Consider the following 288,358-nt stretch of genomic DNA (forward strand, 5'->3'; position numbering starts at 1 on the left):
ATGCTTTAATTATTTTTTAAACAAAGTGAATGAATTCACTTATTAATTATGTAATGCAACAATAAATTTTAAAAAGAGAGATTTTTAGATACAGAACACATCAATGTCTTAAATAACCTTGAGAATCAAAGAGATTCAGTCTACCTACTTATCCTATCAGGGCCCCGTTTAGGGGGAGAAATAGCCATCCTACTGAAAGCAGGCCAAGCTTGCAAGATACCCCTACACACACACACACACACACACACACACACACACACGGAGTCAAAGAGGCACCCTTGAACAGGCCAAACACTTGGCTGTTGCATCTAAATCTGGTATAAGTTGCACTCTATGGGGCTGGGGTTTCTGAAGGAGCCACAAATGAGTATTTCCCCACTCACACTGTGACTAATTTAAACACAGAATTAATGGAGAGGCCAAAATATCTTTATCAAGCTGATTTTTGTAGGTTTGAGGATGCAAATTCTATCCATGGGTAGGGGGTCCTACAGATACTGAACCTCAGAACTGGGCAGACCTACCCACCTGGGGATCCGGAGCCTGGAGCAGGCCTGCCCCATGTTGCTGTGCCAGTCAGTGAGGGTCCCAGCAGGGTTCAGAGAGCACAATGAAATTAGGAATAATTCAAGAAGAATCCATCAGAAGTGTAGGCAGGGAAAGTACTCTGAGGTGAAGAACAGCACTGTCTCAGTCGGTGCCCCAGGAAAAAGGCTCTGAGAGAGATTAGCATACAGGAGGTTTACTGGGGCGTTCACTTAAGAGCTACACCTGTAGCAAAGAAGTGGAATTGGGCCCAGGGAGGTACTGAACTGCGAAGAAGCGGCATCCAAAGCCTCATCTGACCCAGAGCCTGGGAGGAACCTGCCCAGATGTCCTGCCTGATGCAAGGAAGTTTGGCATTTACACTGACCACACGTTGGGTGTGGGCTGCCCCTGGGAGTGGAGTGTGACCCGTGGCTCTCTTTAGTGGAAGCCAACTCCTGGAGAGGCTTCATCTGAGAGGCACAAGTCACCAAGACACTGCCATTCTCAGAAGCTGGGAGAACAGTCTCCTCGTCCTAAAGGGGGGTCTGGGCAGAGCCCAATAGTACTCACTGAGCCACCTGGGTCCACCTTCTTCACCTGTAAAATCTGGGAACACCTTCTACAGGATTCTGGCTGGCCTGTTTTCCTGGTTAAACTTACAAGAGGAAGGTTAGTGACATGAATTACAGCCCCTGGTGCTGCAGCTGCTTTCAAGATAACTGATACACATCATCTCTCCACTCTGCTACTTGTTTTAGATTCCTCTCCCCCTTGGCCAGCACCTCTGTTGGTCTAAGTGGCTTACCTGATGGGGTCACCCTGACCTTCATCAGTAAGATGATCTCAGCTCCTGGTCACTATGTCCTTCTCAGGCTATGGCTACTCCTTTGTCCATTTATTGTTAAAAGTGGCTAAGGGGATTCCAAGAGACACTCCAGGCTGTAACAGCAGCCCTACGTCTTCTAATCACTGGGGTCAATTACTCCTACTAGGATGGAGACTAGTTCCTGGGTTTGGTAGACTCTGGCACAAGGGTCAGTCAGCAGATAGAGCTTAAAACTTAATGGGGCCCCTAATGAGTTTCCTGAAAGAAATGTCCTCCCTCTGGAAAATGAACCTCAAAAGTCTAGAAATGCAGTAACAGGAGGCACAAATTCCCTAAGTGGGTCACCGAGGGTCATATAAGCAGATCCGCACTGACTTCTACTCCTAGGTTCCCAGATTCATGCTTGCTACCTACTGGGAACACAGCCCCATATAATGGTTGTTGATGTAGGGTATATACTGTGTCCTAGAGGATGGTGCCAATCCTCAGAGTTTATCATCTCTAAGCTGGATCTTTGGTGGCTGTTAAGATGTTTCATCACAGCCAACCATTTCTGGATGATGCAGTATGTAAGAAGGCCAGCGGACTCCATGGCCACGTGTGGACTCCATGGTCACGTGCTCACTGCCCCACATCCTGGTCTATAACTGGGCTCCTCAGTTCAACGAGATCCTGAGGCAGGGAATCAAGCACTCTGTAAGTCCTTTGACTGTCATGCTGGCATATGCTTTCAGGCAATCTTGTATCTGGTGTGCGTGCTGATTCAGTCAAGACGAATGGCTGCTCATTCCAAGATGGAAGGGTCTGATGTAATCACTTGCCTCCAAGTGGCTGGTTGGTCCCCATAGCGGATGGTGCCAAATCAGCAGCTCGGTATTCATCTCTGCTCCTAGAAAGCTGGGCTTTCAGCAGTGGCAAACCAGCCTTGGTGAGAGGGAGCCTATGCTGTTGGGTCCATGCATAGCTTCCGTCCTGGACACCATGTCGTGAAGCCCATTTGCCAGTTACTGGAGTATCCAAGGACTGACTTCAACTGGCTAAGTTATTTCATCAAGTTGGTTGTTTAGTGCCTCTTCCATGGTAAATAAATGCTGTTGAGCACTAATATTTGATACAAAGTTTGTCACACATCATGCTCCAGCCCATAGATGCTTCCACATGCCTCCTCCCCAGACCTCCTGGTCCCTAATCCTCCAATCTTCCTCTTTCCAGGCCTTGATCAATCAGATAAACCATTGATTACTGACCACAAGCCCATATATATATATATATTTTTTTCGCAGTATGCGGGCCTCTCACTGTTGTGGCCTCTCCCGTTGTGGAGCACAGGCTCCGGACGTGCAGGCTCAGCGGCCATGGCTCACGGGCCTAGCCGCTCCATGGCATGTGGGATATTCCTGGACCGGGGCACGAACCCATGTCCCCTGCATCGGCGGGCAGACTCTCAACCACTGCGCCACCAGGGAAGCCCTGCTTTATTCTTTAAGACTCAATTTCCTCCCTTATGAGATGAGAATAATACTTACCTTTTATAAGCCTGCTGTGAGTGTGAAATGAGAGGACATCTGTAAGGTATCTGGTTCACAGGGGTCGGTCGTTTCATTCTTCTGATACCAGCCTCAACTCTCTCCTATACCTCCTGCTTTTCTTTAGTGAATCCACAGCATATCAGCCCCATTCCTCAGTCTGAGCTTGCTGTCCCAGTGTGGAAGGGTGAAATAAACAGGGCTCTCTGCTTTGGAGACTCACATTGATTGGCCTCAGAGAACTGGGGCATAGATTACTTAAGAGTATAAAATGGAGGGCAATTTAGTTACTTTTAGGGGAGAGGGAATTCACTCTATTATCTCACAACATGGCATGTCCTTCCAACACCAGCCCAACTACACTAACAAAATGACCTAATAAAAATCAGCAGCCTCACTGCATCAGTGGAAGTGAGATTCTCACTTATTTTTGCTGCCAGCTATTAGGAGTAAAAGTCACAGATGAGAGGCTGAAATTCTGAGTCCAGGGCCCTTGTCTGGGAATTACATAATTCCCACGGGGCAAACAGCCAGAAACCAAATTGGGCAACTCACCAGGGCTTGCTGGAATCTGATCCCACCTCTGTTTGTTTTTGGCTGTTTGGTGCATTGGTTTTGTTTTGGTTTGGGATGTTCTGAGTGATGTCTTGAGCCTGAGTACTCTCAGGCCTGCCTTTTCACCGGCTGTTGGGGTAGGAGAGAGAGCTCCCTTTGTTTGTGGAGTTCAATGATGATCTTGTTATTTCTGTGGCAGGAGGTGCCTGGAAGTTCAGGGGTTCAAATTGTAATCTTGCTCCACTCTAGGTCCTGCTGACGAATTTATGTTTTAATTTTTCATCTGTGTCTTCAGCACCAGAAATCATATAAATACATGAATACATAAATAAAATCCATGAAGCTGGTCTGGGGATTTGAAGTTGAGAAGTCTTGCTGAGTTTCAGGGACGAGTTTGAGCATCAGAGCCTCCTTATCCTGTTATTAATACCTATGCAAAACCCTGTAATGAAGGAACAAAGTAGGTCAGTCCCAGCTGTACCAAAACAGAAGAGTGAAGGAATTATCAAAGAAATTAAAAAGTCTGCCGTGGCCATCGGAAAGCACACTTGTATAGATTTTCTTCCAGGAGTAATCCTGCAAGTCAAACTCATGGCAGTGGATTGACTTTTCACCCTTGTCAAAGCAGCAGCAATAAGTCAGCATTCCTAACGAGGTTTGTATGGAAAAGGGCTGTGAGTGTTCGTGTAATTAAGAGCATGGAAACGTAGAGAAACTTCCACCCCAGTCTGATGTTATTCTTATATCATTTTCTGCTCTTTCTCAGGGTTTTGTCTTCCTGTGTAAAATAATAAAATAACTTTAGTTTCCTCTGAACTCCAAAAAGTCACTCTGTACTCTCTTAGGGAAAAAATCCCATGTTTGGATAGAACAAGCCAACATTTCTTCAGATAACCCACATTTTAGATAGTCCTACCAGTTTGCAAACATTTGGAAAGATGAAGAAAAAGGGTTTGGTAATCTGCCATCTTAACATGAGCTAAAGTTAAATATCCGGAGATAAAGAAAAAGTGGGATTCATTACAGTCCTAATGTCTAAAAGACAAATGGAATGAATGGAGGCCTAGAGCAAGCAAAAGGAAAGAAGAAATTACAGCCTAACTAGATGATGGGTTTTCCTCTTCAGACGTTTTCCTCCAAGAAAAGTCCCACATTAGAGAACATTTTTCTCACAGTAGTCGTAGCTAATCAATGCAGAGGATCCGAGTCAGTCTTCTGGGCCAAGAGGTAGCAAGCCCTGTCTTCTCTGGTTCTGAAAGTGAAGGTGAAGCTGGGAGCCTTGTGCCTGACACACTGCACCCGACAATACTTGTAAGTTCCCTTCTCACTCTTCTCCTTTCCCACCTCCATTCAGAGGGCCACCTGGGGAGGAAACCAGCCTCTAAACAGATACCCAGAAAAAGTGAACAAAAGTGCTTCAACAAAAGCATCTTCTCTGCTAAGGGCATGAGGACCAGTGCCCTGTTGCATATCTGCCTAACAGGCAGGGTGGTCTAAGTTGCATCCCCCTAAAGAAAAGAAGATGCCTGCACCGCTCCTTTCCCCCACCTCCCCAGCCCCACCAGGGTCCCTGCTGGCCCTATGCAATCAGGCAGCTTATGCAACACATAACACTAGTGTCATTATTCCTAACACCTCTGCAAGATCCTTTTTCCTCCAATGTCACTTCAGAGGGGAAAACAACACTCAAAGTGGAAAGGAGAGAACTAGCGCAGGTGGCTAGGAGCAGTGTCTGCTGGGCAGCAGAAGAGCCCGTCTCACCTGTGCTTTTGTCCTTCGGGACCAACAAACATACATACATACAGCCTCTCCCCTGCATCAAGGATCAGAGGTGACAGGCTTGTCCTCTGAGAGCATGGCTCTGCACCTCATCTCACATGCACAGCTGCCTATCTCTGGAGGCCTGGGCAGTGCTCCACACAGGGCCCTAGAGATGTGGTATGATGGAACAATCCCGGGCCAAGTCAGACGTGGATCCGAATCCCAGTTCCTCCCAGATGTGCAATCTTGAGCAAATTACTTAACCTCTTTGAGCCTTCATTTCCTCATGACTGGATAATAATACCTAGTTCACAGAGCTGATATGATGTGCGTGAGGGAGTGAAAAAAATACCAGGCCTTGCTCAGAATGGGCATATCCACCCTATTCCCAGCAGTCCAGCTCAGGAGGGTGAAGACAAGTGTCCCTACCTCCACCCCTCAAGTGCTGAGGAGACGTGAGGCCCTGGGTTTATGTTTATACACTTTCTACCTCGGTGTATAATATAGGACATGAAGACACTGAATTCATCTCTAGCTACTCCTTATGACAGCTAACTCATCCATGGTTAAGTGGTGAATGGAGAATGGTCAAAGAAAGAGAACAAAAGAAGAAAACGTGCAAGATGTCTTTTAGGATAGGTGTCTCTCCTTTACCTTGAGTTGGAAACTGGAAGATACCTGGATGGTAGTTAGAGACTGGGTGGTCCTGGAGAACCGCCAGTGACCCACCCATTCAGTCCCTGGTAGATATTCTAAGCAAGCAAAATTTTTTACATTTTTGAAAAGGGCGTTGGCTTTCAATTCAAATTCAGTTTAGTTCAACAACATTCTCTCCCTTGTTTTGTATTGGCCTTGGGGGGACTTGAAGGTTGCCTTTGGTGCCTTTAGTTGGAGATTCACAGAAGTGGGGGATTTTGTTTCCCTAACTCCAGGCATTATAGGTGCTTGTGCTTGGGCATGGATGAGCCAAGACAGCTGCACTGGACTCACCTGACCTTAAGACACAAGGCTCTGCACAGTCCCTAATGAACCTTGACTCTAGCTAATCAGCATCACATAAAATGAAGCCAAGCAGTTTTTTGCTGGCAGGTCGAAAAAAAAGAGTGGTATTAGTTCTAAAATATGTTTCCTTCACTATTAGAATTCTTTCCTTTGCTTTTATCTTGGGTGAAATGGCTGTGCTGTCACTGTAAATCTGTAGGAGAGTGGGAAACACAAAACAAATTTCTGGTAAAACGAGTACTGTGCAGGCTACCCCCACCCATCCCCCCAGAGCTGTGATAGAAGAAATGAAATACCTTTTACAATTTCCTCAAATTCTAACTCTGAGGAGGTTCGCTTGATCCATTCAAAACTGGACCCCAACCTGCACACCCCAACCTTCCAACTCTGTACCGGACTATGTCAGCTGACAGCATTCCAATTGTCACACTTGAATGGCGTGACTTTGTAGGGAGCCCGGTGGCATGATTTTACTCTGCACTGTCTGCCCTTTCTTCAACGTGAACCGAATGAAAGAACAGTTGACAGAAAAAAGTCCCCCTCCTTTGTGTTACCTCTAAGGTCCTCTCTACTTCCCATCAAGGGTTGCAGAGGGGCTACATCACATGACTGAAGAAACCAGATCGGGTACCATAGTCCCTGGCAGTTTTCCCATCTGGAGATGCAGAAGGAACACACATCTTTACCGTTCTGCATTTTTGCCCGTGAGTTCTCTGCATCCTCCCCAAGCAGATCGGGCCATTGTACTAGTGAACACTGATTAGAATACCAAAGCCCAAAGCTGAGCCTTTTGCTGAAAGAGAATCCAACTCACAGACTTTGCAGGGTTGGGAGGCCCAAGTCTCAGGAGCCAGATGAGCTTGTTTGAATTAGTGGCAGCACGAATCTGATCCTTTAAACTGTTTTCTAGCAGAATGTAACCAGTTCTTTGGAAAGTCGGTCTGACTGTAATTTGCTACTAATTGTAGTTTTTTAAACAGCTGATAGCAAAGCATAAATTCAAGTGGTTGCTCTTAGGATGACCTCGGATTAAGGTGAGCTTGAGTATTCTCACTACCTGAGCTTCTGGAACTTGGATCATTTCCATGTCTATCATATATATATTGTCCTAGTCATCAAATTAAGGTAAGGCCCCAGATGGTGGGAAAGCTAAGAATTATTTGGATAGTGTTTACATTTCATCAAAGAACAACGTCACAGTGGCTAATGTGCAGTTTGCTTCTATTACACACACCTTTTGCTGGTTGTCCATCTTCTAAGTTTTTACTGCTCCTTGGACCACTTACTCCTTAGGGCTATCTTCACAAAGTGTGGTCTGTGGAGCACCTTGGGTTCTTGCAAAAATGCAGCTCCCTAAGTCTTATTCTATGGAATCAGAACTTGGGTGTGGGGTAGGGGACAGATCTCAGAAATCCGCATTTAAAATAAGATCCCGGGGCCTCCCTGGTGGCGCAGTGGTTGAGAGTCCGCCTGCCGATGCAGGGGATACGGGTTCGTGCCCCGGTCTGGGAGGATCCCATATGCCGCGGAGCGGCTGGGCCCGTGAGCCATGGCCGCTGAGCCTGTGCGTCCGGAGCCTGTGCTCCGCAGGGGGAGAGGCCACAACAGTGAGAGGCCCGCGTACAGCAAAAAAAAAAAAAAAAAAAAAAAAAAAAAGATCCCGGAAGGGTGCTGATGCACACTCAAGTTTGAAAACCACTGCCTTGTAAAGAGATTAGGCTGGTTCATCAATGGGAGTTTTCAAGTCCAAAAATTGAGTGCTGATTGTAATGAAATCAAAACCAAGAGGAGAGTGGGGTGTGGAGGTGCTAGGACGAGCCCCTGTAGCTCCCTCCAACCTCCACTACTGCTCCAACTATTGTCACCGCCACCCTGAGCACAAAAGTCCCAGCCTGACCAGGCTGGGTCAAGATCACAAGCCACCTGTCAGGGTTCTCCATCACTGACTTGGCTATGATCTCCTCCTCTCTCTCAAGCACACTCCACTCCAGCCAGGTTAGTGGCCTCTCCTGTCCTCACATAAGCCATGTTCATGCCAGTCCCCATGTCTTTGCTCACTGGGTCTCCCCTTCCCATACAGAAGGTCTCACTCTGCCCCTTGATAATCCCAATCCCACACATCTTTCCTACTTAAGTCCTAACTCCATACGAACTTTTTCTGTCCATTTCAGAATACCTTCATCTCTCCGTTCTCTGAAACTTCACTTGCCTTAGAATCAGTCTCAGTTTTTTGGTTTTTTATCTTTTTGATTAGCCTTTAATTATGATATTTGTAAAAGACTCATCTTGCCAGCTAGATTTTGAAATTCTCTAGGCAAGGAGACTATTATTCTTTACAATATTTCCCTCGATTTTTAACACTGAGCACAAAGTAAGCATATGGTTCAAATCTAATAAATTCTTGTTAAAGTACCGATTGATGGAACACCTCCCTGGCCGCCTAGAGGATTATGTGGTCATTTCAGCCCCTCCGCGCCCCGGAATCATGTCTGGCCCCAGTCAGCACCGACTGAGTCAGTGGTGTTACAAAGGACACTGAGAATTGGCACAAGAAACATGTACAAAGAGGAGAGCACTCAACTAGTCATTATTTATTAGGCACCAACTGTAGGCCAGGCACTGGACTGGGTACTGAAAACACAGTGATTAGTAAAACATTCTCCTGGTGGAGTTCTGGCCCTCTGGGTGGAGAGAATTATTCGAGTGATGATAAAAATCAATATCTGGACTTCGGTGCAGTGGTGCAGTGGTTAAGAATCCACCTGCCAATGCAGGGGACACAGGTTCAAGCCCTGGTCCGGGAAGATCCCACATGCCGTGGAGCAACTAAGCCCCTGTGCCACAACTATTGAGCCTGCACTCTAGAGCCCGTGAGCCACAACTACTGAGCCCACGTGCCACAACTACTGAAGCCCATGCACCTAGAGCCTGTGCTCCTCAACAAGAGAAGCCACTGCAATGAGAAGTCCACGTACCACAATGAAGAGTAGCCCCTGCTCGCCGCAACTAGAGAAAGCCCGCGTGCAGCAACGAAGACCCAACACGGCCAAAAATAAATTAATTAATTTTAAAAAATCAATGTGAGATTACAACATGATACATATTGGAAGACAATGATATACATGAGCTCTGAAAGCAAGATACAGGAGGACCTGGCCTTCCCTGTGGGATCAGAAGGAAGGGAACCATCCTGGAAACAGAACTCTGAGCCTCCAGGTTAAGACTGTGCAAACCTCTCCCCCATATCCACCTCCCCGATAAATTCAAGTTGCATAACCTCCCCTTTGAGGGCTTCCAAGCAATTAAAGAGCTGCTTGAGTCCACATGGCCAAATTGTGACTGCCAGGTGATTAATCTGCCAATATTGGCCAAATCCCTAGAATTCTCCTTGGACTTTCTGACAATAAAATGGGTATAATAGAGCACTACTAAATGTACACTGTGAAGATTAAGGAATGAATGTAATGCCTTTGAACTCCTGGAAACGTAAAGCAATCATGGCCCCAAACTAGCAGAGATTTATGCCCAAATTTCTTCACTAACCAATCCCAGAAAAAATGTGAAGGAATAAGGCACAAGGACTTTGTGTGTGTGTATGTGTGTGTGCTCATATGTGTGCACAAGCATGTGTATACATGCAATAAACAAAACTCAGTTACACAGTTCAGATGCTCTCTTGTGACTTTCTGTGGGTTGCAACAAAGGGAAATTTTAGGGGGTTCCAAAAGAATCCTCTTAGGGAAATTTGGCCACCTATCAAATGACAGAGGGTATTGTTTAATCCTGAATAGCTTTCTCAGCAATGGACAAATTTAACAAGATAGTTACCCTGAAAACTCAGTGTGTAGAAAAAGCAGTAACATATGGAGACAGAGATGTGTTTTTATTACCTTTCTTTTCTGTAGAGCTTGCATAACATGTGCTACATGTCCCTCTCGAGAGCGTGTGGGAAGGTAAGGAAGGGTTGGGGGGAGCCCCAGGGAGTCTGGCCGGCCACTTAATATAGCCCTATTCAGTCAGATGGTTGTATTATGCAAACTCACACACTGAAGACATTCTTTTCAGCCTTTAAAACATGACATTCAAAATAGCACTGTAATAAGACCCAGAAGACTTAAATAGTTTATGCTTCTGATTTAATTTAACAATAAACAAAACATTTTCAGTGACTAAATCTAGGATCACCTTTGATTAAATCTGACTTGCTTCTCATAGCCATTTTAATATTAATCAAACCATAAAAGTAAAAGATACCTGTTTTTACAAATATATGCTTTCCTGGTCCATCTGGATGTCTTTCTTTCCAGTACTCAAATATTACACATCTACAAGACAATTTAATAAGAAAAAGATGTACTTATATTTTGCTTTCTACGTATCAAGCAACTTCTAAAATCTTTGGGTATCTTGACTCATTTATTACGTGCAATAACCCTATGAGGAAGGTATGAGCTTTACTTCCCTTCACAGGTGAGGAAACTGAGGCACAGAGAGGTCAAGTAACTTACCCTACGTCACAGAGCTGATAAGTAATAAAGTCATAATTTGAATACAGGCATGTGGATGCCAGTGTCCACATTTTCACCCTCTCTGCCATATTTTCTCTCTAAGGCTTAGGAACAGAGATGGCTAGTTAGTAACTGTAATTGTCTTGGGAGCAGGTTGGAAAAATATAGTGTTCCTCCAGACCTTCCACAGGTTAATTTTTAAAACTCTTGTTTAGCTAGATGGTTAATGATAAGGTAGTCACAAGTTAACTTAACAGCAAACTAAATGTCATAAATAAATCACAAATGGCTCATTTGTACAACCTAAGTCAGAATTTGCAATGAAAGCAAGGAGGAGAAAATGTTTGAGAAAACTATCTTCAGAGGAAAAAGCAATAAGTTAGAATTGACTCCCTAAGGTAAAAAGGATTCTACTCTTTGCAATCTACCCAAGTGCTCAGAGGTGACTTACAATTCCCAGCCTACGCTCAGATCTGAGTTGAAAAGTGCTTCTTTTAGCAGCTCTTGCAGGATAAATTATGACTTCAAAGCAGAAATGTCTCCATTCACAAAATGGGTCGCTGACAAGAGCTCTAGGGTGCAAAGAAACTATAACAAGCAAAGAAATATGGCAACAAGAAAAATGATTTTTTTTGGGGGGGGTACGCGGGCCTCTCACTGCTGTGGCCTCTCCCATTGTGGAGCACAGGCTCCGGATGCACAGGCTCAGCGGCCATGGCTCACGGGCCCAGCTGCTCCACGGCACACGGGATCTTCCCGGACCGGGGCACGAACCTGTGTCCCTGCATCGGCAGGCGGACCCTCAACCACTGCGCCACCAGGGAAGCCTGAAAAAATGAATTTTTACCATGGGTTCTGCTTCCTCTTATCTCTTTCACACTATATTATAGTGAGCCTCACTTTCCCTCTCATCACAGTGGGAGGAGCACAGGAAAGGGAGCTGACTCAATTAAAGCCCATAGGTCTGGTCCACACAGAACAATGCTGGGAAAAGAACAGGCACCATGTACATCTTACAAGGCTTTCGCAGCGAGAGCTCCTGGGCTGAGGCCCATTTGTGGTGGTTGACCAAGACTTGAGGACGAAGCTTGGGGCTGGGAGTCTGGGCCCAGGGCAACATACAAATGCCCTAAAGAGGCTTCCCATGAAATGTCTCTGAGATAAGAGATTCCAGGTCAGCTGAGGATCCGCACAGGCCTGCAGCCATTCTTGCTGTGTAATGCTGGCCACCTCTACACCAAAGCAGGCAGGAAAAGCCAGTGTTGAAATTTTTAAATTGCACACACCGAAGTAGCTTTGGAAATGCCAGAGTCTACGTGTGGGTCTCTGGGCTTTATCTGTTTCCAGCCTGGTGCTGTAGCTGTTTCTGAGAATTAGAGCATAGCTGGGACTCAGACCACTTGACTGAGGCCCTGACATCCAACCTGGGTCTTACCATCTTCCTCCTTCATCCTCCTGGGAGCACGAACTTTCTCCTACCCCAAACTCCAAGAAAGAGAACTTGTTGAAACAGAGCTCCAATCCATGACCTCTTGGTTCAGAGAGAATCTGTGAGTGTTCCCAAGAAACTATGCCCTGCCTATTGGTACCACTCCAAAAATCATAACTACCTTCAGGTCAGGCTTTGTGCCAAGCACTTAAGTTAATCCTCACCTCTAACGTGGGAAGGAGATATTTTTGTCCCCATTTTGTAGATGAGGAAACAAGGCACAAGGGGTCATGGCTTACCCAGGCCTGTCCTAAAAGGTGGAAGGGTAGGGGATCAAATCTTGAGAGTTTGCTCTTAAGTGGTACATTTCTTCCAAGACATGCTGGATACATTCCCCCCACCCTGCAGTGCTTACCCCCTCCCCTACCCCACTTCTCTCCAGCCAAGGTGCCTGTCTCCAAGAGAAGGTCACTGGGTGATGCAGTGCAAAGAAAACGCGATCTGATCCATGAGTTAGTTCTGCAAGGCAGCTGGTGCGACGGGAAAACCTCCGCTTAGAACTAAGAAGACATTTCTCCAAAGAAAACCTACAGATGGCCAAAAAGCACATGAAAAGATGCTCAACATCACTAATCATCAGAGTAATGCAAATCAAAACTACAATGAGGTATCACCTCACGCCTCAGAATGGCCATTACCAAAAAGTCTACAAACAATAAATGCTAGAAAGGGTGTGGAGAAAAGGGAACCCTCCTACACTGTTGGTGGGAATGTAAATTGGTGCAGCCACTATGGAGAACAGCATGGAGGTTCCTTAAAAAACTAAATATAGAGTTATAATATGAATTAGCAATCCTACTCCTGGGCATATATCCAGAGAAAACCATAATTTGAAAAGGTACACGCACCCCAATGTTCACTGCAGCGCTATTTACAATAGCCAAGACATGGAAACAACCTCAATGTCCATCAACAGATGAATGGATAAAGAAGATGTGGTACCTACATACAATGGAATATTACTCAGCCATAAAAAAGAACAAAATAATGCCATTTGCAGCAACAGGGATGGACCTAGAGATTGTCGTACTGAGTGAACCAAGTCAGACAGAGAAAGACAAATATCAATATGATATCACTCATATGTGGAATCTAATTTTAAAAAATGATACACATGAACTTATTTATAAAATAGAAACTGGGCTTCCCTGGTGGCGCAGTGTCTGGGAGTCCGCCTGCTGATGCGGGGGACGTGGGTTCGTGCCCCGGTCCGGGAAGATCCCACATACCGCGGAGCAGCTGGGCCCGTGAGCCACTGCCGCTGAGCCTGTGCGTCCGGAGCCTATGCTCCGCAACGGGAGAGGCCACAGCAGTGAGAGGCCCGTGTATCGCAAAAAAAAAAAAAAAATAGAAACTGATTCACAGATTTCAAAAACAAACTTATGGTTACCAAAGGGGAAACATGGTTGGGGGTGGTGATAAACCAGGAGCTTGGGCTTAACATACACTACTATATATAAAATAGGTAACCGACAAGGACCTACTGCACAGCACAAGGAACTTTACTCAGTATTCTATAATAACCTATATGAGTAAAGAATCTGAAAAAGAATGAATATATGAATATGTATAACTGAATCACTTTGCTGTACACCTGAAACTAACACAGCATTGTAAATCAACCACACTCCAATAAAATGTTTTTTAAAAAAGGAAAAAAAGGGCTTCCCTGGTGGCGCAGTGGTTGAGAGTCTGCCTGCCGATGCAGGGGACACGGGTTCGTGCCCTGGTCTGGGAAGATCCCACATGCCACGGAGCAGCTGGGCCCGTGAGCCATGGCCGTTGGGCCTGCGCGTCCGGAGCCTGTGCTCCGCAATGGGGGAGGCCACAGCAGTGAGAGGCCCACGTAACGCAAAAAAAAAAAAAAAAAAAGAAAAAAAGGAAAAAAATAAAATGAGACCTGGAAAAAAAAAAAGAAAAGGGAGGGAAGAGTTTCTTACCATGATTTAAGATTTCCCTCCCCACCATCCTACCTCCCCCAACTTTCATGGTAAAACAAGAAACAAGACAAAGTCAACACTGCAACTCTTCCTGCTGTCTTGATTCAGCCAGGAAAACATCGAAAACAGATCTAGCTCCCTGGGAACAGAATACTGACAAGAAGGGATGGAAAGAGTTAGCTGGGAGCCCAGTGGGGGGAAAACTGGATGTATCAAGAGAAACAGAAATGAAAACAAAAGCGAGTTCTTCTATCACTACTAATATACACAGTGTCAAGATACAGATGGAGGAAAACATATGGGGAAAAGTAAATAAGAAAAGCAAAGAAAGGGGAAAATTTTTGCAACTGTGTCTCCTTCTCCAGTGGAAAGAGAACCCATTGGCAGTTGGAGCTGACGGTCTGGTCTTGGCTATGCTACTAATTGGCTGTGTGACACTGGCCAAGACAGTGCCCATTTCTGGCCCTCAGTTCCCAATTTTGGTCCAGCCACAATCCAAACAAACACATCCAATCAGTTAATCAATCCACTGGCACTTACCTATCATAAATTGTTCCTACATTTTTATGTCCATAACATACAAAGAAGCAAAAGGGAAAGAAGGAAACTGTTAGACTAAGTCACCTGCTTTCTTGTAGGAAGACTGTTTCATTTCAATACTCATGAAATAATTTAAAAGTCATCTTTACATATTCACACACACACAAATGCTTTCCATGTGCTTTTTGGAAAATTTTGTTTGTACGGACATTCAAAAAATAAACTAGTAGGTGATATACTGTAAAATTAATATTACTGTGTTTCAATTCTGCCATCATTAACTGTAGTCAGGCAGGATACAAACAGAGCTGACTAAGCATGTGGGCTTGTAAAAAACAATGCAAATTTCACTTCCAGGAAGAGCACAAATCATTTCCTGAAGATAAAACAATGACTCGGGGACTTATCTTACCCTTTTCTCTCTTTCTAGAAATTAGTAAATAATCTAGGCACAATCATTAGGATATGTCTTCAGAATACGCTTTTTCTTAGCTAATGAGACTATCATCCACATTTTTAAATGTTAAATACACGTAGCATAAAGGGGACAAGCATCACTATGGGGTCTTGTATCAAAATGAGTCTTTCCACAGTTAATGGGAACTCTGAAAATTCTCTGAACTCTGTGATTAATTTTTGACGGAATCAGAAAACTTGAAAATGGGAGATAATGTCCATACTCTCCACCCTCCCCTACAAGATGCAATGTGGAGAAACACAAGGAGTCGCTAATAACTTCTGCAGTGACATGCTCTCTATTTAATGTACTCGGCTACTTAATTAGTATGCCAATAACAATCCTTAAAAAACTGGGTGCAAAGTCAGCAGGGGGTCTTAGTCCTGATGTTATTTTCCCCACCACAAACACACTTGTAGGCGTGTCCTCATTAGTATGTATGAAATGAATGGAACAAGCATCAGGAGATTTATACTATACCATATCCAACCTCATTAATAAGGGACCTGATTTCTAGAGGAGAAAGTACATGTTCCCAGGTTCCTACATACCTCTGTTTGATTAATAATATAAATCCATCATAAGGAGACTCTAAAAGTGCCCTCCACATTTTCTCTACCTATTGAACTATTAACTAAACTTTTCAGTAACTTACAGATGTTCAGGTGCCATGATCTGCAGGTAGAGTTTGCAATTTAATTATACCCTTAGCATCCCTACCCCACACCCAACTCAGTCATTCAGGGAATAGTAAATGAGTGTCAACCCTGGCCCAGCAGTGTGCTGGGTACACGGGACACAGAAATGAACAGGGAGAGCCTGATTTTTAAGTAACTTTCAATTAAGTAGAGGAGACAAGGATATAAATAAATAAATGTGACACAGGGAGGGGCTGTCTGAAGGGGGATGTTTGTATAATATTGCTAAAAGAGCCTCAGGCAACTGTGATAGGAAGAGCAGCCACAGAGGAAGGCAGGTGGGGAAGTTTCACAAAGGAGCTGATATCTGAATAAAAATTTAAAGGACAAGTGTCCATTTCCCTCTCCGCCCTTAATACCACGAAAAAAAAATGTCATGAAGAACCTAGGGGTAAAACAGGAATAAAGACACAGACCTACTGAGAATGGACTTGAGGATATGGGGAGGGGGAAGGGTAAGTTGTGACAAAGCGAGAGAGAGGCATGGACATATATACACTACCAAACGTAAGGTAGATAGCTAGTGGGAAGCAGCCGCATAGCACAGGGAGATCAGCTCGGTGCTTTTTGACCGCCTGGAGGGGTGGGATAGGGAGGGTGGGAGGGAGGGAGACGCAAGAGGGAAGGGATGTGGGAACAGATGTATATGTATGACTGATTCACTTTGTTATAAAGCAGAAACTAATAAAAAAAATAAATTATAAAAAAATAAAATTATTATAAAAAAATAAAGTTATGCCTAGTTTAATTAGCAAAGGGTAGAGTTTCTAACTTATTGCTGTGGCCAGTTATAATTCCAGGTGGCCAAGACAGGTATGAACCATGATATTTGCTGTTAATACAGAAAACAAACAAGCAAAAACAAAACAAAACAAAACCAGTCCTTTTGAACATAATGAGCCAAAATGGGATTTTTAGCAGAGAGCAAAATGCTTTTGGACATTAAAAATTAAAATGACATTATGGGCTTCCCTGCTGGCGCAGTGGTTGAGAGTCTGCCTGCTGATGCAGGGGACAAGGGTTCGTGCCCCGGTCCTGGAAGATCCCACATGCCACAGAGTGGCTGGGCCCGTGAGCCATGGCCGCTGAGCCTGCGCGTCCAGAACCTGTGCTCTGCAACGGGAGAGGCCACAACAGTGAGAGGCCCGCGTACCGCAAAAAAAAAAAAAAAAAAAAAAAGACATTAGACATTAAAATCTAGGTTCTAGTCAGGTGGCACAGTATTGTATTTGATACTGAAATCATCCCCCTAGGATCCATTCTCCTTTCTTTGAGAAACATTTCTGATTTTTTCCCAGGTAGCCACAACTCCCATGTGCCCTTGTGCTTTGAAGGAGTGAATGTCCCCTGCTCCCACTAGGGTAGGGTATGTAGCACAGGCCTCAGCTAATCAGTGTGATCTCCTGCCCTGGCTACAGTGATTGGCTCAAGTAAGGATGGACAATATGGGGGCCAATAAGATTGGAGGAGATGCTTTCTGTACATTCTAAGAAAGAAGCATCATTGCCCTTTCCTGAGAGCTTCTGAATATTACCATCTCTCCAGCTGTCTCCAAGGATACATGTGAAAGCAAGCATCCTATGAACTTGTTAGCAGCCAAATTACCACCATGGGCAAGACCAGCTCCAGGATGAATCCACCATGGTAATGGGCAAAGAGGAGAAGTGGAGAGAAACCTTGATGACATTGATGAGCTACTGAATTAAAGAATCCAGAGGTCTGTCCTACCTGTAGATTGCCAGCTATCTAGACCAATGTATATGCTTCTAATGTTTGTTTAAGCCAGTTTTTGTTGGGTTTTTGATTCCTTGCATCTGACACACACTTAAACAGATACAATTACAGACAGATTGGAAACCCAGTAGTCTGAAGACCTGGATGGAACGCAAAAATCAGAAAGCAGATGCCCATTTCAAAGTAATGGCTTTAGGGACTTCCTGGTGATGCAGTGGTTAAGAGTCTGCCTGCCAATGCAGGGGACACGGGTTCGAGCCCTGGTCCGGGAAGATCCCACAGGCTGCAGAGCAACTAAACCCGTGTGCCACAGGTACTGAAGCCCACACACCTAGAGCCCATGCTCCACAACAAGAGAAGCCACCGCAATGAGAAGCCCGTGCACCGCAACAAAGAGTAGCCCCCGCTCGCCGCAACTAGAGAAAGCCCACGCACAGCAATGAAGACCCAACGCAGCCATAAATAAATAAATGTATACAAAGTAATGGCTTTAAGCGGACCACAAGCCTAAGCCTCCTAAAATGACAGATCATAGTAAGTCACTATTACAGTTCCAATTATGTTGAATAGAATGCTAAACTGTAAAGAATTTTAGAGTCTTTCTAGGTGTGATCAGGAAAGCAATAACAGACAAAAAAGAAGAATAGAGATCTGACAATAATAATAATAACACTATATTGTGCTTCCTGTATGCCTGGCAGTGTTCTAAGCAGCAGACAAATTAACTCATTTACTCTTCATAATAATCTTATAATACTATTACATATATCTCCATTTTTTCAGAGAAGAAAACAGAGGCACCAGAGGTTAAGCACGGTGCTCCCACCCCAGGTTCCACAGCTCATAAGAGCTGCAACTCAAGCCAGAGGTTGGCTCCAGTGCCGGCCTCATCACCCTCTGCTGCTCCTGCTTTTTTGGTCCTTAATTTAAGGCTGTCGTAGAAATTTCCCACTACCAATACTGGGCATTCCCTGAGTACTCTGTTTGTAACTTCCTTTGCACCTCAGCAGGAGACATACCTAGGATTCAACTGGATGAAGCAAGATGTTCAGACAGGGTCATACCTGGCAGAGCTAAGTGGACAGTGTTTGCAAGTGACTCATGCCGAGGAATTAGGTAAACAGAGAGAGTTCTCCTGCCAGTTACTCGCACAGACTTCGCTGCCACCTACTTACCTGTTGATGTCATTGAGAGCCAAAGTTCTCTGTAGACAGATAGATCCTTTCTTCCTCACTCCTCTCTACAGACAAGGATGTGATGTGAAGACGAAAAAGCACCCATTTGGAAGAGGATATCTTTTTGCTTACATGGTACCCGTGTTAGTTAAGCCTAATCCAGCTATAAAAGTAAATAAAACAAAAACAAAATACTGCATTAAAACGTCAGATGCTAGAAATGGATGCTCCTATTGTTTTCATTGTACATGTAAATCATGAACTCCATGAGTTACATGAGACAGTCTTTATTAAGGTCTTTCTGCATCATCACTAATGCTGGGAAGGCACTATAGAAAACAACAAAAAATGCCTGTGGATGGTTACTATTTTAAAATATTCACTTACATTTTTTCCCCATATTTTTCGTTTTCTCCTTCTTTCCCAGTAAACCTCTCCCACCCCACCCCTTTCCAGCACCAGATCAGATCTCCACTCATTCAGGAGAGGCACACAGCAGAGTGGAAAACAGGGCAAACCACAAGCTTTTGTGTCTTTGTCTTCCAAAAGCTTCAACCTACAGGAGAGATTCTCTCTTCACATCCTGAAGAAACAGGAATGGAGCAGTTCCTCTAAAGTCTCCCAGTTCCCTGGGCTTGGGGAAGCGTGGAAGAGGCGGGGGCCCGGGACCAGTCCCAAGAGCAGACAGCCGCGCCTTGCATTAAGCAGCCCGCTAGGAAGGCTGCCAGCCCCGAAAGCGATGGCTACATTGTGCACATTGACAGAAATATAAACAGCCTTCACGAAGATTCCTGGGCTCCCAGCATGACATGGGAACAGCAGAAGAGTATTAAAGCTGCGGACAGAGATGACAGGCTCTCAGGCTTACCCGCTCTGGAGCACTAACAGAGGGCCCAGTGTCCCCCACCTCCCCAATACTCGGCTCTGCGGAAGCTCCCAGAACCGTGGCACAGTTCCAGAGTAGGGCTTAGAGCAGCCCAAGAAGAACTAAAATCTAGCTGTGTTTTGCTTGTTGCCTTGTTTTTCCACAGGCCTGACAGAACGGGCGCATCAGTCAATTCTCAGGTTGAGCTACAGAAAGCGAAACGATGAAGTATTGCTTGTGTAGCAGAGTTTGGGGGTTGGATCCCCGGGCTGCTAAAGGAGAATGCATTACTCTACCCTAAGAGCTTATGCTTCCAGTACGCAGAATACGGAGACAAAATGAATCTGAGAGCAGCAAACACAGAAAATAGTTAAGTGACAGAATGTGGCGTAGGAGATATGACTTTGAGCTGAGGACCCACAAGAAGCCCTCTGGAGAAGGTGGGTACCTGACGTGGTACCTCAGCAGAGGGTGTAACAGTAGGATGTACAAAGCTGGAGCCAGGATTCAGATGGAGAGCGAGCATATGCATTCAAGGGTGACGATAAGAAGAAGATAATCTGACAGAATGAACTGAGGGAATAGTGGATAACCCGAAAAATAAAGGTGGGCAGCCCTGTAGAAGGTCTCGGGAGCCTGGCTCAAGTTTGTACTGGATACTATAGGCAACCAGATGCCAACCCAGAGTCTCAAACTGGACTGTGAAATTGTTTTTTAAAAATTATGGTCTAAGATGAGCATGAAATAATGTGAAAAACTACTGACAGCCAGTGAGATTGGAAGGAGGCAGAGTGTATGAGAAGCCATTTCAGTAATCCAGGAGAAAAGGGAGTAAAGACCTGCATGGGGTAGACGGAGAAAGAAATTAGTACCTAAGGTAGTGGAAGAACACGTTTGGAAGAGTGGAGTTCCTTTTGGCAAGTTGGGAACTATGATGTAGCATCCTATCTAGCTGAGCCCACAATCATCTGAACATACTGGGCATAAGACAGTTCACTCCATCTAAGTAATGTTACAGGCCGAATTGTGAACTACATTGTAGTTTGCTATTTTAAGCTGCTGTGCACCTCAGTCCCACTGGAAATGTGTTGTCTTGGTTTGGGCTAGGAAAGAATTACAGAAGTGAAGAGAAAACAAGTGTTTCCGTCCTCAGAATGCTTTCATTCTTGTAACATTTGGTGCTATTGCTGTTTTATGTCCTCTGACACTTTGACTCACTGCTGCAAAAGGCAGCTACAAAGACAAACAGAGCTAATTGCAGGAACAAAGCCACCTTAGAGAACTTGCATCTGTTAGTTCTCAGGAAGGAAGACGGAGTTCATAAAGAAACAAACAAGATGTGGGCAAAAATTACCTCTGGAACATAAAAATCTATTCAAAAGGACACAAGGAATTTGCTTCAACAGTATAGCAGAGTTTTTAGACGGAGAGTCTTGGGTTCAAATTCTGATCAGCCACTTAAACACCACCGTAAACCTGAGCATGTAACAACTTGAAAGACTGGCCCTTATGACCTCCGAGCAAATTACAAACAGGCGATCCTCTGGGCAGATGAAATCCCAAGGAGGGTGAGGACCCATTTTTGACTCACACCCGCCCAGTCACATGACTAGGCGCCCATGTGCAGTAAGCAATCCACACAACCGTACACAGTGGCTCTATTACTCGAAATCTCTGAGTTTTCATTTCCTCTTTGTCTATTGAAGAAATTAGAGTATCCATCTCATGGTATTGTTTTGAGGATTAAATTGCTATATAACAAACATGGGAAGTGTTTAGTATAATGTCTGCAGATTTTAAACATGCTGCACATCTTTACTATTATTGCATTTTTATTCATCTAAATCTCTCCTATTTTAGGGCAGAGCAAACTATTCAGCCCACCACCTGCTTTTATACAGCTGGACAGGTAAGAATTGTTTTTATATTTTTCAATAGTTGGAAACAAATCAAAAGAAGAATATTTTGTGATATGAAAATTACATGAAATACAAATTGTATTGTCCATAAGTAAAGTTTTCCTGGAACACAGCTACGCTCATTCATGTATGTACTGTCGACAGCTGCTTTTATGGTGCAGCAGCAGAGTTTAGAAGTAACATCAGAGATGGTAGGGGCCATAAAGCCCGAAATATTTTCTCTCTGGTCCTTTGCAGAAAGGGTTTGCAGATCCTTGTTTTAAGGTGTTTTTTTCACCAGCTCCATTCCCAAGGATTAGAATTAAATCAAAAAGATTTTTCAAATTCTTGAGCATGAGTGAATATCATGCTGTTGAAAAGAGGCATTCTTCTTCTTTCCAAGTATTTTGCAGTATCTTTCAAAACACTGTCACCTTTTTTCATGGGTAATGACAATGTGCTTAACATTAATTCTCCTTCCGATATACAAAGATAGCGGCAGCACAGTGCTGTGTCAGAGCCAGAGCAAACACGTGCTTACAGAGGCTGCCTGAGTGTTGTTATATGTTAAATAGGTTGAAGTTGGAAACCTATTTTATATTTTATGTGGACAGGTGCCAAGCCATCTTTGGCTGTCACGTGATGTCAACATCTATACAAGCAAAGCAAAAAGTTCAGTTGATCATTGAGATGTTTTATCTATTTGGTGCCAAAAATTCAGGTATTTGGAAACATCTGGATGACCGATGACATTTTTCACTTTTCATCTAGATTTGGCAGTCAGCCTATTTCAGCTAATGAGAACAGCCAAATATTAGCTGTTTTCTAGATACTAACATGGGAAAAAACACTTTCTCCCTAGCTTTTTCAAGATAAGATTCCTGGTTCTTCTTCGTCCTTTTTGGTGCATTCAGTGTTTTCTTCTATTGCCCCCTTTGTTTCTCACCTCCTTTCTGGATCATTTTTATTTTTATTTTCTGCCTTGACTTTCTCTCTAGCACAATCTCTGCTGTAAAACTTTTAGAGTGTCATCTTCTTTCCAGTCCCTCTTGTCCCAAGAACAAAAATGATTCGCTTCATAATAATTGAAATTAGCCGTTAAAATCCAGGTTCAAGCCTCTGAAGGTGTACATGGCTTCTCAACTGCTGGAGACTGCTTTGTGTCCAGCTGACCAGGCTACATCCATGGCAGGATTCAAGGGAAAGGTCACAGAGACAGCTATTGATTTACTCATTCATACTTTTTCTATTATTTTCAATTGATCTTTAACAATCTGTTCAACATTTTAAATGTATGTAAAACCTCTATGATACAATACAGACTTCTCTGGGCCACTTATTTACAATTATGGCAATTACACCCTTTCCTTGACTTTGGCAATTTCGGGAGGCATGGTTATGGTCTACACTGGCCCACAGTCTTCTTTTGTGATAACATAGAGCTTGCCAAGATAAACGCAATCTTTTCCCCCTGCTCCACTAAATTCTTGATTGATGCTCTGCCTTTATGAAGTCTTGCTATTGAATACAGCATTTAATCCATGACGCTCCTGTCAGGATGCCTTTTGCACATTCCCTGTGAGAGCATTTTCTTTTCCAACAATACTGTAGGGTTAGCTGCAGCTCCAGAGCACATAAACGGGGCTAGCAGCTGCAAAACTGTGACTTTTACTGTCTTTGGACCTAAGTTGCCAACTTCATGTTTAAAAAGAAAGAGTGTCAAAAAGAAAATGGAAAATAATTTTTTAAATAATTATTGCATGATTTCTGTAGGTAGTGAGGTATGTTGTGTTCATACAAACACTTGGTTTCACTTTTGCTTAAAGATCACTATAAAAAAATACCATTTTCCTGAAATCCTTTAAATTTAAAGAGGAAAACAAATTATGCTTATAATGCTAGATTGGTCAGCTTAATTTTAATGCTGGCCAAGATCACAAAAAATATTAAATATAAAAATCCTAGAAGAATGTAAATAGAGATGATGAAATAGCAACCAATAAGATTGCATAACAGGAGAATCATGGCAGATCAATTTAACTTGCAGGTAAAATTACATTACAAAGTATACTGTTACAAAAATATTTCTGTATAGCTAAATTACCTTAATATCTTGGGGGATAAACCAAAATGACAGTGATTTTTAACTAAATTAAGAATAATCCTATATAACAAACTATTTTATGGAATACATACTTTTCTCTGGTCTCTGCCAGGAAGATTATATACCCAACTCGGACTCATCCTTTTGTCCTTTACCTATGTTGGAAAAACACAGAAATAAAGAAAGACAGTCAAAATCATCTCAGCTCTTTTACTAAGGTTTCTATTAGGAAAGCATCATTTTCAACTCTCCTTACTACCCAACCACAGCCCTCAACATAGGAGGGAGGAAGACACCTCAATTTTTTTCTGGTTTAGAATGTACGCCCGCTTCCCTGACTGATTCACCAAAGTGCCTGGGAAGCAGTTGTGTTGTTTTAAGCCATTACGTTTGTAGTTTTGTTGCAGCAGCAATAAGAAACTTCTGCACAAGCTGTCTACAATAACTGTCCCTTCCTACTCCCCACTGGCTCGCTTTCAACCCCTTACTCTGCCTTACTTTTCTTCATAGCAGTTACCACTATTAAAAATTATATTACTTTCTCACCTATTTGTCTGCTCATCCATCTCCTGCAACAGAATGTAAGCTTCTTGAGAGTAGAGACTTTGCTTTGCCCACCTCTGGATCTAGGTAGGTGAATACCTTTGTTCACCTAGGTATGTGAATACCTACAAGGTTACTGTAGAGAGAAGGCACTCAACAGATCTCTGTTGAATGAATGAATAAATTAATAGGTAAACCAATACTTATTAAAATCGACCCCACTGAAACATAATTTGGATGGTTGTGGAGGTATGTGTGTGTGTGTTTGAGTATACAGTCCGAGTGGAGCAGAAAGACTAGTAAATAGCAGCAGTGCCGGGAGAAGTAGGGGCAGCAGCAGTAGTGGAAGTGGTAGAATTGTGGAATTTGACCTATGTCTTGATGGAGCAATAACTCTGATTGATAATAGTTAAGATGCATCAATATTTCAAGAAGACTTTTGACTAGATCCCCATATGAAAATGTCCTCCACACATAAGTTCAGAATTGTTATGGACTATGTTGTTACTCCTATGTAAACAACACCCTCAAATGACAGGTCCTGCCCATAGGGCAGTTATCAATAGTTCAGTGCCCACGTGGATTGCATACTTTGAAGAATCTTCCCAAATGATATAACTAAAGAAGTCAATCTAGTTATGAGCAAAGCTGTAAAGAAAAATTAACTCCAAGAAAAACATAGGTCAGTATTTAAACCCTTGATTTGTAAACTAAAAGATGGCTCCTATATGAAAAAAGAATAGAGAAAAAGGCAGGTAAGTAGCTGAGAATTTAATTTGTAGTAAAAACAGACCTTAAAAGAATTATAGGTACAATTAGTAAATTGGATCTCAGTTGACATTTGTTTCCAGTGTAATGGTTTATTTATTTAACTACCTTCAGACATCCTTTGTACTTAGAAAACAAATTTCTTTAAAATATTGACGATCCTTCAAAGAAATAAAATGATAATCTGTAACTGTCTTCTGTTCTATGTGCACCATGTCACCGTTCATGCTGCCTCAAATGAATCCTGTGCCGTCATTTAAATCAATCTGCTTCATTCACCCATTATTCCGTGTGCTGGGCAGTGTGCTCAGTGCTAGGGATTCAGAATTAAAAGGCATAGACCCTGCTTTTAAGGATCTCACAAATAAAACAGCCACTGTGACACAAACAGCCAGACAGTGCAGCCCAGCCCAGGGGTAGTGGGAGGAGGCAGGTGGTTGTGGGAAAGGCAGCGAGTGAGCAAGGTTTTTTCCAGGAATTAAGAAGCAGGAGCTATGCTGGAAAAGGCGCGGGGTTAGGAGATACCCAGGGAAGGCTGGGACACCCAACAGCACTCTTTAACTTATACTTCTGATTTTTTTTTTCTGTACTTATATGTGAGGCTGTAATGTATTCTTTTAAAATCTGTGTTAATATACATAGGTGCAGTTCATTCACTTCAAGTGCTGTTGTTATTTTGGCATCTCAATACAGTCTTCCCCCCCATGAGGAGGGGACTGGTTCCAAGACCCCTATGGACAACAAGACACCAAAATCCAGGGATGCTCAAGTCCCTTACACAAAATGGTGTAGTATAATCGGCCCCTGTAACCAAGGGTTCCACATCCTAGGGTACTGAGGGCCAACTATCTTTTATTTATGCTTTCCTCTATTTACAGACATTGAAACTGTTTCAATTGTTTTGTTTTGTTTTTGCCATTAGAAAAATGCTGCTGTAAACATTTTTGCTACTCCTCCTTATGCACGTGTGAAAATTTTTATAGGCAATATATCTAGAAGTGAAAATGTTAAGTATAGCATATGTAAAATTCAAATTTACTAGATATTTCCAGAATGTTCTCCAAAACGGTAGTACTCCCCCCATTGGTATATTGTTTGCCCACACTTTCGCCAACATAGACATCATATTTTTATTCTGATGAGTGAAATGGCATCTCATTTTTGCACCAATCTGCATAACTTTGGTCATTGGAGAAGCTGAATTTTTTTTTTTTTTTTTTTGTGGTATGCAGGCCTCTCACTGTTGTGGCCTCTCCTGTTGCAGAGCACAGGCTCCGGACATGCAGGTTCCAGATGCGCAGGCTCAGCGGCCATGGCTCACGGGCCCAGCCGCTCCTCAGCATGTGGGATCTTCCCGGACCGGGGCACGAACCCGTGTCCCCTGCATCGGCAGGCGGACTCTCAACCACTGCGCCACCAGGGAAGCCCTTGAACTTCTTTTGATAATGGTCTGCTTATGACCTTTATGTTTTTTTTTCTACCCTCTGGTCTTTTTCTTACTGATTTATAGACATTCTTATAAACTATATTCTGGATATCAATTCAGTCTTCATTAATAATACAAACTCCTTCTCCTAGTCTGTTTTAACTTTAAAATGTTTTGTTTTACTTTATTTATGATCTATACATTTTTCTTCAGTCTTATTCTTTGACATGAGCCTGTTTAATAAACCATAAATCCATTAGAGTTAGATCACTAGAAAACATACATACACTTATTTTGGCCTCACTGTCAGAGAATTTTGTTAAAGGTTCAAACTATCTTTAGCATAACCAAACTTATTAAGCAGAAGTGTCCTTCTTAAAAGAGTTCTACCTGGATGAATAAGACATCTCAACATTTAATAAAGTGATTTGCCTTAAAGCTTAATCACTATATTTTCAGAGTACAGTTAAAATGTGCCTATTTATTTGCAGTAATTTTCAGGAAATCTTAATATTCTTTCTATATAAATACATTCATTTTCAGCAGTTTAATGATATCTGTTTGAAAAAAATACATAATACTTAATTTTACTTAGAATGTGGCTAATTTTACTTTCTGAATCAAAAAGTAACAAGTTCCTACACTGAATTAATTTTTTATTTACCACGTCAGTGGTTCTTTTTACTACACTTGATCTTAGCCAAAAGGCCAAGAAGTGATCATTTGTGGTTCTTTTTAAATGGCATATATTAGGATTGGGTTCATTTTATTAATATTTAACAAGTATATAGACGTGAAGAAACCAAATTTTCTGTCATTAAACAAAATGAAATGAAATGCTACAGATAACATAACCTTTTGATGTTCCCAGAAGTGTTTAAACAATGCTTTTTAAAGACTATCTAAAAGATTATCACCTCAGAAATTTCTATAGACCCTCCCTCAAAGAAACAGATGCAAGTTTAACTGATATATGAAATTTAACCTATAGAATTGGTAGAACTGGTAAATAGATATTATAAATTCTCTATCAGTCACAGAGTAAGGATAAAGTAAATCCACAGAAAATTTGAATCTTCAGTCTGTATTTCAGACCCCTTTGTCCACTGATTCTCCTGTAAGTACTAAAAAGACTCAAAACACGTATGGTGGGTGGATGGAAGGAATGAGCTTTGCTTTATCTTCATTAATATACCAACTTCTTTTAAAAGCTCTATTGAAGAGCAAAACAACCAAAAGAAAGGAATGAACAGGTGAAAGGCTGACAAAGACTACATAATCCAAAAACAGGATCATTAGCTCCTGAAACATCAAGTTTTAAAGCAGTACTAAATAAGTACACTTGCATCTAGAATTGAAGAACTAGTCAATAACATCTGTGGGAGAGTTTGGACATGCAGGCATCACTGTGCATCAGTTCACTCTATTAAGATTTGTATTTACAGATGGCCAATGGGCACACAAAAAGATGCTCAACATCACTCATCATCAGAGAAATGCACATCAAAACTGCAATAAGATATCACCTCACACCTGTCAGAATGGCTGTCATCAAAAAGGCCACAAATAAAAATGTTGGTGAGGATGTAGAGAAAAGGGAACCCTTGTTACACTCTTGGTGGGAATGTAAAGTGGTGCAGGCAGTATGGAAAACAGTATGGAGGTTGCTCAAAAAAAAAAAAAAAAAAGAGAGAGAGAGAGAACTACCATATGATCTAGGAATTCCACTCCTGGGTATATATCTGAAGAAAATGAATGAAAACACTAGTTTGAAAAGATACATGTACCCCAATGGTCATAGCAGCATTATTTACAATAGCTAAGATATGGAAGCAACCCAAGTACCTATCAACAGATGAATGGAAGATGTGTTATATATATATATATATATATATATATATATATATAATATATATACACATATATATGAAATTCTGCCACTTGCAACAACATGGATGGACCTAGAGGGTATTATGCTTAGTGAAATACGTCAGACAGAGAAAGACATACTGTGTTATCACTTACATGTGGAATCTTTTTTTGTTTTTTTTTTTGCAGTACGCGGGCCTCTCACTGTTGTGGCCTCTCCCGTTGCAGAGCACAGGCTCCGGACATGCAGGCCCAGTGGCCATGGCTCACGGGCCCAGCTGCTCCGCGGCATGTGAGATCCTCCCAGACCGGGGCACGAACCTGTGTCCCCCGCATCGGCAGGCGGACTCCCAACCGCTGTGCCACCAGGGAAGCCCGTACGTGTGGAATCTAAAAAATAAAACAAACAAATGAATGTAACAAAACAGAAACAGACTCACAGATAGAGAGAGCAAACTAATGGTTACCAATGGGGAGAGAGAAGGGGAGGGGCAAGATAGGGATAGTGAGTTAAGAGGCACCAACTACTATGTATAAAATTAATAAGCTACCAGGATACATTGTACACCACAGCAAACACAGTCAATATGTTATAACAACTTTAGAGTATAATCTATAAAATTATTGAATCACTTATGTTGTACACCTGAAACTAATATTGTAAATCAACTATACTTCAGTATAAAGAAAGATTTATATTTAAAACACAAAACTGCATTATTTATGGTGAGGTAAAGCTTGGACAGAGAGGGAAAGAGAAAAGAGGAACATGGCTGGAAGTTTCTTACAATGACAGACTAAACGAAGAGCTGGGCTGACTCAATTTCTCCTCAGTGTTTTAAACTGAGAAATGAATCCGTAAGGACTTGTGATAATCCTTCCTCTGCCATCTCCTAGAGGTTTCTTGTTTAAATACCGCTTTCTCTTTCTCCTCTTCAGGAACCATTTCCTCAAAATATCTAGCCACTGCAGGGGCATACACCACTGTGAAAATACACGGCTATTTCATGCTACTCTGACGGGCTCTCAAGTTGCAAACTATATGGAGAGAGGGAGTTGTGGAAGGAGCCTGCCATGGGCCCGCAACTGTGGGTCTGTTCTGTTGATGCTGGATACATTTCTCATCCAACATCAATAGAACAGCCTGCTCCGTGCCAACCCTTGACTGAATTAGCCACTTCAGCAAGTTCGGTGGTTTTCTGAAGAGGACAGCCCAGCAGCTCTGCAGTTAGACAGCCACATCCCGGCTCCAGCCCTTCTCTAGTAGCTGTGTGGCTTGTGAAGGTAGTCTCTCTGAGCTTCAACTTTCTTATCTCTGAATGCAGTGTGCACACACTGCCTTTCAGCTTTGTGGTGCAGAGCAAAAACAGCGAGTGGCAAGTACCTGTTGGGCGTCAAGAGTGCTCCTGGAATCCGGCTCCTGGAATCCGGCTCCTGGATCCCATGGCAGGAGCCAAGGGATCCATGTCTCAGGCAGATCAAGGAAGGTCAGTGCTTCTTCTATCCCTGGAGGCCATGTACACAGGTGGCACAGCCATAAGACGGAGGAGGGCTGCCCACTCACATGGGACTCTGTGAAACCAAGAGACAAACCTTTGCTGTGTTAAGCTCCTGAGATTTTACTTTCTACTGCAGCATCACCTGGGAATTGGCTAGAAATGCAAATTTTCAGGGCCCATCCCTGACCTGCTAACTCAGAAAATCTGGAGATGGAGCCCAGGGAATCTGTGGTTTAACAAGCTTGTCAGGTGATTCTGATGTACTCTCAAGTTTGAGAACCACTGCACAGACATCCTGACTAACCCAATCCAGCACATAATGAGTATTGGAGAAATGGTATTACTAAGTCAAACCACTTGCAACAAACCACTTATTACAACTAAGTAAAAACACTCCGGGTTATATTCCTCAGGACAGAATACGTTGGTCATGTTTTATAAATGGAATCTCTTTTTTTTTTTTTTTTTTTTTGCGGTACGCGGGCCTCTCACTGTTGTGGCCTCTCCCGTTGCGGAGCACAGGCTCAGGACGCGCAGGCTCAGCAGCCATGGCTCACAGGCCCAGCCACTCCGCAGCATGTGGGATCTTCCCGGACCAGGGCACGAACCCGTGTCCCCTGCATCGGCAGGCGGACTCTCAACCACTGCGCCACCAGGGAAGCCCCTATAAATGGAATTTTGATTCCCAATGAATAACTGCTCCTTCCTCTATTTGGAAATAAAGATGGGGGAACTCTTCAGATGATCCAGAAACCTAGGATGTGGGAATCCAGATGCAGGAGTCAAGTTGATGATTACAATTAAATTGATATATGAGATTCCTCGGCGAAGTCTGGAAATCAAATCCCCCAAATTTATAAATATTTCATAATCAATTATGCAACACAGCTGAAGTTGCCAAATAGTAATCTCATAAGAAAAGTTGCAGTTGTATAGTGTTTTCAGAATTACAGTTATCTAACTTCTACAACAAAGTGTGAGTGTGCGTGTCTGTTATAGTGAGGGTGGCCTTCTTTGATAAAATACTTAAATTTAATTATGAGACTTCAGTTTTGCTTTCCCACCTTCTCTTTGTTCATTAATGTCAGTTTAGACTTGTAAATTTTGCTTTGGCTGCCCCAGTGGTTTGGGTGCTGGAATCACTAGACTGTGATTCTCAAGCAGAAAAAAGCGGGCTTTACAGGCTCAGGCTGCGCCATGAATCCATCATGTGATAACTTTGGAAATTTTTTTAATGGCCTAAAATCTTTACACTATGTTGTACAGAGCCTAAGGTTTTGATTCCAGGATGATAGTGCCTCACTTATCATGCGCAGCCTCATTAATTTGATGTGATAATCCATTTTGCTCTTAAAAGTGCTGCATAACATATTTATTTGAAGTTATTAAAATGAATTAAAGCAAGTTTTGTTTGAAGAATTTGGTGGCACTCATGGAGCTTTCTTGCAGATCAGCAAAATCAGACTTGGAAATCACTTTTCTGAGGATACTGCAACTTAACCATTCTTAACTAGCATGCACAAGAGGAAAGAACAACTTTCCCCTCAAGGACTTTTTTTAAGAATTAGAGGACAACTCTGCCCTCTTATTTGGAATGTCTGATGCTAGTGGGAATCAGAATGTTTCTATATTGTCTGTGCTAAGGAATTTTGTCTTTTTAAAGTACCAGGCTTTGACTGCCGCATTTCCATCATTATTCTCAAAACAGAGAATCCCCAACAAATGGATTTTTGTAACACATTCAATGCCCTGTTCTGCTAGTCCTTAAAAATCCATGCTTCCTCACCTTGGATTTTCATACCACCTGCAGACTCCATTTATCAATCATTTAACAAACACATCTGTCCTCTCTGGCTTTAGATGCTTTTCTATTTTATCTTATTTCCTATGCCCATCCCTCCCTTCTATAAGCAGCCATTCTGATATGTTTAATGTATACCTTCTTATTTGTATCCTGCCAAGTATGTACTGCTGTTCTGCATGTATGTACTTGTTATTTTTTTAAATGGCCTTGTGTTATATATTGAATTTTCTTCCACACCGCTCTCACTCAGCACTATGTTTTTAGTTACAACTACAATGTCACAAACACAGCCAGTCCATTATTCCCAATTCGTGTATATTAATGATGGAGACTTTTTCTAGTGATTAGGTATAAAGGGTCAAACAACAAAATTCATGGTTTCTGTTTCCACAGTTGGGAGAAAGGACATTAAGCAAATAACTGCACACAGTATGGTAAAGTGTTCATCATTCATTTTTTCAATATATTTATCAAATGCCTTCCATGTGCTAAATATGATGTTAAGCACTGGGGATGAAACAGAGAATGATAGAGAAGACATACCTGCCCTCTTGAGGCTTACATTCCAGAGGATTAACCAAGACTTGCAGATGGCGGTAAGGATTTAAGGTCAATGGCAAATGATCAAATGGTTTTCTGCGATAGAATGATATGATGACATTTGTATCTTTATTCGAGGTGCAGTAGGAATAATGGAGTAGAGGGAGCCAAGATGGGATTCAGGGAAGCCAGTTAGGAGGCTGTTGCAGTGAAACAGTTAAGAAATGACAGTGGCTTCAATGGGGGTGGTGGCAGCGGAACAGGAAAGAAGAAAGAGAGGGACGTGACATATGTTGGAACCGGAAGACGAGATTTGCAGATGGATTAACTGTGAGAGATGAGGAAGAATCAAGGAGTATCCCTGGGTTTCTAGTCTGAAAAGTGAGATGAGGAAGTCTGAGTGTGGGTCAAGTTTGAGGAGAAAAGCAAAGCCCTGTCTGGGTCATAATGTTTGCACAGCATCTAAATGGAGGTGTCAAGCAGCAGTTGGGTGTGTGAATCTGATTCCCAGAGAAGAGCTGTAGACTGAAGATGCATACTCGGGAGTCATCACATATGGATGGTCTTTCAAATCACAGGAATGAAGACAGAGGCAAAAAAAAGAAGGGGGTTGGCACTGTAGAGCCCAAATGAATCCCATCATTTAAAGACTGGATGGAGGAGGAAAAGGTCAGCAGGAAGTGATAATGGAGCGCTCAGGAAGGATCTACTGTGTTAGAGCCACTTAGATACCTGTATGCTTCCCTAACTAGTGCTTCGAGCCAAAGCTGTTTTGTGGGGAGATGCGGAAGGATGCCTATAGAGAATGCTGTATAAAGAGGAAGTGGCAGTTAGGAAGCAGAGATGGTGCGTGCAGACAAATCTTTAGAGAACACAGGAATGAAGGGGACAAAAGAAGGTGGGGTGATATCTGGAAGGGAAATTTGGATTAAGAAAAGGAGTTATTTAGGTGGGTGAGACTTGAGCATGATTAGCACATGATACACACGTACACAGGGATAACGGACAGTGGAAAGCTGCAGACAGGCAGCAGGTGGAGTCCACGCCTATGGGCAGAACCGGGCTCCTGGGGAGAGGGGAGCAGCTCCCCTTGGATGGCATCCATTCCACACCTTTCCCTGGATGCTACTGCACTGACCAAATGCAGTAAGAGGAGGAACCAGTTTGAGAGCTCTGCCTGAATGGGCTTCACAATGAGCGTAAGGAAAGGGGCCTTATTCCTTGAAAAGTAATTTGTTCAAAGGTCACTGTCAAAGAAACTAGGCCTCAGAACAAGAAGACATCTATAGAGTTTGGCAGAGAATCTGATTTTACATTGTCACGGGGCAAATTTGGGTAGCATGAAGGCTGTCTGGTGGAAGAAAATTACTCTCTTCTGTCTGGGAAGAGATAACAGGCTTTGACAGAAACCCAGAGAAATCGTGCAGCCTTGCCTTGTGTTTGTCGAAAAGCTGAAAGTGCCCTCCTTTTTCCAGCTTGAAGAGGTATATAGAGCAGAAGACAGATTCTCCAAGGGAAGTAAAATTCAGGAACATCAGAATAAGTAAGGGGAATGATAAACCCAGTGGGTGGTGGTCAGAAGACACATTTGCTGGGCACAGGCCAAGGTGAAGTTCCCTCTGAGAACTTATCTACGAGTCTAAGAGGACCTGTGAGGAATTTTCTTCTTAGGCCTTCAAAAAGACCATGAACAAATTTAATAACAGCATTTAGTAACAGCTAAAGGATAGATGCAAATATGTCTAAATATATTTATTTCTTTAAATCGTAGGCTAAAGAGTACAGCTGTTTAATTTTCCTAGTCATAGTATTCATAGTGTTCCGGCACCTTCTGAGTTGACTTCTTACACTTAGTAATAAATTTATCAAATCACATCCTACCATTTATTTTTCTGATGTTTATGCCATGGAGACGTGTAAGTAGTTGGATCCCAAAGCCATAGCCAGGAGGCCAACATTGACCACGGGCAGCTATGTGGTAGGCAGAGTAGCCCAGAGGAACTAAGCCATCCTGCAGAGCTAGACTCTCAAACCCAAGCTTGTAAAATAGCATCACAGGTAGTAAACAGAGGGGCAGTATACTCTGTTGCAAAGAATGTTTACTTGGGAACCAGGGTTTTAGTGCTGGCCGGCCACTAACACAGTGGTATAACATAGTGCCACTGGCTAGTGGCCTGCCACTTGCCCATGCTGACCAGGCAAGTTACTAAGCTCCCTGTCATTTCATCTGTAAAGTACTTCTAGGTACTCAGGAATTTTTAAGGTTTATCCTAGTTTTAAAACACCTTGATCTGATATATTCATCAGGATTTGTTAGGTTTCATGGGGCAGAAGCAGACCTCAAACTGACTTAAGTAAAAGGGGAGATTTATCGGCTCCTATAACTGCAAAGCTATTGGCAGCCTACACAGCCCCTCTGAGAAATGGAAAAAGGGACTCCTGAGTGAGTATGTGGCTTGGCACCCAATGGGAGCCTTTGTGTGAAAACAACAAAGAGAACAAAAAAACATGTCCCTTCCTCTAGGTAGATGCCGTCTGGCTCCCAGATCCACAAAATGGATTCATCCCCTTTTCCCCCTTTGGCTGAGAACCCTTTGCAATTCACAAACTCTATACAATGGCCCTGAATCCAAGGGGGACCTGGCGTCAAGCCCAGCTGATCTGGGGACTCCAACACTGTCACCAGGACTTATTCTCACTTCCTCCTGGCTCTGCTCGCCTTTTATTGAATCCATTCCTCTGTGCGCATGCACGTGTGTGAGAGAGAAGGTGTGCGTGTGCATGCTGTGTCACATGCTGATCTCCTGGATCTGAGGGTAGGTGGGGGTCCCATTCACACCACGTGGATTGAGAGAGCAGGGGAACTCAGGGTGCTGTTCCTAGAGGAAAGGGAAAGGATGGATGCTGAGCTTGGAAAAATAATCCTTTTCCTTTTATGCATCTCTGGAGTTTTCAATCAGCTTACCAAGTAGTCTTAGAAGAGCTGAGGAACCCCTCAACTTATTACATCAGCAGAAACCTTGAAATGATACCAGCCAATGCCGACCATACTGAGGTGAATGTGGTATATCTGTACATCGCTGGGGCCATCATTAATTGACACAAGGTTTGGAAGGCTATTGAGCAATTCTGATCAATAAGAATAAAAACTGCTTGTATCATCTGGCCCTTAGTGATTTTGAGAACTTATCCAAGAGAACTAACTCAAATTTAAAAATTCATGTGTGTGAAAATGTTTACTCAACATTATCTATAAGTTGGAAATGGCCTAGATGTCAACCACAGGGGAACAGATAAGTAAATTCCAACGTAACAACTGAATGAAATGTTGAGTAGCCATTAAAATGACAATTATGAAGAGTATATATAACAAGTCTGCTAAGTGAAATAAGGTATGTAAAAAATGACATAACCCTTTAGTGACAACAGAAAAATACGTAAGCATATAGATGAAGCCTAGAAACACCTACAAATGGAAATCATGTTTGTGTTTACAGTGGAGGGTAATGGAAAACAATTTTGTCTTTAAGTTTCTTGCAATGTTGATATAGTATTATTTTATAATAAATAAAATTTAGTGAGAAAATTCTGTGATTTAAGAATAATTATCTCAACTTCCTCATAGGGGGTTTGTGAGGATTAAATGAGATAATACACACAAAATATTTGCAGACTGCCTGCCACATACTGGGGATGAAATAAATGTTGGCCATCAGCAGTAAGGTAATACATTTAAGACACTATGTGCATATTATGTAGTGTTAGAAGATGACAGAAAGTGACTTTCTCACTTGAGATTTCCCCTTTAATTCTAAGAGAAAGCAATTTCCCCTTACTGTAAATCCCCTTCCCAATTCACACTGCCTTACTTTATTGATCTAACCTCAAGTACCTTCTATGGTGTTTCCTCACAGGTTTGTGGTGAAGAATCCTGACCTAAGGGAGGTCTTCTTGGAAAAATTTGCTGAGAGGCTCAGAACATAAGTGTCTGCCTAGATTAATACAGCTCAGAGGAAGGTGAGAAGAAAGGGATAAGGGCAGTTACAGGGGAAGAGGGAAGAAAACTGACTTTAAAAAGTCAATGTTTTAACTACTGTATATAAAATAGAAAAACAACAAGGTCCTATTGTATAGCACAGGGAACTATATTCAATATCTTATAATAAACTGTAATGGAATAGAATCTGAAAAAGAATATCTATCTATCTATCTGAATCACTTTGCTATACACCTGAAACTAACACAACATGGTAAATCAACTATACTTCAATTTTAAAAAGTCAAAGTTTTAATCACATAAGTAAATGTAAATCACATATGTAAATGCATCCTCATTCTAAAATATTAGAACATTAGAACATTACAGCTAACATGCTAGCTAAGGCTAAAACAACTGTCTTAGTCAGCTTGAGCTGCCATGACAGAATACCAGACTGGGTGGCCTAAAAAAGTCATTTATTTTCTCACAGTTCTGGAGGTTGGAAGTCCAAGATCAAGGTTCCTACAGGGTTTATAGGGTTTGGTTTCTGGTGAGAGCTCTTTTTCTGGCTTGCAGAGGGCCACCTTCTCAGTGTGTTCTCACATAGTGGAGAGAGAGAGGGAGAGAGGGAGAGAGGGAGAGGGAGGGAGAGGGGGAGAGGGAGGGAGGGAGGGAGGGAGAGGGGGAGAGGGAGGGAGGGAGAGGGGGAGAGGGAGGGAGGGAGAGGGGGAGAGGGAGGGAGGGAGGGAAGGAGGGAGGGAGAGAGAGAGAGGAGGCAAGGTGGGGAAGAGCTAGCTCTCTGGTGTTTCTTCTTATAAGGACACTAATCCCATAAAAGCAGGGCCCTACCTTTATGGCCTCATTTGACCTTAATTACTTCCTTACTCCAAATATAGTCACCCTGGGGGTTAGGGGTTCAGCATATAAATTCTGAGGGACACAGACATTCAATCCATAACAGTGTCATCCCCTCCTTCCCCCACCTAAATGCTTCTTCCCTAATTATGCCCTCTATTATCAGTTCTCAGGTACAGGGATGTTCTAGACTTTTTTCTTAAAAACAATCAAACAAAAAAAAAACTATAGATTTTATGAGGTCATCTTAATTCTAGTTTCGTCTAGTTTTTAAAATCTTCCTGTGTGTAGACTTCTTCAACTTTTTAAAAATAAAATATGTCTTGGGGAATTCTCAGAGTGGTATACAAGTATCTACTATATTATTTTTAGTTGCTGCACGATATTCTAAAATATGATTACCAGATCCTATTAGCTATTTTAAATAACTACCACCATATTGATAAACATTTAAGTCATTTCTAATATTTTTTCCCAATTACAGACTATCCTGCAATGAAAATCTTTATACCTGCCTCTCTATGACAAAGGTGAATGAATATTTCTCCAGGGTAGATACCCAGAAGCTGAACTGCAAGATCATGGAATATGCAGATTATCAATTTTAATAGATACCATCAAACTGTCCTCCAAGGTGGCTATCCCAGTTTACATTCTCACTAGTAATTTATGAGGCTACTTGAACATCCTTGGCAATATGTGAGATTATCAAACTTTAATATCTTTGCCAATCTGATGAGTACAAAAGTAATCTTATTGTTTACATTTGTACTTCCCTGATTAATGTGAAGTCAAGCATCCTTTGGGATATTTATTGGCCAGCTGCATTCCCTCCTAAGTTCTGCTTCTTCATGTGTTTTGCACATTTTTTCCTATCAAATTGTTTGTCACTGTCTTACTCAATTTGTCTGGCTCCTTTATATGTACTATATCCTTTGTCTGTTAGTTAGGTTGCATATATTGTCTCCTTTACAGGTTTTGCTCTTAGGGTCAAAGAAGGCCTTTTCTGTCCCAAGATCACAATCATGTTCTCTTATATGTTCAACCAACTCTCTTATATTTTGTTTTTGTTTTTCTTTTAGATCTTTAATCCATCTGGAATTTATTTTTGAAAGTGGTGTGAGGTAGGAACTAACTTTACTATTTTCTGGAATGGATAGCCAGTTGTCCCAGTGTAGAGAACTGACTCCTTTTGTTAGAAGCTCAAGCTCTAAAAAGAGAAAACACTTTTGTGTCTCACTGTTTCTGGACCCAGCTCAAGAGGAAAATGCACTGGTGTATAAAGACATCCCCAACATGCCCCAGAAGAACAGGACCACACCCTTGGAAGCACAGAACCCAGGGTGTATCTATTCTTCATGCAATAGACATATACAGTAAGTGATACTTTAGTAAGGTTAAACATTAAACTTGAATTGAGAGATGACTTCAATATTGATGTCTCTCAAAAGCAAAACACCTTTTCTATAAATGAAATTATCAACCCCTGCTTTATCTCTTTTACAATTAAGATTTTCCTCTAATTTTGTTTTGACTGAATAAGCACACATTTAAATTTACACAATTTTCTGAAATTGTGTTAGGGGGAGATTCACCAGAACTTTACACACATTAGAACCAGACTCTATTTTGTCAAGTTAGCAGCGGCATTAAACACCACCCACCTCAAGGATGTTTTGGACTTTTACTTGCTTCTCGAAAGGGCTGAAACAAGGGATCAGCTGCAGGTAACTCCCGTGCTTCTTTGGCCTGACTGCACAGGGAAGGTGGTGGCTGCACACTGAAGGCCTGGCTCTGAATTCTGCCTTAGCCACGTCACAACAAGAAGACACTGGCCACGTTTTCTTAATGTCTGTTTGCTTCATTTGCCTCATCTGTTGAATGGGGATAATAATAACACTTAGATATTAGAATCATTGGAAAGACTAAATGCACTGATACCCACAAAGCTCTTCAAGAAGTCTCTAGCATGACCAGTGTTCCACGGCAGGGGAAGATTTCAGACCTGCAGGTGCTGCTTTCATAACGTCTCACTTTTCTCCTTTTTAAACTTTGCATGTTTTCAGATTCACTTCTCTTTTCCATTATTAGGACTTTCTTGTTTATTTTCAACAATAGTCTTTGTCCTGAATGCACTGTCAAGGAAAGTTGGGAAATGCCTTTGCCACCAGCCTAATGAGAAGAGCACCCTGATCCCCACACCTAGCCTGATCCCAGGGGATGTGCGTCCCAGCCCTGGACCCTTTCGTAGCCGCCCCAGGCCAGCTCCAGGTCCGCAGTGCTCCCGCTCCCCCATGAAGCTTCAATGGCATCTTGTCATGTTTACTGTCTGAGGTCCTTTTCGTGAGTGGCACTTTGGTAGGAGATTTCAGATATCTAATCCCAGATTAAAAAATCTAAGGCTCAGGATTGCCAGGGTCACCTAGGTTTCCTGGGTCCCACCCCTTTGGCCTTTTAGCTCTTTTACAGGCTTCCTCTCCATGTACCAAACGGTATCTCACCAGAGGCCCTCATTTTATACAACCCAGGCCTCACTTCTCATTCAGGGGCTCCCCCGTCAACCCCACCCCGGGGGGATGAACAGTTTGGGAAACACTTCGTATGTTTGGGGCTCTGCCCTGAAACTGATGAAGTCCTCGTCACCCAAGAACGGCCGTAAAGCACCCAGGGTCCTTTGTTATGCCATATTAGCGGAGAACCAGAGGTAGGAAGATTAGTCACTGAAGAGGCTGAGGATTTGGGAGGCATTGTTCATTCTGCAGAAGTCCCAGAATGGGACAAGAAAAGGGACAAGGACAATAAAGGGAGGTTTGGAAGGAAGGAGTGGGAGACCCAGTCGAGGGAAAATTTCAGAGCCGTATGGACAGGAAGACACTGGAAAGAATTGCTGGGAGGAAGGGCCAATGTTTGGATGATAACCAAGAACAATAGGGATGTCCAGCATGGTGGATACAGTTCCCCAAATCTAGAAGGCAGCCCCTCTGATGTTGATAGAGGCTAGATGCTCCATTACACTAAAAAAGATAAGAAGTACTATACCATGCTCATAAGCACTGTGCAAATATTTAATTTGTAAAATAACATTACAGTGGGGAGGAGATCAAGAGGGCAGAGCTCACCTCCCCCCCAAACACATCAAAAATACATCTACCACAGACATAAAAAAACAAACCTAGAGTTACCTAAGGGGGAAGGGGGGGAGAGAGAAATTTTTAATTTGGGATTAACAGATACACACTACTATATATAAAACAGGTAAACAACAAGGACTTACTGTATAGCATAGGGAACTATATCCAACATCTTATGATAACCTATAATGGAAAAGAATCTTTTAAAGAACAGACATATATATGTATAACTGAATCACTTTGCTGTATACCTGAAACATTGTAAATCAACTATACTTCAATAAAAAAATAAAAATAAAAGAAATACATCTACATGTGGAGCAACTGTCACCAAAAACAAACTAGAGACTAGAATAAAGACTCTTTTACAACCAAGGCTGTAAAGAAAAATCCACACAGAGTCAAGTAGGAAGGGAAGCAATCACAGGAACCGTGTTCCTAGAAGTGGACAAAGAAGTGGGGGGTGGATTACACAGGCTCAGAGATCCTCCATTGGGAGTGAGGGGTTCAAACCACATAGTGGGCAAGCCAGCCCTGGGGTCTGACATTGGGAAGACGAGTCCCCTTAGCTGGTTTGAGAACCAGTGGAGCACACAGGAGGGCTGTAAGAAACTGAAACTCTGCTCCTGGTTGAGTGCTCATATGCTTGCTTACTCCCAGGAACAAGGCTGAGGAAGATGACTGACACTTCCCTGGGGCTCTAGCTGGTTTCCTGCAACCATTCTAGCACATGCCCTTGCCCCTCTAGCTCCGTAAAGCTCCCCACTAGGGTGAAGGCTGCCATTGCCAGGGAGAGTGCAAACTTTAGGGAGACAGAGTTGGTTCAGATCTAGCACTGCATCTGAACAAGCAAGGACAGCCATTACTGGTGCCGATGAAGGCAGTGGATTGGGAGATGTCTGGAACTCTGACTGGCATGCCAATACCATCCCAGCTTGCTCCCTGGATCACGTCCGGCACCCGCTCTGGCTCTTCATGCTTCAGCACTGCTCCCCTCTGGGGAAAAGTGCCCTTGCCAGGAGACTGGAGAACACACACTTAGCAGGAACAGAACCATCTCAGACCTGACCCTCAGGGCTTCTGCTCCAGCACCTTGGGCTCTTCCCCTGCCCCAAATAGGGCAGTGACAGCCACTGAGCATAGAAGACCTGACTCATACCTGGCTCTGGCCCTACCCCTCCATCTCCAGCCCCACCTCCCGCCAAGGTGATAGCTGCCAGTACATCCTGGGGAAAGACATGATCTGTGCTCACCTCAGACCCAGCTCTCCCACCAAAGCCACTGAGCACACATAGACTGCATAGGGATGTTCCCACACAAGGACATCCTTTCAAGACAGGGACAGATAACTGGTTCACCTAATTTCACAGAGAAAGTTAAACATAATAAGAAAACAAAGGATTTTCTTCAAACAAAAGAATAAGAAAAAACCCTAAAAACAATTAATGAAACAGATAAATAATTCACCAGATAAAGAGTTCAAAGCATTAGTGATGAGAATGCTAACTGAACTTGGGAAAAGAATAGATAAATACAGTGAAAATTGTAAAGAAGAACTAGGAAATATAAAAAAGAACCAGTTTGAGCTGAAGAATACAATAACTGAAATGAAAAACACACTAGAAGGAATGAAAAGCAGACAAGGGGACACAGAAGAACACATAAGTGATCTGAAAGATAGAATAATGGAAATCACCCAATCAAAACAGCAAAAAGAAAACAAACTTATAAAAACAGGGATACTTTAAGGGACCTCTATGTCAACATCATACTAAAATTCACATAATAGGGGTCCTAGAAGGAGAAGAAAAAAGAGAAAGAGGTTGAAAATATATTTGATTAAATTATGGGTGAAAACTTCCCAAACCTGAAGAAGGAAATAGAAATCCAGGTACAGGAAGTATGGAAGGACACCACCAATGGACAGATCATCCAAAATGAAAATAAATAAGGAAACACAAGCTTTAAATGACACAATAGACCAGATAGATTTAATTGATATTTATAGGACATTCCATCCAAAAACAGCAGATTACACTTTCCTCTCAGTGCACACGGAACATTCTCCAGGATACATCACATCCTGGGTCACAAATCCTCACAAAGCCTCAGTAAATTTAAGAAAATTGAAATCATATCAAGCAACTTTTCTGACCACAACATTATGAGATTAGAAATGAATTACAGGGAAAAAAATGTAAAATACACAAACACATGGAGGCTAAAGAACACGTTAATAAATAACCAGGAGATCACTGAAGAAATCAAAGAGGAAATCAAACAATACCTAGAGACAAATGACAATGAAAACACGACAATCCAAAACCTATGGGATGCAGCAAAAGCAGTTCTAAGAGGGAAGTTTATAGCTATACAAGCCTACCTCAAGAAACAAGAAAAATCTCAAATAAACAACCTAACCTTACACCTGAAGGAACTAGAGAAAGAAGAACAAATAAAACCCAAAGTTAGTAGAAGGAAAGAAATCATAAAGATCAGAGCAGAAATAAATGAAATAGAAACAAAGAAAACTATAGCAAAGAACAATAAAACTAAAAGCAGGTTCTTTGAGATGATAAAGAAAATTGATAAACCATTAGCCAGACTCATCAAGAAAAAGAGGGAGAGGACTCAAATCAAGAAAATTAGAAATGAAAAGGAAAAGTTACAACAGACACTGCAGAAATACAAAGCATCCTAAGAGACTACTACAAGCAACTCTATGCCAATAAAATGGACAACCTGGAAGAAATGGAGAATTCTTAGAAAGGTATAACCTTCCAAGACTGAACCAGGAAGAAACAGAAAATATGAACAGACCAATCACAAGTAATGAAATTGAAACTGTGATTAAAAAACTTCCAACAAACAAAAGTCCAGGATCAGATGGCTTCACAGGTGAATTCTATCAAACATTTAGAGAAGAGCTAACACCCATCCTTCTCAAACTCTTCCAAAAAATTGCGGAGGAAAGAACACTCCCAAACTCATTCTATGAGGCCACCATCACCCTGATACCAAAACCAGACAAAGATACTACAAAAAAAGAAAATTCCAGACCAATATCACTGATGAATATAGATGTAAAAATCCTCAACAAAATACTAGCAAACAGAATCCAACAACACATTAAAAGGATCATAAACCATGATCAAGTGGGATTTATCCCAGGGATGCAAGGATTCTTCAATATACACAAATCAATCAATGTGATACACCATATTAACAAATTGAAGAATAAAAACCATATGATCATCTCAATAGTTGCAGAAAAAGCTTCTGACAAAATTCAACACCCATTTATGATAAAAACTCACCAGAAATTGGGCATTGAGGGAACCTACCTCAACATAATAAAGGCAATATATGACAAAGCCACAGCAAACATCATTCTCAGTGGTGAAAAACTGAAAGCATTTCCTCTAAGATCAGGAACAAGACAAGGATGTCCACTCTCACCACTATTATTCAACATAGTTTTGGAAGTCCTAGCCATGGCAATCAGAGAAGAAAAAGAAATAAAAGGAATCCAAATCGGAAAAGAAGAAGTAAAACTGACACTGTTTGCAGATGACATGATACTATACATAGAGAATCCTAAAAATGCTCCCAGAAAACTAGTAGAGCTAATCAATGAATTTGGTAAAGTTGCAGGATACAAAATTAATGGACAGAAACCTTTTGCATTCCTATACACTGATGATGAAAAATCTGAAAGAGAAATTAAGGAAACACTCCCATTTACCACTGCAACAAAAAGAATAAAATACCTAGGAATAAACCTACCTAGGGAGACAAAAGACTTGTATGCAGAAAACTATAAGACACTGATGAAAGAAATTAAAGATGATACCAACAGATGGAGAGATATACCATGTTCTTGGATTGGAAGAATCAATATTGTGAACGTGACTATGCTATCCAAAGCAATCCACAGATTCAATGCAATCACTATCAAATTACCATTGGCATTTTTTACGGAACTAGAACAAAAAAATCTTGAAATTTGTATGGAGACACAAAAGACCCCGAATAGCCAAAGCAGTCTTGAGGGAAAAAAACGGAGCTGGAGGAATCAGACTCCCTGACTTCAGGCTATAGTACAAAGCCACAGTAATCAAGACAATATGGTACTGGCACAAAAACAGAAACATAGATCAATGGAACAAGATAGAAAGCCCAGAGGTAAACCCACGCTACTATGGTCAACTAATCTATGACAAAGCAGGCAAGGATATACAATGGAGAAAAGACAGTCTCTTCAATAAGTGGTGCGGGGAAAACTGGACAGCTACATGTAAAAGAATGAAATTAGAACACTCCCTAACACTATACACAAAAATAAACTCAAAATGGCTTAGAGACCTAAATGTAAGACCAGACACTATAAAACTCTTAGAGGAAAACATAGGCAGAACACTCTTTGACATAAATCACAGCAAGATCTTTTTTGATCCACCTCCTAGAGTAATGGACATAAAAACAAAAATAAACAAATGGGACCTAATGAAACTTCAAAGTCTTTGCACAGCAAAGGAAACCATAAACAAGATGAAAAGACAACCTTCAGAATGGGAGAAAATATTTGCAAACGAATTAACTGACAAAGGATTAATCTCCAAAATATATAAACAGCAGCTCATGCAGCTCAATAGTAAAAAAACAAACAACCCAATCCAAAAATGGGCAGAATACCTAAGTAGATATTTCTCCAAAGAAGACGTACAGATGGCCAATAAGCACATGAAAAGCTGCTCAATGTCACTAATTATAACAGAAATGCAAATCAAAACTACAATGAAGTACCACCTCACACCAGTTAGAATGGGTGTCATCAGAAAATCTACAAACAACAAATGCTGGAGAGGGTGTGGAGACAAGGGAACCCTCCTGCACTGTTGGTGGTAATGTAAATTGATACAGCCACTGTGGAGAACAGTATGGAGGTTCCTTAAAAAACTAAAAATAAAATTACCATATGATCCAGCAATCCCACTACTGGGCATATACCCAGAGAAAATCGTAATTCAAAAAGACACATGCACCCCAAGGTTCACTGCAGCACTGTTTACAATAGCCAGGTCATGGAAGCAACCTAAATGCCCATCGACAGATGAATGGATAAAGAAGATGTGGTACATATATACAATGGAATATTACTCAGCCATAAAAAGGAACGAAATTGGGTCATTTGTTGAGACGTGCATGGATCTAGAGACTGTCATACAGATTGAAGTAAGTCAGAAAGAGAAAAACAAATATTGTACATTAACGCATATATGTAGAACCTAGAAAAATGGTACGGATGAACCGGTTTGCAGGGCAGAAGTTGAGACACAGATGTAGAGAACAAACATATGGACACCAAGGGGGGAAAGTGGCAGGGGGGTGGTGGTGGTGTGTGATGAATTGGGCTATTGGGATTGACATGTATACACTGATGTGTATAAAATTTATGACTAATAAGAACCTGCTGTATAAAAAAATAAAATTTAATTTAAAAATTAAGGGCTCCCCTGGTGGCGCAGTGGTTGCGAGTCCGCCTGCCGATGCGGGGGACACGGGTTCGTGCCCCGGTCCGGGAAGATCCCACATGCCGCGGAGCGGCTGGGCTCGTGAGCCATGGCCGCTGAGCCTGTGCGTCCGGAGCCCGTGCTCCGCAACGGGAGAGGCCACAACAGTGAGAGGCCCGCATAAGGCAAAAAAAAAAAAAAAAAAAAAAAAAAAAAATTAAAAAAAAAGAGAATTAGAGACACTTTTTGTGAAGTTCCAGCTATATAGTAATTATTCACTATTTTATTAGAAATATTGATAGTAGCAAATGATAATGTGCTAAATTTCTTCTCAAGTTGAAATTTTCCTACTTTGTTTTCATTTCGTTAAGGAATAAAAAATCATTTTTATTTTTCTTTTCTCTGTTTAAACCTTGAGCATAGACAATTATATCCTTTAGAGTGTAACTTGCTTATAGCTTCTCTGATGTTGCATTAAAACAGCTGTTTTTGAAAAAAAAAAGTAACAAAATGGCAATAAGTACATACCTATCAATAATCACTTTAAATATCAATAAACTAAATGCTCAAATCAAAAGACAAGAGTGGCTTATTGGATTAAAAAAAATAAGACACACCCATATGCTGCCTAGAAGAGACTCAAATCAGAGCTAAGGACACACACACACTGAAAGTGAGGGTGTAGAAAAGGATATTTCATGTAAATGGAAATTATAAGACAGCTGGGGTAGAAATACTCACATGAGACAAAACGGACTTTAAAACAAAGTGTAGAACAAAAGACAAAAAAAGGCATTATACATTGATAAAGAAATCAATACAGAAAGAGCATACAATATTTGTTAATATATATGCTCCTAATATAGGAGCACCTAAATATATAAAGCCAATATTAACAGATATAAAGGGAGAATTTGACAATAATACAATAATAGTAGGGGATTTTAACACCGCGCTGACATCAATGGACAGATCATCCAGGCAGAAAATCAATAAGGAAACAAGGATTTTAATTGACACATTAGACCAGTTGGACTTAATAGGTATCTACAGGACATTTCATCCAAAAACAGCAGAATACAAATTCTTTTCAAACACACATGGAATGTTCTCCAGGATATGTCACATGCTAGGCTGCAAAAGAAGTCTCAACAAATTTAAGACAACAGAAATTACATTAAGCATTTTTTCCGACCACAATAGTATTAAACTAGAAATCAATTCCAGGAAGAAAAATGGGAAAACACAAACACATGAAGACTAAACAACATGCTACTAAAAAACCAACAGATCAATGAAGAAATCAAAAAGGAAATCAGAAAATACCTCAAGACAAATGAAAATAAAAACCCAACTTTTCAAAACCTAGGGGATGGGCTTCCCTGGTGGCACAGTAGTTGAGAGTCTGCCTGCCGATGCAGGGGACATGGGTTCGTGCCCTGGTCCGGGAAGATCCCACATGCCACGGAGTGGCTGGGCCCGTGAGCCATGGCCGCTGGGCCTGTGCGTCCGGAGCCTGTGCTCCGCAACGGGAGAGGCCACAGCAGTGAGAGGCCCGCATACCGCAAAAAAAAAAAAAAAAAAAAAAAGAAAAATCTATGGGACATCACAAAAACAGTTCTAAGAAAGGAGTTTATAATGATAAAGCCCTACCTCAAGAAACAAGAAAAGCCTCAAATAAACACCCTAACCTGACACCTAAAGGAATTATAAAAAAGGAACAAACAAAGCCCAAAGGCAACAGAAGGAAGGAAATAATAAAGATTAGAGAGGAAATAAATAACATAGAGACCAAAAAATAAAAAAAAAAGAAAGATCAAAGAAACCAAGAGCTAGTTTTTTCAAAAGAGAACCAAAATTCATAAGCCTTTAGCCAGGTTCATCAAGAAAAAAGATGGAGGACCAAATAAACCAAATAAGAAATGAAAGAGGAGAAATTACAACTGATATCACAGAGATACAAAAAAATCATAAGAGAACACTAGTAACAGCTATATACAAACAAATTGGACAACCTAGAAGAAATGGATATATTTCTAGAAATACACAATCTTCCAAGACTGAATCAGGAAGAAATAGACATCAACACAATGGTCACTAGTAGTGAAATTGAATTAGTAATCAAAAATCTCAGCAAACAAAAGAGGACCACATGGCTTCACAGGGGAATTCTACCAAACATATAACATAGAGCCAATACCTATCCTTCTCAAACTATTCCAAAAATGGAAGACGAGGGGACACTCTCAAATTCATGCTACAAGGCCACCATTACCCCAATACCAAAGCCAGACAAAGACACCACAGAAAGAAAATTAGAGGCCGATATCACTGATGAATATAGATGCAAAAATCCTCAACATAATTATTAGCAAGCCAAATTCAACAATATATAAAAAGGATAATACACCATGATCAAGTGGGATTTATTCCAGGGATACAAGGATGGTTCAACACCTGCAAATCAATCAATGTGATACACTACATTAACAAACAAAGAATAAAAATCATATGATCATCTCAATAGATGCAGAAAGAGTATCTGACAAAATTCAACATCAATTCATGACAAAAACTGACATCAAAGTTGGTATACAGGGAACATATCCTAATATAATGAAGGCCATTTATGACAAACCCATAGCTGACATCATACTCAAGAGAGAAAAGCTGAAATCTTTTCCTCTAAAATCAGGAACAAGAATGCCACTTTCACCACTTCTACTTAACATAATATTCAAAGTCCTAGCCACTGCAATTAGACCAAAAAAAAGAAATAAAATGCATTTAAATTGAAAGGGAAGAAGTAAAACTGTCACTATTTGAAGATGACATGATACTACATATAGAAAACCCTGAAGTCTCCATCAAAAAACTATCTGAATAAATGAATTCTGTAAAGTTGAATACAAAATACAAGATTAATAAACAAAAATCTGTTGCTTTTCTATGCACTTATAATGAACTATCAGAAAGAGAAAGCAAGAAAACGATCCCAATTACCACTGCATCAAAAGGAATAAAATACCTAGGAATAAACTTAACCAAGGAAGTGAAAGACCTATACTCTAAAAACTGTAAAACGCTGATGAAGGACATTAAAGGTGATACAAAGATATGTAAAGATATCCCATGTTCATGGGTTGGAAGAATTAATATTGTTAAAATGTCCATACTACCCAAAGCAATCTACAAATTTAATGTAATCCTGATCAAAATACCCACGACATTTTTCACAGAATTAGAATAATCCTAAAATTTATATGAAAAAAAACAGAATAGCCAAAGCAGTCTTGAGAAAAAAGAGCACGCTGAAGGTATCATGCTCCCTGACTTCAGACTATACTACAAAGCTAAAGTCATCAAAACAGTATGGTACTGGCACAAGTGCAGAAACAGATCCGTAGAACAAAACACAGAGCCCAGAAAAAACCCCGCACACTTATAGTCAATGAATCTTCAAGAAAGGTGGCAAGAATATACAAAGGGGAAAAAACAGTCTCTTCAACAAATGGTGCTGGGAAAACTGGACAGGTGCATGTCAAAGAATGAAATCAGAACATTTTCCCACACCATATACAAAAATAAACTCAAAATGTATTAAAGACCTACATGCAAGACCAGAAGCCATAAAATTCCTAGAAGAAAACATAGAACACTCTCTGACATAAATCGCAACATATATGTTTGGATCTGTCTCCTAAAGCAAAGGAAACAAAAGCAAAAATAAACACAAGGACTCACAGTATAGCCCACTCCTTGGACCACGGTGACTACCAAACTCTAAAAAAAAAAAAAAAAAAAAAAAAAAAAGCAAAAATAAACAAATGGGACCTAATTAAACTTTAAAGCTTTTGCATAGCAATTGAAACAGTCAACAAAACTAAAAGACAACTTACTGAACAGGAGAAAATATTTGCAAATGATAGGACCAGTAAGGGGTTAATATCCAAAATATAGAAACAGCTCATACAACTCAATATTAAAAAAACAATTAAAAATGGGTGGAAGACCTGAATAGCCATTTTTTCAAAGAAGACATACAGATGGCCAAAAGGCACATGAAAAGATGTTCAATGTCACTAAACATCAGAGAAAGACAAATCCAAACCAAAATGAGATATCACCTCACACCTGTTAAAATGGCTATCTTCAAAAAGACCACAAATTACAAATGTTGGTGGGGACATGGAGAAGAAGGAACCCTTGTACACTGTTGGCAGGAATGTAAATTGGTACAACCACTATGGAAAATGGTATGGAGATTCCTCAAAATTTGAAAACAGAACTACCATATGATCTAGCAATTCCACTCCTGGGTATAAAGCCAAAGAAAATGAAAACACTAATTTGAAAAGATACATGCACCTCAATGTTCATAGCAGCATTATTTACAATAGCCAAGATATGGAAGTGACCTAAGTGTCCGGCAACAGATGAATACATAAAGAAGCTATAAAATATATATATAATGAAATATTACTCAGCCATAAAAAAGAATGAAAATTTGCCATTTGCAACAACATGGACCTGGCAGGTGTCATGCTCAGTGAAATAAGTTAGACACAGAAAGACAAATAATGTATGTTATCATTTGTATGTTGAATCTCAAAAATGAAACAAATTAATCAATATAATAAAACTGAAACAGACTTACAGATAGAGAATAAACTAGTGGTTACCAGTGTGGAGAGGGAAGAAGGAGAGGCAAGATAGGGGTAGGGGATTAAGAGGTACATACAACTATGTATAAAATAAGCTACAAGGATATATTGTACTGCACAAGGAATAGAGCCAGTATTTTACATTAATTTGAGTATAAAGTATAAGAATATGGGATCACTATGTTGTATACCTAAAACTAATATAATATTTTAAATTAACTATACTTCAATAAAATAACAATACAGTAATTATATATACATTATATATATTTAATGTATTCTATGTATTTTATATACATATACATATTATATGTAATATTTTTATTCATATGGTTATTTTTATGCATGTAGTATATGTATGTATATGGACATTATTTGAATACAAGGTTAAAAAAGATCAGGTGAGAACTTTTCTGAATGTGAGGCCCAAACCCATGCCATGCCTTTATGTATGCCTGCCTCTAGGACAGTAAGCATGAGACCTCCCAGGATTCAGCTAACCCTGGAAGGAAGGCTTTTAGGGCCTAAATACTCGTGTTCCCCTGAAGTTCATATGTTGAAGCCCTAACCTCCAGTGTATTTGCAGTATTTGCAGTAAAGAGATAATTAAGGTTACATGAGGTCATAAGATTAGGACCCTGATCCAATAGGATTAGTGTCCTTATAAGATGAGACACAACAGAGCTCACTCTCTCTCTGTTCTGTGTTTGCATGTCCCCAGGAAAGGCCACACGAGGACACAGTGAGAGGGAAACACCTGCAAGCCAGGAAGAGAGGGCTCACCAGAAACCAAACAGCCAGAACCTTGATCTTGGATTTCTAGTGTCCAGAATCAGAAGAAAATATACATCCGTTGTTTAAGACACCCAGTCTGTGAGATTTTATTATGGCAGCACAAGCTTGTGATGTGAGGGTAGCTGTCCTTTACTCTTGGTCTTTGAAAGTGATCGTCTGAAGTAACCAGCAAGGAGCAAGAAACAGCCCCATCATCACACCAGGTATTTCTCATTCAGAACCTCCTAGCTCAGCATACCCATTCCTACGCTCACCGCCAAACAGCAGCACTGCCCCAAAGCAAACTGTATTAACAAAAACAAAAATTCACCAAGCGCTGCCTACTGTAACGTTAGACAAAGAAACTGTTAAAGAGAACCATGTATTTGGGAGCATTTCTCAACAGAGAGCTACTCACTTTGCTTTAAATCTTACCTAGTATAGTCCATGCACCCAGGGGTTCTAACATGATTGACATTAAATCTGGTAAGGTGTGGTTATTCATTCACTCACTCAAAAAACACATATTGCATTTCTAAGATGTGGCAGGCACTAAGTGCTGGGGATATAGCAGTACATGAAAGTCAGTTCCTGCCCTATTGAAGCTTAGTCTAAGGGGCAGGAAATAGACACTAAACAAATAAGCAAGTTAAGTATATACAGGGGCAATAAGGGCTATAAGAAAAAGGAAGTAGGGTAAGGGGTATTAAAGGAAGTATAATAGGTTAAGGATCTGTAATTTGATATGTAGTGGTCAGGGAGGCCTGACATATGAGCGAAGACCTAAAGAAGGTGAAATGAGCCTGAGGGATATCTCAGGAAATCATGTTTCGGGGAGAGGAGAAACAAAGAGCGTGAGGTGGGATGTGGGATGAGTGAAAGGGCAAAGAGGAGGTGAGCAGGAGAGGTGGAGGGCAGACCATGAAGAATGGACTTCGGCTTTCACCCTGAGGAGGTGGGAGAGAAACCACTGGATGGTTTGGAGCAGAGTGACCTGACTTTATTGAAAACATTGAACGATCATCCTGGCAGCGATCTGGGGACTAGATTGTAGGGTACAGCATACAGCAAGTTCAGGAGTAGGGAGACCAGCTATGAGGAGACTCCAGGTGAAAATGATGGTGGCGTGGACCAGTGTGATAAAGGGGGAAATGAGAAGTTGTCAGACTCTGGATATATTCTGAAGGTAGAGCCAACAGGTTCTGCTGATGAACTGGATGTGACAAATGGGAGACCAAGAGAAGTCAAGATGACTCTAAGTCCCTTGGCCTGAGCAGCTGGAAGGATGACGATGACCTTGTGATGTGATCCGGAGACAGCATGCTGATAACTAAAGCACCACTGCATCTGAGTCACCATCATCTAATGACGCATTGATAGGAACCTGAGAGCATAGGGTAACTCTCCCTCCACGTGAGTAAGTCAATACTACCATACAACATTCTTATTACAGTTTATACGATGTGCTTTATTATAAGAAAAACAGCTAAACAGTTTTCTCCCTTCCCCTCGCAAAAAAAAAAAAAAAAAAAAAAAAAAGTGACTGGAAAAAGTAATGTAAAGCAAAAAGGGAAAACACTGCCCAAGGCAAGGGAGTCTAGCAAAACGATGTCAACATTGGGCTATAATAATACAAAAATCCATGCTTGCGATCTTGTTCAAAGGGGAGAGAAGGGTACAGAAATGGGGAGGAGGCAGCGAGGGTTAGGGCCTTCAAAAATTTGCTTAAACAAGAAAAAGCCTTTAAAGGGCCATTTGGAGAAAGGAAATGACTCAATTGCTTTGAGGCGTTGAGAGAGAGGGAGAGGAACTAGGAGGAAATCAACGTGTGTGTTTATATGAGTCTTAATAATACAGTTCATGACACAATATTTCTTAAGAAAATGGGTGGGTATGTTTTCAGTTCAAATGTTAAAACGTTAACATTCTAGTTTAAATTAATAAGTACCCGGTTATGAATAAAGGTGTATTTAAAAGGTTTCACAAAGAACGTGACATCAATTGTTCCACTTGTGTTAAATTTTGGTGAAGTACAAATTAATCACTAGTAGCTTGTGACTGAATCATCTGAAACTTTGGGGAAGTGCCGAACAATATGTTATTTAGTTTACAAGGTAATATTTAAGCTAATTTCCATCTAAAAGTTATCTCTGAAAACATTCTTAAATCTAGCTAGCTACGTGTTGTCAGTGTTTTATAGGACTATTAACTAGAGACTTGCCCAGGTATGAAATCCAAAGTCAGGTTAAGACATTAGGAAACCATCTTTATATTTTATAAGTATAGAGGAGTTTTCAGAGGATCGTTTTATATTCAAATATGTCTTTTTTTTTTTTTTTTTTTTTTTTTTTTTGCGGTACGCAGGCCTCTCACTGCTGTGGCCTCTCCCGTTGCAGAGCACAGGCTCCGGATGCGCAGGCTCAGCGGCCATGGCTCACGGGCCTAGCTGCTCCGCGGCATGTGGGATCTTCCCGGACTGGGGTACAAACCCGTGTCCCCTGCATCGGCAGGCGGACTCTCAACCACTGCGCTACCAGGGAGGCCCCTCAAATATGTCATTTTTTATACTTCATTTATAAATCTACTTTAGATCCAAGCATATCATTTTTTTAAAGTACTTTCATTGTCTGCAATATCCAGCCTAAGTTTCACGTTTAAAACAGCTGCCTTCCGTTTTAAGGTTTCGATATCAAAACAAACAAAACACCCTTGGTTATCTCCATCTCTCTAGTTATAAAATTGCTCTTAAATACACATTCATCAGAAACAGCCTGGAAAAAGTCTTTCAGTTGATATCAGTACAGTGTCTTCTCACATAATCTAAAAACTAGATTTGGAATGAATTTGAAGCTAATTCGATATTTAATCATAGGCCAGAGCAGTGCCGTCTTCTAGAGACCTTCCACTACCTGGAAGCAAAGGCCTTGAAAACAGTTCTCAGAAATAAGTATATTTTACTTTTCACCATTCTTTTGGCTAAACAGCAAATTCCAAAGTAGTGTTTCATCATCTGGTTTATCTGGTTATGAAAATTATAAATTATATTTAGTGAACTGCATTTTTAAACAAACTCATAACCAAGCAGATGCTTTTAAGTCTCGATGGTAGGACGGACAATTAAAAGAAGTTAGGTTGGAACAGAAAGATGAAAATAAGGTCAGACATAGCTTTTGCCCTGCGTTACATAACTAAACACTTCGATTAAATGTAAAAGAGCTCTTGTGAGGGGAAAAAAATGCAGTTCTGGTTTACTTAACATTTATTGTTCATTCACGACCTTATTTCTAACCTACCATTCTCTTCATTTCCCAAACAATGATTTGATATCAGAAGGGAATGGAGCCCAAGCAGCCCTGTGGGACAGTGGCATGATTGTTACACGGAGAGGGTGCGACCCGTGAAACTATTCACGGAGGAGCAGACAGTAAATCACTGTTAGCACACTCCAGCCTGCTGCGAGAGCACTCCCCAGAGACTGCATTGTCCCCAGGGGATTCAAATTGCAGTTTTATCTCCTTCCACTGGTGGTCTTTTAGAGCTGTATTTATATTCTTACTGCAACTTATTTTCAAGCATCTTGTTTTGTAATTGTGGTATTTACTCATCACTCACACCTGTAAATCCTCTTTCCTCATTCAAAAAACAAGTTAGACACCGTACATTGAAAGTTCTGTGTTGGGGGAAAGCTTAGATTTTGTTCATCATGAGAACTGAAATCTCAAACTAACTTTCTAGTGCTTTTTTTTTTCTTTCCCTTTTTAAATGGTCCTATCCCATCCAACAATCTATTTCTTTTCCCACCGAATCCTTGAAAAAGAACGCACTGCTTTCACAAATTCATCCCCTTTTTTAATTTATTAATTTATTTATTTATTTTTTGCGGTACGCGGGCCTCTCACTGTTGTGGCCTCTCCCGTTGCGGAGCACAGTATCTGGACGCGCAGGCTCAGCGGCCATGGCTCACGGCCTAGCCGCTCCGCGGCATGTGGGATCTTCCTGGACCAGGGTACGAACCCGTGTCCCCTGCATCGGCAGGCGGACTCTCAACCACTGCGCCACCAGGGAAGCCCCATCCCCTCTTTTAGGTACCAGGCCCCTACCGTCTGTTAGGTGCTAGAGATGCAAGAGAAACGAAAAAGATATAGTCCTATGACTCAAGGAGCTTCTGATCTAACAGGAAAGAGAAGGATTCAACAAGCTCTTGGACCGAAAATTAACTCTAGCTGTCATAGATGGACTAATATGGCAGGGTACTTTGAGAACACATAATGGAGAGGTATGATGTCTTCTGGAGTATCAGGGAAGTCTGTCTTGAGGAAGAAACATTTAGGCTGAAACTTGAAGGATGAGTAGGAATTAGCCAGGTAAAGAGGTAAAAGGGGGATATGACGGTGTTCCAGTGCAGGCCTGTAGTTACAAAGGAGCTTGGAACTTTCCATACCAGTGATGTTGCAGAGGGAAGAAAGTGATGGGAGCCTGGCAAAGAGACAAAACCAGAGAGGTAGGCAAGAACCAAATCATGCACAGCCTTGAAGGTCCTATTAAGGTTTCGGGATGTCAGTGTTTTAAGCAGGGAAGCTATGTGATCAGATATGCATCTTTCAGAGATAGCTTTAGCTACAATGTGGAGAGTGAACTGGAGGAAAAGAGTAAACAGGACATTATTTATGTTAATTTGGGGGAAAACTCCACCAAAAATATTTCTCTATATATTGGTTCTGGGCACGTATGATCTATGTTAAAGTATAGAAAACGAACTATAAAGATGCACATGAAACTCATGACACTGTTACTATGAGGAAATGGAGGGGAATGGGAAAGACAGTGTTGATTATAAGGAAGCTAAGCTTTACACACCATGTTTTATTTCTTGCAATAAAGACAGGAAACAAATAAGACAGAATATTAACAGTTGCTAATTCTGGGAATTTTTTTTATTATTCTTCTTTGAAATTTTCTTTATCATTCAAAGGCCTCAAAAGAAAAACAAAGTTGAAAACAGGAGGCAGGAGAACCAGCTGAGAGTGATGTGCTATCGAAATCAAGAGCAAAGGGTGTTTCCCAGAGGAAGGAGTGGTCATGTGCATCAACGCTGAGACTTCAAATAAAATCAAAACTTTAAAATGTCCACTGGATTTACTGTCATGGATATCACGGAAGACAAGAGCAAAAGCCTTGGCAAAGGCAGGCTGGGAACACAAGCCAGGCAGGAATGGGCAAATGGGAGAGAAGGTAGTGGCAATGCAGATTGTCAACAATCCTTTGTCTTTGGAAGAGAGGAGAGAAGGGGTAAAAGGCACAGAAAACCCTAGAAAGGCTTGCTTCTAAGATGAGAGAGACTAAAACCTGTTTATGTGCGGATGGGGAGATGCAGAAGAGCTGTAGACAGCAGGACAAGATTTCTGAGAACGTGTAAATGGTCTGAAAACAGGTAGAGGGATTGGCCTCAGATTGGAGGAGCGACACTGCCTCCACCGTAAGGAGATAAGCAGGAAATGATGAGTACAGATGCAAGAAGTTCCCATCTGATGGACTCTGTATTTTCAGGGAAGTAGGAGGCACTGAGGGTGAAATATCCAATTAGGGGAGAAAGAGACTGAGAGAAAGGGAAGATGACGAGTCAGTGTTGAGGACCCCACTGAGGCTGATGACTGAGCGTGCAGCCTGCCTAGACGCGTGCTTGAAATGTTTTTTCTAGTAGGCTTCAGCTGCCCGATGCAAAAGCAGAGAAGGGTGGTATTTCTATAATTCGGGACTGGTTTTCACTCAGATGGGTGTGACCAAAAGAAAGAGGAGCCAGGAGTTGAAAGTGTTAGCCAGAGAGACACTGTTATTATGAAGCTCTGCTGGACACAGAGGGGAATGAAAGAGGCAGGGAATGGATGGATGGAGAGAGTAGCAGGACCCACGGCTTGGAGGGCTTCCTGCAATCAGAGTGAGCGCGGGCAGGTGCGTGGGCAAGTAAGGTGGAACGAGAGGAAGCTGTGATTGGAGAGGGGATGTCAGAACTAGTGATTTAGAACATGGAGCCTTTCCTGATAACAAGGCCCAGCAGGAAGCCCTGGAGTGGGGGGCAGAGGTGAGTAGGAACAAAGGACCGTATAGATGAGGAAGGGAAGAAGCTGGAAAAGCAGAGGGTTCGTAGTTAGGTGGACACTAACACTCCCATGAACGGTGACAGGTGGTGGGACAGGTAGAAGGACAGTAAGCCTGGTGCTAAACCTTTAAAAGTGGGGTAAAATGAGGTCTGTGGAAGATAGCGCCAATGTGTTTGTAGGGCACAGCGTCCAATGGTCTGGGAGTTTTTGAGAGAAGGAGAAGTGGTCTGAGAAGCAAGAAGGACACTAACCGCACTTCCTGACACTGGGATAAACAGGCAGGAAGGATAACAAACAGCTTCATCAAAGAAGGCTGGGAAAAAGCAGTGTTCTAGAACAGAGCCAGGATTCATGGTGATGGTGGCTCTCACCCATCCCTGGCTACACACGAGAACCACCCAGGAGGCTTTAAGAGATACCCATGCCCACGTCCCCCCACCCCAGACCAATAAATCAGAATCTCTGGAGCCCGGGGATTTATGCCATTCAAAAGCTCCCCCGTAATTCTAATGTACAAATGGATTTTAAAACCACTGATTTAAGGCAAGCAGGTGAATAGAACTTTGGGGAAGGGACTCCAAAGATAGACACAGAGAGGCTCCCTGATCATGAGCGGTAATGGCCTGATTGTACAAATTGCACTCCCCAAGTGTGCTCCAGGAACTCATACCCACAAGGAGATGAGCGGTGAGCACCAGCAGACACTTCTTCCAAGTTCACTCCTCCCTTTTGTAGTAAAGCAGAGATCTGATCAAACAGCTAGATGCGGTCTTTAAAAGGACCCTGGGTGGGTTTCCCTGGTGGCGCAGTGGTTGAGAGTCCGCCTGCCGATGCAGGGTTCATGCCCCGGTCCGGGAAGATCCCACATGCCACGGAGCGGCTGGGCCCGTGAGCCATGGCCGCTGAGCCTGCACGTCCGGAGCCTGTGCTCCGCAGCGGGAAGGGCCCCAGCAGTGAGAGACCCGCGTACCGCAAAAAAAAAAAGGCTCCTGGGTGAGTTTACCTTTCCAGTACCTCTTCCTTCATCACACTTTTTCCAGGTGCTGTGGGGGACAGCAGTGTGGGCTTCTAAGCATTGAAGAGGAGTTGTTACGGGCTAGCTCCCAGCACTGACACAAAGCAAGCCACCTTTTTCCTCTGCCTCTGTCTGACCCCTGTAAACGGTGGGAGGATCGACACGGGGGATGACAAGGATGACAATGATGCTAGTTAACCTTTACAGATGCTAGTTAACCTTTATCCCTAGACCCATGGTTTACACTCACCATCTCATTTAACCCACACCATCCCTGGGAAGACAGTAGTAGCTGAATCCCCATTTACAAGTGAGTCCACTGCTCCAGAGAGATAAGGGACTGCCCCAAGGTCACCAGCTAGTAAGTTACCCTAACAACAGCTGGCCTCCAGAGACTAGGGCGTTGGTCACTCCACTTCATGCCACTTAACTACGAAACAGTCCAAGTTTCCTTCTAGTTCTAACACTTGGTGATTCTTTAACTCCCACTGGCTTTCTTCCCTGAAGAGACAGGGAGGATTGCAGACTTCAAAGGCTTTGAAAGGGCAGAGGTTTTACTGAAAACTTAAGGCAGGCTTCTGGGAGTGAGTCTGCAGCAGCGCACACAAGGGGAAATGACATCATGAGGTTTCACAGGGCAGCCTTCCCACAGGTGCTCCCCCGAGGGCTTGGGAGAGACACAACAGTTGGCTTTTCTGCCAGCTTCAGAAGCATCTCTCCCCCGGCAGGTGGAAATGTAATCTCACCTGGTCAGGATGACGGGTGCCTAATTGGATGGTGAGACTTCAGGATTTAGTCATTGCCAGGAAGATTCTGGGTGGTATTTCTCAGCCGTGCGAAAATTAACTCAAAGTCTTTTCTTCTTGTATTCTCTAATTTTAAACTAGGTAAATTTAATCTCCTGCTTCTTGGCTCAGCGTTACTGCAAATTAAACATGCAAGTATTAATAATGAAAATAATTTCCCTTTAAAAACATATCCTGAAACTCTATGTGGGGCATTTCCAATACATCCATGAAACAAACAATACAGTTTGTCTGTTTCTCCAAGGGAAGACGCTAAACCCGGAATTTAGTTCAGCCTGTGAAACAATTCGTTTGCTCTGACTAATTCTGCCAATTAAAGAACTTTTCCCAGACACAATTAGCATGTAAATCAGCGGCAGAGAAGGAAGAAGGGGCCTTGGCGACCCGGCCGGGACGGAGACACCGGGCGGAGAACCCCAGGGACATCTTGGGCCCGACGTGCGGGCCGCGGGACCGCGCCGGGGACGCACGGACATGCTCACTTAACGCCGAAATTTGGGCGTTAAATAGCGCAGCCGAGGATTGACCGGTGGCGGCCCGCCAAGGCCCCTCCCCGGGTCCCGACCGGATTCGAAAGGGACGTCCGCGAGCCAGTCCCCACCCGGGCCGCGGGAGCGCGCAGCCAAGAGCGCCACCCCCACGCCCCAGCCCCCTCTCGGAGCTGGCTCCGCGTGCCGTGGTGGCTGCGCGCGCACCTACGGCCGCAGCCCCCCAAACCCCCGCCGCCGCGGATCTGTAGCTGCTTTTGCCTGCGAAAGGTGGGGATAGCGGCCCCTGCTGGCACCTTTGGCAGACAGCAGGGAGTCCGACTTTTTCCCGCTTACCCTTCTCCTCACCTTTTCTAAACGGTTTGTGGAAAATGTATCTTATATATACATACACTCTTGTCGCGTGTGCACTTATTTTATTCTTCGTGAGCCCTCATTAGAAGATGTCTGTATGTAGTTTAGTTCCATGTAGGAACGGTAATAAAAAAGGCGGGGGGGTAGACTTATTAGTGGCCCTAGCCCCAAATAGGGAACAGGTACAGTTTCTACTGCATTTATATTAAGGCATTCGCCCTAAGGGCGACTGAGACCCTGATCTCCTTCCCAATGCTTTTCTCGGCCGACCCCATGACTAGTAAATAATGATCAGAGAGCTGCTTGGCCGCCCCGTGTTACTTTCTTTAAAGGCTGTGGCTACGCAAACCAAGTGAGAAGCCCACTCGGGGGGCAACGTGCTACCGTGCGCAGTCTGCGGGGCAAGCAGGTGGGGAGCGCGCAGCGGCCGGGGGAGGGGGGACATCGTGTGGCCTGCCCAGTGGGCCCAAGCCTGTAACAGCAAGGCTTTTTTGGCGACTGAACTTTCAAGCGGAGGAGGAAGGCTGTGCCTGCCATTCTTCTTCTAATGGTAACAAAAGCGCCTTGGAAGAAGTTGCGATTTACTTATTCCATGAAGCTGCTGGACTCTCATTGGAACTGTGTCTTATTTCTGAAGTTTACATAGTTATTTCTAAGAACAGTCTACACACTTTCCAACTTTAAAAGCAGATCTTCGTTGTTAACACCATCCTTTCCACTACAGTTTATTTGCTTACTTAACATGCTTTATTAATGTGTTGTGTTGTACGTACGTTAACTAATAGCTGTGTTCGTATCTTCGAAGTGTATTTTTAAGCGCACCGGGTTCTATCCAATTCATCTGGGTGCGCAGAGCGTCCATCACTTCTGGAATCTACCTCTTGATACAGTAATCAGAATTAGAAAGGTTCGCCGTTCACTTACCCTCATCTTTAAAACTTTTCCATTTAAGAAAATCGATGAAATCCTTTCTTGTAACTCGCTCCTGCACTACGTCTATTTTTATTAATTTTTCTGATTTGTCAGAGCTCAGCAATGCTGTCCGGGATTCTTTTTTTTTTTTTTCCCCTTGCTAGAGCAAATGCGGGGCTGGGGGAGGCAAGGGCTGGCCTCCTGCCGGCGTCGCCCCCGCGGGGACCTCGGCCGAGCGCGCGGCGGGGCCGGGAATAGTGGTGGAGGGCAGCTGCGCTGGCCAGTCGGTCCAAGGCTCCACCTGCGGCCAAACCGCGTAGGTTCTCCGTCTCTCGGCCTCGCTCGCTAGCGTTCGCACACATAGACCGCAGCTCTCCTTTGGGTCGGAGAAGACGCCAGCCAAAGGAGGCGGGGTTGCAGGAGGAGAGTCCGCTCTGCGCAATCCAGTCCGGGACTTGGCTCCGCCCCGGAGCGGCGGCCTCTCCGGTGACAGAGGAGTAGTGAGCCGCACGGGGTGAGGCTGCAGCCAACTCCGCTCCCCACGCACTCGGCTGTCCAGGCGCTCCGGACGCAGCAGCGGCGCTTCTCCGCGGGGCCGACCGCCCGCGATGTCCGCTTAGGAGCGGCGGCAGCGGCCAGCATTGCCACACCCGCGGCGTAGCGCTCCCAGCCTTGGAGCGGGGCTAGAGGGCGAACCCCTGCGCCAGCCCCCACCCCGCCCCCCCACCCTGAAATGACTTGTTAATCGGCGCAGACACCACCGAAGGGATTGCCGGAGTGGAATCCAAGTGGAATTTGGATTTGGAGAAGAGTTTCTTGAACATTTACTCCTTTCTTGTTGGTTTCTTTCTTTCTTTCTTCCTCTCCCCTTCTCCGCCTATCATTGGAGATGAATACAGCGCGTTTGCATCCCAGAAAGTAGTCGCCGCGACTGTTACCCCAAAGAGACAAGCACACATGTAGGAATGACAAAGGCTTGCGAAGGAGAGAGCGCAGCTCGCGGCCCGGAGAGATCCCCTCGATAATGGATTACTAAATGGGATGCACGCTGTACCAGCCCGCTCCGAGCCCCGGCCGCCTGCCCGTCGATGCACCGAAAAGGTACGGCTGGGGCGCCCCGGCGCGCCCCACCTCCCGGGCGGCTCGGCTCCCTCCTGCGGGTCCCGGGGCCGCGGTCCGCACGCCCTGTCTCGGCTTTGTGGTGCTTGCGTTTTATTTTGTCTTGTGTCCGTCTCCCGAGCGTTGCCCGGCCCTGGGGGAGCAGTCGCGAGCCCTGCCCGCTGCTCCTCTGCACCCTGTGCCCCAGAGACCGCGGGGCTCCGTGCTGCGAGCCTCCCCACCCGCGCTGCGCACACGCCAGGCGCCGCCCGGGACACCAACCGCGCGGATAGCTCCCTGGCCCTGGGATGTGTATGCAGTACCCGGGGGCTTGTCCTCACTTTCGGGCCAGCAGGCAGCAGAGAAGCCCTGAAAGGGTGAGATTCTCGGAAGTGCCCGGTCCTGGTGCGAAGGCAGGGGAAGGGGTTCTGCCCTCCAGGGCTGGAGGAGGTTGGGTAGAAGAGCGCTGTTTTCGCTCGGCACGAGGTTTGGGTTCAGGGGTTCCGCAGATACGGTGGGGAAGCAAAGAGAATCTTTTGTTGTCGGTGCGGGGTCTGGGCTGGGCTCAGTGGAGTGCGGGAAACTTGTAATGGCCCTGGCACTCGCGCACCCTACCACTTGGTGACATCCCGGCTCCCTCGGACGCTGGCACCAGAGGTTCCGGGCTTTGTTTGCTCGAACGAGTGGCCTCCTCCCAGTGTGGCGCGGCGCCCCCGCCCTGGGTCCTATTCCCCGCCGCAGCTCCCTCCAGGGCGGCGAAGACAGCATCCGTCGCGTCTGTGTCCCCCTCAAGCACAGAACCCACCACGCCGGGACTGGCGCCCACTGTGCCGTCTTCCAGAATCTACGAGGTCCCTCTCTGGAAAGAAGGTGTCCCGGGAGGGGGAAGGGTGAGAAGACCAAGCAAGAGATGATGGCTCAGTGCTTGCTAACAAGACGAGAGCTCTGCCCGGGCCCCAGGTTCTGGATTGTCCGGACTACTTGCTGCGTCTAGAGCGCTGCTTCGCTGGCAGTGGGGCGCTCGGGAGCAAGCCCGACAGTGCCCACCCACTCTGCACGACCCTGCTGGGATGGCAAGTGTCTCTTCCCCCAGATGCTCCTCTTTTTTCTCAGCTCCCCACTGTGTTACACGGTGCGAAGCAGGATCCTGAGATCGTTCCCTCCTCCCACGACCGTAACGGTACAGGGGGAGCCAGGGAACAGTCTGGATTTGTGGGGATGGGGGAAGGAAACAGGACTCCACTTTCCCGCTCCCTCGCCGCCCCTCCGCCCAGCGCCTCCTCCTTTTTTTCCAGCGCGGGGTCACTCGACCAGGCGCTTCTGGAAAGTTTCTCTTAAGGCCAGGGGTGGGGGGCACTGCAGAATTGGGGCTCAGCATGTGCAGCCCGCGGGAAACGGAACCCCCAGGGAGGCGGGCGAAACGCCCAGGATACGGCTAGGAGGTAGGAGCCGGCCCTTCGGAGAGTGGCACCCCGGCCGGTGGTCAGCTTGGTTGGGGTCGTGGCGCTGCACTTGCTGGCCCAGTCTCTCAAGCAATTGAGCAAGGGGTGGGCGTGGGGAGGGGCGAGAAGGGGAAGTTCAGCGCAGCACTCAGGAAGCTGGCGCGGCCACTGTGGACAGCGGCTGGCGCGCGGGTGCGTGTGGACACGGGCCCGGGCTCGCTGGCTCCAAGCTCAGCATCCCAGCCTCCTGCACCCCTCGCGCTGTTCTCCAGCCGGCGGGTGTTCAAGGAGGGGCAGAGCAGGGAATCAGGTGTGCGTGGAGAGGGGGAGGAACCGCTGTTTTCACGGCCAAGGCGAGCATTTCCAGGGGCCGCCTCCTGCCTGTACTGCAGGGGGCAGCCCCGCTACCAAAGCGCATCGGTCCTTGGGAGAAAGGCGTCTGCTTTGGGAATGTGGTGGCCAGGGACGGCCACAGTGGGATCACTCTCTGCCTAGGCTGGATGAAAATCAAGTTGCAATTGAATGTGATCCATGAAAGGTTTAAAACACAGGCGCGCGAAGACACTTACACAGACACACTCTCTCACATGTACGCCCAACTTTCTTTGCTTGGAATCTGAAAAGATGTTTAACCCTGTTACAGTGTTCTGCCAGCAGGTCTCAGGAAAGCTATTTAATGCCCCCCAGCGCTGGTTCTGAAGTCTTTCCGGGTACGAAGGTCGAGTGCCTTTGCCTTGCCTTTCTCTTATCCTGATAATTGTCTGGTCTTCCTTTCAACATACATCTTGGGCATTTGAAGTCCACAGTCTGCCACTCTCATGGCAGGGAGAAGATTGTTGGTTCCAGATAATATGAACCCTTTATTAAGGTTTTTTCCCCAAAGTAAAGATACTAGTGCACATTTCTGAATGAAAACATCTTATTTTTCACACCTTTTCCAAATGACTACCAGAGGTCAAGATTGCAAGTATTTTGCATGGTTTTTTTTAATACCCTGTTTAGTCTGCATGGAGCAGTTTTTACAGTAAGCTTTGATTAAACTACTCCAGGCACGAAAGTTAATTATTAACCTAACCTTAAATACTACAGTGGCAACACTGTGTCTCCACCTATTAACCTAAGCCATCTGTTAAAAAATAATTGCACTAATTGTTTGAATTTGGTTTACCCATGCTTGTTTATATGGTGACTTTTATTCGACTCTTGAGTAACCCCCCACTCTCTGTTGTTATTTTGGGTTTTAGTACATTAGATGAGGCACTTTGCAAACCAATCTGAAAGCAGAAATGAATGACCAAGAGATTTAAACCTCTTTTTTGTGTTATGTATTTTTTCATCTTGATATAAAGAGGCATTCTAGTTCATGTTTCTTATTTACAGTTTGATGACAATCTTCCCAAAGCGTTCTGTTTTGCAGTTATCACAGGTTTAGAGATGGGCCACACTCTCATAATGCATATAATCCACATATGTAAATGTTCAACAACACCCAAAATCATGATCTCAGTAGCTACCTGCAGAATATACTTATTGGATAAAACATCTAAGTTTAAATAGGTTAAAAATTCATAAGAACCACTGCAGAAACTCAAGTAAATGTTGAATGAATAAATGAAAGAAATAGTCCCAAACGGTTCACATTTCTCCACTTAGAGTAGACCTAGGCTTTTTTTCCCCTACAGTGAAAAAGAAAATCTATGCCTTCAAGTAAGTGGTTATTATAAAGTGGCAATAAGTGCAACTCTTTATTTACACACACAGAGACACACACACAAACACTCACCCCTAGAGTTCTTCTGAAGTCTAGTGAATGCTTTTCCCATCATTAAAAAAATATAGCATTTGCATTTTGAGGAGGTGGATAACATTGCCAAGTGTGTTGAATCAGAAGGATGGCAAGAATTAGGAAGACTGTTACATTCATTGAATAAAAATAAGAAACCCAAATTAAGAACTTGTATTAAATTCAAAATAAATCCTCATGCTTTAAAGGCAAATGGGTAGTTGCACTCCTTTATGAAATGGAAGGAAAAATACTGTTTTGGACAAGGAGGTAAGTCACATACTTCAGGGTGTGTACATAGTGCTTCAGCTCTTTTCTGAGCAGGACAAAAGAGTAATCACGGGAGAAAAAGTTTTTTTAGAACTAGATTTGCCAAGAGCTAATGTATTCTCCCATCATATTTGTTTGCAGAAAGGAATCACAGAACAAGCCAAACTAATTGCAAATGCTTTAATTAGGCATCTGCCGTTTTCGACAGTGGAAAAGCCTGCACGTATCTCAGCACTGCCGCCCGCCCCGCACACACTTTTAAGTTTCGACAGTTCAGTGCCCTTGTCCCACAGTGAGTGTTCCCTGGGTGTTCACATCACCAGGGGAAGGGGAAACCCGGAAGCATCCTGCTGGGCCCTCCCGTAACAGTGCCCCCCACTCTCTTGGGGTGCCCTGGGGCCAAGTTGTCTCTGAGAGATTTCTATTCCAGAGTGAAGGCTTTTCTCCTCTGCCTTAAAATATGCTGTAAGAGCAACTGAGCTATTCTCTGCTGGCAACCACACAGTTGCCTCTTGGGGATATGGTAAGGTAGGGAAGGGAGGGAGGCATTTAATCCCTTTGAAATGGACAAGTAAGATGTCATACCACAGAAACCTCAAGGGGAGAAGGGAGTTCGGGATACTTCTCAGCATGGGACTATTACAATGTAGTTTATACACAAGGGTATCTTGCAGAAGAGTTCTTGCAAACCTTTTGATTAGAATAATTCTAATTACACTAATGGAGAACGTCACATACAAGTGTCAATACTTTGATGTTTCCCAAATAACCCCCTCAGCCCAGACTTCTCTCCTGCATCTGTGATATACACAATGCCTACAGGGGGTAGAATCTAATAGACACCTCAAACCCTAATGCTCCAAACGCCTAGTTCTCGATCTTTCTCCTCCACACATGCTTTTCTTATCATCTTCTCCATCTTGGTAAATGGCAATTCCATCCTGTGAGTTTGCTCACGCCAAAAAACTCAGGAGTCATCCTTGACTCTTCTCTTTCTGGTATCTGCATCTGTCCTATCTGCCATGTTGTCAGCCCCACCTTCAGAAAGCATGCAGACTCCCTCCAGGTCTTCCACCTCAGTGGCCCTCACATAAGCCAAGCCACTGTCGCCTCCTGCTGGGGAACCTACTGTGTAGGCTCCCAGCTAGTCTCCCAGCTTTGCTCTTGGCCCCCTACAGTCTTTTCTCAACACAGCAGCTGAAATGATATATATTTTTTTTACAGATCAGGTTACATGTGCTCAAATGCTTTCCCATCTTATGCCAGTCAAAGCCAGAGTTCTTTCTATGGCCTTTGTGGTTCCACTTGATCTGCACTCGGGTCCCCACCTCTCTGACCTCCACTCCTCCTTGGGGTCACTTGACTGTGCTGGGCATGCTCCCCCCGGGCCCCTTTGCAGGGTCTCTCTGCACTTGCCCTTTCAAGGCTTGGGGCGGTCCTCTGCCCAGAGAGCTGCAGGATTTGCTCCTCTGTGCCTACAGGTTCTCTGCTCACATGGTCACTTCCTCAGTGAAGCCTTTCCTGATCATATTTACTTCACTTTTGTCGCAACACTCCTTACCCCAGTGGATAGCCTCAGGTTTGTTTTTTTTTTTCCTCTTAGCACTTCTCACATCCTGACAAACTGTCTGTTGTCCTCATTTATTTTCAGTCTTCTGCTAGACATAATGCCATTATGTTTCTTTCACTGCTGTATCGCCAGCACCTAAACCTGTGCCTGGCACATCACAGCGCTTTCATAACAAGTATTTGTTGAATGAATGAAGAGTGAATCTTTTTGCAAACAACCCGTCTTTATCTCTTTTGCCTGCTCTTGTTTTTCTATGATATGTGTCCATTAAATGAGACACCTCTCTGCCTGCATGAGTGTGTATGTGTAACACTGTCTTCCATGTACATAGGTGATGTGTCTCATGCACCATCAGTGGAGCATTCACTCTGGGGTGTTTTTCCAGTCTTCGTGATGGATTGAAGCCTGCTCATTACCACACTCACATCCAGTCAGTCCCCTTCTATAGCCAAGAGCACACATCTGTGGGACACCTGGTTGAAGCTAGAGGGAATGTGAGTTAGGTAGAATCACCCTTCTAAGAAACAGAGCTAAGAAGACAGCCAGCACTTATTGGAGACTGAGCTTTTGGACTTGGACTCATTTGTTCTGCATTTTAACCACTGGCCACAGAACCTTCTTGCCTTTTTGGAGTTTGCTAATAGTAGTTTTTAAAATTCAACTTTCTGGGGCTTCCCTGGTGGTGCAGTGGTTAAGAATCCGCCTGCCAATGCAGGGGACATGGGTTTGAGCCCTGGTCTGGGAAGATCCCACATGCTGCAGAGCAACTAAGCCCATGTGCCACAACTACTGAGCCTGTGCTCTAGAACACGCAAGCCACAACTACTGATCCTACACACCACAACTCTGAAGCCCACGCACCTAGAGCCCGTGCTCCACAACAAGAGAAGCCACTGCAATGAGAAGCCCACGCACCGCAACGAAGAGTAGCCCCCGCTCACCGCAACTAGAGAAAGCCCGTGCGCAGCAATGAAGACCCAACACAGCCAAAAATAAATAAATAAATAAATAAATTTATTAAATAAAATAAAATAAAATTCAACTTCCTACCAGGAGGAAATAGTATGCCCATTAACCCACATTTCTATCCTGTCCCAGTGGGGTGATAACTGTTGTTGAAGACCCTGTTCTTGGAGTTGGACGATCTGGGTTCCAGACTCACTACAATGGACAAGCTACTTTTCTCAAGCTGCGTTATTTTAAATAAAAACTGTGAACAGTAAACCTATGCTTTATATCTAGTAGGACTGCTGGGAGAATAATATGAAATCATGAATGTAACTGTATTTGGTAAAATACAAAATGCACTCTGGAACTTCCCTGGTGGCGCAGTGGCTAAGAATCCGCCTGCCAATGCAGGGGACACGTGTTCGAGCCCTGGTCCGGGAAGATCCCACATGCCGTGGAGCAACTAAGCCCGTGAACCACAACTACTGAGCCTGCGCTCTAGAGCCCGCAAGCCACAACTACTGAGCCCACGTGCCACAACTACTGAAGTCCACACACCTAGAGCCCGTGCTCCGCAACAAAGACAAGCCACCGCAATGAGAAGCCTGCGCACCTCAACGAAGAGTAGCCCCACTCGCCACAACTAGAGAAAGCCCTGGCGCAGCAATGAAGACCCAACACAGCCAAAAATTAATTAATTAATTAATTTTTTAAAAATGCACTCTGGAAATTTGAAAAGTTTGATGCTAACTCCTTCCTCCGTTCCCGAGACCCCAGGCCTAGCAGAGACCCTGCTTCATTGTCTTCTAAATCATAAAAGAAAGATTATACTGTGTTGATGTCATTTTAATGTAAACCACATTATGAAATTAAATAAGATCCTCAAATTCACTGAAAATGCACAATCTACCTAGTGTACAGATGCCAACCGTGTCAACTAGTGATTGTTTCCAGTGTGACCAATGAATCGGGCAAGGTCACAGGAGTGGCACTCTGCCAGGCATTATAAAAAAAAAAAGTAAGGGCTTGTTTTTGCTCAGGTAAGTTCTAACACAGTTCATGTCAGTGAAAGCATTAACGTAGAACAGACATATCAGGGCGAACTAGGAGTCAGGGGAAAGAAGTTTTGATCTTTACTATTTGCTACTATCTTCTCCACCAAATACAGGGCAAATTCATTAGATTTTGTGGCATAAGTTTATAAAAAATGTGGAAGGACTGTTGGAGGGAGGGCTGTAGACAGCTCTGGAGGTGATGCAGAGGCCACACATCTTAGGCAGACACAACACAGATTGCATCCCATTTTTTGCCATTTACAAATAGTGTGACTTTGAGCCAGTTACTTATCTGCCTCAGTTTCCATTTGTAAAATGCTACAGTTTACATTTGTATTACAGTTGTCGAGGAGAGTAAATATGACATCTGTACGTTTCATGGCCCAATGCCTGATACACTACACACACTCATTAAATATAAAGTGTTATTTTTATTTGGGTGACAGTTGTCATGGAGAGTGCCCTGGTGGGGAGAATACAAAAGGAAATGGCCATACAAATCTGTGACATAAAGAGATGATGTAAAGGAAACACCTTTGGACTGGAAAGGAACATTCACACTGTAAGTAAAATACACACTCTGCACCCACTAAAGAATCTGAGAGTACCCACATTTGGAATCTGAGAGCTGCCCATAATGACTGTTCAGGGATGAGTTGAACTGACCCCAAGGACCACACACCTGTCATAGGGGAGGAGCATGGCTGTCAATCAACTCCTCCAAGAGGCTATGGCTGGGACTACTGCATGAGGGTCTTTATGGTGGCCATATTTGCCAGGTCAATCTTCCCTGGCCAAGCCTGAAACAGTGACAGTTTGGGAGCACCTGAATCTCCACGCAGAAGCAAACCACTACCTTCCCCACCAAATGTAGGAAATAGTCACCTGACCCCAGTGGAGACAGTGATTACTGCTGATATATTGCTATATAACCTGAAATTTGATTCAAATGATAATCATACAGTTTCTTATCTGACTCCTCAAAAGCACAGCAAAAGGGGCAATATTATCAGTGCCATTCCCTGAAGGACCAGGAATCCCTCCATGGCTTAGAATTACAGTTATTTTCATCTAGGAAAATGTTTTTCTCTTCAATTTTGTAAGTGGAAAGAGGACATACAGAGAGGGGAATAAATCAGCAATTCACATGCCCCAAAGACTGAAGGACCAGGTCCTGCGGAGCAGCCAGTGTGCGCCTGTTGCTTTGAAAGTACTGTTAGTAATAGATATTTCCACATACAGCCTTGAGACCTGAGGCTTTCATTTAATGTGACTCAGCGCTTGCTAGTGGTTTCCAACTAACCTATAATTGCCATCTGCAGAAACTTTAATTCAAAGAATCCAAGCCAATTCAAAAACCTTAGCAGAAGAATCTCTAAAATTGATGCCATTTACCCCCTCTCTTATCCCTTCTGCCCTCCCACGTGTTTAAGACCAAGCCTTTGGCCGTGATTTGATTTGAAGCATTTATAGAACAGAACAGGATCTGGCATTGAACACAATGAAAACATGTCATTGGAAAATAAGCATTTGAGGGACTGGGAAATAAGGGATATATTAATTGGGGTTTAATGTTATATGAGAGTTTTAAAGCCAGGCTTTCTGTGCATCTGTTCTTCCTCCCTTTTTCCTATTCCTGAGTCCTTTTTTCAGGAGCGTATTCAATCTTTTCATTAATATTGCAGCGACTCTAGGGCTTGCCTCACCCCCAGACTCCTACCGTCCTTGAATGAGGAAAGTAAGAGAATACTGATGGAGCTGGTGAATGGAGACGTTCCTTTCCTGAAAATGGAATGCTTTATGAAAAACGGCACTCCACAAAAACCACTCAGAACAATCCAACAACTGTCTCTCCTCCTTTTTACCCTGAGAGCCACTTGACTTCATTCACATATTTTGGTGTTTGAATGCCTTTGTTCTCAGGCCTCAGATACCCAGGTGGAACACCGGCCTATTAAGCCTTTCATTATTCTAAAAACGTGAGCATCTGAGTTACTAAAAACATTCTCATCTCTGCAGAGTGAGCGGTAACTAGAAACCGAACTGTTTACAGCATTCTAAACTGGGGTATAGGTAGCAGAATGGCAGTTGGGCGGATTTTTATAAGAAGAATACTTGTTAATGGTTTCTGAGATGGATTCTGTGCTAATTCTCCTCGCATCATGAATGATGGCCCTAGCTAGACACTGTCGCTGGGATCTTCATCTATTAATCATGGAGGCTACTTTCTTATTCGGTTGCCATAGTTTCAGGGCCTCGGATAGTGTTGGGATGTCTTGGGAAAGGTTTGAGATCTACTAGGCTTGCGAGGCTTGCAGTGATTTTGCCTGTTGTGGTCTTCTGAAAGCACTGAAAACTGCTTCTCGTATAATTCAGCGTTGGATTAAAAGAGGCGACTTCTGAGAGGGTCTCCCTGGACCTTGTTACGTGCACATCCAGCTGATATTTACTCCAGGATTTGCCTCTTACTCAGTCTTGCTGGTAAAAAATTACAGTCCAGGGGCTGATGTCACTTTCATCTTTCGACAAGAAAGCCAAAGGGTACGAACTCTTCATTCAGGCTGTCTCTAAATGTGGAGGTAAATGAGGCCATTCCTGACTTCGCTCAAATCTCAGTTTCATAACTTGGTTTTGGCTCTGTGGATGGCTAAATAAATAAAATGACCTCACGAGTGTTGGATGTTGTGCTTTGGTACGGCCACGTAAACACTCGTGCTTTCGTTCAGGTTTCACCTTTATTTTCTTTGGTTCGACACACATTACTAAAGGGCTAGAGACCATGTGACTGCATTTTGCGACACTGGCCCAAAGGTCTACTGTTTTGCCAGCTCTTGAGTGTCGGAGCATTTGTTTCTTCCTGTGATTATAATATCTTGCTATTTCGGGTTGATGAGGAAAAAGCTCTCCAGTGGTGGACATCTCGTGTGACCTAGTCAAGAAAAGATCTGGAGGACTAAATTGCTACAAGAGGGAGATACACGCACCCCATGATTTATGTGCTTCGTGTGTGATGAAGAACACAGCTCTCCTTTGTTAGGTAGAGTTGTCCTTGTGTAACAGATACTGGTGCGCTTCTTAATGTTTTAGTTCCCATTTCTCAAGTGGACTTTCAAGGACTCCTGTATCAGTCTAAGCCCAGCCGCTTAATTCCTTTGTAAATTAAAACATAAAATAAAACCATCTCACAGTTGAAGCAAACAGCACTGAATTCAGGACATGCAGTGCAGCAACTGAAAATCCAGGCGATTTCAGAAGACGAAAACCTTGAATTCATTACAAATGGGCCTAATCTAGAATATTAGTCATTTTTTTTGAACTAGAAAATAACTAGTTTTTATTTCAGGGTGAGCTTCAAAGCAGCTGTTTTAAATTTCCCCAGATCCAGCCTGCCAAAATTTTTGTTTAAGATCAACAAGAATTTTTAATGCACGTGCCTATTATATTGACCCCTCCCTTACTCAACCACACTAAATGATTGATCTTAGAGGCCAATAATTTGAAGTAAATTAAAAGGATAACATGGCCTTAATTGCTACTGGCTTCACCAGGCTTCTGGGCACAGGAATTCCTTGTGGAGAAACACTTTTAAGTGTCACAGCAGTTTTTGATCATGTGGTCTGGCTTACCCATAGGCTGCAATTATCCCCCCAGCCCTCCCCCACCTCCCCCTCAAATATCTCTGTGAAGCAAAGAAAATATCCATTTGTAAATTCAGTATTAGGGACCCCTGATTATTCGGCAGGGTCAGAAAATAGGTCCTGCTTGTTTTAGAGTGTTCTTTTAAGATAGTTGTTTTTTTTTTAAAAAAAAAAGAAAAGAAAAAAGCATGGAGTGGAGAGGACAATGGGATTAATATTTCAGATCAGAAGCTTTTTTTGTTCGAAGAAGAGTTTGTGGGAATTCAGTTTGCTGTCCTCTCGACAATGACAAGTTTGTGGTTACTCTTTGGTATCTGGTCAGAGACGACATTGCACACTGGAGCCTTAAGAAAAGTAAGCAGTGCTTTTGTGAGACTGTCAGTCAAATACAATGTAGACTTTAGGTAACCTTAATTAATGATTTCTGATAACAGATTTTTTGGTGTCTCCAAGGCATCAATGCCTCGGAGGCTGCATTTTGCTGGAACATTTTCAGACAGCGGTGACTTGAACATGCTTCCGTTATCTTGCCATGCAAACCATACTAGGTTCTTATTTTATGAGAAATGTGATTCTGTATCATTTGCAGAATGATCATATAAAGAATGAAATATCACTTGGGGAACAGCTGAAATTTATAAGTGGTGTGGAGTGTTTTGAATCTTTAGAGGAGTCATTTTTTTATTTTAAAGGAATTTACCTATCAAATTGTTGATATATACTGGCTCCTAGCTGGATTCGAGGCCATGCCTTCCAAAGATTGAATGGGGCTTTGAGCAGTGCCCCGATTCTTTCAAATGAAAGCCACTTACGCTGGGGATACTGGACCAAGTGGTATTTCCTTTGCCTAAAAGTACTCTTTACCGAGTGCTAACCATAACGACCAGAACACTATAGGCACTGGAGAGAAACAGGCCTTACTTTTGATTTACAGTACTTTTCCCTTGTCATGAGTTTTAGAACAGATATCAAGAAGCTGAACTGTAATGTTAATGTGCTATTTACATTCAACTTTTAACTAGAGGGGCCTAATGAAAGTTCGGTATAGTATATTAATGCCAACTTATGGATTAAACTACTGAGTGAATAATCATTTTGCAGCTTATACGAAACTCTTAGTAGCATATAACCTGTCTAGTTTAGCATAATTTGTGCTTACGAATTATAAATGCTTAGCTTTTACAATTAGGCTTACTGATCTATAAGCGTCTTAATGAGAAATTACCTAAGTTGATTGGTATTATTTGCTGTACTGTGTTCTAGGGTAGTGATTATCTGAAATAATTGGCAGGATGGTTGTCCCACTGCATGCAATATGGTTTTACTTCTAATATAAATTAAGTCAACCCTGTGTTATGATCCCATGTTTGCCCAGACAAGAGGAAATGCTACTGGTGTCATCTAGAAGGAACAGAGTAGTTTCATATGTAGCCAAGAGGAAGGTAACAAACATCTTTTGGATACTTTTCTTTTTTAAAGTGATGTTCAGCGTACAGGGAAAAGTTTTCTATTAAAAAGTCAACTTTTATCTACATGGTGTTTCCGTTCCGTTCGTTTGTGATGAGGGGACGTTCAACAGGTTGAATATGCTGATTAATTAAATCTCCTGGGAGATCTTGGAGCGTGGAGCTTTCGTTTTCATATTTTGTCATGTCCAGAACACAAGACCTGTGAATACTGCCCAAACACATCCATTCCCAAGAATGAAAAGGACAACATAATTGCCATTGCTGTTAGAAAACAGCCACTTCCAGTTCCCCAAGCCAGGTGTGCAAGAGAAGGCTTTGCAATATTGTGAATAGCTTGACATTATCGCGTTGTTATTGAAATGCAAATTCCTCTGAGCAGAGCTTGCAAAGGTTTCCAACATAGGACTGGGGCAATGTCTTTTCTTGCTTGTTGTCAACCATACCCAGTCTTCACTGGAGGGCTCATTCTATTAAAAGTAATCATAATGCATTTGCATATTTCATTGTTTCTTATTGCCTGTGCTTCAAGTGCCGGCCTTCCCAGGACGGCACCTTGTTGGGAGAAGACAGACTGGCTTACAGCCGTGACGTGCAAACCCAGGACTGCTCTGCCCAGGAGGGAGTCTTGCCAAGTCCCGTATCAGATTTAGAAATCAGGCTTAGTGGTGATGATCAACATCAACAGTATTTACCGGTGTTATTACTACTAATAAAGACCTCACTATATAGTGCTTATATTTTTCAAAGTGTGTTTATAAACATCACCTCATTTAATATTATTACAACCTGGGTTAGGCAGGGCAGATATTATTATGCCCAATTTAAAGATGAGATAACCGAGGTTCAGAGAGTTCAAATGATTGGCCTAAGAGTATATACCTCTGGTAAGGGGCTTGAGACAAGGTCCCCAGCCTTCTGAATCTGAGTTTTTTATGCTCTGTGCCATTGTACGGTTTACTCAATACTTCAAAAATTTTTGAAAACAATTTACAGTCTTCCAACTGAAGATGTTTTTAGATTATGCCTACTATGCAGATTGACTACTGCCATGAAACAAGCTTAGAAGTAGCTTTCCGAGGACTTCACCTGAGGGTTCACTGCCATTGGGACCTAAACTCCTGGCTCTGGGTGGAATGCTATTGCAGGTCATTGTCTCCAGCAGCTCTTAGGGCCTTGAGTCTGTCATCCAAAAGGACGTCATTTGAAAAATGGAGAATGTTGTTATTTAGGATTCTAGTCCTGTTTTATAGTAGGGATAAAAATAAACAGTGACATAAAAGTGGAAACTTTGGCCCTGCTGCAGGGTACAACTGGAGGGGCATTGGGGTGAACCAGATATTCAGCAGGAATACCCTCCTGGGGCTTGCAGCTTGTACCTATGAAACAGAAGCACACTTTTAGCAAGGAATAAGGTAGACCAGATGGCTCAACATAAATGGCTCTTCCCTCTGACCAAGGTCATTTTACTCCTCTGGTCCACGCTGCTGGGTCTAGTGAAAGCAGCAGTTCCATTTAATTCAGCAGATAGATATTAAGCACCTACGCTAGGCAAGTTCTAGATACTGCAGAGACACAATGATGACCTAGTTCAGAATTTACTGATTGACTGCACACCCATCCAAGGCCAGACATTGGGTCGACATTCTATCAAGGAAGTTAGATTTGCAAAAAATCACTGTAGTGTCTGAGATCTGACTATTCTCCATCCCCAAAGCAGAGTGGTAAGGATGCTAAGGACAGGAAGGGGTGCTCTGTCCAGCTGGGGAGGAAGCATGTCAGCTGCATCTCAAGAATGAGTGAGATTTTGGTACATGGGAGGCAAGGGGCAGAAGAGCAGTGGGGCTAAGGGAGAGGCAGGAGCAAAGGCCAGAGGCAGAGCAAGGCAGGATGTGGCCCCAGAGCAGCAAGGGGGCCTCCTGATGACTGGTGCTGTGGCCTGAAAGCCCAGCGGACAGGAAGAGGGATGGAGAGCAGTTTGTGGAGGGCTCTGCCCTGCTCAAGAGGTGGGACTTGGAGCTGCAGGCAGTTGAAGCTTTTCAGCAAGATGATGATGTCCTCAGATGCGTGTTTTAGAAATATAAATCTGCTAGCACTGTGAGTGGAAAAAAAGGAAACAGATTCTGGGTGTGTTGACAAAGCACAGCCGTCAGGACTTAGGGACCAGTTGGACGTGTGGGGTAAGGGGGTAGAAGTAGTAAAAAATGGTTCCAAGATGTCACGTCTGGGGAGCTGAGTGGATCGTGGTGGCACTGGCCAAGACAGGAACCCAGGTTTACAGACAAAAGAGTTAATATTTAACAACTATCATAAACCATATGTAAATGACACATAAGAAGACAAACGCCCAAGCCTGGGATTAGTTCTATCGTGCTCACACCCAGCTCTGTAAAATGAGTGCTAAAGATTTTAAAATTAAGAGCATTTAAACTGTTGCATTTGGTCTGGCAGCTGGGACCACTTTCTCCAACATTAGGGAGGTTAATAGCATGATATGAGGTGGATAATAATGAGAAAGACTGAAGCACCGTCCAGTGCATCTATAAAAACTGGCTACACAGTACAGGAGGAACGAGAGCACGTGATTCACTCATGGAAGAATCAGGGCCTAGACTGAGCCACCTGTTTCCTATTTTTTTCATTCTGAATGGTTTTGCTTTATGCAAGTCTTTGAATTCTGAAACTAAATGTAGATGTGTTTGTCCCTTCCTCCCCTCTCTCCTCCTCACCCTGCCTTGGGCATATTTACCAGTGTTGATCTCTTAAGTTGCCTTGTGCAACTGAAATGTTACAGATGATGTAATTCACAAAACACAAACAACACCTAAATTGTGTTGTTTATTTAATAAGACAGTGTTAGCAGACAGCTAAGCCTAGTTTTGCTGCATTATGCTAAAACTGAACACTGCTTATTGTAGAAGAAAAAATGTGTTGAGTAATATTTTATTTAGGCAGAAATAAACCTTCAATACATAGGTGAATGAAGTATTACAGATTTCGTTTTATGGTTTCAACCCTTAGATAAGTACTGATACAGTACAGTTGTCCACAAGAATCCTCCAAAGACCTTTAATAGTTGAAAATAACTAATATTTATGCTATAAAAAAGAACCCTAAAAAGATGGATATTCTGTCTTTACCCTTCACAGTGCATTTTTATTTCAGAGGCTTCTAAATGAAACTTCTAACAGGAAAGTTTTATTCCATAATAAAGTTCTGTTTTACATTTTAAAAAGAGGTTGAATAATGGAAGTGAAACAAAACAGGATTGGAAACATCAAGTATCTTCAGGGGGCTTTAACAAATAAGGGAGTTTCTAGAAGGGAGAAAACGTTTATGAAATTGTTTGCTTTGAAGTCTTCTTCTAAAGGCACATTCAAATTAAACATTAAAGAATGATCTGATGATTTTTTTTTTACACTGGGACACCATATTTGAGTTGCTGTTATCTACTGTGCTATGCCAAAGTACTGCTTGGTGTAGGATTACTTAGTTTCTAACTTGCAGGCTGCCCTCTAGTGTTACTTGATATCAACACAACTACTTTTGTTTACATTCCAGGAAAGCTGAAAAAACATAGAGACTCCTACCATCTACTGATAGTTAGCAGCTAAGGTAGCCCAGCTAGTCACTGTCTCTAAATAGCGTTAAGAAGTTTGATACCTGCTTTGAAAGGGGATGAACAAATTTAAATGTGTCCATCACCAAAGCTCTTGATGGCAAAGAGGACAATATGGTGTGGAAAAACACACACACTCATGACTGGGAATTCCAACCCCATATAAGGAGTTAAACACCGAACAAGAAGTTTTAAGACTGTGTTATCCAATTAAATTAACTTATATTTTCTTTTATGTCACACAAAAGAACAATATACGATGAAACAAGCTCTGTCAAATAAGTCTAAAAGGCCTTCTTTAATAAGTTTAAATTAAAATTATAGATGTCAAGAAAGAATTTTCAACCACCATTGGGTGGGAGATGTTTGACCAGATAGCCTCACCTCCAAGTCCCTGGCGTAATTAGCCCTCAGGGAAGAGTTCTCTAACTTCAATACACTATCCTATTACAGACCTTCAGTGAGTAAATTTCAGCACTTTATAGATTATCCTCTGAAGATATTGAGAAGCATGCACTGCAGCCTAAACTGTGGCATTAAGTACTTTCTGACAGTAGTGCCAGCTCTGCTTTTTCTCAGATGAAGAGTAAGCACACTCCAGAGTCTGCAATAAGTGGAGAGAGTAAATTTCAATCTCGGTAACTATCTTTTGCATGTGTACTGTTGGCATCCTCAGTGGGTTACGGAGGTAACGTTACAACGGTCCAGGTACATCCAGCTCATAGCAGTAGAGTGACTGACATGAATTTGATAGAAATGTTGACTGTTGATGATGATTTCCCTAAAGTTTTGAGACTAAGATCAGGAAAAACAACTAAGATCTCATTACTGCTAGAGAGACACAGAATGAAGCTGAGGGTTCAAATTACATTTGGGAGTCAACTTTCCTTCTAGAGGGGTGACATGATGCAGGAGTTAAAAGTATGAGCTCTGGAGTTTCCTGTTCTGTTGGCTGTGAGATCTTAGGAAAGTCACTTAACCTCTCTGGGCCTTGTTTTCCTCACCTGTGAAATGGAAATACTAATAGTGCCAACCTCACAAAGCAATTCTGATGGCTGAATGAGACCATATGTACCAGAATGATGTCTGGTACATGGTAAGCACACAATAAAAATTATCTATTATAATTTGACACCAAGTTATCCTAATAGAATTGGCTAAATTCAGTGTTTCATGTCACCAGGAGGGCATGGTTGTTGGCATGTAAGTTAAAACTGAAATGACGATAGTAACCAGATGAGTCTTCTGGTCTGCCTGCTTCTGTCTCTTTCTCTATGTACTTCTGTGTGTCAGAGCCTGGTTTTAAATAGTTGATTGAATAACCATTCATTTCTTCATTTTATTTAGGAAATACTTAGCACACACCTACAATATGCATTGAGCTATATTATATATTAGATCCTACTAGATAATCCCAAAATATTAAGCAAGTGTTAGATGAATAGGTTTTGATTCCCATTTTAATTTGCCTTTGTTGGGTCTGGCATTCAGTGAGGAGCCTGTGTTTATCAGGCTTATGCCACAAGCCTTCTTGCACTCTGGGAATAGACCATGTAGGAACTCCAAAGGAATAATACTGAGGGAGTTTTCTGTGTTAGATTTTAGTTAATGTTATATTTGGAATCACGGTATTTCAAAGAGGGCCCAAAGGTCTCTGTTAATCTAATCTGACTCAAAATCAATGTGTAAATACAAAAAGTTTATACGACAAAAGTTTAAGGTATATATGGCATTAACTACATACCCCAATAAGCTAAAAGTGTCAAACTGATTCACTGGCTTTAAACACTTGTTTTTCACAAAACCCAAGAACTGAAGCACTGAACAGCAAAGTAATTGGCTTGGAAAGTGAATCCCTATTCCAACCCAGCCTTCACCCCTACTTCCCCGGGGTGCAATGAGAGGACAGAAAAGAGGTTCAGTGACTTAAGAAGAAACACAAGGGCCAAGCTGATCGTTAGCTCTCAAGCAAACACAAGTTAATTCTGGCTTTATCCATTCTAAGTACTTACTCCAGCGGGCAAAGCCTAATTCACAAAAATAAGGGAGCTGCCGGTCAGGAGTTAGGTAATGTGTTGGAGACTGCGTACTTCCTGAGATGATGGATGATGGGAACGCTGGCCCTCCTCCCCTGTGGCCGGGAGCATTGTGTTTGTTTGGTATTCACCCAAACTCAGGACCATCTGACAGTTGTTTGGTGTTTCCTGTGAAATGGACTTGGGCCCTAGCCAGATGCTAGTGGACAGATGTTCACAACACAAAACTGTCATCAAAATAGGCACTAATTGGCACCCTCCTAATGATCAGAACAAATAAGGCAGGAATGGGCTGGATCTGCCGTGACCATCCCAAGGTCCAAGCCTGCCTCTCCCGGCTTAGGGAGGAGGGCTTGCTGGGAAACCCAGCTCCGTACTCAGGGATTTTGGGTTCCTGGGCTCTGTGACATAAAACCTCCACAACGGATATTTAGTGTTTGCTTTGAGTGTATGGATGCTTGTACGTAGGTGTTTAAGAATCGAAACCTTTCAAGAAGGTGGGCAAATCAGGGTTGTTTGGACTTCACCGCCCACCTAGGCAGGTCTTAAGAGTGCGGAATTTTCTCCACAAATTTGGTTTCTATGCAGTGTTTTTTGAACACATACTTTATAAAAATTATCACCTATTACCTTCATGTGAACCCTCAAACAGAATGTGTGCACTTCATACCTCTGGTTGTACCTGGTTAGTAACAGCTGCAGCATAATTTTGTTCAAATATTTTGGATAAAATGGATTTTTAAAAACCTAAGTTAAAGTGAGTATTTCAGGGGCAAACTGGTTTGACAATGCCCCATTCGTAATTAGGTAGAGTTGTTCCTACTTGTACAGGCTACAATCAACTGTCTTTGATTTCAACAGTCAAACTGTCTTTTGGTGCCTTGGGGGCACTTTTTGAGTAGGAATTCTCACCTCTCTTCTCTCCATTTTGCAAGTTGGGAACAAACTCTTATATCCTGGCTTATTACTACTAACAGAATATTACCTATCTGGAGAGTGACAAATAATTCTTTGTAAAGCAGGATGTAGTTTTATAATAAGTGATTTGGAACATTTTTTTCCTGATATTACTGTTCATTGTTTTCCCTGGATTCAGCTCATATGCAGATGAGGACCCAGAATAGAGACCCTCCCTAACACTTCAGACTCTGCAGCCCCTATTCCCACCCCCATGCATTAAAGCCTCCTTTTCCCCACCCCTTTCCAGAGCTAAAGATCCAAGAAAGACTCATCCTCCACCCAGTTCTTTCTAAAACATGCTCTATACTAACCCAGCTAAAGAGGCTGGACACATTTTACTAGTCCTTTCTATAAGTTTATCCAAAAAAAATTATAGACTTGGTTGAGTGTGAGAAGATAACTTACCATTGTATTCATCCTGGTTGAAATTCTCTAGGGTTTTTTCCCTAACATCTTACTCTCCGGATTTCTCTGGCCCAAAAATACAGTCCCTCCTTTCTATTCTCTACTGCGGTTCCTGCTCCCCCAATGAAAGGCAGCTGCAACTAAAGGAGCTAGAATATGCGCAGCAACCAATGCTGGGTCCTACTGAGCCCATTGTTTGCTCCCAGCACTGTGGAGCCAAATCTCATTTGATAGCACAGTGTGTTCTAGGAATTCTACTTCATCAGTACAACAGACCTTCTCTAATGCTTTCCTCTTTTCCCCACTTGCCGCTGTCACAGCGCCGCACAGCCCCGCGGCCAGCAATTATGATTCACTTCTCGCCAAGGCTCTGCTCACCCCCATTTGCAGGGGGCCATAAGGCATCAGCTGCCATATTAAATAGATGCTAATGACACCGAGCGTGATCAGCCAAAGCAGTCGACGTGATGGTGTGGTTAAGATTTAATCCCTTTGAGGGACTGAACTTGGGAGTTCAGAGGTGGTCTCCCTACAGTGGTTACATGAAGGTTTGTAAGAAATCTGGCTAGGGGGCTTCCCTGGTGGCGCAGTGGTCGAGAGTCCACCTGCCGAGGCAGGGGACATGGGTTCGTGGCCCGGTCCGGGAAGATCCCACATGCCACGGAGCGGCTGGGCCCGTGAGCCATGGCCGCTGAGCCTGCGCGTCCGGAGCCTGTGCTCCGCAGCGGGAGAGGCCACAACAGTGAGAGGCCCGCGTACCGCAAAAAAAAAAAAAAAAAAGAAATCTGGCTAAAATTATACTTGGTGGATTTTCAAGTGCTTAACGATCAATGAGGTGGCTATTTGTGTTTAAATTGAACATATTAATAAAAGTTTCCCAATACAGTCACGAAAAATAGGCCTGATACAATGTGTTATTTGAATGTCCTATATGCATTTATATTTTTAATCTACAGTTTTCAAAGCACTTTGCAAACTCGTAATGTTGTCCTCATTTTCCCAATGGAGAAGTGTCCTTTGGTGCCTCACAAGGATTCTTGGGAAGAAGAAATGCTCTCCAGAGTACAGTCAACTCCCCCTGGATCCTCATCTGTCAGGGAGATGCTTTTCTCCTGGAGACAGGATCGCCATCATTTCTTATGTATCCCTATATCCAATCCACGTAAAATTTCACTTTCTTAACTTTTGAGTATATTTTGACAATGCCTGAATGAAAATGTTTTCATTTTTGTCACCTCTGGCAGCATGTGGCGCCACTTATGAAATAGTTTTCTATTGGATGTGTAAAACTGCCCCATTAGTAACACTTCCTGTAAGTAAGCAATCATCTACCACGGATGTAAAAGGCTTTGAGAGGATCTGATCTGCAGATCTGCACCTGAATGACAGGTGCAAATGCTCCTCCCGGTAGAGAGGATGCAACCTAATGCCCCACCTAAATGCCCTCACCTTCTCACCTTCCAGCTCCCCAGGTGCTTACCTGGCTTGCTCTATGGCCTCAAGCAATGGTGCCGAAGAGCATCATCCTAACGGGCCCCACCTTGGAGGATTTCATTTAGTACCAAAATCAGTAATTGACCTGGAGGGTGACCAAGTAATTAGTGCAAGGCTTTCAATGCTCTTTTATATGCAGCATCTCATTTGAGTCTCACAATACACTGTGGCACCTGTCTTTGCCCTAGTTTGGAAAAAAGAGAAGAAACATTCTCCTCTTGAATAAAAAGACAGTCAGTGTAAAGTTATGTGTGCTTATTATTTTGCCCAACTTTTGTGCTTCGTAATTTTCAGCTTGGCAAACTAAAACATGTTGAAAAGGATGGTTGGCTACAAAATCCTTTTTTAAACAGAAATGTGAACATCAGAGAAAGCCTGAGGCCATGACTACAGCTATTTTACACATTCTGGGAAATTTTCAAGAGTAAGAACAAAGACCATGACTCACCTCGCAGTGCTCTCCAGTTTAATCAGTAATTCTCTGACTGCTGTCAGTGGCATGTGGTGGTGGCCTGCCTACATTTTTTATTGTCACCGTGTCTTTAGGTTAATGTAGATCGCTGAGTCAGGATCTACAGACAGGATCCTGTGACACACTCTCAGGAGAGGCCTTGTGACAAACATCAGGCAGGTATTTTTTAAAGCCCTATCCTAGCTGTCAGAAAGCTGATGGCTCCTGATACTTTAAGTGTCAGTTCAGACATTCTAATTCCTTAGTGGGATTATTGATGATGTTGTTGTAGCGTGTCTGCATTTAATTGCAAACAGGAAGCTGACAGAGCAAGCTTGTTGTGATTATATCCTCTAAAATACCTATTCTATCTGAATCCAATAATCAGGTCAAAACTTAGGGGTGGGTGGGAGGGATATGACTTCAGCAAACGAAACCGTGTGTGTGAGAGAAGAAAGGGAGCATGGCAGTGGTCACCAGCAGAGAGGCTGGAGCTTGGGTACAGATTCAAAGTTCATCACTCACTGGGCTGTGTGACCTCAGGCAAACTTCTTAACCTCCCTGTTCCTCAGTTCACTCCTCTGTATAATGGAATATGAATGGTGTCTGCCTCAGAGGGTTGCTGTGAGGATTAAATGAGCCAATATGTGTAAATTGCCTTAAGGGTCTATTACATACTAAGCAGTAGATAAGTGTTTGGTATTTTTACTTTTTGCCCCCAAATCTTCTGTTTATGCAAGCATGCTGATGAGGCATAAGCTACGAAGAGTGAGTGTGTGTGTGTGTGTGTGCGCACGCACACGCTAGAGAATGTGATATAAAATTGATTCGACACGAATTATGACATGGGTAAGTTTGCCCTTTTTGGCCCACCTTATCTGCTTTGACACCTTCCCTACACCCAAAGCCCCTGCTCTGTCAATCCCATCCTCCACCTTCCCGCTTCAGATTCTTCTACCCATGTTCTCTGCGGTCATGGCCTGTATCCCACCTAAGTGACGTTTTACGAATTCCATAAAGCTACTCAACTTTGAGGTCCCCAAGAACAGAGACTATACCCTTATCATCTTTGCATTCAGTGTTACTTTTTGAATGAGCTAATGGATGCTAGTATTTAAAAATGGAGCTAACCCGAGACCTCTTTTGATCATGTTGGATTTCTATCCTTAAAGATGAGAATTTTAGGCATGAGGCTATTTGGGGAACTGAGTCACCAAAGACCTACCTAACCAGAATCTCCAGGATTGAGGCCTGGGAACCAACAGGAGTCAAATGTTGCTCAGATGATTGTGAAAATCAGTCAATTTGGGGAGCCTCTGATTTAGTAAACTGTTCTGAAAATAATGTTCCTCACGGTGTAAGATGATTAGAGAGTCAGACTTTTCTCCCAAGGTTCTGCTGCAGATGTCATATCTGTTGTTACCCAGGGTGAAGCACCAGGCAAACCTAAGGTACTATTCTTACTGTTAGATACAGAGCCCCTGGGTGCTGTGGACGGTCCTCAGACCACAGGGCACAGAGATGTCTGCTGAGCACACTGACAGGGCCTTCGGCGGCTGGTCATTGGCAAGAATCTCTCCTTTGGCATCTCCTTTGCTTTTGCTAAGATTCAGAAAAGTCCGTTAAAAGCAAGGTTTCAAGCCCACAGAACCGGACATGGGGTTCTCTGGATCATTAGATATTGTTAACATCGGCACTTACACAGTATTATTTCACAGAGCTGGTGTCAAGTTCAAGAACTAAAAGGTAGAGTAATGGTGTCAGATAACCTTGGAGGGGATCATTCTCCTGGTAATCTCTCCTTTCTTAAAATAATCCAGACATTGCTGACAGCATGAAATTTGTGACTAACCTTCAGCAGATATGTTTATTTTGCTTTTAAAATAAAATTAAGGAGGCTTAGAAGTGGGCAAGGAAGGAAATATGAGGAAACTAATGACCTGACATAATTGAGGGATATTTATTAGAACATCTCTGTTTAAAATGCCTTCTAAAAAAAATAAACTCTTTAACCATGAACCCCTTTCTATTCAAACCCGAAAGAGATACAGTTCCTTACTTTCTATTTGTACAAAGTTAGGATCCATCACTGACTTAAACACGAACATCAGATGCCCATTTAGAAGGCCCATGAACATGGAACCAGTCACAGCCAAGTGAACTGAATGTGTGCTGTCCCCAGTCCAAAAGGCAGCACTGGCCTTCGGCAGTGAGGTATTTGTGACAGTGTGTGAATATTGGTTAAGTGTTTTGGTTGTTGTTTGTATACTTTTAAATGCTCTGAAAATTGATAATTTATACACGGTATGAATGATACAGGGGAAAACTCTCTTGTGCATTTTGCATAGATGGTACATGCATCCCTGTTGTCAGCAGAAGAGTACGCACACGGCACATTCTGCTAACAAGAATTGGATATTTATGCCTCATTAGAAGAGGAAAGTGTATTTTCTCACTTATTATAAGTAAAATTATTTTTATGTCATGCCTCCAAGTTTCCATCTCTGTTTACATTTTATTTCTCTGGTCAGTGTTGGCAGAAGCGAAAAGGAAATTAACCTCTCTCTCAGTCAGAGCGGGGGTGAAATGGCTCACTAGGGGTTCCAGCTGAAGCTCCCCCCGTGTCGGCTCCCCATCCTTTTCCTCCCCTTCTAAGTGTCGCAAGGGTTTCACGGTAGTCTAGTCTTCTCCAGGAGATAAACATAGTCATCAAGATCCTTCTGCTTCTTATCTCTCTTCGGGCTCTAGCCTGAATTGTGTTCTAGTATCTGAGATCACCATATGCTGTGGGATGGTACAAAACAGAATGTATCGCATTGTTATGGCTAACAGACTCCAAAAGAAATTCTTATTTCTTGATTCAGTCCTCAAATGGTAGAGGCTTATAAAGTAACCTCTTAGAGATCCTTGGCTATATGGAGGGGATGTAGCCTATAATTTTTTTTCCCCTAATTTTCACAGACATTTAAGAGATGATTTATCAGGTCCATTTCCTGTTTGCTTATAATGATTTTTAACTGTATTTTTAGTTGATCCATCAAGAGCCTGAAAAGTGCTTATCTGATCTTCCCATCAGCCAGTTCTGAGAAGCTTTAAATTAGTGGTTTACAGTACTGTATCTACGAGATAATGCCTTAGTTATTGTACACTTCTTTCTAGAAGTAAAAACTGCCGACAGAGAATGCTAGGCCTGTCCCATTATTCCTTTAGTTTTCAAGACAGCATTCACTTAAGAACAGAGTTTTAAATGTTTTTGGATAGGAACAAAACCCTTTTGGTTATCCATCATGGTTTACAGAATGGAATTGTATAGAGCAGTACTGTCTTAAGGTGAACTGAAGCTGTACAGACAAAGAGAATAAAGTTGCCTTTGTATATCTTCTTTTGACTTGGTATAATCTGTTAGAAAGCCTGTTTGTTCCCTGGCCTCAGTTTTCTCATGGAAAAGGGGATTTTGGGAAACATCTTAAAACGCTTTGTTTAGCTGAAGAAGCTATATTAATGAAAAATGTATTATTTAAGCACAACAACAGCTTCTGCATGGTATATACCATTATATTTCTAGATTAAATTGAAAAAACGTAGCACAAATACTGGGAGGCCTGTTTTATGGTTCTTGACCAACAAAAACCCAGAGATGTATTAACAGCCCACAACAACTCTCCAGAACCCATTCTCAAAGTAGTCTGTGTTAGAATGACACACACAATTTCTGCCCTGCACGGCAGGAGCTTGAAACTTTTCTCCATACACCATCCTAAAGCGAGTTTTCTGCTCCAGTGTGAAACATGTGAATATTTACTGAGACACATCATGAGCCTTGAGAACCACTGTTGAGCCGACTAGGAGATGGCAGCTAAGTGGGCAGTATCAGGAGTGTGCCAGTCCTCCCTGGGAGCAAGAACTAAGGTCCATAAAGCAAATCTCAAGTATGGAAAAGAAAGAAAGAAAAGAAAGTTGTCAAGGAGGGTGAAGGCATTATAACTGGCTCTTGCTGTTCTGTAGTGCCCAGGTGTGTTGACACCCATGGAGCTTTGGAACCAATTCAAGACTGATCAACCACAAACTAAACAATGAAGTTCCAGGGCTGCCAGACATTCCTGTCTGCAGGTGTGAATGTAAGTGATAGGGTAGATGGTCTTACACAATGACCACGATAGCCATGGGGCCAGAGTCTTTCAGCACAAAAGGTATGTCCAGGAATAAGGTTCAGCACTTTTGGAGATGGCATTAATTTGCAGCCCCTAAAAGTGCTTTCCACTCCTCCCAGGGAGAAGGTTACATACTGCAAAGCTCTGAGTATAATACACCTTAATTAATAGCATTGATCATGTTCCCTCCTTACTTGCAGAATGCTTTACATTCAAGGTGTTGACTCAAGGGATCATGTGGCTTCTTTTACTAAATATCAAATGTATAAGAGTTTACATTATTGGAGTTCCTCCTCTGGTTTAGATCCAAAGACATTATTAGCCAGTCTGAATGCTGGCTTCTTAGTAATACTGTTATGAAATAAAAGCTTCTGTTATAGAGGCTTCCTTAAGAGATGAAATAAAGGCCTTTTCTTAATCAGTACATTACTTAAGAGAATAATCAAGGACTTCCCTGGAGGGGCAGTAGTTAAGAATCCGCCTGCCAATGCAGGGGACACTGGTTCGAGCCCTGGTCCAGGAAGATCCCACATGCTGTGAAGCAACTAAGCCCGTGTGCCGCAACTACTGAGCCTGCGCTCTAGAGCCCGTGCGCCACAACTACTGAAGCCCGCGCGCCTAGAGCCTGTGCTCCACAACGAGAGAAGCCACAGCAATGAGAAGCCCGCGCACCACAACGAAGAGTAGCCCCTGCTCGCCACAACTAGAGAAAGCCCGCACGAAGCAATGAAGACCCAACACAGCCAAAAATAAATAAATAAATAAATATTTTTTAAAAAGAGAGAATACTAATCAAATAGGTAACTAATGAGAAAAAATGGTAAATGCTTTTAAAACGTCCCTTTTCACCTTAAGATATAAAAACCACTCATTTCTGATAACATACACCCCAGACTGGGTGGCATTTTAGGAGTTAATTTCATGTTTGAATACTGAAAAATAAACAAATACAAATATAGTGTGAATATATTTCGAGGGTTTAGCACATTGGATTCCTTGGCTGGGAACCCAGTTGGGATGACCTGGAAGAAAAGGATCAAAGCAAATATCCATAAAATAGAATATGAGGTTTTTCAGCCACATCAGGGCTATACCTCTTCAGGACACTTGGTAGACATGTCCATTTCTTCAATGCCACTAAAATAAAAGGATAGATTTTTTTTTTTAAGGCTAATAGACTTTTTTCAAAATCCTTTTAATGTCTTTATAGAGCTGGAAAAACTGATGCAAAGGCAGAGAGCAAACAGGATGACTTAATGGAAATCAGGTAACAAACCTAAGGAAAGAAAGAGGTTTGGAACCAAAAATAAATTGAACATGTAACACCTCTCCATTCTGTTCCCTTTTCTGTTTTTCATGAGAATCTATATTTATGGAAAAGTCAGTTGATAGCTTATCAGCAGGCCAAAGCTTGTGTTTGCTCAGACTAGCTATAATGAGCAGTAAAAAGAGGTGGGAGTGGCTAACATGCGGGGAGATGGAATCAGGGAAAATGGGTGGACTCAGGGTCGTTTTCGAGATCCGAGTTTTGAAAGCTCTTTAATCCCCCCTTGTGGTGTTATGTTCACTGGAAGGGGTTAGGATAAGGATCTGTATAATGGTATGGGGGCTTTCCAGGCAATCTGGACAGTCTTCTGGCTGCAGGAAAGAGCTCCCAGACATCACCTACTTCCAACCCTATGATCCAGTTGACAGGTGATCTATAGCCTTGCTCCTGAAAGTGTGGCCCACCAACCAGCAGCATTAGCATTAGCATCACCTGCGAGCTTATTAGAAATGCAGGGCTTTCCTGGTGGCGCAGTGGTTGAGAGTCCGCCTGCCGATGCAGGCAACACGGGTTCGTGCCCCGGTCCGGGAAGATCCCACATGCCACGGAGCGGCTGGGCCCGTGAGCCATGGCCGCTGAGCCTGCGCGTCCGGAGCCTGTGCTGCACAACGGGAGAGGCCACAGCAGTGAGAGGCCCGCGTACCGCAAAAAAAAAAAAAAAAAAGAAATGCAAACGCTCAGGCCTCCCACTCCCCGCCAGTCTGACTGGTGGTGAGTCTGCATTGTAACAGGGTGACTGTGGTACCCAGTAATGTTTGAGAGGCACTGGGCAAAAGGATTCATGGACATGAGATGTGAGGACACACAGAATGTGGGGTGCAAAAATGGGGTTGTCAGAGAAAAAGGAGAAACAAAAAATGTTTAGCTTGCTAGCTAACTACACTGTAGGGATGTGATGATCTTTGTTGGTAGTTTATCTTTCAAGATGTAAAGCAGAGTGTCTCAGGGAAGTCGTTAACTTGGACCTTGACATGCTTGTTGTACCTGTGGAGTCATGAGGGCCCAATATTTGTCTAACAGCCCCAAGGCCACATGCGCAAATAGAGCTGAGGTGAGAGTGCTGGGTGATAAGGAGAGTGACACTAATCTCAATGGCCTTTAGCATTATGGCTTTTGTCAGGTCTCAGAGCTTTGGCTCTAGGAAACACGACTCTGCCCTTGGTTTCTAGGATGGACTTATTACTGAAATGACTTATTTTATTAAAATTTCCTGCTTCCAAAATGCTTTACAGCCCAAGACAATCTTCATCATCATAACAGCTTCCCAGGATAGCTCACACTGTGTTCCCTGATTCTAAGGCACATGAGGATTTCTGCCATCACCTCCACAATTTTGATGGACAGCAGAACTGGATGGGGCTGTGAAGATGGCAGGATAAAAAGTGCTCCTCTTCAGAGCAGACTGTCACCACATCTGAATGGCCTCTTCCTACTTACATGGAGAGACTAGATCGACCCTTGTCTCTTACTTTCCCACTCTGGGCCACCATTTTCCAGAGCAATCAAGTGATTAGGTAGTATGTGAATAAGCCTCTTACAGTTTCCTGTAACAGTGGAGGGTGAGGCTGCAGATAAACCCCTGCCACTTCACCTTTCATGCCAAAGTCTAAGAGCAATAAGTACCAAGCTAGAGAAATATTGACTAGGAATGGTGATATCACAGTAATTACATGTTGGCCAGTAATTTTTTTTTGTCCTTGTAACATTTTGATGTAATTATCTCAGTCCTGTTTGGCAGGCAGAATTCATTCTGAGAATCACAGGTGACCTCTCCCAAGAAGTACACAAGGAAACTGCAAACTGCATCCGTGTCCCAGATTGTGCCTGACCCCAAGCTCGGGAGGGACGGTTGGGAAGGAGATTCCTGAGTGATCTCAGAAACCAACTCTCATAAGGAAGGGCCACCCCTAGTGACAGAGGTTGGAAGGAGTGCCTTCAGCAGTAATAAACCGGAAGTGTAAATATGCTGCTGCAAGAAGGACTGGAGTCTATTCCAAGCTTTTCCAGTAGACGAGCTATTTCTTGGAAATACTAGGGACCAAAGAGAATTTTATTTTTCCTATCTCTACCAAGGCACATTTAATCTGCCTGAGAAATACAGCAGAGAATACCGACTGCCATGTAATTAAAGACTGGCCAAATGTATTTTAAGAGCTGCCCCAAAGGTTAACAAATTTAATGAGAAGCAAAGGAGAAGAGAGAACCTATGAAGTCTACCACAAACGTGAAAAGGGTTAGTTGGGCATGAATCTGACCACACTGGAGACTTGACCAAGAGCGTGGAGGCTTAACCGCATTATCTAACCAAATCTGTGTGCCTTATCGTATGGTCCCATTTACTTCTCTTTTTCTTCTTCCAGCACAAACTCATGTCAGTATGTGGGAGTGGTATCTCTGCTGCCTAATTTGGGTGCAACAGCCCTGCAAAGCCAGGAAACTAGTAGGATTATAAACTTTTGGAGAAGATCAAAAAGTTAGCACATGTTGGCCAGTCTTGACCACTTAGAATTAGAAAATGAAATTTTTGGTCTTATTTAAAAGGTTAACAAGTGTAGAGGTTAAGGAGAAGTTTTGTTTTTAGATTAGTGGGTATTTCTATAGTATTTCTACAACAGAACCTATTAGGGTTCAAGAGTAATGAGAATTATTCCAGGAAGAAAAAAGTATTTTCAGCAGAAACTAGATCATCAAGAGAAAAACAAAAGATTGAGACACATCTGCAGTTGCAAAGAGGATCCCAGAAAAGGTGAGGGTGGAGGGCTTCCACGTGGGAGCGACCCTCTCCTGACCTGGACTATCTGGCTCTCGGGCTCCATGCATGGGAGGGCGCAGGGGGAGAGGGTTTTACTGAAGCAAGGGAACTTGTAAGGGCTTTCCAAAAACATTAAGTAAAATTTAATTAGTTACGAAATAGAAAGGCAGCACCTTCTATGGCTTAAAGGAACGCAGGTATAGCCATAACCAAAAAACCAACCATAACCCCTAGTAGTTGAAAAAAATGAAATTGACATCATTTTGAAAGAGAAAAGCTAGTACTTTCAGAGCTTAGGGGAGAAAAACCTTCAACTTGATGTTATACTGCTTGGGCTTTGTGAATATTTAAATAGACCGACATCACAGAATCCCACTGTTAAAAATGGAAAATGATACTATCTCCCACAGGACAAAAAATATCAGGGAAAAGGTTCAAGTGGTGCTGAAACAGCAGCCTCTGGAATAAAGGAAGTGGTTGCCGGTTTAGAGGAGTAAAGAGATGGAGAAGTGAACCAAGCAATCCCGAACAGAAGAGGCTCTGGCACTCTCACTTCCTTGTTCCTGGGACCATTCAGCCACAGACGCTTCCTGTTTCTCCAAGCGTGACACAGGAACCAGCTTTATGCAGAGTTTAAAATGATGCTAAACCCCACAAGTTTGCCCTGATCTACTGGTATCTGCAAATGGTCAGGCTTCACCTTCAAAGAAATCCAAATTCTTTCGGCATCCAGTAGAGTGTGTTATTTGCCTTTGAAAAAAAATTTTTTTAGTTTCTTTGATACAGTAGATGTATGGGTGGGTGTTGCTTTTAAATTCCCTGCAGTCTAAAATAAATGAGAGGGGAGAAGACAAATGTTTCCTTAACCCTGTTAATGAAAGATAAAGAGACAGGGTCCTTTAAAAAAAGGCTGTTAAAATAGTATCTGTGTGTGAAGAGGCTGGGGAGGCATCTCTTGGAAAGAAAGAAAACACAGTAGAGCAACCAAGATGAAATGCTGAGTGTCCTTTAGAAGATACTTTATTTCTCAAAGAACTGTCCAGATTTCTGACTTATATAAACACCAGAATATTGGTTAGTTATGGTAGTGGCTTTGGTGCATAGTTTCTAGACCTTTACACTATTTTTGGTTAGCAAAGAACAACTAGAAAGGATATAGGAAATGATGATCTCAAACTCCCTATCCAAAGTCTTTTAAAAAATCCCACACCAATTCCTGTATCTCAAATGAAGACGAAATATAAAGAGACTTAGTTTTTGATAGCTCTCTACGCTACCCTCCCAGCAGCAGGGACAGAATTTTCAGAAAACATGAGGAAGAAATGCAATGGGCAAACAGCCGTGCATTTCCCAAGATAAAACATGTTTCTGCACATGAGAAACTGGATAAAGTAAGCATCTTAAAAAGCTTAAAGCTTCTTCTGCCCTAGATACCCATTCAGGTGTAAGATGTTACCAAGTTCTTCAAACTATTAATTAGCATTTGAACTTACAGTGACAACAATGTGAGCTTGGTACTGACAGAATGAACTTGTGTGTGTGGCCTTGGCATAGGATCATGTACATTTACCCTTTATTTAGTCACATCAGTCTAGGGTTGCTACCTTTTAAGAATATTGCTTTCAAATGTCCTTGAGTACTAGTTATCATCATTTTAAAAATAAATAATAATAATTTTGGTGACTCTACCTCCCCCCCCTCACACACAACAGTCATAATAAGACATCTGAAAACAAACACAACAGGTTTAGATCAAAGACCTGTGGTATGAATCTGGATTCTTATTCTGAATATTTAACATGCATCGGACACAGTGATCATCACTAATTAGCATTTCGCGTAGCCAGGCCAGCATGTGATTCAACTGTTTTTGTGTTCACCCTCCGCTGGCACCACCCATCAATGCTGATCCACATGAATGTTATCAAGCATTTGCAGCTTGAGAAAGACATGATCCAGATTTGACTCCTCTATTTTGCCCCAGTTAGAATCAAGTGGGGCACAACAATCTCCACTGTAAACCATTTACATTGTCATCTTCATTTTATCATGCTTGTGAATTTTACTGTCTTGGGATGGATCGAGAGCTTTTACATCAGTTCAGTGTTGCTAATGGAAAATATTATTTACACAAGACTTTTTCCTGTCTGCATTCAGCCATGCAGAGATATATGTCATCTAAAAGCCAAAAGATGCTGATCTGAAGGAAAAGTTGTTGGCTGGTATTGGTGCCAGTCAAATGAGAATAAACTGCCCTGGAAGACACAAGTGAAAAACGTTAGCTTGGACCAAGTTTGTTTTTCTCGCTCTCTCACTCTTGACATTTAGGTATGTAACACGTGCATACACACAACATCAGTCTCTGAAATTTGAGGGATGCTGGATTACATGCAAACAGGGAATCTTGGGACAAAACTCCAGTGCACCCTCATGCCCCACCTCCTTATCTTGCCATATCATGGTTCTGACAGTGAGAGGTTAGAGTGACCTGTGGCAAAGACGGGGGAGTTCATTTCTGCTCTGTTTCAGGGAATAACAAGGGGCCAGCCTCTTCTAGTAGAAGTGGCTTGAAATAGAGCTATAGCTAGAAATTAAGGGATCTTTGTGAACACCTGAAGCAGGAGTTTATCCAGGGATGGAGGGCACAGGGAAGGAAATGGCTTCCATGTTGCAGTTTTTGGTGACGACAGAGTCCATTTTGGCCTGCATTTACCATAGTAATTTTTCACTTACCTACTTTACAAGTGGTATTTGAACTGATGGTGAATCAAAAGAATGATAATGGATACTTTTCCCTATCAAAAACAAAATCTATATATCTTAGTATTACAATAACTGCATGCCCTGAGAAGAGTATTTGGATCCTGTCTCATTATCTGAAGAAAATATCAGCCTGAGCATATATAAAAAAGATTCATCTTTTACCTAACCAAGAAGTCACAGTAAAAGAAAACAAGTTTTGTAAAAACTTCACAGTTTAGTACAAGAAAATGAATATGATGAAATTAACTGGTAGTGGAAAAAAGACTTAGCAAAACAATCAATGAGATCAGAAAATGTTCAAGAACACTTACTCAACAAACTAAAAATTCACCACAGCAATACAATGTGTTCTACAGCTAATGTTAATTTAAGATACATCGGAGAGAACAACTGATGTGACCAATGACGTAAATAATTAAATTTTTATATAAAAATCAAGAGGTTAAGAAAGTCCAGGACAGAAGTAATATAAAAACTAAAATATAAAGTATCTAGACCTCAAAGACCTGTAAATCATTTTTTTAACATCTCTATTGGAGTATAATTGCTTTACAATGGTGTGTTAGTTTCTGCTTTAGAACAAAGTGAGTCAGCTATACATACACATGTATCCCCATATCTCTTCCCTCTTGCGTCTCCCTCCCTCCTACCCTCCCTATCCCACCCCTTTAGCTGATCACAAAGCACGGACCTGATCTCCCTGTGCTATGTGGCTGCTTCCCACTAGCTATCTATTTTACATTTGGTAGTGTATATATGTCCATGCCACTCTCTCACTTTGTCCCAGTTTATCCTTCCCCCTCCCTGTGTCCTCAAGTCCATTCTCTAGTAGGTCTGCTTCTTTATTCCTGTCTTGCCCCTAGGCTCTTCATGACCATTTTCTTTTAGATTCCATATATATGTGTTAGCATACGGTATTTGTTTTTCTTTCTGACTTGCTTCAATCTGTATGACAGACTCTAGGTCCATCCACCTCATTACAAATAACTCAATTTCATTTCTTTTTATGGCTGAGTAATATCCCATTGTATATACGTGCCACAGCTTCTTTATCCATTCATCTGTCGATGGACACTTAGGTTGCTTCCATGTCCTGGCTATTGTAAACAGAGCTGCAATGAACATTGTGGTACATGACTCTTTTTGAATTATGGTTTTCTCAGGGTATATGCCCAGTAGTGGGATTGCTGGGTCGTATGGTAGTTCTATTTTTAGTTTTTTAAGGTACCTCCATACTGTTCTCCATAGTGGCTGTATCAATTTACATTCCCACCAGCAGTGCAAAAACGTTCCCTTTTCTCCACACCCTCCCCAGCATTTATTGTTTGTAGATTTTTTGATGATGGCCATTCTGACTGGTATGAGGTGGTATCTCATTGTAGTTTTGATTTGCATTTCTCTAATGATTAATGATGTTGAGCATCCTTTCATGTGTTTGTTGGCAGTCTGTATATCTTCTTTGGAGAAATGTCTGTTTAGGTCTTCTGCTCATTTTTGGACTGGGTTGTTTGTTTTTTTGATATTGAGCTGCATGAGCTGCTTGTAAATTTTGGAGATTAATCCTTTTTCAGTTGCTTCATCTGCAAATATTTTCTCCCATTCTTTTTTTTATTTTTTTTATTTTTTTATTTTTTTTTTTTTCCGTACGCGGGCCTCTCACTGTTGTGGCCTCTCCCGTTGCGGAGCACAGGCTCCGGATGCGCAGGCTCAGCGGCCATGGCTCACGGGCCCAGCCGCTCCGCGGCATATGGGATCCTCCCAGACCGGGGCACGAACCCGTATCCCCTGCATCGGCAGGCGGACTCTCAACCACTGCGCCACCAGGGAGGCCCTTTTCTCCCATTCTTAAGGTTGTCTTTTGGTCTTGTTTATGGTTTCCTTTGCTGTGCAAAAGCTTTTAAGTTTCATTAGGTCCCATTTGTTTATTTTTGTTTTTATTTCCATTTCTCTAGGAGGTGAGTCAAAAAGAATCTTGCTGTGGTTTATGTCATAGAGTGTTCTGCCTATGTTTTCCTCTAAGAGTTTTATAGTGTCTGGCCTTACTTTTAGATCTTTAATCCATTTTGAGTTTATTTTTGTGTATGGTGTTAGGGAATGTTCTAATTTCATTCTTTTACATGTAGCTGTCCAGTTTTCCCAGCACCACTTATTGAAGAGGCTGTCTTTTCTCCATTGTATATTCTTGCCTCCTTTATCAAAAATAAGGTGACCATAGGTGCGTGGGTTTATCTCTGGGCTTTCTATCCTGTTCCATTGATCTATATTTCTGTTTTTGTGCCAGTACCATACTGTCTTGATTACTGTAGCTTTGTAGTATAGTCTGAAGTCAGGGAGCCTGATTCCTCCAGCTCCATTTTTCTTTCTCAAGATTGCTTTGGCTATTCGGGGTCTTTTGTGTTTCCATACAAATTGTGAAATTTTTTGTTCTAGTTCTGTGAAAAATGCCATTGGTAGTTTGATAGGGATTGCATTGAATCTGTAGATTGCTTTGGGTAGTAGAGTCATTTTCATAATGTTGATTCTTCCAATCCAAGACTATGGTATATCTCTCCAGCTGTTTGTATCATTTTTAATTTCTTTCATCAGTGTCTTATAGTTTTCTGCATACAGAAGACCTGCAGACCATTTAATCTGAACGTCTACCACTGACGGAAATGGTGTTAACAATTCTAGCAGTGAAAATCAAGTTACTGAAGGAAATCCATCAGTTTTTTTTATGTTTATGTGAGATTTGAGGAGAATCAATCAGCCACAAATTAAAGAAAGGCCACACAAGTCAGCGTTAGGGGAATTATGAAGATGTATTATAGTGAGAGGTACAAGGTTACCATATTAGAATACTGGGAGCCATTTCTTTGAAGTATAACCTAAGAGTATGGATGGCAGCTCTGTGCACCGCCCAGCGCAGCTGCAGAGGCAAGACGGTTCTTACAAGCACTAAGCGTCAATGATTTGTTTTATTATCAGATTGTAAAACCAGGAGAATGCTTTTCATAGCATGTCAGATTATGTGCATACTCAACAGTTCACACCTCTTAAGCACCCTTAGAATTAGGAATTTGTGACATATATTCCAGGAAGAAGACCAAAAACCAACAAGAACTACAAAAGCAACCCAGTATCACCTTCAGCTTTAGGAAGCAGAACTACCACATAATGCTTGCCCAGATCATCACAGCTAAAACCCCATCGCAGAAATTTGCGTAGTGCTGAGGAAAGAAATGCCATTTGTTCTAACTTCCATAAGTCGGAGTGTTGGGGTGTGGTACGTAAGGAAAAGATGTAGCTGTTTAAAACTGCACTTTATATATAATGAAGAAAAATTTGCCTGGTTGCAGAACACACAACTGAAAATGGTATTTTCTTGGTTGTTATGAATGACTTCCATCAAAAAACACTACCAACTCCGAGTTAATATAAGTACATGAAAAACAGCTATTAAGTATAGTCTAACATATACACAACAGGTTAAATAAGACAACGGACAAAAATATTACAAAACTTGTTGAAAGCAAAAGCACTAACTGAAATTCTATTCCTCTGAACAGAACTATCCAGAGAACTCATGTAAAATGACAGTGTTAAAAGAGCTTTGGAACACATGGAATTTGAAGGACCTGAAAGTCATGCATTATCCCTACACCCTGGGTGGCTCCACATATGTGAGGCTGACATCTCAGGACAGTAAGTGGCATTGCATCCCGGCCATCCAAATTCATTACTTTAGGATACCCACCCGTCATCAGGGAAAAAAAAGGAAAATGCTCAGCAGTAAGTTATTTGAGGAGGTAAAATGTTTTTAAAGAATCAACAAATACCTATTACTAACGTTGGGAAATAAACCCTCAAACCACTGAGCCTAAGTAGATGGATAAGAGGAATGATATTCATGTGTGAAGACAGCAGATTGTTATTCCTACAGAGCAACTGACCTAAGTTTTTAAGAGCAGATAAAGCAATTAAACATATTGCTTGTGTGACCTGCCTGCATTTATTCTTCATATGCTAACTCATATTCTCTCGTGGGGGTTTTTTAGTATCTTTTCTGTTATTTTTTCTAAATGTACTAAAATTCCCAAGAAGGTGAAAACATGACTACTATTAATAATAGCAACAATCTCGGACTTCCCTGGTGGTGCAGTGGTTAAGTATCCGCCTGCCAATGCAGGGGACATGGGTTCGAGCCCTAGTCTGGGAGGATCCCACATGCCGCGGAGCAACTAAACCCATGCGCCACAACTACTGAGCCTGCGCGCTAGAGCCCGTGAGCCACAACTACTGAGCCTGCGTGCTGCAACTACTGAAGCGCACCTAGAGCCCGTGCTCCACAACAGGAGAAGCCACTGCAATGAGAAGCCCACACACCGCAACAAATAGTAGCCCCCACTTGCCGCAACTAGAGAGAGCTCGCGCGCAGCAATGAAGACCCAACGCAGCCAATAAATTAATTAATTTTAAAAAAATAATAATAGCAACAATCAGAGCAACCATTATTTTTTTAGTGCATGTTATTTGTTCACTTAATCCGAGCAGCAACCCTAAAGGCACCTGTTACTATGATCCCCATTGTTTAGTTAAACTAGTTGAGATCCTGAAGAGTAAAAGCATGTTTCCCTAGATCACACAACTGGAAATGAGCAGTGCTAGGCGTCCAAGCCCAGACTGGACTGATGGCAAAATCCATGATCTGGTCTCTACTGACTCCTAAACACTGTCTCACATGCAGGGCATGTGAAAGTTTCCTTATGAAGTAGTATCTCTGTGTCTTTGGGCGAGTCATTTAACTTCTCCAGAAGCCTATTCTTCTGGAAGAAGGCTTCTTCTTCTCTGCAGCCTGAGATACTGGATCAGATTATTTCTTAGCTCTAACTTTTCTGTGATTCTAGCTTCGATTACCATCCTACATAAGGAATACCTTTATTACAAATACCTGCTATAGTTTCCTATCAATAGATCTTTGAGGGAGCGCAGGCGCGCACGCGCATGTGTTTTTGTGCATGTGTAACTATTGCCAAAAGATTTTCATCAAAAGCACATGAATCAAAATGCTTACCTTCTAACTGCTGCTAGAAATGCTTCTGACTAGGTAGGTGTTCCAAATACTGGGCTGCTCTTATTACGGACTTGATTTTTAGGAACGCCTATTCTTTTTCACACATGCTAATACATTGTCTATCATGCCTCTCCTAATAGCCCATGAGTCTTGAACTTGGAGCCAGAAAAGTACTGCCTTTGTAGAGCACAAAAGAATACCAGTTGGGGTGTTTTTTTTGTTTGTTTTGTTTTTTGTTTTTTTTTATATCACACGAGGGCTGAATAAAAAGCTCTTGGACCATTCAGAGGCTGCTTGCATTGTGCAGCTGTTCCTTGACTGCTGAGAACATCTCGCTGCTGACAATGCAGTACCTGAAGGAAACACTGCTCAGGGAGCTCTCCAGGAGTTGCAGGACCTGGGATTTTTGCCAGTGTCCTCAGAAAGACTGGGGGCCTTTTTCTTGGTCAAACCCCAATAAGCATTTTGCAGTTTGTTATTGGTTGTTGTCTGCCAGCCAGCGTTTGTTTCACAATATTATTGCAACCATGTCTTCCCAACATGCTGACACTTGGGGACTTTTTCTTTTCCTGTTTCGGTCCCACCTCCGTGAAATGTACAGTGAGACTTTGACTGGTCATAGTCCACACCCAGTTAGCAATGCATCACTGTGTGAACTGAGTTCCCAGGGCTCTGGCTCCCTAGGACAATGTCTCTTTCTTCACCAAGCTGATGGTAAATATCTGGTCAGCCTCATCTATTTAAAACCAGCCAAGCAGGGACTCTAGTGCCGGGGAGAAGATTCTTTTGTTTGTTTGTAAGTAAACAATGGGCCCAGCTCTTCCTAACTAAAATTAAATTCCAATCACTCTTAAAATAATACCAAAAAACGAATCTAATTGCAATAGGGGGGTGGAGGAAGAGGAAGGCAACTTTACTGGTGCTGGCTGCTGCTTTCTCACACTGCCTAAGGTGAGTTTTCTAACTGATGATCCTGGAGAACCCGTCTATGCAGAGGAAATGACTGTGTTCCCTGTGGGTAGACAGGGCTGGGTGAACTAAAAGCCAGATGGACTTTATTTGAAATCAATCTTTATTTGAAATCATTTTCTTTTGGGTATACAGGATTGTGTTATTTAGTATTGGCGTTTAATTTTTTAATAGTTTTTTTTTTTAATGCCTAAAAACTTAAGGGCCATGCAAAATGACTACCGCATCTTCTTGCTTTAGAATGATACAGAAGTCCCCTGCTGTCAACAGTCTCAGTATAGGAAAATCTGGATTGGAGAAAAATCGAGGGAGCGGGTGTAACCTGTTTTACGAAATCGTTTATAGGAGGAGTCTTGAGCAGAAACTCTGCTCCTACAGTTATAACATGACTTGTTTAAAAGCTGAACATTTGTTGAAAGGTACTGCATATGTCCAACTTCTCCCTCAGCTCAGCATCAGCCCCGCTTTGCAGGGTGTGTGGGCCCCCCTGGACCGCGCAGGACGCCAGTGTGCGTGGGAATGCTTTATGACTCCAGCTGAGCCCCAGCTGATGGGCTGCTCTCATCATCTCCCTCAGGTTGTTGGCAGCCTTTATTCCTGCAGTTTACATTCCCATCTAATATTAAAAACATCATCAACCCAATTACCTGTGTTTCTGATTGGATACAAAGTCAGAATAACTGTGATAGTACCTGGGTCACGGTGTCATCTTTTTCAAAATCCAAGATCACGTGCCTATCACAAAATTCCTGCTGCTCACTCACAGCAGCCTCCTGATGCCCACTCACAGCAGCCTCCTGATGCCACAAGCTTTTGCTCATCGCTGCGATTTCTATTTGTCTCCATCCAAATCCTGCCTGTACTCTCCCTCTAGCCGTTGCAAAGCCAACTTTGCATTTGTGCAGACTTGCAGTTCTGCATCCCACTTGCTACGCAGCTTCCCCATTGCCCAGCCAGGTCAATGGCCTTATTGCTTGGTCTAACTTTAGCCTCCCAGGGCAGAGGACTATTACCTGCATAGTCCAGGCTGCCCTCCTCCCTTCCTTCAGGGCACCCTAGTCCCTGCTCTCGACACAATGTCTGTGCTTTTCTTTAGACTCTCTTCTCCTTATAGCAGCACGTGTATTTGTATGATGCTGAGTGCTTTTCCCCTCCCGGCTGAGGGGCCTGATTTATGTATAGGTAAAGATGAGTACAGCATTTCAAACGCTAGAAAGCTGAAAACGTGAACTTCGTCAGCTACTCTTTAGTGAGTTATATCTTTGGGGAGGCTTCTGTAACCTTCTAGAAAGGCCCTCTGTTGTAAAAGTAGAAAGTCTTCATTTGTTCATTCAGTCATTCAGTAACTATGTTCCCAGTGCAGGCTCAGCACTGGGTGTCTAGTGGTGAATAAAAAGGACATGATCCAAGGATTCATGGGCTCAAAGTCTAGTGGCCACAAAAGATAACCCGACCAGTGAGCAAGTGAGTACACTGCCCACGACAGCCTGTGGTCAGCAGCGCGAAGGGAAAGAACGGGGTTGCATGAGAAACAGCGCTGTGATGAGGAGGGGGTGTCGGGAACCCACACAGATGGTTTGGGCACGGAAGGTCTCAGAGGAGGTAGTATTTGAACTAAGGCCTAGAAGAGGAGGAGGGGCCAGCCAGGGAGGCCAGGGGGAAGAGCCCTCCAGGTCGAGGGAACCACGAGTGAAAACAGCTCCAGGCAAGACGGAGCTCTAGAACATTGGAGGGCACCGGCGCTGGCTGGCTGGAATGTGGGGACTGGCTCTCAGGAGCTGAGCGTGCAGGGCCGTGGGTTCAGGAAGTCTGTATTTTGTTCCAAGTGCAGTGGAAGCAGTGAAGCGGGTTGAGACCCGCTTCATGCTCCATACACAGCCAGCAGAACAGAGGTGGCAGCCGATGTGGAAAGAAAGGAAGGAATTCTAGCTGTTATTTAGGAAGAATCAACAAGGCTTGCTGAGACAGAGCCACTGGGTTCCGGAGCTGGTCCCTGACGGCCTTTGCGAGAGCAGCTCCGGTGGAGTTACCGGCAAGGGGAAACGGACCACTGGGGAGCGGATGGAGGCCGGGAGGTAAACGCGGGTTGGAGCTGTACCAACCCGGGCGAGGCATCTGGCCAGGAAGGTTAAGGCCTTCAAGGGGAGGACAGATGGAGAGAAAGGTCTGCTTGGGGTAGGGAGACAGGCGTGTTAATGGCTGTGTCAGTGGGTTGGAAGAGAGTGAAACTGCCAGAGAAAGGGCCAAAGAGGTGGGCAGCCTCCTTGGGGAGGGTGGAAAGAATGAATGTGGAACGAGGTGAAGGAGGGGCGGTGAGTCCTGAAGGCAAGTGGAAACCCGAGGGAGGGAAGCCTGGAGGTGTGTGAGGACGGGAAAGAGACAGCCGATGGCCACCTGGCCTTGGTTTTACGCCCCCGGTAGGAAGTGGGGCCTCCACCTGGACAGGGAAAGAGGTTTTGAAGAGGGTAGTAAGGGTCTGCAATCTGAACTGCCTCGTCAATCCAGAGAGGGGCTGCTTTCGAGTAAGAGAAAGGACTGGAGAGCCGTTAGCAGCGTTGCTAAGTTTGTTTGCAGCCCTTCCAAACAGCTGTGTACAATTTTTCTCCAGCAGTGCTGCCCCACTCCAGAGAAAAGTGTGCTGATGTACTTTGGAAAGATTTGCAATAACAAGAGCTTTCTAAATAACTTTCAGTTTAACCAGGAAATCATTCAGCCAGAACCCCCCTCCCCCAAGTATTCCAGTTAGTCAAAGTTTTACTGAGACATGTCAGCACTGAAAAATGCAGAAGGCAGCTCAGTAGGACCGACTAGAAATCCCACATCTGTGCACAGAGCAACAAATGGCCAGTCTCTTTAAAAGCTAGTCATTACCAACCTGCCATCTCCAATGCACAAGAGCACCACAGGTTCAAAAAAAGGAAAAAGAAAAGAAGGAAATCCACAGCACAGAGCTGAAAGACAGTCCATTCAGAGTATTCCAAGGCACGTGCGTTTATTTAGTTGACAGGACGTTTTGAAATCTTAACTTCAAAATTAACCAATAGCTTTGCATAGTTTGCACGAACAGTCAAAGGGATTCAAATGGCCAGAAGGTTACTAAATAGGTACAACATGGGATTTATTTAAAAACAGTCCTGTAAAAATGTGTACAGTGCATACACAAGGCCAAGCTAAGGTGTGCTTGTGAGCTGTTGGCAGAGGGCGTGGAGAAACCTGATCCTGCACTTTGTAAATTATAAACTGTTTACACCTGTCATCTGTCTGGGTCTCTGCTTATGACACTTTAACAATTGGCTTATGTGTGACAGGGTGCTAAGAGCCAGTGGTTTCAAAGCAACCGCATCCAAAGGCATTGTGACTGATGTCCACTGGAGTTTCAGGGAAAATAACAAGGCACCGTAATGTGACGTAGGTGAGGACTTTTACCACCAGGTTGTGGATTTAGGAGGGTAACCCTGTAAATGTCTCCAGTGGCAAAGGAGGGCCTTTACACAGGCCAACTGGGCCGGGCATGACCCGAGAGACCCAAGTGCCTCTGACACTAGCCTCTGGGTCCCACAGTTCCCCAGATGGAAAGGCCAACTGGGAAAGGCAGGATTTATAACATCAGATTAAAGTCATTGAGTTATGTCCATCTGACCGGATTGTAGGAAGAATGTTTTTTTAAAACTTTGTCCCCCCTTTTCTCCACTCTAGACACTCCCATTTCTAACCCCCAACCTCCAGTACGATGCCCTGCACTTAGAATAATAGACACTTATTAAATGTTTAGTGAATTTAAGATTTAGGAAATGACTATGATTAGAGGGCAGTATGCATAGTCGTTAAGAATAGGCGTTGGAGTTGGCTTGCCCAGGGTTCAAATCCATGCTCCCCCACTTACTAGTGTGTGACCTTAGGAAGTCTCCTGACCTGTAAAATGGGGATAATAATAGCATCTGTCTGGAGATGTTGTGAGGATTAAATGAGTCATAACACAGAAAGAGTGCTGAGCCTGACGCATGGTAAACACAATAAAATGTTATTATTTTGCAAAAATGAATTCCTCTTGGGCAGAGGGAACCCTTCTGAAAATATACCACCTACAATAAAGGTAAACAGGTACTTTTGGTCACTGATTAAGAAAGATTCTATGACTTCTCCATTTTCAGTATCCTGTTCTCAAAAGTAAAATTCTGAGATTAATATGGGGTTTTTACTCTTCAGAAGTCCAAAGGATTTAAATAAAATTATATACAATTTTATCTTTTTTAAAAAATCAGTATGAGTCTTTTTTAAAATAAGTTAAGCTTCTAAAATATTCTTTCCTCTAAAAGACAAAAACTTACCAGATAGTGTTTCTTTTTGGAAGTAAATTCACATCTAGATTGCCAAATTTCACTCTTAATACGGTACAGAACAGATGAGTTACAGTTTTTTAACCTCCCAGAACATACAGACTTGTGATGGGGACATGGGAAAGGACATTTATCTTTTCAGCGGCACGAAAATGAAACCCATAATATTTTAGTGAACTAAACGAAAAATAATATTAAAAATTAAGACCATGTGTAACAGGGAGTGTCTGTATAGCTACAACACTGGAATCTGTACAATTACCCTATTGGACAGACTATAATGTCCTTTACCAATTACTGGAAGCAATAGTGCCTTTTACATTAGAATGAAAGCAGTGAAAACAGTGATTATTTTCAGTCTAAGATATTCAGGATTTACATTTAGCTCAAATGGATGTGCAGCCATATTGAATGACAGCCACCTCGTGATTAGGAAAACAAAAGCACTCAAAGAAAAGGGGGAAATGCTGATTAAAACTGGTCACTTAATCCCTAGTTTTAGACCCTACCACAGCGCTCTTGTAGATGTGTCTCAGATACCAAAATAACGGGTTGAAATATAAAGTATTTCGTTAATCACTATTTGCACTAAATAGGTTCTTTACATTCACACTCGCCAGATTTTTTTGCTTTTATTGTCATTTTGTTCTTATGCCTGAGGTTAATAACCCTTAGACTGTCTACATGTCCACCCAGCACAGCAGAGCCTTGGTTTGTTATTATGATGCCAGTTTCACAATCAGAATCCATTAGTTAATTTAACATAGTCAGAGAAAAACTCATTTGTCTCCTTCAGCGTCTTTCACAGTCAAAGTGACATAGGGTCAGGCATTAACTGGTAGAGGGGGACAGTGAAATTAAAGTCCCTGGGTACCGGCCATTCACAGCGGTGGAATGGATAATTATCAGGCTGGATATAATTATAGAGTCACAGCAGTCCCCCACGATATACTGGCTATCTGCCTAGCACAAAGGTTTAGATCATTTGTCGCCGGCCAGAATAACTATGAAGTAGCTGTGTATTTTTGTGCACCATCAATCACAACTTAGATAGGCAATTGCTGCTGTTTGCATTTTGGAAGCTTGGCAGCTGTTAAGCTCCTGCCTAGTTTTCGGACAGAAAGATAGGATGCAGGGCTGTGGAAAGGCTTTTAGTGGCAGAAGGATTACACCTCTGCCAGGGTCCTATCGCAGGCTCATTAGCTGAGTGGATATTTGAGCCTAGTCAGCTTCAAAGGTATACTTATATACAGAGTTATCTGTTTCATTAAGTTAATTTACCTGAGCTGGCTTTCCTGATAATTGGCTGCTTCCGCAGTATCAGCTCCATACTGTAAAGGCAAACGAGGATGGGAGGATGGGGTGAGGTGAGAGGGACTGATCAGCAGGGTACTGGAGTCTATGTGGACGTACTCTCCTTTAACTGGGCATTTCCAGAAATCCACATCACATCCGTAAGCAAGTGAGAACCATGGCAGGAAGTTTACGAAGGATTGTTAATTCACTTTTGGTTTCAAAGGATGAAGTTGGAAAATGAGAAAGAGATCATGTGCTATGTTAATCACTCAGGAATAGTGTCCAATTGTTAAGAAAGGAAATGAAGAAAGGAGAGGGAAGCGATAAAAAAGGCTACGCATTTGTTGATTAGGTGTTTAACCTCTAGTGATCCTGGAGAGTGTAAACTGCTTTACAACTAGATTCACTTAAATGATATGGCCTAAAGGAAATGATACCTGCAACTTATATCCTGCAAGAAGTTGTTAATTTTAAAAAAAATCCTCATTTCCCTCCCCCTCCCTTTTTTGGTTCTCTAAGTTGTTCATTTTTAATAAGCTTTTGCTTTGTGGCATTTAGACTTGAGTGTTATTAAATTAATGACACTTGAGTTGGATTTCAGCCTGTTAGACAGATTAGTTGAGAGCTCTTTAGATGTTAGAATTTAATCTTATCCAAGGTTTTGTGGTCTCAGGGTTGACTTTTAACTGAAGGTTCTTACCGACTTTCACACCATGCAGTTAACAGACCGTCTAAGACTAATCATTAGACTTCATTAGAACCAATTGGTTGACAAGGACAGATGAAACAGTCCACGTTCCCTACCCCTTTCTCCTAGAACAGAGATAAGACATCAGCTCGCAGAAGGAAGATGGAGAAGAATTCCTCCTCCAACCTCATTTATACTTTCACCTTTTCATGGCCTACTGGGTATAAAAGATCACTTTCTGAAAGTACTTTTGGTGAGAAATATTTCCCTCCGTATAGAAAAAACAAAGCCCCTATATTTCCATGCATTGGATCATTAGAAACAGTTTATTTTATTGAGCAAGCCCCAAGTCTATTTGTTTAATTTGGCAATAGTCAGCCCTTGGCCACGTTCAATTTTCTTGATCCAGCATGTTGGAAGATCCAACTCCACCCATTTTTAGGGCAGAAATGTTCAACTGCTTAGTTCTGATGACAAAATGTTGAAAGCCAAGTGTGACTGAAGAATTAGCCTCCGTCTGAATTGATATTTTGCTGGTAGGAGCTTTATGTAACAATTTAAACTTCATTGTCAGAAGGAGATAAAATAAATATCATCCTTTCACACCCAGGGGAATCTGGGCCAGCTACCTCTTTCTCAGTTCTTATTTCATTGTCCGTATAATTGAATAAAATGTCTACTCTAATGTAATATTAAGATCACAGATTTAATAATATAGAACTTGGGGAATGCAAACTTTACTCTTCTCAAGGTAACCATTTCTTCCCCGTGCTGGGCAGTACATGCACTGAGGCTATGCTTTCAGCACTGTAACTAGGGCAGGGATTTCATAGAATGTGGAGGTGTTCATGTCACTGTGTGAATACCAGCGTCTTACGTTTCATGTGTATTTCAAGAGCCTGTATTTGCAAATAGAAAGGCCAAGGCTGTGTTAGTCTGCTGCTGTGTGTTACCAGGGCACGTATACATAACAAGGTTTCTGAGGCCAGCTAGACTAAGGCCTTTAAAAAAGGTCGGGTGCAATCTACAGTAACTGCTTCATGGCTCCAATCCATTATGAAGTGAACGAAGCAAGTAAATCTAAGCCTTTCTGGAAAAACTCAAAATGTGTGGCATTTTCCTTATAGTACATTTGTATTTGTACTTTACTTTGCAGTTCGTTATTGACATATCTGTCTCCCCCATAAGTTGTAAATCCTCTGGGGACAGTTGATCCATTTATTTATCCATCAAACCTTTGTTATTTTGTTAGCCCTTGCCGAGTTCACTGTCTAGTGGTGTAGGCAGATCGTAAACAAATAATGTCAGTTTGTTATGACAGAACTCTTTCATGTGGAAGAAAGAAGAGAGATGTTAGTAATTAACTGTCAGTGGAGATCAGGAAAGACCTCAGGAGGAGGTGATATTTGAAGAGTGTCTTAAGGAAAAGGTAGGAATTCCCAAGGTAGGAAAACGAATGGGATAGAGAAGTTGGCTGAGTTGGGGGGGATGGCAATGGGGAAAACAATGGGGGAAAAAAGAAACCACCCCTAGTGGAGGGAAGAGCAGTGCAAGACAGACACAAAGGACTGACAGGAGAGAAGAAAAACCAATAATGGGCACAGGCAGGAAAGCCAAGGCACTAGGGCAGGGCACTCACCAAGAAATGCTAGGTGAGAGGATTCCAGAAATGTTCTTAATGCTGCTTCCTTCCAAGTTCTTGTACATTAGCCATCCCTCATTTTTGTACTGGCCACAGTGCCTGAGACAGTACCTTGCTCATCAATATAGACAATAAATGCCCAATGTACTGTCTATTATAAAAGGGCTCCTTCCTTTGAGGTATTTGTGAAGTAGCTGGGGAGAGGGTTATGAGACTAGTAGATAATGACTAACACCAGTGACCATAGGCTATTCCTCCTTTTTATAATGATATGGCCCTGAAGAAATGCATCAAAAAAAGTACAGCACTCCCTCCCCCAAAGAAGTAATTTAAACTTCCATGACATTTGGGTTAAGTACCAAACTGCAATTACTGTCTTCTCAGAATGGCAGCAATGCATAAGTGAATCAAAATGTGGGCAGCTCCAAGGCAAGACACAGAAGGTTATGTGTAGTTGGGAAGTTTTAGGGAAAGGGGAAAATTGAAACTACAAAGAGGAAGTATTTTTAGGAAACAAGTGATGCATAAGCACAGTATACAAAATTGAAAATGCTGAAACCTGAAGATACTTAGAGTTTCCAAATGCCAGCCCCCAAGCACAAGGGATGGAGAAGAAAATGGAAGTATATATTAAACACCTCTTCAGGGCCCAGGGGCTTTAAGTCCTAACCACAACCAGTTGAAGAGAAAGCATCACTGTCCCACTTTACAAGAACCAGAGGCTTACAGAGATTAAAAGCCAACTCAAGGCCAAGTAGCCATTAACGGAAGGAATGGGCTGGAAACCCACTAGAATATACCTGTGCCTGGCACACAGCAGGTGCTCAATAAATCTTTTCTGAAACAACCCAGACTTCTAAACCTTTGTTTATGGCATGGTCAGGGTCGAGCTAGTCACAGAGAGACAAACTTATACTTTCTCCTGGGATAAAGAATTGCCTTGATAGGCAAGTGGGCACACATTCGGTGGGAATAAATAACAAATTAACAGTAAAAACAGTAAAAACAGTAAGCAGTAAAAACAGTAAAAAGCAGTAAAAACAAACAAGATACAGAAGATGAAGAATTAAAGAGACAGTACTGCCTGGGATTTTCCCCCAAATATTTTTTCTTGTATTATTATAAAAATGCTGTCCTTGTCACTGAAACAATAGCTAAGACAAAGCATAGAACATCTGACCCCTAAAGAGTATCTTCTAAAAATTAAGTATGTGAGTGTGTGTGTGTACAAGTAATCATACCCACATTCTACTGAGGTTAGGAACCTGTGAAAGTAAGTGGATAGGCTGAAAGCTGTCTTTAATCTTAGCTGTAGCATTTGCTAGTGGAAACTCTGTAATAACTATTGTGTTTTTGGTGGTGATGATGATTTTTTTCAAAGGTCTGACAGCTGCCCTCTTGATATTTATGTGTTTCTTGTTAGGGAGCCCAAGATGCACAACTCTGAGCTTGTAATGAGGAAAAGAAGACAATACAAATAACATGAAAAGGGGCGTGAATTGGATATCGCCAGAGAGACAAATCGCATATTCTGTGCTGCTTTAATTGGAAAACAGTTCTTTCAGAGGGTTACTTTTTCTTCAGCTGAGATAATTAAGTCTAAGCTGACACTGGTGACCAGCTCCTGATGATATATAGTCAGTTACTAACAATGTAGCAATTAGTAATCAAAATTTATATTTCCCAGGTTACCAGGGCACTGTTGAAGAGAAAAGCCATTCTGATAAGGCTGCAAGACAGGCTTCCTAACGCAGTGTTCACATGGTCTCTACTCCATAGCATCTGGGTGGGTTAATTAGATCTGCTTTATTTCAACTCTATTATAAAAGAGAACATACCTATTGTCTGTGTTTACATTAAAAATACTTTGCAGGCCCCATGGTGGAAAAGAAGTTTCTGCAGGGCTCCCTGTAATCTTTAATGGATTAAATTATATTTTGCTAGTGGTTTGGCATGAGGGTGGTGGGTGGGCACAAAATAAACTTGGATATTTTAAAAGCCACTCCATGTGGCTGGCACAAATGCAAGTTTTTTGAATCATGATTAATTATCCCTGGCTGTAGCTGAAGGCATTGGAATGAAAGGGACTAGGATTGTAATTTGGATACCATTTGTGTTTACATCAGTGGTTCCCAAACTTGTCTGCTCACTTGCATCACCTGGGGATCTACTAAAATTTCCAAAGCACACGTCACACCCCCAGGCCAATTCAGTCACAATCTCTGGGTGTGGGACACGGGCCTCCTTAACGTTTGAAGCTCTCCAGGTGACTCCAATGTGTAGGCAAGTTTGCAAACCAGTGGTTTATGGCCACAGTATGGTCCATTTTCGCATTTAGCTACAGACAGGGCAGCAGCTACTGGTGGAGTGTGGAAAAGAGAACATGCATGTTCCAATAGGTAGCACTTGCCTCCAAGGTTCAAGTTGGAGTTGAAATTCAAATCAGAAATTACTGTCTCCCACCCCAGTGAGAAACCTAGAGCCCCAAGAAGAGGAGCGTAATGTGACCCACCCAACAGGAGAAGCAACTTCACAGTGGTTGAAATAGGCTCTCGGGAGAAGGGGAACCAAGGAAGGAAGAAACAAGCCTTTGCCCCCATCTCAGCACCTAGCTCAGTGTTTGCTGAGTAAACCTCACTCCCCGGAGAGGGGTGCTGGCATAAGGGTGAAGGACACTTTTCATCCATCATATCCAGGTACAGTGGGTACCTCTCCACTCAGCCCTCATCGCTCTTCTGATGAAGTCTCCTTCTTTCTCTAGTCAGTGACCTCTGTTCTCTGGGAGAAGTCATTGTGGGAGAGACTAAGGTGACCATTCCCAGAAGAGAACACTCATTCCACTTCTAAAAAGCTGGACATCCTTTGGGCATGCTTCAGAAGCAGCCTTTGGCCTTCCTTTGCCATGGGACATGAATGCCAAGAAAGGGCAATGATGCCAAAGAACATGGGGGCAGGAGCCTGCCCAGATATGAACATGCAAGTGGAGGAAAAATAAGTTCCCATACACAGCCCTGTACTCTTCCTTATGGAAAATAAAATTTTAAATATGAAGGGTTTTTGCTTTGAGCTCATCTGATTCTTTGTATTTGACTTCATTATGTCCTGCTTTTCTGAGTGGGTTACATTTTTATTTGAAAGCTAATAAATTAGGCAGCCATTTGTATGGCACACAGGTGGGTTTATGGTGTGAAAACTACCAGCCACCGTATATATCCATCTGGGTCACAGACGAAGTTACCACTACTGACACTACAATGCCTATAAACGTCCCTCACCCTCATCCTGTATTCCAGAATAAGACCACTGGCTGAACATACTGTGAGGGGACGGGATCCTGGGAAAAATTGTGGGAATTGGCAGGTAGCAGCAGGCCTGTGTTCCGGGTTTGCCTCTGGAGACACAGATTTAAAAAACTAACTAGTTTTGTTTTGTTCCAAAAATGAAACACATACATAAGAAAAAAATTCAAAAAAACATAAAAGGGTACAGCAAAAAAAGTGAGTTTCTCTCCCACATCTGACCTCCAGTCCTTCTCCCTCAGAGACAACCACTATTAGTAGTTGCATATGTAACAGAACTGAAGCATTCACAATTCAAAAAAGTCAGTCAGTCCTGACTTGTGTTTCAATTTTCATTTAAAAATCTGCCTCTTTTCAAATCACTATAGAACTCAATGCACTGATATTTAAAAATACTCAAAGCCGCTTGGATCAATATCAACAAATATTTAACAAGTGCCTTCAGTGTACAAAATGTTGCCTAAGCATGCCATTTCTAATGAGAATTTCACACATATATATTTCATATTTTTCTGGTGTATAAGCAACAGATCTAATTTAATGTCTTTGTTCTACATCCTTTTCTCAGAAACAAAGATCATCTCTTCCTTGCCCCCCACCTCCACCCGCTCATTTTTCTTCTCATCCTTTCACAATTCTCTAATTTGAGATCTGTTTTAAGCCCAGACATCTGGGTGGGTGGTACGTTCTGGCCAGAGTACTATCTTGCATACCTTCCCCAGATGGATTGGCTTAAGGGTCTAATATTCCCCAAAGAAATAAAACTTCTCTGAGTTGCAGAAGAAGAGGAACTGCAGTGTTTTCTGCTTGAAGACACGTATGTGTTAAAGGATGAGAGACGGTCCGTGACAGAGCTGACATCCGCACCCACATCTTGTCTGCAACCCCACTCTGTACCCCCACTGAAGCATTCTGTGCTGATTGCAGATGAGAGGCCCATAGCCCTCTCCAACTCCAGCCAGCAACATCTGTACGTCTTCTCTCCGGCTGGCTGGCCCAGCTGCTCTGGTGTCGGGAGAAAGTTATGAGTCACTGGTAAGGGATTTGAGACAAGAGTGGAGTTAAATCATCTCTTGGGGTCTGTATGTCATTGGCAATTGAGCCTTAGTAACAAGCCAGTGGATGACATGCATCCCCAGAAGGCCACACACCAGAGCTTAACTCTGTATCCCACACTTCAAGGCCTTCTGTAAGCTTTGCAGAGACGGGAAGAGGAAGGGCAGTATGGACACGGTATGTTCCCAGCCCAGAAGGCCTCTGATTGCTGCCAATAATGCTCATCAGGTTATGACCATCTCTCTCCTTGCATATACTTTTTTGGCTACTGACCTAGAGCCTCTACAAGCTGGTCAAACTGGGATCTTGAATGAATGAGGCCTAGCCAAAGCCCAAGGACTTCCTCTTTGATCCTTGGACTGCAGGTACATTATTTCATCTAAAGAGACTGAGTCACCAGCAGGATTTTGCTGGACCATCTGTGGTTTCCCGCTCTAAGCAGTGCTTCCTCAGGACGTGGTGGGAGGGCTTGTCAGAAGATCCAAGAATCGTAGGCAATCAGGCTCTCCACTGGGACCTTAAATGCTGTCTAGTCTAGCCCCACACCCCATGTCTGCCTCCCGTGGACAACATTCCTTCCACCCAAGCCCTCTGGCCTCCCGGCCCCTTACGGGGGGGCCAGTCCAGGTTTGTGTTACTGGGACTACTAGAAAGGTCCTCCTTATTTTGAGCAGAAATGATCTCCTCATAATTTCTGCCCATTGATCTTAGTTCTACCCTCATAACTGTCTTCCAGGTTTTTCTTCAGATATCTGAAAATACCTATCCTTGCCCCTTGCACCTCCACTTTTCTTTGCTTTTAACACGGATTTGTCAGAAATTGTTCTGATGCTCTTCCTTGGATTAACATTTATTCATTATTCAATGAATATTTGCTGGAAGTTCACTGTTCCAGAACGTGGAGATGCAATGATTAACAAGACAAACTTGCTCATACAACACTTATATTCCTAATGGAGTGGAGGGACAGACAAAAACAAATAAGAATATAAATGTGGAAACACCAATTAGGGACAAATCCATTAGAGAAATTTAGAATGAAGTGATGAAAGAAAAGGCACTGGGCTCTTTTCAGGGTCAGGGAAGGCCTGTTCAAGGATGTAGCATTTTAACTGAGTTCTGAAGGACAAAAGTGGGCCCACTACATGAAGACCGGGGAGGGGAAAGGTCATTCCGTGAGGAGGGAGGGGCAGGTCCCTAAGGCAGGAATGAGAGCTGTGTGTTGGAGGAAACCCAAGCTGAGAGGTTGGCGCAGAGTGGGCAATGGTGGGATGGAACAAGATAGGGTCAGGGAGGTAGGTGAAGCCCTTTGCACCCAGGATAGAGGGTTTCAACTGTGTTGTAAATGTAGTAAGAAATCACTAGAGAGTCTTATGCAGGGGAGGCCATGACCTGATCTATGTTTTTAAAAGACCATCAGTTGCTGCATGGACAGTAAATGGATGGAGGGCCAAGTGGAAGTAGGGAGATTAATGAGGAAGCTACTGCAGTAGTCCAGGCAGGAGCTGATGGAGGGTCAGATGATCATAGGAAGCACATAGAGAAGAGTACAGGTTTGACAGGTGTCTGGGTTGTAGAATCAATGCTGGGATGTTCTCTCTCAGTCCTACGAACTCTCGTATTTCTTTACGTGCTTTCTATAAACACTTTGTTAGAGCTGCTCCTGTACTATTTCCTATAGCAGTCTGGGGGCTCCTCAAGTGCAGAACCCCAAAACCGACCCATGACCTGGGTCTCCCCCACTGCCCCAGCACAGTGCTTCGCTGGCTCACGTCAGACTCGTGAGTGAATGAACAGATGAGTGAATGAGTCAAGGTGAACCATCAACAAAGGCAGTTTCTTATTGTATTTTCAGTGCCTACACGCTTGTAAGATATTTTCTCACGTCTCATGTTCTTACTGGTAACTCCCAAAACATTAAAGAAATAATCCGTGATGCACAAAAGGAATGCTCCCTTGGAGTAAAAGTACTTGCAAAACATGGAAAAATTACTAATAACGACTCTCAACCTTCAAATATACCTTCTGTGTGAGGGAGGAGGAGGCATCCCTACGTCCCTCACTTGCAGATGGGGAAGCAGTGCCCCAGTGGGGGTTATCTTGCCCTCATGCCCTGTAGCACCATGCTCCCTCCTCACTGAAGATTCTGGAGGAGACTCAGCCTTGCTTACTCATTTTAGTGCTGCTGGAAAGGACTGATTATTATTATTATTGTTATTATTATTATTATTATTATTATTATTATTATTATTATTTTGCGATACGCAGGCCTCTCACTGTTGTGGCCTCTCCCGTTGCAGAGCACAGGCTCCGGACACGCAGGCTCAGTGGCCATGGCTCACGGACCCAGCCGCTCCACGGCATGTGGGATCTTCCCGGACCGGGGCACAAACCCATGTCCCCTGCCTCGGCAGGTGGACTCCCAACCACTGCGCCATCAGGGAAGCCCAGGACTGATTATTAAACAGATATTCGAGGCGCACGTCTGCCTATCCTTGCCTAACACTTCAGAATGACTTTTCTGTTTTTACTCTTTGGAGAGGTGAAGGCTCTGTGAACTGCTCAGGAAGAATATTGCTATTTGAGTAGAACATAATTCTGCCATAGTCTTTTAGTTATTCAGAGTGAACCGGGGCAATCTCCCCTTCAGGAAGAAGTTCACGTATTATCCCCTCCCCATGTGTTCCACAGCTGCTTTTTTCCCATCTCACTGCTCAGCCCTTAGAATCCTCACCAGTGAAAGCCTGGGTGACCCAGATGGACCTCTGTGCTTTCCAGTAACCAGGCGACAGAGGAGCTTTCAGAGCCATTTATGCACTTCCTGCCCCTCCACTTCCTCCCCGGAAAGGTGAGCCTGTGCCTGCAGGGCTCCTGGGGTGACAGCTGCCCACGCAGGCCTGCTGGGCTGGGCACAGGTCACACACTCACTTTCTCTCTGATTTATTGTGTCCCCTTTGTCTAACCCTCAGCACTTTAATTTGGTTTCTGCCTGTCACACTCAAGCTTATTGAATAATTTCACTTTTCCTCCTGATTCTGGACTCTCTCACAGAAATGGTAATTATACTGATTGTCTGCTGTGCTATTAATTATGGGAATGGTGGTTTGTTTGTTTATTTATTTATTTATTTATTTATTTTTAGATTCGGAGGCTAATTGCTGATGGCCATGTGCTGTCTTCCCTCCAGATAATCTAGACTGCAGCAATTAACCTGGTGTCCAGGTTATCTGCTATTAACCATTTGCCTCCATTTTATCCAGGGGTTAGGACTGATGACCATCGTGCCTGATGCCCAGTACCCCTTTAGTGAGGAAGAAAGGAGGGGGACAGTTTGTGGAAGAGCCCCTCAGACAGGAAGGGAAGAGAGTATGCCTTCCTCCTCTGCCACCCCACCCGCTGCCCAAGGTAATAGCTGTCCTCCCGAAATATTCTTGAAATTCAAATTCTTCATGGTATTACTTAATCCTTCAACCTACTGGCGTTCTCCATGGAAAGAAAATCGCAGGTGACTGAAAATTAAAGGCAGGTACATATAACAAAGCAAAGGGCAGACACTGCCAGCCCACAATTCCCTCTGATTATAGGGACTGGAGAAAGCCACTACCAGGGTCATTCCATGGGCGAGAGAAAGAGTACAAGCTGCAGACATTATGGACATTCCTTTGGAGAAACCACCACCAACTGCACAAAAAAGCCTGGGAAGTCTATCCATTTAACCCAGAGAGAGGAAGGAGTGCTGAACTGCCTGTAGCTGGCTGTTCAATGGGAGGAAAACCCTCACCCAGGCGAGGGCTGCTGTGCCTGGTGAGGCTGTCACCTTCTGCTACTGCTGGATGTCATAGCTCACTCACGGGAGCCTTGGAGACCCTCTCTACCAAGACCACCTCTGCTTTGTGAGCATCACTCATCTTGTGGAAGCCTGCACCTGTCAGTCCCCTGTATGGTTTCTGAGCCAGGGAGCCTGTCATTATGAGCACAGAATAGAGAAAATTAAGGCTAGATGACTCTGTCAGCAGTTCCTAATCTCTGAAATATTCTTGCAAGCAAAGTATAATAGGATATATATTTTTTTAAAAAATGAAATCAGATTACATTTTTTTAATTCTGTGAGAATCTCACAATACACCAAGGGTAATTAGAGAGCTGCTGGGCTTAGCAAAACCAGTCTTGGGGATTCTGCTCTAACGGATCTCCTTTTCCCTCGTTTTTTTTATCCTTGTTTTTTAATCTCTTCAGGGACAAGTCTCTTTTTCAAAACCTTTGGAACAGATGTGCTTCAGAATTTAAAATTTTTCAAATTTTAAAAAGGTAACATGGGACATATCTCCCAGCGTGGGCAACATCCAGTAATCAAACCCATTAATGTTTTTGCAGTGAAATGTATAAATATTTATCCTAAGAGGGATAAAGTGTCATGCCACTGTAGGTCAAGTTCTGTTGCCCAATGAATAGGAAAAAACTCTTGGTTTTCGGGGTGGGGAGGGGGGTGGTTCTCGTTTTTGTTTTGTAATTGCAAATGAGGGATTGTGTACCTGTATTTCAAACAGCAACTTGCTTGTTTTTCTTTAAACTGAAGGAGAATTGAGGCATTTTATAAGACAGCTACTACCACCAAAATAGTTCACCTGTATGCTGACCACCTTCATCTCAGTGGATGGGGTTCAAATGTTTCTGTGCAGTGACCTTTAAGTCACCTGTGTGAGGAATCAAGTCACAAAGCGGTAGAGATATTTAAACAAACCCATAATTTCCTGGAGCTTACTCTCATTGGCCTTAAGGAAGCATATTTTCAGGATGTTTGGAAATAGCTAGTAATTTCGAGGGTAAGATTTCACATTAAAAACAAATGAACACTTTAGGGAATGGGTAACTAGCAAATGGTGCTCTCTCTACCCCAATTCAAACTGATACTGCTCTAAGTAAATCAAGCCAGACTAGTGAGTCCCTTTTTATGTGTAAAGAACATGAACAAAGCCAATAAAGAAATCATTAATTTCAGAAAGATGTAGTGCCATCTACCAGATGCAATAATCAACTGAAATAGGTTTAAATGTATGGCTTTGCAGTTTCCCAGCAGTTTATTGGGACACAAAGTGGACTTTTTTTTTCCTTTCAATAAATGAAATGAATTTCCTAAAGAATATAAGAAAATTGTGGAAATTCAAGAGACAATACTTCCATCTCATTTCTGTCCTGGATGTGTCTAGACATACAGAAACATACAGATAGTCCACTGTGTTTGTAGATCTTCTACTGATGATAAGTACCAGCCAGCAGCATCGTGCTTTGTTATGGAACAGATCCTGAAATGATATTACGACTCTCTATATATACAATCAGAAGCTTGTAGTCAAATATAAAGTCTATTTTTGGCTTTCAGGGTACTGGGAGAGCATCAGAGGTCACAGAGAAAGACAAGCGATACAATGAAAGATGGCATGCAGTAAACACCAGAGAAACGGATTCAAAAAGTTTAGCTCAAGGAAATGTTTTTCACTCCCTGATCTTGAGACTTTTTACCAAAAAAGCAGTAAGAATTTGTAGCGTTCTGTCAAAGTTTCAATCATCCATGCTTGGTGATATTGTTATCTGGGACTGTTATTCAGAACTCAAAGGAGAGAGGTGCAGGTTGTTTTTAATTCTCTCCAAGCCATGTCTGAAGTTGACTTCCCCTTCAAAACCAGGAAGGGTCAGCCACCTGAGCCTGAGAGATATGGCTGGGAGATTGCCGTAGCCACCTGAACCTGAGAGATAACGGCTGGGAGATTCTGTTTTCTGTAAACCACACTGACAGCAAACAGAGGAGAAATTACGAGGGGGAGTCGTCTTGGCAAAGGGCAGCCATTGCTCTGCTTCGGTTTAAACCAGCTCAGGATTTTGACAAAGGTTCATGGAAAACTCCAGTCACTAATATCCCTAGTTTTTTCCCTTAAAAGTTGCTCTGCAAGTATCTTTCTAAGGGCTGGCGAAAAGTGCCTTCAGTTTAGGCATATTATGTTTGCCCTCTTTCATTTTTAATGAAGTTACAAATGTATAGAAAGCTAGGGAGAATAATGTGACAATAACTCAAAGAATAACTACCAATATTCTCAGTTGTTACCTCAGAGTTCTCCTCCCCACACCACTGCTACGTCTTCTGTCATATTCTTAGAAGAAAAAAGTCATCAGAGACCATCTTTATTCTGAGTTATATTCTTTAAACCAAACTTTGGGTGAAGTGAAAAAACATCCATCCATTACCTCAGACAAATATTTGAAATTCCTTAAGCAAAGGGGGAAGTGGTCCAGTTTGAAAGTGTCTGTAAGTCCAACCGGCATGGAGTTGTCCGTTTCAATGCCTTGCTCTCCAGACCTGGTCCTTGTACCCGATATGTCCCCCGAGCCGCCTCTCCTCTAACCGCCCCACTTCTCAGTGAACGATCGCGCAACCTGCCAAGGCTTCCTCCAGACAGAGGCCTTCGTTGAGCTTCCCACCTGCGTCCCTCTGCAACACGTTCACCCTCCAGATAGTATTCTCCCCAACAGAATTTTCATTTCTTTTGGGAAAATTATTGTTTGTGTGTTCTATTTTTGGTCAATGATCTGGAACTGTCAGGCCCACCTACTAAACAGCAAGGTCCTAGAGGGTAAGGGATCTATTTTTTCCACTTCTGTCTCAGCACCTAGCACAGGAGCCTGGCTCCCAGCAGAAAGCAGGGAATCAGTAAGAGGGAAAGCAAGCGATGGAAGTAATGAACACCAGGCAGCAAGCCAAGGAGAAATGAATGAGTCTTGGCTTCCTTTCTGAAAGCTGCGTAATGTAGGGACAGAGCTCGGTGCTGGAGCCAGGAGTCCTCAGTGGCTGCTCAGCTTGGCCACTTTTGAGCTGTACCACATTTGGCAAACGATCTCACTTCTCAGGGCCTCAGTTTCCTTAACAGCAAAACAAAGCGGGTATTTGTTTCTGTCTCTGGAGCAGATGTTTAAGGTCAGCACTATTGTAAAAGTTGAGAAAGATGGAGATGGCAAAAAGCTGGGGTGTGTCATGGGTAAACATGCTTGGGACTGTGGCAGCTTTTTGAGATCGAGGTGGTTTGCCACAGGATATTCTGCACAGATTGCTGAGATCACGCCGATAACTGCAGAGCCCTCATGAGTCATGAGACTGTATCTGAAACATCCAAGCAAAGTGCCCTAAACGCATTGTCTCAAGCATTTATGGGATAGGGAGAGCATTGGTAGAAAGAAAGAAAACGCTCATAACAAAGAATCACCTGAAAGATAAGACTCGCCTTCTCTCCTCAAAAGATCACAGGTTTACAACCAACCTTTATTTTCCTAAAAAAGGAAATGTTTTTCTAAAAAGACTTCTGAATTCACAGCTGTTTTCTCTCTCCTTTGTGACAGCGGTTTCAGATCAAAATGGAACATCTATTATACACAGTCGATATTTATTATTATACTCCATTGAATGCCATCATCCTTCTCCAAAATGTGTTGAAGTTAGGTCTGTGGCATTTCTCTTTCCTCTGAAATGGGAGCTTTTATGTCTCTGTTAATGGCTGAGGAGAAGAAAAAGATCAAACGCTTTATTAAAAGGCTAGAGCTGTTTTTCTCATTTGCCTAAAACTTATACCTTAATGCAGTGTCACCAAACAGGTGGCCAGCGGGACCCCTGAAGACTGGGTACAGTGGACATTTCAACCAGGATCAACGGGCCCAAGTTGTTCCTAACTCCGTCTGGGACGAATCCTTCTGTGTCCTTCTGCCTGGCCGTGTTTGCTGTGGACAGCAGCAGCCTCGTAATGCTGCAGCCCTTGAAACAGGGCTGTCCAGGCCAGCGAAGGAAACCTGCTGTTTAAACACTACTGGATTCCTGGACTGTCCCTCTGGTGCAGGAATAACCAGCAGTCTTCAGCATTCAGCAAGCTGGGTTTTCTGCACCAACACCTGCTCCCCCACCTCTGTCTGGGCAGAGGTTCCCTACTCGGACTTGAGAGGTATCCAAATCTGTGTATCCTCTCAGCTCCTGAAACAGGCAACTTTGATTTTTATCCTTCATAACAGACGCTGTTCTCTTTGGTGTATTTATTTTAAAACATCACTCTTGAGGGGGGCTGCAAGCAGGCACGTGGTTCCACTTAACCCAGTGGTGTCATGAGATACTCAATTCCTCCTAAAACCGTGGTTGAAAAGCATTTGCGTCTTTCTATCACCTTAAGCCTGCAATCGCAGGGCCATAAAGTGGAATGAGCCTTTGCATGCCTACACATTTGCAAGCGACTATGTACTCCTTTTATAGATTTATTATTACTGAAGCCATTAGGGACTTTCAGCCACTCTGTCCAGGTAAGCACAGATGCATCAACCTATATTCAACTATGATCTTAAGTGCAGTTTCCATTTATGCCAGCCTCTCTCTCTTTCCAACCTTCCTTCTCTTCCCCTTTCCTTGACATTCTGGGAAGGACATCAACTGTGGCATCACATAGCCCTGGCTTGGCGTCCCGGCTTTCTGTTTTTACTGATGTGCTATAAATATTGACTGGACATGTTACTTAACCTCTGTGAGCCTCAGTTTCCTTGTGTGCACGATGGAGAGGATAAGGCCTGTGTCTCTTGATTGCTGTAATATTTAAATAAAATAACACGCATGTGTGCGTCATACATAGAAGGTGCCCAATAAACTTTCACTTCCACCCCACCCTTTCACCGTTGTCCACACTGATATTTTCCCTTGCCCTTGTGCGAGTGCTGTGATTCACATTTTTTAAATCACACAACACGAGCTGTGCCATCCTGAGACAGACTCTCCTGCCTCTCCCAGACACCCACCTCCAGAGCTAGGAAGCTTAGGGGCCGGGAAGGAGAAGGAGGAGAGAGCTGCTTCTCCTGCTGAAGACATAGAACCCCAGCTGCTAATCTGAGAATTTAAGGAATTCCAAGAGAAACTTAAAAGGCAATTTTTAGTATCTCAACTGAAGAATAAACAGACATTTGTGGAGGACTACCATTTTTACGTGCAGTATCTCACAACTAATCTTGAGACACTATTCTTCCCCACTCTGAAGATGAGGAAACTGAGGCTCAGAGACCTTCAGCATCTTGCCAGAGGTCCCAGCTAATAAGTGGAGCCGAGGCGTTCACATCCTGTGTCTTTACCCTCTGCTTCCGCTGCCTCCCTGTATGATCAGCGATCGTTTGATTTCTCGGAAAAGCTTTTACGCCAGTTTCAAGTCAGATTTTTAAAGATACTCACGTTGTGAAAACAAAGATGATGATGGATGAGGTCAGAAGGCTGGAGCAATAAAAATGAAAACGTTATCTTAGCGTAAAACCCGACTAAACCCCGAATATGATTCAGCGGTAATAACGGTGGTCTCTTTGGCCAGGGTTAGAACTACTTAATGGACTTGCACTTTGTCCCGATGTTGAAACTAGACAGAGTCACAGTTCTTTGCTGCAGCCTGACTAACGTTCTACAGCTTGTGTGCTCTGCCTGTTGCAGTCCCCCAAGAGCAAAGTGGAAGAGAACCTGTTCCATCCCTCCTCCACATGCACACAGTGACACACTGATGGCCCCTTGAGTTTCCAAACCACATGCAAGTTAGGGGCAACCAGGAAAGGGTATAGAAAAAACCCAGCCCTGTTCTCTTTGAAAGGGCACTGCCCGAGTGCACAGAGCTTGTCCTGCCCCCGCCCTGCCATCGTCTCAGAGGGTGGCGGACAGAACCGCCACCAGAGCCCAACTGCACCTCCCGCTGTCTCGAGCTCCAGTACCCCACCCTGCCTCGACGCCTACTCCTCCCGTCCCAGCCCCACACCTCCAGAAGGTGCCCGTGGCCTTGCAGTGTCCGAGCTCAGGGTCACTCCGTGTACTATCCTCCTGAATCACCATCAGGTACCCAATCCTTTCTTCACTAGGGCAGAATCGCCTAGAATTGTACAATCTCAGAGCCCAGAGGAGTTTGATAGGCCATTTTATTTTATATCCTTTCATTTTACTGGTGAGGAAGCTAGGAGCCAGTGCAGCTACGAGACTGACCCAGGGTCACACCTTCCATCTATTAATGACGGCATGAATTAATGATTATCTTTTAAACTTCCTATTATGTCAGTAGAAAATGTGCTTTTTAAAAGAACCATGGTAGCAAATAATTTTCCCCACAGAAAGAAAGAAGTGTCACTACCATGATTTCGTCTCTATTTCTAGGCCATACTTAGAGTTATCATCAAGAGCACTTTGCATTTGCAAGTTTCCAGATAAATTATTTTTCTCATCATTACCACTTAACTCTTAAAATGTTCATTGGATACCAACATTCTGGAAGAATGGTTGTACCAAATCAGATACAAGCTATATCCGTACAGCCAAGTCCAAGTGCAAGTACACTGATGCATTGTCTGCTGCAGATGGACACATAGAGTATGTGGGGCAGCCCAATTGGGCCTTTAAAACAAGCAATGTTCATTCACTTGTGTGTACAGACAATAACTGGGACTTCTATCTACCCCTCATACCCTTGTCATGGTATAGAAGTCATTGTGTCTTGGACTTCCCTGGTGGCTCAGTGGTTAAGAATCCACCTGCCAATGCAGGGGACACAGGTTCGAGCCCTGGTCCGGGAAGATCCCACATGCCGTGGAGAAACTAAGCCCGTGCACAACTACTGAGCCTGCGCTCTAGAGCCCACGAGCCACAACTACTGAAGCCCGCACACCTAGAGCCTGTGCTCCACAACAAGAGAAGCCACGGCAATGAGAAGCCCACGCACCGCAACGAAGAGTAGCCCCCACCCCATGCAACTAGAGAAAGCCTGCGCGCAGCAGCAGACCCAACACAGCCAAAAAGAAATGAAAAAAAAAGAAGTCATTGTGTTAGCAAAGCATAAAGCAAAGGGGATGTCACGAGAACCAGAAATAATTATGAAGTCAGAGAATCAGGTCACAAATGGCCATATCTTACTTCTGATTAATCAGGTTAATTTCACAAGAGCCACTACTACTGAGAAGCCGTGACAAACCCACCTGGCCAGAATATGCCTCACACTTCCCCAAGACTAGTTCTAATCCTCTGCCCACTACTCCCCAAATCCTGCCCCAGAAAATTGTACTTGGACTCACAAACTGGTAGGACTTGGCCAAAGGTGACTCACAGAGAAGAAAAATCTAAGTTAGGTGCCAACATTTAGAGAAAAAAAAAAAGGAGGTTTAACATACAACTCCAGGTTTCTGGCTTCTTAAGAAGTAAAAATAAAAATCAGAGATCTGGCTTTGCAGGCCAACACTGCATAGGGCCTGCACTTCAAAGCTGAACAGCAGCTGCCCAGAGTAGAGGGGCTGGCCCTCCCCCAGTGGAAACATTCCCACCATTGTCTTAGGAAGCCTTTCTTACCCATTAACCTCACCTGCCTGTTCTTAAGGCTTCCCAGTGAATTTCCTGGGGTGGAGAAGAATAGGAATATCACTTTTTAGTGACGGTGTATTTTACAGAGGTCATTTGTCTTCAGGCTAAGAATTATGGAAGGTTGAAACAATTTAGATGGACAATTCAGGCATAATGAGCTTATTTTTGAAGTAAACGTTTTTGTTTAGAATCCTCATATTGACAGTCTTCCCATGATCTAATTTTCTGGGTAGCTGATTAAGTCTAAGTCATTTTTAGCCTCTACAAGCACAGTCACAAAGTGGGAAATCGACAAGTGTCTGCAGATGCCTATAAATATGCTATATGTGGGTACCACTTTACAAAGTTTCAAGATCACTTAAACAACCTCATAGTGGCAGCCCAGCTAGCTCAAGATTTTGAACGCAGTGGAAGGTTCTTGTTTGTTTTCGTTCTTCTGGGCTAGCGCAAGTCTGTGTGCTAGGGTCTTAGCAGGGAGACTCAGCCCCTGTTCGGCAGGATGGAAAATGACAATGTGATTGATTGGGATCTCGCCACAAAGTAATCATTTCAACAGGAAAATATATCGTCTACATATTTACAAGGGTTAGAGCCCAAAGTTGTGTAGGAAGGGAATAATACATCAAAACCTCAGCTGAAGAAAATTATAAAGCGTTCCTATGGACTGGCCAAGATTAACTGGGACTGCCAGAACACTTTCACCCACATGATGTACATGTTAACAACCTGATGATACGATGACAGGAAGACACATAAAACAGATATTTTTCCTGGCACAGAGCCCTTCTGTAAACCTGGAGATATTTAAATAACCCATCTTAGCCATGATCCTGGCTAGGATGAGGATTGAAAAAAAGCCATTGGATTGCATAACAGATTTCTTATGCATGCATTGCTCTTCCTGCCAGCTTCTGGATTGAGAATGTTGCATCAATCCATGCAATCTTAAGATGGAAAAAATTAAAATTGGGAGACAGACTAAAATAGCAGGACTTTGTCTCGTTAGCTTTAGGGCATCTGTACAAAGATGAACGCAATTATGGGAGGACACAGACTCCTTTGTCATGTCAAGAAAAATTAATCCTTAAAAGTATACCTAGGGGCTTCCCTGGTGGCGCAGTGGTTGGGGGTCCGCCTGCCGATGCAGGGGACGCGGGTTCGTGCCCCGGTCCGGGAGGATCCCACATGCCGCGGAGCGGCTGGGCCCGTGGGCCATGGCCGCTGGGCCTGCGCGTCCGGAGCCTGTGCTCCGCAATGGGAGAGGCCAGGACGGTGAGAGGCCCGCGTACTGCAAAAAAAAAAAAAAAAAAAAAAAGTATACCTATATTCCCAAAGATTTCTAAAGGAACGAGAATCAGCCTTTTGAGTCTCCATTATTCTTCCACGGCGTGCTGCAAACTCTCTGAGGTAATAGGCTTCTGTATAATACTATAATACTGCTCTTGAGCCCTTGGTAAATGTTGCCACTTCCTCTTCCCCATATACTTTCTGACTGGTGGCTGGTTTATGTTTTACTCTTTTTTTTTTTTTAATGTTTTACTTGCTCTTGTGATTGATTTCTCATCTTTAATGCTATACTGAACAGAAGCCACGACAAGCAAAATCAGGGCACCACAGAGCTTCTTCCCTTTGGGTTTAGATTCTCCAGAATAGGAAGAACCAGCAAATGAATGAATGAATAGACTGGTGCTTTTCACCTGTCTGTAAATACATGTTCGTGTCTCTTGGTTATGGACCGCCCTTGTGAACAAGTAATTATTTAAAGTTTAATTTTAATCTACACATCAGAGATGGAGATATGGAATTGCTTAGGCTTTTCTCTCAACCTCTCTCCCTCTTTGATTTTCAAGATAAAGCAAATTAATTAATGTGCACTTTTCGACTGAAGAAGTGATTAAGACCCAGCTGTGTCTGTGAAATTATCAGTTGGGATGCAACACTCGGGACTTGTTAATGCTTTTTTTGGCAATGAAGAACAGAGACACAGGTATCTCATGTTAAGTGTGTTCTAAAAAGCGTAAGTTAGCAGTTTGTTTGCCAGATTAACTTTCAAAGACATCTAAGTTACTAAGTTTGACTTTATTACACACCAATCTTAAATGATTGATGGACTACTGTGAAATAGCTTTGTTCAAAACAAGACCTTTGGCAGTCTACTTCAAAGGCTTTACTAAGATAAAAAGATAGCCCCATTTTACATTAATTTCCCTGATAGATCAACACTTATTTGAAATATGCCTGAGAATTATGCAATATGTACTGTCTTATGAGTTTCCTTTCACTGTATCCAGCAGCCCCATATGGGAATGTTTTTACTTCTAAGATTTAGGAGAATTTTTTCTACACATGAAGAGCATCTTTAAGAAAATGCAGATGGGTAAAACAGTATATGGGCATTTTTATTCACTACGGTTTCATTGCAAGGTAGTATCTGACACGAAAATATACAGAGATATGATTGTTTAAAAATCAACAATACTATTTCAGGATGTGGTTTCAGATGCTCCCTATAACATTCTCCACAGAGTCTGAAAGGATCCATTTATTTCTTTTTAAATGTAGATTCTGTGATTTTATTTATGTCTAAGGTCACTACAGAATTACTACAGAATTACATAAATGAGTGAAAATCTCAACTAAGGGGTCAAGCAGGTAATGGAAATCAGTGAACTGGGCCAGTATAGTGGGGACGGGGGTTGGTGAATGGGAGCATGGTGCTTGAAGGGAACTGACATTTAGGTCATTATATCAGATATTTAATTTTTCAATATTGGGCAACTACTTCAAAATTTTGAGAGATCCTGGGCTGGCCAAACAACCCATGTCTGGGGATGGCATGCCGCTATAAACCTGCTGAGAAGAAAAAAGATGTATTTACCTTAAAAAAAAAAAAAGCTTTCTAAATCATCCACATTTTTTGGAATGCCATTTCGTGACTGTGAAATAGCCACCCATAATGGCCTAACACCGACTCTCAGGACAAAGCAATTAAGGCTCTGAGTTACTTGTTTGCAAAAGGGCCCAGATGCATGGGAAGGAGGCTGCAGTGGGTAATGGACATGGGTTCCTTATGCAAAACACTGTCATCGGTGAATTCACAGTGGAAGAGACAGGAAACAGGAGCCCCTTTCTCTAAAATTTATCTTCAAGGCCATTTCATTTTATGGAGTGGAATAAAGCTGACTTGTAAAAGAAAAAGAAAAAAAAAAACCTTTCTTTGCTCTTTGGCAGGGTGAAGTAGAGAAATAAAGTCTCCCCGCTGAACTACTATGAGGTCAGAAGCCTTGCTGCTATATTTCACACTGCTACACTTCGCTGGGGCTGCTTTCCCAGAAGATTCTGAGCCAATCAGTATTTCGCATGGCAACTGTAAGTATCCACAGTCTCACTCTCACTCTCACTTTCTCCCTCTGTGGGCACTTGAGCCTGCGTCAACAGGCACAACATACAAATTAAACATTTCATAAGCAGGAGACTTGTTAGCCACTTTAACTTGTGTGGATGGCAGAGGTAGATAGTTCATGTCTAGCCAAAATTGGTGGGATGACTGTTCTGTAACTCCAGTAAACGTGGTTGTGAGGATTTGAAACATCCCTCAGTACCTCCGATGAAGTCTCAGTTACTACAAGGAGGCTGTGATCATGCCTGGAAACCAGCTGTGGGAGAACATCACTGTCATCTGGGTGTTGCCAGTACTCCACATTTTCATAAGTAATTAGTACAGAGGCATTGTTACAAGATAACAGAAAAGAAGAAGACTGTTTGGGAGTACTTTAGGGACAAAAATTAACTTTTGTTTAGACTTAGAAGTTTCATCATTGCTAGATTTGGATAGAGAGATTCTGAATTCATAGTGGACCTACTTTTACTGCTTATAACTTTCTTTTGATCTCTGCTTCATTGTCAAGGGTAGGAAGCAACATGATGAAAAAGTCAGTTGCCTCCTCAAAAAGAGGAAAGTTCTACCTGTGTGGGGGATGAAAGAGACAATTACTTTTTTTTCCTTCTCTCCAAAAGATAAAATATTTTATCACAGTAAAATTGAAAGCATTTTACCCAAGTATCTATCTTCACAGTAATAATCCCCAAACACTGAAGGAACCTTAAAAAAAGTATTTGACAGTAATACTAGGATACTAAAGAGATCTACCCATCTTTCTGCTGGACGGTCTAGGTTGTAAAAGGAAATAATTTTATATGAAGGGGAGGTGTCAAGCCTTGACAGCTCTAACTGAGAACAAAAGTCAGGGTATGACTGAGCTTCCTGGTGGCGCAGTAGTTGAGAGTCCCGCTGCCGATGCAAGGGACACGGGTTCGTGCCCCGGTCCGGGAAGATCCCACATGCCGCGGAGCAGCTGGGTCCGTGAGCCATGGCTGCTGAGCCTGCGTGTCCGGAGCCTGTGCTCCGCAACGGGAGAGGCCACAACAGTGAGAGGCCCGCGTACCACAAAAAAAAAAAAAAAAAAAGTCAGGGTATGACTAAGAACCAAACTGTGTAGTTTGAGACCATCGTTCTTGAAGTGGCAGAGTCCACCCAACTTAAGGTATCAAACCTTAATAATTATTTATGTCCATTTGAGGAAGGTATTCTATCTTTGGTGCCCCTGTACAGAAGGGCTCTGGGCCCAAATGTGCTGCTGAAAATCATGCTTCAGTGGACACTCCAATCTTTGATAGGAGACAGACATGAATTGTTTTAGCAACCTCCTTGATCAGTGGGTAAATGAAATTTCAGAGCAGTAGAGGAAAAAGCACAAGATAATTCCATACTAAGCTTGACTGTGAGTAAAATACACTGAGGCTCTCTAGTAAGAGTGAGTCATGCTCAGATGCTACAGGTGTAGGGGTCTGAGCAGAAATCTGTGAATGGATTACAAGTCATTATTTACACCCCTCTCACCCCCAAAACAACTGCCTTTTAAATGTGACTCCTCTTTCTTTTCTCCATAGTTTCTTTGGAGGATTGCCAGTGCTCTGGAGATTGTAGGTTTAAAGGCAGAGAGATTTTTGAGATGTAGGTATTTCCAAAGGTCAGATATTATTACAAATTGCCCGCTCTCAGCTAAAGAGAATTGCAGAAAAGGAGAACTATGCTCACTGACTCTCCAGGTCAGGGAAAATTCCAGATCACCCGACTGGCTACACTCAGTTTGACCCTGTCCTGTCAAAGCCCCCATTTCTGTGAGATTAGCCAATTGCTTAACTCAAGAGCGAACTTCCCACAGTTCCTAGAATGCCAACCAACCTAGCGGGGCTGCCTTCAATAGTGGATTATTCCAACTGGACGCCTGTGGAGACTGTATTTTTCTTCTGGCTCCTGGATGAGGGCTCTTGCCTCCAGACCACATTGCCTTTGTGGTGATTGATGGGAAGGCTGCTTTGAAATAGTTTTGTCCGGAGACAAGATCTTTGGCAGACTGCCCCTCGGGCTTAGCACTCTAAAGATGAAAAGAAAACTGTGGAAGAAAAGAGCACCTTCATGTAAAGGGTTCACTGGCAAGTTTAACCCCCAGAAAGAAGGACAAGTCAGAAAGAGTGACACTTAGAAATCTAAGCCCAGTCTTATTAGCATCAGGAAATGAAACTGTAACTTGATTATCCTTAAAGGGGACTCTTCTATCACAGCATTTCCTAAAATAACAGACTGGAAAATGGTGGCACGGTTGGACTTAAATATGGTTTTGTTTTGTGGCTGGCCCCCCTCCTCTGCCTGCCCTGTCAACTCTTGGCTTAATTTCCTTTTCCCTCTCTTGCCCCATCTCCTCTTTTCACAGATACAAAACAGTATCCGGTGTTTGTGGGCCACAAGCCAGGACGGAACACCACACAGAGGCATAGGCTGGACATCCAGATGATCATGATCATGAACAGAACCCTCTACATTGCTGCTAGGTGAGCCACCTCTTCCTCACGTTTGCCTTCAGAGCACCCAAGGGTCCTCATACCTAAATGTCCCCGCTATGCATCATTTTAAAGATCCCCAACAGAGTGTCCTTTAATTTAAAGTCTACTTTAGTTTGTCAAGCAATCATTCTTTCAAGATTTTCTGTGTCTGTTTAACTTTATTATGTGGATTTGGGTAGAAATAATTGCATATTTTGGAGCTTAGATTCAAATAATCCACTGTTTATCTTGAACGTCATATATATATATACAAATATTTGCTCAAGCACAGAGTAAAGTGCTTCTCTCCCTGATACTTACTAAATTAAGTTGAATGTGTAAACATGTATCAATTTAAGTTCAATGAGTGTGTGGGGGTGTGTATATTAGTCTTGTGTTTTTGCAGATAATGTATAGTATATATCATTGCTTTAGCAGTAGCCATCCATTTTAGAAGTTTTTGATTTGGATCTAATTAAGAAAATACTTATCCACTGGGGAAATGTCATTTAAACAGACCATGTCTTCAGGTAAGTAACAACAGTGCTGGATTCCTTCAAAGCACTTAAATGTTCTGAAAATACAAGATATACAACATAAAGTAAAAATCCACTGGCTAGATTAAAATATCCTACGAGTACCCTACATTTGGTCCCAGGGAGCAATGCCAAAGCACTTTCTAGAATTTTTACTTCACAAATACTTATGTAGTACATATTGGTTTTATGTGCTATATTAATTGCAAATACAGTTGTAAGTCCTTTATAAATGGTAATCCATTCAATCGTGGAAAAAACCCTACGAGGTGGAACTATTATCATACCCATGTCTTACAGGAGGAAACCATGTACAGAAAGGTGAAATGACTGGGTCAGAATGACAGAGGCAGGATTTGAACTGGAGTGGTCTTGCTCTAGAGTCTGGGTCACTACTCCCTGTACTCCGCAGCCTACTGAGCCATAGAAGTGGTACTATTTGTCCTGCTGATATAACCTTCTCATAGCTGTTGCCCAAGAATATGGCCATTGTAGGTATTCATTAAAAAGCAATCCAGTGAATCCTTAGTAGCCACCTCTCTGGGAGAGTTATCAGCTCCTTCTTAAATACCATTTTTAGTTTCCTAAATGTAGCAAGTCTGGAAGATTACATTTGTACCCAATTAGCTAAAGGATGGTCAAAACAAATGATTAAACATTGCATCTGTGAGAAATAGGTTGACTCAAGAATCTTCTATGAATTGTTCACTTTGCAACTGAGCCTTTAGGGGAAAAGAAACATTATAACAGACTGAGCTTGTGCCTGATGATTTAGCATGGGTGTGAACTGCAGGTCTCCGTGGGCACCTGAGTTAGGAGCAAGGTGCTGTGCAGACTTCAAAGTAACCATTATTACAGCTTGTTAAAACCAAGACCATTTTATCATAACTCCCTACCCCAAGAAAAGGAGAAAGAAGAGAAGGGAAAAAAAAAAAGGAAACATTCACTTTTTTAACACTATAAAACAGACTGTCTTTGGTTAAAGGTCAAATTTGTAACAGCCTAGCACTGACATGTTGGTTTTCACTCTATATGCAGCCACTTCCCTTCAATACACACCCCTGGAGAAGTTCCTAAATTATTTCTGTGGTCTCTGTATTTACGGTCCCTCCTCTCCCTTTCATTTCAGGTTTCCCAACAGTGCCCTGAGAGATCCACATTCTCAGGCAGCAAGTAACACGATTTAAAGTGAAATCCTTCCCCCGGGCTCAAGTCATGGCAACACAGTTCAGGGGTACTCACTGAAGGGGGGAAGAGGAAGTCCTAGGATTAAGTCAGTTTGTGTTCAAATAACTTAATTCAGTGAGAGCAGGGTATGAACCCTACGATGCACACACGGGTGCTGGGGAATAACCCCTGACCCTGGTCTGTGGTTTAGCATAAAGCGTCGTTCTGTTTGCTGGGCAATGTGATCTCTTGGAGACTGAAAAAGATCGCCATTGTCCAAAAGGAGATTTCATTCACAGAATTTTAGTTTTAAAAGGCCCCCCGGTTCTTCTAGACAATGTGTGTCAGCAATCAGAAGCCAAGTCCCATCCAGAACCCAGGGACTGAGTGAAGCTTGATGGCAGGAATGCTTTTCAGTTCTGCTTTATTATTAACCATTTTGTAAATTCTTCTTTCTTTGCTGTTTAATCTCTGAACTGCTAATTAACATAAACAGGCCATGCCAAAAGGGGGCAATCTAAGAGCTTCCTGAGGAATTGCCAATATTAATCAGTTGTTAATTTACAATTCATATGTTCAGCTCTTATTTAAAGTTTTGAGGAGAGACAGGGCCAGGAAAAACCTCGAGTCATCTCAAACCCAATACCAAAGTAATAGGCAATTCCATTCCAACAATGAACCTGGCCCACAGCACCACGAATAGAGTCAAACAAGCGATAAAGGAAATGCCATCAAACTGCCTTGGAAGTAAAGGGCAGGGCGATTCTGGCACCCTACTGAAGTCTGAAGAACTTCCCAATTCAGCAATTTACAAAACAGGCTCCCCTTTCTCCCCCTCACCACCCTTACACACATACACACTCTCTCTCTCTCTCTCTCTCTCTCTCTGTCACACACACACACACACACACACACACAGAGTCCAGGAGCAGGCAAGGGAATTTTGTAGGCCAACTGCCTTGCCCCCTTTTATTTTCACAGGAGAGAGCCTGTTTTTATTTCTATTTTTCTCTGTTGAACTTTCCCTAAAGGCAGTAGCAAACAGATTTCCAAAGAACTGGGGGGAAAAGAATTGAAGTGAATCCTGACAGCAGATTTCTTTCTTTCTTTTTTCTTTCTTTCCTTCTCCCCTCTCCATTTCTTTTAAGTAATGAGGGGGCTTGAAAGTCTACACGGGAGCCTTGAGGTCTTGCTTTAAAGCTGTGGGTAATTTTCCAGCCCCAGGACTTCCTGCATTTTAGAAAAAGTCAATGTTATTTCAAGGGAAAACGAGCTGTTTTGCTTTCCCTCACTAGCCCCCCATCTCCCCAGTTGAGTGTAGTTCTTTTCTTTCCTTTCTTCTGGATTCCAGACAAAAACGCCCTTGTACTCAGCTCACACAGAAGGGGATGTTTAAATATAGCCCCACACCTGAGCTGCTGATTCTGTTTCTTCCCTTCCAAGGGGAGAATGGCAGCAAATCATAAAGTCAACCAAATTCTCAGCAAAACAGGAAGGTAAACAGAAGCAAGAAATGTAAACTTTAGCTCAAGTACATTTTAGACCTTAATTGACCATCATCGTGTGAAAAAAGAGAGTGGCTTCTGGAAACAATTTTACTTTTATCGTCTTCCATCTTCTCAATCAAATTATCAAAGCTAAGGCTGAAAACATGTTGTCTAAAAAGAGATGGAGATGGAGATGAGCTTTTTGTTAGCTCCGTTGATGAACAATTGCAGCATGTTGAATACCAAGTGAAAGGGCATGCGAACCCATCTGTGTTCCAGTTTGGAAGCCCATTCAACTTTCAGACATCTCCCACTAAACTACATATATACAGATGTTATAGTTCCATGATGAGAGAGACTACTGGAAAGTTTTCATAAAAGGTGTCCCTTGTGGCAAGATGCCACACTTTGTCAGAAGATTCTGAATGTGAGCCAGAGGCATCTCTTGGAGGCTGAACCCTCCCCTTTTTCTTGCATATGCATGTTTTGTTTTTAATAACATGGATGTGGGTTTATCTGCCTTGAATGAGTTATATACTCGTATTCAGGAGAAAATGAACTATCTTGACTCTTGTGTTTGACGTTGTATTAATATTTCTTTGTTTACAGGGACCATATTTATACTGTTGATATAGACACCTCACACACGGAAGAAATTTATTGTAGCAAAGTAAGTAGTTTTAAAACCTTCTTTCTGAAATGAAGGACCTTAGGACAGTTCTTAAAGAGAATATGTATTTTAAAGGCATTGATTGAGACGACATGGCTTATAATAATTTGGAACATTCTGTGAAGTCCTAATTTGGGGGTAAGTTAGGGCTTACTACATACTCAGAAATGGTTATGTACTTCATATTTTATTCATCAATCATGTGTGCGTGTACACTTTGGAGTTTTAGGTAATTGCTAAATTCTTTTAATAAAATATTGGATGTTTGTCCTGGAAAATATCAGTTTTCATACGTAAACTTTTGTCCTACAAATGTTTCACTGTTATGTTTCCATATCTTGAAATACTAAGTTTGAGTTGACTGTTGTGGTTCAGGGATTTGATAATTATCCATTTCAGACACACATAAAATATAACCTTAAGCTTCCCTTATAACTCCACATGGAGGTATTTTTGTTAATAAAATCCGCCCCAGAAGTAGACGATCCCTTCAGCCCATGAATTTATGCGAAGGAGTATAACCTGAATTAAATCTTTGTCCACCTAAACTGAATGTCTCCTTTATGTTTAAGAAAATGACTTCCATATTTTAAGAAAAAGGCCTGCTTCACGGAAACTGATTTATCAAGTGAAAAAGAAGAGCAAGGACATGTATTTTATCAAAATGAGCAGAATTTAGCAAGTTAATGTGGATATTTTATGTGAAATGTCCATCCACGCTGTTGTTTATTCTTCTTTCCTTTTTCCTTCATCTTTATCTCAAAGAGAAGAAGATCATTTTGTAGTTTAATGAATAGATAGCGGTTCAAAATTAAATGAACATTTCCACCTCTAATCTTTTGTTGTTATGGTGAATTAATCATGGAGAAAGGGTGCGGAGAGCTTTCAATAAATATATGTGCAGCCTCTAGTCTCCCCCAGGGAACTCTTACTTCTAAAATCAAATGCAACAACCTCTGGGTTCTAATTGATTTCTTTCTTGATCGCTGCAGAAACTGACATGGAAATCTAGACAGGCTGATGTAGACACATGCAGAATGAAGGGAAAACATAAGGTAGGCAATTTTCATTTCTCCTGCAGCTGCCACTTTGGGTTAAGTCCTTGACTGTTATCTCTAGCCGTAGACCGTGATGTGGAATGGGTCACACTAGTCCCTTTTCCCCCAGTAATTGTTTCTTCCATCAACTTACTGAAGGCTTTAATTTGCAAAAATAGTTTGCTTTTAATGTGATAAAACATTACGACAGCTGCTAGGGCTGCGTCATGAACTATTTAGGGGCACCAGGGATTATGGACTCCAAGCTGGCTGCCCCGACTCTTGTGAGTGCCCTCTCCGGGAGCCCGCGCCTCACGGTCCAAAACCCTCAGGGAGTCTGCAGAAGAGCTCAGAAAGGCTGCCGCAGACATACAGAAGTCTGTGCCTTTGGTCATAGAACAACATAAAAACACACTTCAGCCAGGAACCTTATATATCAAGGGAGCCTGGAGCCTCTGGCATTAGAATTAACGTGATGGGGAGGCTGGTACTTCCAGGCCTGCCTTCCTTTTGCGGCATAAACACATACTTCCACTCTATGCCGTATTTTATTTACTGTTGAAAAAGCAATTGTTATTCTCATCATCACCTTGTGGTAAACATCAGGAGGGGCTAGAACTTTTCACAGGGGAACTCTCCAGCCACCAGCATTTTAACCTTGCTGTTAGCAGATCATGGTGCACGGTCAAGGGGTCTCTATACTGAACGGACTGGATACCAAAAAGTTTGAATTATTTTTCAGGATGAGTGTCACAACTTTATTAAAGTTCTTCTAAAGAAAAACGATGATACTTTGTTTGTCTGTGGAACTAATGCCTTCAACCCTTCCTGCAGAAACTATAAGGTAAATGCTGTCTTGTCTCTTGGAACCACACAGCCCGGAGGTATTTCATAATTCACTGTGATTGTGCCTGCAGTAACCTAAGAGGGTTAATTCAACACCACCTGGGTTCCTCTCACTTGTTCGACTTAATGTATTGCTCCACATGAGTGATCCTGAGCAGGCTTCTAAGCTTCCTGTTTGTTCAGGATTGATTGACAAGGCTTTAAAGAGCCGACCCAGCAAAGTCTGTTCCTGTAAAACCCTATTCTCTATTGTTCAGAACGCCAACATATGTACCACATAGTAGATTTCCTCTCTCTCCCTTTCTCTTTTTCCCTCCCACCCTACCATCTCCTCTCTGAGCACAAAAACACACTTATATTGTGAACGATTCCTTTTTTTTTTTTCTTGCGGTACGCGGGCCTCTCACTGTTGTGGCCTCTCCTGCTGTGGAGCGCAGGCTCAGCGGCCATGGCTCACGGGCCCAGCCGCTCCGCGGCATGTGGGATCTTCCCGGACCGGGGCACAAACCCGTGTCCCCTGCATCGGCAGGCAGACTCTCAACCACTGTGCCACCAGGGAAGCCCTACGATTCCTATTTTTAAAGGGATCTCAAAAGCATGCCATTGGAAACTGCAGACTTTCCTCTAGGTAAGATTTTCAAGAACACAGGAAGTTAATTCCATTCAGCACTCAGCTTACTTGACTATGGCCTTACTTATCTTGGCCTTTATGCAAGGGAAAAAAATTAACCCTCGCAGCATTAATAAATCTAGTTAGTTCTGATGCAGCTGATGGTGGTGTTGCTGAAGGAGCAGAGATGCCAATGATCTGAGGTCTTGGATGCACATCTTTGGCTTTCCTTGTCCCTTCTTTCTGCAACAGTCTGTCATTCAGCAAACCCGTATTGAGTTTCTCCCGTGACTAGGCACTGACGTTGTAAAGACAGATAGGAGGCCTCCATCCTTAGGGAAGCCAGACAGGGAGAAGAAAACTGCAATCCCATGGGTTTGCTGCCATGGTGACATAATGCAGAGCATGATGGAAGCATCACAGAGAAGTGCTTATATCAGCCAGAGATGTGGAGTCAGGGAAAGCTTCCAGAAGGAGGTAGACGACTCCTGTCTTCAAGTGTTCCCTCCTGCTGTCCCCACGTATGGAACACGAACACCCCAGCCCAGGAGAAACCCAAGCGTCTGTGATTGCCCAGAACCTGACACAGTGTCTCCAAACAGGTGTTCGATTCATTTTGTGGGGTAAATAGTGAATGAGATAATGCCTAACCTCAGTCTTAAAGAAGAAGCAGAAGTTACCAAATGAAGGGAGGAGGGCATTCCAGGTAGGGGAACAGCATGAACAAAGGCACGGAGTAAGAAACGGTCTACTGAGCTTGAGAAACTTCATTTGGTTCTGAAGTGCTGGACTGTGAGGTGACGGTGCCAACAAAAAGAGAGCCTAGAGAGGGAGGTGGCCTCAGGGATTAAGGGAGGAGATGAGATTCAGGAAATACTTAAGTGACAAAAACCAGGAGGATTTACTAATTAACAAGAAGCACAGGATAAGGAGAGACAGAACGGCTGCAAGGCTATCTCCTGGGTGGGTGGACGGATGGGGCGGCCACCAGTTTGCACAGGGAGTAAAGGAAGAGCAGTGGGGTTGAGGGGGGTGGTGAGAACACGGGGGTTCCACCTTGCATGTTAGGAGTATGCCTGGCACCATGGATGGCAATGCCTACGGGACATGAATAAAGATCTCCAACAAGAAGATGGACGGGTCAACTTTGATTTAGGGAGAGACATGGGGGACATATCTAGATTTGGGTTTCACCAGCACAAAGTGAAACCTTAGGGGTGTGAAGAATGAGCCAAGAAGTGTTGGGCTGATATCAGGACCAGAGGGCTCACCAGCCTGGGTTTGACAGTTTTAGAAGACTGCCTTAGCATAGACATCGGAGGGAGGGTCTGTTTTACCCTCATGCTCATCTTCCATCTTATGTTTGGAAATGGGCACCAGCAGGGTCAGGATTAGGGTGAGGCAAGTGAGGCATCTGGCTCAGGAGCAACATGTAAGGGGGGGGCATCAAAAAAATTCAGTAATCAAGATAAATGATTTTTTCAATGCAGTATTTTTATAAATCTAAATTAATGCAAAAAAAACTGTCATATCCAAATTTTAAATAATGACAGCAGCCGATTCAGGCTGCACTAGAGGCAGAAGTCCAGTCACAAGTTCAGCCAGTAACGGTACACTGGAGCACGGACTGTAATTCTGCCACGTAATATTCCATCCCCGTTTGTCATTGTTTAGGACTCATTAAGATTAATGCTTCTAACAAATCCTAACAAATTCCCTAGCTGGAAAGCTATCTTTTATGACAAATTACAGGTTTTCTTGGCACTCTGATACCCGGCCTGCAAGTGGTCCAGCTCATTCTTCCTGCACATGTTCCATTCCCCAGGATGCTTCACCTCTAGGGGATGCCTTCACCTCTCCCTTGTTCTAGCCACACCTACTGAAACATGTTCCAGGAGCCTGGGCCTCTCAGAAACCACAGACAGGCTACACTAGCATGGCGAATGGTAGTGAGAACCCTTGGCATTGCTCAGACAAGTGTTTTTAGACTCTCGGGGCACAGAGGGACTCTGCTGAGGATATGAGACATAATGTATTTGGCTGCAGGGAGGATGAACAGCCTCTCTCTTAAGTGCTTGTTATCTCCAGATCAGGACCAAAGGGTCAAAGCAAAAACAATGACCAGTCTTCAACTAACCCAACTCTCAGAGCACAGAAGCATCAAGTTAAACTCTCTGAAGCAGGAGAGTGACAAAATTTTGGTCTTTGCTTCTGCACCATGCCCTGACTTACACAATTTTTTTTTTTTTTTTTTTTTTTTTTTTTTGCGGTACGCGGGCCTCTCACTGTTGTGGCCTCTCCCGTTGCATAGCGCAGGCTCCGGACGCGCAGGCTCAGCGGCCATGGCTCACGGGCCCAGCCACTCCGCGGCATGTGGGATTTTCCCGGACCGGGGCACGAACCCGTGTCCCCTGCATCGGCAGGAGGACTGTCAACCACTGCACCACCAGGGAAGCCCTGACTTACACAATTTTTGTAACAGAAGTAAGCTGAATATATTAGAGAGATTAGAGCCCCAAATAAGATTATCTGGGGAAGAATTCTGAAGGCTGCCCACTGTAAATCTACAACTACACTCCATACCTTTTCCCTCCTGTTCTCTAAACCTCTTGAACTTCTGCACAATTCAGGCTAGTTCTTAGTATAATTATCTGTACCCTACGGTGATTTAATTTACTAGGGGCTGCTGTTAAGTCTAACATCTGATGACTGCTACAAGGATTAGTTCTTACTTCATGGAAGGAGGATTTCACCATGGCATTGTTTTGTCTCTGGACTTTTCCAAGTTCCCAAACCAATACATTAATTATTCATTGCTTCCTGCCCTTGACTAGCTATAGCTATAGCCGCTTTTTTAGAAGTGGGTACATTTTAAAACATATGTCCCCACTGTATATTATTGTTTCCCCATTGCCAGGATTACAGCATGCACTGCTTGGGATAACAGCATTTCCATTGCATCATCATGTACCAAACATCACTTTGAATACTTGCCACAGACCGCAAAGTCTGTCACAGTTCAGCAGTTCCTTGGGACAAAATATTAGGAAAAGACTTTCATAAAAATGTGCTGGGGGAAGAGTACATTTGCTTTAAAGGATGTCTAACTTGAACATCTTTTCCCTAAAATTACATTTTTAACACACTGCTTTATGTGATTCTCGGCTACAGTTTAAACAAATAGGATGGCTTCGATGGGGGAGATTTCAAAGTGCTTGTACATAGGAATGGCCTGTCATATCCCTGAAAAGGTTTCTGTGGGTTGAGGGCAAAGGGCTAGTGTTGGACAACACTAGCAGCTGCTCAGTAAGAACCTCGCTCGTTCCTCCTGGGCAGCAACTCCAAGCACCTTGATTTAAGGCACCCTGATTTAGTGTTAAAGGCCTTTTCACAGATCCTTCCTCAGCACCACTGCTGTTTTAGGTTTATCTTCTTTCCGTTCTCATATATGTAGCCAAACCAGGCAACTGCCAGATGATACACAAAATACCCTAAAACCGTAAAGAAGACTGGTGATGCAGAGCCTTACACACACCCCATTGGCCAGAGCTCAGTCATGTGATCATACCTGACCTGCAAGGGAGGATGGGAAATGTAGTTTAGTGGGATATGTAGGAAAGGGAAATGAAATTTGGTGAACAGCTAGTAAGGCCCTGCCTCACCTGCAAACGCCTATGGAGCCAGACAGGTCACTCACAGGAGTGAAGCAAGCAGGCTGTCAGGATAATCTGTGGGTGAAGGAGCCCTGGTGCTAAAGACCACATGCCTGTTTGAAGAAAATGGCAGGGGCTGCCGTTACTCAACTATAGCCGGCTGCCACTTGGGTAAGAACAGCCTAAACTGACTTTCCAACTTGTTCAAAAGAAGCAAGAAATCCAGGTTTTTACATGCAATATCCCTGTTTTAAAATAGGGCTCACAGAGGCTTCCCTGGTGGCACAGTGGTTAAGAATCCACCTGCCAACGCAGGGGACACGGGTTCGAGCCCTGGTCCAGGAAGATCCCACATGCTGCGGAGCAACTAGGCCCGTGCGCCACAACTACTGGGCCTGCCCTCTAGAGCCTGCGAGCCACAACTACTGAGCCCACGTGCCGCAACTACTGAAGCCTGCGTGCCTAGAGCCCGTGTGCCACAACTACTGAGCCTACACTCTAGAGCCCACAAGCCACAACTACTGAGACCACGTGCCACAACTACTGAAGCCCGTGTGCCTAGAGCCCATGCTCCGCCACACAAGAAGCCTGCCTACCACAACAAAGAGTAGCCTCTGCTCGGCACAACTAGAGAAAGACCGTGCACAGCAACAAAGACCCAACGCAGCAAAAATAAATAAAGTTTTTTAAAAAAGGGCTCACAGGCAGGCCAGTAATAACCCCTAGCCAGTAGTAACCTCTAGCTCACAGGAACAAGGCCAGGGTTGGGCATTAGGAGATGGAAGTCAAGCAGCAGCCTGTGGCTGTTGGGAGCCTCTCAGCTTCTGGGCCTTTCTCACCTGCACAGTCTGAGGATGGGACATGTTTCTTAAGTAGGTACAAAGGCTACCTGAGCTCTGCTTGCATCTATGTTTTTGTACCTTTGCTGACACCATACTATTCTTATCATGTAACCCGAGAAAGAATTCCAGTGTCGTCTTCTAGGATTTAACCCACAAAGGCAGGACTCCTCGGGCACAACAAGACCAAAACTGAAGTCATTCTCTATATAGAGTTCATGACTGAACAGATAATTCATGGGAGTAGAGGAAGGAGGGGAATTAAGTTTTCCTGGTGTCTGCCTCAGAAATTTCTTTTCCAAGGAGAAAGAGGCTACTTCTTGAGCATTCCAGAAGGATACTCTTTATTGGAATAAAGGGATCTCTTTATTGTAGTGGTTCAGAGTCAAGCAGACATGACTGAATTTCTGACTCTCCTAGCTGTAGAATCTTAGTCAAGTGACTTAATCTCTCTAGACCTCAGCTTCGTCATCTGAAACCGAAAGACTTACCTCAGAGGGTATTCGAGGATTATTTGCACCATGCATATGAATTACTTAGCAAATTAAGAGCTTTGTAAATATTAGTTGCTATTACTACTGCTGGTCGCTGTTGTTCTTAATTAAGTCCTGTTATTTCATTTAGATGGATACTTTGGAACCTTTTGGGGATGAATTTAGTGGAATGGCCAGATGCCCTTACGATGCCAAACATGCCAACATTGCACTGTTTGCAGGTAAATGACCTGATTTCTTCTCACTGCATTTGCTGCTGTGTGCTCAGCCTGTGGCTGCACATCTACTCTGGAGGATTTGCAGAGTCACAGTTGTACTTTGATTCTCTAGTGAACAGTGTAATTAACAATGCCTTTTCCATTTGAAATTCATATGGAAATTGTACTTTTGCTTCTTAAGAGAAGTCTTTGCCACGCTTACCCGTGCTTTTGTGCCTTCAGAAAGAATAACAACTTTGTACTGAACATGCGACATACAGGTTAGGGCATGTTTGGGCTGAAGTAATAGAAAATCCCACCTTGAACCACCAATGTGGATTGAGGATTTAAGGTAGGGTAGGCTTTGGGGTTGGTCTGATTCAACAGCTCCATAAGCTCATCCAGGACACGGGTCCGTTTCATTGCTCTGCTCTGCTTCCTTTCTTGCTCTGAGAGAGACTGGCTGTTCTCAGAGTCATAGGATGGCTGCCGGGGGCTCAATTAGGGCTACATGTCCTCTTGTCTACATACTGAAGGGAGAAGGAAAGAGACAAAAAGGAAGCTTTTGGAAGGTCTATCAGAGCAGTGAGACCACATACTCCTAAGTGACCAGCAACCATGTTCTCAGATATCATTGACCTGACTAGGTTACATGCCTATCTCTGATAGAAAAACTGTAGTGGCCAAAGGGGATGAGGCTGATTAGCTGAGGCTGACCCGTATTCCCCATCCCCACTCCTTCCTTCCATTGCAAAGGATATAAAACAGCGGCAAGTAAGCCACGACGTTCAGATTGGGATTTTTGTGTACGCATGTGTGTGTGTTTTAATTAGAAATTCATTTAGGAATTCACTGCCAGCTGTGCACGTGGAGGTGGGTACAGGGAGAAGTGTTGGTATCATAGTGATTGTTATGGCATGTAATAAAGCAGTGAGCTAGAATTTCCATCACAGCAGCTAAAAACTGGCACATCCTAGCCAGATAAGAGACGTTAGGGCTTTGATTATGAAAAAAGATTAGCTCCTTGAACTTCATCCTCAATGTCATCCCTTTGTGGGCCTGAATCTGCCGTCAAAGATGGAAGAAGTGGTTTGTGCCAGGTTCAGAAGGAAAGGTTTCTCAGGTTCTCCTCCAAAGGTAGAGCACAGTATTGTCGGGAAGCAGCATTGTGAGAAACACAAAGTCTTGTAAACCTGTTTGTAAGCATGGCCAGGGGCAAGGCCAGTGGTAAGAGTGTTTGAGCATATTCTAAAGTGCATAACTTCTGCAGCAACACTGTTCTGACACTTGGCACCTGCATTAGTCAGTACCATGGAGGATGTGGGCTGCAGTGGAGAACACAGGTTTAACCATTAACTAAAGAGAAGTAGCCTGAGGTAGAAAGAGGAGAATGGGCAGAGTGTTTACTAAGGCCACCAAGCTTCCGGAAGGAAGCCATGTGAGACCACACTGTGACTGCTCCCCTGCCCCCTCCAACAGGTATAGTTGAATCAGTGTTCACCGAAATGTCTGAGATCTCATAGAAGCTCAGCCCTTATAAACAGAAGATATTTGTTGCACCTCAACGGTTGCCATATTACGAAGAGTGCCAAAATAGTACTTGATTTTACAAGTAAAAGTTCTGGTGAGATACCCAGTGTAGGATGTAAAACAAAGAGTACGGGGGAGTGTTCAACAGCAATAACCACACACGCACACAGTGCTCCCACTGCCCTCCACTCTTCAGGTGTATCTGTATGACGTGGGGCTATGATTCTACAGGACAAGTTGTGATTTTTGTAGACACATGTTTATCAATAGAAAGGTGTGCTGTCTGCAGTTAAAATCTAACCCAAACAGTCAATACTTACTGATATATGAATGTCAATAGTGTAGATGTGAAGACAGCTCTATCCTGAAGCTAAGCAAATGTCAGTTAAGACCAAAAGTAGGCATCAAGAACTTTGCTTAGGTATGTTTGGATAAGATTAAAAAAAAAAAAAAAAAAAAAACCACATGCTTATTCCACAAGTGGAAGAGCTTAAAAGAATACTGTATTGTATGTAAACCACTTTTGAAGATGCTTTCGAAGCCACAATTAATGAAGATATGTAATCCATTAAAAATGAGCCAAGGAAGTAATTTTTTATATTAAATATAATTAGTGTTTCCATTTCATCTACATAGATTTTGCTATTCCAGAACAGCCCATTTGATTATTTGTGTAAACAATGCTTGCTAATCCCAAAATTTCAAGGATTCACCTTCAGTCATCTTCGCTCTCATTTGCCTTGAATGTATCCTCAAGCATAAGTCCCAAAGAGCCTGAATTCTTAAAGAAAGACCGATATGAACTCAGCACCATCCCTTCCCCCCGCCCCTTTACTTTGGCTTCTTATATATCAGAATGTTCTCAGTTTGTGACTTTGGAAATACTGAAGCAAATATTTCTTAAATGGAAAGAGAGATTGGCAGGGCTTAGTGGCTCTCTTGACTGAGGTAAAGAGGAGCAGAGACTCGCAGGATACAAGTAGCAATTTTAGTCAGCTCTGTTTTGCTTATGAATCCCCTTTCTTCAACTTCCCTCACCTGCTCAGGCCGAGGACGCTGTTACTTCTGCTTGCACTTAAATTTTCTGGTGATAAAATCAGCCTCTATCTTTCCCTGGGCTCCTACCTAATCCAGTTTACCACGGTGTGGTGGCAGTTGCAGTGTCCAAGAGGCCTTGGCCTTGAGATTTCAGTCAAGGTACATCTAATCGAGTGAAGCAAACAACATTTTTCATTTACCCTGTTCCCTGAGCTGCTGCTGCTTAGAAATTGCCGTGCAATTTAAAAAATGAAAAATGTTTCATCTCTCATGATCCCAATTTAAAATGGTTAGGAATGTGGGCCAAGTGTTTTCCCAGAGACTCTTGGGCTTTTCCCAGGTGCCCTATCTTATCTGCCTGATACAGGAAAGCCGGGTGGGGGGGAGGCCTCTATTATTCCCCCGCACCCACTATCTTGCTGCAACTCCGACCACCTCTTCTCTTTCTCTTCGAAGACGGAAAACTGTACTCTGCTACAGTGACTGACTTCCTTGCCATTGATGCAGTCATTTACCGGAGTCTTGGAGACAGCCCAACCCTACGGACCGTCAAGCATGATTCAAAATGGTTGAAAGGTGAACAAACAAAAGAAGAAAGGAGGGGAGGTGGGGGAGATACATATCCTGAGGGAGATTCAGAGCCTGGATGGACCAGACTGTAGTTGCATCTTAGTGATGCCTTCTCACAGACAGGAAGGTGGAAATTGCACCTTCTGCCCCCAGTTGATTTATTTACCTCCCCTTTTCACTTCCCATGAGTTTCTGGAGTGTTATCAAAACTACCAATGCCACTATAATAGAACACGTGACGTTTATCTTTCCTGCTTCAAGCTCTCATTTCAGAGTCCCACGTGAAAACAACTGAACACTTCATTCATGGAAGGGAACAGGGGATTGGAGGTGGTGGGGAACAGGAAAAAAGCTGTTCACAACCCTGTATGAGCCGAGGGTGACAAAGAGATGTGTACAAAATCCATCCTGTAATTTGAGCGTTGTATTGTGGAAAATAAAATTACATAGATATGCAAAACTCATTTATTCTTCATTGTTCATTGCAACTGCTTCTGAAAGATAAAATCTTGTAGGCTTAAATGCTTTCTGAAATCACCAGCACTTGCATGTGTGAAGTCACTAGAAATAGTTAGTGTTAACCAAATGTCTAATGGCCCTACACTTTTAATTAATAACATGTCTTTGGTTGCAGCTGATTGCAGTTCTTTTAACTCTGTGTGACATGTCCCCAATTAAAGTGCCCATTTGTCCACAGAACCGTATTTTGTCCAAGCGGTAGATTATGGAGACTACATCTACTTCTTCTTTAGGGAAATAGCGGTGGAGTACAACACCATGGGAAAGGTAAGAGGGGAGGATGCCTCAATTTTGGGCCAGTGTGGTTATCAATGACTTTGAAATAAGAACCATAAATCTAATGACAAGGTCATCGTTTTGAGAAGATCCAGCCAAAGACTGGTGGAAGTGAAACATTTTGCTTCCTCAAAGCCCTGTATGCTTTTTCTGAGTAGTAACAGATTACAGGGAAACCCCTTAAATGTTTATATTGAAAATTTAATAGACAGATGTTGGGTTGATTTCATACTGAGTTTCAAGTACCTTAAGATGTGGTTTCCAGGTCCACTCATCAGGTTTTTTTGTTTTAAATTGAGTCGCTCCAGAGAAAGAGTGTAAGTATTCAGTATCTTTTAAGAAAACCAAGGGTCTTGACTGTATTACAAAAAGCAATAGAACACTGAGGGGATGTCTATTTCAGTTATTTTTATCAGAGAGTAGATCAAGATCACTAAGTTAGAGGGCATAATTCAATGCCAGGGTGGCTTGCACGGTTAGAGGAATTCAGAGTATGAGATGCAGAGCCCAGAGGCAGCTAGTGAGGATGGCAGAGATGGTGCATACAAGTGTGCTTTTGTTTGAGGAAATAAAAAGCTAAGCAGTCTGTATGGAAATGAGTTTATGTGGCTGGGAGCTGATCCCCTGAAGGATTTATGGCTCTGTATTAAATGCCACAGCCTTATCTTTCAAAACATGCTGTTCCAATGCTGAGTTTTTCCCTTCTTTTTCTTTTGCTACTGATTTTAGAAACACAGGATTAAATTAAGCACCTTGTTGTTCTGTTTCTGTTTTCTAAGAAAGGCAAATTCTACTAAGATCTCCACGAAAAGTAAGTGCATTTCATTTTCTCCATGTTTTTCCTCTGCAGGTAGTTTTCCCAAGAGTGGCTCAGGTTTGTAAGAATGACATGGGAGGGTCACAAAGAGTCCTGGAGAAACAGTGGACATCTTTCCTTAAAGCTCGCCTGAACTGCTCAGTTCCAGGGGACTCTCATTTTTATTTCAACATCCTCCAGGCGGTTACAGACGTGATTCGTATTAATGGCCGTGACGTTGTCCTGGCAACGTTTTCCACACCTTATAACAGGTAACCATGCCCTGGCTGTAAGGACTTAATCGGTCCTTCCTGGCTTCCTTTTCCCAAGGGGTTCTTGTCTAATACACAAGATTTGCAACTGATGGAAAAATTGCCATTCACTATTTGTAGCTAAGAAGCACTTAACATTCAGTTTTCATCAACAAATTAACAGTCATTTATAAGCACTGTTAGAGTAGGATTCTGGAGAAAGTAATTAGATAAATTATAACAATATAGTCTTTTCATATGCCTGGGGTATAAACACTATTCATGTGCTATTTCTCAACCCCTCCAGTAATCTTGAAAAGTGAATACTGTTGCCTTCGTTTTACACTTGAGGAAACTGAGTTCAATTATACTATCTGGTCCAGGTAGCCAATAGATGGAAGCAGCAGCTTTGGAACTCAAGAATGTTCCTCCTTTCCCTTCTAGGTCATCTAACATTTTATTTGACTTTTAATATTTCTGTGACTAGATCAGTAATTTTTGAAGTAAAAATACTGGAAACTTATTAAAATGCTACAAAGTGAAATTTAGGAATTAGATGAGTCAATCTTGCATCCCACCTAAGGGACCCTGGTTATTATCCCGTCAGAGGAACCAGGATCCCAACCACAGCACTACTGTCTGACTCTGGAGGGTTCTACTGAGGATTTACAAGTCATCAAACGTTGCACGGAGAAATACTGTCTCAGCCTGTTCACCCCTATTTTTGTATTTACTTAAGCTAAGACACTGAGCTATTAAATGGCACACTAATAACTGTCCCTGGAACAGTGAAATGTGTAGAGACTAAAGAACAGAAGGAAGAGGGACACTATGTTCCCTGGTACTTGGCTCTCCCAAACCTTAGAGTACTAGCACCGTTGTGTGGAAATGATCCTAACTCTGGCCTTGGTCATGAAATTGAAATACATGTACTATATTCTCACTTCCATGTAGAATTTTGTGTGTTCCATATGATCTTCCATAAGGAATGCACTGTTTTGTTTTGGATTATACTTTTTACAAAAACTTTGAAGCACTTGATGAGTGGCTAGATGACAGGATAGCTGCTAGGAAGAAATGCTTAAGAATTGGGTAGAGCCCAGAACAGAGCTAGCTGAAAGATGAAATAATGTTCCCCAATTATATGGAGGGCAAGAGTCAAGAGTTCCCACTGAAGAGATATGAAAACATAAACCCATATTGCAGCAAGAAGTCTTTAGTTAGGTTTAAATAGGCTGCAACCATCTGAAGGAATTTTTAGACTTGAGAATAGAAAAGATAAAATTCAGGCCTTGACTGATCATACTTTGGAACCGATGTATCTAGTAGTGTTGAAAAAGAATACTATTTTTGAACACAGAATGTAGGTGCCAGTGGAGTTTCAGAGCACATTTCTAATTTTCGTATGTTTTTTGAGAGAGCGAGTCACTTCATGATTACAATAGAGTAGTAGATTCCTGCGTATTACGTATACTCCCATGTAAAGAATTTTCTTAAAAGGGCCCTAGGAAACATTCAATTAGTGCATGCTAATGCAGTCTCAGAAACCTTATCTGTTTAGTAAAATCAGAAAATGGCAAAGATATGCATACCAGTTTTCATATATAAATTACAGTCCCTCTCTTGTTTTACTCCCTCTGGTGTCATCCCTCTCCACCGGATCCTCCACACATGCACACTTCATCATGTCAGGTTGTTTCAAATCCTTTAGGGGCTCCTCTTTGCCCTGGGGATAAAGCCCAGCTTCCTTGGCATAGCATGCAGGCCCCCTCACGATCAGGCACGGGCTCCTCCTCCAGCACAGAGGGCTTACTGGAGCTTGCTCATGCCCTGCTCTCTGCCAAGTCTGCCCGCCAAACCCATGTCTGTTTGCCCACTGAACCCCCGGGAATGCTCCAAGCCTCGGCTCCAGCTGCCCCCATGGAACCCTGCACGTGCCTCTTTTTACCAGATTGTGTTGGAATATTTGTTATTATTATCACTGTTGTTGTCTTGGTTGTTGTTTTCTTACACACTGAACTGTGAGTCAGCTGAGAGCAGGATGCTCTTATTTACTGACATTCACTGCTTGAGATTAGGGGTTCCATAAATATATGCTGAATGAACAGAAGATGGGAAGAAAGGGAGGGAATAAAGTAGGGAAGGAAAAAGAAAGGATTTACAAATGAGTATAACCTAAGGAAGACTATAAAACCATAGGGTATCTTTACTTGTTATGAAGTGCCTCATAAAATACTTCAATATTTATCCTATTTTTCTTAATATTTAAAGTAAATAGGTACACCTCTTACTTTTAGGAAAGCGAGATGTGGAGAGAGTCTTAAAAAATTAAATAATGCTGGGGGTTCTGAAATTTCAAAACAAATGGGGATCATTGTCTTATTATAGACTCAATACTGTGAATACACACACACACACACGCTACATACTTTAAAATTCATCCTGCCACCTTGTTTTAAATAAGCTTTCTAATCCTCTCCCTATTTCTTGCTTTATTAGTAATACTTCATAACTGTGTTATGAAATTAAAGATGGCATAAAATTCTCCTAATCATATATGAAGTGATTTCCGTATCCTTTCAACATCTGCAAAATCAGGACTAAATCATTCTTTCTCCCTGGATGATGTTCATGCTGCAAAGTGCTTGTGTCTTGCCCTGGATGCTTCTGTGTACAGTGACCCACTACCTCCAAGCCTGATTAAAACTGTCGGCCAGCCAGTGGCTGAAATTTATTTGATCAAAATCAAGGAATGACCATAGTCAAAAACAAACATGGTTTTAAGCAGTGTACCTAGATGAATGAATAATTCATGTCTGTTCACCACTGATGGAAAAAAAAAAAAATCCCCAAATCCTTCTAGGAGTGCCAGGCAAGAATGTAATTACAGGTAGAGATTACTGTCATTATTATTATTTAGCACTTAATAGAGCATTTTATTTGCAAAGTGTTGGTGCTTTAGAGATTTAAATTGTTTAGTCTTATGCAAATAAACAGGAAGTAAACCTTGCAAAGTACAGTGACTAACATAAAATATGGTTGGGTTCCTCACACATAACATCCTCACTCGTGAGGTCCTTGGCTTGAGGAACCAAATTCAAAGAAGGAATATGTGAACAGTAGGAGCACTTTTACTTCAAATTTTCACCAACATTAGAGATGCAGAATGTTGTCCAAACATTTTATATTTGGTTTAAAGACTGATAATTTCAGGGAATTCATGAAACGTATAAATCACCAGCTCGACCATTCCTCCTTTATAAACAAAAGCAGTGCCAGACACAAGACATAAAGAGATTTTCCTCTATGATTCTGCCGTAACTAGCCCTTTCTTTAAGGCCACTGATGCAAATTTGAGTCACAGAAACATTCACCTTATGCGCTAGGATCCCTTACATTTATAGCGTTCAGGATACGAACATTAAATTTCAACTGCCCGTACTAGGAAAGTTACTTTGGAGTATATTTTCCAAACTGCATGCGTGACTGTTGCATGAATAACACTTTGTGTGAAATGTCCTACTGCAGCATCCCTGGGTCTGCAGTGTGTGCCTATGACATGCATGATGTCGCCATTGTTTTTACTGGGAGATTCAAAGAACAGAAGTCTCCAGATTCCACGTGGACACCAGTTCCTGATGAACGAGTGCCTAAGCCTAGGTATGTGCAAATATTTATACGGCTTTCTTGAATTTCTAGAAATGGTGCCATCTGCTCCCCTGATAATAAGCATCTTATAAACTGCACACTAGTGCCTTCCATGCTGGCCACGCAGATACAAATGCCAACACAATAGAAAGGCCAGTGAGGCCGTTTGCCTTCATTACCTTAACCGAAACCCCAAATTACCTATAGTTGTATTCAAAACAGTGACTCTCTAGTCTTTTGCTTAGACTCTCTATCTGTGGATTATCCAATGCAATCCTAGGATGACAGGAATCATCTGGTCCAGCATCCCCAATGGTCTGTAGTTGATGAAATTGAGGCCCAGAGAGGTATAAAGTGAGTTGTGCAAGTTCACATCTCTGGGGAGATGATTTCCACCGCCCCTCCCCGCTTCTCTTCAGTTTTGCAGAGACCCATGTCTTTCAGCCTTAAAAAAATGTAAAATATAAATGGTGTTCCCTGGATTTTGTGACTAGACTGGATCAGAACTGATCCCGGACTCTGGGCCAAGGGCAGCAGGTACAATGGGCCATTATTAGGATGTCTCTGGTCTGCCAGGTTCTGGTCTGCTTGGGGTCCAGATGCACTGTCGATTCTCCCCTCCCCAAAATGTGCCCCAGAAGTGCTTTCATGAGGAACCTATTGTTGAGAGACAATACAGAGACCTTTTGGTCCTGTGGGATATCTATCAAATCCTCACACTAAACCAGTTAACTCACTCCTCCTAACTGGGACAGGACGAAACTCTCTCCCAGCCCCGTGCCTGCCCTCTTTATGTGGCACACACTGCATACCTCCCATCACAGCATTCGAAATCTAAGTTATATAGAAACATCCCTGTGTGTTCGGCTTCCTCCACTTAATTTGTGGAAGGAAACCCAGTGTCTTCTGAACTTTTTTGGTTTCCAACTCTCTCCCCCGACATCCAATCCCCCACACAAAATACCCAGCGCAATTCACTTAATTGAACTAACTTAGATAATATGAAACACTGTACCCACGGGAGAAACCCCTACAGTTCATCCATTTTCATCCCCTGAATTAAATGGCATGTGCATTCTGTTATTTATGGAGAGCAGACTAGGTGTAGAAAGCATACTGTGGCAACCTCAGATAGATTCTCTAAGTCATTGCCTGGGATTCTTAGCTACCTTCCAGGTAAGCAGGAAAGGGAGTTAAGCTTAAGGGATCAGGTTTCAGGGAATACTTATGTAATATGCTCCCCTGGGTATCAAGAGATGGTGTCACTCAGCCGTCACCAGGACACATACTTCAAGTGACTTTCTACTGGTGGCAGCATGTTTGCTTTCATCCTTCCACGTGCTGGCCTGTCTCTCTTACAGATATCTGGGCGCTTTCACTGGCTGGCTGGGTTAGTGCCATGAAAGCGTGTGCCTGGGGCTAGACCCTGCCAGTGTTGTCAGGGTCCACTTTTCTCTCCTGCACCAGTAGGCAAAGCAGGTGTCTGGACAAGACTGGTGCCGGTGTTTCCCTGATCTGACTTTGCTGAGATGTCCCTTGACTCCTAAAACCATATAATTTCTTTTAGAAATGAATTTTCAGTGTCATTGTTTAGAAATTTTAAAAATGCCTTTTCAGGCAAGAATTTCAGTGTAAATGGCTTTTCATACCTACCCAAATCAAACAAAAACAATAAAAAACAAAACCCAAATGTTCTCTGACCCCCTAGTAATGAGAGATGGTTACACTGAGTCTAGCAGGTATGTAAGGCTGGCAGCTTTTTGAACGCCTTTGTTTTCTACATTTGTGAAAAAGTCAGCCCAGTTGTCTCTTTTTGTGGAACAAATGCCTCCAGAAGTTCTAGCAGTGTTTTAAGACAGACAGAGCAGTCCCGGAGACGTGCAAACCAAACCCTCACTTGTTTCAAGCTCCATCACTGTTTATGGGGTGGGTTTTTGCTTCTGGCAGGGAAGCCAAGCTGCTCCCAGCCAAGGCTGAACTGTCCTGGCTCAGGCTTCTCTATGGAGTGAGGAGGTGGCCCTGAGGAAATCTAAGCATATTTTTTGGTGGCATTATGCATTGTTCAGCTTCCTCTTCTCAGCCTACGGTATATTCTCCCTCACGCAATATGCACAGAGAAGCAGTTCATTCAAAGAATTTGCCATAAAGCATGATATAAGCCCCCTCCCTTTGTTTCTTTTTAGGCCAGGTTGCTGCGCTGGCTCATCCTCCTTAGAAAAATATGCAACCTCCAATGAATTTCCTGACGATACCCTGAATTTCATCAAAACGCACCCGCTCATGGATGAGGCCGTGCCCTCCATCATCAACAAGCCATGGTTCCTGAGGACGATGGTCAGGTGGGTGTCAAGCAAACCATGTCCTCACTGGATCTCCCCTGTTCCTCCCCATGCTTACAGAACCTGTCATCAGTGGATCACAGTTTGAAATGCCACAAACGTCTTCTGTTATCCTGGGCATTGATTCAGCTCTGAAGTCCCGGGCACATGGGTGGATGCCACCAAACCCCATGACCACATTCCCAGTGAACACAGTTCAGATAGTTTCAGGCTAATTGGACACATGCCAGCAATTAGCGGAAACAAAGATATCTCCTTCTGCGTTAGCCTGTTCATCCCATGTGTGTAAGAGCAGAGGAGAAGTGAAGAGAATCAGTCAATGGATGGAGATACCTGTTTGGTTGGATATGGTTGCAAAACATGCTGCAGATGTCATCTGAGCACTGTCCCTAGATTGTTAGCTGTCATATGCAGCATGGACTAACGGAGCATTTGCACAAGTATACCAGCATGAAGGGTTCATAGTTTAGCATTTGTTGTCTGGAGTGGTGGCCAACGGAGAAGGGATAGCTGATTAGAAATCTGTGACAGCGTTAAATACTCCTCCTTCTCATATTTATTTAGGGTTTACTGCCAAACAGTTCAACAGGCTTTCCCAAGTACCATCCAGTTTTGGCAGTCATCAAACAAAATGTTAATTAACTTTACCACTATTTTTAAACAGTGACTTGATTGAAAGATATTAAAGTAGTGGGGTGGCCAAAAGGTTCATTCAGTTTTTTCCATAAGATGGCTCTGGTAGAACTTAGTTTTCTTTAACTTCATTCAAAGCAATTTTGTTAGATTGTATGTGACAGATGTCATATCAGTGTGCATTTTAAAAAAGACTTATCAAAATTGGCGAATTTTTGTGTAGCCATTTTAATACTGAAGATGGAAGAAAAAAAGCAACATTTTCGGCATATTATGCTTTATTATTTCGAGAAAGGTAAAAACGCAACCGAAATGCCAGAAAAGATTTGTGCAGTGTATAGAGAAGGTGCTGTGACTGATCGAACCTGTCAAAAGTGGTTTGCGAAGTTTCGTGCTGGAGATTTCTCACTGGACGATGTTCCATGGTCAGGTAGAACAGTTGACGTTGATAGCTATCAGATCGAGACATTAATTGAGAACAATCAACATTATACCACGCAGGAGATAACCAACATACTCAAAATATCCAAATCAAGTGTTGAAAATCATTTGCACCAGCTTGGTTATGTTAATCTCTTTGATGTTTGGGTTCCACATAAATTAAGCAAAAAAAACCTTGACCATATTTCTGCATGCGATTCTCCACTTAAATGTAATGAAAACGCTCCATTTTTGAAACAAATGGTGATGGGTGATGAAAAGTAGATACTGTACAATAATGTGGAATGGAAGAGATCGTGGGGCAAGCGAAATGAACCACCAACAACCACACCAAAGGCCGGTCTTCATGCAAAGAAGGTGATGTTGCATATATGGTGGGATTGGAAGGGAGTCCTCTATTATGAGCTCCTTCCAGAAAACCAAACAGTTTCAACAAGTACTGCTCCCAATTAGACCAACTGAACGCAGCACTTGATGAAAAGCGTCCAGAATTATATGATGCATTAGATAATGCAAGACCACATGTTTCTTCAATGACCAGGCAAAAACTGTTATGGTTTGGCCAGGGTTCTGATTCATCTGCCATATTGACCAGACATTGCACCTTTGGATTTCCATTTATTTAGGTCTTTACAAAATTCTCTTAATGGAAAAATTTCAATTCCTTGGAAGACTGTAAAAGGCACCTGGAACAGTTCCATGCTCAAAAAGATTAAAAGTTTTGGAAAGATGGAATTATGAAGTTGCCTGAAAAATGGCAGAAGGTAGTGTAACAAAAGGGTGAATATGTTGTTCAGTAAAGTTCTTGGTGAAAATGAAAAATGTGTCTTTTATTTTTACTTAAAAACCGAAGGCAGATTTTGGCCAACCCAATACTATAATGGCTCTTGCCCATAAGATGGAAACCATGGTATGTAACTTGCAGAAGAATCCATGTTTTCCGGTTCCTGCCACGATGCTTAAGGAGAAAAGGGTATCTGTGGAGTGTTGAACGGCTATGGGATTTCAGAGAAGGAGGATACCCAATAGGACTTACCTAGGCAGGCAATAGGACTAATACCCTTCACCTTTGGCTTTAGGTGGATCTTGTTTGGTTTGTATATCCATTTATTTATTAATATTGCCATTAGCACTCTACCTCCCCATCCTTCAGAACTCTCTACCCCTCTGTACACAATCAGAAAGCTTTCCAGTCCGACATTTTGTTGACAAGTCTTGGCACCTCAGAGGAAGAGTATGGAAAAATGGTAGCTGCTGCTTTTCTTTTCAGTGTTCAGTGAAATGTTAGCTGTGATCGGATAGTGGTTAGTACTTTGCATTGTGAAATATTAAATGAATTCACTTATTATTTCTTCCCCTCTTCACAGCAGACATCAGTCTTTCCTTGTTGTTCATGGAAGGGATAATTGCTGAGTGGTTTCAGATGGTGATGGCTACGTATTTATTATGTAACTTGGCCTCCACACATACATACCTCTTTCCTCCCCTTGGAGCCATACTAATGCTCTACATATGGAAATAAAGGAGCAGAACAGCTTGAGAGCATTATTTATATGCATATATTTTTCTTGAGGTTATTACTAGAAAGCTCTATCCCAACTGTTTGAAGTGGAAAAGGGGACACTTTAATGAAAGACCAACAAAGAGATAAAAAATGTGATCCTGTCATTTTAGATACCGCCTGACCAAAATTGCGGTGGACACCGCTGCTGGGCCATATCAGAATCACACTGTGGTTTTCCTGGGATCAGAGAAGGGAATCATCTTGAAGTTCTTGGCCAGGATAGGAAACAGTGGTTTCCTAAATGACAGCCTTTTCCTGGAGGAGATGAGCGTCTACAACCCTGAAAAGTGCGTAGAATGTTTGGTTCTTTCCTAGTAATTATTTGTTACTTTATTATCTTTTCCATTCAGAGAAATCATGGCAGACTTAGATTGTATGCACTTAGGTGACTTTTAGTATTATTTGTAAAAATCTTTTCATACATTAAAAGCATTATTTTCTTCTTGCTAGTAATGTGTGTGTTTATATAAACACATACATTGTGTGTTTATGTGTATGTGTGTGGGTGCACACATAAGGTTCTGCTTCCCGTTCAGTTGGATCAGATTAAGAGATCTAACCTTGTGCGCTGGGAGGTGGGGTGTAAGGGTGGTGGCAGGAAGAAGAGAACTGACCCAAGAGAGACCGTGAATGATATTATCCTGCCTTATAACATTAGGTGCAGCTATGACGGAGTAGAAGACAAGAGGATTATGGGCATGCAACTGGACAAAGCAAGCAGCTCTCTGTATGTTGCATTTTCCACTTGTGTGATAAAGGTTCCCCTTGGCCGGTGTGAACGACATGGGAAGTGCAAAAAGTATGTATTTGCCCCATTGATCATTAGAAAGTCCACAGTGCTTAGAAAAGAGTCCTAGGTAGCTCACAGTCATCCTCTTCCTACAGAACCTGTATCGCTTCCAGAGACCCCTACTGTGGGTGGGTAAAGGAAGGAGGTGCCTGTGCCCATCTGTCACCTGGCAGTAGGTAAGCAGCCCGAGGTGTGGGAGAGTATAAAGCGGCCTAGACGTACAATTAATTGCGCTCACACACACCACCGCCACTCAGCCTTCTGTGCACAGACCTCATCAATACGACTGCCGGCCGTTCTCCCTCCTTTTCCCATTTCATAGAACGACCCAACATCACGTGGCAGATTTCCAATTGATTAATCATCCATCCTCAGACTAATTAAAAACAGAGAAAAACAACACAGTGGACTTCTAAGTATTCCCTGGAGAGAGGGACGCGATGGTACATGCCTTGATCATCACAGTGCGAGAACAGCCGAGAAAGGGAGCAAGAGGGTACCAATTAGATTAGTGATGTGGTTTGTCCAGCCATAGCAAAACTGGCTCTTCTAATTGACCATCCAGGGCTGAGAAGACACTGTGGAGCATTTGTTAAGCAATGCATTTGTACTGCAAGCATAGTGTATACATGCAATAAACCTCTCCCCTGCACTGAAGAACAGTTGACCCTATTACTCATTAGGTGGTAAAATCAATTCTTGGCATTTCTCCAGCAGATCAGTTAGATCAAGCTAGTCTGCCATGCATGTGATTTTGATGCTTAGAATTGTTACCCTGACTTTAAATGCCTGGATGGTATTAGCTCAAAGGTTTTATGCTTTTACTTCAGTGGATGTGAAATCCAAAATGACATTTGGAAAAATATTCAACGCATATCCTTGACAGGTTATGGCAATTCAAGGAAGGTGCCAGATGGCAGCACAGTTCTTTCTTAGCCATTTCTTCAACTTCCTCTGATCTAAAGGGTGAAAAGAATCGTCCTCACATCACTCTGAGCCTCCTCTCCCATTTGAGAATAGCTAGTCAACAGACAGGAGGGCATATCTGATGACCACCACCTGCATAATTTGAGGGAAAGTATTTCCATATACAGAGCTAATGGTAACTATCAAGTCTGACCTGGAAATTTGACTAATGCAAAGGGTTGACTCACCATTTATTATTAGATCAGCTTTGTGAGTAGCAATATTGACCTACTACAGTGTTAAAGCTTTGCATCTTTTTACCAGAACCTTGAAGTGAAGGAGAAAGGATCATAATGCACAGTGAGGGAAGCTGAGAAATGACCTATCTCCTTTCTTTAGTCAAGGTGTGACCAAAAGTAGGAAGACTGATTTTTAAGAATCATTTTAAAGTCAACATGAGAACATTTCATTGTTCAAAACATGTGGAACTCTCTTTGGAAAGTGGCCTTCAGGGCCTGGTGCATACTGGCTTTCATTACCACTAGAAATCTTTATCCTTTGAGGGGATGAATTTGATTTTTAATACAACATAAAAACACTGGAAAACAAACATGGTGCATTATTAGATCAAGGTGTGACTTTCCAAAAAGTTTTCCTATATGGCTCATAAGTAAACTCTGAAGGCAGTTACAAAACAGGAGTTTCAGTTATGGTGTAGAAAGAAGCGCAAAGTTCCCCCCCAAAAAAGGACAAGACTCCTTTGGAGTATTCCAGTGCGCTTATTTAAAAATCTAAATAGATACTATTAGGATTGATCTTATTAATGGTGTTAATAGTTTATACAGCCCAAAGGTGACCTTATAAGAAGAGTGAGCCTGTAGAGGAGCAGGAGGGCAATACTCCTGAGGACTGGGCCTGGGGCAGGGGTGAACGAAACACCTGAGTGGTCTCAGCAAAATGCACCGCCATGTCCGTCCTCTCAGGGGCCCACATATCCACTGACCATTTGAACACTTTGTTATACAAAGCTACTTCTAAGCAAAGAAACAGATAAAGGTCTAGGAAGGCAAGAGTTGGGGCAAAAGAGAGGAAAATACTTTTTTCTAATTTAGAGACTTCTATATCACTTATGTAAGGAGTGTGTGTTAACATGTAAACTTCTCAGATATTTAAGAAATGCTCAGGGCATCAGAGGCAAAGAGTGATATAGGTAATCCACAAACTAATTAACTCCCTGAATAATACCTGAATTAACTGTCTAAAACATGGCTTCTCTTGGGAGATTCACAAAGGACTCATTTCTGTAAGCTTTGGAGATAAACTTTCGAGCTGTTACCTACTTTTTTTGCACCTGTCACTCAATTTATCAAACTGTGTTAGCTGCTTTAGTTAAACTTAAGATGCATCCTGCAATAGACTCATATCATTGAATTTGTGTCTATCTTTCTTCTCTTCCCTCCTTTTTTTTTGAAGACTGACTTTTGAACAGGACATAGAGCGTGGCAATACAGATGGCCTGGGAGACTGTCACAGTAAGTAGAGTTTTTTATCCATTTGGATATTTATTCTGTAAAAAAGATGCTTTTATAGACTGGCCTAGAAACATGGCCCCACATGTGAAACTGAGGGCAGCTGCCTCTAAAACATGCATAAATAACAGAAATCACCTTCTAAATATCAAAGAAAACAGTGTGTTTTGAAGCCTCTGTTGCCAATGCTGTTGCCATAAATGCTGGCACCTATTTCATTATCATAATGTTGTGGAATAAATTCACTCTAGAGAATGTCTACTACAGCAGGGGAGTAAGTTACATCAGCATTTCCATTTAAAACCAGTTTTGTTGTTTTTAAAGATGTTATTGCCATAATTTTCAGCCAAATAATAAAAAAGACTGATCACTATACTCTAGCTTTTTAATTGAATGGGACTATTTTATTTCTCTTGAACATATCAATTAACAAAATTAATTATTTTTTAAATTAGATTTATGTTTATTACCATTTGCAGTAGAAAAAAATTTCAGAAAGAACCCACTACATACAAGGTGACTCAAAATAACCTTTTTATAAGAACTGACCTACTATACTAATCTCAGAGGCCATTTCAAAAGTTATTACATGCTAACATTTTAGTTAGAACTTTATATAAAGGATCCTGATCAAAGGTCTGCCCAGTTGTCCAGTGATCTGATTAGTATCAATATTCTCCTGAAAATGCTTTATTAATGCTAATTTAGAGAATAATGCCATACTCTTGGAAAACATTTAGTTTGCCATGTTTTAAATGTTGTATGTGATAAATTTCAAGAAGCCTGTATTCAGAATGGCACCAAAAATAGCTCCTAAGGGAATGAAACTATATTACTTCTGATATTTGATTTGATAACGAAAATCATGGATATAACTCTAAATCTTTGAGCCATGAGTCCAGAAATTACAGACTCTAAGGTGCCATTTAATACCTTATCTTTTCTAGAGAACAGACATAATCAAATAAATAGGGCCACAGAGCCTCATCTCCAAATTCTTGGTCATATTTTGTTTGTTTGTTTGTTTGCAAATATATACCGGAAAAAGCTTCTTCTTATGTCTTCACACACAAAATCTGAATTAAGAAATTAGCACAGGGGGCTTCCCTGGTGGCGCAGTGGTTGAGAGTCCGCCTGCCGATGCAGGGGACACGGGTTCGTGCCCCGGTCTGGAAGGATCCCACGTGCCACGGAGCGGCTGGGCCCGTGAGCCATGGCCGCTGAGCCTGCGCGTCCGGAGCCCAAAAGATCTGCTATGTGTGTGCAATGAAACAATTTGATGTTTGATTTGGTGGATCTTGATCATGTTGGTGCCTTATGGCCCCATTTTTAGGGAAACAGGTTTCGGTTGGTATGTATGCCTGAGTGAACTTAATTAGCTGATTTTAGTGAATAATTTTCTCCATATTTTTATGATTCGATGATATAGGCATCTAGGAAAATAGGGGTGTCAATGTGGATTGAATAGGTGAATATATGGAAAATGTGAACGTGTTACTGGCTCTCTAGAGCATCCACTACACCAGCAGGCTTACACCACGCCTGGGTCCTCAGGCAGAGCGCAGGGCAGACCCTCAGGCCCCAGGCCAGAGATTTACTCTTCCGTCTCAGTGGTCAAGCCTCTGTGTTTTCGTGCACTCCGTAACTCGACCCCCACTCCTGCTGAGGCACGTAGGGTGCCTGCTCCGGGCAGGAGGTAATGCCTTTCCTAGCGGCTTCTCTGCTCCTGGGCGCCCACTGGAGCACGACCTACTTCTGTTAGACATATCGAGTCACACACAGGCATTCAAAGGATTTAGATATTTGGTACACAATGACTCTGTAACAGGAGTTTTAGGGGAAATGAGGAAACCATAAAGAGCCAGTGTCAGAGGCTGAGTAGCAGGCTGAGTGAACAAGTGACGTGACCCAGACACACAGCGGGGGCACGCGCGTGCACACACACACACACAAATGTATGTTGCCTGTATGTGTGATTTTTATTTTTGTTAATTTCCTAACTAAAACCCCTGCTTAATGTCCAGAACATTGTGATACTGGACAGTTCCTCGCAGCATGGTTGGGAGGATGAAATGAGAGAGAATGTAAAGAAAAAGTGCTTTGTAAGTGTGGTCCAGATGTCACTCACTTTATCCACATACACATCCCTCTGTATGGAGTAGGGCTTACATATAATCGCAGTTACTGTTCCTTCCACTAACTTGCTTTTTCTCTGCCTCTTGGCAAGAAAGGCATGACTTTGAGGAAGCTCACTTACTTGGGAAAGAGATAGTATAAGGATATGAAATCGGACCAAATATGAAGCATCTTCTATTACAAGCAGAAAGTAAAAAGCACTTACTTAGTATTGGGGATCGTATGTTAGCACAGCTCTGTATCAGCTCCCTCCCACTTATAACGGAAGTCACACTGAGCAGAGTGTAAAATGTTAAGTAACTTACTCCTCCCTTCTGTCTTTCAGATTCCTTCGTGGCACTGAATGGTAAGGAAGATATTACTCATAATTTAATAGCAATGGAAATATATTTGAGAAATCCTGTTTCACTAAACCTCTTGAGTATTTCGAATTTTACGTTTCTTTTTAAATTAATTTTTAAATTCTCATTATTTTTTATAGACATTTCAACTCCTCTACCAGATCATGAAATGTCTTACAACACAGTATATGGTCAGTTTATGGGTTTTTTTTTTTTTTTTCATTCTTTGAGCCATTCATCCTGTGGTAGTTTATAATCTTCATTCCTAAACATCATGGACCAGATTCTTTGCTACTTCAGGGCCCCAATTCACTAAAATTATTCATAGATTTCATGATGCTTCAAAAATTACTCTACCTATATGAGACAACTGACATGTGAGAATGAGTCCTACATTTTTAATCCACAGAACATGAAATATGCCAACTTTAGGGAATTTGGTGAATGCATTTAATGAGTTCTTGAGGGAGAAGAAATTGCTTTTGGACATAAGTACATCCAAGATAAAGGAATAGTGCTTATAACTCATAGGCCATAGCTCCTTAAATGATAGATAATATCATTCCCCAAAATGCTGACTTTCAGAACAATACCCTCTGCAGCGAAATCTATACAGAGTGCAGATACTAAGTTCTTATTAGGCAAAACTTTCCAATATAGCCATCGAAATTTTTTTTTTTTTTTTTTTTCCCCGTACGCGGGCCTCTCACTGTTGTGGCCTCTCCCGTTGTGGAGCACAGGCTCCGGACGCACAGGCTCAGCGGCCATGGCTCACGGGCCCAGCCGCTCCGCGGCATGTGGGATCCTCCCAGACCGGGGCACGAACCCGTATCCCCTGCATCGGCAGGCGGACTCTCAACCACTGCGCCACCAGGGAGGCCCCAGCCATCGAAATTTAATCACACGAAGAGTATGAATATTTAGACCTATCTTCAGTGAAACGTCTTTAAATGTATACAAGGAAGAGTGACGCAGTGGAAATGATGTGCAAACAGGATTTACCCCATTGTTCCTGCTCTGAAATATACAGACACTATATTAAACAAAGCCATTAAGTCCATAAACAGACTATTCTGAGCTCTTTATAAGAAAAGTTAAACTGTAGTTGAAATGTTCCAGTTCCATTTCTCAAAGCCTCCCCAAATGTTTATTAAGGTAAACTATTCGTGTGTTCTTTAAAGATAATGAACAACATATATGTAATGGGCAATTTAAGCTTCTGCATTATAATGGGGACTACAAGCTTCACTGATACACATTTTATAACTTTTATGTTTAAGACACATAACAATAACAGCTCTAGGTCAGTCTTTAAATGTAGAGGTAGGTAATAGAGGAAGGGGACAAAATAAAGAAAAGAAAAAAAGAGGGAAGAAAAGAAAGCAAGGTGGATTCAGGGTTCAAAAACATAGTTCAAGATGGCTACAAATACATCTAATAGCTCTGTGGAAACTCTCACTCCTGTGTCTAATTAGCATAAATAAAAAGCCCCTTTGAAAGTCCTAAAGACTATCTTATAAACTGGGGCTGTGCAGGTAGGGAAAACAATGCCCGGTTTCTCCTGTCGTGAAGTGAGGCAGCATGCAGTAGATGAGCCCACCTTTACCGTCCTCTCATCTATGATGCAAGCCAGAATGTCAAACACCAACAGCTGGAAGAAACATTTCTCAGGAGGCAAGTGTCATCTAGCTTAGCTTGCCTTTCACAAAGGGAACCCAACTTCACATCTGCACTTCTCCAATATCATACTTTGCAATCATTTCCTATAACTGAATAATCTTTATCAGATATTGAGAAATTCAGGTCTTGAATCTAACTGAACCAGTAACCCCAGCATTGATCAACAGTACTACGGCCAATTTTAACTCCCAGGTAATTTCTCATATAGATAGAATAATTAAACCATGGGATGCTCTTTACGAACAAAAGTCACTCTTCAATTTATGGATTTCTCTTACTGCCTTTATAAAAGGAAAGGAACTTATTAATTCCTCCATGTTAACACTTTAAAGAACAATACCCATTCGCTCAGTCAGTGGTTTCTGTGATGAAACTAAAGAAGAGTTGGAATTTTCCTTTCAACTCATGATCCTGTCCCTTTCAGGCTCAATCTCTCTGGGTGTGAAGGGGTTAGATGATTAATTGACCATCAACATGAGGGCTGGTCCAGACAGTACTTACAAAAACAGAGGAGACTTTCTTTTCACAAACTACTGCAAGAGATGCTTATTTTGGAGCTAATAAACCTAGAAGAGATTTAACTCACTCATTTGCAGACATTAGTTTAGTGCTTACTATGTGCCAGGCACTGGATTAGGTGCTATATTTGAACCATCAAAGGAAAAAGCAAATTGCTGTTTTTATGAGCATGGATGTAGACTAGGAAGCCAACCCCGAAGTCCAAAATGCACCCACTGTGTCTAGCTGTGTCCTTTGCATGTTCCCATAAAAAGTTCAGTGGCTGAGTACAGAGTCATAGGGTGACCCACAGAACCAGAACTGCCTAACTCTGAAAAAGGGATCGTTCAATAAGCCATGCAAACTCTCTGTGTGGCAAAAGCTCTGTGCAACACCACTTACATATACAAGAACCCCTTTTTAGTGAATTGGACCCTGATTATCTTCCTTCTCTCATCCTCTCTTGTATTGATTTAGTGTCTCTTCTGTGTCTAATTGGGTACAATCATTGTTAATAGGTTAGAGTAGTTTGAAGGATCTCTAACCTCTAGAATTACAAAGACTTGTAGATATAGAGAAACAATATGATGCATATTAAAATTAACTTTTTAAATCTATTTCTTTGTATATTATAAGAATAATACATCATAAGCTCCACTGATTATAATATGACTTTTCATACTGGATTAATAAGACAAAATTATAGGTTCCAAATTGTTGACATGTAATACCATATCCACAAACGACTGCCTATTTTTGTAGCGTTATTTTGGTTACAGTCTCTTAGGGAATGCACAAAAACAATACAGCCTGTAGAATCAGATTCTAAGAAGGAATATAAGTGATTTCCTTTTAACAGTTGGAGAGGTAATAATAATACACCTCTTTGATTTCAAACTAAGGATGGCTGCTTAATGGTGCTTTTACATGGTAGTTCTAAAATTCTTGAGAATCAGGCATTGCTTTCTCCGACTGTTTGCTTCACCCGTGACACACATTGCCTGTCCTCAAGCATAAGTTTAAAAGATTACAAACCTCATGCTGCTCTATTTTTTTTTCCATTTGAGTACATCAGATGCATGGTTTCTCTAGATTTACATGTAGAATATGGAGATGTGGTGGGTATTAGACTAACACTTCAGCAATAGGCAGGAGCTGATTTCTCACATTTGTATGAAACGTTTTCCTACCTAACTACCATCTGGTCCACATTAATTTCCTCTCATAGCCATAGCTTTCCATTACCAATGAGTTTTCCATATATTTGCAGCATATGGTCCAGGAAATCTTTCTACAGAGAATGTGTCCCTTAGGCATATATTTCCCCTAGATTACCGTACTAAGAAATGTTCTCCCTAAACCATACTTATGGCATTACCATAAAATTGCCCCTTGAACACAGTTAAATTGAAAGTGCTCAAAATGCATATCAATTCAAGTAAAAGAAATTCTTGCTACTTGGAGGAGAGGCTTCTTTTTTTCCTTCCCCCTTTTCTGACTCCCTGCAAAGCTATTTCTAATTGTTTGCTTAGGCTGGGTGCTGAAGTCTCTTAGGTTGACCGTATACTGCATGAGAGCATTGTTGAATTCAAGAGTAGAAAATAGAGGCTATATTTTAGACCTCAAAATAAGCATAAAATAAGTAAAAGAAAGTCTGTATTTCCAATTCCAGGTTAGTAATTTTCCTACCCTTGTTCTCTTACCAGTATTGGGAGATGAGATGTGAAACCCAGAAATATAAAAACAAGAAGTCTAGACACAAGAATTCTTTACTTTTAAATGAATAGTTTTTAGCAGTTGGAGCGAACTAGACTATTTGCAACAAAGCGGATATTTGAAGCTGTGTAAGAGCCAAACAAGCTCTACACAGAAAGGGGCCTCTTAAATGTTACCAAAGCTTTGTGGTAACACTTCAAGTGTGGAGCTTCCATGGAAATCCTATAGCTTAGATAAGCCACTTGGATTGCTTGCTTTTCCCCGCTTTATTCATACACACACACACACGTGTGTATATGTGTGTGTGTATACATAGTATGTAATTTATAGTATTAAAGTCTCCTAGGAATCCAACTTCCAATAATAATTGTAAAAAAGAAGAATGCAGTGCATTCATTATAATCTTTCTTTCTGGTGGCTAGTATCATATTTATCACATATGCTGTGATCACAGCCCAAGGCTGGAGCCACTTGTGAATCTGTCCTACTTTCTACCAAAGGCACCAATTACACATTCACAGTAGTTGCCCTGATGTCTTTTTTAAAAATTGTTCAAGAGGTTGCTATAGGTAAGATGCTTTAATAAGCCAAAGACTCTACTTGAAAATCACAGAGAGGTTATTTTTTATTTCCACCAGAGAGAACAGGTAGTGGGGCTTCTTTAAATCATTGTGACAGTTTAGATCAAAGCACCAGATATGATCTGCATTTAACCTTGTGGAATGATGGGAGGGAAAGCTTAGAAATGTGTTCACAGGAAACATCCAGTTTCTGCCATAACTCCCAACCTAGCCATTCTTCCTCTGGCCTTATCCTATGGTAGGCCACTCTGGATCTCAAAAAGCTCTCCCTTTTTAATCTGAATTGGATCAGTCGGTGTGGCCTCAAAAAACCACCTCTCACTAGTATGAGTCATGAAACCATGAAATTAACTTGGTTGGAATAAGACACAAAAGGCACAGCCATAACAACATGGAGAAGTTGAGGCCTCTGTTCCAGGAAGGAGGGGGTAGGAGCAGATCCCTTTAGAAAGCAGTCACTTCCCCCACAAAGAGGAATGCCTGTGAGGCTGCGTTGCAGCCGAAAACTAGACACATCCTCCATGGGAAAGGCTCAGGGCAGCCGAGTTGTTTGTGACGGGGCAGAGGCTCATCCACTACCCTACACCTGCCCCATCAGTCACAAATGCTGTCCCCAGAGTGGACACGTTCTACCTTAGTGCTGCTATGAGAATACCAAAGAAGGACTCTGATACTTCTTGAGCGCTTACTATGTGTCAGATACTGTTAGGTACTTTCAACATGATGTCACTTTATCCTTCCAACGCTGGGAGGTAAACGACATCATCTCCACTTCGTGCACAGGGAAAACCAACCAAGGCCCAGAGAGCTTAAGTGATTCCCTCAGGCTCATCCAGCAAGCAGCAGAGACAAGATCTGGCCCTTCATCCTCTAACTACAAGTTCAAGGGGTCTTCTGCTGAATCCTACCCACCAGTCTTGTTATTTCTAGGACAATCTCAGGGGTCTTCTGCTGAATCCTACCCACCAGTCTTGTTATTTCTAGGACAATCTCCTTTGAGTCTTTTACAGCCAGCGTGGGTGTCCAACCTCCTGGCCTCTGAGCAAAGGGAAAGCGGGTGTCTCCGGTGATGTTTTCCCTAACTATATTTGTAATGAAAACAGGGCACTCCAGTTCCCTCCTGCCCAGCACCACCACGTCCAATTCGGCGGCTCAAGAGGGGTATGAGTCTAGGGGAGGAATGCTGGACTGGAAGGAGTCACCTGACAGCACAGACTCTTTGGGGGCAGTGTCTTCCCATAATCACCAAGACAAGAAGGGTAAGGCCTTGGAAGTACCTCTTCCTCTGGGGGGAGAGGGAGGGAAAAGTGGGGAGGACTATGGAACTGCTTCCAGCTGAATCATAGCAGCATTTAAGGAACGAACCTCCAACACACTATGATTGAAAGCGTCTCAGAAAAGGCTGCAACCCAATCCTCTATGCTAGGCTTGATCCACAATGATTCCCTGACCAAGGAGAAACCACACAAAACAAATAACACATCCTCTAAGCTTCCTCCACCCAAGAGAGGCATGGCTTGGCCCAAAGCAGATACTGGCTCCTGAGATCCCTTTCCACTCCTCTTAGCTTGTTCAGTGATTTTTGGATCCTCTCTTCCCCCTACAATGGGATGGAATGTGGTGCGGGCTTTGGCAAGTACATGTAATCAAAGTAAAAGCCCGTTTAATCAGTGAATGGAGAAATAGCAGAGTTAAGTCTTTTCTGGCTGGTAGCATCCCTCACTCTCGCATGGTGCTGAATTTGAATAGAGCTGAGGTCCTGAGATGCACTTCATTGCCCTTAGAGGATAACAGCTAAAACAAAAATATGTTATTTAATCAAGCAGAATTGCTATGCATTTAAAATGGAAAGGAAGCTGAACTAGATGAAAGGGACTCTACTGTGAACTGTCCTAAATTCTCCCTGGCTTTCTTTGCTCAACTAGAGACAGGAAATGTCATCTCTTTTCTCGCCATTTGCTGCTTCTGGTAACACATCCTACTTTAGTTGCAGCTGCAACCAAAGAGGCCTTTACTTGTCCAAAAAACAGTCTTGTAAATCAGAGACTGAAAAGCTCAGTTATGTTGCGAGCTGTTTCCCCCCATTCAGCCTTGTTTACTTCTATATGTTTTCAAGAGTTTCATCCAAGCAGGGATTTGAGTCTCAAGGGCAGAGCAGCCACAGTGACCCTTGGAAGACAGTCTCTATCATGTCTTCCCCCAGGGTTTTCTGTATACATATTTCCATCTTTACTTTTAGAGAATGTTTGCTAGGCAGACTCACACACTAAATTTTCATCTTTTTTTTTTTTTTGGCGGCTCATCTCCTGAGAATGTCGTACCTTCTGCTGCTACATGCCAAGCCCAAATTGGGAAGATGTAGCCCTTTTAACTTCTTTTTTTTTTTTTAAGTCTTTACTGAATTTGTTAAAATATTGCTTTTGTTTTAGTTTTCTGGCCTCAAGGCATGTGGGATCTTAGCTCCCTTACCAGGGATCAAACCCACAACCCTGCATCGGAAGGTGAAGTCTTATCCACTGGACCGCCAGGGAAGTCCCTTAACTCGTTCTTTAATATATCCCCTTAATCGATTTTATTATTCTTCTATAACTTCTTACTGTTAATATGTCCTGCCCCAATCTTTTTTTTTTTTTTTAAGTGGCTTTTGTCTCAGCAGCCTCTAAATTGGTAGGATCCCTGCTCTTAACCATCACAAGAAAGCACCAGGCCAATTCGTGATGGGGCACAACTATCACAGCAGGCCACCAGCCCTAGCATGTGCCATTATTTGTTCTGTGTGGCTCCCGACCGCAGATGTGTTAGTCTTGGCCGAGTTCTCAAGAACAGACAATGCAGTAAAAATCACTCTGTATTTGCCCACTGCAACTTTCTGAAAAACCAAACAGCCTTTCCAGTAAAGCATTAAATATGTCAACCAAATATCTAGCTGCTGGTTACAGTCATTTCCTCTTCGCTTCACTGAGACGGATGGCGTGAATTTTCTCCAATCGTTACCTCTCCCGAGGGAGGGAGGTTATCAAAGAGTCCAATTAACACTTTGACAGATCATTTTAAAATTCGGCATTGTTCGTTCTCTTGGGTCTTATTATGAATATTGACAAAGCTGGAAGCAGTCTACAAATTGTCAAACAATGGTGGCAGAGGTGATTGCATGGGTGTTTTAACATGATCACTGTTCTCCTGCTATTAACTCCTTGCCTTGCCCTGTCAAATTTGAGCTTCATTTTTTGACAACTGATTATGTGTGTATTTGATAGGGCAATGACAACGAGTTGTTATGCAGAAACTTCAAAAATAAAAAAGTAATGTAGCTTAATGTTCCTTTTGTCATGATGTTTTATGATTTTAATTTCCATTTTGCTCTGAAGTGTTTTTCTGTTTAATGTTCATGATTTATTTTGAACTTTTGTTTTGCCAAGCACTGTGTGGTATGACTTGGTGATGGCGTTACTCCGTTGGAAAAGTCTTGTTTCTTTTCTGACTCATGATTACGTCCTTTAACTTGACCCAATCTGTGATCCCCTCGCTTCTTTCCATTCCCTGACGTGGCTGCCTTAATGATGTCACATCCGGGTGTGTAGCACCCCCTGGGATGCAAGAGTTAAATGGGGTTTCTGCGGTCCTCTGGTGGGTGCTCTTTTCACTGGGCCGATTTTCTTATGGGAATGTGACATTTGTGTGCCCCAGCTTTAGGAGCTAAATATACTCTGGAACTGTTTGTAGAATACCGCACATTTCCCCACTAAGCAGAAAATGTGTCTGCTGACCAGCTAGCCGAGGAGGAGTCCCATGCCCTTTTCATTTTGGCTGCTGAAAAGAGACCAGTGAGCCAACGAGCCCAGAGCTCTGCTCTGCAGAAATGTCGAGCACCACTGGGTTGATCCCACTCCTGGTCCCAGCTCATCCTCCAAACGGTTCTGCATTTCCAGAGTATGTTTGCTTGCCTTTTTCTTTCTTTTCCTTGCTGTGTCCTTCGTCTTGATTTAATCCTGTGCGTCCCTCACGTTCTGTCAAAGCACTGTTCCTCACCTTGCAACCTAACCCCCTTCTGCTACCATTGTTCTTAGCCTCCCCCTTTCAAAATAATAGACCCGAGCCTCTGCCCCTCTGCGGAACGTTCCAAGGCTCTTTCCTTCTACACTGGGGGTAGCATTCCGATGCTGTACATGTATATATATATATATACAGCCGTACTAACAAAGCGTGAGAAGAGAGCTACAAAGCACACAGAAGTATTATCACAGAAAATGAAGTAATTTTCTCCCTCAGTAACTGGCCTTGTCCTTCATTACCCTACTGGCCTTGTCTAATATCTCTTGTCCTTGCTGCTTTTCTTTAAAATTGCCTGATATCTTTCAAGCCCTAGATTCATTAGTAAAAACACAGCCAACTGCCCTGTTTTATCTCTGGCTCCCTAGATGTCTGGAGCCTCTAGAGCCAGCCCTTTAATCACCAAGTTGATAAATTAGAAGCGGCCCTGGCTACTTCTTTCTTGGTTTTGCCACATTTAAAAATATATATTATTTATTCATCCTATAACTATGGAGGTGGTAATGAGTAGTTACAAAGGGGCTCTAATTACATATGAATAAGAAAGAAAATCCAGTTTATTTTTAGATCTGGCTTGTCTCCCCTCACCCCCCTTCCCACAGCAAAAGAAATAAGAGCTTTCTTTTCTAGGTTAAGCAATACTGAGAATTAATAGCCACTCTTGTGCCTCTTGTTTCTGACCAAAAGTAATAATCTTCCAAAATCTGATTTCCAAGAAGACTGCAAGATAGGTGAGGAAATTAGCCAGGGACAGATCTGCCAAGAGAGCTGTGTAGCATAAATGTCTAATGTAATCATGGACCACTGCCACAAAGACACAAGAATAAATCAGATTAGAAGAAAATCCCCTACTTCAGAGTTTATTTTCTAGAGTTCTTGTGAGCTCTCAAAAAACTGATGAAATAGTCGATATATACAAAAATGTTCCCATTTGATTGGAAATGCCAGAGCTTATATATATGCTTATATATTTCAGGAAATCTTTAAAACAGGATATTATCACATTATTATATTTAGTCAAGAAGATGTCATTACAGACAAGGAAAAGATGTAGAAACAGAATTTAAATTAGAGATCAAATGAATAATTTAATCTAAAATGTACAGCAAATGCTGAATATATTTTAATCAATGTACAAGCTATTTTGTAAGCAATTTTCAGTTTGGGAAATAACATTCCAGTAAGATTCAGAAGGTCTATGAAGAATGATGAGTATACTGGCCACACTGCATAACAATCCTGAATGGAACTGTATAAATCACAGAGTTTATCAACAATCCTCTTTACAGTCAATTATTTATTCCTCAAAGGCATCACAGCCTCCAAGTAGGACATGTCACATCTTACATGAGATGATTTAGATGGCTCAGAGACACCATGGCCTTCAAGAATACTGAATCATGTGGTGGAAAGTTAACACCCCTTTCATTTCTCTTTCCGTCTTCTTGGTTATGTCAAGGCAAAAGTCTCAGTTTGGTGCTTTAACAACTACGGAAACTTTCTACTACCCTTTTGAGAAGAAAGAACAGGCTTTAGATCGAGGGCTTTGCCATGCAGCTGGAGCTAGCTGGAACAAACATTGTTTTGCTTTCAGTTAATTTAATTTTAATGGTTATCTTCTATCTATGAAAAGTGACACTTTTTTCCATTTATGATAATGATATAAAGTTTCCACTGGAAACACACCTTAAAGGTAATTTAAATAAAATATTAAGTAACTACTAATGCAGGAAGTATAGGGATACAGAGGTATAAAAAGTAAATAACATGGTAAGTGAGGCTCATTGATTTCACTAGGACTGTAGCATTGGTAGCTGATGAGTAAAGTGTGGGTAACTCTGGCCTGGAGCAATTTAAAAAGTCCAGTGGTGATTAACCTAAACCAAAACTGTGCTTCTGCCATTTGGAAGAACGAGACTGAATAATGGCCCTACCTTCTGGCTGGGCTCTGAGCGCTGCAGTTATACGACCTGGTGCTCTTCTGATTTCTCTTCCAACTACTGAGCTTTGTGATTAGGGATGAGAAGTTTGGTCAAGTAGGAATTGAGAGTAAAATGGATTTAGACTAAAAAGAGATTAGTCATTCTAGGCTTCTTAAGCATCTGGCGAGATGATTCTCCAGACCAGCAGTGAGCAGCCAAGTGCAGACTGCAGCTCGTTATTTCCCAAATTGTGGCCCAGGGAAAGTTTACCTCCAGCACTTCTGCTTCCCGCCTACTTTTCTGAGATCTGTAAGGACTCTTGGGCTACAGCATGTTCCCCTGACTTGGCAGTAACCTACACTTGATCCTTTTTTCCCTTTTCTCTCTTTCAAACTTTACCTATTCTGAGTCCCAAACCCTCAGAGCCAGGCTTTCTTCATGAACAGGCTAGGAAATCCCATTTTAAGAGAGTATATTTGGTAACAGAGCCTGGTCCAATAGCTTCTGCATTTTAACAGTCTGCAATGCTTAAAATCTAATGGATGAAGGATTTTAAAGCATCTCAGTTCTCCCAATTGGGAAAGTGATTTCTTGGTTCCTATCAAGTCATATGCAGGTGATCTTATTTACAGAGCAAATTATTGTTAATGATGGTAATAAAGGGAGAAAAATAAGATTCTCTTCTTTCCCTGACTCCTAAACTTGGACTGCATTTTCTCTGCCGTTTCTTCAGTAACATTACATAACAAAAATGTTTTCTGAGGAGTCTTCAAGCAAAATTTATTACTGGCTCTACAGCACAGTACTGGCTGCCAATAAGGAGTTAGAGGCTAAACTAGAGATAGACATAGTTCCTGTCCAAGAAGTATCAAACTGCGAGACACATGAAGCACACAAAGACACAAAAATGCACCAAAAAGCCTTTACGACCACTATTGTCTTTGTGAACAAGGCAAAACGGTGCACGGCAGACTTTAGAAAAAGATATTAGACAACTGAAGACAACCTGGCTGATCACATCAAGGACATAGCACTTGGAAATGGCTTCTCTGCTCCTTTAATCGTCCCCTTCAGTGCCAATATTATAGCAGTCACAATATCACTTGACAAGGAGGATGAGGGAAGTGAGTACATCTGGTACAGGACTCATATTTAAAAGTTCTTTGGAAATGCTGGCCAACTCAGGCTCTTTTTTTGTGGGTGTTTTTTTTGTTTTGTTTTTTGTTTTTTGTTTTTTTTGCGGTAGGCGGGCCTCTCACTGTTGTGGCCTCTCCCGTTGCGGAGCACAGGCTCCGGACGCGCAGGCTCAGCGGCCATGGCTCACGGGCCCAGCCGCTCCGTGGCATGTGGGATCTTCCCGGACCGGGGCACGAACCCGTGTCCCCTGCATCGGCAGGTGGACTCTCAACCACTGCGCCACCAGGGAAGCCCCAGGCTCTTTTTGAACATCCTAAGCTTTATTTAAAAAAAAGAATACTTAACTCCATGGTAATATGCATAGCTTTTATCAGTAAAACCTATAGAATCACAGCCATTTTTAAATGTGATGGTAGAACAGGACCGTCTTGGAAGAGAACTCAGAGAAAGGGGTTGAGAGGGGTTCTATTTGATGGGGAAGGGGCTGCTAGCGGGGGGACAAAGGGCTCCAACTTCCACCTAACAATCGACGACTAACTCAACCAGGTAGGAACATGCACAGTCAGGGCCAGGGAACACTAAGAGACAGGGAATGGTTGCTGTTGTTCCAACAACGCTTCTGAATTAGAGTTTCCTTATTTCTGGTTTAGAGGGTTAGAGGAAAGGTATCTTTCAAAGTTCATAAGAAAGTTGGCATCTAAGTTGCTGTTGTTGCTGATAAAGATACAATTCTTGAATTTTAGCCCATTAGTATATTTTTAAATTTGTAAATTGTGCTAAACCTGCCCCATAAAGGCTTACGGTCATTTTTGTTATGCTCTGTTAAGCTATTTTAATCTTCGAAAGTTTAGAGTGAGTCTGAAGAATATTTATGGGGAACCAGTAGAAGCCCATTATTTGGAGGCAGAAGAGTAGGGTTGCTACATAAAATAGAGTGTTCAGTTAAATGTGAATTTCAGATAAACCATGAATAATTTTTTAGTATAAGTATGCCCCACCTACTGCACGGGATATACTTATGCTAAAACATTATTATTTATCTGAAGTTGAAATTTAACCAGGAGTTCTGTATATTTATTTGCTACCTGGCAATCCTACTGAAGAGGTTGCTGATAACTTCTCCAGTGAGTATATAAGATCTAATCTCTAGTCTACATCTACCCTTCAACTCTTAGATAATCTAAAATAACCCATATAAGAGGAATTAAAGTAAAAATTTCATTCTAAAATATTATCATTGTATTTAATTCCAGAGAAATATCACTAAAAGTTGTATATGCGCTTGAAATATGTTAGAGTAATTTAAAAAATTATCACTGAAATCAAGCTTCCAAATGTCACTTTTAAGTGAAGAAGGCTTAGAAATCAAACTGTTCCTAAACAAGGGTATGATTAAAACTACTGTTTCTTTCTAATTTTAATTTAACCTCAGGTTTTTATCAACAGTTATGTAAACTATATGGGGTTATTTTTCTTCTTCAGTTATATGGCTGCCTTTGTTTGTTTCCATTTCTCATTTCCACGACTTTGAAGGATATGAACTGGAATCAGAGCACTAGAAAATAATAGTTAATTTAATAGTTAATTTAATTTAAGAGAAAATGTAATAATGGTAACAATAACCCTAGTCTCAAAGAAAGGCAAAATGGCAACGTTTGTTCACTTCTTTCTTCGTTCATTCAACAGATGTTCAGCAAACATGTGCTACATATAAGCCTTCTGCTGAATGCTACAGTACACACTGATCTGATCCAACATAAGCCCTGCACTCAAGGAGCTTGCAGTTTAGCAGGGGGTACACACAGGTGACATCCTGGTTAGCAGTGGGGCAGAGTGAAGTCTGAGAGTAAGAGAAGAATTCAAAGGGGCCAGAAAAGGGGCTTCCCTGGTGGCGCAGTGGTTGAGAGTCCGCCTGCTGATGCAGGGGACACGGGTTCGTGCCCCGGTCTGGGAAGATCCCACATGCCGCGGAGCGGCTGGGCCCGTGAGCCATGGCCGCTGAGCCTGCGTGTCCGGAGCCTGTCCTCCGCAACGGGAGAGGCCACAAAAGTGAAAGGCCCGCGTACCACAAAAAAAAAAAAAAAAAAAAAAAAAGGGCCAGAAAGGGAATTGAGATTAAAAGTCATGCTAAGGGGTTTTGGCTTTACCTGTAAGCAGTGGGTGATAGGAAGGAAGATGGGTGGTAGGGAAGGAAATACAGAGGGCAAGAGATTGACAGATGACAGATATATAATAAATTGATTATTCAGTCATATTAGGTGGTTAATTGCATGTACACAATAAGCCTGGAAAATGGAATCTTGCATCAATTTTGGATCTAAAGTGTGTTTCCACACATCACTGGCATTTTCTGTAGATGATCCTTGCCAAGCTAAGAGCTCTACCCTAGGTAAAGCCCCAAGTAAGATCAACTCCAGACTCGGCCTTCTCTATCACTTTAGTTAAAACACTGGGGTGCAGGGCACATGGCAGACTTTTCATCCAGAACAGATTTTGAAATTGGTGGGGAGACTGAGAAAGAAATGCCAATATAATCCAGGGTGCCACCATTTATTTTTTTACTAAATTAATATTTCTTTATCACCTGCCAGGAAAGGAATCTATTTGTAGTCTCTGGCTTTTCTTTGAGGCACCCAGGAAAATGATAGATTGTGAGGTCAGGTGCTAGGTTCTCTACTGGAAGACAGGCAAGTTTCCCTGTGAGCGTGTGGCGGGGACGATGCCCACGTGGTCGGCTGTAATTGTTCTTTCAGCAGTGCGGGCAGAGGGGTAGATTTGATCTAATTAATTTTGCATCCTCTTGACAACTTGCTGAATTTATCTAAGGTCTTGATGAGATTATTGTGGAAAGGGTAGAAGGGAAAAAAGTTAAATGTCAGCCATGTAGAAAGCTGCTTCGTCTCCCTGCCTGCCTGAATCTGAACACCAATATTTGAATTTTCTTTTCTAGAGATACCAGTTAAACCTTTTTCTCTTCACCTAACATCATTTTCTCAAAAAAAAATGAAGAACTTAAATTATGATTATAGAGACTTTAATTTTTTCTTTTAAAATCAGCAACTTAAACCTTGGGGTATTAAAAAAATCAATTCACCTTCTAAAAGTGCTACTTACTTTAATCTGTAGCCACTTTTTCAAGCCACATCACCCTTGACATGAATTCATTTTGCTCCCACCCTTTTCCTTCAGTCTTTTTTTTTTTCCATTCCCTCCTATCTTTTGCACAAAAACACACACAAATGACAAAGTTTTCTGACAGCTTAATGGAACTTTCAAGGACTACAGGGACTAGGTTAGGCATGATCGTGTTAACTGAACATCTGGTGTAGTTAAAAATGGGCTCTTTAATTGGTTCAACTGCACTGTGTTCATCTAAAATTTGTTTTGTCCTAACAATAAAATTGTGAAGAGTCGACATATATTTTGGAGCATGTGTGATAATGGGAAAATAATATTAGCTTTGTCTCAAAACTGTCTTTCTGATAGCCTCGTTTCTTGGAGTTAAAAAAAAAATGCTTGTAACACACAAGTTTTATTTTGCAAACCTTGCTGCTCCACCAACAAAGTAGTCTAGCAAGGGCAACAGAGTGGTAACCGGGAAATTTCTTGAGGACAGCCTCTCTTTTCTTGACATTATACATGAGAATGGCCTTAAAAGCTGCAAGAGTTGCTCAGAATACATAATTCATGCCACTGTCATAGAGAGAAAGAGGACAGAAGAGCTGTGTCCACTCGCTGGTCCCAGAGACACAGGCTGTGCAAGTAATAAACAGGTGAAGTCCTGCAAAGCACGTGGACTGCACTGCGGGCCTGAGCAGACCTGCAAGAACGGTATCAGAGGTCAGTCTCCCAGCACTTTAGTGGTAGAAAGGCCCTGGAGTCTACTAGTGAAACTCAGTTGGATAAATTCACATATACTGGGTACAGAGTACACAGCTCTTAATCGGTGTCAGAAAGCTAATAATGGGCGGCATGAAGGTTTGTCATCCTTAATTAGTATTTCTTAAGCTCTTGTAAGTCTACAATTGGGCATTATCTTTGTAAAGAGATTCCTTTTTAACGGGATAACAGGAATTTCCCACTGCAATTATTTTTAAAATTTGTATTTTTTAAAAGATGCACTCTTTTTCAAATATGTATCTGCAATTAGATTTCTTCGCTAAAGGCAGGGGCAGCCATTATGAACTGTACAGAAATAATGGAAGTTCAGTATAGTCACCACTGACAATGCTTTATTAGAAGGGAAAATGTCAAGAAATTTGTAAGGCAGCAAACTGCGTTATGCCTAACCTTTTGGACATATCAGAGCTTGTTGTTTCCAGTCCTATAGCCTCTTATTATTCTTAAATAATAGATAACACTGGACACAATCATCTGACATTTGTTAAGGTAATAAATACACCGTAAGTGATGATGGGTCTTGCACTCCAAGATTTAAAAGCACACAGCAGAAATTTAATGTAACTTAAAATGTCTTATGTAATTCTATGGATTTGCAGACTCAGTACAACTCAGCAGATGTGTAAGCATGGAGCTCCGCTGAGGGCACTTTTGTACCAGGCATTTTTATTACTGTAAAGCAGGACCTTAAGTTGGGGAATGAAACATGAGCTCAGGTCCCTCCTTCCATCCAGAAAAGAAAGGAAAAGAATCTTCCTGAGTTTCTTATTCTCTTGTCTGATCGTGGAGAGGTAAGGGAAAAGATTCCCCTGAATCATTATCAGATGTTGCTTGATGGCTGTGCATTGCTTGAGTGGAGTTGATTTCAAGGTAACATGTGATACAAGCTTTAAAGGAGGCTGCTCTATTCAATAGTGAGTTCCTACCAAGCTTCTGCTTCTTCTGTCCCTGGGACCCAGTCCTGACTGGGCTCTCTAGTACCAACCACACTACCTGATGGCCCCTGTGACAGAGATGGGGAGCATCAGCAATTCCCCTGTCTTTATGCTGAGGCAAATAAAGAGACCATGTGCATTTTTCCAGCAGCTTTTGGCTCTGGCATATTGGGTTGATTCTGTTACAGAAATAGTGGTACAACATTTTAGGCCATATGTCAAGCTTTTGTCAGGTACCAAGGGAAAGTGTTAGGGATGTGTTTGTCTCTCCAATAAAACCTTATCAATTTTGTATTCTTTGTCAGAATACGGCAACTGCAAGAATACACGAGACCCACTAAAGAGTCATACTTTAGTGAACATCAAGGAAGACTATTCATTTTTTTACAAATAATTTTGAAAGTCTGGCTATACACTGCCTCAGTGGTGTCTGGGGTTGGACTTTAAAGCATAACACCTTGATGCTGTTTTCTGGAATATTATTCATATCATTTAGGGCAGTGCCTCTCAAGCTTTAGTGAACATACAAATCATCTGGAGGCCATATTAAAACATAGATTTCTGAACCCAATCTCCATAGATTCAGATTCAGAAGGTCCGAGTAGGACCCAAGGATTTGTATTTTTAACAAGTTCCTGGTGATGCTGATGCTGAGTAATACTGATTTAGGACAACTTCCAAGTTGTATGGGCTATCTTATTTAAGGTCACTTTCCAAGATTTTGCTGTATTTTTAAATCCTCATTTCTCCATTCTTGGCTAATACACTGGTACCCAACCAAAGTGCTCCATCAAAATAGCCTATCTGGGACCATGCAGAAGGAAGGTAACTTGTCAGAAATTCTAGAAACACTCCCCGTACATTATTAATTGAACATTAACATGTGTCCTGCACAATGCCCAATATCATATAGCTAGTTACTTATAGATCCAAGATTTGAACCCAGATCTTTATGACCTCAAGATTTACGTTCTTAACCAATAATACCCAGCCCCATCTATAACCCAGATCCCAAGAACTATATTTCCAGCAAGTTTAAGTTTTAGGAGTATTCAAACAAACCTATTTCCTCATATTTGTTTTATCTTCATTTGGCAGAGAAAAAAAAAAATCAAAGCACTGCAAATAATCCAAAGAATCACCTGAATTTCACAATTTTATAAGGAGATCCACTTCCCTATTTTGTAGCTTTGATGCCTCTTAAGAGAGCAAAGGAAGATGGGACCAGGAAGCTGGAAAATAGAAATGCTTTGTCTGGTTTCAAAAACGATTTAGATGTTGGGTTTCTAGCCTTATTGGAAAGAAAACCTCAAAAGGAAGGAAGATAAACCATGCAAATTCTGCTTAAAACCTTGCCCATCTGAAATAGTCATTACCTTTACAAAGACAGTGACAGTAAGACAGTGACAGTCCTAACACATGGAACCACAGATCAACATTCCCGAGCGTGGCTTTTTAAAATGATCTCATCATGACCCCCAGTCTAGACCTCAATCTCCGCTCTGGGTGTAGCACTCCCCCTGGCAGTGCCGAGGCTAAAACAGTGGACCAGAGGAGGCACAGTGAACCCGGAACTCCCACTGGCACAGAGGGACAATGAAGTTTTATGCTCATTCTCCCTTTCCCTCTTGTGAGGGCATCCCAACAAGTAAAAATGTATCAATGTCAAAGGTGATAGAACTGGAAGTGGATTCATCTGCAGACAACCACAGTCAGTATCACTTCAATTTGTGAGTTTTAAAGTAGCTTCTGAACTGAGGGTATTAAACAGCCAGGAAGCTGCCTCTACTTTGGCATGGTCAGTCATGAACTTGATACATCTTAGAGACCATGGCCCCTCCCGGCACCTAATCTTCAGCCTGCCAGGAGGGGGAAAAAAAAAAAAAAGGAAAATAAAAGAAAAAGGAAAGTTTGAGTTATAAACTGAGTCCATTTCCACGGCTGCTGGCAGTTCAGTTTATTTCTAAGCCATCTGGTTCGCATTATGCAGTAAGACAAGGAGAAGGCTGCTTCCTGCCGAGATAACCACAGAGGGCTCCCACTGCACTTTCCGTGTGGTCATCTCTGTGGGCTGGGGTGTGGCTTTGAGGATAAATTGTCTCCAGTTAGGGTTTTCCCCCTATTTGTTTTTTTCTCTCTTTAATAGGGATTACAGCAGGCCCTCTGTGGTTAGCAGGGTGATGCTTGGCCCGTGACTCGTTCGATCATTCATACTGCCTTGCAGGACTGTGAGGCTGGCATTTTGTTGCAATACGATTTTCAAACAAGAAAGATTGGGTTGTTAGATTCCATCCACCCAAGTTGTTATGAGGATTTCAAGGGAATTACAGGCTTGTCTTACTACAAAGCAGAATCAAGAGTCTATTTTTAGGGCATCCCACTCCAGGGCTTTTCTTGGTGTTTTGCCAGCTTTCTTAGCTCTCAGACCCAACACGAACCCCGCTCTGGCTCCACGATGGAGGAAATGTCCATCCTCCTTTTTGCCTTTGCATATTTCTCTAAAGGACACACAGGGCCTTTGTTGTCTTTGTGGTCACCAGGTCCGCTTTACACAGATGCCTATTAATCACTTCACTATGGCGACAGACACATCCATCATATCACAGCAGCTCTGAAACAGGCGGTCCAATGAACGGGTGAGAGAGGAAAAGTGTGCACTTAACCATTTCAAGGTACTGGCTGCCTAAGGCCTCACGTACTTAGCAAGGTAACTGGGATGGGGATGGGTAGGGCTCTTCCTTGCGACTTACTTTAATAGGTGCACTAGATTTCATGTATTTTTCTTTGTCTGTTTGGCTTCATTTTTTCATAGGATAACATCTCCCAGGTATGTCTGTGTGATGCAGGGGATAAGTACAGCTGAAGACAGAGTCTTAATTTTAATAACAGTAATAATAAATTCAAGTAGACTGGCTGTGCTTTTGATGCAAAGGTACTGACTCTTTGAAGCCTGTATTTTTTTCAATAATGGATTCATTGTGAAATAGAGTAAGCTGAACCCCTCTCTGACTCGATGGTCAGCTTTCTCAAGCAAGAAGACCGTTGAAGTGACAGGTAAATTAACCAATAACTTTCCTTCCAAAACTCACATGTCTTCTAAATATCTTTTTCAAACTTTCATGGCTTTTCACAGCCTGCTTCCAAATGGTGTTCAGCACTCACTCCTATTTTTCCCCTGCAAGTACTCATTCATTCATGCATTCATTTACTATTTATTTAACAGCTCTTTACTGAGCACCTTTATGCCTGGGGATTCAGCGGGAAATCTCCTTCGTGGAGCTGGCTGGAGCAGTTTAGGTAAAAAACAGAGAGCAGGTCTCATTAGAGTGATGATTTTAGGATAGAGAGGTGCAGAGCTCTGGGGACACTTATAGAAGGAAGAGCTAACCTGGCTTGAGGGAGTTGGAGAAGGCTTCCTCATGTAAGCTGAGACCTAAAGGAGAAGGTCAGTGGGATGGGAGGTAAGCAGGGATATTCGGGGCAGAGGGAGCAGCCTGTGTGAAAGCCCAGAAGCAAGTGCGAATGCAGCGGAGAGGCTGGTGCCTACAGCTAAGAGACTAGAAGGAAGTTGGACCACTGGCCATTACTGAACACAGCCTTCACTTTCCTCCCCTCCATGCCTTGGTTCTTGTTGCTGTCTCCACTTGAGCTGACATCCTATGCACCCTAAAGACTTAGGTCAAATGTCACCTCCTACATAAAGCCTTTGCCCATCCATATTAGGTAGAAGCAATGCATCTCATGATGCTTCCGCACTTTGGATGTAGTTGATGTGTGCGCACCTACCTTCTCCCCAACTGGATCTCAGGGTTTGTGCCTCCTTCACCTTTGTCTCCCCAAAACCCAGCACAGTACTTTCATCTGTGCTTAGTAAATGTTTGCTGCAAGATGCTTGCAACCACAACCTTATTAGTCCAGGAGAGTGACAGTCAAGGCACCAAGAACATCACCATCAAGCCCTGAGTTAGGAGAGCATCTTTCCTGAGGTATGTTGTCCCAGAGCCTGGCGCTGGGTTCCCTGTGCAGACTAGAGACAACAGCAGAGTACCTGCGAGCTACCAAAAACCATTATTTAAATAAAGAATTTGATGTGTGAAATTTCAGAGTGTATTGCCATAGTCATCGTAGGAAAAATCAGAACTGTGTTGGGTTTCCTCTTATTTTGCAGTTTATAATTGTTCTTATTTTGAATTACAATATTGTAGGGCCTGGAGGGCGGGGTTGTTCGTAATCTTTTCATTGCTTCAGCCTCTAAAGAGCTTCAAACTGCCCCTCTGAGACCTTCCTCTAGCAGCATCTGAAAACTCTCTCACCTCAGAAAAAAAAAAAAAGTGGAGATTCTATTCTTTCTCAGTTCTGCCAATTTAAGGCATGATTTCAGAGAAATCTCTAAGCCATTGTGTGTCTTGCTTCCTGCAATAGGAAGGTGGAAAGAATAACCATTTAGCACCTCATGACTGGTGAGAAATAGCTGGCGGTTAATTAATCAATGCAAAGGGTTTTTCAGACACTGTTTTCATTACTAATGCCCCACTTTCCATTGGTGACAGCAGAAGGCCCAGGGGTTGGTGGAGGAAGGCATTTCAACAGCCCAGGGTGAAGCCAACTTCCCCCCCTCTGCAGTGGGGGAACCTGGGGAGGGAGTATACCACTCTACAAAGGCCCTCCACTTCCCCAGGGTTTCACTGCAGCACCTGAAGCAATGATGTTTCTCCAGCTCCAGCCCTGTGTGCCCTTTGTAAAGATGCATTTGTTTTGAATTAGCCAATTCTACTGGAGCACTCAGGTTGTCACAAATAACCCATTTACCCTCACTCTCTCTTGCGGAGTTATCCCAGAACAAATGTCTTTTCCTTTTTAAAAAACAGTTTATCCTATTATTATTTTAAATACATACTGAGCACCTTTATAGATTCTTTTGCCTAATGGATGTTAGTATGATTATATTCTGTTGTATGATTAGAGATATGTTTCTGTGATTTCAGAAGCAAGGTTATACATAGTCACTCCAAAGATGACCCACCAAATTTACAAGTCCATTTTTAAAATGTCTCTACAATGTACTGCAAACCCATTTCTTTAATAATCACTTATTAAGTGTCCGACCTAAGAGCCCTGGGGATGGTTAGGATTATAAATGCATATAAAATATGGTCCCTGCCCTCAGGGAGCTGACTGCAGGATTATTATTCCTCCACTAGGAGTCTATAATCACTGTGTGTTGCTCAACATTTCCCACTGTTGTTGTTTTACTTATTTCAAAACTCAGGACCTATAGGCAGTCCTGAAACAGAGGTACATGTTCCCTGATGTTGCCTCATCGACCTTTGGCAACCCTTTGGCAACATTTGGACAGCCGAAGGCTTGGAGGTTTGGTCTATCCCTCCCCTGGGAGACCTATAGCAAATGGATTCTAATGGCAAAGCTATGACTGTTACTCTTAAGCCCTCGGTGAACTACTAACCCACCATTTCTCTTTTGTGGCTTCCTCTGACCTTTAGATTTGTCCAGCAAACTACAGCACTTAAGCTCTTTCTTAATCATTATTTAAACTGATTCTTGTAACTACACAGTAAGGCATTAAGTGTGTTAACCCCACGTTACAGATGGGAAAAACTGAGGCCCAGAGACGTTAAGTCATTTGCCCAAAGGTCACCCAGCAGTAAATGGGGCTTAAAACTCCAGGCCTTTGGAGAGCTCTAGTGTTGCACTACCCCCAGCCTCACTGACAAGTCTGGTGTGTTCAATCCTGCCCAGTGACCATTGGCAAAAAGTTGATTTAATCATTTGCCCCTTTTCATGCTATAAGTAGAAAGCTTTACGTTTGGAAGGCATTTTCCAAAAATAACTTTTAACGTCTTATCTTCTTGACTTTACTTTCAACTTAATCTCTGATCTGTTTCTAACTTTGGACATGGGCTTTCTGAATGTGCACAGGTGGATGAGGGAAGCCACCTGCTTCACGGTAGATATCTCAAAGCTGAAGAAATGCAGAAAGGTTTTTTGTTTGTTTGTTTGGTTGGTTTTTTTAACATCTTTATTGGACTATAATTGCTTTACAATGGTGTGTTATTTTCTGCTTTATAACAAAGTGAATCAGCTATACGCAAGAGGAATGTATATGCAGAAAGGTTTTTAAGGACACTATTTACATAACAAAATGAGCCAGAGAAAGCCATCTGAGACACTATTTTTCTCAAAGGTCAGACCCTGCTTGATTTGTTAACAACCAGAAACCTGAACTCAAATATCATCCACTAAAAGAGTTTTTCCCAGTGAAAGAGTGAGTGGGGTCCATGAGTCTAAGACAGTTAAGAACCTTCAGACATGAAAGAAAATTATTTGGGAGCTAAAAGTAAAGAAGCAATGGATAAACTTTAAAATTTTGGAGTTTTCCCAATTAAACAATAAATGAAGCAAATGGATTGCTCTAGCCTCGTGCTTTCTATGGTTCTCTTAAGTTGAGATAGTAATTTAAATTGTAAAATCCCAAAGTCAATTGTAGATAACTACCTATCCCAAGTACGAATCTACTGGGGAGGCTCAGCCCCCATAAATACAGTTGGCTGGAAGGGACCCACGAAATACCCACTGCTATGAAAAACTTTAGTACCCCGCATCGGTGACATCACCAAGTCAATTAGCAAAAGTAAACCCACTTTATTCACAGGTGTACGTTTTTTGTGCCATCATATGTAGGTGGTTAAAAATGATGTTCAGTAGAAACCCACTCAAAACCAAAACTGAAAGAAAATCAGTTGCTATTTTAGCATTACAACAAGGAAATGCAAATTTAAGGAAGAAATTCTCATTAGCACAGTTCCTTGGTGACTAGGTATTAAAACATATTTGGATACAAGACACCCCGCTGTTTGGGGAGCTCCACAACATATAAGGTGTGAGTTACAGCTGAATTTCCTGCTCGTTTTTGCTTCTCAGTTTCTACCCCTTTAAAGTTCATGAAGATAAATCTTGAAATATTTGACAAGTGGCACACATGGAAATTGTTCATTGTCTTACTACCTTTTCCCTGGGGTGAATTACCTCCCCTGCCATTCACTACCAAGGGCATTTGTTTAATCACAGAATCTTTATTTCTCAAGAGATATTTGCTGCTTCTATATATCCCCCCACCTGAAGTCACAATCCTTTGTCACAGGACAATCATTTCCACAGCAACCAACTGTGATGTCACAATTGGGGGGAGGAGGCGAGTTCACAAAGAAAAGAGAAAGAGAACGTTTTCTTCTTCAGGCTAAGGTTTCTGAGATTTAAAACCACTGCTTCACCAATCAAAATATTTTAGCAGAAAAACTCCGTGACAAAGCTGCATTTCTTCGGGGTCTCAGCTGTGACACACAAAGCATTTCAGCAGAAGTGTAAGGGCTGTGTGTTGTGGGTCTGGGAAGGGACAGAGATTTTTATTTCATTTCATTCTAATTCTATGCCACTGATATCTGCCAGTAAAACACATTAAACATATTCCAGAAAGAGTTGGTTTAGTCGATGAAAAATGTGTCTCCTGAGACCAGAGAAGGTACATTTTCTGTCTTACTATCATTTCCATAATAGGAACAATGTTTACATTTCCTCAGCCCATGCAGAGCCTCTAATGTATTCATGTTCTTTCACTCTCCAGAGGCAGGAATTGAGGTATTTGAGATTTTATTTTTTTAGCTACTGCATCAAGCACTTAAGGTTTGACAATTGTGATGTGTGTTCTCACTTGGTACTAAAAAATAAAAGCTTCAGTGTTTGCATTTGATTAGAGTCTCTCAGCTTGGTGGCTAATTAAGCAGGAACAGGGAAAGCCACTTTCTTCAGAAACATAGCATCTTGGTTTATGTAGTGTAAGATTGTTGACAGGTAGAGCCACATAATTTTTATTAAACTGAAGAGATTAGCTTTGCTGAAGAATTTCACCGTGACAGAAAACTCTAGCTGTTAATAATGATACCTGACACTTCTCAAACTCACTACAGGAGCCCAAATGGTCTCTTTTTCTAAATATTCTCTCAGCTCAAGTAAGGGAAGAGCTTCATTCAAACATTTAGCATATTTATCTGAAATTGAGTGTGCAAGAGTTTTTTTTTTCCCCTTGTAGAGGTGATGCAAAATCAGCATAAACATTTGTAATCTGTGCGCTTTAGCTATTCTCTTACACTATAAATGATACACCCTGTCTTTCCCCCAGTTGGTTGAAATGCTAACCAGCTTTTCTCCAGATAGAGGCCATGTTGCCCACAGGAAGTCATCAGCAAAGTCCCTGGAAGCCTGGAGTGGTGTGCAATTTGTTCATTTAACATGCATAAAATTGTTGCCTATTGCCCGAGACTCAAAATATCTCGCGGTTTTAGGACCGGGAAGATTGAAAAGAGATGAGAGGGAAAGAAGGATACATTTTGGAAAGGAAAAACTTCCATATTCCACGGAGTGAAGCAAAGTAGAAAGAGCCTGTACTTGAAAAGAGGGGGAAACACTTTCAGAACACAAAGAGGGCAACAATTGAAGTCTATTTACATACTTGGGGTGGGGCGGGGAGGATTAATTAGTTAACGTTTGGCAAACCGTGTCTTGAAAACGAGCTCTGCGGAGGTGCTATTGTCACTTCTTACTGTTATTAATTAACTGGGTGCATGCCCAACAAAAATCAGCCACACGGTCTGCTTTCATTTCTTAACACCATATGCGATGTATTTTGCAGGAGTGATTCGGGAGAGTTATCTCAAAGGCCACGACCAGCTCGTCCCTGTCACCCTCCTGGCCATTGCGGTCATTCTGGCTTTTGTCATGGGAGCCGTCTTCTCGGGCATCATTGTCTACTGCGTCTGCGATCACCGTCGCAAAGACATGTCCTCCGTGCACCGCAAGGAGAAGGAGCTCGCCCACTCGCGCCGCGGCTCCATGAGCAGCGTCACCAAGCTCAGCGGCCTCTTTGGGGACACCCAGTCCAAAGACCCCAAGCCGGAGGCCATCCTCACGCCACTCATGCACAACGGCAAGCTCGCCACTCCCAGCAACACCGCTAAGATGCTCATCAAGGCTGACCAGCACCACCTGGACCTGGCCGCCCTGCCTACCCCCGAGTCCACCCCGACGCTGCAGCAGAAGCGCAAGCCCAACCGCGGCAGCCGCGAGTGGGAAAGGAACCAGAACCTCATCAACGCCTGCACCAAGGACATGCCCCCCATGGGCTCCCCCGTGATCCCCACCGACCTGCCCCTGCGGGCCTCCCCCAGCCACATCCCCAGCGTGGTCGTGCTGCCCATCACGCAGCAGGGCTACCAGCACGAGTACGTGGACCAGCCCAAAATGAGCGAGGTGGCCCAGTTGGCGCTGGAGGACCAGGCGGCCACCCTGGAATATAAGACCATCAAGGAACATCTCAGCAGCAAGAGTCCCAACCATGGGGTGAACCTGGTGGAGAACCTGGACAGCCTGCCCCCCAAAGTCCCCCAGCGGGAGGCCTCCCTGGGTCCTCCCGGAGCCTCCCTGTCTCAGAACGGCCTGAGCAAGCGGCTGGAGATGCACCACTCCTCGTCCTACGGGCTTGATTATAAGAGGAGCTACCCCACGAACTCGCTCACGAGAAGCCACCAGACCGCCACGCTCAAAAGAAACAATACTAACTCCTCCAATTCCTCCCACCTCTCCAGAAACCAGAGCTTTGGCCGGGGAGACAACCCACCCCCCGCCCCGCAGAGGGTGGACTCCATCCAGGTGCACAGCTCGCAGCCCTCGGGCCAGGCCGTGACTGTTTCGAGGCAGCCCAGCCTCAACGCTTACAACTCACTGACCCGGGCGGGGCTGAAGCGCACGCCCTCGCTAAAGCCGGACGTGCCCCCCAAACCTTCCTTTGCCCCCCTTTCCACCTCCATGAAGCCCAACGATGCGTGTACATAATCCCTGGGGGAGGGGTCAGGTGTCGAACCAGCAGGAAAGGCTAGGCGCCCGCTCAGCTCGGCAAGGTTCTCGGCTGCTGAGTACCCACCCGACCAAGACGGCCGCGGCGGCGCCCAGGACACTGGGTCCTCCCCTGAGACGCGGGGGGGTGGAGGGGGGCTCTCGAAAATTGAGCCAAGCTGTTCGGTGAAGGTTCGCGACGCGGGACTCACCTCCATTCTCTTCCTTCACTCTTCCCCCACACCCCGCAACAGGTCGGACTCACGAAAGACTTCAATCAGCATCACAAACATGAGCCAAAAGCACATACCCACCCCCCCGGCGTGTGCGCCTGCGCGCAAGCCTGCGCGCATGCGCACATCACACACGTGCACACACGCGCGTGAACAGCAATTGCAACATTGTGTCCATGACTGCACCGAGCGCTGCCCAACTGGGCTAGCGTTCCAACCTGCAAAACAGATACATTTTTAAAAATCATGAAAATTAAAAAGAAAAAAAGAATTCATTGATAATTCTAACTCAGACGTTAACAAGGGCAGAAGTTTACTATGCGCAGATACTGTGAAATGCCCACCAGTGTTACAGCTTTCTGTTATAGCAGATGAATGCCATGTTGGGCAACTATGTCATAAATTTCTGCTCCTCTCTTTTAATGAAATAACCTGACCGTTAACGCAAGTAACTCTTTATTTATTTTTCACACTTTTTTTCCTTAAGGAAAGGACTCTCCACATACCATCTTCTGAACAGCTCTTCAGAAAGTCCCTTGATAGGTAAACTATTTAACGCGAAATCCATTAACTGGAATAATTGAGTTTATTTTTACAATAAATTCACTGAGTAAGTAAGTTGCAGCTGGAATTCTGAGCTTTGTGTTTGGACTGATATCTAGCTAAAGAAAAACTTAAGAGGGGAATATTTATTTAAATCTACCAGTTTAATTTGCTGGTCAGGTCCCTGGCTTATAACATGCAAAAGAGTAATTAGTTTAAAAGTCCTTCCAGATCCTAACTTCTAAAGCAACCAGGAGAGGAACTTTTAGAATGGAACATCGCGTCCCATTGCTGCCAACATGGCTTTGTCAGTGGTTCCTACTTTCTGTGAAGGCACCAGCTTGTGATACGCCATCTCATTTCACTTTGCATGTGAGACAGAAAACAAAATCCACCAACCGTGTGAACTAATTAATATGCTGGCTGCTACCTTGCATCAATTAATGGTTTGATCACACAGGTTTTTCGTGGGGTTACATCTGTGAATAGCCTGTTTTCCACATGTAAATTTGTGCCTTACACCCTGAGTTGTGTACACTTGCAAACTGTTATTATGATCAACTTTTCCCCCTTTTGAAATAAATGCAGATATTTATTTAACCCTCCCTCCCCCCACCCCCAGTCCAGCCCTCTGGAAGATTAGCGTCCAGCAGATGGAAGAAAATGCAGTTGTGATGGTTACAATCCTGCAGCCTGGGAAAGCTGGGCAACACCACACCCTCCGATTCACACATTCTTCTGGTCGTGCCAACTCCAACCACCCTTTGGCCATGCTGCCAAGCGTGGACCCCAGTGTTGTGGGTGGCAAATCTCCTTTCTTCCTCCAGAGCTCCCTGCTTCCCTTGTATTCTCAGATCATTTCAAAATGATGATATCCTCATTAGCCAGCAGAAAAGGGACTAACGTCCCAGTCCTCATTCCTGCTGTGTCCACTGCCTGGAGAACACAGCAGTGAGGTTGGGCAGGCACCTGGGTGGAGTCTCCAAGCCATGTGCGCAGCACACAGGTGCAATGCTCACAAAGAAATGACATGGAAATAGATGCAGGCAGGCTGGTCCCTGCTGTGATTAATGAGTAACTCCAAGTACAAGGCCAACCACAATGGATGCTACAAAAACGTTGACTGGGGCAAAAGGTTTTTAATTTTTTTTAATTTCTTTATCCTTTTGCGGTTATTGTTTGTAGGGGGAGGGGGTTGGGCGTGTGTTTTTCCCCTTGGTTTTCATTAGCTCAAGCACACACAAGGGACTTTTGTTTACTCTAATCACGAACAAAAGAATTGTCAACATACTGTAAACTGTGAGCACTGTTGGTTGTTATCAGTTTTTTAAAACAGCTAAACAGTATATTTAGTGGTCTCTTTGTCTCTTTTTCATTTCCAGTTTGATCTTCTGGGTTTAGTTTTGTCTTAAAAAAAAAAAACTTTCTAAAAAAGACATTTGGGTATAATTTTGAATCGGCTGTGAAAAGTGGTGCCTCCATAAACAGAGTGAGACCTGGGTGTGTCCCAAGGGCACGTGCACAGCCTTTTATTTGAAACACCCCTTGCAGTTTTGCTGTTGTTCGGGATAGGTTTTTGTTATTTTTGTGTTATGTTTTTGTTTTGTTTGTTTTGTTAGTGGAATCAATGTTCACACCCCGTGAACTCTGTACCCTGAAACCATGAAACTTTGCTACGAACAGACATATTGTCTTCTTCCTTCTATTTTCTTTAGAAATGTGGAACTTAGGAAGGTGATGGGTATATATCACCCTGCTACCTTCTTCCCCAAGCTTCACTCCCAGGAGTATTGAGGTGCAACACATGCTCTCTCGTCACCATGTGTGGGCATCAATGCCTCAGCTGTGTTACAGAGTCCTGTGTCAAACTTCCACCCCAGTCCCTGTATCCCACAACCCATCACTTGCGGTGTTAACCCTAAAATGCCCGCAGATATTGAGCTGGTCTTCTGCATTTAAGTATTTTCCCTTTTTCTTTTGCTCCCCACAGCGTGTGGGGAGAGGGTCCATAAACCTGAGTGTGCCTTTGCTTTCCACCCTTGCTAGACACTGGTAGATGCAACCAACTCAGATTTATATTTGTTGTAAAGTTGTAAAAATATTGTGATGTCACCAATTTTCCTTCCATCTCCACACCCCCTAACATCTGATTCACGACTTAATGTATGTTGTAAAAAAGAAAAAAAAGAAGGGAAAAAAAGACAAAAAGGCAAGGAAAAGGCTCTTTATTACTTAAAAGTAATAAAGCAAGACTGTTCTACATTCTCTTTTGTGTCCTGAATGCTTTTATTTATCTCATAATTTCCCCCTTTTTGGCTAGGATGCTCATCTTTCCTCCATCTCTATTTGGCTTCGAAAGCATAAATCACAACGTAGTTAGACCCATTTGTCTGCAATACCCACACCCTGCTCCCCAAATTATTGATGTGTTCTCTCTACCTGCACCCAGCCTGGAGCAGGATCGGAGCAGAAGCCACTGGTAATTAAAAGGCAGAGCATGCGTTGACTCCCTCAATTCATTTTATGCATTTTCTTTTTATGGACTTGTTCATCATCAAACATTTATGGTAGGCTTGATAGTTTAAGAGATCAAGGCTAGGATTTTAGTATGTAAGGTCCACTAAAAATAGAACCTGAGCTTCCCTGGTGGCGCAGTGGTTGAGAGTCCGCCTGCCGATGCAGGGGACACGGGTTTGTGCCCCGGTCCGAGAGGATCCCACATGCCGCGGAGCGGCTAGGCCCGTGAGCCATGGCCGCTCAGCCTGCGCGTCCGGAGCCTGTGCTCCGCAACGGGAGAGGCCACAGCAGGGAGAGGCCCGCGTACTGCAAAAAAAAAAAAAAAAAAAAGATCCTTGCACAGATGCGACTTCAGCCTTTTTACATATTAATAAGGTGGAGGGTGCAGGATTTTACTCCTTGTTCGCATCTATCTCTTGTAAGCCAGAAGACACGGTCGGAGGTATAGTGCTATGCAGCACTTGATTTTTATTTTGCAGGGTAGCCTTTTGAAATGCCTAGATCAGGGCTTTTTCCCCCCCTCTGGAATATTTTTAAAACAGTTATTTAAATAAGTCTTCAGCTGTAGTATTTTACTTTTGACCTTCTGAAATAATTTTTTACAAGTGTTTTGGGTCAGTTTGAGTGTGGGAAGCTGCGGGTGGACCTCAATTTACACTTACAATCGTCTAGTCACCTTCTGATAATTCATTTCCAATTGTGTTACTTGAATCCCACTCATAGCGCGAGGCTCTGTCAGGTACAAAGTTGACTAGAATATAGTTGCTGCCTCCTCATTTATAAGGAGAGGTGGACACGGCCTCTGTAATTGCCATTGGGAGACAGGAACAAAGTGCTGAGGAAAAGGCCAGAGGTTTGGGGCTCGAGGCTACATACGAGCTGGTCCTTACAGAATCAGTTCTCTGGACAGCTAGGCCAGGCAGAAGGGAAAACTTGTACAAAGGTGCCGAAGGTGCTGTGACTGGGACACAGAAGGTTTAGTGGACCTTGAGCAGGGTCTGTGAGAGAGCCTGACAGGGGCAGGGCTGGGAAGGGGGTTGGGGTCAGATGAGGAGAGGTCTGTGGACCATTTGCTAGGATTTTAGCTGATGGGCAGTGGAGTGCATTTGGAGTCTATAAAGCCACAAGCACATGTGTTTGTGCTTTAGAAAGCTACCTGGCAGTAATGTGGAAATGGTCCAGGAAGAGGCTGCTGGCTGCCGGGCAATGTACCAAGTGGCATGCCAAATTGGTAGGAGCAATGCGTGAAAACCCCACATCCAGTTTCAGATTCTTTAGGAGACAGAACTGAATCAGCTCTGTGACCATTCCTTCTTTTGCCGGTCAGAAGAGCTTCCTTCTCCTTACATGACTGACAGGTTTGCCCTGCCTGGTTATACCCAAATGTCAAATGGAGAGAATGGCCAACAGCTTGTCTGACCCTTTCATTTTAAAAAATGAGAAAGCTGTGGTCCATTGAGTGAAAGGATCTGCCACGATCCCAAAGCTGGCAGCAGAACACTCTTCCAAGGACGAATTTATTGTCTTTTATGCCCTCTTCAGTCACATCATTAGAGTAATGCTAGCTAAAAAGACCTGACACTCGCTCCTCCCAAACTCATCTCCAAATCACTCTGCCATCCTTTGTCACAGGAACGCCTGCAGACACGCCTCACTCTTCTCCAGCTGGGCATCCCAAATTCCTTCATCTGGGCCGAGGCAAGCGGGTCGCTTGGAGCTCAGATCACGCTGTAGACAATCCCTGCAGTGCAACCTGATACTTGGGATGGTGGCTTTTGCTGAAGTCAGCTTTGTTCTTGTCTGGTGAAGAGGTGACAGAGACTGAACAGGTGCAGCCTGTATTTTAGCTGGGGCCCCAGGGATGTCCCTGCTCAGGCTTGACAAGTGCCTCAGATAACCTAGATTTTTTTTTTTTTTTTTTTGTCGTACGCGGGCCTCTCACTGTTGTGGCCTCTCCCGTTGCGGAGCACAGGCTCCAGACGCACAGGCTCAGCGGCCATGGTTCACGGGCCCAGCCGCTCTGCGGCATGTGGGATCCTCCCGGACCGGGGCACGAACCCATGTCCCCTGCATCGGCAGGCGGACTCTCAACCAGTGCGCCACCAGGGAAGCCCATAACCTAGATTTTTAATTGTTGTCTTTGCTTGCTTGCTTGTTACAGGGTTGGTGGCTTCTGCCAGATGTTTTCAGACTGTTGGCTCTCAGGAGTGGCTGTCCCAGTACAGCCAATAGGCTAGGTGTTTCACGGGGCCAGAGCTGATGTCTTAGACCTGCCTGCTTTCCTTAAGTGCCATGTCAAGCAAACACAAACTGGTCTCGTTGTTCAGTCTCCTAAGTTGGCAGAAGCCAAACAAGATGCCCAGAACCATAGTGCCTAGTGTTTGACTGCCTGAACAAAAGCTCCTTCCAAAAAAGTCATTCAGCAAGTGAAATAAAAGTGTCAGAAAGGCACCTACAATTTCAGACATGGGATATTTTGCTCGTGGGAAAGGGGTAAGGGGAATTTCAAAGACCCTTCCGTAACAAAATAACACAATTAAGAGCGTAATCCTTGTCCTGGCTGAGCACTGCGACAGCTGGGTGCTTGGACTCAGTAACCCTTAGAAACCCACACCTCACGCCTGTCTTAAACCCACGTGGTGATGTGTCTCTTGTACAGAATTGGGGAGGAAGGGCTCACATTTATTGATCGGGCCTGCCAGACAGATGGGGATCTTCACTATTCCATTTAGACTATTGTGTATCCTTAGCTCTAACCCCCCGGGGATGCCTGGAGGTGGGGGGCAGTTGACCTCAACAGAGAGTTATATCTGAACTGATGTGCATTAAATGTGACTGGGCAGAAAAATGTGCAGATGTCCCTCTAGCAAATGGAAATGAAATTTGAGCAAATCAAGAGAGGCAGATGAGTGGTGGGGAGTTCCCCATCCCCCTCTGCAAACACATCCCTGAGCACATGTGCAAACAGCTGCTGTCATGAGGCTTTTTCCTCTTGGGGTCTAATACCAAACATGTCACAGGGGTCAGAACCAGTGTCTGCTGAAGGTGGACCCTTTGGGAGGTCTTTCACCCCTCTTCCTGGTAAAACATGCGTTCCACCTCAGCACTTTCTGGTCATATGTGAACTGTCATAAATTATAGTCTCAGGAGTGACAGTCAAGATCTTTACAGAGGGGCCTGGACATGGGTTGCTGGCAGCCCATGGATGCTGACTGAGGTGACTAGCAGTTTTTTATTCTTCCTAATCTTCCTAATCTCTTCAAATAAAAGGAGATTTTCCCCTGAGAATCACTAACATCATCCCCAGAGCAAGTTACCGGTCCCGCTGATGGAGCTGCAATAACGGTCCAAATAAGGGGATGCTAATGAAGGGGAAAGTAAGTAACCATGAAATTGGAGGCATTTTTCTCATTGATGATTTTCATTTTTCAAAGAAACAGATGAAGGTGACATTGGATACAACAGCAATGCCAGAAAACCAACATGAAAGAAACTCCAGCAGGATTCCCAGGGGTCTCCTAGGATGAGGAAGATGATGAAAATTCCGTCCGTGAGCTGAACGGTCTCTGTTATCCTGTTCATCATGACACCTGCCCTGACCATGTTACAGGGTAGTGAGAAAGTGGGTGTTTGAGAGAGAGGGTAAGAAACTTAGTTCTGGGGCTTCCCTGATGGTGCAGTGGTTGAGAGTCCGCCTGCCCGATGCAGGGGACACGGGTTCGTGCCCTGGTCCAGGAAAATTCCACATGCCGTGGAGCGGCTGGGCCCGTGAGCCATGGCCTCTGAGCCTGCGTGTCCGGAGCCTGTGCTCCACAAGGGGAGAGGCCACAACAGTGAGAGGCCCGCGTACCGCAAAAAAAAGAAAGAAAGAAACTTAGTTCTCAGGTGTGGACACTGAACATTTTGCAGACCTGGTCCATGGCAGTGTATAAGCACGAATTTCAATAATAGGGCTAACTTTTACTTCATAAAAGATGAAAACTGGAATGGTATTAAGCCAAGAGGAGCAGGGCTTCTGCTTGTTGATGACAATGACAATTTACATGGAGGGCATTTTATAGTTTGCAGACATAATCTTGTCCATTATATTATTAGATCCTCAGAACAGCCTAGTGGGGTGGGCAACAGCACATGTATGATTATCCTCACTTTACAGAAACTGGAGTTTGGAGAGGAGGGATCTATTGGAACAGTGATCGACATAAAAATGGAGTCCCGTTTCCAAAACCTGTGTGTTGACATCATCCCCTCAGCTCTCTCGGGGACACCTCAGGTTACACAGTTATTCTGTTTCACCAAAGGGGGAAAGCCCCCCAAGAGCATTTCCCAGGAGAGACGGCTAACAACAATAAAGTCCCCAAAATAAAGGCCAGGCGCACACATTCTATTTTAAGGGTATTGTGCTCTCATATTTTTCCATCATTAAAGAATACATCTCTTCCTTCCTGCGTCTGCAAAGTCCTGATGCCAGCAGTGGTATGAGGAATTGTCAACAAAGCAGGAAAAGAAAGAGCTGAAGCCAAATTCTGTGACCTCCCTTCTTGAGATGCACCCTCCCACTTCAGGGGCAGTGACACAGGCTGCCTCAGGTGGAAGACAAAGATGAAAGGCCTGGCTTTCAGGGCTTCTTCATTTTACCCGAGCCTCACAGAGCACAAGAGAAATTTAAGAAGCTTAAGAGAAGGCAGGCTTAATTGGAAACAGCGTCGAAGAAATGCCCTATACCTAGAAGGGTAAAGAATTTGCCTACCCTTCCCTTCATAGAAGAATGAGGTAAAGTAAGTATGAGGGGAAGAGGTAAGTAAGAAATACCCCTGCTGGGCTTCCCTGGTGGCACAGTGGTTGAGAATCCGCCTGCCGATGCAGGGGACACGGGTTCGTGCCCCAGTCCTGGAAGATCCCACATGCCGTGGAGCGGCTGGGCCCGTGAGCCATGGCCGCTGAGCCTGCGCGTCCGGAGCCTGTGCTCCGCAACGGGAGAGGCCACAGCAGTGAGAGGCCCGCATACCTCAAAAAGAAAAAAAAAAGAAATACCCCTGCTGACTTCTCATGTTAGTCCCATTGGCCACTTTGGCACTATGGGTACCAACTAAGCAATTCGACATCATCTCTGATGTCAGTGGTGGGATGATTCTCCCGATAGGAGACAGAAGGTAGAGATGGGCTCCACCTAGGTAACTATCTTCCTCTGCCACATCACTGCCCATGTTCCATGTTGCCAGTGCTGCAGACTGGCCGTCCTAGAGTTCATATGCTGCTTGGTATGAGGGCACATGGTGCGGAAGAGGCAGGGCCCTCCTGTCTGGAGTGGGTGGCTGGCCTCCCTCCTGCCCTGGGGGCAGCGCGGCCCAGCCAGTCGCCGAGTCGGGCTATTGCATAGCACTCTGAGGAAGCCAGCATCTTCACTTGCCTGCTCAACTGGTAACCTCAGACAGATTTCACTCAGAGGGAGAGGAAAATCACCCTTCTTAACCCCACTGTTTTCCTTCTGCTTGGTTGGAGCGTTGCTGATTGTTTGTTTATTTGTTTGCCAGCTGAAGCCCTGTTCCCAGTCCACAAGCCTTTTCTCAGTACACAGATATGCTTTTTAGTAAAGATGAAGGCTTGGCTGGCACCAACTTTGGTAGCTCTGGTATAAAATATACACATAATTCCAACTGCTGCACGGTGTTATTTACTTATGTACTTGGTAAACTGAACGACCTTTGATGCGATTAACTTTCCCTGATCTATAGGGTCCGAGTCAATAACCGATTAAGTTTGAAAAGGAAGGTTTCTATTCCAAAGTGTGCATTCCAAGACGATACCAAATGCAGTGGTTCTGAAGACCTGCCTCCTCCATTCCTGGGAAAAGGATACATTTGTTTTCTGAAACAAAATTGCCTATTGAAGTCTGATTAGGTGTTGGCTGAGTTGAATTCTTATTGGTATTTAATTTTAAAAACCAAAGATTTATCCCCCTCTGTCTCCAGGGTGAAGAGAAGGCCTGCAATCACATTTCTTGCTTGGGGAGAAAAGATAATGTGTTAGACTGATATGTATGAATAGAAAGAGGTAAATAGTCATATTTCCTTCTGACTTTGTAATTAAAACAGTGTAAGTCAGTAGGGAAGGGCTGTAACTGGAGCTAAAGTAAGTGAGGTGAAAATTACTAGGTGTTGGAGCATCTGCCTCTCACTTTAATTAGGTGACTACAACAGCAAGATCAAAAACTTCTCCTTGTCACTCAATCTGTTGAGCTTTCTAATTGAGAAACCAAAGGGCTTGTTTTGTCCTCAGGAAAGAGTGACCCAAAAAGATCTTCTCTAATTACCTGGCCAGAGCAGCAGACAAGCCTGGGCCCAGGGACAGAACAGTTCTCAGTGGGAGTGGTGCCATGAGGGTGAGGTGCTCCAAGACCAGGCCCACCAAGGCCAGCCTCCTAGAGGCTCTTAGGGACAGTCAGCCCTCATCTGGCAATCTGGAGTTCTCACTTCTCACAAGGCAAAGCAGCTGAGAAGGAAGTGCATCTCATTGTGAGTCTGTGGGTCTAGTCTGAGCTGGCCTCCCCATTTGTGGGGCACTCATTCAAACTCTTGGCATGTCCTTCTCCCCATGTGCAAAAGTAGACAATGATGGCAGCCCCGTCTACTTCACAGAAGCGTGTAAAAGTCACATGAGGTGGGGCTTCCCCGGTGGCGCAGTGGTTGAGAGTCTGCCTGCCAATGCAGCGGACGTGGGTTCGTGCCCCGGTCCGGGAGGATCCCACGTGCCGCGGAGCGGCTGGGCCCGTGAGCCATGGCCGCTGAGCCCGCGCGTCCGGAGCCTGTGCTCCGCAGCGGGAGAGGCCACAACAGTGAGAGGCCCGCCTACCGCAAAAAAAAAAAAAAAAAAAAAAAAAAGAGTCACATGAGGTGAACGTTTACTGGTGCTTACAGAATCCGAAATCCCACCATATCCTTCTTCTCCAACTTGGCATCCAAAATGAGATCCTAGTCCTTTAAATCATCAAATTAAATAAATGACTTTGAGTCCCCATCCTGCTGATAATGAAAATGTCTCTTTTTTCTCTCTCCCCTAAACACTCCTTATCTGCCAACAAAAGCAGCCAGCCAGACCTCGTTAAACAAAAGCCCTGCTTGGCCGGATAGCGTTCTGGCTCTTTCTCACTGCTGCGGCCATCTCGGCCACATGATGCCTGTTCGGAGGCCTGGGGGCTCCAGACACTACAGTGCTGTGCTCCTGCTCCTTTCTCAGATGGCTGGCTGGGGAGAACAGGTTGTCCTGTCACTGAATCCTGCCTTCCCTGCTGCCAGGACTCTTCCTGTCTCCTTGGCCCCATTGGTGCCTCTGGGCAGGACTCTCTGGCCTCGAGAACCGGCCCCAGAAAGCACTGCAAGGAACACAACTGTAGGTTCACTCACTGCCTTTGCTGTTGAGGCAGTCCTTGTGGCACCTGCATGACACCTGGCGGTCTTGGATCGCCTGTCTGCTTTGGTGGCTTGTACTTTATGCCAACACCCTCACAGCCATGTTCCCTGTGCACATCTGCAGTGCTGCCCTGTCCGGGTCCAGAGCGTTTCCAATCTCAGCTCCAGTTAGCCTGGATGGAAGTACCACTCACTCAGTCCCAAGCCCATCCCTTGGGATGTCTCATCCCAAGAGTCTGTAACATTTCTTTCAAAAGAAAAACTACTTTGTTACAACTGTAAAGCATTAATACCAAAAATGTCAGTGAGAGTCATTATCATATATCTCACGGTGCTGAAAAATCTAGTTCAACACCCCTCTCTCCTTTTGGAGAAGATGAAATCATGACATGAGAGGTGGCTCAATAATACGCTGCTCTTTCTTGGCAGGGCTGAGGGCAAGAAGCAGGCGTCCCAATTCCTAATTCACTGCCTGACACCATACGCTAGGAAGTACAGATTTAACTACTGAAAAAAAGTAACAGCAGAACGTGGAGGCTGAAAGATAGAAACTTATTTCACTCTCATGTAACAGCCCCAAAGCACATGATCCAGCATCGGTGGGGCAGCTCTGCAATTTTCAATGTGTGTCTTCCTTCTTAGGATACAAGAAGCGTTTCTAATTGTGCCATTTTCTCAGTCAACAGGAAGAGCAAAGGAGAGAGTGGTGGAGCATCCCAGCCATTTTTTTTTCTTTTTTTTGCGGTACGCAGGCCTCTCACTGTTGCGGCCTCTCCCGTTGCGGAGCACAGGCTCCGGACGCGCAGGCTCAGCGGCCATGGCTCACGGGCCTAGCCGCTCCGCGGCATGTGGGATCTTCCCGGACCGGGGCACGAACCCGCGTCCCCTGCATCGGCAGGCGGACTCCCAACCACTGCGCCACCAGGGAAGCCCTCCCCAGTCATTTTTAAGAGCTAATCCCAGTAGTTGCACGGAACTCTTTAGCACATCCCAGGGACAGGAGTGTAATCACAGGGCTACATCAGGCATCAGTGGAAGCTGGGAAACTTCAGTTTCTTGTGCTTTGCTAAAACTCAGGCGTGTGCTGGGACTTTAAAAAAAAAAGAAGGGGGAATGGATACTGCAGGATATCAGCAGCCTGCCACATTCTGTGCACATAAAAACATTTCATTTACAAAAATGAAATGTAATCAACCACCACAATTGCTACACCAACATCTGGTTTAGGTACCCTGCCTCCTCCAAGCCTTCTCTGAGTTCCCAGGCAGAGCTGGGCTTTCCTTCTCTCGTCCCCCAAAGCAGCTTGTGCATAAAGGTTTCTAATTTGTACCACAATCCATTGGAAAGATTTGCTTCTCCATTTGACTATAAACACATCAAGGGCAGGAACTGAATCTTTTTTACCTTTGAAAGTCCACAGTTGACACCAAACCTGATAAACTGTAGGTGCCCAAGAAATTTGCTAAACTAAGCTATCATCAGACGTAAGACAGTAAGGGTTGAGTTTCCACACACGTCCACACAGAAACAAAATTACTGCTAGCAGTTGTCATAGTAGCTCTGACTACACACTCACCAGGTACCAGGTACTGGGTTATGTGTTTTCCCAGCATTAGCTCATTTAATCCTCACAAGAATCCTACCTTTGTCATTTCCATTTGACAGATAAGGTAACTGAAGCACAGAACAATTAAAGAACTTCTATACTCAGTGAGCTGGTGATTTGTGGATCCAGGATGTACATTTGGGTGACACCATAGCCAGTGCTTTTTTTTTTTTTTTTTTTTTTGCGGTACGCGGGCCTCTCACTGTTGTGGCCTCTCCCGTTGCGGAGCACAGGCTCCGAACGCGCAGGCTCAGCGGCCATGGCTCACGGGCCTAGCCGCTCCGCGGCACGTGGGATCTTCCCGGACTGGGGCACGAACCCGTGTTCCCTGCATCGGCAGGCGGACTCTCAACCACTGCGCCACCAGGGAAGCCCATAGCCAGTGCTTTTAATCATCTTGTGTCTTATTAGGTGATGTGGGCTTGGGGATGCTTTTTTAACATGACAAAGAGTGCCTATCAGAAACCAAGAGACAGCCAACACCGCAGGAAGCTAAGTGATTAATGATACAAGGGATGGGACTCAGATTAATCCCTCAGCGACACACTCTTCCAATGGTGCAGCCAACACCCTGCAGCCCATGTTGCAGATATTCTGTATGTGCACGCCCACGTCAGTACTGCGGAGATGCTGCTCCTGTTTTCCAAAGGGCTGTCACATATGAGATAAAGTTAGCAACTGAAATTTCAGGTGTCAAAAACAAACAAACAAACAAATCTCCCAGTGCCCTAAACCCTTGACCCTCATGAGGTCCCCACCCCAGTACACACTCAAATACCTCAATCTGCAAAACCACAATAAGAACTAAACATGCAATGATAGTAGAAGATAAATCAGAGATGACCCAAGACAGCAGAGTGGGCATTAGGGGATTGTGACCCGGTGATGACACTGGGGACACAGAAGCATATCAGTGCTGGACACCAAGCATGTATGTGCTGAATACGGAGAGAGAGAGAGATAGAGAGAGAGAGAGAGAGAGAGAGAGATTTATTTCTCTCTTCTTTGATGCTCTGCTATGTAAGTACTGAGAAGAATCTCCTAAAACCATCGTAGGAGATTTTTTTAAATGCAACGTGGGTATGTTGGGGGGAAAAAGACACGATGTGGAGGGGAAAAAGACAACAAGATTTGATTTCACAGACACTTCAGAAATAATGGCCTAATCTTATCCGTTTTCAGCAAATACAGTCTGAAGCATTCAAGCCTCCGATAAAGGTGTATCACCTTCATTGGTGCAGCAAACTGCAGATTAAGCTTTTTTTTAATGCTGTTCAAATTGCCGGTGGAGCAACCTTTTATGAGATATGATGGTTCAAACAATTTTGCAAAGAGCAGAAGACAAAGAATATGTTTTTACACTGAACTGGTTTCCTAGGAAACACTGAAAAATTGTAATAGGATATCTTTTAGAGGTAGTTCAAGGACCAGGGCTCTTCTTTACTTATTTAATTTTTTTGAACAGTGTTTAATATCTGCCTCTCCCTCTCTCTGCAGTGGGAGCTAGGAGAGTAGAATGAGCTCTCTTGTACCCAGAAGCCCGAGTGTCCCCTTGCTAATTGCCTGCTCTAAACAAAGGAAAAATATTTGAGCCAAGTTGAGCCTTCATTACTCTCTGCAGCAATTTGAAGTAAGAAATTAAAGGGATAGAATTTGAATCTTCTGCTCTACCATTAAAAAAAGAAAATCTCCAAATCCCAACTAAGAAATTAAGGGGAAAAAAAAGCCAATCCACTCTTTTTTCAAACCATGTCTAAATTAATCTGCTTCAAGGTCTTCAAATACCATTTATTTTAGGTTGATTTTTACTCTGGCTCTTCATCCGTCTCTGTGATGTGCCAGCATATGCAAGCTGACAGAGGGTGCCTGAAATTAGCAGGCTCACCCATTTCTCAAGTTCAGATGCAAGATCACCAGGGTCTCGAGGTGGCAGAGAAGCTCTGGGTAAGGATTTGGGGGAATCCACAGGTCATGAACCTTTCAAGGAGCACAGCGTTGTCTGCAATGACACGTTCGCTGGCCCTCATTTCCACCATTCATCATTCATGTCAAGAGGAAGTCAAAATAGGAAAAATGAAGGAACATCTGGGCTGTGTGGGAAGGAGTTAAATTTGATTTTAAAATAAATAAGGCATCAAAGCTTCAAGTTTCACTTATTCAAAAACTGGAGATGAAAATGTTGGTTTGAAGAAGTTTGGGATATTTTTGTGGATGGGCAAGGGTGGGAGGGGGCTGCCGTCTCACAAGGACTTCCTCACTTGTAGGTACTCTCATTGCCCCACCCCCGGCTCCGTGCAAAGAACTGGGGATAGCCCAGAGAAGGCAGGGGGGGCAGGAGGACAACTGGTGGCAGTGGACCCCCTCCCAGCATCAGCAGGCCATGTACAACCCTACCTTTCTTCATGTCCCCTGAGTCTGGGTAAGGGTGACATTGTGGGAGGAAACCTCTTCAAGCTGAAAACAATACAACTGTTTCTCTTTCAGGATCTTAGAGAATTGGTGTGAGAGGCTCAAGGATCATCAGAACTCTTAATAACTGCCTTTGTAAATGGTAGAGTGGGAGGACTTGCCCAGGAAAAGGGAGGAATCCCAGAATCTGAAGCCTTTTCACTAAGATAAGCAACTGTAAAATGTGCCAAACCACCAAAAGCAAGGTGACATGCACCATGGTTGTCCTTAAGGTTTCACGGGACCCAGCTCATGCTAAAGGACAGGGCAGGAGCCAGAGGGACCCTATAACCCCACCCTACACGTTTTCAAATACAGGTTGAATCGGATTACAGTGAATATAAGGAACCTCATTTGAAGGTGGGAAATTCAATTTTTAATGCAGCTCGTGGGGATGCATGGGGAGGGAACAAAGCAGCCCTTCCCACGTGCCTTGGTATAATGAGGAGGCAGGTGAAAACGCACAGAGGCTACATATGAAAGCCTCAGGTAGTGGTAGATATTTGGGTGCCATGCTTCCTTGCTGCTTTTTTTTTTTTTTTTTTGATAATAGCATCTTTCTTTCCTTTTGTAGCGTTAACGCCCCCTTTGCTGTGGTCTTGATGGGACCATAAATTAAGGTTGTTTGTCCTCCCCTAAGCAAGAGGTAGACAGGTGACCCAAGCTAGGCCAAAGTCTTCTTCCCAGAATCTTAAGGAGAAGGCTGTTCTCAGTGATTGGCACTGATGCCTGAACAAAAGGAACATCACTGGATGTACCCTTGAAGGTACATCATTGGGATGTACCTTTACAGTGGCAAGCTGCTCTAGATGTAGACAGTAAAATACCCATATGCCCTAAAGCCTAGGATAACTGCCATTCTCCCCAACACACCCCTTGATCTTGCCTTGCCACATAGAGGGCCACAGGGGAATCAGAGGACAGGGACCCTTTCCTGTGGTTTCTGCATGGTCCTGAGGTTTCAGACATATGTAGGCAGTGCTGGATCTTCCTTAGCTTTTCGGAAGGTCTGTTTTGACTGTAAATACAAATTCATCGAGCTTGCTCTGACATCCAGACTCTGCATGTGAGAGCATTAGGCTGAGTACCAACATTGTAAGCAGTCTCTGGGCCCTGAATGTGTTTAAACAAACATGACATTCTCCATGGTTAATGGGACTCCATAGGTGCTCAATGTATTTTTTTTTTTTTTTTTTTTTTTTTGCGGTACGCGGGCCTCTCACTGTTGTGGCCTCTCCCGTTGCGGAGCACAGGCTCCCGATGCTCAGGCTCAGCGGCCATGGCTCACGGGCCCAGCCGCTCCGCGGCATATGGGATCCTCCCAGACCGGGGCACGAACCCGTATCCCCTGCATCGGCAGGCGGACTCTCAACCACTGCGCCACCAGGGAGGCCCGCTCAATGTATTTTTACTCTTTAATGTTAAAAATGGAAATATATTTTCCCCAGGATATCAGAGACCCAGCTGTCAGGTGAAGAGAGAAAATCTCAATATGTGCCTTGTATTGAGATGGGGGGCCGTGGGGGGCTTGAGTGCAGTGGGGAGGGATGGGGGCTTTAATAATATAGTCTCTCCCCTTGGCTAAGCCTCGCTCTGGTTTAGTGTTAGGTTGACAAGTATTGTGGCACACTTCTAATGGCCACAAGAAAACAAATGTAAAATGTCTGTCAGAAAATCTGAAATTGATTCATTAGTGAGCAAACATTGATTGCACATCATGCTGCGTGTTGCTATTCTAGGGGCTGGAAAAGTGGGCGAGATCTGGTGATGTGGGACCCATTGAGAAATCAGAGGAGGGGTCCCTTCCCAGACTGTGGGGCTAGAGGGGGCTTTCAGAAGCCTTCTTAGAGGAGGTGGCCCTCAAGCTGGGTCTTAAAAGATGAGCAGAAATTAGCTGCATGAGTGGGGCTGATAGTTGGATCTGGGAGTAGGTGGCATACAGAGCTTTTTCCATGAGAAAGAAAGCATATATTAACAAAGGCCCAGCAGAATATGGCTCCTGTAGGAATTTGCAAGCACCCAAAGTCTTCAAATCTAAGACGGACACATTTCTGCAGATGCTTAGGTCTTTGAAGTCAGCACACATGATAGATACAGTCAATATCTACACATAGTACTGTTCTTTCATGGGCAGCCTCCTCCTCTTGTTCACACATACACACATTGTAATCACTGTTGACAATTTGACATGTGCCCTCACATACTTTCTGTTTTGCAGGATTCTTTTCAAATATGGAACCTATCTAGGGCTTCCTTGGTGACACAGTGGTTGAGAGTCTGCCTGCCGATGCAGGGGACACGGGTTCGTGCCCCAGTCTGGGAAGATCCCACATGCCGCGGAGCGGCTGGGCCCGTGAGCCATGGCCACTGAGCCTGCGCGTCTGGAGCCTGTGCTCCGCAACGGGAGAGGCCGCAACAGTGAGGCCCGTGTACCAAAAAAAAAAAAAAAAAAAAAAAAAAAAAAGGAATCTATCTGTATTTCCATTATCCATATATTGCTAATCACATTATTTGCATTAACCAGATATCCAAGTTAACAGTGGTATTGAACTTCACAATGTTTTAAACATAGTAAATATGTAGCATTACATATTTATAATAGTTGTTCCCATGTCAACAAGGCTATAATACATAAACTAGAAGCTATATCATTAAAAACTGAAATTATTTTTACTTATTAGATTCCCAGAATTTGGATTAGTACTATTATAAAAGATGTGTATATGTCGGTATCAATGATTATTTCTGAAAATCACTAAAAAATGCTCCAATAATTCACAGTAATACCAATGTCTTAGCTTGGGCTGCTATAACAAAATATCATAAAAACTGGGTGGCTTATAAATAACAGATCAGGTGCCAGTATGATCAGTTTCTGATGAGGAGCCTCTTCCAGGCTGCGGACTGTCAGCTTCTTGTTGTAGCCTCACCTGGCAGAGCAGAGAGAGGGCGCAAGCTCTCTGGAACTCTGACAAGGGCACGAATCCCAGTGATGAGAGGATTCATGACCTCTTCTAACCCTAACCGCCTCCCAAAGGCCCCGTCTCCTAATACCATCACATTGTGCAGGTAAGGTTTTGACATATGAATTTTGGGGGGACCCAAACGTTCAGTCCATACCAACCAATCACAAGTGAAATTCTCCTCCCCACACCGTGACCACCCTTGAAGGGCCTCCATCTTTTTAAGTTGGGTCAATCTTGTGGTCACAAAGGCTCATTGCTTTTAGTGTCCATGTCCCTGAATATTAGTAAAGTGACCTTTATAAGTGTATTGTCCTTAGCAAATAATAAATCCTTTACATGAAGGTTTCACAACCTCATCACTATTAACATTGGGTTAGAGAATTCTGTGTTATGTGAGGCTGTCCTGTGCATTGTAGGACGTCAGCAGCTCCCTGGCCTCTACCTGTTAGATACTAGTAGCACCTGCCCCTTAGTTGTGGCTACAAAACAAAACGTCGCCACACATTGCCAAATGTCCCTTGGGGCCAAATCACCTCTATTCAGAACCACCGCTCTGTATCACTGATAGTGGTTCCGCTTCTGTGATTGAACCCTGAGGTCATCACCTTTATCAGACACTGTCTCCAGACTGACCTGGATCCCTTTCCATATTCTCTTCCATTTAGTAATTTTTGTACTTGTGTCAGTACTATGCCTTTCTAAACAATTGTTTACTGGAGTATAGTTGCTTTACAGTATTGTGCTAGTCTCTCCCATACAGCAAAGTGAATCAGCTCTATGTATACATATTATCCCCCCTTTTTTGGATTTCCTTCCCATTTAGGTCACCACAGAGCACTGAGTAGAATGCCCTGTGCTATACAGTAGCTTCGCATTAGTTATCTATTTTAGACATAGTATCAATAGTGTATATATGTCAGTCCCAATGCCCCAATTCATCCCACCCTTGCCTTGGTATCCATACGTTTGTTCTCTACGTCTGTGTCTGTATTTCTGCTTTGGAAATGAGATCGTCTATACCAATTTTTTCAGGTTGCACATATATGCGTTAATATACAATATTTGTGTTTCTCTTTCTGACTTACTTCACTATGTATGACAGTCTCTAGGTCCATCCACATCTCTACAAATGACCCAATTTCGTGTAATATTCCACTGTATATATGTACCACATCTTTATCCATTCATCTGTTGATGGACACTTAGGTTGCTTTCATGTCCTGGCTATTGTAAATAGTGCTGCAATGAACATTTTGGTACATGACTCTTTTTGAATTATGGTTTTCTCAGGGTATATGCCCAGTGGCGGGATTGCCGGGTCATATGGTAGTTCTATTTTTAGTTTTTTAAGGAACCTCCACACTGTTCTCCATAGTGGCTGTATCAATTTATATTCCCGCCAACAGTGCAAGAGGGCTCCGTTTTCTCCACACCCTCTCCAGCATTTATTACTTGTAGATTTTTTGATGATGGCTATTCTGACCTGTGTGAGGTGTTACCTCATTGTAGTTTTGATTTGCATTTTTCTAATAATTAGTGATGTTGAGTATCTTTTCATGTGTTTGTTGGCCATCTGAGCACTATGCCTTTTTTAATTATGGTAGTTTTAAAGCAGGTAAAGCAAAACCATTATACTGTTCTGTTTTCAACATTTCCTTGGTATTTATCACATATTTATTCACCCACATATGATGTAGCTGTGATTAGGATGTAGCCATCCCTGACCGGGAACAGCATCCTATTTAAGCCATCTTGTAGAGAATGGGTTTTTAAACCAGAGTTCCCAACCCCTTGAAGGTGTATGTAAAATTGTGTGCATGTGTATATGTGTGTATGTGTCCAGAGATGCTAATGAAAGCTGGTCAGGCTGAGGCATAGTATTTTTCTAATCACCTTACTTTTTCAGAATCTCCTACAAAGCACATGGCAGGAAAGTCAGCATGGTCCATCTACAATAAAGATGAATGCATTGCATGCACAGAACCCCTTCTCTGAAATCTGTGAGAGGTGCTCTGGAGAAGGACATAGTCAAAGGACTTTCTCCCCAGGTCCAGCTAGGGATGATATAAACAATGACATTGCCTCGTGAGTGTGACCAAGTATCCAGGGTGTGCATTGGAGGAGGGCAGGGGCACACACCCACAGATGGAGTGGGAAACCTCTTGCATTAGCAGCAAGGCTTGTTGTGAAGCAACATAAGAGCACTGTATCATATGTTCATCTTTCATTTATTATTTATGTCCCACCTGCTTCCAGAAGGATGTGACACGGCTTTCAACGAAAAGCACAGATATGAAAGAACCATGAAACCTCTAAAACTAAAGTCAGAAGGCAAGAGCCAAGAAGGAGAAAAGGCAAAAGGGGGAGGAGGTTTGTAGAATAATTATACCAGGAAGCACTGGCTTCACCCCGAACTTCCTGTCCTCCAAGAAGGAAAAAAGAAAGAAAGCAAACACAATGGTATATAGTTTCCTTTAGCTAGTAACAGGAAACAGACCATCAGGAGAGGCATTAGCGACCTCCCGGGAATTCTGGTCCCTTTGGCCAGCGGAGAGCTAGTTGAGGGGAGAATGGGTGTGAATCCTTCCCCAAACATCCGGTCCCTGCAGGGATGTGTGTCCATTTTAAAAGGGCTAATTTTCTGGTGTCTAAGGAAAAGTTGCCCTTGCAGAGCTGTTCATTCTGCTCATCAAATATTTACTGGGCTCCAGCTCTGGCCAGACCCCATACTAAGGCTTAAAAGGTGAGAATAAGAACCTGGTGTCTTCAAGGAACTCACGGTCAAGAAGGTAGACGTCCGCAAATAATTAAAATGAACCTTGATAAGTGTCCCAGAGGAGGGATGACCATCAGCACGGAAACACAGAAGGGAGGCATGAACTTTACTTGGGAGAGATGCCACCATCCAGGAGACCAGGATGGGGGAAGAGGAGTATTCCCAGCTGAGGGCCTCACATGGGCAGAGGAAGTACAGTGATATGGGCAGCCAGTTTTAGAGGAAAGGAGTGGGGTTGCACGCCTGGGGTGTAGAGTGTCTGGTCATGGTAGAACAAGAGGAGGCTTGAATATTTGGCTGCAGTTAAATCGTGAAGGGCCTTTTATGTAGCCTTTTATGAAGAGCCTGAGCTTTGGCATGTGAACCAGCAAAGATGTTTAAGCAGGGAGTGATGAACTCAGATTGTGGGGTTTGTGTATTTGCTTAAGATCGTCAAAGCCAACAAGGCTTATGGAGAGTTTAAAATTGGCCAACAAAACCTCACCTGGAGCGACCAAGAGCTGAAACAAGGGCATTTCCTACAAGCTCAGTGGTTTTTTTTGTTTGTTTTTTGCGGTACGCGGGCCTCTCACTGTTGTGGCCTCTCCCATTGTGGAGCACAGGCTCCAGACGCGCAGGCCCAGTGGCCATGCATCACGGGCCCAGCCGCTCCGCAGCATGTGGGATCTTCCCGGACCGGGGCACGAATCCGTGTCCCCTGCATCGGCAGGCGGACTCTCAACCACTGCGCCACCAGGGAAGCCCTAGCTCAGTGCTCTTTTGTGAAGCAGAACAGCATCTTCCTCATCATAAAACAGATAACGAGGGACTCTGGCTCAACGATCCTACTTAGGCATAACCAAGAAGAGACGTCGCATCGGCAGCAAGGGGCTGCTTCCAAGAATAAATCTAGGTATTTCGGAAGAAAAAAGAAAAGCCGCATTGGGAACCAACTAAAAATATTCCTTGCTGAAGGACACACAGGTACTTTCCGCTTCTCTGTGTAGTTGAAAGAACACAGTGGCCTGTTCCCCTTAGTGCAGCAGCTTCTAGTGGGATAAAAAGCCAAGGGCAGCACAGCTGAATGAGGGACAGGAGCTCAGAATGGATTAGGGATGAAAGTCAGTGGTTCTAGGCAGAGCCCAATGGTTTCAGGGGGATGTGGACAGGAAATATACCTGTTCTAAAAGTGGGGGGGAGGGGAACCTAAGAAGCCAAGAAGAGGCAAGACCACAGAACACTGGTCTTCCTGCTCTTTGCAGGAAGAAAGATGGGGCCGTTCACCTCTGCTCAGTCTCTGACAATAACCAAATGCCCTTCTCCTAGCTGGCAAGAGCCCAAGGTCCTCCACTAGGACAAGCACTCTACAGATTTGCTCATTGCATGTGTTCTGAGCCTTGCATGTGTTCTGAGCCTGAGGAATCTGGTGGGAAAGGAACTATTTCCACAGTCTGACCATGCAAGTGACTTATGATCCCAGAAACCCTGAAGTTGGAGTACGTTGCAGTCCAGCAATGACACCTTCATTTTATGACTATCAGGGCCTTGCGGTATAGATCTCGAGCATCCGTTGTGACCTGCTATTTGATACAGTAAGTCTTTCCACTGGACTCTGTGATGTCAAATTTGTTTGCCTTTTTTTTTTTTTAAGTTATTTTTGGCCGTGTTGGGTCTTCGTTGCTGTGCGCGGGCTTTCTCTAGTTGCGGCAAGTGGGGTTGTCTCTTCATTGTGGTTCACGGTCTTCTCACTACGGTGGTTTCTCCTGTTGCGGAACATAGGCTCTAGACACGCGGGCTTCAGTAGTTGTGGCATATGGGCTCAGTAGTTGTGGCTCGTGGGCTCTAGAGCGTAGGCTCAGTAGTTGTGGCACACGGGCTTAGCTGCTCCGCGGCATGTGGGATCTTCCTGGACCAGGGCTCAAACCCATGTCTCCTGCATTGGCAGGTGGATTCTTAACCACTGCACCACAAGGGAAGCCCCTGTTTGCCTTTTTTAAATCCAAAAGTGGTTTATTTGTCCTCTGCTCTTTCTGAGAAGCAACCTTTCATAGTTTCCCATGGCATTTATGAGTTCCCTGCAAGTATCTCCCAGGTGGCTTTGCCTCTGATCATTCAACACCTCAGAGCTCCCGGAATCCCTTGCAGAGATGTTGCTCAGAGCCTCAGACTCAGCTGGTAAAGACAAAATTGCTCTCTAACTGCTCTCTCCTCCGAGCTTGCCTCCTTTACTCTCTGACCCCCACTTGGGCTGAGATGCCTGGATACAGTTTTGAAAACGGCTACTGTAAAAGGATAATGCTTCGTTATAGGAAAAACTTAGAGTTCTACAGAGACAAACTGGTGAACTCAACACAGTTTCTGGTTAGGGCCCATCATCCTCCTTTTAGCAACCGCATCTCATTTGGCATTAACCTCCAACACTCTCCAGGCCTCTCTAGGGCTCAGACTTTTCTCTTCCTCTTGGATCCTTTACCCAGGCTTGCCTCTTATCACTTTCCATGTTCCAGAACTTTCCCAAAGCCCAAACTTCCATCAAATCACCCTGTGTCCCATCTCCTCACGCCCTGGACTCTGTTAATTAATCTCATGGTGAAGTGACACTACTGCAGAAGTCCCTTCAGATGGCAGACTGTGAAACAAGGCACTTCTACCTAGGGTATCCATTTAGTGCATGCACCACCCTGTATCCCTCCCCCATTTTCTGTAGCAGCTCTCAGATTCCCCTCCCACTTTTTTTTTTTTTTGTGGTACGCGGGCCTCTCACTGTTGTGGCCTCTCCCGTTGCGGAGCACAGGCTCCGGATGCGCAGGCTCAGCGGCCATGGCTCACGGGCCCAGCCGTTCCACAGCATGTGGGATCTTCCCGGACCGGGGCACGAACCCATGTCCCCTGCATCGGCAGGCGAACTCTCAACCACTGCGCCACCAGGGAAGCCCAGATTCCCCCCCTTTGCAGAACTTCATCTCCTCATTTTATGCCATCTTGACAGGACCCTCACTCAGGATGACCTGGTCTGTCATGAACAAGAGGTGGACACATGACCATAACCAGGCCAGTCTGGCTCTCCTTGAGAGAAATGACAAAAGAATAACTCAACAGCTGGAAAAAATTGATCCAAAAGTAGGGCTCCAAAAGCTGTGCACTGATCCTGGCTATCCAGAGCTCCACACCTGCCCTGGTTCCTTTCTTGTCCTTTCTGAGACCTGAATAATTATCCAGTGAAGTCTGCCCATGCCTCGGCTTTTTTATTCTCCCTTAGATTTGTTTGCAGGGCAAAAAGCCCGAATACATTTCTTACCTGAAAGAATGGTCAGCTGTGGACATTTTAAGAAAAGGAAGCCTTAGAAGAGAATGTTTTAGACAAAGTGGCCTTTGGGGAGGTTGGGTGTGCTCCTTGAGAAAACAGGAAAGGCCAGAAAGGTGTTTCTGGTACAACACAGCATCTCCCTGCTCTACCAGTAGGCTCCACCTAGGGGACAAAGGGCTGAGGGTGACATTTGACATGTGTCAAGACCTCTGCATGAGGATCCCACTCATTTTATGGTCTGGAGGGATGAATCCGCCCCAGCAGCCTGGCTAGGCCCTTGCTGGAGCTCTCCTGAGGGTGACACCACAAGACATGGCGAGCCACCTTGTTTTCAGGGTACCCCTGCCTGGCAGTGCAGGCCGAGGACAAACTGAAGGACATTCCCACAGGGAGCCCAGGAGGAAGCTCGCTCCCCCGCCCCACCCCGCCCAAGGAGGCTCTGGCTCCTGGCTCCCATCCTCCTAGACAAAAGGGGGAGAAGTTAAATCAGCTGCAGTCAGAGGCAGACTACCATGAAGCAAAGAAAGCCCACGTTTCAGGACCAGGTACTTACACCAGCCCCTTCCAGTCTCAAACTAAGTAAAGCTCCACTTCTGTACCTAGTTCCACCCTGTTCTTTTACAGTTTTTCATAAAGCAGGCCCTTCAGATTGTATAAGCACTGGGCCCTACAAAACTTGGATCTATCCCGAGTGTCATACAAACAGAGGAAAGAGAAATGAAACCAGAAAACTCAGAGGTAGGAGTTCTCTGAACAAAATTTTTACTTTGGAAATAGAATAGAATTTAAGCAGGGTGTATCAGGACCCTACCTTCTTTCTGTCTCACAGGGGGATGTCCCTCACTACTTAAAGGGAGACCTGGGTAAGCAGAGAAATATGCATGATGGTCCCTCAGGCTAAAGGAATTGCAGGCCAAAGCGGAAGGGCCAGGCCTGCCAGGTGATCAGGAAACAGGTGCTTCCCCTTGGGAAGAAGCACCACGCCCGTCCTCCTCAGAAGGAGCTCACTGAACTCAGCAGGACATTCTACTGAAGGTTCAAGAAGGTATTCTACAGCAGACACAGTAGATGGGCCGGAAGAAGTGGCTTTATTTAACTAACATTGTTTCTTGCTCCATACACATTTGGAGCTGGGAGAACAAAACCTCAGAACTTAGGCCTTCAGAGGATGTCCCACAGGGACAGTCCCACAGAAGCGGTGCTTTGTTCTTACCCAGAACAGCTGCCAGTTTATGCTGGGCTCCTGTGAGAATCAGAAAATAAAGCAAGTCCCTCTATCTCTATCTCAATGGTGTGCTAGGCAGACAGCTCATGCCTGACCCCTGGCTTGGTAAGTGGAGCACATCTGGAATTCTCGTCCTCACTCGCCCACCAGCTCACTAATGCTCGACCCGCTCCGGGGGCCCCAAGGTCTCCCAGCTCTGTCTCCAGCACGCCTCCCTCCCTCCTCCCCTGTAGCCCCTCTCTGTGCTCCGCTCCTTCCCATTTCTCGCCCCCATCTGTTTGGATTCCACCCTCCCATGGGAGACAAGTCTGCAGACGAATGTGAACAATGTCTCCAGGACTTGTGTGCGGTGGTGCCCCTTCTCCTCTGCTTTCCTTCTCAGGTTGCAAAGTAGAGAGAGGGGAGCTCTGTGCCATGCATGACAGGGACCCACTTTAGTTTCTCCACCATGATGGCTCAGGTTACCTTATGACTACCTAAGAGCAAACAACCTCACTCAGTAAGAATTAGTTTTCTTCTGAAGTCAATAGAATCTAGCTTCGTGCAAAATACACTATTAACAATAGTTTGGGTCTAGTCTCAGAGAAACAATAATCCTGGCATTATTATCTGTTATCCAAAAATGAAACTACTATCCAAATAGTTTCATTTTGATATGAAATCCCCTACCCACAAATAAAGATGGAGGGGAAGTTGCAGCTCCACTGATACTGGGCTTGGCTACTTGATTTGATCTTGGGCATGTGACCTGCTTTGGCCAAGTGACACCTACTAAATGTTTTTCAGGCTTAGCAGAAGAATAAAGCTCTAGTCCCTTTTATGCACCAGTGATTCACTCTGTGCTACTGCTTCCCTAGAAAAGTTACTCTCTCTGCTACTTTGTACGCAGCATTTATTATGGACGGTGAAAACCATAAGGTAGTTATCAGTTAGCCATTGCTACAATAATGCTACTTAACTCAGAGACCTACAACCATAAGCACTTGTTTCTCCCTCTGAAGGTCAGTTAGGGTTCAGTTGATCTAGGCTCGGTTCCACTGGGCTTGACTCCAAGCTGCAGGCCGGGTCCAGGTCTCTGCACAGGTTTCCCATCCTCCCCGGCCCAGCAGCTTTTTGAGGCCTGTTGTTCTCATGGTAAAAAGTGGGGTTGCAAGTGAATAAGCTTAACCATAAAAACACATTTCAAGCCTCCACTTACGTCATATCTGCTAATATGCCAATGGCCAAAGCAAGTCACATGCCTAAGATCAAATCAAGTAGCCAAGCCCAGTATCAGTGGGGCAGAAAAATATATTCTGCCTCTCGCTAGAAGGAACACGGGAAATGGTACACATCGAGGGGTGAAGAATTGAGAATAAGCCATCTACCATAAGGAGGGAGGATAAATGGAAGAATGGTAAAAGAAATAATATTTTTAGAGATCTATTTTGCGCCAGGTATTGTACTATGTGTTTCAGGCACAAGAACCCTATATTATAAATGGAAAACTGACATCTAGATGGGAAGGCTGGTGAGCAACGGAGCCCGGATTCTCACATGGGTCCAACAGACCCCAGACTCTGCCAATGGATAGAGAGCTGGAGATAGCAACCTCTATCTTACTCTTGCAGAGCTACAGATGGATGTCGAGCCAGGAAAGGGGTAAATAAACTGTGATCTTTTCAAACACAGGCTTCTCCCAAAGGGCCTGAAGCGGGGACATGATGTTTGAAGTAATAATTGGAGTCCAATGACCTGAGTCTTTCATCATCAGACTGCAGGTTCACTGCTTGCTTATTCCAGCACTCTTGCAGGCACTGAAGTTAGTCTTGGACCATATGAGTCATATAATCTTGCCCTAACATCTATGTTATAATGGGGTCAGGAGCCATTTTCAAGTCTTATATGACAAGTTCATATTTTTACCCGTTCTGATCACCTTCTTGCATGTGACTCATGTGTTCATGCAGAAGGTAAGTATGGGAGGAAAAAGATAATGTTATCAGGCAGTGCCCCAGGTGTAGCTGTGAATCCCTAGGATGCTCTTAGGAAGAACAAAGCAGAACACAGAAGTGTATGGATGTGGTGGTAAGTTAGTTGGTGCTGAATGAATATGTGTCAAAAGAATGAATCCATCAACAAGGATTTTCCATCTGTGCAATGCAGCTGTATTGTGCCATGGGTGCTGGGGACCAGAAGCATGATTAGAACACTTCTAAACCACCAATACTCCTCCATTCAGAGAAAAACACTACCTCTGAGGTTTTTTCCAACCTGCCCTCTCACGCTCCTCAGTTTAGACATTGAGTGACATCCTGGTGATTCCTCTATATTCACTGATGACTTGGGCTCATGCATGACAACCGTCCCCAATCCACTAGTCCCACCACCATCCTGGGGAACTCGGATGCCACTGTGAGTGATCATACAGTACCTGAGCTTTGCAGTTCCCAACTCTGTCAACTCAAGCAGCCTTACTCTTCTCCCAACCCACCCACCTCCATGGCCCAGGCTTTTACCCTAGGGCATCACCCTCACCATGTTTTCCAACTGCCAGTCAGAGCCAATGGTGAGTCATGAAGTTAATTTAGTGAGCTGCAGCATTTTTACAAAATAAAATAGAAAAGAAAATATCCACAATCACTGCATGTAATAAGGGTATTTTTTCATGAAACTTTTGCTTGAATTATAGGTAATATTTTATGGGGGTACAGGGTGGGGTGGGTGTCAGATTTTTTTCCTGAGAGTTATGGTCAAAAAAGTTTGAAAAATATTTCCCTTGGCTTCTTCATTCACAGAACATTCCATTTTTAAAATATCATTCTCTCATAGCCACCAATTATTACATCTGCTCATTCTCTACTCTTCATACGCCCACTATTGCAGCTCTTCAGTTTCCACATGGCCCATTAGCACAGAAGGTAAGAAATTTACGAACAGGAATAATGCCCCATTATAAATCTACTCCACCCCAGTCCCCTCTGACACACACACACACACACTACTGTACTGCACACACATACAAACTGTCTAGTGCACATGGGGTGTGTGTGTGCTTACTCACACTTGAATGGAAATTGACACAGAAGGTGAGTTTTCACATATGAGCTGACATGGGACAGAAAAGACACCACATGTGATAAAGGAAGGTGATCAGAAGCTCCTATATGGGAGTTTGAAGAAATCTTAGGCAAGGAGGTATGGACTTGGAATTTGAATTAACTTCATGAAATTAATTCAAGATACAGGGAGATTTCAGCTGTTATCAGGATTACAAAGCCATAACCCATAAAGAAAAACCCAGTGTTAAAAACTCAAGCCATAATCTAAACTTTGATTCAATCTAGATTGTAAATTCAAATTTTCTCTTGGGCAATAGGACATAGCAGGACTTCTCAACCTCAGTATTATAGATATTTGGGGTTGGATTATTTTTTTATTGGGGAAGAAGGGGGCAGTTCTCTGCACTGAAGGATGTTTAACAGCATCCCTGGCCTCTATCCATTAGATGCCAGTAGCATACTCCCTCCCAACTTGTGACAACAAAAAACGTCTCAGACACAGCCAACTGTTCTTTGGGGGCAAATTCACCCCAACTGAGAACCACTGGGATATAGCAATGGTACCAAAAACAATGTCATGAAGAGTCTCATGGTTGATAACTTCCCCTCCAGCCATGATCTCCTTTGGTAGACACAGAAGACCTGTAGGGTAAGAAAGGCCCCATGGGAACTTTCCATTGCCCCATTGCCCGGGGCATCTCAGTGCTCTTGGGAGTTCAGCCTTAGCCTTTCCACTCTGAAGCAGAGAATCTGTGACTTCACGATGTTGGGTCAATCACAAAATCAGCCACCTCTTACCCTATTCTCAGTCTTCTAGCAATGCTAAGATGAGAATCAAAATACCAGGAAACTAAAAGTTTGGTGGGAATGTAAATTGGTACAACCACTATGGAGAACAGTATGGAGGTTCCTTAAAAAACTGAAAATGGGGCCTCCCTGGTGGCGCAGTGGTTGAGAGTCCGCCTGCCGATGCAGGGGATACGGGTTCGTGCCCTGGTCCGGGAGGATCCCATACGCCGCGGAGCGGCTGGGCCCGTGAGCCATGGCCGCTGAGCCTGCGCATCCGGAACCTGTGCTCCGCAACGGGAGAGGCCACAACAGTGAGAGGCCCGCGTACCGCAAAAAAACCCCAAAACAAAACAAAACAAAAAAAACAACTGAAAATGGAGCTACCATATGATCCAGCAATCCCACTCCTGGGCATATATCCAGACAAAACTCTAATTTGAAAAGATATATGCACCCCAATGTTCACAGCAGCACTATTTACAATAGCCAAGACATGGAAGCAATCTAAGTGTCCATCGACAGACGAATGGATAAATAAGATGTGGTGTATATATATATACAGTGGAATATTACTCAGGCAAAAAAAGAATGAAATTATGCCATTTGCAGCAATATGGATGGACCTAGAGATTATCATACTAAGTGAAGTAAGTCAGACAGATAAAGACAGATATCCTATGATATCACTTATATGTGGAATCTAAAAAAATGATATAAATGAACTTATTTACAAAACAGAAATAGACTCACAGACTTAGAAAATAAATTTATGGTTACCAAAGGGGATGGCAGGGTAGAGATAAATTAGGAGTTTGGGATTAACATATACACATTACTATATATAAAATAGATAAACCTACTGTATAGCACAGGGAACTATATTCAATATCTTGTAATAACCTATAATGGGAAAAATCTGAAAAATTATATATATATATACATATATATGTGTGTATGTGTATATATATATATATAAATATATATATATATATCTGAATCACATTGTTCTACACCTGAAACTAACACAACTTTGTAAACTAACTATACTTCAATTTAAAAATGGTTAAAAAATACCAAGAAACAAGAAAGTGCTTTGGGGAGCCACGTTTGTACACTACCATTCTGTAGTGAATCACAAGAATGTAGATTATTAATTAACATCATTCACCCTTCTCATTTACAGGAGGCTGAGGCCCAGAGAAAAGAAATAACTTCCTCTATCTTGAACATGTATCAGGGTGTCCCCTGTTCTGGACCCGAAGTCCTCTCTCTTTGTAAACCCCAGCCAATTACAGTACCCATCTATCTGCATCCCAATTCTAAATTCCTGGAGCGAGTCACAATGGGGGTCTCTGGATGGTGGCACTAAAAAACTCCATGGGGCGCTATTCACACAGACCAAGCAACTCCTATGACACCTAGTTTTGCAGCATGAACAGGGCTTCAGGGGCCACCCCATGGATAAAGAGCGAATCTCAGAGAGGGTGGTAACAAATTGGACAGGTACCTCAGGAGGTGTCTACTGAAGTGATCTCAGGCAAGTCACTAAACTTCTTGGGGCTCTTCCATCATCTCAATTTGGCAATTTTAAAACATGGCCCCCAAATTCTTTGCCACTCTTCCCACTGAGAGGTGTAAGTCTCTGTGCCTTCCCCTGGAATCTCAGTTTTGTGACAGCTTGGCCAGTAGAATCTGGCACAAATTCTGCTATGTCAGTGTCCAGACCCAGGTCTTTAAAAAAAATAATAATAAAAGAAAAAAGATAAAATTTCACTTTATGTCTCTCAGGATACTCACTCTTGGGACCCAACCACCATGCTGTGAGGAAACCCAACTAGCCCCTGGAGAAGCCCAACTGGATGGCCAGCACCAATTTGCCAGCCAGGTGAGTGAGCCGTCTTGGAAGTTCATCCTGCAGCTTCCAGTCAGATTGTGTCTGCTTATCCCTCGTGGTGTTTATTGGTGTTTTCAGACACTGTGTTTTAGGCTGGGCTGTGGTGCAGCAACAATCCGGAGAGCTCATATTCTCAGCCTTCCTGGTGGAAGTGTTATGGCAATCTAATGAGATAGAGGGCATGAAAAGTGAAAACTCTTGGTAAACCCGAGAGAGTCAGGTCAGCTTTATTTTGTATTATTCCAAAGTAAACAGACAGCAGAGCCATGGTTCTCCAAGCCACGTCAGCTTTGGCCCACGTTCAGGGGAGAGGAGATGGCTGCTGCAGGCAGCTACCAGGGAAGGCAGGCTGGAGGAGGAGTGGGCATGAAGAAAGAGCAACACAGGACAGGTTGCTGCAGTTTATCATCTCAGGGCTAAAGGTAACCCTGTGAGGCTGCCTGAGACCCTTCCTCCAGACAGATACATGAAGAATATCAATGTTATCATAAAGGTTCTATAAGGAAACAAATGTCAGTGTCTAGCAGTAAGTGTGAGTTATTCTGTATTCTCTGTTCAGGAAATTCTAAACCAAGTGCCTCTGGTTTCCTATTTGGCCCATACCTTTGGGTTATGGTGTCAGTTACATTAGGGAACAAAAGTAGAAAGTCTAAAGGGGAAATAATTCAGGGGAAGGGACCAATCAAAGAGCCAGCCTGGTTCACTGGGCACCTGCGTGGGTGAGGACATCCTTGGCCGTGGTGAGCCCGGCCCAGAGAGTGTTTCTAAAAGTCTCAATCACTGCAAAGGGCTACTGTATTGCTGTCTTTTAAAAAATATTTTTCCCAGCTTTTTTAATGTCTATTTCATAAACTGAGAAGAAATCTGATAGTCCAAGTCCCACTTGGATGATGGAAATCCATAACTTACTTTGTATATCAAGGTGCAAACACCACCAAAGAGATCTTTCTGAACTAAGTTCAATGCCTGGCCATTGCCCTTCAGATTTTCTCCCTTGCAATTCAGAGCTAGACCTGAACTCAGTACAAAGCGGCTTTTTACCTTCCTGAAACCCTGGATCTGCTGAAAAGCTGCAGAGGAGTGAGTTGCAGCTGAATATGTCCTGGAAACCAAAGACAGTGTAGGCACTGGTGCTCCTGCCGCCATGTTAGGACCGTGTAAAGTCAAGATAGAAGCAAACAAACTTATTTACAAAACAGAAACAGACTCACGGACATAGAAAACAAACTTATGGTTACCAAAGGGGAAAGGTGGGGGATAAATTAGGAGGTTGGGATTAATATATACACACTATTATATATAAAATAGATAATCAATAAGGACCTACTGTATAGCACAGGGAACTCTACTCAATACTCTGTAATAATCTATATGGGAAAAGAATCTGAAAAAGAATGGATATATGTATACGTATAACTGAATCACTTTGCTGTACACCTGAAACTAACAACACTGTAAATCAACTATACTCCAATATAAATCAAAAATTAAATTTAAAAATGATAAATGCTGGAGAGGGTGTGGAGAAAAGGGAACCCTCTTGCACTGTTGGTGGAAATGTAAATTGATACAGCCACTATGGAGAACAGCATGGAGGTTTCTTAAAAAACTAAAAATAGAACTACCATATGACCGAGCAATCCCACTCCTGGGCATATACCCAGAGAAAAACATAATTCAAAAAGACACATGCACCCCAATGTTCATTGCAGCACTATTTACAATAGCCAGGACATGGAAGCAACCTAAAGTTCCATCAACAGAGGAATGAATAAAGAAGATGTGGTACATATATACAATGGAATATTACTCAACCATAAAAAGGAATGAAATAGTGCCATTTGCAGAGACTTGGATAGACCTAGAGACTGTCATACAGAGTGAAGTAAGTCCAAAAGAGAAAAACAAACATCGTATAATATCACTTATATGTGGAATCTAGAAAAATGGTACAGATGAACCTATTTGCAAAGCAGAAGTAGAGACACAGATGTAGAGAACAAACGTATGGATACCAAGGGGGAAAGGAGCGGGGGATGAACTGGGAGATTGGGATTGACATATATACACTACTATGTCTAAAATAGATAACTAATGAGAACATACTGTATAGCACAGGGAACTCTACTCAATGTTCTGTGGTGACCTAATGGGAAGGAAATCCAAAAAAGAGGGGATACATGTATACATATGGCTGATTCACTTTGCTGTACAGTAAAAACTAACACAGCAGTGTAAAGCAACTATACCCCAATTAAAAAAAAAAAAAAAAAGACGGAAGCCAACTTGGTAAAGAGAGCTGAAAAATGAAGAGAAAATTGAGTCCTGAGGACACTGTCTGAGGTTCATGCCCAGCCATGCCTGAAACCAGTCCTACCCCTGTGCAATGCAGCCTACATGAATCAATATGTTCTGGTTTTGCTGAAGACGATTTGAGCTGGCTCTCCTGTCACTTGCAATCAAGAGTCCTAACCAATCAACACACACAAAGAAAATTTCCTGAGGTGACTGAGGCAGGAAAAGCACATGGTGAACGGTTCACTCTGCTCAAATACTATAAAGACACCCATCCCAGTGGGAGGTTTTGTTTTCCCTTCTGGCCACCTTCTCTGGGCCAGAAAAGGGCACTGGCAGGGGACCCTTGGGCTTCCACATTATTTTCCATCTCAGTGCTGGGCCTCATGCTTCTCTCTCTCTTTCTTTCTTTCTCTTTCTCTCTCTCTCTCTCTCCAGTTAGTTTGGACCACAGCAATGCATGCTAGTGAAGGAGTCTGAGTGTGTCAAGTAATACGATACAAGGAATTAAAGTTTTAGAAAATGTACAGCTACATTCAAGCTAGCCCATAAAACCCAGTGAGGCAGCAAAGGGCACAAGCTGTCTCCAGGTGGGTCCACTTTCACCCTATGCACCAGGCCCCCAAAGGGGGGTAGGAAGAGTCACCCCACCACCCTCTCCGGAAGCTCTGTGACTACAACAACCTCGCTGTCCATATTTTCTGGAACTGTTTCATTTAAAAATATTCTATCCTGTGACCGAACCATGTATTCTGATCTAGGGTTCTGAAAGCATGGCTACTGTTCACAGAGTGGCAGCCAAGCTAGTCTGGGTTCTCAGGAAATGCAGCTCCCATGGCAGAGGGTAGGCGCCGCCCAGATGTCACTCAGGGCCTGTCTGTGCTGTCGCTGTCCTTTCCAACACCAGGGAGGGTGGGAGCCGAGCCGACAGCTTCCAGCTCTTGGAGCCCCAAGAACAGACAGCCCCGCGCAGAGGAAGAAAGCATCCTTGGTCCCCTTGCACCTTGATCACCAAAGTGTGCCCCTCAGATGACTTATAAATGCCACACAAACACTTTTTATTTCAATTATCCTAATTTAAGGGTGCTTTAGAAAAAGACATAACTGGTAAGTAATTTCATGGATATGATTGCCCAAGAGGAGGCCAAAATACTTACAGAGTGAGTCAAGTTAAAATATAAAATAAATAATAGCTCAGTGATCTATTGACAAAATTTGACCAAAATTGTAAAGGGGGCAGAGAAAGGAAGGACATTTAGGAAACTCTGCCCTTGGTTCTCGCTCTAATGTCTTCAAAGGGGTCTGCTTCTCTGGGCCACGTTTCTTCAAAGTATTTCGTTTTGTTTTCCTTGCCTTCAACTCTCACCCCCGCCCCCCCCCCACCGCTGAGCCCAGAAATGTCACATTTGGCTATGTAAAAACAGTGACCAGGCAGTTGGACTTACAAGGACCTCTCAACTATGCTGAAAGAACAATGCGTTACATGATTAAATGTGCCCCAGTGGTTAGGTGATTCTAATACAGACTTCACAGGCAGGCTTCACGCTGGGGCACGTAATAAACGGTGCATCTGCTCACAACTTTATTTTGACTGTGGTTCAACACTTTTCTAGCTTCTACTAAAGAGAAGAGCAGTGCTGGGCGCAGTAGCGGGAGAGGAGGGGCAGGGCGCCGGGCAGGGGACGTGACACTCTCCATGCTCGGGGAGGTCCGTGTGCACGAGAGGAAGGATGGCAAAGCCACACAACCTGTTTTATCTGCAATTTTCTAGCCTAGTGTGGTCACCTTCCTGTTTTCTTGCAAGATAATACTCTATGAACCATATATCTGCATCTCTGTATCTACGCATATCGCAAAGCCAGGCAAAAGAGCCTCTCAGTCCACAGAAGTAAATTTTAGGAAAAAAAAAAAAAAAACTCGGAGTCTTAGAACTAGTTGTTAACCCTGCAGGATGCACCAGAAGTAAAGCCACGAGCGTGGATTTCAAAGTCAGAAAACCTGGAGTCAAATCTTGACTGTCTCTCTTATGGGCTACATGATGCTAGTTGACTCATTTCTTAGATCTTTAGCCCCAGTTTCCTCATTTTAAAATTACCACCCCAATCTCTCCAGGTCCTTGTGACAGTTCAGATGGATTATTTCACGGAGAGCAGCTGGCTCAGAGCTGACAAATACTGACTGTTCATTCCCTAGTTCCTCGCCCTCGCTCCTTCTAATGCGAAGTCCGCAGGGGGAAGGAGAGTTTGCTGCCAGGAGGGGGCTGGCAGGACTCTTAGATGTGGATTTTGCAGGCAGAAAGCTGCAGTTCTACTCTCTCACCCCTGCGCCTCCAGGCCTCAAGACAGGAAAGCTTTGCTGCGCCCTCAGGGACACCAGCTCCTTTCACACCACCTGGCTTTGGGGAGCAGACCTCATGGAGGAGACAGGTCAGGCAAGGGCAGAGAACGCTGGGTGAAGACAGGCCGCCAAGGCTGTGCTTCACAGCCGGCTCTGCCCAGGGCCTCTCCTTTGCCAGAGGCTACGTTTTGGATTTTCCCTCTTTCTCCCACACTCAGGCCCGTTTGGCAATCCCACTCCAAGGGATGGGCTTGACTATCAGCGGGCCACACAGCGTGGATGCCATGCCAGACTCCATGCAGTTTGGTTCGATGGTCTGTCACAGCCATGAAGCAGGGCATCTGATTCAACCAGAGAAAGGAGATATTTATATGCTTTGTCTCTTTTATTACTATTAGAAAATGAATGAAATGCTGCTACCAAAAAATGGAGCAGAAAATTGAAAAGTTCCTGGTGACGACACCCCTTGGAGATAACCACTGTAAGTGAATCTTATCTGTAAGCAACTCAAATCTCCCTTGTTAAATACTAAATTACTGGGCTTCCCTGGTGGCGCAGTAGTTGAGAGTCCGCCTGCCGATGCAGGGGATACGGGTTCGTGCCCCGGTCCAGGAAGATCCCACATGCTGCGGAGCGGCTGGGCCCGTGAGCCATGGCCGCTGAGCCTGCGCGTCCGGAGCCTGTGCTCCACAACGGGAGAGGCCACAACAGTGAGAGGCCCGCGTACCGAAAAAACAACAACAACAAAACTAAATTACTATCACTCTGATTCCTCATTAAACCGTTTTCTTTCAATATAACAAGACACCTGGCAAGTGATTTCTATAAGGAACATTCCAAGACAATGCAAAGCAATAGGTTCTGGAGGTGAAGGTGGAGCCTCTCTGGAGGGCGGTGCTGGGCTACATCCACACGTGTCCCAGGTCCAAGTGTGCCCTTCAGAGGCCGTTGCTGGTGAGGGGCATTGCATACTGTCAGAAGCCAAACAGCTTTCCCTTTCTTGGACCCAAAAACTCTGCAGAGAGGAGGAATGGGGATTGTGGCATGCTCATTTCTGCAATCACCGGAGGACAGGCAAAGGCAGGTACAGAAATGAACTAAAGAGGCATCTCTCCACTGCCTCCCATTAATACACTCTGGGCATTTTTCCCCAATGGCAAGGCATCTCAAGGGCAGTCCATTCTGTGCGCCTCTGCGTTCTGAAAGGGGATGGAGTGGGGTTCATAATGACTCCATATTGCCATGAATTAAAGTAATATTCAATTAGTACTTTGTGCATTTAAATGACTTTTTTTTTTTTTTTTTTTCCAGTACGCGGGCCTCTCACTGTTGTGGCCTCTTCCGTTGCGGAGCACAGGCTCCGGACACGCAGGCTCAGCGGCATGGCTCACAGGCCCAGCCGCTCCGCGGCATGTGGGATCTTCCCGGACCGGGGTACGAACCCGTGTCCCCTGCATCGGCAGGCAGACTCTCAACCACCGCGCCACCAGGGAAGCCGTAAATGACTTCTTTATGATGCACAATTGATAAAGTTTTGTGCACACAGCTTTGCTGAGTCACTTTAAAAGTTTCAAGGCCTCAGATGACAACTAAGCTTTCTCTTGGCACTTGGTGTCCTGCCACCTGCTCTTTCGGGGCCCGTTCCACCCAAGGGGTAGTAATTCTGGTAGCTCCCAGGTCTGTGACTTTCAAAGCAAAAATGGTTGCCTCACAGCTGCTGAAAAGCCAGGGCAAGTCCTTATATTCCCGCTGCCAACTCAGGAGGGAAAGACAGTCAACAGCAGGTGTGGAAAGCTGACCTCATCCTCCAGGAGCTAACGGAGCAGAAAGGAGCGGCTGGCTGAAGTGCCACCGCAGCAGGGGTGAGGGGAGGGCTCCGCCCATGGCCTGTGCCTCCCCCTACAGTTTCAGGGAGAAGTGAACACCTGGATGGTCTGACTTCCTGTTGGGAAATCTCGTTGGCTGCCTTCATCAGTCCCAAGTCTGAGCAGACAGAAAAATTGAGCCTGGGGAAAGTTCATCTCTGAGGGCTGTGTTAGTTTGCTAGGGCTGCCATTAAAACGTACTGCAGATGAGGTGTTAAACAACAGAAACTTATTTCCTCACAATTCTGGAGATTAGAAGTCTGAGGTCAAGATGTCAGCAGGGTTGGTTTCTTCTGAGGCCTCTCGCTTTCACTTGTAAATGGCCATCTTCCCCTGTGTCTTCACATGGTCTTCCCAGTCTGTAAGTCTGCATCCTAATCTTTTTATAAGGCCACTAGCCATTTTGAATTAGGGCCCCACCTCATGACCTCATTTTATCTTAATTACCTCTTCAAAGACCCTGTCTCCAAATACAGTCACATTCAGGGGTCCTGGTGGTTATGATTTCAATGTATGAATTTGGGGAGAACGAAACTCAGCCCATAACAAGAGCCCTCTCTCCCCAGTGGCATGATTTCCTCTTACTCTGTGTACACCTCACTTGAGCTTCTTTCTGTGCTTTGTCCAGAATCCAAACAACAATTGGATGCTGTTGGGATTGACAAAGAGAGCTCAAGGAAAAGCGTGACATTAGCTGGGCCAGTATGATCCCCTCTCTCTCAGGAATATAAACAGGAAATCTGGAGAGAGGCTACCCATTGGTCATGCAAGGAGAGAGAAGACGCAGGAACAGGCGTTGGTGAACCACATAGATCGAAGATCGTTTCTAACCCTGTTGCTGGAGGCCTTTCAGCTACTGTGGACCCAGGAATACCTCCCAGATCCAGTCACCTGAGCGAAACCCACCCTGGGGTTTGGGTTCTGAGGTTTCTGAACAATGACACATGGATCCAGATAATAAAACCCTTTGTTTGAGCTGATCCTGCTATGTATCTACCTCTTGCAATGGAAACAAAAGATATCTCCAGGGCAGTATAGATATAATATAAAACACATATGTAATTTTTAATTATCTAGTAGCCATATTAAAAAAATTAAAAAGCCAGTAAAATTAATTTTAATAAATATTTAATAAATATTTTATCTAACCCAATAAATCTAAAATATTACCATTTCAACATGTAAGCAATATAAAAATGTTTAATGAGAATATATATGTGTATATATATATTATATCTACACATAGAGACATACACACACACATTGGACTGTGCAATTCTAAGGGACAATCCCAGTCAGGGTCTCCAGTCCCACCAAGTACATAGGTAAAGCAATTATCTGGATTGTTCAGGTCCTAAACTCAGATTTTCTTTATTGTCTCAATTGAGTGATTCTGTTTCTCCAGAATCCCATCCAGAATGGAGCATAAGGATGTATTTACCTAGGAGCACGCTTGCTTTTAGATTTGGAAATAAGGGAAAGATTGAGATGATTTGCCAGCCTGGGATAAAGTGCCAGGGATTCAGCATCGTGTGAATTTACCCAGCTTGCACCGCGGAGGTAGGGCAACCCTGGAAGCATAAAAGAGTGTCCAAGTCTGTCTGTTAAGACAGCCATGGCCGAGTGGACATTGTTATTTCCCTGCCCCTTACAAATATAACATATTTACAGATGTAACAGTTCATGCATTGATAACAAAGAAGCAGCAATATGTTTGCCTTATGGTAGCCTAGCGTAATCGATATGATTGCTTCACAGTAGCCTAGCCTATACACTAATGAGTGATTCATTATAAAATTTTTATAGCATAAGCTGAGAGGTGATGTAACTTACTGGAGGTCACTCCCTAGTGGGTGGTAAGAGCCAAGACTCAAGCTGGGGTCCCTTTAATTCCCAAAGTGGTGCTTTTCACGGTACTCAAGGTTCCAGGGACTTGGGTTTAAAAATAACTGTTTCAGAAAATAAAATCTAAGGTAAACTGGGAAGTGTTGTTGTTAATGTTGTAGCAGATTATTCAGGTCCCAACCTCAAGCACTTTGCACGTGAACCTACCCACCGCCATTGAGCAAGTGACCCCAGCACTGGGAGAAACTCTGAGTCCTTCACCCTCCTGCTCTGCTGAGAAGCCTGGGGTCAGGCCATCCTGGACCTTGCTGGCCAGGGTGTTGAATGGGAAGCAAAAGCCATTCTCCCTGATGGGTGGAGTCAGATGAATAAGATGATGTCTGTTAAGCATGCAGAGTGTCTTGGAATAATGGCACGCTCCCAAGCTTTGTTATAGACTGGCATCTGCCCTCCGCATGCCATGCTGCCTGCAGGATGATCATTCTCCCCTTCCAGTCTCTGGAATTACTCCTGCCTCAGACCCAGCCCAGGCCTCCTGATCCCTAAAATGTATTAAAAGACTCACCTGTGTGGGTCTGAGTTTAATTATACTCATCTGGCAAGGGAATTGGGGAGCTTTAATTTAAGGCTGGTGTTGAATGCTTTTAAATTATTTAAAATTTTCTGAGGCACCCAGGTGCAACACACATCTTTTATAAATTACCAAGCAAATGCTGTGGTGGCTGGATGCACAGAAGGGCCAAGGATCAGAACAGATCCCCAAAGGATGAAATATATTTCTGGCAATGAGGAAGTGCTGAACGCACACCTCTCATTATTGTTAATGGGAGTGGGGTGTTCAGCTCACTCTCTGGACGCCGCAGAATGCAAATTTAGCTCTTGGAATTCAGTTCCTCACTGCTCCCTGCCTGCCTGGTAGCACAGAGCCCTGGTGAAATGTGTGTCAAGTTCTTCAAAACAATTATTGCTGTTAGAGGAAAAATGATCAGTGAAGTACTCCGAAGTTAACACCTCCTCAGAGCTGGAAATGGAAATGGAAATGAATTCTGGAAATGTTTGCATTCTGTTTAAAATGAATCTGCAGACATCTCGGTGGCTGTGTGCAAAACGGGAGAAGGGATTTTAACAGACAATAATGAGCTTGGGAAGGAGCTTGCAAGGTCTAGAGGCCAGAGTAACGGGCTGGGGGTCACACGCCAACATTTTGCCACAGCTCCGCTGCGTGACCTTGGGTGAGCTACTTAACCTCTCTGGTCTCCTTTTAGCAGTCTAACTCACAAAGATGTTCAGACCAATAATTTATGTTAGAATCTAAATAATGATGCAAATTACTGGTAAGAGTGGTTGGAAGTCCCATCAGGTAGGATTGAAATCCAAATGACCAAAGTGTCAAGGCATCTGAATGAACACTCCTGTGCAAAGGTAAGTTCCTTTCACTCCTGGGACCACTGTGGCCCAGATCCTATTGGCTCCTGGACAGAGAGATGATTTGGGGGAAGAGCCCAAGGATGGGATGGGAGACCCCTCTACCAAGAAGATTCCACTTACACTTAGAACTGGAACCAGAAAATTCTGACACAGACCCCAAGGCATGGACAGGATGTTAATATGGGACTCTTTATGTCTCAGTTTTGATTAAGGCCCCAGAGGCAGAGAGGTACCAGTGAACACTAAAAGCCAAGGAAGCCCCAATCTAAAGTGGGGTCCCTGACCATTATGAGGCCATTGCGAAAATTTGTCCACTAGCCGTCGTCTGCCTGGAGGACAAAAAAGGGCTGAAGTGAAGAAAGCTGCCAGACCTTCTTTGGAGAGAGATGAGGGCGTGCTCTGAGTCTGCAGGTGCTCCGTCCTACACTGGGGTCGTGAGGACGGATGAGGCTTCCCTCTTTTCTATTCAGCTGACATGGGCTTCAAAAGAATCATTTGGAGAGTCTGACCTGTGTCCCCTGGAGTATGTAGGGGATGGAGGCTGGGTCTGACTCACTTCTCAAGAAGTCCACAGGCAGAGGCTTGCTGAAGCAGCCTGGGGGCAGAGCAGATAAGTATACTGAGGGCTGATTGCACATCTACAGTGGCCATCTCCCCAGGATTAGATGTGGGGCTCCAGGAAGGGACCTGGCTTAGCAAAATCTTAGACCTGGTCCATATGGGCCACCTGGAGGGAAATGGAACCCAACAGGGCCAGTGGACTGCAGGGGCTGAAGGAGAAAAGGTGATGCCCTATGCAGTTGAAGGCTCCCAAGAATGTCCCCCACGAAACCCAACAGAATGGGCCCTGCTGGGAACCAGTCAAACCAGGAGGCAACAACATGGGTTACGGCGATGCCGGCCAAATATGAGCTTGCTACGCCCCCCTCTCCTCCCTCACCCTCTCCAAGCCCTGGAGGAAGCCGAAGCAGCCTGGGGAAGTGAAGAGGAGGAGGAGGATGGGGGGAATGGCAAAGAATCCAACCAACCATATCCCTCTCTCCCACTGCTGAAACCTAAGCTGGGAGGACAGAGTTTTCCTTTTTTTTTTTTTTTTTTTTTTGCGGTACGCAGGCCTCTCACTGTTGCGGCCTCTCCCGTTGCGGAGCACAGGCTCCGGACGCGCAGGCCCAGCGGCCATGGCTCACGGGCCCAGCTGCTCCACGGCATGTGGGATCTTCCCGGACTGGGGCACGAACCCGTGTCCCCTGCATCGGCAGGCGGACTCTCAACCACTGCGCCACCAGGGAGGCCCGAGTTTTCCTTTTTGAATTAAGTTTGAGGTTTTAATTATTACAGCAGACTGGGTATTTTAACTATGGAACTGAAATTATTTTTAAAAGTTAAAGCGACTGAAAGAATTTTTTTTTTGTTTTGACCGCACTGCATGGCTTGCGGGATCTTAGCTCCCCAGCCAGGGATGGGAACTCAGGGCCATGGCAGTGAAAGTGGAGATTCCTAACCACTGGGCCGCCAGGGAATTCCCAAGAATTTTTATTATGGATGGGTAAAAACGGGTCCACAGAATGGATCTCAAGCGTCAACAATGAGAAAGAGCAAAATTGATCTCTACCTACACCCCACAGAGTTTGGGTCAGTCAATGTGCCAGTTACGTATGCTTCAGGGATTGTCGTGCACTAGCAAGGATTAAGTTATCACCCTCTGGCCAGGTCTGACTTGGTGAGAGCACTCAGTCCACTCACCAGCCCAGCAGGACAGATGAGATGGCCAGTGACACAATGAAGCCACTGCTCCCTGGAGCCAGAGCTTAGAAAGGGTTGGAGAGGCTTTGCCTCTTTCCAGTCCCTGCATGTTTAGTTGGTGTCTCAGAATAAACACATTTCCAAAAGTGCTTCACTGTCTCTACAGTGTATATTTGTGTCAGAAATACTCTTAGATAAAAGGAATCTCATTTCATTTAATTGTATCAATTGTATACTACAGCCCAGAGAGGTTAAGGTATTTGCTAAAATCACTGTTCTTTTGGTTGCAAATGACAAAAACCAAGCCGGAAAGGAAGGAAGGAGGGAGGGAGGGAGGGAGGGAAGGAAGGAAGGAAGGAGGGAGGAAGGAGGGAGGGAGGGAGGGAGGGAGGGAAGGAAGGAAGGAAGGAGGAAAGAAGGAAGGAAGGAAGGAAGGAAGGAAAGAAGGAAGGGAGAATGGAAGGGAGGGAGGGGGGAGAGAAAGGCAAATACATGGAACATTTATTAGCTCTTGTATCTGAAAACTCCAGACGTTATTTGTGCAGGTAAGGCTGTATCCAGGTGCTCAATTAACGTTATCCCAAATGTATGCTTCTCCATTTCTTGGCAATGCATTTGCTTTCCTGTGAGCAAAAATGTCCACCAGAAGCTCTAGCATTGTAGTCTATCAACTGGGCAATCCCAGCAAAAATGAGTAGTTCTAGTAAAAGTCACAGCTTGAATTTCATTGACCTGGTTTAAATTGCATGCCCAATGCTGAATTAATCACCATGAGTCTGAATGTTCTGGCCTTGCACATTCCCTGGGGCTGGGATGTGGGATCAGTCCCAGGGAAAACATGATGTGTGAGTGAGAAAGAGCTGCTGTTACTTGAAGACAAGGACATGGGTGATGGGCAGGCAAAAACAACAGATGTCCACTCTGGACAGAGAGCCAGTAAGTAAATGGCAAAGCAGGCATTAGAACTTACATGTTTTGATTCCTAAACCAGAGATTTTTGTAGGCCCAAAGAAATTTCATTGATGTGTCCCTCTTTTTATATTTTATTAACCAGTCTTAACAGGTAAATTTGGGGTCAATTTATCCTGCACTCCTGAGTAAAAGACCTGTTAAAAATCAACCCATGTAGGGGCTTCCCTGGTGGCGCAGTGGTTGAGAGTCCGCCTGCCGATGCAGGGGACACGGGTTCATGCCCCGGTCTGGGAAGATCCCACATGCCGCGGAGCGGCTGGGCCCGTGAGCCATGGCCGCTGGGCCTGCGCGTCCGGAGCCTGTGCTCCGCAACGGGAGAGGCCACAACAGTGAGGGGCCTGCGTACTGCAAAAATAAAAAATAAAAAAATAAAATCAACCCATGTAAATAATATCATTTCATATACAAGACAGCAAATGAGACCATTGGCCTCATTTTATCAGTATGTTCAAGAAAATAATTTGTGCTCTAATTTACTATGACACCAGAGAAAGCTCTAATTTGATAAACTCCTGATTCAGGATTACCAAGTGCTGTTGCTTTCACATGAGTGAGACAAAATTTACAGTAAGCTGGTAATAGAGCCAAATGTATTCTTCAATGCTCTCTGGAGTTCTGTCAGCCTATCACAATTAATTCCAAAAGCGAAGAGCTGAATATGGCTTGTGGAAGTGACAAAGTTGTTAATTTGTCAGACAAGATCAAAAGCATAAATAGGATGTCTAATGTGAAGTCTGGGGGGGGGGTTTCTTTTCTTTGTATTTACCTGTACATAAGAAAAGGAAGCTTTTCTTTTTTTCAGAGTAATGTCACCTAGATTTTTAAAAATCCTTATCCTTGCTACACAGAAGTTCAGAAGCTTCAATGAAATGAGTGGACTCTTGCTGGTGGCCGGCCAGTCACTAATTCTAATCATGCTCTGCTTTACCTGAAGCACAGAAGCACGGAAATGGGAGGAAGGTGGGCGATGGAGTGGTGTTTCCATAATCTCTCAGTGACTCCCTGCTTCCTGGATATTAAACTTGGGACTGGAAGTCCAGACCCTGCTCTGCCACAGCCTGAGTTGAAATGGGAGGTAGCTGGGAGCTGGAGGGTCACACACCCTGAGTGCCTTCAAGGCCCTGAACGTGAGTTACGGTACCTGAAGCAGACAAACTGAAGGTGGTTTGTTTGTTTCAGAGTGTGGGGATCAGTGGATATAATTTTCAGTGCATTTTAAAGAAATCACTGTGTGCGCACAAAATTCCTGAAAAGATGGGCTTCCCTTAATTTCCCCAAGGAGAAGCCTGCCCCTTGGAGGGGCAAGTGACGTACACATGGTCCGTCAATTACCAATTTGTACAAAAGTCTGGCCTAGGGCCAAGCGCTCAATGAAGACCACTTTAAAGCTTGATAAACTTCCATCTGTCCGCCCATCCATCTGTCCATCTATACATCCATCCATCTAACAAATATTCCCAAGTGCCCATGTGTGCCAGGCTGTGCACGTGAGACCCAGTCTCCAACATCTGGAAGCATCAAGCATCAGGGAAGGACACACTGAACAACAAATGGTTTCAAGGGTAATGAGTAGGACAGGAGCGCAGAAGCAGGGTCCCCACCATGCCTCCGGGTCCTACTTTCAGGAAACTCTACGGCCCCGGGTGTGGGTCTCTAAGAGGGTCACAGCCAAAGTGGGACAACAGCAGGAAGGGGGAGGATGCCCAGACGCCTCACACAGAAGGCAGGCTTTGTGCTGGCTCAAAGTGGAAACTCTGACTCGGGCAGTACAGGCTTTCAGATGGATTTCCTATCATTTATCTTCTTATCAAAAGGTTTAATCACTTCCCGCTCTCCTGACTGTATGTGAATAATGAGCTTATTCTATCCTTACCAATACAATGCACAATAGAAACAGTTCAGAGACTATTCGGCCTTCTAAAATGAATGTTTTTATTGTATGCGCATCATTAAAACCACAGTAAAAGGCATGTTTTAAGAAGAAAAATAAATCTCAGGCATCCCATGCACGGTTATTGTGTATTGCCTGCTGTTCTCTGTGAAGATGAATTTTATGTGAAAATTAGTTGTCATGTCATTTCCCCCAAAAGCTGAATATATTCTGACACGTAAGGGGCCTGTGGCTTTTGGAGAAGAACACATGCTCTTTCAGGATTGTCCACTTCTCGGTCGAGAATGAGAAGGTGCTTAGAAACTGAAAACTAATCATGGTGGGTTTTGTGCAGAGTTGGGTTGCTTAAGATTTGTTCTGGAAACAGTTAAAAATCACATTACACTCCTGGATGGCAAGGTCTATATCATATACCTTGATGCCTCAGTTAGCTCACCCGCTAAACAAAGCCCCTTTCTGTGAAGTCAGACGTAATAAATAGCCAAAGCAGCGTGGAGCCAGAGCCACACCGAGAGACAGTGGCTGCCAGGACTCCCTTGGCTTGCCCTGTGCAGAACAGTCAAGTCTTCAAAGTGATTCTGGCTTCCCCAGACTCCTGTTTCTGTCCTTTCTCCCGGGTCAAAGTCAGGGCCCTCATCCTCTCTCCACCATCCAAAGGCACATTAGTCATTTCGTCCTGTGGAAGAATTCGTCACTGATACTGTCGCTTCAGCTGTGTTTAACCTTTTCTCTAGTTGTATAATCAAGGTGGATTTTAGGCACTTGCAAGTGGTGAAGAGGTACGAGGGAAGGGAACTGATGGGCCCTAAAAGAACCCAACAGGCTTGCGACTCAAAAGGTGGTCCCTGGACCAGCATCCCCTGCATCCCCTGGGAGCTTGTTAGGAATGTAGGAGGCCAGGCCCCTGCAGCGGTACTGGATCGGAATCTGCATTGTGACAAGACCCCCAGGTGGTGCTGATGTTGCTGATCAGGGACCCCAGTTTAAGAACCACTACCCGAGAACTAGTCAGGTAATCTACACACGCAGAGTATCCCCCAGGGTGTTTTCCAGTGGGGGTAGAAGAGGCAGTTAATGAGCTTTCATTTCCTTGCTGGCACAGGTGACCAATTGGCAGGGCAACACACTTAGGGTGGAAAACTCACTTCCCATTCATCGCTACCAGCTGTTGCCCAGGTCCAGCCTCCCCTGTACCCCACACCTCCCCTCTTCCTCCCCTCACAGCTGCTCAGGCCTGCCCCTCTGCCTACACGATTTTCAGCCTAAGTTATCAGGCACAAGGGAGAGGGATCCCAGTTAGTTATCACAGCATAATCACGGCAAATCCAAACCAGGGAATATAAAGTAGTATGGACTCGACAGTCTCATGTTATACACAAAATTGGAATGAATATGAATCCTCCAAAAAACCAAATCCATCAAGAACTGCATCATTTCAAGACCAGCAGGGGTCCTTGGAAACAGTTTGTATTTTTCCCACATGTGTGGCCATAGAAATGCCTGCCATCCTCTTTCAAGATCTGTAATCTGTGAACCTTCTTACTGTTTATATATATCAGAGTTTGTTAGTATCTTGGTGACTATTTTGCTAATATTAATCGTTATTGATATAATTTATTGTCTTTAAAAAATCTATTATAGCAGAATCACCTAAAAGACCCCTGAATGGGGGTGTTAGTGCTAAGGCTGATTAAAGGGGCACCCAAATCAAAATCTCGGCAAGAGAAGTTAGATGTGGTAAAATGCCAGGATGAAACCTGTCCATACGCTCTGACATGTTGTTAATGTGGGAAAAGGCTCCGCCAGATATTAAAGATAACGCTGGGCCTGCGCGTCCGGAGCCTGTGCTCCGCAACGGGAGAGGCCACAACAGTGAGGGGCCCGCGTACCGCAAAAAGAAAAAATAAAAAAATAAAATCAACCCATGTAAATAATATCATTTCATATACAAGACAGCAAATGAGACCATTGGCCTCATTTTATCAGTATGTTCAAGAAAATAATTTGTGCTCTAATTTAAAGATATTAAAGATATTAAAGATAATGCTGGGAGAAAGAGCAGCTTTAAAGCAAAAGGACAACATAGTAATTACAGATTTCTGCCCTCCTGGAACACATCCCCCCGACCTTACATTTGCTGCTATGGAAAATGTTGTCTTGAATTATGCAAGATCTTCATAAAAGCAACCGTTGCATAAAATGTGACCATGACATATAGGAGAATACTTGACTCCTTAGGTCAGCAAAGCCAAAAATGTATCCTTATTGTCCAGCGTGATTTTTCCCCTTGATTCTGGAACACATCCCCTCTGCTGGGAGAGGCCTCACAGTCTCCATCTGTCCCCTGGGACCCCAAACACCATATTGCATGCAGTAGACCCCCAATAACATGCTAATTATGCCATTACCAACAAGAGACCTGGTTTGTAATTTATTCTTTTTTTTTTTTTTTAATCCAGGCTAATATTTTTTGAGCTCTGGCTTTGAGTAGGATTCCTGTCTGCTCTGCTGGATGGGTGTTTTTACCGGAGTGTCAGTTTCCCGTCTTTGCAAAGAGATTTGCCCTCAGCCTGACAGTCATTGCCTGGAGGGAACTGTTCGAAGGACACAGGTGGTGCCTTTCAGAAGCAAGGAGGGCAGGGCCCTCGGCTGTGTCTCTAGCATCGGGAGAGGGTGTGCAAGTCCATCCACACTCCTGAGCCCGCTCTTGCTCCGGGGTGAGGGGGCCATCACAGATGGACACAGCCATCACATTCTTTTCCCCTCTGTAAGACCTATGCCCTATAACTCCAGGAGTGGGATACATAGGGCCGTATCTCAGGGGACAGGGTGGGGTTTGTCCCGGGGTCCCTCTAGGAAGTGGCATGTTGGAACTGTGAGTGATGAGCTCTGAGTATGAAGAAGTTAACAACGGATGGAGGCTGAAGGTGGGAGATACTGACCCTCAGGGGTCAAGAGGAGGAGGAGAGGAAGATGACCTGGGAGGTGCAGTGATAGCCCAAATGGAACAGTCTTTTTGCCTGCTCTTACGCAAATTCCTCCTTGGTCCCCACCCCGAACGGAGGGTCACAGAGGCCAACAGGGACGTGTTGAGTTGAACCACATGAAACTGCCATTTTTAGGTAAATAATGGTTGACCGTTGGCAATTCCATATAGTTTAACTTAAAATTGCCTGATGGGCAGGAGTGGGGCTGGCAGGTGGGCTGGCAGGGGAAGGCGTCTCTGAAGACGTGACATTTTGGCTGAGGCCTCCCTGACTGTTCAGGTGAAGAACTGAAGGATGAGCGTTCCAGTCAGGGCAGAATGACTTTCTCTACCATAAAAGTGCCCTCCTCATAAAGATGTAGACGTAGAGAATGGACTTGAGGACTTGGGGAGGGGGAAGGGTAAGCTGGGACAAAGTGAGAGAGTGGCATGGACATGTATACACCACCAAGTGTGAAACAGATAGCTAGTGGGAAGCAGCCACATAGCACAGGGAGATCACCTCAGTGCTTTGTGACCACCTAGAGGGGTGGGATAGGGAGGGTGGGAGGGAGACGCAAGAGGGAGGGGATATGGGGATGTATGTATACATATAGCTGATTCACTTTGTTATAAAGCAGAAACTAACACACCACTGTAAAGCAATTATACTCTAATAAAGATGGTTAAAAAAAAAATTGCCTGATGGAAAGGCTTGAGAGGGAGGATACGGGAGCCTCTGAAATTTGCCTGTGGTAGGAGTTGGGCACATGGAGGGTGGTGAAGAGTGAGGCGGAGCTGCAGGGGAGACCTCTGTGTGTCCCCTGCTGTGGGGAGGAAGCATAGAGGCAGGAGTGGACTTCAGAAGTGACCCTGTCCCTCTGAGTGGTCAGGGGGGATTATTCCTTTGAGTGGCCTCCATATCACCGTTGTCCTCATCACCCTGGCTTGTAATAATTTGTTTTCAGGTGTCTCCAGAGGGCAGGGATAGTGTCAGTCTCCTGTGCATTCCTAGCACCTCGCATGGGTGCCTGACACCCTGTGGAGGCTCCAGTAAAGGGTGACTGAATTAAAGTGGAAGCCTACTCAATAATACAGTATCCCTCTGGAGAACTAGTAGCTGGGAATCTTAGAGAGAAAGGAACAGGATATGATATATCCTAAAAGTACTGGATGACAAAATATGCTGTTTTCATGGAACATCTCCCAGGACCGATGTTTCCTAGAATGTACTCTGGTCATTCAGACAGGAATTGGGCTGAAATATATCTATGCACACCCATGAACAAGAAATTAATAGTGTAAACTAGATTTCAAGGTAGAAATAGTAAAATACTTAGGAGGAAAAAAAAAAAGTCTCCAAAGACCTGAAAAGTATTTCAGAAGCACCAAGTACCTATAAATAATTGATATAATATTAATCATAATTCAATTATGCATTAAAATAGGTTCCCTAAAGATATCGATGATGTAAGACTAGATTAGCCTAGCTGGAGATATATACTTGAAAGTAATATGACTACATGGCTTCAACTACATTCTAACTTTTCAATAATTCAAACTACTTCTACCATTTTCTTCCATACTTAAAATATTTTAATCTATTCATTCAATTCACTAATTCATTTGAAAATCTGTGAAACATATTGTGCTTGGTATCATGGGGCTACAAAGATGAATCGGGAAGGGAATTTGCCTCCAAGGAGATTTCTATAAGAGGTGCTAAGCCAGGTAGATGAGATTAAATGAATATTCTTCAAAGGAGAAAGTGATAAGTGGTATATGAAAGACAAAGACAAGTGCTAGGGCCTTCTGAGGGAGGGAGGTTTCTTCCAGCTGCCAGATGAGAGATGTCTTTGTCCAGGGAATTTTATCTGGGGAGGAGGGCTGTTGGTGAGGAAGGGCGTAGTTGGCAGGAGGAAACAGCGTCCTCTACTGGGCACCCTGGGTCATGTTGAGACACTTGAGCGTGTTTGTACTGCCCAGCAGCCAAGATCTGGGATTGGCTCTGTAAGTGATAAGGAGCCACAAAGTGTGGGACCAGAGGACTGCCAGTGGGTGTGTCAGAGGGAGAAATGACAGCTGCAAACCCATTGAACAGGAGGTTGTAAGAGGCCTCAATGGAGAGTTCCGAGTTAAAAGAAATAATGTGTATGTTGAAAATGTGAAATCCTCAACTTGGCTCTGTCTGGCCCGGTATTAACATGTTCCACATCCATATGTGAGAGTAACCAAGGAGATTCTGGCAAGTGCACCAAGCGATTTGCCAAGGGAATGAGAACGGAAAGTGCCCTTTGGATTCAAGCTATTTAAAACAGCATAGGAACAAAATTAATGAGCTGGGTCATTTCAGTGTGAGGACACTGGGAAATGTCCTGGCTGTGTTATGTCAGCCTCACATTGAGCCATCATTAATGGAAATTGGCTCTAAAGAGATGCCACCACGTGAGTGGTATGTGAGCTAGTGAAAAACAAAACATGATGCACTGGCTTTCCATAGGTTGTAGCCAGTATTTCCACCACGACTGAACACCTGCCATGCATTCTCATTCAATTTTCCTATCAACCCCAGGCAGTATGTTATTCCCACTTAATACATTTTCTAAGGAAACTTAGGCTCAGAATGGTCCCCAAAACTAAAAGAGGCAAATGTGCAAGCCTGTAGCAGGGCCTCAATTTGAATCCAGGTCCTTTTGACCCCAAACCCAGGATTCCACAGAAGTCACACTTCTGTTTAATAAACACCAACTCCCCACCTTCTCAGAATCTTGGGTCCCTTCTCTGTAAATCAGGGAGTGAGGCTGGGGCAGAGGTAAGTCTGCTCACTTCACAGGGCCATTCTGAAGCTCAAATGAGAAAGTACCTTTCCACCTCTGAAGGGAGGACTTTATTAACGGGTGTGCTTTGATTAAGAGATAAAGAAGCTGCACAAAACATAGGCTCTTCCCCCAAAAGCAGACTTGGCACCGCTGGGCCATGATGGGAGGAATACACCTTTAAGGGGGAGGCAGAAAGAAGTGGCCTTGAAAGAAGCGGGAGGAGTAAAGAACAAGCTCCTCAGCCTCTCCAGTTTTGTCCAAGGCCATCTCTGGGTCTCACAGGACTCCAAAAACAAGGGCTTGGCCAGTGGCACCCCTCTCACACTGCCACCCTCACTGGCCTGGCCCCAGGCCTCTGGCCAGGCGCTGGTGCTGACGGACAGCTCGGAGCCAAGGCCAGCACCAGCCACCCTGCCGAGAAACGTGGTCTGGGTCCATGAGGCTGTCCTGCCAGGGAGAGAGAAACGTATCCAAACCGATGAAGAACGGAGAAGGAAGCCTTCCTTTCTCCACTAGCTGAGGAACTCCGTGGCTCCCCCACAGCCTGCAAAATAAATCAGTCCCAATGCACCAGCTTCGAGGTCATGAGGGGCCCCTGTTATCATAAGCCAAACTCAGAGTCAGTGCTGCAGGATTTATTTTCTGGTTCACAAATCCTGGTTGATCAGAGCACGTCCTCCCAGCTTTGCTGAATCATCTCTAGCAAGAGCTGTGCACAAAGCCACAGCCATGGGTCTCCACGCCAAGAGTCTAGGGCTGGCGGAGAAGGTTCTACATACCTAGCAAACCACGTTTTTGGTTTGACTTCCCCTTGTAAAGAAATACTGGGGGGACCTCCCTGGTGGCACAGTGGTTAAGACTCCGTGCTCCCAATGCAGGGACCCTGGGTTCGATCCCTGGTCAGGGAACTAGATCCCACATGCATGCCGCAACTAAGAGTTCGCATGCCGCAACTAAGGAGCCAGTGAGCCACAACTAAGGAGCCCGCCTGCCACAACTAAGACCCGGCACAACCAAATAAATAAATAAATATTTTTAAAAAAAGAAATACTGGGAATAGGGAGGGAGGGGTTCTACCTAAATATTCCAGAAAATGGTCTCTGCCTTCTGCTCAGTTTGGGGGTGGAGAGTCGCTCTCCAGGGCTTTGGGCTTCCTCCACTAAAAGCTCTCACCAGTCATTTTTCCTGGGCTTGACTCCCAGCAGGGCTCTGGCTGGGTGTTAGTGGGTCTGTGAACTTCCTGTAATTGTCTGTGATGTGTCTGTACTGTATGTGTACATGGCAGTGAGGATCCCTGCTGTTCCCCTATCAGCCCCTACTGGGGTCTTATTACTTATTTCTTGAGAGATCCATGATCCAAAAACAGTAAAGAACTGTTGCTCCAGGAAGGTAAACCTCCTCTGTTCTTCCTCCCTGAGAAGCAGGGCTCTTTGCTCCCAGACCTCCAGGGACTGTTTTCGCCTGCCTGGAGCATTAGCTGCAGTCAGGGTCCACACCGTGGCTCTGAAATCGGTATTTGGCTCTTCAGAAACTGGCAGCTCTTTCTCCCTGACTCTTATGGAACACTGTTGCCCTCCTCAACCTCATCCTTCCTGGCTCTTCTTTCTCATAAAGCAGGCTTCTACAAGAGTGGAAACAGACACTCAGTCACCTCCTGGAGAAGGTACCAACAGGATGGCTGCAGGGGCCTTCTCGGGGACAGAGTGCAGTCTGCCAAGAGACTCCAGAGCATCTGTGCATTCTACCGCTGACTAGCCCCAGGAAAAGAACGTAACAGTTTGCACTGAGCTGAGTGTGCTACATAATCCTGTGTTCAAAGAAGGAATACCCGCCTAGAGGTAAATAAGAGCTATCAGAAGGCTGAAGCGGCAGCAGCTACCCTAGCCAAGAGAGACGTGGTAACAGCAGAATGGTAAAGAACTGGTTGAAAACAGCACGAGGATGTATCTAGGTACAAAATATTTCCAGTGCAAGAACAAAACCCCCAAACAAACAAACAAAATCAGAAGCCAGGAAGATTCAGGCAACAGAAGCACAAAGAAGCCCTCGGAATGCATCTCCTTCTGTCTCTCCCGAAGAGAAGTCCTGAGGGTCCTGGGAAACCAGGAGGACTCTCCAGAGGGGCGGGGAAGGCAGGATGCTGTGCTGCGTTCCAGTGCAAGCCCAGGAGCCCCGCAGCATCACTGCCCCGCTTGGGAATGCAAACCTGGAAAAGTTTGCCCTTAAGAAAAGCTTCGGGTCCACGTCATTCCTGGGTGACTCACACGTAACAGAGAAAATCTCTCTCCTTAGAAGTTCAGCACATCCTTATTGCAGTCATCTGCTTCTTTGGAGGAAGGGGAAAATGTGGAAAACCATTTTTTCTACCAGTTCCCTATCTTTTTGGAACAGTGAGCCCTGCTCCCAGCTCTGTTTCTCGAGGGGGTGTTGGGCGTGGGGCACTTCTGCCAATAATAATGTATAAGAAATATGTTCATTACTGTGCAAGGTTGTTTGCAATATATTATCAGATTTTAGAAAAGGCATAGATTAGTTCACAAAATAGTATGCGCATTGTGATTCCATTTGTGTATAAAAGTAAAATGAGCAAACAAAATTATATAAACCTAAATATACACATATATATACACATATGCATATATCTATATTTCTCTATATACATGTATACACACATTATGCATATATGCAAATAAATACATAGATGTCTACATGCCTAGAGGTTAACATTCCATATCTCTAAGTAGTAGGATTATGAGTAATGTCTTCTTCTGCATACATTTTACATTATTTTAGAATTTTTATACAATAAGCATATAGAGTAATGAAAATAAAAACAAAAATAAACAAATGAGACCTAATTAAACTTAAAAGCTTTTGCACAGCAAAGGAAACATAAACAAGATGAAAAGACAACCCTCAGAATGAGAGAAAATATTTGCAAATGAAGCAACTGACAAAGGATTAATCTCCAAAATATACAAACAGCTCATGCAGCTCAATGTCGAAAAAACAAACAACCCAATCAAAAACTGGGCAGAAGATCTAAACATATATTTCACCAAAGAAGACATACAAATGGCCAAGAGACACATGAAGAGATGCTCAAAATCACTAATTATTAGAGAAATGCAAATCAAAACTACAACGAGATATCATCTCACACCAGTCAAAATGGCCATCATCAAAAAATCTACAAACAATAAATGCTGGAGAGGGTGTGGAGAAAAGGGAACCCTCTTGCACTGTTGTGGGAATGTAAATTGATACAGCCACTATGGAGAACAGTATGGAGGTTCCTTAAAAAACTAAAAATAGAACTACCATATGACCCAGCAATCCCACTACTGGGCATATACCCTGAGAAAACCTTAATTCAAAAAGAGACATGTACCACAATGTTCATTGCAGCTCTATTTACAATAGCCAGGACATGGAAGCAACCTAAGTGTCCATCGACAGATGAATGGATAAAGAAGATGTGGCACATATATACAATGGAATATTACTCAGCCATATAAAGGAACGAAATTGGGTCATTTGTAGAGATGTGGATGGACCAAGAGTCTGTCATACAGAGTGAAATAAGTCAGAAAGAGTAAAACAAATATTGGATATTAACGCATATATGTGGAATCTAGAAAAACGGTACAGATGAACATATTTGCAGGGCAGGAATAGACACAGACGTAGAGGATGGACGTGTGGACACAGGTGGTGAAGGGAGGGTGGGACAAATTGGGAGATTAGGATTTTTTTTAACATTTTTTTTATTAGTTTCTTCTTTATAACAAAGTGAATCAGTCATACATATACATCTGTTCCCACATCCCTTCCCTCTTGCATCTCCCTCCCTCCCACCCTCCCTATCCCAGGGAGATTAGGATTGACATATATACACTGCCATGTGTAAAATAGATAGCTAGCAAAGAACCTGCTAGAGGGAGCTCAGCTCGGTGCTCTGTTATGACCTAGATGGGTGGGATGCGGGGAAAGGTGGGAGGGAGGTCCAAGAGCGGGGGATATATGTATACATACAGCTGATTCACTTCCTTGTACAGCAGAAACTAACACAACATTGTAAAGCAACTATATTCCAATACAAAATTAAAAAAAAAAAAGGCTCAGTTGCTTCTGCCAGGAATGCATGTTAGTAAGGTAGACAGGTGTTAGGGTAATTCACTATGATATAAAATGATGCTGAGGGTCTAGGCAGTTCTGAGAGAAGCACCCTAATGTTTATAGTTTAGCACTGAGCACTGGCGTGGCCTGAGACAGCTTGCGTTTCCCAGTGGTTATTTCAAAGAGCAACACCCAGAGACAGAAGGAGCAGAGAAAACAGAAAAGTTAAGTGACAGACCTGAGGCCCCGCAGGGAGATGTGGTAAGAAGGTATAGAACTGAGCATCAAAAGCTGTCATTTTGCACACAGCACCCTGGATATCTACGCCATCCTCTCGTAAGTGGCTTCTGAAAAAGTCGAGAAATGAATCCACATAACAGAAGGGAGATGTTTGTTCTAGAATCTCCTTCAGTGGAGCAGAGACATTTCAACACAGCTCAACAATTCAGCTCAACAAGTCTATTAAGTGTCCTCTACTGAGTTCTAGAAAGCAAGACTCCCTCCCTCTTCTAGAAATAGCAATGTCAACCATGACAATATCTTCCTCTCATGAAACATTTCTTACATCAAATCGTTCACTCTCTACAACAGCATTATCATGTAGATGTGATTATTATTATTTACACATTCTACAGACGGGGAAACTGAGTCTGAGGGGCACAACCAAATGAAGTGACCTAAATGAACTGACTCTCTTCCCTAGGTACCATATTGGAGCATTTTAAAAACAAAACTCATTCAAAGGCGGCCACTTATTCCAAAAACGCATGGCAACGTTTGATATTTAAGCAAAAGAAAGGGCACAATCATGTACATCTTAGTTATCATCTCGCCTCATTACACGATCAAATTAAAGTTGCTGGTACCTTGAAGTGTGAGCCCAATTTTTTGTTTAGTTTTGTTTTGTTAATCCCACAGTGGAATTTCTGGTCTACTAATCAACCTTAAGCATGGTCTTTCCTCCTCCAAGCGATCTCTCTGGAAGGAGGAAACACACTGTTGGAGGAAGCTGACCCGGCCTTGGTCCAGGTGACAGGAACCAGAGCAGGCCCAGGATCTCTGCCCTTTTACGTCTCTCTCACGACCAGGGCTGCATGGCCCCAGCGCAGGCCCTTCCCGGCGAGAGCCTGTGTGGGCCGTGGGAGGACGAGAGGGCACGGGTGATCTCCCCGTTCGTTTCACATTCTCTCCGAAAAGCTGGCTGGGAGTGCTACCTCCCAGTCCCTGTGCTGCCTCTTCCTCTGAATTTGAAACATCCTGACGCTTTTAAAGTAGAAGGTACGATCTTCAAAACTAACCAAAACAGCCCTTATAAGAGGGCAGACTATACTCTTGGGTTCCTTTTGTGCTAAAAAATAAATCTGGGAGGGGGCTTTCCTGGTGGCGCAGTGGTTAAGAATCCGCCTGCCGATGCAGGGGACACGGGTTTGAGCCCAGGTCCGGGAAGATCCCACATGCCGCGGAGCAACTAAGCCGGTGCGCCACAACTACTGAGCCTGCTCTCTAGAGCCCGCGAGCCACAACTACTGAAGCCCGCGCGCCTAGAGCCCGTGCTCTGCAACAAGAGAAGCCACAGCATTGAGAAGCCCACGCACCGCAACAAAGAGTAGCCCCTGCTCGACGCAACTAGAGAAAGCCCGCGCACAGCAATGAAGACCCAACGCAGCCAAAAATAAATAAATAAAATAAATTTAAAAATACATGAATAAATAAACCTGGGGGGACTGAAGTCCCTTGCTGAGGGGCGGAGGTCCCCGGCGGTACCGGATACATGGCTCTGCCAGATGCAGCCTCCAGCCCTGCAGGACCTGCATAGTTAAGAGAAGAGCCTTGGCAGAGGTGCAAATATTGCTTGCTTGTGTGTTTTGTTTGGCACTTCCTCAGACGTCCTTTATTTGTTTGTTTTACTTTAGAAAAAATGAATTCATGTCTTTCAATTTAATTCTTTAAACAGGCAATACATTTGCATAGTTCAAAAACAAAAATAATATGAAAATGAATACCTGGAGAAATCTTGCTCACACCTTGGCTCTCATCTCCCTATTCTCTCCCTTCCTTACAGGCAACTACTTTTATGAGTTTCTTATGTATCCTTCCAGTTTGTTACATGATATAATTATTTTCTCCCTTTCTTATTGAACAGGGATGATGTGAAAATTGGTTTTGGAAGTGAAAAATTCATACTCTTTTTATGTATAAATCACAGATATACATTATACATACAGCACATAAACAGATATACATGGTATTAAAATTTCATGGGGGGTGGCAATTAGAAAAAATGTCTTAAAAAGGCTTCGTGGGGGGTTATAATGAATAAAGGATTGAGAAACTGTGATATGGAAAGTAGTATACAATAGACACTGTTCCGCACCTTGCTTTTTTCACTTTACGATATATCCTAGAGATCTTTCCATATCAGCTGATACAGATTTACTTCATTCTTTTTATTGTGGCGTAGTACGTCGTTATGCAGATGTACCATTATTTGTTTGCCTAGTTCCCTATTAATAAATACTTGAGTTGATTCTAATCTTTGGCTATTGTACTATCACAGTGAATAGCCTTCTGTGTACATTGAATATATGCACAGGTATATCTGTTTATAGATGCCCAAAAGTGGTGTTGCTAGGTCCAAGGGTAAATTCCTTTAAAATGCAGGTGGACCTTGCCAGATGCCTCTCCATTTTGCAGTTCAGCTGAGTCTGTCATCCAGTAAGTAAGAAACACTTTAGCTACTCTTTCAATGGCTTTGTCTGATACTCCCCTGAGGGTTGTGTGAATGGTTGCTGGGTTAGGGGCAAGGAGGCCACAGGGGTCTGGGGTCTTCTCTTGGTTGTACTGTGACCAGGGTGTCCCCAGGCCTGAAGAGGGCCAGTGTTCCCTTGGCTAAGCAGAGACGGGGCTCTTTGTGACAGTGCTTCGGGCCAGGAAGGGAACCCTGCATCTTGGATGAGGAGCTTTCAGGTCGTTAGAGGGATTATTACCTGAGATGACCTCAGGCCATGGTGTGGGACTCAGCACCCTCCCACCCCTAACCTGGAGCCTCCAACCTGCGAGTGGGCAGCTCCCAGCACAAGCTGAATACAACCCAACCTTGACTTCCTAGCCTGGGAGCAAAGGGCCTGCCCAGGGAGGTTATATGGAGTATTCAGACTGCCACACAGCTCAGCCCTGACACAATTCCCTTCCCGCTGTCCTGCCCAGGAAGGGAAGTCAAGCTACAGTGGCCTCATCTTCCCCAGACACTTTGGGGATCACACCTCCTCCATCACACATGCAAGCCCTGCTCCCACTTTAATCTACAGCTTGAGAGACATTTGTGCTTCACACCTCAACTGACTCTGTGAAGATGTTATTTGGTCCTTAAATTATTTAAACCAACGTAATCGTATTTGCTTTCAACAGAAATCTGCTGTATTCACAGGTTTGAAAGTGGACTAAATGAAGTCCCTGGGGTGGCTGGCTCTATTTGGATCCCCTCCTAGACACTGTCATCTCAGCAGGGGACACGGATCCCTGCTCTGCGGTGCCTGTTGAGGTCGAATACATCACAAAATACCGAAATTTCTGCTGCATTACAATCACCTCTAAGCTATTGCTGGGCAGGATTTTGACTCTTCTAATTTATTCAAGACTTTCTCTTCTTCCTCATTTCTCCAGTCAGATTCCTGAGTCAGCCTGGTCCTTCCTGCACAGTTCTGTAAGCAACTCGGGACTCCCATCTAGCTCCAAGATTACTTCTTGGTTGAGTGAATGAATTTAAATAAATAAACAAACATCTGCCATCAACATGACTTCAAGGATGGAGTGGGCACAGTGCCTCCCCTCCCCTCTGTTGCTTCTCTCCATGAAGCTGAGTGTAATAAAGCTTGTGCCGGCGAGAAACATGATAGAAGTGTCAAACTGCATCAATTGTGAATCGTAAGTCACTGTTCCATTTGCTTTGCCACAGAGTAAAAATTACAAATTTTTCATCAAGACAGAAAAGAAGAACTTTGAGTGCTTCAGTATAACTCAGCTGCCGTGACATTTCCATCACCTGAGCTCACTGCCTGCCCACCTCCTCTGTCCCCACAGAGCAACCTGTCCGGGGCTGCACCTGCATGGCCAGTCTGGGCACACACATTCCTCACTCTCTTCCAGTTTCCACTGTTGTTTCATTCATGGTAACAACAGTGGAAAAAGATGTCAAAATCGAAATCTCTCCTTCTTCTCCCTGGTGATTCTCACTGTGGTTATTCTCCTCCAGTTCTTCTCTCTCTCTCTCTTTCTCTTTCTCCTTTCTTTCCCTTCACCACATTTTCTCTCACCTGCTCAAGAATCTCAGAAAGAGGTGGGACAGAAACTAGCAGGGCCCAGACTTAGGAAAAACCACCACATCCTTTTACAAAATGATCCTGAGGCCTATGGACAACAGTACTTGCATGGGGACACCTCTTAAAATTTGAGGGGGTCACTCTATGTCTAAGAGAAAAATTCCATGGCTTCTCCAAGGCCTTCCTAGATCCCAGGTGTGTCTGAATCTCCAACTTCTACTTCTAGGTTGTCACACCTCTGGCCTTCCTGGGCCCATCTCTGCATAGTGGGCCAGGGAATACTGCCAAATGCCAGGCAATCGTAAACAGGCCTCTGCCCAGTGGTGAGTTGCTTCTTAATGGTTTATTGCTGGAAGGCTTGTCTTGGGCTATGGACTCTTGATACTACCTCTGAGCAATGACAGCATGGGCTGACATGCCGAGATGGAAAGGATGCCCGTCTGATGTATTATGTTTAAGAAAATGTGTTAATACTGTCATCTGAAGCCTAAGTCAGTTCGATCAGTCCCCTGTAACTTAAAATTAATGGAGGAAAATGGGATCAATTTGTCAGGAATGGAAGTCTTATTTATTCTTTGGCCATCTACTTATTTATAAATAAACATCTATCAATATACAAAGTAAATCAACATGTATCAATATACAAAGTGCCATGTGGTGGAGCAGAAAGATAGACAAGATGGGTCCCTGCCATCAGAAAGTTTAAAGGAGAAGATATAATAATAACGATGACAATAGTAATAATTATTAATAATAATAAGCCAGCTAACATTGCCGAGCCCTGCCTGTCACTGTCATACACTTTCAACATGGATTTGCTCATTTGATTTGCACAACAGTCCTATATGGTACTTAATTATCATCCCATCTCATAGATGAAGAGACTGATGTGTAGAAAGGCTGGTTAATATGCCCAAAGCCACACAGCAAATGCCCAAACCAGGGTTTGCTCCCAGAAAACCTGCCTCCTGAATCCACCTACTTAACCACTATACCAAGAAGCTAGGCGACCATTAAATGATGCAGAAATGAATGGGATCCGTAACATAGGTTACAGTAAATAGCTACGTGAATCCAGAGGAGATGGAGATAACCTCTGGGTGGCGTCTCAGCCAAGGCTTCACCGAGGATTCGGCATTTGTGCTCACCTTTAAGAATGGATGAGTTTGAAAAACTAGTACTTCTGGAGGTGCTTTTCAGGTACAAATGATGTGGTCTTAGAAGCAACAGAGAAACACAGAACAGTGACACATCCAGCTGAAGAGTTAAATGAGAGTCGTCTGAGGTAGAATTGAAAATGGTTTAGAGAGAGGAGGTCATGCATTTTATATTGTAAAACAAATCTCCCAAGAATTACAGGGCTCATTTAGGTCTGATTCCCTCACAGAGAAGCATATAAATGGCAGGATGGAGGAGCATCTGCCTAGGGGTGCTAGGAAAATGAGGGGGGCTGGGACACCTGTCAGTGGAGTATTGAACCCAGGCACTCAGTCACCTTTCTGCTGTCACTGCAAAACTCTCCTAGGGCAACCTAACTTTTTATTAGCACGGTTAGACTAGGCCTGAGCTGATGCCCCAGATGGGCTCAGTTCCCTTTTGAAGGTGAAGTGTCATCAGTTCCAAGGAGACATGGCTTGGTCTCCGCAGATGGCTACTTAGGCTGACTGGTGACCGGTCTCTGGCCACGTCCTGTGCCCCGAGTCTCAGGGAACGCATGCCCTGCTGGAGGTGGCTCGTAGCTTCTTTCCTGAAGTTTAATGGCTTGTCCCACTGCTGGGAATACTGTTCTCAAAGTAACATGGCCTCTGGTGTGCTGCTGCTCGTGGCTGTCCCAGCCCCAGGGTTACAGGCAGAGAGATTTACTTCAAGGAGAGCTGGCCCCTCACTGGCCCGGAAAATGCAGGTCGAGAGGTAACGTGACACCAGGGCCTGCCTAGGCCCAGCTCACGGCTCTGCCCTCATCCAGAGCGGGAAGATGGACACAAGTGATGAGGGTTTCCGCCGTCCTGAAACTGAGGAGGCCTGTCCAGAAAGGGCAGTGAGGGAAGGAGTGGGATGACTGCAGGCGACTGCCAGCCTCCTGGTTTATACAGGCTCTCAACTGTTCATTTGATTAAATAGCTAACTTAGGTGAACAGATGGTACGAAGATAACATCAAATGCTTCCACTTCCTCTGGCGTCTCCTTCCTTGTCCTCAAAAGAGTTCCAAGTTTTTTGTGCGTGTTTCTTCTTTTTGTTGTTTGTTTGATTTTGGTTTTGTCTTGCTTTGTTTTTCAACGAAGGAAATTAGACAAACCTTTGGCACACCGTGTGTAAGGGAGAGGGGTGGTATGTGTCTTTGCAAAAGGGCGGCTGGCATTCTTTTCTCTTCTGCTTGGATCTTGGCTAAGCAAAGGAATCTTACTAGCAAACAGGGCCTCAGATCCTGGGCACAAGACGGCAGCAGGTCTCTGTTCTCAGCAGGAATCTTCGGCAGGGCAGAGCCTGACAGCACGGAGGAGCAGGTGGCCATCCTGTAATAAATCCTCCATCCGAGCTGGGGAAAATAAAGCATTTTCTTACACATTCGTTTGTCAGGCAACTCGGGCATACTGAGGTGAGAGAGGGGAAAAAAAATAACAGAACCCAAAATAGCACGGCACTGCGTGGGAAGGATGATAAAATGATGGCACTCTGAACAGTGACAGACAGTGAGGCTTCGGTTCATCACTCTATAAAAGTGCGCCCCGGGGAAGCTCCCTGTTTCCACTCCGTTTCCTTCTCCACGTCCCCATGTTTTCCTCACGTGAGTGTGTACACTGTCGCCTATTTGACTTCAAATTTGGATGTTTTTGCTCATCTCGTCCCGTCCTAGATCCTGCGGCCCTGCTGCTCGGTGATGGCTGTGTGTTGCCCCTGTGTGAAGCAGGAACCGCAGGTCCAGTGCTGCTCCAGGGGGACACTGTGCAGCCCCCGCCTAGCCCTGGGCCACCTCTTTCAAAGACCAGGTACGGCTGAGGCCCCTCTGAAGGCAAATGCATCCTGTGAATCTGGGAAATGGGATTTCCTGGTACCTCTTCCCACCACCCGTTGGCAGAAGCCAAGCAATATTCTGGACTGAAAGAAAGCTGCTGCGTCTCTAGCTTCCAGTGACGCAATCCGAAGCTGCTTTGCGTCTCCACTGTGCCAGTTTTGTGGTGAGCAGTTGTTCCTCCAATGGTGTCACGTGCACAGATCCTACCTCCTCTCCATCAACCCCAAGGCCAGCCTGAACAGCCCAGGAGAGAGGGGAATGGTGAGTGCCTCTTCCCCTGAGATGGGGGTTTTAAGGGTCCCTGCCACATCATTTGCATGTAAACTCTCTTAGGCGAGGTATGACCACTGGACCTGCACACAAGGAGACTCATGTGCTGTACTCATTGGATCGGGCAGGGTTTGATTAGAGAAGCAGGACCATTCTGGATGACTTAGATTTGGATCTGTTAGAGTTGACGGGAGTTAGACCTTCCTCAGTGGACTGACGTAGCCTGTGCAGCCTTCTGCTTCCACGTCTAGCATTGGATCTGCAGTTACTCTGGGTCAACCAGACCATCCGCTGAGAAGGGAGCAGATGTGGGTGGCAGCAAGGACACATTGGGACCTAGGATATGAACTGAGACTCACACGACATCTGGAACCGGGGGGATGCTGCTCTGTGTCTCGGCACCTCAACGTGGTAGGTGACGTGCAGGAGAAGTAGGGGTTCTATGCTATGGAGCTGCATGCACACCTGGCCCAGGCCTTGGAGAGGCCGAAGGAGATCTGGTGGGAGTGGGAAGATCTGCAGAGCCAAGTGCTGCCCTGTACCACCTGGGTGAGCCAGCACATCAGCATCGGTGCATGTAAACTGCTACCTTGCTTGCACCTCGTACCCACATTCAGAGCTTAAGAACTGTGGCTCCTGGAAAAGGGAACCCCCCTACACTGTTGGTGGGAATGTAAATTGGTGCGGCCACTATAGAAAACAGTATGGAGGTTCCTCAAAAAACTAAAAATAGAGCTGCCATATGATCCAGTAATCCCACTCCTGGGCATATATCTGGACAAAACTATAATTCAAAAAGATACATGCACCCCAGGGACTTCCCTGGTGGTCCAGTGGTTAAGACTTCGCCTTCCAATACAGGGGGTGTGGGTTTGATCCCTGGTCGGGGAGCTGGGATCCCACATGCCTCTCGGCCAAAAAACCAAAACATAAAACAGAAGTAATATTGTAACAAATTCAATAAAGACTAAAAATGGTCCACATTAAAAAAAAATACATTTACCCCAATGTTCATTACAGCAATATTCATAATAGCCAGGACATGGAAAAAACCTAAATGTCCATTGACAGATGAATGGATAAAGAATATGTGGTACATATATACCATGGAATACTACTCAGCCATAAAAAAGAATGAAATAATGCCATTTGCAGCAACATGGATAGAGCTAGAGATTATCATACTAAGTGAAGTAAGTCAGAAAGAGAAAGACAAATACCATTATTATATCACTTATACATGGAATCTAAAATATAGCACAAGTTAATTTATCTATGAAACAGAAACAGACTCAGACATAGAGAACAGACTTGTGGTTGCCAAGAGAGAGGGATGGGGGGTGGATTGGGAGTTTGGGATTAGCAGATGCAAACTAGTATATACAGAATGGATAAAAAACAAGGTCCTACTGTATAGTACAGGGAACTCTATTCAGTATGCTGAGGTAAACCATAATAGAAAAGAATATGAAAGAGAATATATATGTTTTATATATATATGTATATATATATATAACTGAATCACTTTGATATACAGTAGAAATCAACATTGTAAATCAACTATACTTCAATAAAATAAATTAAAAACAAAAAAAGAACTGTGGCTCCTGCTTTACCTCCACATTCCAAATTTTACTCAAAATGTCTCACGTGGCCAGTGCTCACCTAGAACCATACGGCACAGGGAGTGCAGGAGGCTGTGGCTCCAGTTAGCTAAGTTGGTACAGTACAAATAACCATAATACTTGTTAAGAGAGCTGTGATCTTCCACCCCCACATCCCTCTCCCACACCTGTGGGAGAAATCCCAATCCCAATGCAGTGCATTCGTTCTCATCAACACCTATTTGTGTTTTGCTCACCGCCGTATCCCTGGGCCTAGAAGGTTCTCAGTCAAATTTGGTTGAATGAATCAACGCCAGAGATAATCAAAACAAACTCCGATCTTTGCACAAGTCTTCAGCCCTCTTTGTATTTTTACAAGAGTCTAAACAAGCATTTGCTAAGCACCTATTTTGAGCCTGTCACTAAGCTAGCGGAAAATGCGAGGAAAGAGAAAGCCACTCCTGACCTCAAAATTATAGCCAGCTGGATGAAGAGGTGACACGGATCCATCTAAAGCTAATTAATATCACAGCATTACATTCAGTAAGAGGCAGGGAGTGCTAATGAATACTCTAGGAATACTCTAAGAATTATTACGGGTGACTTCAGGAAGGCTTCCTAGAGGGGGTGAGACTTCAGCCAGGGCGTGAAGATAGATGGAGAAAGGAGAATGAGCAGAAATCAGAGTCCAAAGGGCCTATTTGGAACAGGGCAAGGACCCAACTCAGCTGGCTTTTCGACTTTGCTAGAGGACGGGAGTATGAAAAGTCGGGGCTCGCGTCAAGGATACCAGAAAGTGATTCTCTACGCCCCATCTCCCCACCTGAGCCAGCACTGTGAAGAGAAAGTGTGATTGTGTTGATCCTCAGTGATGATGAAAAAGAGCCGACACTCACTAAGCATGTACAGTACGCCAGTGCTGTCACATCTGTCACTGAATCCCAAACTAAGCATTAGACAGTTATTATTATCCCCACTGATGGGTGAGGAGCCTGAGCCTTAGAAAGATGACGTCCCTTGCCCAGCCATTAAGCGGCCGAACTGGGATCTGCATTCATGCCTGTGCCGGCAGCCCCGTGCCTTAGCTGTCCACCCAGAGACTGTCGACCACCAAGGACCACTCCTCCCTAAGTGCTTCAGGGCCGCCCAGTCAGGCCTGCACTTTCAAATCCTAGTGACCAAGATGCCGTAAATGCTAAGTGATTGATCAAAACTCAGGAGGGCCTTCTTTTGTCATTTAATTTCAGTTATGATTAGGGAAAGAAACAGGCCAGAATTTAAACTGGGTAAATTATAAGAAAATTCTGCTGCCTAAGAAAGAGGCTTTCTCTACCCAGGAGGGCAGACTGGGGAGAGAGCCCTGCATCCTAGTACCACACGTATTTATCTTGGAGTGAACGCTTGGTACGTCTTTGCTTTTTAGTTTACAGGGGCTTTCCCTTGTAGATTACAGGTTTCTTTTATGGAACATGTTTTCAGTTTATAAGGTTTGAAAAGCACTCGGTAATGTTGGTAATGAAACTGGGCTCGCACACATGAATCCTCAGCTAAGTGCCCAGCCTGTGACAGCCCCCAGATAGCTCAGAGCCGCCTCCAGCCTCGGGGGGTGAGGCTGAGGGAGTGGAGAAGACCCCCATCACCCATCCCCAACCCCATGGCCAGAACTGCTCCAGCAAGGAGTGGCCAGGCTGAGGCAACGAAGCAGGAATGGAAAAGCTGCTCGCGCTAGTAAGTGTGTCCATTTATTTGGACTCCCTGCAATTTAGAAGCTGATTTCAAAGAAAAATTGCTTCAGGCCTCAGACTCCTTCTGTTGTTGCCAACTGTGGCCCATTTTTACAGCTGACTGACCACCACTGCTAGAAAGGCAGGTCTCTGGTAGTCCCAGCAGGCCTTGCTGGCTCCTTGCTGTCCCGGAGCACAAGTCATGAGTGTAATTACAGCTAATGGAGACAGGCTGGGGCAGGCTGTAGCCCACACGTCCCCACCACCTGCTTCCCCAGGGACTGGGCTGCGGCTTGCACACGCAGCTGTTTGTTGTGAATCCCCCGTCAACAGCTGATGTGATCCATGAGCACGTCACACTCCTCCACTGCAATCCTCTCACTCCTCTGGAACCTTCTCTGCTATCCGTCAGGCACAACCCTGGTCCCTAGCTTCACGTTCCAGGCTTTCCCTCTCTCCCACCCTCGCCCCACTCGACCTTTAAGGTTAATTATGCTGCCTCCGGACCTCCACCCAGTAGGAAAATCAACAGTCTGATTTCGCTGGGAGTGACTGGCCAGGGGGGCAAGAAATCCACTCCCCCCACACATAAATCATAGCAGAGGCCTTTCTCTTCAGCAGCTTAAATCTGAGTACCTCTCATTTAAAATCCATCTCTCTCCCATCACCAGCCTGAGATTAGGGGAAAGGGGTTATCAGATGCCTCTACAGTAATAAGGAACACACTAATCTCAGCTGAGTTTCCAGAGAGCTTTTTTTTTTTTTTTTTTTTTGGTTCAGAAAGGGCAGTTATTTAAATAGAGTTGTTTGGAGGGTGAAGCATTAATACGCTGTCCCCTCAACAAACCCTTTAAGAACCTATTAACAGAGCCTTGGTTGTTCAGAGGGGTGATTCCTCTGCATGGCCTATCTCAGGGCGATTGGAGGATGTATTACATCTGCTCAAAGAGAGACTGTTCTGAGGAAACAGGCGATCTGGGGGAAACAGCAGCAAGGCGCCTCAGCCAGCAGGGTTATTCTAGCTGAGGTAAAACGTGGGAGGCCAGAAGCAAACAGAAGCCGCCACCTGCAGATGCGGCCCAGTGGACTGAGGGGTGTAGACCAGATGACCTTTCTCCTCGGCTGCACCCCAGCCCTGGGTTCCGTGCCTGAACTTTCTGCCTTTTTGAAGACAGCCATCTAGACAAATGTAGATAACCTTTCCAAACCAATCACAACCTTTCGCTCGGACATTTGCATGCAATTCTTATGTAAAGGTCACCGAGAAAACTCTGTGGTCAAAGAGCATTCTTCCAAACAACAAATGTGACAATTAAAACAAAGCACCCTTCTTATTGGATGGCGCGGAAGCAGCTGGGCTGGCCCAGGCCTGTGGCATTTGTTACCTGAGGGAAACAATAGTAGCTCTGTAGGCATTTCTGGCCTAAAGGACAGGAGCTGCTGGCTGCTCAGTTCAGGCCAACAAGAGAGGGGCACCAGGAGACTTCCCAGCAAGACCGTAGGGGAGTTTCACATCTTCCGCAGCACCTGCCCCTGGCTCCCGGTGTGCACGTGCAAGTGATGAAGACTTATTCTGATTCCAGAGCCGGGCTTAGATCTGGGAGCACAGGGTAGCCCTAGAGGCTGTGGGTGTGGCTTCTTCATTCCACTCTGAAACAGCCAGATCGTCCATGGCTTTGCCCTTAAATGGAAAATGTGTGTTGGACTGTTAGAGCCAAAGACACATTTTTCACCTTCTCCCAGCTTTTTCCGCTCTCCTATGGAACCAGGTCTTCCATGGGAGTGGTAGTTTATGACTATTGATGGCTCCTCTAAAAAGACTCTCCAATGCCCATAAATGCTGGCTATGTTGGTGGGTAGTTGATGCCCGCTTGGACCACACTCTGTTCAAAGGGAAGCTGGTCCACGTAAAGCCCTTGCTGCTTAGGGTACTTCTGAACCACTTCTCTCCATCCATACTCCTCCCACACAGCTCGTTGGACCAGGGCTTGGAGACCTGGCCCACAAAAAGAACCAATAATTACCTTTCCAGTGACCTATGACCCATATATTTCAAAAAACAAACAAAGAGAAGGAAGAAGTAATGATTAAATTCTCTCTCTCTCTCTTTCTCTCTCTCTAATGTGAACCATGAATTAGACAAGACTTTCCTGCTGGCAGGAGAAATTACTTCTGAAGAGTCATGAAGTAAACGTAGAGCTAAAGAAATCAAAAGTAAGAGTGAGCTAGGGCCATAGGCAAGCAAAGGAGCCACTAATGGTTGGGAGAGAGAGAGAAAGAGGCCATCACAGTGAATGTAGGTACAGTCGTCCCTTGGTATCGTGGGGCACTGATTCCAGGACCCCCCCACCGCCCGATCCCATAGCCGGCCCACAGCCTCCAGGGGTCCCGCCTCTGCGGATACGGAGGGCGGACTGTATTTCATCCTAGCAGAGGAGTGCTTGAGTGAGGACACTGCTGGAGCCCCTTTGAATCCTCTGCACCATTTCCAGGCGACCGAGCTATGCCTTGTTTTCTGTCCTAGGTTTCTGCCTTCCTTGTTACTGCACACATACCTCAACATCAGTTCCCCTTTCCTGAGGCTCTGTTCCTTCCCTGAAAACTAGCCTGGAAAAACACAACCAACATCTTGGGAGACTTATTTCCCAGGGCCCAACAAGAAAAGGGTGATTATATTAAGAACACATTTAATTGTTGCGGTTCTGTTTGATTAAACGAAGGAAGACAAAAGCCCTGATGTATTAGGCAATCACCAGACCCAGAGAGGATGATCCAGGCAGGCAAAGGCAGTGCCATTTATACAGATTGAGTAAACCTGATTGCCTCAGAGCAAGAGAGACGGCATCTGATCTCTCCTGACAGAACGGCTGTCCATTTGGAAACTCAAAACACTGAAGTCATACCAGGCAGCTCTCACGTCCCCTCCGGGCAGGGGCAGCATGGGCACCACAGCAGATGTGGCCTGAGAAGAGGTCAGAACCCTGTTCTGATTGATTCCTTTAGCCTCTTAGAACCTGACAGATGAGAAGCTACAGGAAGTTATGTCGATTCATATTCTAGGCTGGCTGTCAATCACTTCAGTGTTTTATCTTTTTTTCTGTTTGCTTTACAATGAACATGCTCTAGGCTAGGAAGAATGCACAGTATTTTTAAAAACTTCAGGAAGTTTCTATGCCATGAAATGTTCTTCACAACTTGTTTGAGGAGGCCGGCAGGACAAAGGTAGAGCAGACCATATAGTATAGAAAGACCTCAACTAACCAGAATTCAACTAACCCAAACTTTTCAATTAATCAGACATTTTACTTTCTACTTTTATAGACATAAAAGGCCATATGGCCAAAAAAAATCAATTAAAAAATGTTAAACTAGGTTGTGTCTTGGAAGCTATGCTTAGAGAGCTCTAGTATGGTGACCTTGAGGTACTGTAGCATCTTGAATCATGTGAAAATGTGTTATACTCATCAAACTCTTTCTATCTCTCTGACCCTTAATCCCAGGCCAGACTCAGGAGTTCTTCCAAATCCATTTGGAAGTGAGGAAGTGGGAGGCTTCATTTGGGGAAATGACGAGGGGCTTCCTTCCTCTTGGAGCTGAGTGAGCTCCCGCTTCAGGACTCCCACGGCCTCCCAGAGGCCAGGGTCAGGGCCCTGAGAAAGAGGGCAGAATCAGGTTTCCCTTTAGACCACAGACAACGGGTCTGATTCCTCCCTCTGGACCGGTCCCCAACTTGCACGACGGGCAGTACAGTCCCAAGAGATGCCGAATCCAACACACTATCATCCACAGGTGTCTGCCTGGGAAGAAGCAGGAGTCAGTAGAGCAGAGACCACTTTCACTTGATCCCTGCTAGAGATCACGTGCTCCCAGAGCGAGTTCACAGCCAGCTGGAATGTGGTGGGGACTTGATGACTCAGGGGGATGGTAGATCTGATAAGATACACAGAAAAGCCTCTTCCTTCTCTCTCGCCCTTGACTACCTACAGTTCCTCTAGTGGAACTTCCCATCCCCCCTCTGATGTCCTTCAACTTGCAGTCACAGCATATCCTACCTAGAATTACTGTTTACTTAATTTTTTTTCTTACTAGTAAACTTTTAGTCATTAATAGCATGGGCTTGTCTCAGACTACTTGAGTTTGTTTATTTATTTATTTATTTATTTTTAAAAAGATTTTTTGAGGTGGACCATTTTTAAAGTCTTTATTGAATTTGTTACAATATTCCTTCTGTTTTTTTATGTTTTGTTTTTTTGGCCCCAAGGCCTGTGGGATCTTAGCTCCCCAAGCAGAGATGGAACCCGCACCCCCTGCATCGGAAGGTGAAGTCCTAACCACTGGACTGCCAGGGAAGTCCCACTACCTGAGTTTCAATGCTGCTCTCTCAATTACTATCTATGTGGCTTTCACCAAGTTACTTAATCTCTCTGTGCCTCAGTTTCTGGTACCATAAAATGGGGATAATAACGGCTCCTCCTTTATAGGTTACTGTGAGGATGGAATGAGTTTATGCATGTAAAGCACTCAGAACAGGGTCTGGACCATAATAAACACAGCCACCCTGCTGTTGACTGCTTTATTATTGCTTTCTTATGCCTCAGTAACATCTCATCATTAGCAGGGTTCTTCAGAGGTTTCCTCTCAGGAGAGAACGAGTAGAGACTGCCCAGTCAGCTCTCCACTCAGAGTTAATCCATCACATTTTGACACACAGTCGGACTCTCTCTGCCTGTTTGTGATCCCAGAGTGGCTTAGTCCTTCCTGTTCTTGGGACAGTTCCTCTTTCTCCAGAATGATCTGTTTACTCGCGTTTCTGTATACCCACCCTGCCCCACTTACCCGGAGAGAAATATATATCTATATTTTATAAACAGATACATACTTAATTTTAGAAAAATGAAAAGACCCAAATATGTCAATCTCACCACCACCACACTCAGCCCTACGCCACAGCCCAAGATGGGAGAAAAAGGCAGCTCTGCTGTGTTCCTAACTCTCCCTAAATGTAGGAGGCACACAGGAGACTGTTTTGATTTTTCTTAGCCATTTCCTCCTCTGAATATAACGGCTATCTTTTTTTTTTAAGGCTACAACAACAGAGGAGTAGAATTAAAAGAGAATTCTCTAAGGTAAACCTGTCTTCTTTTGGCCACTTGGGTAGCAGTTCTGCAAATAACGTTCCCAGGCCCCACATAACATGCTCTCCCTGCCCAGAGCCCCCAACTTCACAGCCCACAGAGCAGGTGGGAACAAAGACCATCTCCACAGAAGGCGCTGGTGAAGGACCTGGGTGGAGGAAGCTACCTTGGATATGCCCATATGTCTGTCTCCCCTCAGGTACATCTGAGCACTCCTCACAATTTTTCCCAATCCGTGTGGCACAAGACACTCCAGACATTTCCAAATAATTGCCCACCAGCTTCTCAGGAAAACAAAAAGAAAGTAGTTGGCACTTTCTTTTCTCTGACCACCCAAGCTGTTCATGCAGAAAAAAAAAAATTTTTTTTTAAGTCTACAAGTTGAAAACGGCTTTTAAAAAAGCCAGTACCCACATTAAAGGAAGACTGTTTAATTCTAGATCTACAGCTAGAAGATCAAAAATAGGAATAATTAAAACCTGAGATGTAACTGTTAAGAAAGGCGTTTTTATCTTCTTTGCCAAGTCCTTAAACAGGTAGACCACATAGTTAAAGAAAGCAATAAGACCTGAAAATCCCAATGGGAATTTTTTTTTTTCTTGTTTAAGACATAATGAATTCAGTCTTCAGAGACCATGGAACAGGGTCTGTTAAGCTCTCTGAACTGTCAGCTGAATAATTATCTAGCAAAGCCTGTGTGTAGGTGACTCCCTGTGATTCAGCTTCTTTCCTGTTTTGAAACAGAAGGTTACTAACCTCTGGAACAAAATTTGGCAAAGCCAGGGAATGTCAGCCTTATGCAAACAATATTTCCTTTTTGTGGCCTTCCTTTGCATCCTATGATATTTGACTTTTAAAAGTCTTATACATATACCGAACTCCACTCAAGTACACTATCGAAATGCTCCAGAGAGAAGTGTAAAACTTAAAAACGAAAAACAAACAAACAAACCCTCCCTTTTCCAGAGCGGCTGGCGCCTGATAAACTTTATGTCAAATCCTACGAACAGCCTGACAATGTATATTCCGAGGAGAAGGTGAAGCAGACACATGAAGGGTCAAACACAAAACAAGAATTCTGAAAAAAATCTCATCACTGCCAAACCTGTTGCTTTTATATATGATTATAAGCTTAAATTGTGGCTTTCCAATATCCGTCTGAGGTCTTGGATGTTATTGTTATAAACCCTCCACTTGGGAGCTTGCGGCTGTGGTCTCCTTTTCACCTGCACGGAACCTGAACAGCTAAAGAACAGGCTCATCCTTCTGCTGTGTGGGCCTCATCATCATAGTCTGAAACTAGCTCATTCAACCTCCTTCCCCACAGGATTCAAGGAACCTTCTAGCCAAGACCATATAAGTCATTATCGTAACTTGACTGAAGGAATGAATTCGAGATCAGGTGCCAAACCCGAAGTGGAGCAGAGACTGTGTTGGGCTTGCTTGGTGTCCCCAAAAGAACTCTGTCAGGCAGGGATGTTGGCTACACCTGACCAGGCAGGAGATGTGGGATTTTCGGAACAAAACACAAAAACTCAGTTCATTGTTGTCAAGGAGAAAAACCAACAGTCCACCTGTTCCAGAGCTGGCCAGCTTCCCTCAACTTAGTCAAACAGGATATTTTGTTGTTCTTTGCTCTAAAACCAGAAAACAACCTACTACTCTTGCAGCTGCTGCTGCCTGTATCATCTGCCAGATGTCCAAATGGGCCTGAAGTAGTCAGGTGATTTCCTGCTTCGCTCTCGGGCGGGAGTGGAGTTGAGAGCAGGGCAGCGATCAGCTGTGCTCTCTGGATTCCTGCCGCCAGCAGGAAATCACTTACTACACAGTCTCCATTATCCGCGGAGAGAAAGGCAGTTGGGAAAAATGGGCAAATGCCCAAAGCAGTTGTCATTGTTCCTGATGGGACCTGATTTCTAGACTCATCCACCTGGACTGTGCTCTGGGAACTGGAACCTGGGAGGTACGCTCTCGGCATTCACTGGGTGAACTGACCCGTGAAGAAACAAGCCTACAGGAGCCACGTGCCGCCATGTACCACCATGTTTCCCCCCTGGAATCAGAAGTTGTTAGAATGTTTTAATTTAATTTTTTTCAGGTCATACCAGCCCTAGAAAGGCGTATGTTTTTATGACTCCCCAACAACTCAAGGCAAGCGACCAGCTTCTTGGGAAAAGTCTCTATCCTGACAAGCATGCCTCCAAAGTTCGGGGTTGGCATTCATCTGCTCTTTACCCAGGTTGCTTGATTATCAGTGTTCCAAGAACCTTAAAAGTCAAAGTCTCTTTCACTGTTTCTCCCCCAGCACTTCAACTGACCCCCAAGGTGGGCCCTGTTGTCTTGGAGTTCCCAGCTCGGATGTGAAGATTAGGCCTGGATTAGTCTGCAAGGCCACTTTCAAATGTGTGGCACACACATATAAACCCATGAGAGCTTGACAGCTGCCATTCTTGATGCCAGCCCACCTCTGTAAGGAGGAAAACAGCACATGAACTCAGTCCTCAGGAGATGCTGAGAAAATATCTCAGTGTGACCAGAGGATGGATGTTCCTCTAAACCCCCTGCATTCTTGGATGAGGTTAACTCCACGGCTCCGTGATCACTGGTCTTTCCAAATCATGTTGCAGTCAATCCATCTTTCCCTGCTGCCTAAAAATCAGCCAAGGGCTATCTTCACCCCTGCAGCCCTTTCTAGAAACTACAACCACTGTATGACATGTTTGAACCAACCAGTGAATAAATGGCCAGAGGTCATTTTGAGGATTAGCTTTCAGTTCTGCAAAACCTATAAATCAAATTAAAAACCAGAAAATACAACAGCTTGGATTCATCAGGGTAAGGGGTTGAAATAATATCTAATTTTGACAGGTGGATGGAATTGTTACTTTCAATTGTGCAAAATCTATATACAAGAAAAAGCAAACCCATGGTCTTGATGAGAATTCATTGGTCAAATATGACAGTGTGGACCCATCTCACCCAGACGTGTCCCATCATAACTCCCTCTACACAGATATCTAAGCAATTCATCAGTGAGGTTTCCCTAAGTCTTTAGGAAATTGTTTCAGCTTTTTTTCCCCATGTACATGTTACACTTTTTTTATTCAGTTTATTCCTGGGTGGCTTAGAGTTTCAAAAAGGTCATCTTTTTTTCTCATGACATTTTCACAGTTGCTTATTAATGGGGTATAGTCTCTGGCCAACTGGCTGAATTCTCTTATTAGTTCAAATCATTTTTCAGTTTATTTGCATGGATTTTCTAAATAGACAATTATATTATCTGCAAGTAAAAATAATTTTGTCCCTTCTTTTTCAATATTTATGTTTTCTTTTTACTGTTTTATTCCATTAGCTAGGATGTTGAATAATAATAGTGTAAATGTTATGTCTTTTCTTCTGATTCCAAACTAGTGATTCACCATTGAATATGATGTTTGTAGAGGGGTTTCTTTCCTTCATTAAAATGGGGCTGTTTTATTTTAATTTCTATTTTGTTAAGTGGCTTTTAAAATCATAAATGGGTCTTTGTTGAATTCATTAAAATTTTTTAAAATCTATCAAGATGATGTTATCATTTTTCTCTCTTAATTCTTGATCAGATGAATTACATTAATAGATTTCCTCATGTTGAAATATCCTGGCATTCCAAAGATCGGTCCTACTTAGTTAAGATGTATTATTCTTTTAGTACACCAATGGATTTAATTTGCTAATGTTTTATTTAGGATTTTTGTATCTTTGTTCATAAAAGTGATTGATCTATAGTTTTCTTTTCCCACGATAGCTTTGTTTAGTCTTGGTATATGGTTATGCAAGCCTCACAGATGAGTTGACAAGCTTCCAAGTTTATTCTATGTTCCAAAAGAAGTGATATAACCCCTAAATTATCTGTTCCTTCATGATCTGAGCTTTATGACTAACTTCGACTAACTGTTAAATGTTTCTGTAATTATTTCTCTCTCTTTAGTTAACTTTAGAATTTATATTTACCAGGAAACCACCCATTTTTTTTTTTTTTTTTTTTTTTTTTTCTTTTTGCGATATGCGGGCCTCTCACTGTTGTGGCCTCTCCCGTTGCGGAGCACAGGCTCCGGATGCGCAGGCCCAGCGGCCATGGCTCACGGGCCCAGCCGCTCCGCGGCATATGGGATCCTCCCAGACCGGGGCACGAACCCATATCCCCTGCATCGGCAGGCGGACTCTCAACCACTGCGCCACCAGGGAGGCCCTCCACCCATTTTTTAATCCAGTTTTTCAAATTTATTTAATGAGGTTGAGCATGGTATGCTTTTATGTTTCAAATCTCCTAAGAGAATATATGTGCTTTCTTATTTCTAATGTTTCATTAATTTCTTCCTTTTCATAATTGGAAGGGCAAAGGCTTGATTAGTTTTCCTTTTTTGCTTTTACTCCATTAACCCCTGCATTTTCACATGTTTATTAATTCTTTCCTTTTACTTTTTTGGGGAGTTACCTTATCATTTTTTTATCTAACTTCTTGATTCATAAATTTAGTTCATTGAAAAAAAAACTTTCTCATTGTCTAGTTCAGACATTTAAAGCTATAAAATGTTTTCTGATATCATTTTGCATGCATCCCACAAACTTTTTGTTTAATGCTGTGCTCACATTTTCATTTATTCCCAAGTTGCTTGTAATTTTAATACGATTTTCTCTTTAACCGAGAAGTGACTTAAAAGTCTGTGCTAAAATTTCCTGGTAGATGTATCTAGAATATTTAAAGAACTCCTACAGATCAATAATAAAAAGACAACCCCTTATAAAATAGGCAAAATTTGAACAGGCAACTCACAATAGGAGATATTTGAATGGCCAATACACATGTAAGAGGTATTCAGCGCCATCACGGAAATGCAAATTCAAACTGCAATGACATACCACTTGACATTCACCAAATGTCTGCCATTTAAAAGATGTAAAGTATCAAATGTTAGTGCGAAAGTGGAGCAAAAACTCTTGTACATAAAAGAAAGTATAAAATGGCACAACCACTTTGGAAAAGAGTGGTGGGTTTGGGCAGTTTCTAATAAAATTAAACATACCCCTACCCTACAAACCAGAGATTCTATTATTAGGAATATACACAAGAGAAGTGAATGCATGGGTTCAGAAAAATTCTTGTAGAAGAATGTTTATATTACCTTTGTTTACAATAACCCCAAACTGAAAACCAGATTAGCCAACAATAATATATTCACAAAAAGAGATATTATATATAGGAAATGAATAAATCAGTAAGGAATGAACTGCTGCTATACACAACAAACAACATGGATACATCTCAAAAACATTAAGCTGAGTAAAAGGAGCCAGACACAAAAGAGTACAAGCTGCATGATGCCATTTACATCAAGTTTAAGAACAGACAGTCATTGTCTCTGGGTTGAGGAATGACTGGAAAGGGGCGTGAGTAGTCTTTTGGGAGTGGTGGAAATGTTCTAGATCTTGATCTGAATGACGGTTACTTAGGTGTACACATCAAAATTCTTTGAGCTGTACACTAAATACTTATGCATTTAACTGTGTAAATTAAACTTAGAAGAACAAGGACAACAACAAAAATGTGTTTTTTTGCCCTCCTTCTATTATCAGTTTATACTATTATTGCATTTAGCCAGTAAACTTATTTAAATACAATCAGCTTATTAATATTTATTCAGATTCTTTGAATCCTATTAAATAGTACATTTTTGTTACTGCTCCATGAATATATGAAAGAATATGTTATTCTGTTAGAAATAACATTTTTAGATACAGCTTGTAGTTTGTTATTCAAATATACTATTTTTCTTTTAAAAATGTTATCTCTATTTCTGATAGAACCATGCTAAAATTGTAGACTTGTCACTCATTTCATCCAGGAAACATTTGCTGAGTTCCTACCCTTTGAGGGACTATACATTAAAGGTTGAGAGCAGAGGGTGTGGAGACAGACAACCTGGGGTTGAATCCTGGATCTGCTATCTACTAGCTTTGTGACATTGAATATGCTACTCAATTTCTCTGTGCCCCAGTTTTTATGTCATTAAAATGTGGCTAATGTAGTAACTGCCTCATGTGTTTGTCCTGAGTATTAAATGAGTACATGTAAAGTCCTAGAAAAATGTTTGCGTATAGTAAGAACTTAATAAATTTCAGCTATTATATGACAGGAACTATGTTAAGTCCTGGAGATACTGTAATGAAAGGGAGAATATAAGACATGATCTGAGACCTCACGGAGCTTACCTTGTAGTGGAGGATTCAGACTTTTTGTCAATAACACAAATAAATGTGTAATTACAGCTGAGATAAGTGTAGTCAAAGAGAGAAAACAGTATCATAAGAGCATATAACAATGGGACATGATCTATTTTGAGGGAGTGGAGAAGACTTTCCTAAAGGAGTAATATTTGGGCTGATTGGAATCTGGTTATGCCTTTAGGGTACAAAAGGACTGTTTAACAAGTTACAATAAATATAATACAATAATAATAAAATACAATAAGCATAATCTATAGAATATGATTGCATTAAAATTTAAAACTTGAATAGTTCAAAAATACCATAAACAAAATGAAAAGACAAATCAAAGATAAGGAGAAGATACTACTACCCAAATTTATAAGGAAATCCTGCAAACCAATAAGAACAAGCCAAAATGTATAAATGTGTGGCCAGATGACAGGAACAAGCCATTCAAATAATAAACTGGAATAGCAAAAATAACCCCCCCAAACAGAAAACCCCACACATATAAAGATGCTCAACCTCATTAGTAAGCAAAGTAACATCAAATACAATACTAATGAGATAAAATTTATACCCGATACACTGGGAAAAATTTTTAAGTATAACAATATCAGATTTGGCAATAGGAACTCTAACACGACTCTAAAGGTAAATTAATACAATTAATTTGGAGAGCAGTGAGGCAGTATCCAGTAAAACCAAATAGGCACATACTCTTTGACTCGGAAATTTCACTCCTGGGTATATACCCTAGAAGTAGTGCTTTCCAACCTTTTCATATCATGACCCACAATGGATTTTATTTTACCCAATCTGTGAATCTCTGTCTTTCAATAGGGGAAATTTGATTCATTTACAAGTATCATGATTACTAATATGACTGGATGTATTTCTACAATCTGATGTTTTCCATGTATCCTACTTTAAAAAAAATCTGTTAGTTTTCCCTTTTTTTTACCATCTGTTTTAATTGATTTTTGAATACTTTGAATTTTTTCCTCCAGTAGTTTGGACATTATATATCCTATTTCTATTTTTCTGTTGATTATCCTTGTATTTAACACACATTTAAGTATATGTTTTTCTAGGAATCTATGGTTATGTTAATGTCTCTATACCTTCCCTGAAAATTTACCTATTGATTTGATACAATTCCAATATTAGTCTGCTATCACTTTTTTCTCCATTCAAAAGGCACCATCTTGGTACTGGCACAAAAACAGAAAGATAGATCAATGGAACAGGATAGAAAGCCCAGAGATAAACCCACGCACATATGGTCAACTTATCTTTGATAAAGGAGGCAGGAATGTACAGTGGAGAAAGGACAGCCTCTTCAATAAGTGGTGCTGGGAAAACCGGACAGGTACATGTAAAAGTATGAGATTAGATCACTCCCTAACACCATACACAAAAATAAGCTCAAAATGGATTAAAGACCTAAATGTAAGGCCGGAAACCATCAAACTCTTAGAGGAAAACATAGGCAGAACACTCTATGACATAAATCACAGCAAGATCTTTTTGGACCCACCTCCTAGAGAAATGGAAATAAAAACAAAAATAAACAAATGGGACCTAATGAAACTTCAAAGCTTTTGCACAGCAAAGGAAACCATAAACAAGACCAAAAGACAACCCTCAGAATGGGAGAAAATATTTGCAAATGAAGCACCTGACAAAGGATTAATCTCCAAAATTTATAAGCAGCTCATGCAGCTCAATAGCAAAAAAACAAACAACCCAATCCAAAAAGGGGCAGAAGACCTAAATAGACATTTCTCCAAAGAAGATATACAGATTGCCAACAAACACATGAAAGAATGCTCAACATCACTAATCATTAGAGAAATGCAGATCAAAACTACAATGAGATATCATCTCACACCAGTCAGAATGGCCATCATCAAAAATCTAGAAACAATAAATGCTGGAGAGGGTGTGGAGAAAAGGGAACACTCTTGCACTGCTGGTGGGAATGTGAATTGGTACAGCCACTATGGAGAATGGTATGGAGGTTCCTTAAAAAACTACAAATAGAACTACCATATGACCCAGCAATCCCACTACTGGGCATATACCCTGAGAAAACCATAATTCAAAAAGAGTCATGTACCAAAATGTTCATTGCAGCTCTATTTACAATAGCCCGGAGATGGAAACAACCTAAATGTCCATAATCTGATGAATGGATAAAGAAGATGTGGCACATATATACAATGGAATATTACTCAGCCATAAAAAGAAACGAAGTTGAGCTATTTGTAATGAGGTGGATAGACCTAGAGTCTGTCATACAGAGTGAAGTAAGTCAGAAAGAGAAAGACAAATACTATATGCTAACACATATATATGGAATTTAAGAAAAAAAAATGTCATGAAGAACCTAGGGGTAAAATAGGAATAAAGACACAGATCTACTTGAGAATGAACTTGAGGATATGGGGAGGGGGAAGGGTAAATTGTGACAAAGCGAGAGAGAGGCATGGACATATATACACTACCAAACGTAAGGTAGATAGATAGTGGGAAGCAGCCGCAGAGCACAGGGAGATCAGCTCAGTGCTTTGTAACCGCCTAGAGGGGTGGGATAGGGAGGGTGGGAGGGAGGGAGATGCAAGAGGGAAGGGATATGGGAACAGATGTATATGTATAACTGATTCACTTTGTTATAAAGCAGAAACTATTAAAAAAAAAAGGCACCATCTTGAAATCATTTGGGACTTTAGTTTTAGTTTAGTTATAGTAATAATTTTTTACTTTGTTCTGTCAAAACGTTTTTAGATTTGACTATTAATTTTACAGGTTTATGTATTTACCACTTCCCTGTTACTTGTTGATACTTAAATTCATTTTTCTTCTTACTAGAAATATTCAAGTACATCTGCTCAGAGAAGGTCTGTAGGTGGTAATCTCTCAAGTCCTTGCATGTCAGTGATTTTATTTTGTCCTTCAACTGTAATGCTAGCTTGACTCAGCATAAATTTGTACTTCGCTGAAGCCATTCTCTTTCCTGCAGTTGAAAACCAATGAATTTCCCTAAACTGCTAGGTGAATTTTTTTGGTCTACTATTGCTTTTCCTTAGATTTCCGTTTAACAAGTATTTGTTGAGTCCCTACTATGTGCTGAGTACATCTCTACATGCTGTGGATAAAGGTGACTAATTGTGCTGGGTTCACTCCCCACCACTGGGCCTATATCTCCTGTGCTTCCCCCACTTACTGGCTAAGGGGTCACCTTTCTCAAGGATAACCAACGCCTAGGCTAGTCAAGAGCATGGTGTGGCCTGATATTAAACAAAAAACCAAAAACAGCAGCAACAAAACTGAGCTATGCTGATTCAGTTCTCATTCTTATGCATGTGAATGGGGAAGTGCCCAAAGAACAAGCTGTAAAAATAATGCTGCCTGCTCTTTGGCCATCTGCCCACCAAGGGCAGAGCTCAGGGCATCTGGTGCCTCTGATAAATGCTCCTACCCAGCTCTGACTAACCACGTCTTTCTCACTATCACTTTCTGAGCGATGACATTTGGGAGAGGAAAGACTAGCTTCTTGGCAAAGCGATTCCCCAAAGAAAGAAAATAGGGTTGGGAGTGGGCACTTATTAAATCACCCAGAGGGCTTTTTCAAAATGCACATTCTGGGTCTCTACCCCAGAAAATGAGATGTGACCTCTTGGGGACAGGGGGAGGAGAGAGAAAATACACATGTTTTAAGAAAGTGTTTCAGAAAATTAGCATCTATTTTTTATGCATGACCACTCTGCCACCTTGGAGTTGACAACCAGTGATGCTGTCTAACCTTGTCATTTTATAGATGGAGGAACCATGATCCAGAGAGAGGAGGTGATTGGTTTGTCTAAGGCCACACAGTTAGAATAGCCAAGCCAGGATGAGACATAAGACACTTGATTCCTAGACCAGTGCTTCTTCTGACATTACCTATAATTCAGCTTTGACACCTGTTCTTCTGGCGATCACCGTCAACACCAGCACCATCATCATCATCATCTTTGCCAAACCCCCTACTGGCCACTTTACTTAAAGTTACCTCTCAAATTTGCAGTAATCCTACAAGGCAAGTATTATCTCTGTTTCTCACTCCCTGTCGTCCACGTTCCCAACTTTTACATACTATGTACCCTGACACTTGGGATCTGTCATCAGCAAGTACCCTGTATCTTTCATCCTTTTTTTTAAGGTTGCTTCATATCTTGCCCTAATGGAAATTTGGCTGTCCCCTGCAAATACCACCTCATCTGCAGCCTCGAGTGGAGGCCATTCAGGCCCCACCTCCATTCTCATTTCTAAATGCTGGGTGTAGGGGTGACTATATCCCAGAGGGCTCAAGGGCTCAAGGGTGGGGTAGGCGTCCCATTGTACTTGCAATTCAGTTATCTTCCCTCCTCCTTCAAAACCCCCAGACTCTCTGAAATTCATGCCAGCCTTTAACACCTACCATCTGTCCTTGCTACTATTACCTCCTAACCTACCCTCCTCCTTTCCTTAATGACTTAGCACCTGGCTCTCAACCCCTGTCCCTGTCACCATTCTTGCTGATTTAACAACCTTGTAGAATAGTGACCCATTCAATACTTTGCCTTCTGAGTCCCACGACCTCCTCACCTCCAACAGTCTTTTTTTTTTGTTTTTTTGTGGTACGTGGGCCTCTCACTGTTGTGGCCTCTCCCGTTGCGGAGCACAGGCTCCGGATGCACAGGCTCAGCGGCCATGGCTCACGGGCCCAGCCGCTCCGCGGCATGTGGGATCTTCCCAGACCGGGGCACGAACCCGTGTCCCCTGCATCGGCAGGTGGACTCTCAACCACTGCGCCACCAGGGAAGCCCACCTCCAACAGTCTTTAATCTCTATGCCATTTGATCCACACTCTCATGCTTGTGTCTCCTTACCCTGGCATCACCACTCTCTGATATCAATCCATTGACCCTACCATCCACCTTTGTATCTTTGTAAAGGTACAAGATGTACACAAAGACTATATCTATCTATATCTGTCTGTCTACCTATCTTCTCTTTATATCCTCACTTGCCCCCTTGTTCCGCTTAATTCCGTGGTTTAACATTATAATTACTGCTTTGTGAACTCCCTTATTTTTCCTGCCTTTCTCTTTTCATCAAATTCATCTGGCAAAAAGTTATTCAACATTAAATTCATATCCACATATTTTGTGATGACACTGAGATGCTCAAGGCTGTGGTAGAAAATACAAAAGAGCTAGGGCGTTTACCTTGAGCACACACCCAAATAGGAACCCAGCACACTTGGCAGTTTTATGCTACTTCCGTAACGTTCTTATATTTCCATTCTGTGAAGATTGTTTCACACCTTCTCCCTCTTGAAACTTTACACATGGCTGTCTTAGCCTGAGATCCCCTAAAAGCTGTGCCTGAGATACAGGCTTACCTGAAGGTAGTTTATATGGGAAGTGATCTCAGGGATCCAGAGACTGGCCCTGAAGAGTGAAACAGGAAAAGTGGGGAAAGCAAAGACACATCACTGGGTTGGCTGCCCCCATGGTCAACAGATGATCAATAGTGTGGGAACTGCTGTGGAGCCTGATGGGAGGTAGCTCAGATTTCTCTGCTCAGGAAATGAAATGGGTAAGCATTTATCCATAGGCTCCTGTCTTCCACTGGTCAAGGGTGGCCCCTCACACTAACTGCCCCACATCTCCGGTTATCACTGGGTTAGCGCCCAGTGAATTCGGGGACATTCACACAGCAGCTCCAGGGAAGCCCTGGGGCGGGACCCTGTCACACTGCCACTGAGCTGAGCTGTTCTGAAGCCTGTACAGACCTGTTCCCTGCAACAGTCAGCAAAGTTCCCTGCAAAGTAAGGAGTGAGGCTGAGAGGATTTGAACAAAGGCACAGGGAATGTCCCTCACACCTCTCATATCTGTCACGGACCCTCTAAGTCCAACTGGGTCTTCATTTAAGTCTGCAACCTCTGACAGGACTTAATGCAAGAGAGTGAGTGAAACAAGCGCTGGTTCCCTGCCCCAGCTGATCTCAAGGCCATGATTGATACTCATCATCTATTCCTCCCACCCATTTTCCATTTCCCTCATTCTCTGCCAGCACTTCACTGGTGTAAGTTGATTGCTTTAGGCAGTGACAAACACCTTTATCCCCCAGGAGGTCTGATCCTCAATGCCTTGCGCTTATCAGGTCATGGTTGCTGAGTTGCCTGTTCACCATAGTTGTTGGACAAGAAAGCACTGAAAGTCACTTCCGTATATGCCCTAGCTTCAGACATAGACCCCCTGCCCTTCCTGGCTGGCTAGCAGTCATCCAGCCTCATGGCAACGGGGGCCTAGAGCAGCATGAGTACGAGGGCATCAGCCCTGGGGAGAAGGTAAGAGGGAAGAAGGTGAGAGGCTCCAAAAGTTCTCCATAGGAGTGGGATGGGTGCCAAAGCCCTTCCTCATTAACTTCGCAAAGAAGGGCCTGTCTTTTCCTGAGCACCTACTGTGGGTCAGGTGGTTTAGGTGACTTGTTTTCACGTGAGGGTGATTTTATGATTTCTGTTTTCATAGGGGCAATAGAAGCTCAGAGCAGGGGACTAACTTGCTGAGCCAGAGCTCATAGCCAGGACTGACTGTAAAGCCCCCCACTCCGTCAGCCCTGTGCCTCCGCTCTGGGGGGCTGAGGCCTATGGGGTGACGTATGGGCACACTCCTTCCAAAAAACAGGGAGCTCAACCTGACTAACGTGTGTAAAATTGGTGAGATGCGGCCAGCCACAAGCTCGCTCCCTGAGGCCTCTCTCCCTCCATCCTTTCTCCACCATGGTTCTTTCTTTTCTCACTGTTCTTTTGGGAGTGGGGTGTCTTGGGCAGACCAACTAGTGTGATTCCTTCTAACCCATCCAGGGAACACACCTTTCTCCTTCAAGTCACTTTCTTCCTGCGAGCTTCCCCGTCTAAAACGACCAGCCTGGGGCACCCTTCGCAAGGCTGGACGAAGTCCAGAGGGGTGGCCAGAGAGTGCTGTGGCCACCTCCTTACGTGAGGGAACCTTGGTCTGTGCTGGGAGCAGCGACACCACAGCAAGGACAGCGGGCGGGCAGAGCAGGGAGGGCTGCAGGCAGGACCCCAATGACAGACTCGCTCTCATCAAGGAGAGGCAGGGACGGCCGCCGAGTCTCGTGAAAGCGGCTGGGGCAGGAGCAATCGGCTGGAGGGGCCCTGAATCTGGAGATGTTTAGAGAAGCCAGCAGCCGCCGCCAGGGCAAGCTGTCAGGTCTGACCTCACCAACTCCTCAGAGCTGGGCAGAAATAGACCATGTGGATTTCAAGAGCATCCGTGAGGGAACGGGCCAGGGCGGCCCCAGTTCCCGCATCCCCTCTTCCGCCCCTCGAGTTCCCCACTGACCTTGCTTGTGTCAGCGCCTCGCGTGTCCTTCCTCGCGTGTCCTGACCCAGCAGCCTCCTCTCCTCACGTTCATTCTTGTACTGTTTGGTAGCCCCCTTGTCACTGTCCTTCCAGAGAGCAGCCAGAACAACTTCCTGAGCAGCTCCGGCAGCCCCAAGGCAATAAGAGGGAGGGCCAGTATTCAGCGTGTGCTTTCCCCCGCCAGGCACCAGGAGCTTCCCCGCTTTCCTAGAGGCAGGATTGCACAGGCTAGGCGTGCAGGCTCTGGGTCAGACTCCTTGCGTGGAGTGTGGGCTCTGCCACTTCCTGGATGTGAGACCATGGACAAGGCATTAGCTTCTCTCTGTTACCAACCTGGGTCCTTGGACTCTTTAATCAACAGAAATTGCTAAAAAAGTCCAGATGAGAATTTTAGGCAAGACTTTACTGGGGCTTGTGCTGCAGCACAGGACTCACAAACAAGAAACAGGTGCCCTTGCTCACTCCTGGAGAGGAGCTGCTTAGGTCCTTAAATGAGGTAACAACGGGGGGTGGGTCCGTGGGTAGGGTAGGAGGCGTAGCCTAGGTGGTCTGCCCACCCCCTTGGTGGTACCATGCGCAGTACCCTACTTTTGCTCCTGGCACCTAAGAGACGGTGGTTGGCTTGTGGCCTTTTGGTATCCTATGGTTCATAACTGCCCCAACTGTGCAGGCATGCAGTTATTTTTAGTCCCTTATGGTTTCTTTGTATTCTATTGCTGGAGAAGACTTTGTCCAGGTGCAAGCAATCTGGTAGCAGGTCCCAGGTCCCAGCCTATGTCGTCTCTGCCTCAGTTTCTTCCTCCATAAATCAGGGATGCTGATGGCGATGATGACACTACTTCCTCCTAGCGTTGTGCGGATTGAATGAAGTCATACGTGTGGAGTCTTAAGAGAGGTGCAGAGCTGATAGGTGTTTTCAATCATTTCATTTACTCTTCGGAACAATGTGATTTGTCATGTTTTATAGAGGGGAAACTGAGGCTCCAAAATGAATAGGCACTTACTGGTTGACATACATCAAGTAGGAGCCCAAAAGTCACAAACTTTGTGACTCTAATGCCTATGCTCATTTCGGTCTCTCAAAGTCAGAGACACAGACAGGCAAGTAAACGGGCCGAAGTCCCCCTGCTGTGGCTGGGCTGGCACTGGACCCTTGCCAGCAATGGGAATTCCAAGTGGTGCTGCTTCACTTTTACTTCTACCTGGCATTCTGGATCCAGACCAGGGTCTGGAGCCAAAATTCCTGCTGCAGAACCAGAGGCCTGACTGCAAACTAGATGAAAGCAAGAACAGAGACACAGGTGATCTTCCCTAGCCCTTTCTTTCTCCCCTCCTGGCAAGCAGGGCCTCTGGTACCCTGGCCACCTGCCCAGAAGCCATGGCCCCTGTGAAAGAAAGATAGGCCACTTGTGAGGCTTCCACTGAAGTAGGAGTTGCAATCTAGTTTCAGAATCACATCAAAGTCCTTCCCTCGGCCATCTCGAGGCTCTGTTTCTGGACAGAAACCAAGTACAAGGATGGAGGTTGTGGAATTTCTGCTCTGTGCAAAGGCTCCAACCAACCACATTCTTCACGCTCTCCCAGATCTTGTCTTTCTCCTCAGTTTACTTCTTGCAGCCCTATGCTAAGCATTCACTTGACGACCCTGCTTCTGCTCCCTCCCCGGCCAAATGGGTGCCAGATGCACCCTGGATGAAACGGGGAAAAGAAACTTTACTCAGACAAATCAGCAGGGAAAAAACCAATTAGGCAAAGCAAACAGAGCTGAAGAGGCGGTAGGCAAGCCAAGTGCCCAGGAGCCCACCTGCAACACATTTCCAGGAGCCCCTCGAAACCATTCTCTTCTAACGAGGGCCATATGGAAGCCCCTGCCCAGTGAAGGGAGGCTGCGAGCATAGCAAATCAGGACAGCCGCCTGACAAGGGCTGGGAAAGTGGGAAGAGGTGAGTTTGCCTGTGTTCTACCCTAGAGTCTCCAGGAAGGACGCGGGGCCCGTAGCTGCTGTAAAAACATGAGCACTCGGTGCCAAGAAGTGACCAGAACATTGGCCCAGCTCTTTCCTTATCTTGCCTTCTAGACCTCCAGCTAGAGCTGGGAGTTGCCATCACTGGAACAGGGAGGGGTAAAGGCCAGGTTTGCAATAATTCTTTCTTTGGGAGGCCTGCTCAAATCACGGAGCTGGAAATAGCAGCTGCCTCCCTGGGGGAGGCGGGAGGCGGGAGGCGGGAGGCTGGAGGCTCCCTGACAGCCTGCTCAGAGCATCGGGCATGCCTGAAAGAACTTCTGCCAAAAGCAAACCCCTGGAGCCCTCAGTAGTGTGGGAGCAGAGCTGAAGGCAGCGTTCATTCCCCTCCACCAACACCACAGATACGAAAGATAGGTCTGAAGAGCCGCCTCTTATCTCACAAGGCAGGACAGTGCCAGGAGGCAGTGCTCAGAGCACAGCCTTTGGGATGAGACACACCTAAGAGCAAATCCCAGTTCCACCATTTATAAGAAGCTGTGCAACCTTGAGCAAGTTGCTGAACCTCTCTGGGTTTGTTTTCTCATTTGTAAATTAGAGATGTACATCTAAAGTTGCTAGGAAGATTAAATGACATAAGTGCATATATGATGCTGAACACACACGTGGCACAGAGGTGGGGCTCAATCAACGGCAGCAGGTTTGTGCTGAGCTTTTTAGAAGGACCTAAACACCTACTGAAGCGAGGTGGGAGAGAGAGGAGTGAATATGAAGGATAAATCTGCAGTTGTGAGGTGTGAGGAGATGAAAAAGCTACAGTTCAAAAGACACAGGAAAGTGTTGATAGAACCACGTCATCCGCGCCCTCTTATAAAGAGAGGAACAGAACTTTGCTAGCTTATTAGTAGGGGAAGTGTTCTATTTAAAAAACCAAAGCAGCCCAAAGTAGACATCAACTGTACTGCATTTACATGGTGGAAATGATCACCTAGCTCTGATTCTTTCCCATCTCCAAAGACTTGCATGATCCCTGGGCTGGTTTCCCACCCCTTTCTCAAGCCTTTGACCCACAAGGGCTGCCTTTCCTCTTTCCTGTTCACTCCCCCTGTGTTACAGAGATGATGCCCATGGAAGTGGTGGGTTCCACCTGGAAAGGAAGGTGTCCCCGGGTCCTGCAGGAGGCTCAGTCTCATGGCTCAGTCTCAGGAGCTGGTCTTGACAGCCCAAAGATGTGGCTGACATCCATGGTAGGGCCAGAGGAGGTCACAACCTCTGTCCGTAGGTCTGACACCCCCCCACCCCTCAAGCGTGGCCAGCATCCTCTGTGAACCACTCCTCAGAGCCGACCAGAGCTGTGGACCTCAAGCACTCACAGGGAGAGATGGAGAGGGGCAGCCACATTGCTGAAATCCAGGCAAACCAGGCCAAGTGACAGCACTTGTATTGGAGGATTTAACAGTGTAACAATGAACCTCAGTCTGGAAAATTTAGCTTTTCCCATGCACCTATATAGTCCTATCATGGTCCAAGGGCAAGGGAATGAATGGGCTGGCTGAGTTGCCAGAAGAACGCCAGGAGATAAGTCAATACAAATGGACAGCCAGAGACTAGCCCCTGAATGACAGCAAGGCAGCAGGGAGTCCAGCCTTCGTCCTCTGTGTCCTAGGACCACGTCACTGGTATTGTTCTTAATGGCATGTGATCAGCTGCTCTTCTCCACCCAGAGGGCTCGGGGTGGTGGACAGGGTACCAGCTTTGGAATCAGGAGGCCCGAGCTTGAATTTGAGGCTAGCATCTTCTGTGCGGCCTCAGGAATGGGACTTAGTCTCTTTGGCTTCAGTTCCTCATAGTTCTCAACTTTCTGCAAGGAATAAGTAGTGTAAAGTATATACAGAGCCTGGCTCAAGAAGTGCACATTCCCTTCTCTTTGGTTTGGGTTCACAGACCAAGCTTGCAGGGTCTGGCCAGACTTACTGTGCTGTCCTTTCATTCCTCAAGCCCCCTGCGCTCAAACACCATCCCTGATTGCCCCTTGCCCTCCCAACCTACATATGCAGCTCCTGCTTCCACCTGCAATTGCCTCTGCCTAGCTCCTTGGTCTCCACAGCAATGGGCTGCCCAAACCACACTCCAGTGGACAGCCTGACAGAATTTACCCTCTTCATCCCATTCTGAATCACCCAAAAGCAGCTACTTAGAAATTAGGAACAAAATATTATCTCTGGCCAGGAGCAAAAGTCTTTTTCTGCAAGAACCTGGACAGGATAGTAGGAAGGAAGAGCACGTCCGTTTTTCAGGAAATGTAGAGCATCACACTGCTCTGAGACACAAATTGGACTTCAGATCTCCCAGACAGTGGCTTGGGTTCAGTGGGAAAGAAAAACTGATAGGGTAAATCTGCAGGGAAATATAAGTTGGCTTCTCTGATGAACAATAACCCAGAAGCTCTGTCTTCCTTGTTTTCTCTTTTTGCATGTCCATCCTGAGGCCAAAGAAGAAGTCACTTCCTACCATGCAGAAAAGAGTCCTGCATTGGGCAGACCCTGAGAAGGGCTCTCAGGTCCTAAACCACTTAGGCCTCTAACACCTATGTCACTCATCCTAAACTGACTGGATGAAGCACAGTCACATTTGTATTTGAAACTGGCACATCCTTCTAAATCCTTAAGTTACTCCAGCACTCAAGGCAGAATTTTACCAAACCTCTTGTAAAGCCCGCCACCTGTTTCAGAACAACAGCTGATGAAGACAAGCTCCGTGACACCAGGGAGCAATCCTTGTCTGGCATCATGTGTCCAGCATCTGCACCAGTGCCTGGCACCTCGGAGCTGCTCAGTGAATTCTTGCGGGACTGAGCTCCCTTGGTCTGCGGTGGATCCGACTGTGAGGCAGACAGTTCCGGGAAAAGAGATAACACAGGTAGACATTTTCAACTCTGCTCCATGGGGCTTCAAATCCAGAATGACAGGCTGTGTCCCAGAAGGGGTGTAGAGGTAGGGGACTGAATAAATGCAAGGAGGGGAGAGGAGATCTCAACTACTAGAGTGTTCACTTGTTTAGAACCAGAAGTCCTTGAAAGCCTTACATGAAAAGAGAAACACTTGATAGCTTTATAAAAACAAAAAGAAACAGTCATGCCTCAGAAAATGGGTTTTAGATTCTTTCCATGCATAATAAAAAGGGAAAGGATGATCTCAAATTTTAGAATTTCCAGTAGAAATTACCTATCAACCTAGCCTATCCCAGCTCTTCCAATCCAGCTGCTAAGAATGAAGACCAGCAGCCTGCCCCTTCCATGAGACGTGGGATGCTACCCACCGGCACCCAGCATGGCAGCATATTGGACCTGCCCACCCCACTGGTGAGGGGAGCCAGTTCCTGCGCTAGGAAAAGCTGAGTCCCGAGGCCTAAGTGCAGCCTCCCTTCCTGATACCAGGCATTCAGCCAGTTTCCCAACTGGCCCTCCACTTTGGTTTCTGATTGGGACTTTAATTCTCTGCTGATCCCAAGTTAGCTCGCTGGGGCTCCTACCTCTTACTAAGAGTTACCTGCACTAGGACATGTGTTTGACAACATGTATTTGTGAGCAGCATGTGTTACAAGGAAATTCTCGCCGACTAAAACTGTGTGGAAGGTGGAATGTCTTTGTTCTTAAAAGCTATGAAATAATACCACCCTAACTTGGCAGGGGGAGGCAGACAGCAGGTGACGAGGGAAGAAACACAAGCTACAAAGCCAAGGAATGAATACCATGTCTCAGCAATAAACTCTACAAGAAAGTCTCTATCAAATGCCCAACATGGGCAACATGCCTGCAGACTGAGTAGCTGCCATTAAGGGAGCACGGGGCTAAAATGAGATTGATTTTATCCTGACTCCCATCTACTGCAACATTTTCCAGACTTACCTAACTCTTCCTAACAACTATGTTATAAATTAGTGCTAATTTTAACCCCTAAGAAGTCAACATGGATATCTAGCAAGATTTTAGTAACTAAGAAGGCATAGGTACAAATGAATGCTTTCTAACATCAGCTGTTCCTCTTAATTTATGTTTTTCCATGTATCATCTCAGAAACCCTTATATTTTAAAATCCAGTTCTCGTTTCTCCATAACTATCCACAGACAACTTGTGGCTTTAGTATTGAGAGTTCTCTGTAACATCCAGAGGCTCCCTTAGCCTGTTTTTTCTGCCCCCATGAAATGTAGGTGGCAAAACAAAAAACAAAAACTACACCAACAACCCAGAAAAATGAGCCTCGAATCAACTCCAATCAGTTGCTGTTCAACTGCTTTGATCTTCCCCTGATCGGCGAGTGTCACCTGCCTCCACTCCATCCCTGGTTCCTGCAGCTTAGTTTTAATAGCCTAACCTCACCCATAGACACAGTTCTCTAGCTTGCCCCGCTGCTTCCCTCTGATTTGGCAGAACAATTAGGACCTGAACTGGCTGAGGCAAAAAGGTAAATCTTTTGGAACAGAAGGGAAAGGGAGGGAAGAAGCTGACCCTCAGGGCTGATGGAACAAAGAACTTGAATACTTCCAAGTTTTTCCTTCTCCAATTCCCTCTCTGATCCCCGCTGGTGTTTAGTTCATTTTCTAAGATCAGCTTCCTTCACATGGTTGGAAATTGGCCATCTGTCACTCCCACAATTCACATCTTTCCATCAAAGAGGGATTAACCTCACTCTATAGCACCAATTTAAAAAAGAAAACGCTGAGGAAGGATTCTGATTGACTTGTTTTAGTGCTATGGTCTGAATATTTGTGTTCTCCCCCACCAAATTCATATGGTGAAATCTGAACCTCCAAAGGTGATAGTATTAGTAGCTGGGGCCTTTGGGAGGTGCTTAAGTCATGAGGGAGGAACCCTCATGAATGGCATTATACCTTATAAAAAGAGGCTTCAGAGAGATCCTTAGCCCCTCCCACCATGTGAGGATACAACAAGAAGTCCGCAGCTTGGAAGAAGCCCGTCATTCAACCATGCTGGCTCCCAGATCTCAGACTGCTACCCTCCAGAATGGTAAGAAATACATTTCTATTGTTTATAAGATACCCAGTCTGGTATTTTGATACACCTCCCCAAACAGACTAAGACACTCAGGTATGTGCCCATCTCCATGACTACTGGGTATTATGATTGAAAGTACCAATAAAAGCATATAGATGGAGTGGAGGATAAATTCTCCCAAAGAAATGCGAAGTGTTATTCCAAGATGAAAGGAAGGGTGATTACAGGCAAAAGAAAAGTGATGCCCACTATACCTTCCTTGATGACAGTCTGGTATCTCTCTAAATATACTGCCTAAGACTGTTGTGGCTCAAAGTATACCTCAGACAACTTTCCTGTGTCTACTCTTCCCACATTGACAGATGACATTCTCACCATACTGTCTCAGCGCTCACAAGAAGGATGTTTTACATAAGCAGAACACTCTTTGACATCAATTATAGCAATATTTTTTTGGATCTGTCTCCTAAAGCAAAGACAATAAAAGCAAAAATAAACAAATGAGATGTAATTAAACATAAATGCTTTTGCACAGTAAAGGAAACCACTGACAAAATGAAGAGACAACCTACAGAGTGCGAGAAAATATTTGCAAATGATATGACCAATAAGGGGTTAATATCCAAAATATACCAACAGCACATACACCTCAACATCAAAAAAACAATCTGATTAAAAAACGGGCAGAAGGCCTGAACAGACATTTCTCCAAAAAGGAAATGTAGATAGCCAACAGGCACATGAAAAGATGGTCATCATCACTAATCGTCAAAACACTAAAATTAGAACTACCATATGACCCAGCAATTCCACTCCTGTGTATGTACCCAAATAAATCAAAACCAATAATTTGAAAAAATACATGCACCCCAATGTTCATAGCAGCATTATTTACAACAGCCAAGATATGGAAGCAACTTAAGTGTCCATCAAGAGATGAATGGTCCCAACAAGGACCTCCTGTATAGCATAGGGAACCCTTCTCAATATTCAGTAATAACCTAAATGGGAAAAGAATTTGAAAAAGAATAGATACATGTATATGTATAACTGAATCACTTTGCTGTACAACTGAAACTAACACAACACTGTTAATCAACTATACTCCAATATAATATAAAATTTTTTTAAATAAATAATTTTAAAAAAGAGATGAATGGATAAAGAAGATATGGTATGTATATACAATGGAATACTACTCAGCTATAAAAAGGAATGAAATTTTGCCATTTGCAACAACATGGATGGACTTGGAGGGCATTATGCTAAATGAAATAAATCAGACAGAAAGACAAATATTGTATGATATCACTTACATGTGAAATCTACAAAATACAACAAACTAGTGAATATAACAAAAAGGAAGCAGACTCACAGATATAGAGAACAAATTAGTGGTTACCAGTGGTGAAAGGGAAGGGTGTAGGGGCAATAGAGGGATAGGGGATTAAGAGATACAAACTATTATGTATAAAATAAGCTACAAAGCTATATTGTACAACACAGGGAATATAGCTAATATTTTACAATAACTATAAATGGAGTATATAACCTTTAAAAACTGTGAATCACTACAATGTACACCTCTAACTTTTATAATTACATACTATACTTCAATAAAACTATACTTCAATAAAAAAAGTATGTTTTCAAGCCCTCAGTTGTTCATTATGTATGTGTGCACACATACACACACACACAGAGTTGTATTTTAATGCTGTATTATAAAACCCCCACAAGATTTTATTATTGTTTATACAAAGTTCATTTAGGTTTACATATTTTCCCCTTTATTTCCTCTTTATTCCTTCTTCGACTTTCCACCTGGGATCACTATCTTCCTGCCTAAAGTACATCCTTTAGAATTTTCCTTGGTGTGAGTATACCAATGTCAAAATCTCTCCATCTTTTTGTTTCAGTTCTAGATTTTATGTTTGTCCTTATTTCTTCTTTATTCTTGAAGAATATTTTAGGTGGGTATAGAATTCTATGTTGGTAGATTTTTGTTCTTTTAACATATTGACTTAATCATTTTACTGCTTGTTAGCTTCCAGGTGGCCACCAAAAGTCAGATGTCAGTCTGTTGTTCCTTTGATATTAATCTGTCTTTTTTCTCTGCCTGTTTTTTAAGATTTTCTCTTTGGTTTGATTTTCTGTAGTTTCATTATGATGGGGTGGATTTCCTTTTATTTATACTGTTTGGCTTGTGATGAGTTCCTTGAATATGTGGATTTGGTTCTGGAAAATTATCAGCAATTATCTCTTTAAATTTGCCTCTATCCCATTCTTTCCCTCCTCTCCTTCTGAGATTCATTTTTACCTTATTTTAGGTCTTCTTACTCTATCATGCATGTCTCTCATCCTTTCTTGTATTTTCTTTAATTAATTTATTTTTTGGTCTTTCTGTGCTGTAGTTTAGATAATTTCTTTCAATCTATTTTCTAATTTACCAATTCTCTCTTCAGTTGGGTCTAGTTTCCTAATAAACCCATTTATTAAGTTGTTAATTTAAATTATACCATTCTTAGTTCTAGACATTCTATCTGGTTCTTTTAAATATCTACTGTATTGCTTTTTATAGTTTCCTGTTTCCTGTAGATCAAACTGACTTTACTACTAAGCCTAAGAGTTATATATTCTGTGTTTGATAATTCTAATCTTTTAAATCTGTTTATGTCTTTGAGCTGGTTCTTGCTCAAGGTATCTTGTTTCCTTGTATGTTTGTTTATCTTTGAAGAATGCTGGCCATTGTGTTTGAAAATAAAGTTGTTAGAAATAATTTGAAGCCAACTTAGATGAAGTCACCTTCCTTCCAGAGAGGATTTTTGTTTGCTCTTGCTCATCACCAGTCTGGAACCACCATAATCTGAATTCAGGGCTTTAAGGTGTCTTGGATTATACAGGTGATGTTAAGCCAGGCTGCCAATCTGAGAAGAAAAGAAAGAGGCGGGGGGAAGGAATGAAGGAATGAAGGAAGGAAGGAAAAAGAAAAAAGAGAAAAGAAGAGAAGGAAGGAAGGAAAGAAACTGAATAAAGACAGAATTACTGTTAGTGCATCCTTACTCTGAGGATAAAGCCAATCAGGACACCAGCCTAATACGTATATGGAAGAATGAGTGTTAGACTCCCATCTTGAGCTGCAAACCCTTGTCTTTAACTTCCCTTCCCCTTGTCACATGCAGTCATCAAAACTACAGCTCAGTTAGCAGTTGTTTCTTAACATATCAGCAAATGCCCTCAGAATCAAAGTTGCTTTGAGTGAGTCACTTAACTTCTTCCAAGATTTTGGCTTGGTAATTCCTCCCTATCTAGTTGGCTCCTTATGGCTTTAAAATTGTGATTTTTATATTTTATCCAGAGTTTTTGTTTTCCCAGTAGAAAAGCTGATTTACATTTCCTAGCTTGCCATTTCAGGAGTTATTATCTTATATGTTAATAAAAAATATCAAATCAGAAAATAGGGAAAAAGAAAATAAATAATCTGAAATACCACTCTCAGAGATAGCCAGCATTAAAATTGGAGTAAACATCTTTTCTGAATTCTATGCATACAGTCAAACATAAATTATTCTACATAAACATAAACCTATATTACTAGCTAGTCTGTAACTTTTGCTTGACATGATCATTTTCCATTGTGATATTATCATCTATAATGTTTACATAATAATATCTAACACTTATTGAGTACTTATTATGTGCATGGGTTTTCAATGTATTAATTCATTCAATCTTTGTCACACTTTCTGAAATAGCTTTTATAGATTATGAAGCTATTTTAGAGGTTTTTAAAACATTTTGTATATTAGGAAGCTTAGGCAAAGAGATGTTAAATGATGTGATCAAACTCATACTAGTAGAGCCAGATTTAAACTCAGACAATCTGACTCCAGACCCTATGCTTGCTTATAAGAGATACACAGAGCATAGTATTCTACTGTATGGATGTACTTAATTTATTAAACCAAGCACCTCCTCATGGATATTAAATTATTCACAGGACTTTTATTTATTTATTATTTATTTATTTATTTTTTGTGGTATGTGGGCCTCTTACTGCTGTGGCCTCTCCCGTTGCGGAGCACAGGCTCCGGACGTGCAAGCTCAGCGGCCATGGCTCACGGGCCCAGCTGCTCTGTGGCATGTGGGATCTTCCCGGACCGGGGCATGAACCCGTGTCACCTGCATCGGCAGGCAGACTCTCAACCACTGCGCCACTAGGGAAGCCCTCTTTTTTTTTTACTATTATATAAAACTAGCTTTTAAAAAATCCTTGCCATACATCTTAATGTACTTGTTTATTTATGTCCTCAGAGAAAATTCCTACAAAGAGATTGCCCTATCAAGGGTATATACATTTAAAAATTCAAATTTTGGTTCATATTGCCAGACTGCATTCCAGAAAGGTTTACCAATTCACAGTCCCTCCACAGTTTATAAAACTGCCTTATGCATTGTCATCCTTTTGGCACCGAGTTTTGTCAATATTTTCCTTCTTTGATGTGCTGAGCATTATTATTTGCATTTCTTTTCAAACTGTGCTATTGAACTCTTACTGTCTAGTGAGCTATCTGGATTCCCTTTTGCTGATTTCCTCTATACAGCCTTGGCTTTGTCCTGCTTTTTTCTCTTCATCAGTTTGTTCCATGGAAAATTCAAAAATTCTTTTTGGTTATGTTTCCTTTCAGAACAGAAAGCAATCTTTCAGGATGCAGGATTATTCAGAATCTCTCCTAAACCATATTTTCTGATTAGGATACAGCTATCTGAGTGACTAAGATGCTAATTTCAGAGCTGTAATTCCTTTCCCTCTTTATTCTCCAGAATCTGCTCACTTCACTTCCTTTTTCTTCTTTCTAGTCAAAGAAGCTGAGTGATTGGCAGTATCTCGACAGTTTTTTTCCAAGCCCATACGATCTTCTATTTACAGTGTGCAGGCTTTAGAGAATGCAGATTTAAACCTGTTACGCTATTAAAGGTGACTAGCATAGTCCATCTGTTGGGCTGCACCCTGCAGGCCTGGAAGCCCTGTGCTTGCTCAGCCTCAAGACCAAAGAAAGAGCCTGGAGTCAGCTACAGAGACATCAGTAGTTTAACAGATAAGCAACACTCCACCGTGTATGGCAGACAGTGGGCAGGATACGGCAGTCGTCTTCACAAGCGGGGGAGAGGGAGGTTACCACCTATAGGGGGAACTGACATCAGGTTGGCTCATCAGTTACCAGGGAAACCAGCAGAGGAGCATGCCCCTCACCACCCCTTTAATAAACTATCAGATAGAGGGGAGATGGTTCTGATCTAAAGATTAGAACAATCACTAGCTGGGGCAAGTATGTAGGCATTTACTGATTAGGCTCAATGATTTAGGGGGAAGGTCAGCCATGTGAGTGAGGTGTAGGTGAAGCAGGGACTGGTCCGGCAGGGGATGTTCAGAGAGCAAGAAAACAGCCATCTTGGGTGGCCTGATCATACAGCATCTAAGAGCTATGTTACAATCAAAGAATTTCAGCTTAGCAACCAAAACAGAATTTTCAAGGTAGCCTACTGGACTTCCTTCCTTCCTTCCCTCCTTCCATCCACACACACATTTATCATTTCTTGAACACTACGAAGATAATACATATTTCATAAGATTAATTCTTAAAATCCCACTTTGTCTTCCTTCTACTTCTCTTATATATTCCAGATCCCTCCCCCTTGTATTTCTCTTCCAAAATTCCTCCCAACATCTTGCCTGTCACCTCTTCTTCTTTCCCCCAAATCTGCATCTCTAAAGCCCAAAGAATACCTCTAAAAATGGCCGACTGCATTGGAGATCAAGGAAGAGGAAAGAACTGAGCAGAGGCAACTGAAAAACCAGATTCCTCTTCTAAAGGAAATGGAAATGCTGGGGAATGGGAAAAAAATATGTGCTAGTAATTTTTGTCCTATCAGAAAGACAAGTGCACAGTGTTTTAGTATGTGTCCAAGTACTTTCTGGTCCTTTCTTTCTGACATGCTGATGGGCAGGAATGATGATGTACAGGTAAACTCTGCTACGGGGGTGGGAGTGCTCAGGACAATGAAGTGATCAGGTGCGATTTTTTGCCTTGGGGAAGAGAGGAGAGTCAGCACAGCTCTCACACTAGTTGTCACTGCTGTTACAGGGAGCAAATGCCATGGAAACAAACAAACAAACAAAAATTAGAGATCAGAGAAAGGGGTCTCCAAAATTCCTGAGCTCATCATGTTCTAAACTATGTCCTTTGGAACACTAGGTCCACATTTAGGTATTTAGAGAGGGGGGAGGGAGGAGGAGGAGAAAGAAACTATAAAGAGTTAATTTTCCTTACTGCAGGATCACTCAGAAACGTTAATATTAATTACATATCTCTAAGAGGAAGAGACCATGAAATACAGCTTAATGTTTCTTTAATTTATTTGACCACAGAACTCTTCTCTTTCTAGAACCCCTAGTTTTTACAAGATACTTTGGTAAGAGGGGATATATTTGTATTTTTGCCTTCATTTTTATAGATGAGATGTGTTGTAGTGCCACATGTTTCATTTAGTAACAATGTACAGAGTGACTGTACAATAGGATGCAAGGTATTTCTTTATGTTTAAGATACTGTAAAACATTAAAAATTTAAATTTTTCTAACAGATTATTATTTCTGACAATTATTCTTACAGATAATTATCAAGAAGATACTGAAAATCATATCAAGATGAGAGTGAAATTCCATAATATTATCATCCAGAGATAATCCTCTTAACATGCCGCATATCTTTTCCCTGTATGTGTATGTGTACGTAAGCATGTGAATGTGTACACATTGCTTTTCAGAAAAATTAGGGTCATACCTTGTGTGAAACTCTGCATCTTACTTTTCTATTTATAATGTTTTGACTATGCTATTAAAATTTTTCAAAACTTTATTTTAAATGGCTATTCCTTCAGTTGTATGACTGGACCAAATTTATTTAACTATTTCCATTTCACTGAACATCTAGGTTATTTCTAACTTTTCACTATTATAAATAACACCATGATGAGCATCTTGTGTATAAATCTTTGTTTTCATCTCTGCTTATTTTCTCAGGATAGATACTGAAAAGTGTAATTGCTCTATTAAAGGTAAAAACTACTTAAAGGTTTTGATTACATATTACCAAATTGCTTTTGATAAGGACTATTCCAGCTCAGTATTATCAATAGTGTATAAAATAGCCTGTCTCACAACACCTCAGTAAGTGTTTTTATGGCATTGAAATTTATTTATTTATTTAATAAGAAATACTGTGCATAAAGCAAAATTAAAAAAATTTTTTAAACACAGTGAAATTTCCCTCCCAGCCCTATTTTCCAGGCATCCTCCTCCCCAGAGGCAACTGATACTCCTTGTGAATAGGACTTTGTTAGCAAATATATGTAAATACATTCTCTTATCTCTCTCAAAATCTTATTTCAGTTAACAATATTGCATGGATCTCATTCCATGTTAGGATATAAAGGATGTTCTCATCTATTTTAACAGCTGCTTTACATTCCATTGTATGAGATGCACTACATTTAAAAGAACCAATCCTCTATTGACAGACATGTGCTAATACAAAAAAAAAAGCATACAATTTCACATGTGTGCAAAAATAACTAGGCCATGTACCTAGAAGTAGGATTGTTGTTTTAAAAGGTGCAATTAATATCTTTGCTGGACTTTAATAAAGTGCTGTGTGGAGATTGTGCTATTTATATTCAAAACAACACCAGTATGAGAGAGCCTGTTTCCCTACACTCTTACCTGGTGGTGTGTTGGTAAATGATTACCAACTGACTTTCAGGGAAGAAAAAACTTGATTTGTAGCATATGCCAATTTCCATGATATAAATAATACTTTCATCATCACTGACTTTAAGCTATCAACATGAAGTCACTATATGAGGAGTTGGGAAGAGATGTCTATTATCAGCTCTTACACTGTCCTCACCCACACAGCATGTTAGCAAACATTTCAATCTTCATCATCTGACAGTGAAAATTAATATTGTGTATGAGATTGAGTATACTTTCATATATTTAAGGACATTTCTTTTTCTAGGAGCTATTTATGTCTTTTGTTTATTTTTCTATTGGGTTAGGGTCCTTTTCTTGCTTATTTGTAGAAGCACTTTATATATAATGGTTATCAGTTTCTTGTATGGTTGGAGTAGCAAATATTTTCCTTGGTTTATTTACAGTTTGAATTTACTTATGATGTTTTTGCATGAAGAAATTTTTACTTTCCTATAGTTACATTTCTTTTTTTAAACCTCCATGAGTTGCATGTTGTACTTAGGTTTTCTCTATCCTAAGATTAAAAACACAGTAAAACACATATGATTTCTTCTCACATTTTTATAATTTTATTTTTTATACATAAAATCATAGAAACTTTTTCTTTCCTGTTTCATTTTGGGTGGCACATCATCTACATGTCCATTAGGTCAAGTTGGCTGATAGTACTTTTCAAGTCTCCTATATATTTACTGAATTTCTTTTGTTTGCTAGTTCTATTAATTGAAATCTTCAACTTCATCTGTGGATTTGTCTTTCTCTCTTTTTGATTCTATCAATTTTTGCTTCATTTTTTTTAAAGGTCTGTAATTACGTACATATACATATAAGACTGTTACTTCTTGTTGATATTTTGAATCCTTGATCATAATGTAATAGCCTTCTTCATTCCTGGAATAGTACTTGTCCTGAAGCCCACTTTATCCTATATTAACATAGCCACTCTAGCTTTCTTTTCATTTGTGTTTATATGGGATATCTTTTCTCTCCTTTTACTTTTTGTTTTGTTTTGTTTTGTTTTTTTTGCGGTACGCGGGCCTCTCACTGTTGTGGCCTCTCCCATTGCGGAGCACAGGCTCCGGACACGCAGGCTCAGCGGCCATGGCTCACGGGCCCAGCTGCTCCGCGGCATGTGGGATCTTCCTGGACCAGGGCACGAACCCGTGTCCCCTGCATCGGCAGGCGGATTCTCAACCACTGCGCCACCAGGGAAGCCCCTCCTTTTACTTTTAATCCATCTCTGTCTTTATATTGAAAGTGTGTTTCTTGTAAACTGTTACCAAGTTGATTTTTATTTATTTTATAATCTGTTTTTTAATTTCAATGCTTAGACCACTGATATTTAATGCAATTATCAATACAGCTGGGTTTATATCTACAATATTCCTGTTTGTTCTCTATTTGTCACATTTGTTGTTTCTTTGTCCTTTTTCCTGCCTTCTTTTGGATTAATTGAATATTTTTTAGTATTTGCTCTAAGGTGTACCATCTATATCTCTAATTTATCACAGTCTACCTTCACATAACATTGTACAAATTGGCATATGATTAAAGAATCTTACACCAGTATGCTTCCATCTCCCTCTTCCTATCCTTTGTTCCCATACATTTTACTACTACTATTATAAGCCTTACAGCCCACTGTTGCTATTTTTGTTTTAAACAGTTATATTTACAAGACAGTAAGAATTAGAAAAAAAATTTCTTTTATATTTACTCACATCCCCATATTTACCATTTCCAGTGCTCTTCATTTGTGTGTGTGTGTATGGCAGGGGGGTTTCAAATTTCCATCAGAAACCATTTCACTTCTGAAAAGCTTCCTACAACAGTGTTTTCTAGAGCAGATCTGGTAGCAATGAATTTTCTTAGCTTTCATTTGTCTGAAATTCTTTATTTTACTTTCATCTTTTAATGATGTTTTCATTAGGTTTAGAATTCTAGGTTGACAGCTCTCTCCCTCACTTTAAAGATATCATTTGAATGTATTTTCGAGAAGTCTGCTGTCATATTTTATTTCTCTATATGTAATGTGTATTTTTACTCTGGATGCTTTTTACCTTCATTTATTTATTCCTTTTCTAATGGAATTCCTTCTCTTAATTCCTTCAATTATTTGCCCTTCTCTAATGTTCTTCCTTTCTTTATGTAAATTCAAGCTTCTGATCTATA

The 288,358-nt window shown here is 43.3% G+C and overlaps 1 protein-coding gene across 1 annotated transcript; it reads left to right on the forward strand.

The window, feature by feature from the left end:
• Positions 1-61,372: 61,372 nt before the first annotated feature.
• Positions 61,373-189,687, forward strand: SEMA6A (semaphorin 6A). Its single transcript, XM_082620614.1, has 20 exons — positions 61,373-61,745; positions 126,830-126,967; positions 129,373-129,490; positions 133,281-133,341; positions 134,334-134,396; positions 135,121-135,222; positions 140,951-141,041; positions 144,042-144,161; positions 144,853-144,941; positions 145,801-146,018; positions 149,526-149,657; positions 151,829-151,984; positions 154,733-154,909; positions 155,281-155,421; positions 155,508-155,588; positions 157,792-157,850; positions 160,309-160,329; positions 160,465-160,515; positions 165,903-166,058; positions 185,448-189,687. The coding sequence occupies exons 2-20, from the start codon at positions 126,868-126,870 to the stop codon at positions 186,644-186,646; spliced, it is 3,135 nt and encodes a 1,044-aa protein (XP_082476740.1). The 5' UTR covers positions 61,373-61,745; positions 126,830-126,867; the 3' UTR covers positions 186,647-189,687.
• The last annotated feature ends 98,671 nt before the right edge of the window (positions 189,688-288,358 follow it).

This window comes from Mesoplodon mirus (assembly GCF_964341445.2).
Source record: "Mesoplodon mirus genome assembly, chromosome: 5".
Taxonomy (NCBI): Eukaryota; Metazoa; Chordata; class Mammalia; order Artiodactyla; family Ziphiidae; genus Mesoplodon; species Mesoplodon mirus.

What these genes read in the sequence shown, in the direction of transcription:
- SEMA6A (XM_082620614.1), top strand. Translation starts at nt 126,868, where the DNA reads ATGAGGTCAGAAGCCTTGCTGCTATATTTCACACTGCTACACTTCGCT. An exon ending in CTTCCTGCAGAAACTATAAG is followed by an intron (nt 135,223 to 140,950) that starts GTAAATGCTGTC and finishes TATTTCATTTAG; the next exon opens with ATGGATACTTTGGAACCTTT. An exon ending in TGATTCAAAATGGTTGAAAG is followed by an intron (nt 144,162 to 144,852) that starts GTGAACAAACAA and finishes ATTTGTCCACAG; the next exon opens with AACCGTATTTTGTCCAAGCG.